At 45.3% G+C, this 264,795-nt stretch overlaps 6 protein-coding genes across 12 annotated transcripts; 2 read left to right on the plus strand and 4 right to left on the minus strand.

Annotated features, from left to right (window-relative positions):
* Positions 1 to 2,310: 2,310 nt before the first annotated feature.
* Positions 2,311 to 25,899, minus strand: szrd1 (SUZ RNA binding domain containing 1). The gene is made up of 4 exons (XM_085966985.1): positions 25,600 to 25,899; positions 20,043 to 20,092; positions 12,036 to 12,284; positions 2,311 to 9,906 (listed from the first exon to the last, which is right to left on the minus strand). Exons 1-4 carry the CDS (start codon positions 25,789 to 25,791, stop codon positions 9,804 to 9,806), a joined length of 594 nt encoding a protein of 197 aa, XP_085823111.1. The 5' UTR covers positions 25,792 to 25,899; the 3' UTR covers positions 2,311 to 9,803.
* Positions 25,900 to 25,915: 16 nt separating this feature from the next.
* zbtb17 (zinc finger and BTB domain containing 17) lies at positions 25,916 to 57,046 on the plus strand. 3 transcript variants are annotated; one of them, XM_085966982.1, is made up of 15 exons: positions 25,916 to 26,029; positions 31,377 to 31,583; positions 33,558 to 33,752; positions 33,905 to 34,084; positions 35,047 to 35,163; positions 36,743 to 37,008; positions 37,471 to 37,613; positions 46,259 to 46,559; positions 48,833 to 48,920; positions 50,702 to 50,818; positions 52,003 to 52,123; positions 52,847 to 52,977; positions 53,914 to 54,138; positions 54,529 to 54,609; positions 55,801 to 57,046. In XM_085966982.1, exons 2-15 carry the CDS (start codon positions 31,379 to 31,381, stop codon positions 56,076 to 56,078), a joined length of 2,448 nt encoding a protein of 815 aa, XP_085823108.1. In that variant the 5' UTR covers positions 25,916 to 26,029; positions 31,377 to 31,378; the 3' UTR covers positions 56,079 to 57,046. The 3 variants fall into 3 exon arrangements, with proteins under 3 accessions (XP_085823108.1, XP_085823110.1, XP_085823109.1); XM_085966983.1 differs by lacking the exon at positions 25,916 to 26,029 and adding an exon at positions 26,249 to 26,352; XM_085966984.1 differs by lacking the exons at positions 37,471 to 37,613; positions 46,259 to 46,559.
* Positions 57,047 to 76,305: 19,259 nt separating this feature from the next.
* spen (spen family transcriptional repressor) lies at positions 76,306 to 182,319 on the minus strand. 4 transcript variants are annotated; one of them, XM_085966987.1, is made up of 15 exons: positions 181,951 to 182,319; positions 146,661 to 146,981; positions 143,124 to 143,597; positions 104,933 to 105,090; positions 102,534 to 102,734; positions 101,376 to 101,527; positions 99,833 to 100,030; positions 98,074 to 98,187; positions 96,578 to 96,691; positions 95,937 to 96,037; positions 84,707 to 93,470; positions 79,750 to 80,169; positions 78,819 to 79,013; positions 78,457 to 78,615; positions 76,306 to 77,637 (listed from the first exon to the last, which is right to left on the minus strand). In XM_085966987.1, the coding sequence occupies exons 1-15, from the start codon at positions 182,031 to 182,033 to the stop codon at positions 77,506 to 77,508; spliced, it is 11,586 nt and encodes a 3,861-aa protein (XP_085823113.1). In that variant the 5' UTR covers positions 182,034 to 182,319; the 3' UTR covers positions 76,306 to 77,505. The 4 variants fall into 4 exon arrangements, with proteins under 4 accessions (XP_085823113.1, XP_085823114.1, XP_085823112.1 ...); XM_085966988.1 differs by having other exon boundaries at positions 99,905 to 100,030; positions 104,933 to 105,093; XM_085966986.1 differs by having other exon boundaries at positions 104,933 to 105,093.
* Positions 182,320 to 191,930: 9,611 nt separating this feature from the next.
* fblim1 (filamin binding LIM protein 1) lies at positions 191,931 to 222,659 on the minus strand. Of its 2 annotated transcripts, none has more exons than XM_085966992.1 (8): positions 222,156 to 222,617; positions 219,668 to 219,915; positions 215,035 to 215,216; positions 214,651 to 214,771; positions 211,540 to 211,709; positions 210,394 to 210,572; positions 206,356 to 206,476; positions 191,931 to 195,121 (listed from the first exon to the last, which is right to left on the minus strand). In XM_085966992.1, the coding sequence occupies exons 2-8, from the start codon at positions 219,897 to 219,899 to the stop codon at positions 195,008 to 195,010; spliced, it is 1,119 nt and encodes a 372-aa protein (XP_085823118.1). In that variant the 5' UTR covers positions 219,900 to 219,915; positions 222,156 to 222,617; the 3' UTR covers positions 191,931 to 195,007. The 2 variants fall into 2 exon arrangements, with proteins under 2 accessions (XP_085823118.1, XP_085823117.1); XM_085966991.1 differs by lacking the exon at positions 191,931 to 195,121 and adding an exon at positions 201,221 to 201,765 and having other exon boundaries at positions 222,156 to 222,659.
* Positions 222,660 to 226,395: 3,736 nt separating this feature from the next.
* Positions 226,396 to 236,070, plus strand: bcl2l16 (BCL2 like 16). Its single transcript, XM_085966995.1, has 2 exons — positions 226,396 to 227,172; positions 235,173 to 236,070. Exons 1-2 carry the CDS (start codon positions 226,732 to 226,734, stop codon positions 235,302 to 235,304), a joined length of 573 nt encoding a protein of 190 aa, XP_085823121.1. The 5' UTR covers positions 226,396 to 226,731; the 3' UTR covers positions 235,305 to 236,070.
* Positions 235,682 to 261,953, minus strand: tmem82 (transmembrane protein 82). The gene is made up of 6 exons (XM_085966993.1): positions 259,943 to 261,953; positions 259,781 to 259,853; positions 247,240 to 247,417; positions 245,215 to 245,623; positions 239,952 to 240,139; positions 235,682 to 238,154 (listed from the first exon to the last, which is right to left on the minus strand). Exons 1-6 carry the CDS (start codon positions 260,022 to 260,024, stop codon positions 238,041 to 238,043), a joined length of 1,044 nt encoding a protein of 347 aa, XP_085823119.1. The 5' UTR covers positions 260,025 to 261,953; the 3' UTR covers positions 235,682 to 238,040.
* Positions 261,954 to 264,795: the final 2,842 nt, after the last annotated feature.

Consider the following 264,795-nt stretch of genomic DNA (forward strand, 5'->3'; position numbering starts at 1 on the left):
CCTTCCGCCAATGGGAACAGTTTCTCTCTATCTACTCTGTCTAGACCCCTCATGATTTTGAACACCTCTATCAAATCTCCTCTCAACCTTCTCTGCTCTGAGATCAACCCCAGCTTCTCTAGTCTATCCATGTAACTGAAGTCCCTCATCCCTGGAACCATTTCCTGCACCCTCTCTAAGGCCTTCACAACCTTCCTAAAGTGCAGTGCCCAGAACTGGACACAATACTCCAGTTGAGGCCAAACCAATGTTTTATAAAGGTTCATCATAAATAGAGGCATAGATTATAAAAGCAAGGAAGTTATGAAGCCCAGGATCCGTATGCTTTTTTAAACTGCTTTCTCAACCTGCCCTGCCACCTTCAACTATTTGTGCACATATACCCCCAGGTCTCTGTTCATGCACCCCTTTTAAGATTGTACCCTTTAGTTTATATTGCCTCTCCTCATTCTTCCTACCAAAATGCATTACTTCACACTTTTCTGCGTTAAATTTCATCCGTCACGTGTCTGTCCATTCCACCAGCCTAAGTCCTCTTGACGTCCATCACTATCCTCCTCACTGTTCACTGTACTTCCAAGTTTTGTATCATCTGCTAATTTTGAAATTGTGCCCTGTACACCCATGTCCAAGGCATTATATTTATTTATATATATATATATATATATATATATATTTAGTTTGGGGAACACCGCTGTATACCTTCCTCCAGTCTGATAAACAACTGTTCACCAATACTCTGTTTCCTTAGCCAATTTCTTATCCATGCTGCCACTGTCCCTTTTATTCCATGGGCTTCAACTTTGCCGACAAGCCTATTATGTGGCACTTTATCAAAAACCTTTTGGAAGTCCACGTATACCACATCAACTGCATTGCCCTCATCAACACTCTGTTACCTCATCAAAAAACTCAATCAAGTTAGTTAAACACAATTTGCCTTTAACAAATCAGTGCTGGCTTTCCTTAATTAACCCACACTTGTCCAAGTGACTTAATTTTGTCCCGGATTATCGTTTCTAAAAGCTTCCCCACTACCGAGGTTAAACTGACTGGCCTGTAGTTGCTGGGTTTATCCTTACACCCTTTTTTGAACAAGGGTGTAACATTTGCAATTCTCCAGTCCTCTGGCACTACCCCCGTATCAAAGGAGGATTGGAAGACTATGGCTGGTACCGCTGCAATTTCCATTTTTACTTCTCAGTATCCTAGGATGCATCCCATCCGGCCCTGATGACTTGGGTACTTTAAGTACAGCCAGCCTTTCTAGGACTTCCTCCATCAATTTTTATCCCATCCAGTATCTCAACTGCCTCCTCTTTCACTATGACTTTGGCAGCATCTTCTTCCTTGGTGAAGACAGAATGCAAAGTACTCATTTAGTACCTCAGCCATGCCCTCTGCCTCCATGCTTGGGTCTTCATTTTGGTCCCTAATCAGCCCTACCCCTCCTTTTACTACCCGTTTACTATTTATATGCCTACAGAACTTTTGGATTCCCTTTTATGTTAGAAAATGCAAGTTGTTGTTGTCTTACTACACTAATATTGATATGTTTGGGATAGATATAGCTCTACGAGACTGGAGAGAGTCGAACTCAGGAGGGAAAGGAAGAAAGGTTGGGAGGAAGATCAGACAAACAGGCTCTCAAAAAGTAGAGGCATGGAAATGACAGAAAATAGAGACATGATCAAGAGTTGCACGTCATCTTTCCAACCTGCCAAATGCAGCTACCCAAACGCTATCCCCAATCACCTTTGGCACATTAACTATTCGAAGTACCCTTCACTGAATTCAGACACAGCAACGCATAGAGAAATGCAAATGCTGGAAATCAAATAAAAACAGGAGAATGCTGGAAATACACAGCAGGTCTGTCAGCATCTGAAACGATAGGCTAACGATCAGGTACAGACCCTTCATCAGAAGCGTGCAGAGTTCTTAAGAGTATACACCCAAAATTCAAACTTTTTTTCCTTTTCAGTTGCTTCAGACCTGCTGAGAATGGATCTACAGCAGACTTGGACAGTAGAGAAATAGAGGCTGCAAACCAAGACGAGAAGGAAATAAGACTGCTCAGAGTTATCCTGAAGGTCTGAAATATAGCAGAAAGAGCCTAGTGAGTTAACTATCCTTTTCCTATACTGTACCTACATTCTTGGGTTCCTTTTTAAATCTCACTCTCTGTTCTACATGTCACAGAAAAAATATACTGGAATCAGAGGATAACGGCCCCGTTTACTTGAAGAAACTTCCCTCAAATCAGACAAAGAGCAAAACACACCAAAAATAAGGCCAAACTGTTGAGACTAAACTTATAAAATTTTACTCAAAATATAGTTAACTTTGCCAGTCAGTTATAAACAGAGGTTGTACAGATCATCTTCAGCACTCACAGACCAGAACTTTCCTTTTGCTGAACGCTGCAAGAAAATGCTGCTTCAAGGGGTCCAGATGATTTTGCAGGATAAAATATAAAATTAAAAAGGAAAGCAGTAGCAAAAGCATCTATTTGTTGATAAAGATGTCATACAGGCAATTAAAAACAGTATTTGCACATCTTTCCCAGCCTTCCTGCAAATAGAAAGGACGATAATAAATTCAACCAAAAAACAGCAGCTGTTAACACTGAATCCCACAAACGTTACATTATGTGTACATTGCCAGTAAATAAAAGACAAAATACAGTGATAGACATCTTACCCGACAATAACCTGCTAGTCAACACAATCAAGAATACGTTACTTTAGATTGTGTGATTGGTATCTAGCAGTTGTTTACATCACTAACCAAATGGCACACAGTGCGCCATTTCCAATGACTGAGTGCAACAGCATGCAAGAACCTGATAGACACTTCACTGAGTAAGCATTTTGCAAGCTTAAAGGGGCAGTTTCTTCATAAAGTGCTCCAAGAAATTTTGTTTTCTTTTGGCGACAGAGAAGTCATTCTGATCAAGTGACCCACTCAAAACATTTACAGATTTTTCTCTTTCAGAAGCTGACTGACCAACTGTGTATTTCCAAGATTTAAGGAGACATACAATTTTTGTTGCAACAAGGTCACAGATGAGTGATGCAATTTGTCATTGCATCATATACCCAAATAAAACATTTGCCAAACATTTTTTCATGGAGATGATGCCCTTTAAGAACCCCCCAAAGTATACTGCACAATTTATAAATGAAAACCAGTAAGTTGAGGCGGTTCAATAAATCTCAGGATGCAAGTGAAGTCCCTCAAGCTCCTGCAATGTGCGCAACAGTCTCATTTTATGTGCAGCCAAAGCTGCACATGACTGCATCTTTTCCAGTCAAGCACTGATTTGACAACTGCAGGCATGTAGCATAACCATCCGTCTATATCCACCAGGACACTCAAATCCTCAAAAAAAGGTCCTAATGAGTGGACAGTAGGTTTTTTTTTTTGCAAACAAAATCTATATATGCCACATGCAACGGGCCAGGTGAAAGCTGCAGCAGACATACTGAATTTCGCCTGCATTTACAACTAAGGTGCAAGCTTAATAACCAAACCACAAACCCATGTAAACTAAGCTTGGGCTCCTAACCCCTTCCTTCTGAGTCAGGGCAACTCTAAAATGAGTCATATTCCCAGAAGTAGCAGCAGGACAGACTTGGAAATCTTCATGGGGGAATTTGGGGTGGGTGTGGGGGGGGGGGGGGGGGGCAGGTGCTGGAAGAGGATGATGTTATTTTGCTAAAGTTATACTTCCAGAATAACCCCTCATTATACAAGCGTAGCAACAAGCATAAATGCCACTTGTGAACCCTGCTGGTTTGACATGCATCATTGGTCCTTTTGCTGGCCTACACACTCAGCTTTAAAGAACCACTACATCATCACATCAGGGAAACCATTGTTTAAAAGGAACATTAAAAAATTTAGTTCATTTACTTACTCACAAATTAAGACCAGACATATTGATTGCACTAAGCCAATACTATAAACCTGAAGGAAGTGTGCACAGAAGCCATTTTGTACATTATAACTAGAGCCTTTCTGCAAAACCCTGGAATCATTCAGTGGTCTAAGCTTATGTATCAGACTAGTTTGTAAACGTTTTCATTTTTTGTTCTTCTCTCCCTCCCCATTTCTCTTTCTATTCCCTCCCATCTGCAAAAGTCAGGAGTACGGTACAGTTCAGTTCTCAGCCATATAAGTGCACTCTAGACAACACCTCAAATGATTCCCCAGGATGTTCGCTTGATTGATGTGGGGCTTCCTGGCAAGTTTGACCTTTCTCAGAGACTACATACAAGTGGCATGTGTCATACTTCGGAAAAAACTGAACATGATCAGACTGGGAACCCAACACATCTGTCAAGAATCCAATATTTCTGCATCTTGGATACTAGGCTGGTTTCTTGGCTTTTTCTTCCACGTAGCAAGATATACTGAAATGGAAATCATGAGCCCCTTTATATTACTATGGCTCACTAACTGAACCCGTCAAACACACTGAGCATGGAGAAGCTATTCTCTATGTGACCTGCTGCCACAGTGACAACCAGAATGTTTGAGGTCAATTCTACAAATTCCATCTCTACGTTTGGCAATCATCCCGTCGAACTGTTTCTCTGATAAGGGCAGAGGTAGTACTCTTTCATTAGCCATTTTGCCTTGCATTCAGATGTAGTAGCTCAGTAACTATTAAGTAACAGTTAAGGCTGCTGGCCAATTCTGTACAAGTCCAAATTCCAGTCTACAACATTCTCTGCAGAAATAAAAAAGGTATAGGCAAGTGACACTGTTGACGAGCAACCCCTCAATGCAGTCCTTCAAGAAGTCAATTGACTAGCGTCCCAAACTCCTGACTAGGGACAAGGTGATTGCTAACATTGAGGGGGAGTTTTGGGGGGGGGGGGGGGTGGTAAGTGAAACATGGACATTAATGTCATTTTACATTTAAATTAAGAACCACCCAAGTCTCTCTCAGCAAACATGGGTAAGCCACTCCGTCAAGTTGCATTCTTCCATACATTAGAAAAAGGAACACAACAGAATGTGATTTTTTTTTTTTTTTTAAAAACAGAAAGATACTTGGGCGCAAGTAAAAAGCTGCAATGAAACTGAGGAGTTCCAATGTTTAAGAAATTTCCTCCCAATCCCAAGTTATACAGCTACCCGTCACATACAGAAATTTTTGCAATATAGTTTTGTTGTTCAAGCTTCTGCAATGCCAATGATAATCGCAGAAGGACACTTAGTGCCCCTTGTGACATTATTGAAGGTCCCACAGTATTTCTCGAATACAAATTCCACTCACATGTATTACATTTCATTATAACTAGTTTCACACAATTCAGATGTAAGTTGTCTTGAGACTCAAACATAAAACAACCTTTAAGTCAACGTTAAGTATGAATTTCAAGGTCCATTTTCACTTTTTTTGCCATTTTGCCAAATATACTTATCTATTTCCTAGCAAAAACCACAGGGAAAGAAGCCCGAGCCAAATACTTCCAGAGTAAAAGCAAGTTACTTGGAATGCTGGTACATCACTAATCTCTGGCTGTTTGAGAGCCCGGATCAACTTGGTGATTAAAGTAAATCTTTATGGGAATTAAGATGAAATTGTTTTCATGAAAAAATGCACAAAATGTGATCTCCAAAAGACTAGTAAAAATCCAGTAATCTGATATAACCAAAGTGGATTAAGCTAATTTTTTTAAAAAGGCCCCACATCTCTTAAAGGCCTGGAACAGAGTTCGGAACATGAAGCTGCCCTCATCTGTTCACCAACCAGGAAGCTGATCCCTCACATTGGACGGGCCTTTCACAAGGCTTGAAATCTACCTGCACCACTTTTGCATCTCTGCAATTATTTAATGTTTGATTTGTGATATCTGTGGCAGCGAACAGGCAGTGAAAGGACAGCAGTCTACATCAGAAGCCACAGTTTATCTGCAAATTGACCCCCCTCATTTATTGTGCAGCTCCCTGTATAACCAAGTCTTAACTCATTATCACTTGATAATTATCCTTTATCCACTGGCTCCTAAATACTTTACTGGCCAATTGAGAGCACAGAGCAGGTCCAGTGACAGCACTAGGGTCCGATTATTGTCAACATTGCCTTATATTGTTCATGTCACTGATTTTTACAACATACCCTTTCCTATGGGTCAAACCATACCTATTGAAAAGGAAGATTCCTGAAATTCTGGATGGCACTGCAAGTCGGCAATGTCAACTTTACCATACGCAGGATTGATTTAACAATTCAAAACCTAAGAGCCCAATCTCAGCAAAGCTGTCTGGGAAGATGAAGGGAAGGGGCCAGGCTATTAGCCCTATTGAACAGGAGGCAGGACTGTCATTCTGCAGTCTCTGGATCAGCAGAGATCAGAACGTCAACAATTTCACATGCCAGGACAATCTTTGTGTAGACTTACTTCATTAAAGGGTTTCCATTTACGACTTTCTCCACGCTTTGACAAACCCTGTAACATGCGGGCAAAGGAAACAAGATTCACATCTCAGCACATTCAGAAGTCTCACTGAGCTTTACTGGGCAGGTTGTTTCCCCAACCCATCCCCAGCCTTTTTCATCTGCATCCCATCCACAACTCCCACTGACCTATTACTAAGCTGAAACTGGTCTTTAACCATTGCCCTGTCTGCAATTGTGCCGAGTTGCATCCTGATTTTGTTCAGTACACCAAATTCAGTATGTGGTTGTTGCTTATGTTTTGCTGGTAAATGAATATTCAAGCCCATTTTGATTCCTCCAGTCCAAGCAAACTGAACATTGCACCTCTTCCACAGTCCTGTTCACAAGACTAGTTTTGACTTTGTCACTTTATTTCATTCTGTCTGTACAATACCAGTGTTTGCAAACACATTTCTCCTCCTCTGCAATGACCCTCAAGTCCAACAGATCCCACAAACACCAGAATGTTGCACAATGCATTTCATACCAGTGCTAACCTTCTGCTGTAATCTACTATACCTTTGCTCTATTTGTAAACTAGTTTTTTGGCTTACCATTAGACACAAGGGCTTTGAAATCAGTAACTGCAAGAAACAAAACCAGAGCTTGATTAAAAAAAACACTAGTCGTCTGATTGTAATTCTGGCTGGGAAATATAAAACTATTACTTGCTCGATTAATCCAACTGTGCTTTTAGGTACATAAATAATTGTACCTTTCTCTTTTTGTAGAGGTACAAATCCCCCAGTCCAGTAGTTATCTTAAATTTTCCACCTTCACCTTTCCTCTCCTGAAGGCATTTACTCAGGCTTGGGTACAGTTCCACAGGCAGTACCTTGTCTAAGTGATGTGCGAGCAGGACAATGTGCACCAGCAGGTTATTTGACTGGGGGAGGGTGAAATGAGGGGAAACAAAAAGAAAAAGCAGTAGGATTACAACTGAGCCCATGCCCATTTCTAATGGTCACTGAATAACCATCAAGAACAAAATCCCCGGCCAGATTTTCCCCTCCCTATCCCAGGGGCACAAAGACCACTTATAGAGCCACCACTGCCTTGGCTGAGAGATTGGATTAAAACTATAACCTTTCTGGTTTGTATACCACATCACACAGCGTATTAACCCGCAGAACCAGTGGGGAGACAGCCATTTTATCTTTTACAGAACAAATATATTCTGAAGAGCCTCGGGCAATCATTTCAGTTGCACCAGGTTCATGAACACCAGAGATCAGGTTTAGTGTCTGTCCATTGATCAACTGACATGCCAGGTTGCGTGAAAACATCTCACCAACGTACTGACTAACAATTCAAACCTGGGAAGAAGTTACACAGGCAAATAAAGAGAGATTACGTTAACTTAGAATTTAATGCAACTGCTGGGAAAGCACTCTGAATATTGCTCGTTATAAAAGTTTAAAATACTTCTAGGGCCTGATAGTTTGCAGTATTCATCATGACTATTAACAGCATTTGAAGTTTATTCAATCCCAGTCAAACAACCTGACGGCTGGTGTATTGCGAGGCTGTGCTAGCAGCTGTGTAGGAGTGAGGCGGCTAATATTTTTTTCAAGCACCGGTTGAAATGTACCAAGCTTCATCAATTAATTCTCCCCCCCCCACCCCACACAAAAGCAGTATTTTGTTCGCAGGCAGACAGATATACAGAATGCACACGTACACAAACACATACACATGCGCATACGCGCAAACAAGACAGATGGCTGCATCAGCTCGCGTGCGAGCCATACAAAAGGAAAATACATACGTGCCCTTTTAACAATAGATGGACCTAGAAACAGCTTTTTTTGTTGAAATTCTAGAAAATAAAGGCGTTGCCTTGAAAAATACTAAGAGTATGTACTAGTGATGGGCAATAACTGCAACACCTCGCTTTAGTGTCATACAGCAGGGCGCAGAACACACACAACCACCAAAAGGGAGACACATACACAGTACCAAAACCTCGGGCGCGACTACTTAGCCTCAAACCTTTCAGCTTCTCTAAGGAACATATAATTTGATTGGAACCATTTTATTTCCCTTTTTTAAAAATTTACATTTATTTCTGTCCTTCTCTCTTCCTCCTATTCCTCCCCTTCATAAAACTGGGGAGGGTTCCAGGTAGAACAAGTTGAAAACCTTCCCAGTTTCTGACAGTAATAACTGCTCCGCACTGACCCACAATGGGAGCAGCATTAACTACAGGCATGGCCTTTGCCAAAACATCCTCTTTTACAAAGAGATTTTCTACTACTGCAAGTTATACCTATCCTGCAGGTTATACCAAAAACCAACATGCACAAAGCATGGCTGGTGAATTTGAGCATAAGGCAGTGCTGGAATAAGATCACGTGACCACAGCATTATGCAGCTAGCACCTTAAGTGCTACCCTAATGGGCTATACTTGTAATCTCACCACCGTATTAGTTTTTGATGTAAAAATAAATCCTGGTGATCAACTGGGATCTGGCCACTGCAGCTAACCACATTCAGGTAGATGAGATACAATAACATTCACGGCCACTATTCGAGCTTTTCTCTTTTCCCACCCCCCTCCTCGGCTAGTTTTCCGTTAACTAACGGACTTGCGCTCTCACTGTGGATGGGAGGACAGGAATCTGACAGGACTTGGCTGTGCAACAGACCACTTGCACTACCGAACACAGCTGCTGTGCATCTCTTGGTCTGCTGTGCCAAACAACCCAAGCCTGTTCTCCACATTCCTTTTGTGGACCATTTTATGTTCTTATCCTGTTTCTCCAGATAGATGTTTTGAAAACATTTATTTTAAATACAGCCTACAATAAATAGCTAAAGATGAGCCAACTTTAAAATGGGTGCATTTCTGATGTTTTTTTTGACGTTCTTCGCATAGCAAGATAATTACCCTTGAACGACTATCCTGTGGCAATGAGTCAGATGGGAAGAAACCAAAACAATCCTGTGAAGTGTGGGATGAGAAAAGACAGACAGCACCCATCACTAATACATAGTCAAACTCTTTTCTGAAATTAAGATAAACTATCAAACATTCTTAAACAGTATTATTGCTGGAGCAAATTTCTGGTTAGAAATGGCACACAATGTATTCTTGGCCAGTCTGATTGCAAGAAACCTCCCCTTCACGGTTTCCTTGGAGAGCTCACAGCAGTGTGCCAACCACAGTGGGCGGAGCAGGGGTCACAGTGCGCAAGGAGAAAGGTCACAGTGGGCGGAGCAAAGGGGATCACAGTGCAAGAGAAGCAGACCAGGTCCTCTGCTTGAGTCCGTTTTCTCTGTCCAACACTGCACGCTCGGTCATGAAGAGTTCTGTTTTACAAAGCACGCTCGCTGGCCCACGTTTTATCTGCGCTGTTTGAAGCCTTGTGTACCATCAGGGCCCAGGGGCTGTCGAATTACACTGCTCTGCTGCCTGGTCTCCTCCAACTGGGTGATCCTGGTTGGCCTGAAAAATAAAGACAATTAGCTTTGGCAGGAGATAGTGTCAGGTTAGTGCTGTGAATGTCAAGTTCTTACTCATGCATACTGTTACAACTAGGATTCTGAAAGAAGTAGGCTAGATTGCCATTTTCAATATTTAAGAATCAGATTGAGGGGTGATATTTATCCCAAAAGGATTGAGGGTCAGAAGTTATGTCTCTGAATGCTTTAAGCATGCTGTTAACACGTGGCTATGATCTAGCACACCAAGTGTGACAACAATACAGATTAACAAATGCAAATAATTATTTGAAGTGTCCAACCTGGACTCTAACCAATAGTTTCGACTGTGTCCAAATGGAACGTCAACCGGCTTTATAATTCCACTGTAGCTATGTAGATGAGTTGAAAGACATTTTCCCTCTCCCAAAAATCTAGATAAAGTTTCTCTGTGGAGCTTCCTTATCAAATCGTGGAACTGGAAGATGTTTTTGAAATGCTTACTATAAATACAACCGAGTGAGGCACTTTTGATGAAACATCAGCACAGACAACCTCCTGAAGCATGCGTGAAAATTTACATTAGCGTAATCTGTTTTCAGGGCAATCACGGGCGTCATCTCCTTTTCCAATTGTTTGTGCTAAAACAGAACAAACCCCTAGAGAACAGGCCACAAACCCTTTGCTCACTGCTGTAGATCAAATTTATCCGACAAGATGGTTTAAAAAAAAAATCATACCAAGCGCAATTCTATACCAGGCAAAAGATGAAAAACAGGAAGATACCCATCGTGAAGGGTCTTCCTCATTCTTCAGACAAACTATCTCCCACATACCAAAGGAGTCTGATCTAGCAGTACGCAAGTGTGGTCTCGGTCTGGAAGAAACCAGATAAGAACAGCCTGTCCAACTGCTGTCTATTTAAAGATATATCCCTAGGCCTAGCAGAACAGCTTTCAATATAGAGTTTCTATGCTCAAGCCGATAATGGAAAATGCATTTACTTCATCATTTGCAAGTAGTACACACTGGTGTAAGTGTCTTATAAAGGAACAAAATCACCCAACTTTACAAACTGACCTAGCTCTGTCAACACAAGCCTCTTCTACCTTCTACACGCACAATTGGTATCCCATTTCCGATTCATAAGGTGTTGGGATAAAAAAATGGGAGTAGCGATTGTCTGTCACAGGTGTAATTCTCAAATCATGTAGGGAGGAACTAGCCAAACCTAGCATGGCTTATTGACCATGTGAGTGTCTGAAGTAAACCAATTCACCTCACTGAGCTCACAGTTATCAGTTCCAGCACAGCTACTTGTAAAAGTACCAGGGGGTCCCCCAGTGTTCATGGGCATACCCCAGCAAGAGTCCATGGCTTCAGGAGACAAGGGATTTTCTACCTGATTGCTACACCAGATACTGCCTTTATCCATTGGGGGAGTCCATAACAAATATTTCTGAACGCTGACCTTTTTCCTCAGATGAAGGAAGATCTTGGAAAAGTGTGAGCAGCAGAGTCACAATCAGGCTGCATTTCATACCAGAATCTGTATGTATCCCAGAACCGTCTCCATACTGACAGGCTCGTCACCAGCCAGTACAATGGAAATGGCACCAAAGTCTGATCATAAAGTCAAAGAAAGGGGTCTCAACACCATGGATGCCTTGTCACTAAAGAATTCAATTAGTGTCTTTTCCAGACACGAGAATGGTTGACACAAGCAAGGAAAAACTGTTGACCAATGACCTCATATGTTTCTGGTCTTCATACCCTAGGTTAGCTACAGCCGTGTATAATCGAATGCAGCACCAGTCACTGTTCGATGGCTTGACATGTTATACTAGCCAGTGGTAAATTTTGTCCAGTCTAGGAGCAGTGACACGTGGAGGAAACCTCTCGGTCCTATGTCTCATCTTCAAGAATTCTCTCTGGGTATGTGGAAGCACAAACTCGCATTGTGCAACACAACAACCAAGCATGACAGGTACAGTTTGGTGCTACATTAGTAGACCTGTATCCCAGTGAATGACTAACTGGCTGGTTGACTGTAAATGGATCAAAAGCACACCGCAGAGAACTTTGGAGTTTTAGCCACTGGGTATGGAGTTTTAGCCACTGGGTAAAGGCTGCTCCCCATGCCCCGTCACTTACCTCTCTGGATTGGTTTTATCCTCTTCTTCAGGACTTGCGCTCCCCAGGATCCGTTTCCGTGCCTCTGCGTATTCAGCTTCTCTCTGGGCCAGTGACTTGACTTGTGGAGGAGGTCTCGTAGCAGAATGCGGCGTGCTGACCACCCCGTTACTTGTCGGTCTCTTTAGAATGCGGATCTGTGGAGTGCAGGTCGTTGGGTGGAGGTCATCCTGTATGACGATGGGAACTTTAGGCGTCAGCTTTGATTTCCTGTTTAAACATAAAACAGCATTAAGACAGACTTTCTGGAAATCCCCCTCCCGAATGCTTTGTCAAACACAAAAAGGAGTGGCAGTGTAGACAGATCAAGAACTGATTGTGGTGGAACTTGAATGCAAGTTGTGCGGAGGTACAAAGGCTGTGGTAATGCTTAGCAGGGAAGAGGTGACACAGTGTACTGGATGTGCACCCACCCTTCTCGTCGGGCTAGGTGGACAAAGGGGCTGAATAAAAAAAAAAACTGCCATAACAAAAATGCCAGGCCTCTCCAAATGGTTATGGGGTAAATTTGCAGAATATTGGTGTTGAGGCAGATTCAGAAAGTCCCTGGTCTGTGCTGAGCCTGCCAATCAGCACTATAATCTCTGTTCCAACTTTCCAAAATCCAAGGGAAATGCCAGGTTCGAGACCATGTTTAATACACCTCCAACCTCACATTACTGCCATTTCTTCATTTTCATGATTACAATGACAGACAGGAAAAGACACTCTGATCCATCCCGCCTGTCCCACACAACTGCAAAAGCTAGTGAATCACATGACATATACTCCCCACCCCACACAAAACCATGTGATCGCCAGGTTACAAAATGATTATCCCATTTATTGGTAGCAGCAATTAAACTGCTAGGCAGCAGAGATGGGCGGGGGGCGGAAGGAAAGAGTGGAATCATAAGCAATCAAACCACTTGCTATAACTGGTTGCAGACTTTTTAGTGAAACTTTGAGATTAAAGGTAGTTCTCTGCTGGTACAGACATTCTGGCTCTTCTGTCAATTAAGATATTTTCAATTGCTGGGCAACTGTACATTCCAAATAACTGCCTTCACCTGTAATAGATAATATGCTATGTAGGACACACTCCTTATTTGGACATCACCATTCAGCGACTCACATCTGCAGCAATACACTTCTATCCCAAAAGGACAAGAGGTCACCCACCTCAGGCCAGCGTGCTGCATTTACCGAAATACACAAAGTAATCTAGCTCCTTGGATGCATGATCTCCACATCTTTTCCTTCTTTCAATTTCTCACCCCAACCTCATCCTCTAAAGCCACTGGAATAATACTGTGGCACGTTCTATGAGCATTGGAGACCCTCCATCACCTTGGTACGATGGTCATTCATGATGTGAGAGTCTAGCAGCAAATCTAAGCAGGCTGGTCCCTCTTCCTTCCTTCATCCCCCCCCCCGCCCCACCCTCCACCCCAGCCCATCCCAAGTCCAGTTCTCTCTCCTGGTTAATTTACAGCACACATTTTCAACCTGGGAACCCAGGAGATCAACAAGGTCTGCAGATTTATGTCCACCTGTCACATTTCTGCATTTGTTGATTTACTAATACATTATTTCTGTTGCTGTATACCAATAATAATTTTCTGTAATTGTACAGCACTATTTTCTTTTGGATAGTGGGTTATCTTTTGGAAGTGGGGCTAGGAGTCCGTCGTTATCCGCAGGCTTTCAAGTTTGAAAAGTACTGACTCAGCAGGCGTGGAGATGATCACTGGATAATGATCAGGATCAGAAATCACCGGCACATTTTTTGATTCCGGAAATGTAGTTTTTTATTAATCTAAAAATTTCCTTGTTTTCATGACTTTTCTCAGGTTGGAACTTCTAGTTTTCAACTATTGTCAATACTAAGGCTGCCATGTTTTGCCATCCCGTTTCACATCATGCCAGAGAAAGAGAGCCTGGCCCAGCACACAATGGGTAAGGATGCCTGTATTATTACCTCCCCAGGTCACTGACTGCCATGTTAGTTCAAAAATTTGACTCTTCCGAGCTAATTTATACTTGTGCTGATAAATACCAGTTCCACAATGGGCCTTGCACCACCCCCTACACCACAAGATCCATAGTCTGTGTGGTGTATGTGCCTTTAAGAGCCCGTGTACTGTAATGCCGGTAGTGGCCACTCGGGCTGTATAAGCCTGTATAGTGTCTTGTATCTTTTAGTTCACCTCCAGACTTTGTTCAGTAAACACCTGTTAAACCAACTCCTGCATTCCGTGTCTCCATTAACACACGGATACAACAGTCTGCTGCTGCAAGATCCCCTCCAAGTCACACACCATCCTGACTTGGAAATACATCGCTGTTTCTTCATCGTCGCCGGGTCAAAATCCTGGAACTCCCTCCTTAACAGCACTGTGGCAGTACCTTTACCTCACTGGCTGCATTGGTTCAAGGCAGCAGCTCACCACCACCTTCTCAAGGGTGATTAGGAATGGGCAATAAATGCTGGCCTTGCCAGTGACACCCACATCTCATGAATGATTTTTTTTTTTTTTTTTTTTTTTTAAAAACACACTCCTCCAAAAAGGAGTTGCATTTATATGGTGTCTTATCACTTAGGACTTTCCAATCATTTTACACAGACTCAATTACGTTTGAAGTGTCGGGAGACATTGGGTGATAGTTCCAGCCAATTTGCACACAGCTAATCCCACAAGTTCCACAATCAGCAAATGCAATAAATGCTCTGTTAATATGTTTTTGGTTGCAGGGGAAGTTGGCGAAGATAATGAAAGAACTCTCTGCTCTTTGAATAGTGCCATGAGATTCTTCATGTCCATCTGAAAAGTTTCACGTCCAAAAGACAACACAGCCACCAATGCAGCACTCCCCAAGTACTTTACTCAATAGTGAGCCCAGGCTACGTGCTCAAATCCTGAAAGGTGTAGCACAACCTTCCGACTCAGACGCACAATTGCTATAAACTGAGCTAAGCTGACATTTGCCTTCCAGTGAAGATGGGTACGGCAGAAGACAATTTGTGTGAGGAGTTTCACTATCCCCTCCATATCCTCAGACCTTTACCAGTGAAGGAGAACGCACCATCATAAGACAGATAATTCACCGGAACAAAATATTCACATCCCAACTTAAAACAGCCCCAGCGCTCTAGAAAAAAACTTCCAATAGAACAGTGTCCAACTTGCCAATTTGAAAAAAAAAATGTCTATTTGCCTCAATTTTCCCTATGGTGAAATAGTTAGATTGAGCAAAAACAAATTACATCTGATTTTTCACCCTCTCCCTTCCTTGAAGGTGATGAGAAGTGCTGGTGCGTAGCAACCAAACGCTGGCAGCCATCCTGCGTGTATCAAAGGCAATAACAACTTCAAGAACCGTTGCACCCGAGCCTAATCCCATCATCACTGTTGTTCCACAGATTCCAGCAGAAGTCCGAAGAGAAATGATCTAAAGCACTAATCCAGACTGATTTCTCTCATCCCACTCCCAAGTGCAACGTCACTGAGGCCAATTGTGGAGACCCCAACTACTGTTCCATTTCAGATCAGTGACCCACAAGCTCATTTCAGGAAAATGCTACCGTTCTTGGTATCACGTGCTTCAAAGAGGGTGGAAATGACGACCAAACACATTTGTGCTTTGTGTGCCTGTAGCCATGTATTGCAAGTCCACATCCCCAGTCTTGTACATTTTATACAAAGACAAAACCAGCTGTGGATTCTCTCCTGATAAACCCGGGTAAAGATAGCAAATCATCAATCGTCATATAAACAGTATCCCCCTCACCAAGGTACGATAGCAAAATACTGCAGATGCTGGAAATCTGAAATAACAACAGAAAATGCTGGAAAAACTCAGCAGGTCAGGCAACATCCGTGGAGAGAAATTTGAGTTGACGTTTCGGGTCGAAACCCTTTTTCAAAACTGGAAAGAAAAGAAAATAGATCGAAGGCAGGGCTGCGATCGAACAAAAGAAGTAAAAGAGACAATAAAAGGTATTCGAAACCAGACGAGATGGTAATAGGCCGGTGGAGACAAAAGGCAGCGGAGATTAGGTGTGAAGTGTACTGGCAGGTAAGAGACAGCTGCCAGGTGGGAGAGAGAAACAAAAGGAAAGGGGGGGGGGGGGGGGGAGGAGGAAGACCCAAAACAAAGGGGTGGAAAAAAATTATAAGTAAAAAAGTAATAGGGGCCGAGGTTATGATCTGAAATTGTTGAACTCGATATCGAGTCCGGAAGGCTGCTAAGTGCCTAATCGGAAGATGAGGTGCTGTTCCTCAAGTTTACGTTGAGCTTCCGTGGAACAATACAAGAGGCCAAGGACGGCGAGGTCCGAGTGGGAATGGAGTGGTGAATTAAAATGACAGGCGACCGGAAGCTCGGGGTCACCCTTATGGACTGAACGGTGGTGTTCCGCAAAGCGGTCACCCAATCTGCGTTTGGTCTCCCCAATGTAGAGGAGACCGCATCGTGAGCAGCGAATACAGTATACTAGATTGCAAGAAGTACAAGTAAATCGCTGTTTCACCTGGAAGGGGTGTTTGGGGCCCTGGACAGTGGGAAAGGGGGGGGGGGGGGGGGGGGGGGGGAGAAGTATAGGGGGGCAGGTGTTACATCTCCTGCGCTTGCACGGGAAGGTGCCAGGCGAAGGGGAAGGGCTGTTTGGGGTGATAGAGGAGTGGACTAGGGTGTCTCGGAGGGAGCGGTCCCTGCGGAATGCTGAAAGGGGAGGGGAGGGGAAGATACGTTTGGTGGTGGGATCACTTTGGAGGTAGTGGAAATGGCGGAGGCTGATCCGTTGAATGTGGAGGCTGGTGGGGTGAAAGGTGAGGACAAGGGGAACCCTATCGTGGTTCCGGGAGGGAGGGGCAGAAGTGCGGGAGATAGAACGTACACGGTCGAGGGCCGTGTCAACCACAGTAGAGGGGAATCCTCGGTTGTGGAAAAAGGAAGACATGTCGGAAGCACTGGTATGGAAGGTGGCATCGTCGGAGCAGATACGGCGGAGACGGAGAAACTGGGAGAATGGAATAGAGTCCTTACAGGAGGCGGGGTGGGAGGAAGTGTAGTCCAGGTAGCTGTGGGAGTCAGTGGGCTTGTAGTGAATATTGGTCGATAACCTATCCCCAGAGATGGAGACGGAGAAGTCGAGGAAGGGAAGGGAAGAGTCAGAGATGGACCATGTGAAGGTGAGGGAAGGGTGGAAATTGGAGGCAAAGTGAATGAAATTGTCTAGTTCGGGGCGAGAGCAGGAAACGGCACCGATAGTCATCAATGTACTGGAAAAAGAGGTGAGGGAGGGGACCCGAGTAGGACTGGAACAAAGGTAATGGGGTTAGTCAACACTGCATCGAATTTTACAGTGCAGAAAAAGGCCATTCGGCCCAACAGGTCTATGCTGGTATTTGTGCTCCACACGCACCTCCTCTCGCCATACTTCATCTCACCTCATGAACATATCCATCTATTCCTTTCTCACTCATGTACTTTCCAGCTTCCTCTTAAATGCATCTATGCTAGTTACCTCAACCACTCCATGTGGTAGCGAGTTCCACATTCTCACCAGTAAAGAAGTGAGTAAAGAAATTTCTCCTGAATTCCTTACTGGATTTATTAGTGACTATCTTATATTTATGGCTCCGTTTTGGAGTCCCCCAGAAGTAGAAACATCTTCTCTACTTTTATCCTATTGAACCCCTTCATAACTTTAAAGACCGCCATCAGGTCACACCTCAATCTCAGGAGCAATTCCCAGCCTGTTCAGTCTTTCCTGATAGTCATACCCTCCCAGTTTTGATATCATCTTTGTAAATCTTTTTTGCATTTTCTTCAGTGTTTCTATATCCTTTTTGTAATATGGAGACCAGAACCGTGCACAGTACTCCAAGTGTGGTCTAACCAAGGTTCTATACAAGATTAAAATAACTTCTCTGTATTTGAATATTATTGCTCTAGAAATGAACCCCAGTGCTTTATTTGCATGCTTATGGCTTTGTTAGCCTATGTCGTTACTTTTACTGATTTGTGAATCTGTATCCCAAGATCCCTTTGTGTCTCTACCCCATTTAGACTTATCTTCCAAGGAGTAGGTGACCTCTTTATTCCTCCAAACAAAAGGCACCACCTCACACTTATCTGTATTGAAATTAATTTGCCACTTACACACTCCAAGTTTGTTAATGCCGCCTTGTATTTTGGCGCAGTCTTCCTTAGTATTAACTATAACACCTAATTTGGTGTCATTCGCAAATTTTGATATTGTACTTCCGATTCCCAAGTCCAAATCATTTATGTAAACAGTGAACAACAGTGGTCCCAACACTGATCCTTGAGGAACACCATTACCCACATTCTGTCAGTCCGAGTACCTGTTTTCAACTCCTACTCTGTTTTGTAGCTAGTTTGCTATCCATTCTGCTACTTGTCCCGACTCCACGTGCTCTGACCTTAGTCACAAGTCTGCTATGCGGTACCTTATCGAAGGCCTTTTGAAAGTCTATGTATATTACATTACCCTTGTTTACTCTCTGTTACTTGAATTCAATAAGGTTGGTTAAGCATGACCTTCTCTTCTGAAATCCATGCTGACTATTGAATATTATATTTTTGTTTTCTAGATGTTTTTCTGTTGCATCTTTGAGTAAAAATTCAAACATCTTTCCTACCACTGACGGTAAGCTAATTGGTCTATAGTTCCTTAGATTTGTTCTACCTCCTCTTTTGAAAATAGGAATAACATTAGCTGTCCGGTAGTCCACTGAACTAGTGCCTCTGCTAGCTCTTCCTTCATGCGAGCATGTGCAGATGCAATCCATTCGGACCCCGGTTTTATCCTCTCTAAATTTGTATAGTTTATCAACTATCTCCCTTCTATCTATTTTAAATGTCTTGATAGCCTTTTTGATCTTTTCTTCTAATGTCATGTCCACCTTGTTAGTCTCCCTGGTAAAATCTGTGGCACGCGAACAGAAATTACGAGTATTTTAAGCTGTAATCGTAGGGCTGATGTTAGTCAGACTGGTCCAGCTTCAACTGTAGTCAGTAGCACTATTTGAACCTTTCGCTTACATTCTTACATTACACTCAGCCCTGGAGTTGCTACCTCTGGATGTTGTGACACCTGTATCGTATGTTATGTAGTCAGTGGCACCTGCAATTTGCTCTCCCCTCCCAATCAGCAGCAACTCTAAGGCGGCTGTTCAATTCCCAGTATTGTTTGCAGATACCCGGGTCAGAAAGCTCCACCTGAAAACCAGTGTTGGAAAAATTAAAATAGTCTTGCTAAAGTATTTCCCTTCCCCTAATGTTCTCTCCGGTAGACACTGACTCATTTTGGGGTACAGTTCCACTGGCAGCACCAGCCTTCCGATGCGAGTGTAGACAGTGAACATGAGCAGGATATCTAGCTGTGAAGACCACCACAGTCAAGGCAGATCCTGTCCCCTCCACACTGTACATATGCAGTATTTCCAGCAGCAGGCACTGATAGCAATCAGGCACCTGAACCCGGACTGATTTTTCACCTCTCTAGTTCATGTGCAGAAAGAAGGCAGTTAAGAGGGAAAGTACATGGTACAGATGAAGCAAACCCAGTACTTGGCAAAAGCTAGGGAAAGCACGACCAAAGGACATGAAATTAAATTAGCAAAAAGCAAAATCAAAACATATTAGGAAGAACACCTTTACTCAAAGATGGATAAATGTCCGGAATAATCCTCTAGTTGAGGCAGTTTGAATTAGAGTTGGCTACTGTAATGAGAGAATTAGGCTACTAGAGGGATGGGCTTTAATAAGCAGAGTGGCTATTTCTCACCCCCGAATTTACTCATGTAATGCTGCCCCAGCTGAGATCAGCTATCGCAGCACTGACTAAGGACAGAAACTGGGACTTCTCAGTTTTACAGAGTAGGGTACTTACCAGTCCAGCCATCAGGGGGAGCCAATAACTAGCAATTTTAGTGATTTTTCAGAAATAGTTCTTACTTTTCTTTCTGTTGGATCTTTAGTTTCGCTTCCAGCCGTCGATCAATTTCCTGTAAGGAAACACACACACACACGTATATATGAGTACGCGCACAGGTGTGCTCTGTAAAACAATATTCGCTGAACACCCAGCCACAGACAGAGATGAACACAAAGCCCAGTAATGAGCTGCCAAAGTAGATTAGCTGGATTTGAAATACATTAAGCAGCCTGGTAAACATGATGGTGGTGTGAGAACTATCAAAAGAAAAATCTATTTCACCAAATAAAGTCAGAGAAACCAGCAGAATAGGCAAGTGCCAGTTTAATGTGCCACAAATTATGTGTTAATTGAAATCGGCACACCCTACCACTGAAGTGGGTTTAGAAGCATGGCAGATCTGACAAAAGGCAAAATGCTTTTTGATTTATGGCCATTTTAAAGTAGAAAATGAAAGAGGTGCTTGGAGGCTGCAAGGATGATGCTGCAGTAGCTGTGCCACGAGGATTGTTAAAACACTGCAGGCCTCCTAAAGGGGACGGGCAATCATTTCTCGACCAGAAGTTTGTATGCAGGTGCATTCACACTCCACAACACCACTTTGCACTAATTCTAAACTTGGATTGTAAACTAATAATAAAGGTGTGATCAGACGCCAAAGTGAAGTTGAATGGGACTCTCTTCTACAGGAATTTGCACTTTGCTTAGTTTCAGTGTCTGGTCAGGTCCCTGAATTCAGCAGCTGGACTCAGGCTGCACGTACACCAACTACAGGCTCACAGCAATGCTGCAGACAGTGTAAATGTTCCCTCAAATTACCTGTTACCAGATGTGGCAGAGTCAAACATGTCACTGGGAAAGTCATAGCAGTTTCAGCAAGACAGTAAAAAAGGTAACACTCAAGTTTAGAATATCAGATGACTCATTTACAAGAGAATTCACTAATGTAACAACAGCCCATCTGTATCGCACTAAAGCAGCTACTTTGCACATGTCAGTTATTCAACCACTGGGGGGTAAGCCCAACTCCTTCCTTGCTCAATAGCCACACGTGCATTGCCCTCTCTGTCCCCCAGAGACACAAAGGCTAAATAAAGAGCCCCTATGTATCATTGAACAGTTTCCATTTCAAATGTATATTGTACACCATCTACCATTAACATTTAATATTGAAACCGATGAGCATTTATATTTTAAAAAACTAAAACGTTATCGAATTCAGAGTTTTTGGATCAAAAACAGACAAACCAGTCCTAATCAAAACCAGTTTTTCCTCACCAGCCTGCTGTTAATGAGGGAACCCCCTCCTTGGTAATACCCAGACACCAACACTAATGACTTTTACAATACAATATATATTTTTGCAATTTTTATTAAGTTTCCTTCCCTTGCTTGGGTGCAGTTCCACAACACCGATAGCCTTCTTGTAGCGCCCCAAACCACTGTTTTTTAATGTATTGATGGCTAACTGGTTTCACTATATGTGCTGTGGTTGATGGTTCATCCTCTCCTTTCCAGTAACCCAGTTTCCCCAGGGCTCTGTACTCTCTCTCGCTCCCACTCACCATCCAACCCTATCCACTCTTGTGCTGATTCTACTCTACATTCCATTTCTTGCTGATCACATGCCCTCAGTACTCACAACCTCCATTCATCCTACAGTGCATGAAGCACTACATCTTGATTTCCTCAGTGTCCTTTGATGGGCAAGGAAAACCTTGTTTATTGCAATTCTTCAGAGACAGTTTCTGCATGTCTCTTGCACATTTAACAGCAGCGATCATCTTGCCTTTGAAGGCTCTGCCTCAAGTCTATTTTCATTTGTTCATACTCTAGGCTTCATTATCTCACGAGGCCCCAAATAGTACCACCACATATAGAAAAACACCAGGGCAGACTTGATGGACTAAATGACCAGTTTCTGTACGATTACATTCTACGATCTCCTCCACTGCTAAAGCCTCTTCCAAAAAGCTTGGACAACCTTCACGCCAAACTTTTTTTTCTTTCAACGGCTCTTTTGGCTCAACTGGTAGCACTCGCCTCAGATTCAGAAGGTTGTAGGTTCAAGTCCCACTCCAGAACTTGAGCACAATCGAATATCGACACTCCAGTGCAGCAGTGAAGTAGAAGCTGCATTGTTGGAGATGCTGTCCTTCAGATGAAACATGAAACCCAGGCCCCATCTCACTGTTTTGATGGCTGTTAAAGATCCCATGGCACTAGTTGAAGAGCAGGGTGTTCTCCTGATGTCCTGGTCAAGATCATTCCTTTAACCAACACCAACCACCAAAAACAGATGAATTGGTTATTCATCCAATTGCTATTTGTGGGATCTTGCTGCATGCAAATTAGCTGTCACATATGTCTACATAAGTCACTGCACTTGAGAAAATAGTTAATCGTATGTAAAGCACTTTGGGATGTCTGAAAGGTGAGATAAAGTGAGGTGTTGCAAGTCTTTCAATTCTATAATGCCCATTTTATCCAATAGAATATTGCTCCCTTAACAATTCTCACACATGCCTGGACAGGATACAAGAAAAAGTTTGCGGTTGGATAGGTGACCTATCTTTTATCTCTAGCTATAAACTTTTTTCTCTCTTTCCAGTGCAACATCTCTGTCCTATTTTAATGGTCAGCGATCCCCTGAACTTTCAACGCTTGTAGGAAAATCAGGAACATTTTATAATGATGAAAAAGTAAAAATACGATAGTTACTGGAATGCAAACAAAAACAGTAAAATACTGGAATCACTGAGCAGCTCAATCAGCATCTCTCGAAAGAATGATAATTTAATGTTTCAGATGTTATCTGAAACATTAAATTGTTACTTTTCTCCACAGTTGCTTATTGGCCCAGAGTATTTCCAGTATTCATTGTTTTTGTTTCATTTTATAACCAGCCATCATCATCTCCAGACATTGCACTTTCCAGGTTCCACCGACGCATCTGAAAAATCAAACTGTTTAATCAACCTCCCAGTGTTCAGGTCAGACTGAGTTCTGAATATTCTAGATACAAGTAATAGGAATATAACTGGATATTTTGTATAGAAGGAGGAGAAATATATCATTGCTACTTTGAGCTTGCTGGATCGCCCAGTGAGAAACCATGGTACCATGCTCTGTTTGTATTGAGCCTGTTATGTCTGCAGCGGAACTTCAATTATCTGCTATAATGAACAGGTCATCCCTGGTGGACAATCAAGAATCTCCAAATTACTGTACATTGCTTTTGCACTGCCTCGCCTATCCACACGCCTTAGTCTACTCCAACAGAACTCAGCTCCATTACATCTGCCTAGCAAGATTCTCTGCAGCAACATCTAGTCACCCAGCTCCACCCCCTAATTCACTTGGCAACAACGCCAAGTGCCAGGCACCCAATCCAAACCATTCCCGAAGCCAGCAATGGTTCTCCTCACCAGCTACAGGGATAATGCTAGAGGCAGTACGCACTCATGTTGGCAGCCTCTACAGCACCAATCTCAGGGGAGCTGCCAACTTTAAAACCCATATGGAGCAATCTCAGGAGTGCATTTAATCAAGCCTGCTCTGTATTGATTTTAAAGCTGGCAGCCTCTGCCGAGATCAAAATTGTGGAGGTTGATAACAAGATCATTGAAGGTGAGCACATACTGCAGTTAGCACTGAGCTTTGTAACTAGGGCACCATGATTGCTGTTGGGAGAGCAGAGGGATCAATTGTCACACCCTAGTTGATCATTTTGGCAAATCGCACTGATTTCTATCTGTAAAAATTCTCATGGAATAACCAGGGACGTGAATAATTAATGTGACGTTGCACATTATAACACACTCTGGCACACATTCTCTTCCAGAGATTCTGAACCTTGGAACTCCTCATCTCCGTCTTTCCCTTCTGACCGTTTCCAGCCTTGACGGTGCCCTGCACTATGGGCCTTTATCCTTCACCTGGGCTTCTCAATTTAGAAAGAGCATTGGCCGCCGGTAGCATTAAATAGGCCTTCCATAATATCCTTTGGACCTGAATACTGACACAGGCTGAAGAGGGAGGGTCTCAAGGAGGGCACTGTACTAGAAAACAATTCCATCTCTCCTAGATACTGCAGCATCAGTTAAGGCTCCTGGAACAAGTTCAAAACTCTCAAGTAATTGAGACCATCACACTGAATACTCCAAATTCTATCATGACCTTAAATTGTCTGTGTAGCCACCTCAAATACAAGTCATAAAAATCTATAACTTTCCTGTTGGACAGCAAGTCAGAGTGGTCACAAATCAAATCTATCTCTCGGAAGAGGCTGCTGAATTTCTCAGCTTAGTTATCTTTCCACCAGCAAGAAAACTCTTCTTTTGGAAGATGAAGGATAATTTCATTTTTTCATACAATGACTTGTTTTTAAATGTATGAGTTTTGATCAATATTTAAATGATTGCCACTTGCCCCCCCCTTCTACTCAGGGCTGTTGAAAACTCAACTGCATTGGAAAACCTTAAGGGTCACAAACTTCATGCAACATTGCTTTATTTACAATGGTGCAAATTATGCCAAAATACATAATTGTGTGTGCCTCAATGTGACAGAGTTCCATTTCTAAACTACCATTACAAATAGATTACAGCTTTATTGCACAACTTATCTAGAATGTCTAGCCTTTTCCTACCCCTTCTGTATGCTGCTGGGCAGAACTCTGAAGGTACTCTGTCTCAACAATAATCAAGTTTTGGGGGGAATTAAAAAAATTGACTTGAAAACAATGTAAACAAAGTGTTTGCAGAAGATGCATTTTTGTACACTCTTCCTATTTCAGAAACAAAACCCTTGCTCTATTTGAAAAACAAAGTTCTATAAACTTACATCATTAAAAATAACATTGAGAGAGAGAAGAGGTAGAAAAACTCCTTTGGTTATTTGGTTTGGAATTCAGACAACCGAGAATGTGGACTTCACTTGTCAAGTGAATCCACAGGTTTTTTCACTGTAACCTGATTTAAAAATACCCCAAACTCCACTGACATCCAACAGCTCAACTCTGCACTAATTTGTTCTAAGATGCGCAGCTTTCTGTTTTAACTATCGTCATTGGAAAAGTCATCACTATTATCCCCCTCACCTTTCCCCAAGATCGAGTGAGGTGGGAGATCAGCCTGCCCACTTCTGGGAGTTGGCAGCAAAGTCCGCGCCTCCCGCTGCAGTGGATACATTACCTCCATCGCTCTGGAATCCGCATCACTCGCTTCCAATACCTTTTCTGGTCATGCTACGGTATTTAGTCTCCCTCCTGCTGCCAGCACGGACTCCCTGTTGGAGTGCGGCGGTTCCAAGTTATTGCGGGCCTGGGCCCAGGCCTTGCCCTTGCCCCGCTCCCTTACCCCCCTCACTCGCTCGCTCCCTCCCTCTCATGCCGCTCCCCCCGCTACCTGCCCCCACACTTGTGGCCGACACTTACTGGGACCCTTTAACTGTTGCATACTCTGCTCCTGCTCAACTCGCGGGCTTTAAAAAAACTACTTAACCGCGTCAACAAACCGCGAGGCCTGTTTGTAAAGAAGCCCCAGCTTCCCCGTGGCTTCATCTCCAGCTCCTTACCCCACTATCGGCCGCTTCCTCCCAATTATCCGCGATTTCCTCATCTTCCATTTTAGCTTCTCGGCTCACTCGCCCCCGGCCGCACAGCGCACGCGCGAAATCCTCTGTGCGCAGGCGCAGGACACGGTCGGCCAGAGACGCGCAGGCGCCCGACACGGCACCAGCGTGCCCGGGACCAGCAGGAGCGCGCATGCGCAGTTCCGCCCCGTTCAAGAGGAGTCGTTCGAGCGTCCCGGCTCAAGCGCATGCGCGCTGGCGGCTGCGGGAAGCCCCGGCTATAGCAATCGATCCGAGAGTGAAAAGATGGCGGCGGCAGGGCCCAGCTAGCCCGAAGCAGCGGCACGGCGAGCGCGACAAACCTCGATAGCAGGCCCGAGAGAGGGCGGGGAAAGCGAGCCGGGACCCGGCAACAATCCGTGGGGAAAGAGAGGTGAGGGTTAGGCTGGAATGGGGGGCCGGCAGCGCGCTTCAGAAACCGACCGAAGGAAAGGGCACTATGAGGCAGAGGGGTAGAAGGAGGCCGCGGACTCGCCTCCCGCCGCCATCATGGAGATGAGGCAGGGTCCGCCAGGCGCGCTCAAACAATGCACGGATCAATAGATACAGAGAGGGTTAATGGAGCCCAGAGACACCAATACACTGATCAATTGATAGAGAGCCAATAAACAGAGGGTTACTGGGACAGAGGGCCAATAAATGGAGGAACACCAGGTCAGCACTGCAGTATCCAGAGAGATACCAGGGGAAAGAGAGGTAATGAATAAGGAGACTTCACGGCAGTGTCAATAAACAGAGCGATTTGGATGGAGTTCAATAAACAGGGAGGGGCGAACCAATAATGGAGATACTCCAGGGTGAGCAGGGGGCAATAAGGAGAAACACCAGAGCAGAGAGAGGGACAATATACCAGGACATGGGGACAATTAACAGATACTAGGGAAGAGAGAGTAATCGAAAGATAATTAATAGACATGTAGTTAGAGAGAGGGAGGTAATAACAAATACACCAGGGCAGCAAGAAAGAGAGGAGAGACACTAATCTGATGATCTTCTCAATACAGCACCATCAGTATGATGATAACAAGTAGGTTATGAAAACTTAGACCCTTAGTAGGAGTGGTTAAGAAGGAACTGCCATCTCCAGTGTAACATGAAACATGCTGAGGAAAAGCTGTGCCCACCAAAGCCCCCAGAGTACAACCAGCAGAGAATAGACGAGGAAAGACACTCCTGGATACAGCAAGTGCTGTGGACTTTTCACAGCCTGAAGATCACCATCTTCCATTGAAATAAAATGCCCTGCTGACAACAGAAAAGGATGCTGCTTTTTGCAAGGGTCTAAACCAACCCTTATGTACACTTTATTGGCTCTCTATCAATTGAGTTATGATGTTTGTTGCTGATGAAAATTCATTGAAAACCTCAACCGCTCTACATTGTGAGACAGAAAAGTAAATGGGAAAATGTATTTTTAGTGTAAGTTTTATATTTTAGAAACTTGGTACAGGCAACTTTAAAACAGCACCATCTCATTTAAACCCAGAAAGATGGCCCTAGTTGGTACTGTGAAAAGTTTTAGTACTGGGAAGCTGCTATCCCAGCCATTTGTGGTTATTCCTGAGTGCTATAAGAGCTGTGTCTAGGTTGAAGTTGACATCAGGTCCTGATATGAATCAATAGCGGAAACAGACACCCTTATATCTATCAATTAATATCTTTGAAATTCCAGCTTCAGCTGTGCATAGCTGTAGTACAACACTTTGAGGCACCCCCACCACATCCCACTGATTATAGGATTGTTTAAGATGATGGATAAAGCTTCACGTGAATCCATTTACAACATATCTATGAAAAGGAACACTGCAATACCATCAGAAATGTTTGCAACAGACACTCCACTACATCTTTATAATGCCATCCCACAAACTGATGAAGACATCAATTAGGATGAGTGACAGTGGACAACTTTGCCTCCTCGTTCAAGAGAGCTATCTTCAGTTCCCATCTACCCTTACATTGGATCTTGTGGCTGGTGTATACATCCCAGATAAAATTCATGATTTGGCCATCCCTTAGTTTCCAGCTTCTTCACGAGGGTGACTAGATTGAAAGCCTTTTCAAAATCACGGAAAGCGATGGAAGTGGGCTGCTCCTAAATCTGACAACCTTCTGTGATCACGGTTAAAGCTGTCACTTGTACTTTACGTTCCTTATGAGAGTTATTATTCCGCAGTCCTTCAAATTATTCGGTGTATACGCTGTGATAATCTTGAGGACCACCTGAGAGCCATTGATCTCAGTGAGATTCGTCAATAGTTTTCAGGCACATTAGATCCCCCTTCTTGTGGATGGAAACCACAGCTATGCTCTGGAACACTGTGGGCATGCGCGCCTCAATCATAGTCACCAGCTTCGGAAGGGCAGCTCCAAAGTGAGTTGGTGGTTCCCAGTGCTATTCTCCATCATTGGTGTTCTTCCCCCTCTCATCTTGAGCAGCATTTAAGCTGAATCCCATTAGTGTGCAGTGCCCTACCATTTGGTAGGTGTTGCAATGTGGAATCTCACCACAACCCCTCAGCCCCATCCCCCATGGTTGATTAAGGCCTTCTAAGACATTACATTTTTTGCAATTCTCTGTGCAGATGGGTGTTTGCTAGCCAGACATCGGATGCACTCGTGGGTTTGATGGCGAGCACTGGACTTGTCAGTCATTTGTACCTGTCTGGGGGAACAATTTGAACCTTGATTGGCAACAGACGATTGTCAACTGAAATACAATTTAGATTAGTTTTTGTGCAATTGAGTGCCTTCGTGGATGAATGCGGTCCACTGTCGTGGCTTCCTCTCTCAGTTACTTTGATGGGATGCTGCTTTGTGGATGAGCAGCTGGCAGACTCTGGATTGTAGCTCAGTTTGTTTATGATTTGAGCAACAGAGGCAAGGACATTTTTGGACACGTTATCTGCTATCAAATTTGCCCTATCAGCAGTCACTCAGACCGAGTCCCAGGCTTTGTAGTCAGCAGTGCCCTTGTGGCTGAGCATCTTGCTCAGGTCACTTGAAGCACAGAGGCCGTCAGCAACACACATGCTGTCTGTAAATGCTGATTAAATCTGATAGGGCACAGAAGAAGTAGTTAACAGGATTATGTACACTTTCAATATCGTATCGGTTTGAGACAATGGTCATTGACACATTTCAGAAAGGTTCACACCTACAATATTAGTTTTATGAGCAAAGCAGAAGGCCCAGCTTGGTAGACAATGATTCCCACCTCAGGTTGGGAGGGCAAGGTTTCTGAGCCAAGGTGTAGTTTGAAAGGCATCTCTCTCTCTCTAATTAAGCGCCAGTCAGTTCAGTGATACTAGCTAGTAAAGTGAATGGAGGCTCATATCACAGATAAAGCTTGCAAAAAATATTTTTGTTGCTGTTCCGAAGTGATAGGAAATAGGTAAATCTGACTGTGTTACTGATATTCTTTTCAGTTATGTATTTTATATATAAAATGAGCCAACTTGTTGATTTACAATTAGTCTCATCTCACCCGAGTGCTCATCAGCCGCCTGCCGGAAGACAAAGGAAATAGATATGGGGCATGTGCGAGATCACAGAATCCAGTATACATATCTTAACGTCTTACTGTTACAGCTGCTGCATCATGCTATTGTATAACTAGATATTGGACTGTAAAGGTGCTTTCCAGATCATTGAGGACGTACGGTCTGTTTATGGGTGACAGGTGCTGCTGAAACCAAGAGAATATCTAGTGCAGATCTGAAATTTACAATAATGTCTCAGAACTACCTTCTTGATCAAGGAGGACAATGCCCAAAGTTTTCCAGTGATATCAAACACTGCAAATGGAAAGCAAAGAGCAGGCCAAGCTACTCACAATGACTTGATCGATTGCTGGGTCTCTCTGGATCCCATGTCATGTAATTGGTGAATTGCGAAATTGAAGCGGAGAGCACTGCTGCTTCAGAGATTTGCACCCCTTCAAAGTTCTAGAACTGGCATATTTCTGTCACTTGTAAGGTGCAATTGGCAGTCAGGAAACCATTCTGTCAGGCCATCCAGACAATATAGCTACAGTCTCGAGGGGCCACACAAACTTTCACTGTAAGTAAGTCCAGGTCAATAGGTGCTTCAACTACCTAGTAACTGTGGAACTTTAGGGAACAGTTATTGACCATTTCACACCTTTCCTATAAGGCAAAGGCCAGAAATCCATTCCTGGGAAAGGAAAACTCCAATCTCAGGCTTCTTTTATGGCAAAAGCCAACGTGTCTGCTGTGGCTCAGTGGGTAGCACTCTCGCCTCTGAGTCAGAAGGTTATGGGTTCAAGTCCCACTCCAAAGTTTTGAGCACGAAAATCTAGGCTGATACTCCAGTGCAGTCAGAGGTGCCGTCTTTCGGATGAGATGTTAAACCAAGGTCCCGTCTGCCCTCTCAGTTGGATGTAAAAGATTCCATGACACTTTGAAGAAGTCCAAGGGCGTTCTCCCCGGTGTCCCGGCCAATATTTATCCCTCAACCAACATTACTAAATTACTAAAATAGATTATCTGGTCATTATCTCATTGCTGTTTGTGGGAGCTTGCTGTGCGCATATTGGCTGCTGCGTTTTCCTACATTACAACAGTGACTACACTTCAAAAGTACTTAAAAGTACAAAAGCTGTAAAACTCTTTGGGATGTCCTGAGGTCATGAAAGGCCCTATATAAATGCAAGACTTTATTCTTTCTGCCCTGTAGAAACCACAGTTTCAGGATCGTGCTTTCTGTTGTTTACAAGCCTTCACTCGCAGGCTGACCCTAGCCTTGTCAGCTTTCATACTTCCCCAGGGTGGAGGTGTACCTCTGACCAATGTACTGCCGAATTGTGCTGGCCATTGGGAAGCTAGCTATTTTAGTGAGCAGCAGCTTTATCTGTCTTGTCTTCATTCCCTCTCTCCTCCCCTCTTTCCCCCCCCCCCCCCCCCCAACCCAGTAACATTGACTCGCTGTGTGTTGGCTTATGAGGAGCACAGCTCTGTTACAAACTACAATCACAGTCCCTGTGTAAGATTTTTAGTGAACAGGTAAAATGCCCTGCAGTTACATATGGACAAACAGAGCGACAGGTTTGTAATTGTTAGGCTTTCTTTTGTTGTTGCTGTGATTTTTCTGTTCATCAAGGCGAGGGATGATGCTGAGGAATGGAATATTCGGGCACTTAATGTCGGGTATAGGATAATTTAGATACAAAGTAAAGCTCTCGCTACACTGTCCCACCAAGCACGGGCAGGTTAGGTTCAGCAATGGGATAAATGCAGGGTAAAGCTTTCTTTCGCCCCAACCTCAGGAGACAATCCATTTCTCACATCATTCATTCTATGGCCTCGCTGAGTGAGAAAGCCAATTTAATGCTGAATTAGGGATGTTTTATTCTGTAGGACCATGTCTGCTTCGAAATGGGTTGAGACTTGCCAAACACATATATAATCATCAGTCCTTCCAGCTCTTGGTGAAAAGCAGCACAATATTTGCTGTTAGAAATTAATTCATTCCCCACAAGTCAACTAGGTAGCCAACTGCGAGAGTCATGGAGTGACCTGAGTAGCCATTGACCAGAATCGATGTAGAAATTTGTTGTATTGGCTAAACTGTGACTTTTCCTACAGTCTGTTGGAATCAGTACACTAAATAATCACGGTGACTACACAGTCCCGAATGTCATGCAATTAAATGGGACTTGTATTGTGACCCCAGCTGATCTCTTTTTCCCCCTTTCCCAGGGATGGATTTTCCACAGCACAGTCATCAGGTTCTGGAGCAATTGAATCAACAGCGGCACCTCGGGCTACTCTGTGACTGCACCTTCGTCGTGGATGGCATCGACTTCAAGGCGCACAAGGCGGTGCTGGCCGCGTGCAGCGAGTATTTCCGGACATTGTTCCTGGACCAGAAGGATGTGGTGCACCTGGACATTAGCAATGCAGCAGGTGAGAATCTGGCAGGTGCTGCGGCTCTGGCCCACAGAGCAGAGGAGATATAAAGTCATATGGGCAGGAATGGGTTAAAGCCAATATCACTAGCAGTCTGATGCTACAATTCATGTCTAGCATTCTGAACCAGGGGTCTATTTAAACTCCCCGGTTCAATTTTCAGAAGGATGTTATGGCTCACTGGGTATATGCACATAGTGTGAGACTGAGCGCCACAGGCTAGAAATGAAAGAACTTGCATTTATATACAAGAAACTCTTTTTTATCCAGCACTGACGGGACCGGCGTGGTGCCGGTTTATCAAAAAGTCCGGATTACAGAGAGGTATACTTACTAAGGTACGAGAGCCCCGTACACAGCAACAAATCCAGGCTTCCCTGTTGCTTAGCAACAGGTGCAGGAACCCCGGCCACAAGATCCAGGCGTCCCTGTTGCTTAGCAACAGGTGCAGGAACCCCGGTTACACAGCCACAGATCCAGGAACGGCCACTAATATGAAGTAAAACTTACCTGAACCTACTCCTGAATTTTGCCAGTTAACAGAGATTTCCGATTATTTAGGTGCCGGTAAATCGAGAGTTTCCTGTAGCACCTTTTACAAGCACAGAACTTCGCACAAGAAATGCAGCAGCCAATTTTGTGTTAGTTTAGGGATAAATATTGGCCAGGACTTTGGAAGAACTCCCTGGCTCTTCTTTGAGTAGTGCCATGGGATCTTTTCACATCCACCTGCGAGGGTAAACAGGATTTTAATGTCTCATCCGAAATACTGCACTCCCTCAGTACTGCACTGAACTGTCGGCGTACATTATGGCATCAGGTTTGACCGCTGGTCTGTGTTGCCAAACTCAGCCCAGGTGGCAGTGAGGGGCGCTGCAGTTTGCTTCAACATGCTCAGGTTAGGCTGGGAAAAGCATCAGCCTGTTTCCGACTCCTGATCACTATCCAGTCAGCCCTAGTAAAAGCCCCTGCATATGGACATCAGGTAAGGACAGGAATTAGTTCTGCTGTGGGTGTCCTCACAGTTGAATGTCATGCTGACACACTGTGTCTAAGCTCGTATGTGAAGAGTGATCACTTGGATGAGGGAAGCTGGCACACTTGGAACTGTACCCAATCTATGAGGGGAAGGGAGGGAAAATATCTAAGTGAGATTGTATTTATCAAGCGTGCTAGTGGCAACATGGTGTAACATATAAGATTCTGAGAGGGATTGACAGGGTAGATGCTGAGAGGTTGTTTCCCCTGTCTGGAAAGTCTAGAACTAGGGGGCATAGTCTCAGAATAAGGGGTCATAAGAACATAAGGAGTAGGAGTAGCCATGCGGCCCCTCGAGCCTGCTCCGCCATTCAATAAGATCATGGCTGATCTTCAACCTCAACTCCACTTTCCTGCCCGATCCCCATAGCCCAAAAATCAATCTGTCATTTAAGACTGAGATGAGGAGGAATTTCTTCACTCAGAGGGTTGTGAATCTTTGGAATTCTCTACCCCAGAGGGCTGTGAATGCTGAGTCGTTGAGTATATTCAACACTGAGATCGATAGATTTTTGGACTCTAGGGGAATCAAGGGATATGGGGATCGGGCGGGAAAGTGGAGTTGAGGTCGAAGATCAGCCATGATTTTATTGAATGGCGGAGCAGGCTCGAGGGGACGTATGGCCTACTCCTGCTCCTAATTTGTATGTTCTTAAAACTTTATGTTGATGAGTTGGGCAACTTTGCAGTAGCATCCAGTTGGATTGTTTGACAGTATAGAACAATGCGAAGCACAGCCTCCCAGCAGCTCTGCGCGGTTAAGCGAGGTGAAATTTCTAGCTTGTGTCTGAGAGCCATTGAGAAATAGATTGAAACTAACTTGGCTCAGGACTGACGATAGTCGTCTTAGACGGGAGGTCTTGATGCGCTACCAGGGATGGATTGAACCCTCAGTTGTAATAGAGTGCAGTGATCTGAGATACTTTCTCATAGGTCTCGGCCAGGTGTTAGAATTCATGTACACGGCCAAGCTCAACCTGACCTCGGCGAACGTTTTTGACGTGCAGGCAGTGGCCGGTTTCCTTCAGATGCACGACATTGTAAGCACATGTGCGACTTTCATCGAAGGTAAATCCTGCACCCCGTCACTGGCTGTCACCAAAGAGGAGCCTTCTCCTTCGGCTAGTGGTATGTATGAAAGAGACAAAAGTTCGGAGGCATTTTAAACCCTTATCCTGTTCTTTCTTTGTCCCCAAATCCTTCAAACTATTCAAAAAAACTATTTGAAATAATTGGGACGCTGTCTGTATCTAACTGCACTGATCCTGTCTCACAAACAGGCACAGAGACGCAGAGCAGTGATGAAAAGCAGGAAAAAGAACTGGTTGCAGTCGCAGATTCTCCTGAGAAAGAGAAGAAGGACCCGGCTGACGAAGTGAGGGAGGAAGCAGCGGTGGAGTCAGAAGATGATGATACAGCGGTGGAGTTTGAAGATGATGAAGACGAAGATTACAAGCCTGGTCAGTTGGTGTCCTCACCGCGATGCGTCATGGGTTGGCTCGTACATTTACTGCGTTTTCCTCTTTGCTGCCATGAATTTTTGACCCCAGGTAGTTGGAAGCTGGGTGGAAATCAGTGGCGACAGCTCAGCAGCAGCTGGGAGGCTGAGCCAGAGTGAATCAGTAATGTTCTGCTGGATGTGCCGGAGTTTTCAAGAGCTGCATGCTGTGTGAGGCAGAGTTTGAGGCTCATGGTGGGTTAACTGGCTTTCCCCATTTAGTTGTATTGTCTCAAGTCTGACTCAACTGAGACAATACAGCTAAATGGGGAAAGGAGCAGACCTTCTGAATCTGTTTAGTATTAGAAACCAGTTTATAAAATTTGCAGCTACACTAAATTATGATCTGTTGTCAATAAGTGTCGAAACAACCACACACAGCTTGCCTCTCCCCATTCCAGTATGCACTCTCTGTGCTGTGCACCATCTGTGGGTAGACAGGCCTCTGCCAGCCAAAAGGAGATGGAGGAGAGCGCTGCAAGGTGCAGTCCCTCCAATTTGCTCCCTCTTCTCTCTCTCGCCCCCTCCCCGTGAGAGAAATGCTTGGGCTCTGTTTAGGAGCTCAGCCTGTAGGTGTGTATCACCTTCCACTATCAATAGATTTTTGGGTTTTAAGGGAATCAAGGGATATGGTGATAGTGCAGGAAAGTGGAGTTGAGGTCAAAGATCAGCCATGATCTTGTTGAATGGCGGAGCAGGCTCGAGGGGCTGTATGGCCTACTCCTGCTCCTATTTCTTATGTTCTTATGTTCCCATGGTGTGGTGCATCAATGCTCCATTGCGCTGTGCTGCCCGCCAGTCACGCCCATGTTCTCTTTGGCTTCTGCCACCTGCACTCGCGACTGATTTCTCATCTTGTTGAGGGTGCGCCTGCACGTGGGTGACTGCTGACTCTGTGACTTATCTCTGGTTGTGTTTCCCTAGGGGACTTGGTGAAAGATGCCGTCTCAAAGATATATGGTAAACGCCGGCACCTTCCTGCCAGGAAAAGCATTTCAAGTGACACCAAAGACTGCGACACCTCAGAGAATCCCGATGAAGGTATCGTCTTCACTTTGTAATATCATCAGTTGAGTCGTATAGCCTGCTCAGGTGGGCAAGCTCTTTTGTCAGTTAGTCCATCTACTTTGTGATAGCTCACTGGTCTGTGGTAAATAGGTGAACACTAAGGAGGAAAAATTGAGTCGCGCCCCCTTTGGGGCGCTAACTTCGCCGGGGCGCTACTTTTAGCGCCCCAAACAAATTAGCACCCCCATGGCCGAAATTCATCAGTAGCGCCCCAAGAGGGAAACGGGGCGCTACTGGAAGCGCCCTGCCTCCCTCTTGGGGTGCTGCGAGGGAATATTGTGGCGTTACGTAGCGCAGCGGCACATTGCGCTTCTTGAAGGGGAGGGGCCTTGCGCAGCGCGACCCGGGGCCCAGCTGGCCCACCAGGGATTGGAGTGCTGGCAAAAGAGCCCGGCACTCAAGAGAAGTGCCGGGCTCACGGAGCGCAGCCGGCACCCCGTGGGGGGGGGGCTGCACAGGAGGCCGGGGCAGGTGCTGGCAGGCAGCCAGCAACAAAAATGGCCGCCCGGCACCTCACCTTTAATTAGCGTCGCCCCGGCTGCAGGTAGACCCCCCTGACCCTGTCGGACATAGTGTCCGACGGTAAGTCAGGGGGGTCTACCTGCTACCAAAGATCGTGGCCGGGGCGCAGTGCACGCGATGATGTCATTGCACGCGATGATGTCATCGCCGGCGGCGTTAACGGTTACCACCGCCGCTAACTTCCCGCTGAATTTCGCGGGGGGGGGGGGGGCGATGGCGGCGCCGCGCCCGGGCGCTAGTTGCTTTGCGCCCCGTGCGCGCCCTAACAGGAGGCGCAAAGCAACCAAATTTTTGCCCCTAAATCTGAGCTCTGACTGGTCGGAGATACCTTCTTATTGGTTGCTGCTAAGCTCCGGATTAGATATGAAATGTGACATTCATTGGCCACCATCTCTTCCCCCCCCCCCCCCCCCACCACTCCACAACCTGGCACCAATACGTTTCAATTTTTAAGAATGAGAGAGTGGGAGCCGAACAGTGAGCCAGTGCAAGGAAGAGAGATGTCAATTTTAATTTTCTTTTTATCCCCCAAGCAATACCTGTCTTTCTCTCCTGAAGGTGCTGACTCCTCCTGGCATATCATTCCACGGGTGCTGGCTGCCCTCCGGTACCTCATCTAACTGGCCATTCTTCATGTGAAAGCCTAAACAGAGCGTGTTGGCAGGACATCTGACTGTGAGGGGTGTTAAAGCTGATCCTGATTCTCTCCTCGCCCAACATACACTTTCCAACAAGAGTCACTGGCTGGAGATCAGGAGTGAGAACCGTGGCTGGTTTTTCCCCTTCCCTGGCCCAGGGCAACTTAGGCCAATTGTAGTGCCCTTACTGCTGCCCCAGCCGAGACCAGCTAACTCAACACAGACCAGGGACAGAACCTGCGACTGTATGGTTCAGTACGATACTTGGTGAGGGCAGTAAACATCAGGGCAGCTCAGAACCAATCATTTTAAAAGAATATTGGTCGCCACAATGGTCTGATAAGGTACCACGTTCGGGCTAACATGCCTCCTGGTTTTGTTCCTCTCCACAGAGATAGCAGAAGATGAGCTCAAGGAGGCAGATAAAATGGAGCATGATGATGACACTGAGATAGAGGAGAACGGCGACATGATGGCACACAGTCATGGAGGCAGTCAGGCACACTCTGAGTACAGCGAGAGGCTAGATGGGGCCTCGGAGTCGGATGCCACATTGGAGGATCAGGACAGTGCTCACGATACCAGGCGTCGCCGCTTTGGGCCGTACATCGACCGCACCGAATCCCGTCCTTATGGATCGATAACGCACAAGTGCAAGGTAACGGTTCACTGCAGTGGATTTACTGGCACTGTTTGGGTTCTTTCCCCCCTTTAGAATAAGTTTTGCCATTCTGGCCCCTGAATGTGGGAGTCTCCCTGCCATTTCATGTACAGCATATGCTGATGAGCTAACCGTTTCTTTTTGTTTTTGCCCACCCCTCGCCCTCCTCAACCACCGCAAGTCTCCTGAAGGTGCTCTGAATCTTGCTGCTCACAATCCTGCCGTTGATGATTACTTTCCTGCATCTCAAAATGAGTGATCATTCTTTGTATGATTGCCCCCAGGACAGTGGCAGTCGGCACTCTATTTGGACAGGACGGACCTTTGCAGCCGAGGCTGTTCTTGTGCTCACCTGATGTGCACACATCTGCACTTTCCAGCAGGGAGGTGACTGGGGCCCTCCCCACGGCTCTCATTATTACAAGCGTTTTAGCCCATTCTATGCCTTCTTTACCGTAGGACTGCGGGAAGGAGTTTACGCACACGGGAAACTACAAGCGGCACGTCCGCATCCACACAGGCGAGAAGCCGTTCTCCTGCAGGGAGTGCAATAAAGCATTCTCCGACCCTGCTGCCTGCAAAGCGCACGAGAAAACACACAGGTATGGGAAAGCCCCCGCGACTCTTATAATCAATGGGAATGATTCCTGAAATGTAGAGACCCAGTTGCTTGACAGTTCGGGGGATGCGGCGATCCGTCTGCTTTCCCTTTAGGTGTATAAAGCTAACCGGCATTAATAAGTGAGGTACCACTGACTTTGAGTGAGGTTATTTCTGAGAGGCAGTAGAGCGTTCCAGCGTGTGGGAGTGGCATCGACGGAGGCCGTGGGAGGGGGAAACGGCAGAGAATGGTCAGTACCTCCCAAACGGATGGAAATTGCATCATGTCCATCATAGCGACTCTGAGACTGGGAAAATAGCAGTGTAAAGGGCAAAGAGGGGGAGGAATTCCTGAAATGTGTACCAGTCCACTTGTGGAGGCCGAGGCACTAAATGAGTACTTTGCATCTGCCTTCACTAAAGAAGCGATGCTGCCAGTATCACAGTAAAGGAGGCAGTAGTAGAGAAACTTGACAGGATAAAAATAGATAAATAGCAGGTACTTAAAATGTTGGCAGCGCTCAAAGTAGAAAAGTCACTCGATCTGGATGGGATGGATGCTGAGGGAAGTAAGGGTGGAAAATACGGAGGCTCTGGCCACAATCTTCCAATCCTCCTTGGATTTGGGAGTGGTGCCAGAGGACTGGAGGATTGAAAGCAGAGAGTAGTGGTGAATGGTTGTTTTGCAGACTGGAGGGAAACGTGCAGTGGTGTCTCCCAGGGGTCAGTGTTGGGACCGCTGCTCTTTTTGGTAAGTATTAATGACCAGTACTTGGGTATACAGGGCATAATTTCAAAGTTTGCAGATGACATGAAACTCAGAAATGTAGTAAACAGTGAGAAGGATAGTAACAGACATAGACAGACTGGTGAAATGGGCAGACACATGGCAGATGAAATTTAATGCCGAGAAGTGTGAAGTGATTTATTTTGGTAGGAAGAATGAGGAGAGGCAATATAAACTAAATAGTACAATTTTAAAGGAGGTGCAGGAACAGAGAGAGCTCGGGGTTCACATGCACAAGTCTTTGAAGGTGGCAGGACAAGCTGCGAAGGCTGTTAAAAAGGCATACGGGATCCTTGGCTTTATAAATAGAGGCATAGGGGTAGATTTTCCCGAACCTGGCTGTGAAGGTAAGTACAGGTAAGTAAAAGTTCTTTACACACTTTAGACACACCAAACACACTTACCTTTTGTGGTAAACCACTGTTATACCTGTCTGTATGTGTATGTGTATTCCACTAAGTACAGGTCTGGACATGCCTCGGCTGACTCCTCCCACTATTCCAGGTATATAAGTGACTACCTCCCAGTCCCTTAGTATTCTGGACGGGTCGACCACTCGAGACTAAACCTTCATTCTTTAGTTAATAAAAGCCTGGTTGTTACTCGCTTAACCTCAGTCTTTTGAGTAATTGATGGCGCATCAATTTTATTAACTACATTTTTTATAATGGAGAAGATCCTCACACCAGCATGCCTGGACCTGGACAGTCGGGAAGCGGACGCTTCCACCAAGTTTGCTCACTGGCTCATGTGCTTCGAGGCATTCCTGACTGCCTCCACTGCGGTCGTAACGGATGCGAACAAACTGTCTGTCCTGATCTCCAAGGTGAACCACCGAGTGTACTCAGTCATCCAGGACGCGACCTCGTACACAGCCGCCCTCCAGCTCCTCAAGACCCAGTACACGTGCCCTGTGAACGAAGTTTACGCCAGGCACCTCCTGGGGAGTCGCAAGCAACAACCTGGGGAATCGACTGAGGAATACCTCCAAGCACTGTCCGTGCTTGGCCGGGCCTGTGGGTGTAAGGCGGTAACGCCCACTAAGTACACGGAGGAACTGATCCGGGATGCCTTCGTAGCGGGCCACAGGTCCAACTACACCCGACAGCGACTGCTGGAGCAGGGTGACCTCACCCTCGACAAAGCCTCCGAAATCGCACTAACGCTGGACGCAGCCTACTGGGGCATGGATGCCTACTCCTCTGCACCGTGGACGCCGCGGGGAACGACAACCTGGGACACGGTAGGACAGCCCCATAGCACCGTGCCACCCCAGCCACAGCCCAACAACGGCCCAACCACCGCAGCAGTGTCCCAAAGCCAGACAGCAGTATCCCAAGGCCAGAAATGCTACTTCTGTGGCCAGGCCAAACACCCCAGAGCGCGCTGCCCGGTGAAGAATGCGACCTGCTCGGGCTGCGGGAAAAAGGGACACTACGCTAGCATCTGCAAGGCCAAAGCCACCCCGAACGCCAGCAGCGCCGCGTGTGGGCCGTGCGAGCCGCCATCTTGGGCCCCCAACAGCGCCGCATGTGGGCCGTGCGGGCCGCCATCTTGGGCCTCCCCAGCCATGTGCGAACCACTGCAGCAGCAGCCATCTTGGACGACTCCAGCCACATGGGAATCGTGGACGCCGCCATCTTGGACACCAGCCTGGACGCAGCAGGCCGCCAACCCCCCCCCATCTGATACCCGCAGCGACACACCGACCCCTACGCTGGCCTCTGTTACGCTGGACCAAACGAGACCGCACCAACTAGCTCGGTCCAAAATGGACGTTAAGGTAAACGGCCATGCAATAAACTGCCTTTTTGACTCCGGGAGCACAGAGAGCTTCATCCACCCCGACACAGTGCGGCGTTGCTCTCTCCCAGTCCTGCCTGCGCACCAGCAGATTTCTATGGCCGCCGAGTCCCAGTCAGCGGACATTGGCGGCTACTGCGTGGTGACACTAGTAGTAGACGGGACTGTGTTCAATAATTTTAAACTCCTGGTCCTGCCCCAACTTTGCGCTGCCGTTCTACTGGGGTTGGATTTCCAGTGCCACCTCAAAAGCGTTACGATGGCGTACGGTGGCCCCCTCCCCCCACTCACAGTCCGCAGCCAGCAGCCTCCAAATTGCCCACCGCGCACCAGATGCAACCTCTCCACACTCAGAGTCCCACCCCCCCCACTGTTTGCTAACCTCACCCCCGACTGTAAGCCCATCGCCACAAAGAGCAGGCGATACAGTGCCGGGGACAGGGTTTTCATCAAAACCGAAGTGGAGCGGCTCCTGGAGGAGGGGATTATTGAGGGCAGCTCCAGCCCCTGGCGAGCCCAGGTTGTGGTCGTTAAGACCGACGAGAAACAACGCCTGGTCATCGACTACAGCCAAACAATAAACCGCTACACCCTGCTGGACGCCTACCCACTCCCCCGCATAGCTGACATGGTCAACCAGATCGCGCAGTACCGCGTCTTTTCGACCATTGACCTGAAATCAGCGTACCACCAGCTCCCCATCCGCCCCGAAGACCGCCAGTATACTGCTTTTGAGGCAAACGGCCGCCTCTATCACTTCCTTAGGGTTCCCTTTGGCGTTACCAACGGGGTCTCCGTCTTCCAAAGGGAGATGGACCGGATGGTCGATCAAAACGCGCTGCAGGCCACTTTCCCTTACCTAGACAATGTGACCATCTGCGGCCATGACTTGCAGGACCATGACGCAAACCTCGAGAAATTCCTCCGCACCGCCCAACTCCTGAACCTGACATATAACAAGGAGAAGTGCATATTCCGCACAGACCGCCTCGCCATCCTTGGCTGTGTTGTGGAACACGGGGTCATCGGTCCCGACCCGGACTGGATGCGTCCCCTTATGGAACTCCCACTGCCCCACTGCCTAAAAGCTCTGAAGAGGTGCCTAGGGTTTTTTTCCTACTACGCCCAGTGGGTCCCCTACTATGCAGACAAAGCCCGTCCGCTGATCAAATCCACCTCTTTTCCCCTGATGGCAGAGGCCCGCTCGGCCTTCCACCGTATCAAGGAGGACATTGCCAAAGCCACCATGCACGCAGTGGACGAATCCATCCCCTTCCAGGTGGAAAGCGATGCATCCGACTTCGCTCTGGCCGCCACCCTTAATCAGGCGGGGAGACCTGTGGCATTCTTCTCACGAACCCTCCAGGGCCCGGAGACCAGACACTCCGCGGTCGAGAAGGAGGCCCAGGCTATTGTGGAGGCTGTGCGTCATTGGAGGCACTACCTGGCCGGAAAACGATTTACCCTGCTCACTGACCAGCGTTCAGTTGCTTTTATGTTCAACAACAAGCAGAGGGGCAAAATCAAAAATGACAAGATCTTGAGGTGGAGAATTGAACTTTCCACCTACAATTACGAGATCTTGTACCGGCCTGGGAAGCTCAATGAACCCCCAGATGCCCTATCGCGTGGCACCTGCGCCAGCGCGCAGATCGATAGGCTGAGGGCCCTCCACAATGACCTCTGCCATCCGGGGGTCACCAGGTTCTTCCACTTCATCAAGGCCCGCAACCTGCCTTACTCCATTGAGGAGGTCAGGACCATGACCAAGAACTGCCAAGTCTGCGCTGAGTGCAAACCGCACTTTTATAGACCAGACAGAGCCCACCTGATAAAAGCCACTCGCCCTTTCGAACGCCTGAGCGTCGATTTTAAAGGGCCTCTCCCCTCCTCCGACTGCAATGTGTACTTCCTCAACATCATTGACGAGTACTCCCGTTTCCCGTTCGCTATCCCCTGCCCGGACATGACCAGTGCCACGGTCATTAAATGTCTGAACAGCCTCTTCACCCTGTTCGGTTTCCCCAGCTATATCCATAGCGACCGGGGCTCATCGTTTATGAGCGACGAACTCCGCCAGTACCTGCTCGCTAGGGGTATAGCCACAAGCAGGACCACCAGTTACAACCCCCGGGGGAACGGACAGGTAGAAAGAGAGAATGCAACAGTTTGGAAGGCCGCCCTACTAGCCTTAAAGTCTCACCCCTTGTTTAAAAATGAGTCCGGTGGGGTGAAGTGTATTTAAAAGTTCGTGTATTGGAGCCTCTCCGGAGGTCTTGTCTGCCGCTGTGATCGACGTGGCGACGGCAGGGGTGGTGGAGCTTCCGGCGTCGCGTCCCGTGTAGGCTGGGGCACTGGAGTGTAGTCCTCGTGGGTGACGGTCCAAGGCGAGCCGGCTGCTGGGGTTGGATATCGGGTCGTGGGGGGGGGGTGGTAATGGGTAGTGGGTTACAGCGGTCCCCGAGGGTGTCGTTGGGGGGGGGGGGGGTGGTAATGGGTAGTGGGTTACAGCGGTCCCCGAGGGTGCGAGGTCTCGTATGGAGACTGTGTCTTCCCGCCCGTCCGGGTACGCAATGTAAGCGTACTGGGGGTTGGCGTGGAGGAGGTCGACCCTCTCGACCAGGGGGTCCGTTTTATTGGTCCTCACGTGTCTTCTCAGTAGTACCGGCCCTGGGGACGTCAGCCATGGCGGTAACGCTGTCCCTGATGTGAACTTCCTTGGGAAGACAAACATTTTCTCGTGAGGGGTGGCATTGGTGGCAGTGCAGAGCAGTGACCGAATCGAGTGGAGCGCATCGGGGAGCAGCTCCTGCCAGCGGGAAGTCGGAAGGCCCCTAGACTTTAAGGCTAGTAGGGCGGCCTTCCAAACTGTTGCATTCTCTCTTTCCACCTGTCCGTTCCCCCGGGGGTTATAACTGGTGGTCCTGCTTGTGGCTATACCCCTAGCGAGCAGGTACTGGCGGAGTTCGTCGCTCATAAACGATGAGCCCCGGTCGCTATGGATATAGCTGGGGAAACCGAACAGGGTGAAGAGGCTGTTCAGACATTTAATGACCGTGGCACTGGTCATGTCCGGGCAGGGGATAGCGAACGGGAAACGGGAGTACTCGTCAATGATGTTGAGGAAGTACACATTGCGGTCGGAGGAGGGGAGAGGCCCTTTAAAATCGACGCTCAGGCGTTCGAAAGGGCGAGTGGCTTTTATTAGGTGGGCTCTGTCTGGTCTATAAAAGTGCGGTTTGCACTCAGCGCAGACTTGGCAGTTCTTGGTCATGGTCTTGACCTCAATGGAGTAAGGCAGGTTGCGGGCCTTAATGAAGTGGAAGAACCTGGTGACCCCCGGGTGGCAGAGGTCATTGTGGAGGGCCCTCAGCCTATCGATCTGCGCGCTGGCACAGGTGCCACGCGATAGGGCATCTGGGGGTTCATTGAGCTTCCCAGGCCGGTACAAGATCTCGTAATTGTAGGTGGAAAGTTCGATTCTCCACCTCAAGATCTTGTCATTTTTGATTTTGCCCCTCTGCTTGTTGTTGAACATAAAAGCAACTGAACGCTGGTCAGTGAGCAGGGTAAATCGTTTTCCGGCCAGGTAGTGCCTCCAATGACGCACAGCCTCCACAATGGCCTGGGCCTCCTTCTCGACCGCGGAGTGTCTGGTCTCCGGGCCCTGGAGGGTTCGTGAGAAGAATGCCACAGGTCTCCCCGCCTGATTAAGGGTGGCGGCCAGAGCGAAGTCGGATGCATTGCTTTCCACCTGGAAGGGGATGGATTCGTCCACTGCGTGCATGGTGGCTTTGGCAATGTCCTCCTTGATACGGTGGAAGGCCGAGCGGGCCTCTGCCATCAGGGGAAAAGAGGTGGATTTGATCAGCGGACGGGCTTTGTCTGCATAGTAGGGGACCCACTGGGCGTAGTAGGAAAAAAACCCTAGGCACCTCTTCAGAGCTTTTAGGCAGTGGGAGTTCCATAAGGGGACGCATCCGGTCCGGGTCGGGACCGATGACCCCGTGTTCCACAACACAGCCAAGGATGGCGAGGCGGTCTATGCGGAATATGCACTTCTCCTTGCTATATGTCAGGTTCAGGAGTTGGGCGGTGCGGAGGAATTTCTCGAGGTTTGCGTCATGGTCCTGCAAGTCATGGCCGCAGATGGTCACATTGTCTAGGTAAGGGAAAGTGGCCTGCAGCACGTTTTGATCGACCATCCGGTCCATCTCCCTTTGGAAGACGGCGACCCCGTTGGTAACGCCAAAGGGAACCCTAAGGAAGTGATAGAGGCGGCCGTTTGCCTCAAAAGCAGTATACTGGCGGTCTTCGGGGCGGATGGGGAGCTGGTGGTACGCTGATTTCAGGTCAATGGTCGAAAAGACGCGGTACTGCGCGATCTGGTTGACCATGTCAGCTATGCGGGGGAGTGGGTAGGCGTCCAGCAGGGTGTAGCGGTTTATTGTTTGGCTGTAGTCGATGACCAGGCATTGTTTCTCGCCGGTCTTAACGACCATCAATTACTCAAAAGACTGAGGTTAAGCGAGTAACAACCAGGCTTTTATTAACTAAAGAATGAAGGTCTAGTCTCGAGTGGTCGACCCGTCCAGAATACTAAGGGACTGGGAGGTAGTCACTTATATACCTGGAATAGTGGGAGGAGTCAGCCGAGGCATGTCCAGACCTGTACCTAGTGGAATACACATACACATACAGACAGGTATAACAGTGGTTTACCACACCTTTACACTCACGCACCCATCACTCACCTGAGCGCCAACATCGAGACCCTTCCAACTCCTTCAACCCGACGGCCCGCCTGCGCTAACCTGGCGTGGTTTGGAGCTGTCGGGAATCCCACACAAAACCCCTCAAAATAGGGATTAGGCTTAAAACTGCCTGTTAACTACCTGTTAACAGGCAGTTAATTGGCACTAATCCCTTCCCGCCTGGTTTCGGCGGGTCCCAGTGCGGGGCGGGTACCCGCCGCCCCTGAAACTTACGTGGGCCGGGGTTTTGGGCGGGATGGTGTCGGGACCCCCAAATTAGGGATTTCCCCCCCCCCCCCCACACGCCTGAAACCCCGCCTGACGGCTCCAGGAAAATCTAGCCCATAGAGTACAAAAGTAAGGAAGTTATGCTAAACCTTTATAAAACACTGGTTAGGTCCCAGCTGGAGTATTGTGTTCAGTTCTGGGCACCACACTTTAGGAAGCATGTCAAGGTCTTAGAAAGGGTGCAGAGGAGATTTACTAGAATGGGACCAGGGATGAAAGACTTCAGTTACGTGGAGAGACTAGAGAAACTGGGGTTGAGCTCCTTGGCGCAGAGAAAGTTAAGAGGAGATTTGACAGAGGTGTTCAAAATCATGAATAGTTTTGATCGAGTAAATAAGGAGAAACTGTTTCCAGTGGCAGAAGGGTTGGTAACCAGAGGACACAAATTTAAGGTAATCGGCAAACGAACCAGAGGCGACATGAGGAAAAACAATGTTACGCAGCGAGTTGTTGTGATCTGGGATGCACAGCCTGAAAAGGGTGGTGGAAGCAGATTCAATAATAACTTTCAAAAGGGAATAGGATAAATACTTGAAGGGGAAAAATTGCAGGGCTCTGGGGAAAGAGCAGGGGAGTGGGATTAATTGGACAGCTCTTTCAAAGAGCCGGCACAGGCACGATGGGCCGAATTACCTCCTCCTGTGCTGTATCATTCTATGAGAGGACACAGCAGAAGGGGTGGGAGTTGGGAGCGGGACAACAATCTGTTCAGCTTCCAAAGGTTTGCTTCTTTTAGATGGATTTTCATTGTTTAAATCAGAGTTATTTTTTTTAAATGAACTGTTGGTTCAAAGAACAGTATTTGCACTGACTGGAGCACGAAAGGCATGTCCACCCACCCAGTTAAATGGATGGAAAATTGGGTCGGCTGTGTTATGGACCAGCGATTCTCCATGCCCAGTTTTTCTATATGCAGTGCTCCCAGGCGATGCTTTAAGTCCAAGCATGAAAATAGAAATGTGCGGTGCAGCCTGCAACCAGAGTGATGTGCTGACTGTAACTGCTCTCCCCGCAGTCCTGTTAAACCTCACTCCTGCGAGGAGTGCGGGAAGAGTTACCGGCTGATCAGTTTGCTGAACTTGCATAAGAAGCGACACACGGGTGAGGCCAAGTACACGTGCGACGACTGCAGGAAGACGTTCACCACCTCTGGCAACCTGAAACGCCACCAGCTGGTTCACAGCGGCGAGAAACCCTACCAGTGCGACTATTGCGAGCGGTCATTCTCCGACCCCACTGCCAAAATGCGCCACCTGGAAATGCATGACGCGGACAAGGTCCACAAGTGTCCGCACTGCGAGAAACGCTTTAATCAGGTAGGACAGAGTGTTATAAATCTCATCATCATGAAGAAACGACTCATGAAATAACACTGGACGGCCAGCTGGTGGCGCCGTCCAAGGAGTATAAATACTTGGGCGTGGGCCCAGCTTGCCAGGGACATTTTGTAAGACAGGAACTAGTGAAGTACAACTAGACCTCCATGTTTTGAAACAAGTTGATTAGAGCCTTGCTTTATACTCGAACCAAGTGTGTAGTGAGTTTTATTACAGAGTCCCCCTCCTCTGAGTAGGTGTCCTTGTTGGGGTACGGTTCTTGTAGCATAGATCAACCTATGGTACTTCCCCGATGTGGAAATCTCGTCATTGAGTGTCAGCAGGCCTGTGAGAGACATCACAGGAGATTCTGTTCTTGTCTTCACCTGACACGTGTGCACGAAGACACCTTTCAGCAAGAGTCACTGGACAACGATCGGTAGTGGCTCATTTTTTTTTAATGCTTTCCCCCCCCCCCTCCACCATCCAGGGGCCAGTTGTAGTGTTCCTACTATTGCCCTGGCTTAGATCAGCTACTCGGCCTAGAACAGGGATGGTACCAGAATTTGCAGACTCAGTGCTATACCAAGCCAGTAGGACCTTTCTCCTGAGTCCAGCCTATTAGGCTGTAAGGTGGAGCTAAAATGGCATCCAAAGCAATACCGTAAATCACATCACAGGACAGCAAGCAAGAGTTTCTTTTCTAAAAAAAGATTTGGATTCTCACATCTGCATGGTGGGTGAGAATCCCACAGATTGAGTTGTCATTACCACGATGATATGCCAGACTCCTGACCCAGAGAGCTGAATTGAAAATCATCTGATGGCCTTTTCACACTCGCATTCCCCTGGGATGAGCTTAAGTAGGCTCTGTAAAGGAGGGAAACTGGCTGATACGACGACAAAAGCAAATACTGTGGACGCTGGAAATCTGAAATAAAAACAAGAATTGCTGGAAATACTCAGCAGGTCAGGCAGCATTTGTGGAGAGAGAAACCGAGTTAGCGTTTCAAGTCGATGACCTTTCGTCAGGCTGACCCTGTTCAAAATGCGCCCCCCGGTGGCCAGCAAAGGTGCAGCATTTGGCACTTCTGTGCTGTTGTCCACTTCCCAACTAAGTTGTCGTGTGGATAAAGGTGCCTAACTTGGGACTGGTGATGATGGAGGGAGACAAACAACTTTGGCATTATCAGAACTTAGACCCCTTCCCTCCCACCCCCCAGTCTCATTTATTTTATACTAGCTGAAGGAGAGAGAGAGAGAGAGGAAGGAGAGAGAGAAAAAGAGAGAGAGAGGGGGAAGGAGAGAGAGGGAAGGCGAGAGTGAGGGAAGAAGAGAGGAAGATACCCCGGGGAAGGGGTTGGACTCAGAGCCCGGCTGCGGTGACCCGGAGCCCCCGTGCGCGGCCTAGCGCCTCAGGCCCGACTCACCTCAGCTCAGCTCCTGCTCCGGCCCGCCGCTCCCCCGCTCGCTGTCTCTTGGGCTCTCGGGCTGCGCGGTTGTCTCTGTCTCTGTATCTCTTTTCCTGGTCCCACACTCACGGCAGGCCGCAGGCTTAGGCCCCGCCCACACACGCCATGAAACGCCCCCCGTGACGCATCATACCGCGGTTCCCCCGTAGGATTGGTCAACCATCACGTCACTCAATGCTAATGCGGCCCGTCGATTGGTCCATCCACTCGTCAGTCACACCGAAGAAGCTTTGTTAAAATGAGCGGATTTTGTCCGTTTTTTGTAAACTGTCCGAACAATTTTTGTCTGACCAAAAAATAAACATGCCTATGACACTCCCCTAATCATAAGCTTTCTTTTGATATAACGTATGTGTAGGTACGCTCTATAACTTTTGAGTTTACCGTGCGCATACACACAGACAGACAAACTCATTTATATATATAGATTCTGCCTACTCTTTCGGTCTCTCTCAGCAATGTATCAAGGCTCTCCTGCTGAGCTGACTGCTATTAGATTTGGTAATTCTGGAAGCTCCGCTGGGCTTTACCTGAGGGCAACAGCCAAGGTCAGACGTCACCTGGTGAGCGGGATCCAGGCCACCTTCTATTTCAGCATCAACGCACTGTGCCAACAAGGGGCCATGTTATTCAGTTTCTGTGTGACAAGAAGGTTTTAGAACGGGAACGCTCTCATCAATCATGCTTGTTGAGTTTTTAGGTGGTTTGCTCTGGATCCTGGTCGCCAATTCATGCTGCGAAACTCTAAATACGGTATAGGCGGGCAATGAGAATTATTGTCACTTTATCTATGTTTTACAGCTGGGGAACTTGAAAGCCCACCTAAAGATTCACATCGTGGATGGACCCCTGAAGTGCAGGGAATGTGGGAAGCAGTTCACCACTTCAGGTGAGAGCTGGGCTCGCTGTGACCTGTACACCAACATGGTGAAATGTGTAATAACTCACTGGGAGTTCCCCGATGACTGGGCCAGTTATGGCAGTAAGTAGTCAAGTGATCAGGAAAGATGCTGGGCTCCATTTGCTGAGTTAGCTGATCTCAGCCAGAATGAGAAGGGTGGGGCTGCAAGTTGACTTTAGTGCTCCTGGGCTGGAGAGTGGCAAATTGGCTAAAGTTCCCATTCAGTGGTAGCACCCTCGCCTCGGAGTCGGAAGGTTGTAGGCTCAAGCCTCACTCGAGAGACCTGTGCACATAATCCAGGCTGACCCTCCAGTGCAGTACTGAGGGAGTGCTGCACTGTCGGGCTGGGAGCTGTATTGTGACTCTCTCCAGGGCTGGGAGCTGTACTGTGACTCTCTCCGGGGCTGGGAGATGTATTGTGTCTCTCTCCGGGGCTGGAAGCTGTACTGTGACTCTCTCCGGGGCTGGGAGCTGTATTGTGCCTCTCTCCGGGGCTGGGAGCTGTATTGTGCCTCTCTCCGGGGCTGGGAGCTGTACTGTGACTCTCTCCGGGGCTGGGAGCTGTATTGTGCCTCTCTCCGGGGCTGGGAGCTGTATTGTGCCTCTCTCCGGGGCTGGGAGCTGTACTGTGACTCTCTCCGGGGCTGGGAGCTGTATTGTGCCTCTCTCCGGGGCTGGGAGCTGTACTGTGACTCTCTCCGGGGCTGGGAGCTGTATTGTGACTCTCTCCGGGGCTGGGAGCTGTATTGTGTCTCTCTCCGGGGCTGGGAGCTGTACTGTGACTCTCTCCGGGGCTGGGAGCTGTATTGTGCCTCTCTCCGGGGCTGGGAGCTGTATTGTGTCTCTCTCCGGGGCTGGGAGCTGTATTGTGACTCTCTCCGGGGCTGGGAGCTGTATTGTGTCTCTCTCTGGGGCTAGGAGCTGTATTGTGACTCTCTCTGGGGCTGGGAGCTGTATTGTGTCTCTCTCCGGGGCTGGGAGATGTATTGTGCCTCTCTCCGGGGCTGGGAGCTGTATTGTGTCTCTCTCCGGGGCTGGGAGCTGTATTGTGTCTCTCTCCGGGGCTGGGAGCTGTATTGTGTCTCTCTCCGGGGCTGGGAGCTGTATTGTGCCTCTCTCCGGGGCTGGGAGCTGTATTGTGTCTCTCTCCGGGGCTGGGAGCTGTATTGTGCCTCTCTCCGGGGCTGGGAGCTGTATTGTGACTCCGGGGCTGGGAGCTGTATTGTGTCTCTCTCCGGGGCTGGGAGCTGTATTGTGACTCTCTGGGGCTGGGAGCTGTATTGTGTCTCTCTCCGGGGCTGGGAGCTGTATTGTGTCTCTCTCCGGGGCTGGGAGCTGTATTGTGTCTCTCTCCGGGGCTGGGAGCTGTATTGTCTCTCTCTCCGGGGCTGGGAGCTGTATTGTGTCTCTCTCCGGGGCTGGGAGCTGTATTGTGCCTCTCTCCGGGGCTGGGAGCTGTATTGTGACTCCGGGGCTGGGAGCTGTATTGTGTCTCTCTCCGGGGCTGGGAGCTGTATTGTGACTCTCTCCGGGGCTGGGAGCTATATTGTGTCTCTCTCCGGGGCTGGGAGCTGTATTGTGTCTCTCTCCGGGGCTGGGAGCTGTATTGTGTCTCTCTCCGGGGCTGGGAGCTGTACTGTGTCTCTCTCCGTGGCTGGGAGCTGTATTGTGACTCTCTCTGGGGCTGGACCCCGTTTGCCCCTTTCCTGCAGGTCACTCCAGATTATTCATCTGCTCCTGGCTCTAACCCCAATTGATTTACTTTACAGGAAACCTTAAACGCCACCTGCGGATCCACAGTGGGGAGAAGCCATACGTCTGCCCGCACTGCCAGCGCGCGTTTTCTGATCCTGGAGCATTGCAGCGCCACGTGCGCATTCACACAGGTAACGGTCTGAAGTATCTGTGCGTGAAGATTATTACTATTCAGAAAGAATCACCTATGCTCATAAAGTCAGCGGGATTCTCCCCCCGCCTCTCCTGGGGGAAAAATTAGGTTGGTAGTGCCTCTTGCCTGTTGACAAGAGGTCTCAGAAGCTGCCTGTTAATCGCTATCGTAACAACATCATGTGGGATGTGGGCGGAGCTGCAATGGCTGAAGCCGAACTGCTCTTCCCTGGGGGCACAGGGAACGTTTCTTTGTGGTTATGTCATGTCTCTCTGTGCCTGTTTCCCCTCTTGTGACCTGTGCAGCTAGCTCTGGATCTACATTTACCGAGTGCCAGCTGGGGAGTGTTTGCTCTGTGTTTTCTTTTTAAAACTGTTTCCCACCCCACCCAAAACCACAGTAACAGTTCAACAATTCTGGTATGTTTGCACAGTAATTAGAGACACAGCACAGCACTGCTGCACCCAGAACCATACAGACCAGGACGGTCACAGGTTCAATCCCTGGAGTGGTGACAGAGGCGTCGGTGCCCTGGGGCTTGGGAGGGGAGAAACCAGCCACTTTGCTGGCTTCTGATCGCTTGTCAAGTGATCCCTACTAGAAAGTGCACATGTGGACATGAGGTGAGGACAGGGTCGAGTTTGGCTCGGGTACCCTCCATGTTTGCATAACCTGTGGACACTCCCCGTCTCAACTCACGTGTGAAGAACTTGGGTGAGGGTCTGTGGTACTCATGGCATGTACCCCAGGAAGAATTGGCAGTTCCTGGAGAGGAGGGTGGAAAATTGGTGGTTTGTTGTAGGAGGGGAGGTGGAAAGGAGAAGAAAACTAACTGTAGAAATGTTTCATGTCAGCAACCCTAAACCTGGGGGAATGGGTGAGTAGCTGAATTGTTCCAACATCAGACCAAGGACAAAGATCGAAGAGGAACCTTTTTTCGCTTGCTCCTTTACTCTCTCGCTCACTTTTGCTCCCTCTCTGTTACGTTCTCACTTGCTCCTTTACTTTTGTTCTCTCTGCCTTGTGTTCGCGCTCTTTGCTCGCATGCTCCCTTACCCTGTCACTCTTGTCCTTTCTCTTAGACTCACTCTCTTACCCCCATTCCCGTGTGTTCTCTCTGATTTATCTTTCCATCGCCTCCCTTTGTGTTTTCTTGGCTACATTAAATGAGGTGTTTTGCAGGTGAGAAGCCTTGTGTCTGCATCATATGTGGGAAAAGCTTCACTCAGGCGAGCTCTTTGATCGCTCATATCCGGCAGCACACGGGGGAGAAACCATACGTTTGTGACCGCTGTGGGAAAAGGTCAGTAACAGAGATCAGCCAGGGTAAAGAATGATCTGTTTTGATTACAATTGTGAAGTTTTAAAACTCAGAAAAATATGAGATGAACCAAGGACTGGGTGGTAACCAGTTCCCGGGGAGGGGTTATATAGAGGTGTCCAGTTCCCGGGGGTCGGGGGTTATGTTGAGGTGACCAGTTCTCGGGGGAGTGGTTATAATGAGGTAACCAGTTCTGAGGATTATAACGAGGTAACCAGTTCTGAGGGTTATAATGAGGTAACCAGTTCTGAGGATTATAATGAGGTAACCAGTTCTGAGGGTTATAATGAGGTAACCAGTTCTGAGGATTATAATGAGGTAACCAGTTCTGAGGGTTATAATGAGGTAACCAGTTCTGAGGGTTCAGTTGAGGTAACCAGTTCTAAGGATTATAATGAGGTAACCAGTTCTGAGGGTTAGGTTGAGGTTACTAGTTCTGAGGGTTATGTTGAGGTAACCAGTTCTGAGGGTTCGGTTGAGGTTACTAGTTCTGAGGGTTATGTTGAGGTAACCAGTTCTGAGGGTTATAATGAGGTAACTAGTTCTGAGGGTTGTAATGAGGTAACTAGTTCTGAGGGTTCGGTTGAGGTAACTAGTTCTGAGGGTTGTAATGAGGTAACTAGTTCTGAGGGTTGTAATGAGGTAACCAGTATGAAGGGTTTTTATTGAGCTCACTCTGTTCATTGAGTCTTTCTCTCCCCTCAGGTTTACTCAGTCCAGTCAGTTGGCTAATCACATTCGGCACCATGACAACATCCGGCCACACCAGTGCCACATCTGTAACAAGGCGTTCGTCAATGCCGGCGACCTCGCCAAACACGTCATCATCCACACTGGTGAGCAGTGGCTGGTCCCACTGACCTCCGTCTGTCTGTGTTCGGGACGGGTAGATTTTAACCATTGAGATCTTTCAGGAAATTTACCAGCTACGTAGACGATTCCTCTTTAAATCCTTGGTGCTGTCAGGATTCCTATCTCCAATGTTAATACTAAGCTAATGCATTGTGTGTAGAGTATAGATTTACGGCAATCAATTAGACTGGGTACAGTAGTTTAGTGGTGATGGCCACCCAGAGGTTGATAGTTCCAATATCAGAAAAAAATGACCATGAAAGCTGCCAAATTGTTGTAAAAATCCAACTGGTCCTTCAGCGAAAGGGACCATAGCCCTACCTAATCTAGTCTTCATGTGACTCCAGGCCTATATTTTGTGGTTGATTTAATGCACTCAGGGCACCAAGAAATTGGCAATAAAAAAATCAGAAACTAGAGCAGCTGAGTAAATCTGTAACTCCACTCCGGTTCCATGACACCAGCCATGTACCTGACTAACTCACTGTAGTTTGGACCGAGGCTGATTGTCTTATTTCTGGAACTGTGCCTAGCCCAGGTATAATCTGGAGCCTTTGTTGTGTATAATTCGGAGCCTGTTGGTGGTGTGTTGCGTATAATCTGGGGCCTAGTTAAAGTGTGTCAGGTATAATCTGGTGTCTGGTTAATGCATATTGCATATAATATGGAGGCTGGTTAAAGTGTGTTGAATATAATCTGGGGCCTCGTTAATGCTTGCTGGTATAATCTGATGCCTAGTTAAATTATATTGGGTATAATCTAGGATCCGATTAAAGAATGTTGGGTGTAATCTGGGGTCTGGTTAAATTGTGTCAGCTTTAATCTAAAGGCTGGTTAAGGTATGTTGAGTATAATCTGGAGCCTGCTGTATCTATTAAGTGTTCAATGCTGACTCTAATAACCTTTCACTTCCTATGCAGGTGAAAAGCCCTATCTCTGTGACACATGTGGGCGGGGCTTCAATCGTGTCGACAATCTGCGCTCGCACGTTAAAACCGTGCATCAGGGAAAGACCGGCCTTAAAAAACTCAAAAGTAAAGATGAGGATGAAGAGGAAGAAAGGAATATTGTCACTGTTACAACGGATACCCTGGTTACCTTAGCAACGGAGGCATTGGCTGCTACTGCAGTGACCCAGCTGACAGGTGAGCATTGCCATTACTATGGCCACCTGTCAGGTGCAGAGCACATACCTGCGTAATGTTCCTTTAGATATGTCGGTCTCTGAAACACTGCAGGCAGCAAAGGGTGACTTGAACTGCCCAGCAAACCGTGGTTTTTACGGTGAGGCGATGCACCATTTTGCTGTGTCTAACATGGCCAGTAAATCCAGTGCCAACACTGAGTGAACACTGATCTAGGCCAGGGGTCAACGTGGTTGAGTCATGTAGGCGAGAATGTCACCAGCCAGAAATATGTTGTGGGTGTTGATATTGTGTCCCAATCAGTGATGGCCTTTCTCAGATCCAGTTGTACTGTTGTCTCTGTATTCACAGTGTCACCTTTGCTTTGACTGCTGATTTATCTCCTTGTAGTGGTTCCTGTGGCGACTGCAGATGAGACTGAGGTCCTGAAGGCGGAAATTTCAAAGGCGGTGGAGCAGGTTCAGGAAGCAGGTGAGGATCAGAGCGAACATTGGGGGAGGAGATACGGGGTTTATTATAAGGGCCTCAGTGCTGAAACTTCATCAACACCGAGATCACCTTTTACCAAGTAAACCTCACAACCACCCATCTTCCTCAGTTTGCTCCCCACTGTGTCTCCTTTATATCCCTCTGTTCCTCATTGTGTCTCCTTTATATCCCAATGTGTCCCCATTATATCCCACTGTTCCCCAGTGTCCTCTGTTCCCCACTATGTCTAGTCTGTGTCTGTTTTCCCCCACTGTGTCTCCTTTGTATCCCAGTGTCTCGATATCCGTTTCCCAGATTGTCTGCTTCATATTCTACTGTTTTCCCGTGTCCTCTGTATATCCTCCTGTGACTCCTCTATGTCCCACTGTTCCCCCGTGTGTTCTGCTCATTTAAGGAGTTCCCAATATAAGTTGTCCATTTTGAGGAAGCTCTGAGCCTGGAATGCCCCCGTCCACCACTTGGGTCCCTGTGTTGTCCTTCAGCTGATCCAGAGCCTCTCGCTGTGTGAAGGTTGGCATGGTCAGTTGGAAATTAATATATTACTGTATAAAAAGAAAAATACTTGCATTTATATGTGTTGTCCTTCAGCTGATCCAGAGCCTCTCGCTGTGTGAAGGTTGGCATGGTCAGTTGGAAATTAATATATTACTGTATAAAAAGAAAAATACTTGCATTTATATAGCACCTTTCATGACCTTGGGACGCCCCAAAGCGCTCTACAGCCAATGAAGTACTTTTGAAGTGTAGTCACTGTTGTAATGTAGGAAACGCAGTCGCCAGTTTGCGCTCAGCAAGCTCCCACAAACAGCAATGTGATAATGACCAGATAATCTGTTTTAGTGATGTTGATTGAGGGATAAATATTGGCCAGGACACCGGGGAACGCCCCTGCTCGTCTTCGAAATAGTCCCATGAGATCTTTTCCACCCGAGAGAGCAGATGAAGCTTCGGTTTAACATCTCATTCGAAAGATGGCACCTCCGACAGTGCAGTACTCCCTCAGTGCTGAGCTGGAGTGTCAGCCTAGCTTTTTGTACTGTACAGCTTTGAAATTAAATAAAAAATCGTGGTGTAGTGTAACAGGGTGAGGGGCTCACTGTCAACCATCGGACCTGCTTAATTTAGTGTTATCATTAGTTAATGCCATCTCCAACGGCTGCTTTCTCTCCACAGATCCCAATGCCCACATCCTGTATGCCTGCGATTCTTGCGGGGAGAAGTTCCTGGATGCCAACAGCCTGGCGCAGCATGTGCGCATCCACACAGCCCAGGCCCTGGTCATGTTCCAGGCCGACACAGACTTTTACCAGCAGTACAGCAATGGCAGCTGGCAAACTGAGCATGTCATCCAACCGGGAGAACTCCTGTTCCGAACACGGGATGGGACAGATCTCCTGCCCACCGTTACTGGACAGACTCAAGTCCTGAGCTGCCAGAATCCCTCACAGTGAGGGCATGATATAAGCAGCCAGATACACTCTGCAAGAAATGTAGCATTAATAACACGGAAATGCACTGCTGTTACATCAACCATGCTGAATGCAGCAATTCAACTGCGACTTGCTCATTAAAGAGGAAGCTGCAATACTGACTCTGTAACTGCTACCTGCTACTACATGTAAAGAGACTGTTTATGCATCTCTCAAATCGAATCACATTGCAAAACCAGAATTAACACGGACAACAAAACTGAGCATTCACAGCTGAAGGACTATGATAAAACCAGGCGGTCAGGATGAATTAAGATTGAAACTAACGGCACTCGCTGTTCAGCTGGAAGGGGTTGCCCTGTTACTGATGCCCTCTGATTTTCTTCTTCATATTAAATGCACTAGGTCCAGCACAATGGGGGGTGGGGGCTGGGGAACAGGGAACTTGTGGTTTCAGCATCCCTTGGGGTTGAACCCATCATTGTCTGCGAAGCAGGAGCCAACATTATGCACATGGGATCATTCTGATATATTCTGATTAGGTTTAGGACTAGGTGAGGATGCATTGTATTGGCCACGCCTATGAGCGCCAGCTGCCACCAGACCTCCAGTCTCCACGTTGCTGCACAGATTGTGCACTGTTCTCCTATGCTGGATGGCTCAGCCACATGAGCTGTGCAGGACAAGAAGTTGTTCTGTATTGAGGGACAGCCCAGCTGATGACCCATTTTAAGAACAAAGAACAGGTGTAGAGCACACTTTGGGGCATCAGCTTCGATTGCCAGTCACTAAAGGGCATGGCCCCAGAAGCACAGCTGTTTAAAATCCTGCTAAAGCACTTCAGTGATTGTATCCGAATTCTAGAAAAAAGATGGATCCGAATTTTAGAAAACAGATGTTCCATCAGCGGAACTTATTTATGTAAAGACAGACGCTGCCCACAAACAATAAACGCTGGCTGGTTCTTCCAGTGATGCATTGGTAATGTTTGAATCTCGCAAATTTTAAGTAAGTTCTGTGATGTGATGGCGTTCGATCTTCAAAACAAGATCTTTGCTGCTTTGAATCTGGGGCCAGTTCTGGGACTTGAAGCTGACACCACGTGGTATTGGCTTCCAGTGGGTTAACTGAGGAAGGAAAACTGGTTAACGACTAAAGAGAACCTCCCCTGCCCCACCCACCCATTCCGGCCATCAAACTCCAAACCTGCTCCGAGTCACTGAAACTGGAGCGACTACTTTTATGATGCATTTCAAACTGTGCCCCAGCATCAACATTTTTAATCTGTATTAGGGTTTATATTTTTGGAATAAAATATAAAATGCCTATCCCTTTTAAGAGACTTTTCTCTCCTAAGCCACATGACCTTCCTTTTTTGCCCACACCGATGGACTGCCATCTTCAGTTCCTTTTCTCCAGCTGTTGGTATCAATCACTGTGGCTTTCACACTGGCTGAAACTTTCTCGTGTTTCCAGCACTTGGGCGCTCAAACCATCACTTCCTTTACAGTGTTTCTGGGATCATCATCAGGTCTCCGTGTCCGAATTTGCCTCAATTTCAGAGGGTCATTTTCTGCCATTTGCCCAGTGTCTCTTGGCCTGAACGTTGACTGTGAAGTGATGGATGCCTCAATGAATTACCACAGTTGAGTGCTGACCAAAGGCAGGAGTACAAATGGTGGTGCAGGGATTTGAGAGATCTCAAGTCTTTAATTTCTCTCCACATCCATTTGCGCTCATCGGTCAAGCAGAAGAAAGGTTGGGTGGGTTCGGCCAAATCATCCCTATTCTCCGGGTCCAAGGCCTCTGAAAAGCAATGCTGTCTGCGGTTAATAACCACTCGAGGAAACACTCTCCATCGCAAGGCAGGTTAAATGAGGCAACTCTGCTGTCTACCAAGGTAAGGAAGACTGCAAGCTGCTGAAGCTTTATTTAAACCTGTCTGACCCCAAACCTAAGGACCATTCAATGCTTTTCTGTGGAAGCCAATAATTGTTGGCTTTGCTCATCAGCTGGTCCCAGTCAAACAACAATCTCAGTATGCGTTCCACGGAGCCTGTCTCTTTTCTGTGTCTCCTCACTAATCTAAGGAAGATGTAGGAATTTTCACAGGTTTCTTGTAGGTTGCATGCTTGTGCTTCTGGCATGTTAAATGTTGACTCTGGTTCCCTGTAGCTGGTATAAATGCTGCAAGAAGGAAAGACATATGATTCCTATTAAAGCCTCTTAAAGGGCGAGGGATTTGGGTAATTTTTCTGATTCTCCCCCACCCCCCATTGCAGTGACTCATGTACATGGTATGTCGAGTCTATTTGAAGAATGACAATTATTAACTTAAGATGAATACTCAATTCTTCACTCACTACCTGGCTTGAGTTTTTCCTCCTATTGGAATGGGCACTTCTGCTCCTGTAAATCATTTTTAAAAGTTTGGATCAATTCCAAAAATATATAATAGATAAAGTGATGCAGTTCTGTGTTTTGTGGGCGAGGGTGTTGGCATACATTTTCTTTCCTCAGTTCCAATAAGAGGCAACTCTCTCGGGCAGCCTTAGTTCATACAATGGTGATTGGCTTCCTGGAGGGGCTGCAGTTCTGGCTTAAGTGCATCTTGCAACAATAATCTTCCCTCTGACTTTTCCCAGCTGGCTAATGTACTGGACCCTTGTGCACAGTATCTGCAGGTGGCTACCCCCTTTTGTCAACAGGATTCCAAATGAACCGAATTGGTTGCTTCTGGACATGTTCTGTCCCCCATGCTGTGTGCACCTTCATTGAGTATCTTACCCAAAAGGTAGGAGGTTGGAATTTCTTCCAACTCACTGCAGAGTTAATAGATTCAATTGCTGAATATGGAGTGGATTTAAAATAGATAATTGGGGATTCCATGAAGGCTTAGTGGTAAATAGCGTGGAGGTTGAGTTATAAGGACCAGAAAAATCCAGGTTTAATCCCTGGTCAGTGTTGGGTTAACTGATCTTAGCCAGGGCAGTAGTTGGGGTGCTACATTTGGCCCCAGCACCCATCAGCTAGGGAGGGGTAAAATAAATCAACCAAGGTTCCTGTTGTTAATCACTAGCCAGAGACAGCTGCTGGAAAGCATGAATGTGTGGATGTTTGGGTGAGGGTTGTGATTGTGGGCTGTAGTTAAACCAGTCAAATTCCTGTTGATCGTAGCTCTCTAGGCGCACACCTGAAATATAGAAGGGTTACCTGAATCCAGGGAACTGTTCCCCAGTATAATGGCAGGAAAAAAGCTGGGGGTTGAGTGACAGACGAGTTCCTGGGTTGGATTCATGCATCTTTTGTTCCACGCCTTTTTTTAAAATTACATTTTTTTTAAATCTCAATTTTTTTAAAATTTTTTTTTACACACAGCAAGCTGTTGTGATCTGCAGCCTTTGGCACAGTTGACCACTCCATCCATCTCCAATGCCTCTCCACCGTCGTCCAGCTGGGTGGGACTGCATTTGCCTGGTTCCATTCCTATCTATCTAATCGTTGCCACAGAATCACCTGCAACGGTTTCTCTTCCCGCTCCCGCATCGTTACCTCTGGAGTCCCCCAAGGTCCTATCCTTGGCCCCCTCCTATTTCTCATCTACATACTGCCCCTTGGCGACATCATCCGAAAACACAGCGTCAGTTTCCACATGTACGCTGACGACACCCAGCTCTACCTCACCACCACTTCTCTCGACCCCTCCATAGTCTCATTATCAGACTGCTTGTCCAGCATCCAGTTCTGGATGAGCAGAAATTTTCTCCAATTAAATATTGGGATGACCACAGCCATTGTTTTTGGTCCCCGCCACAAACTCCGTTCCCTAGCCAGTGACTCCATCCCTCTGTCAGGCTGAACCACACTGTTCGCAACCTTGGTGTCATATTTGACCCTGAAATGAGCTTCCGACCACATATCCGTTTCATAACTAAGACTGCCTATTTCCACCTCTGTCACAGTGCTCGTCTCCGCCCTTGCCTCAGCTCATCCGCTGCTGAAACCCTCATCCATGCCTTTGTTACCTCTAGACTTGATTATTCCAATGCACTCCTGGCTGGCCTCCCACATTCTACCCTACGTAAACTTGAGGTCATCCAAAACTCAGCTGCCCGTGTCCTAATTCGCACCAAGTCCCGTTCACCCATCACCCCTGTGCTCGCTGACCTACATTGGCTCCCGATTAAGCAACACCTCGATTTCAAAATTCTCATCCTTGTTTTCAAATCCCTCCATGGCCTCGCCCCTCCCTATCTATAATTTCCTTCAGCCCCACAACCACCCCACGATATCTGCACTCCTCTAATTCTGCCCTCTTGAGCCTCGCTGATTATAATCGCTCAACCATTGGTGGCCGTACCTTCTGTTGCCTAGACCCTAAGCGCTGGAATTCCCTGCCTAAACCTCTCAGCCTCTCTTTCCTCCTTTAAGACGCTCCTTAAAACCTATCTCTTTGACCAAGCTTTTGGTCACCTGCCCTAATTTCTCCTTATGTGGCTCGGTGTCAATTTATTTGTCTTAGAGTACTCCTGTGAAGCGCTTTGGGTCGTTTTACCACGTTAATGGCACTATATAAATACAAGTTGTTGTTGTAAGGCCCTGCCTGAAAGGGTATAAATAGTAACTTTATAAATACGTGAAAAGGAAACATTTGCAGGGCTATGGGGAAAGAGCAGGGGAGTGGGACTATTTGGATAGCTCTTTCAAAGAGCTGGCACAGGCACAGTGGACCGAATGGCCTTCTGCACTGCAATGATGATTTCCATATATATAAATCAACTTCTTCCAGTCAAAATAGCTGGGTGGCCACATGGCGGCGCTGTTATATAGTATGGAAGGGGACGCACCATAAAATTTGGCTGGAACATTTCAGAAACCAGCTCTGTGAGTTAGTTACCAGATTTACCTTGTATGGGAAGTATGGAGGGTAACTTAATTCATAAGTCTTCTATCCATGAAGGTAAACAATACCGCACCACAGAAATAATTAGGTAAATGCATTGAAAATGTCTAAAATATGCTTTTAATTCTGGGCGTTTCTGATTACGCTCAGGCTGTGGTTGATGTGGAACATAGGGTACTTCCCAGCCGTGAAACACATCCCATTAATAGACGAGATATCCCACAGCTCCACACAATGACTAATTTGTTTTGTTTCCGTGCAGTTAATGCAGTCTGCATGTGCTGCCTCTTTGCTGCCACCAGTAGATGCTGTTGGACAGGAATCGAATGCATTCTCAGCTGGTAAACATCACATGCCGCTGGGCTGGGTCACAATTACAAGAACGAAATGTAGAGTTTTACCCTGTCTTGACAGCAAAGCTTTTAACTTTAAATGCTGTTTATACAAAAAGCCCAGGATTATTAGAAACAGCGCCATACTAACTTTCTTTTAATCTTGGTAGACTGAGACCTTTTCAGTCTCGGACACTGATGCCGGAGTTATATACGGACATAGTTTATTCCTGTGTACTGGGGAGGGGTTCAACACAGACCATTACAATATCTCTCGTACTGGAGAACTTGCATCTACTTTAAAAGTAATACTATACCTGTGTACCTATGTCTTAGTCTCCTTACCTCTAACTAAGGCAGGATATACTTGCCCTTAGAGGTAGTGCAACAGGTTCACCAGACTGATTCCTGGGATGGGGGGTGGGATTGTCATAAGAGGAGACTCAGCCTATATTCTCTAGAATTGAGAAGAATGAGAGGTGATCTCATTAAAACATATAAAATTCTTACAGGGCTTGACAGGGTAGATGCTGCGAGTTGTGATGTTTCCCCTGGCTGGGTGGTCTAGAACTAGGGGTCACAGTCTCTGAATAAGGGGTCGGCATTTAGGACTGAGATGAGATGAGAAATTTCTTCACTCAAAGGTTTGTGAATCTTTGGAAATCTCTACTCCAGAGGGCTGTGGATGCTCACTCATTGAATATATATATTCAAAGACAGAGATCGATGGAGTAGGCCATTCGGCCCCTCGAGCCTACTCCACCATTCAATAAGATCATGGCTGATCATTGACCCCAACTCCACTTTCCTGCCCAATCTCCATATCCCTTGATTCCCCTAGAGTCCAAAAATCTATCGATCTCAGCCTTGAATATATTCAACGACTCAGCATGCACAGCCCTCTGGGGCAGAGAACTCCAAAGATTCACAACCCTCCGAGTGAAGAAATTCCTCCTCATCTCAGTCTTAAATGGCCTACCCCTTATCCTGAGACTATGCCACCTAGTTCTAGACTCTCCAGCCAGGGGAAACAACCTCTCAGCATCTACCCTGTCAATCCCCTTCAGAATCTTGTATGTTTCAATGAGATCACCTCTCATTCTTCTAAACTCCAGAGTATAGGCCCATTCTACACAATCTCTCAGCATAGGACAGCCCTCTCATCCCAGGAATCAATCTAGTGAACCTTCATTGCACCGCCTCCAAGGCAAGTATATCCTTCCTTAGATAAGGAGACCAAAACTGTGCACAGTACTCCAGGTGTGGTCTCACCAAGGCCCTGTACAATTGTAGCAAGACTTCCTTACTCTTATACTCCAACCCCCTTGCAATAAAGGCCAACATGCCATTTGCCTTCCTTATTGCTTGCTGTACCTGCATGCTAGCTTTCTGTGTTTCTTGCACGAGGACACCCAAATATCTCTGAACACCAATATTTGAAAGTTTCTCACCATTTAAAAAATATTCTGTTTTCCTATTCTTCCTACCAAAGTGAATAACCTCACATTTCCCGACATTATACTCCATCTGCCACCTTACTGCCCACTCACTGAGTCTATCTATATCCCTTTGCAGACTCTGTGTTCTCCTCACAGCTTACTGTCCCACCTAGCTTTGTATCATCAGCAAACTTGGATACATTACACTCGGTCCCTTCATCTAGGTCATTAATATAGATTGTAAATAACTGAGGCTCCAACACTGATCCTTGCGGCAACTAATTACAGCCTGCCAACCTGAAAAAGATTCGTTTATCCCTACTCTCTGTTTTCTGTCCGTTAACCAATCCTCTATCCATGCTACTATATTACCTCCAACCCCATGAGCCCTAATCTTGTGCAATAACCTTTTATGTGGCACCTTATCGAATACCTTTTGGAAATCCAAATATACTACATCCACGGGTTCCCCTTTATCTACCCTGCTAGTTACATCCTCAAAAAACTCTAATAAATTTGTCAAACACGATTTCCCTTTCATAAAACCATGTTGACTCTGCCTAATCATGTTATGATTTTCTAAGTGCCCTGATACCACTTCCTTAACAATGGATTCCAGCATTTTCCCAATGACTGATGTCAGGCTAACTTGGCTTGTAATTCCCTGTTTTTTCTCTCCCTCCTTTCTTGAATAGCGGTGTTGCATTTGTGACCTTCCAATCCGGTGGGACCATTCTAGAATCTAGGGAATTTTGGAAGATCAAAACTAATGCATCCACTATCTCTTCAGCCACCTCTTTTAGAATCCTAGGATGTAGGCCGTCAGGTCCAGGGGATTTGTCAGCTTTTAGTCCCATTAGTTTCTCTAGTACTTTTTCTCTACTTATATTAATTACATTAAGTTCCTCACCCTCATTAGACCCTTGGTTCCCACCATTTTTGGTATGCTTTTTGTGTCTTCTACCGTGAAGACAGATACAAAATATTTGTTTAACATTTCAGCCATTTCCTTATTCCTCATAATTTCTCCTGTCTCAGCCTCTATAGGACCAACATTTACTTTTGCTACTCTCTTCCTTTTTACATACTTGTAGAAGCTCTTACAATCTGCTTTTATATTTCTTGCTGGTTTTCTCTCATTCTATTTTTTCCCAATTTTTTGGTCAACCTTTGCTGGTTTCTGAAACTCTCCCAATCTTCAGGCTTACTATTATTCTTTGCAACATTATAAGCTTCTTCTTTCAATCTAATGCTATCCTTAACTTCTTTAGTTAGCCACGGTTGGATCACGTTTCCCGTGGAGTTTTTGTTTCTCAATGGAATGTATTTTTGTTGAGAATTATGAAATATTTCTTTAAATGCTAACCACTGCTTATCTACCGCCATAACTTTTAATCTATTTTTCCAATCTACCTTAGCCAACTCACCCCTCCTACCTCTGTAATGAAGATTAAAGTCCCCCAGGATTATTGCATTACCTTTGTTGCAAGCTGCTACTATTTCTTGATTAATATTCTGTCCAACAGTACAGCTACTGTTAGGGGGCCTATATAGTACACCTACCAGTGTTTTCTGCCCCTTGTTATTCCTTATCTCCACCCATATTGATTCTACTTCCTGATCTTCCGAGCAGAGATCCTTTCTCGCTACTGTCCTTATGTCATCCTTTATCAGGGCTACTCCCCCTCCTTTTCCATTCTGCCTGTCTTTTTGAAACGTCAAGTACCCTGGAACATTTAGTTCCAACCTTGGCCACCTTGCAACCATGTCTCTGTAATGGCTATTGGATCAAACCCATTTATCTCTATTTGTGCCACTAGTTCATCTATCATGTTACGAATGCTTCGTGCATTCAGATAAAGTGTCTTTAATTTAAAAATTTTACCATTATTCCCTGCTTTGACCTTATTCTCTGCTGCACTGCTACTGTTAAACTCTCTGTCCCTTCCCGTCACACTCTGCTTATTTTTACCCAAATTGCTACACTGCTCTATTGCCCTGAACTTTCTCTTTAGATTTCTAAATTTCCCCTCACCTGACCACCCCCCCCCCCCCGCCACACTTTAAAAAAAAAAATTTTAAAGCCCCATCTACAGCCCTAGTTATTCGATTCGCCAGGACACTGGTCCCAGCCTGGTTTAAGTGGAGCCTGTCCTGACAGAACAGCTCCCTCTTTCCCAGGTACTGGTGCCAGTGCCCCATGAATTGAAACCCCTTTTTCCCACACCACTCTGAGTCACGCATTTAACTCTCTGATCTGCTTGACCCTACGCCAATTTGCGTGTGGCTCATGTAGTAATCCATAGATTACCCCCCTTGTTCTGCTTATTAATGTAGACCCTAGCTCCTCAAACTCCCTCAGCAGAACCTCATTGTTAGTTCTACCTATGTCGTTGGTTCCTGCATGGACCACGACAACTGGATCCTCCCCCTCCCACTCCAAGTTCTTCTCCAGCCACGAGCAGATATCCTTAACCCTGGCACCGGGCAGGCAACACAGCCTTGGGACTCTCTTTCACAGCTGCAGAGAATAGTATCTATCCCCCTGACTATACTGTCCTCTACTACTACCACATTCCTTCCTTCTCCCCCCACTTGGATGGCCCCCTGTACCACAGTGCCATGGTCGGTTTGCCCATCCTCCCTGCAGTCCTTTTACTCATCAATACAGGTAGAAAGTACCTCATACCTGTTGGACAAGGTCCAGGGCTGAGGCTCCTCCATCACTACATCCTGGGTCCCCATACCTTCCTGACCACTGACGGACTCTAAAGTACTATTTAACCTAAGGGGTGTGACTGCCTCCTGGAACAAAGTGTCCAGGTAACTCTCCCCCTCCCTGATGCATCGCAATGTCTGTAGCTCATACTCCAGCTCAACAATTCTGAGCCAAAGTTCCTCGAGTTGCAGACACTTGCTCGGGATCGCGATGCTCTCCAGACTCCCACATGCTGCAGTGATGACACATCACCTGCCCTGTCATCTCTAACCATGTTTTATTTATTTATTAATTAATTAAGTTAAAGATTTTATTCAATCGATATTTTAGGTTTATTCTTTGATTAGTTTATTTATTTGTTATTAATTTAATAAGTATTAGCAAGTTACAGGTTCTTAGCTCTTAATTTAACCCCTTCCCTAATTTAGAGAGCAAAAAAGAGCTGTAATACTCACCATAGGGCGGGAAGGTGGAGTTGAGGTAGACCTGAGATTGTGGCATATGCAGCGGGGGTAGAGATGAAAAGCAAAACTACAAATGTTGGATATTTGACACAGCAGGTCAATTAGCATCTTAACGATTCAAGTGGGGTCCATTCATCAGAACCGCCAGAGGAATGCAGGTCATCAATCCCATCATCTGGAAGACAAATAGATTTCATCTCATTACTGCACTGCACTGATCAGCCGCCTCTGGTGGGAAGTACTGGAGATTTTACCAGGCGGGGAAAGGTGGTATTTCTGGCCAGATTCTGATGACTTATCTTAAATGGACAGAAGTCCTCCTGAATCTCCCCATTGCATTATGGAACCTGACCCATGGTAGGTAAAATCGTAAATCCAAGTAATGGCTCTTATGAAATTGAAATCTGAATTGATAAATTAGTGTTCACAGATGACAGCAGCAGACATTAAATCTGCCTCTACCTAGTGTGTTTTTCCAGAATCAGACAAACTATTCTGATGCCCCATAGAGCACCCAATGTCGGTATTTAAAAAAAAAGAGTCCCTTGCTGTCTCTTACTCCTAGGATGCACTAACATGCATGAACTGTGTAAGATCTCTGACTGTTTGCCCATGTTTCAATCTAGTATGCACCCAGGTCACCACTGAACCCAACCACTCACTGTCCACCAGTCTGTTCAACAATGCAGTGTGTGGAATCACAAGCCAAACCACAGCCCCACTGCTCAGGAGAGCATTGTGTTAAGAAGCCAAACCAGTGCAGCTCCCACAATTATCTACACTTGGTAGGGATCAGGATAATGGGCACAGTGGTTACTGCCTATTTACTTTACTATTATATAATGCAGAGCTTTTAAAGATTGGAGCAAACCTGGTTTATTTAGTTATGGTTAAGATAGAGCAGGTCCTGGATCCAAGCAAATTAATCTGAACCCAAATTAATCTGATGGTTGGTGCTGTAGGTTTCTGTGCCAATAGGAAAACAACCATCTCACCAAGCTGTTCACTGTAGTCATAGTTTTGTTAGGCTCTTTATGAACCTAATATTGTACATCATCCTAGTCACTTGTAATAAAAAAAAGTTATTTCCTCTAACTCTTCCCACCCCATGACTCAGTTGGTAAAAGTGTGGTGTGATATGCAGTCTTACAGATCAGGAAGGTCACTAGTTCAATGTAAAGTCAAAATGCTGTTAGCTGATAGCCAGGGTAACATGAGAAGTGGTAAAATTGGTCTCTGTACCTCCAGACCAGAATTCCTGTTCCTATATATGTGTGATGTGTTGTGAAGGCAGCATATAGATTGATTGAAATGGCCTCTGTTGGATTGCAGTACTAGTACTCAATACACAGGGATACATATGAAGACTGGCCAGTTAGATAAGGTTGCAAAGGACTACTGCCACACATGGAGCAATGTGCCAGCTTGTTTCTGCCTTCAGGAAACAAACAGGTTAGGGGAGGAAATTAAGAAAATTGGAGGAGCTGAAAATGTCCTTTTCTCCTATTTTAAATCCTGGTCTTGGTGCCCGTGGGCTCTGGATTGTTACCCTAGACAGTCACTCGACCAAATACATTTGGTACTTATTGATAAAGACCTTCCTACCCTGCCCAAGCTGGAGTGATTTGTCACTGTGAATGGTAGAACATGTCCAAGGTCAGCTGAAGCCATCATTTAATTATAAAGCATGGAGCTGACCCAGCCTGCTCCTTTCACAGGCTATGCATGGAGCTGACCCAGCCTGCTCCTTTCACAGGCTATGCATGGAGCTGACCCAGCCTGCTCCTTTCACAGGCTATGCATGGAGCTGACCCAGCCTGCTCCTTTCACAGGCTATGCATGGAGCTGACCCAGCCTGCTCCTTTCACAGGCTATGCATGGAGCTGACCCAGCCTGCTCCTTTCACAGGCTATGCATGGAGCTGACCCAGCCTGCTCCTTTCACAGGCTATGCATGGAGCTGACCCAGCCTGCTCCTTTCACAGGCTATGTACAATCTGCCCCAACAGGGACTCTTATCACACAATTAATTTCCTGAAGGAAAGTTCTGCAAAATTTCCGACAACAAGTGATCACAAAAAATATATCCTGATTGGGGGGAGGGTTGCAATCTAGCTCATCCTTCCATAAACGTCTGAGACCATTCCATATATTGGTTACTCTTTGTATGAAGTGCTTTCTAACATCATGCCTGAACTTGCCCTTTAGCAGTGTGTACCTATATCCTCCGCTCTAGTTTTACTTGAACTAATGCCCAGGATTAACTTGTTCTATTCCACTTAATATCATACACCTCTGCAAGGACCCCTCTCATTCAAGGGTGAAGAGGCCAAGCCTCACACCTCAGTTCTTTGACACAAGGGGGTCAGCCTTGTGGCCCTTCTCTGCACTGCTGCCAGGGCTCAGATGTTTACCTAAACCAAACTCCATCTCCTCTACGTAACCATGGTCCTTTGTTTCCCAGAGGGTGCCTTAGCACAGAAGACCCTCATGTACTCTGAGGTATTTGATTATTATGCCTATATTTATCCCTATAACTTTAATCCCATCCCTCACCAGATATTTAGCCAGTTCTAGTCTGAAGTTCATTGACATGGTATTAACTGCTTTTGCCCACAGTCTGTTCCACAGGCACTATTCATTTGAGGCTCATTAATTTTATACTCATGTCCACTCGTTTCACACAGCTGAGCTAAGCAACCTACTTATTTTCACATTATCCATTCCTTTCAGCATTTAAACACCTAGATTATGTCCCCCTCATTTCTGTTGTCCAATGAAAATAAAACCAGCTTTGCCCGTGTCTCCTCTCTGAGAGGCTTACCCCACTTACTGAACTCTGAACCCTTTGCAATGCATTCAAGCTTTTGAAGGTCATATGGCCAAAACTGCCCACTGGAATTGGAATGATGGGGCCCAATAAAAAATGACCTCAATTCATGTTTCTAATTGCAGAATTATAGCTGCAACTTCCTCATGCAGTGAAATGTTGATCCTGGCTGCAGCATCAAGAGGAGCTGCCAAGCAAAGAGGTCGTCCTTCCCAACAAGGAAAGCCAGTATCTCAGCACTGTTTCAGTGTACTTCTTCACAACTAATTACAGAGCAGTGTGTCAGATTGGGGGAGCAGGTTTTCTTCCTGTATACCCAGATGGGTGATGCGCTGGATGATTGGAGAGGGGTGGGGGGATGTTAGGGAAGAGAAGGGATTTTTTTTTAAAGTTATAAAATCATTGCTCTATTTTTCTGAAGCAATGGGACAAACCGTTTCAATGGGCTCCTCATGGTATCATGGGGGCCACTATAGTGTTTTACTTTCTAGTCTGGCCGGACACATAGATAAAATCGCAATTTAAAAAAAAAATGTCCGTCGTTAAGGTCAGGAAAAGAATCTTGATGAGTATTGTTTTTGTTGCCACTTTTCTCCTCACGGTGCGGACTCTTGCCATGGAGCACCTCACCCAAGTGACCATTCTTCATTCCCAAGCCTAGATAATGAGTGGCGGCAGATTGTGTAAGTGTAGGGGCATCACAGCCGAGCCTGATCCTGACATCCATAATCATGAACTTTCTAGCAGGCGTCACTGGACAGTGATCAGGAGGAGGAACACTGCCTGTTTCTTTCCTTCCCTGCTTCCCAAGCCCAAGGGCACTGGAGTCAACTGGAGAAACTCAGTTGAAAGCAGGTACCAGCACAGGCATGGATCAAAACTTGGTCCTTCCTGGTCCGTACAGCTCAGTAACACACTAGTCCATGTCTTTACCTAATGACCTAGTAATGGAGCTCTTAAAACAAGATCATATCTGCATATCATGAAGGTGATATGCAGATATCATCCGTCACCCCTGTGCTCGCTGACCTACATTGGCTCCAAGTCCACCAAAGCCTTGATTTTAAAATTGCCATCCTTGTGTTCAAATCCCTTCATGGCCTCACCCCTCCCTAACTCGGTAACCTCCACCAATCCTACAACCCTCCAAGAACTCTGCGATCCTCCAACTCTGGCCTCTTGTGCATCCCCATTTCATTTGCCCTACCATTGGTGGTCGTGCCTTCATCTGTCAAGGTTCTAAGCTCTGAAATTACCTCCCTAAACCCCTCTACCCTCCTTTAAGATACTCTTTAAAACCTAACTCTTTGACCAAGTTTTTGGTCACCGGTCCTAATATCTCCTTCTTTGACTTAGTGTCAATTTTTGTCTAATTACACGCCTATGAAGCACCTTGGGATGTTTTAATACGTTAAAGGCACTATATAAATGCAAGTTGCTGTAGTTGATGTGAGGGGGCCTGGATTTCCACAAGCAGCAAAGGAATGTTACAGCTTGTATTCTAACACTTTATACATCCTAAAAAAACTAAACAATTCTTTAAGCTGGGAAAAATTTAGGAAATATTTTGCTCTGTTGGCCTTGTTGACAGACACACATAGTGAATGCCTGAGCCTCTGAAATGCAGAACCCTCTGTAGTTCAGAGTTCCAGCTCCTCGGCTGTTTGTGCAATGTCTGAGTGACTGAAAGCACAGTGTGTGCATTGTCTTCAGTCCACTCACCGGCATTCTGCCAAGAACCCCAGCTACACAGCATTCTTTGTACCAAAATGATTCCAGAACGAATCCAGCTGTGGCATACAGTTCAACTGCCTTAAAGAATCATTGTCATCCCGTGAGGGAGGGTGAGGGAACAGGAAAACATGGTAACAGCTCAGAAAGCAAATCAGCACAAGCCAAACAAGATGGTGGACATAGCAGCAGTTCTGCTGGGACCTTTTCAATGAAACACCTTGAAGTCCTGCTACAAATTAAAGGACTGCACTGTTCAGAAAATTCCACATATTGTGCAATTGAAAGACCCAGGTGGACACTATACCAGTTGCCATATTGAACAGCAGGAAGGTTGTTTAAGTTCAGGAATTTCTAGTAAGTAAAACAATCCCCTATACCAATAATGCTCCCATTATTCAGATATTCCTGCATAAAACTCCATACTGCTCCAGACAGGCAGTAAGAATATGTCCTGAAACCATTGGCCCACCTAGAACAGCAGGGTTGCATTGAGGAATAAAACGGTTTAAAATGAGCCCATTGAGTTCCTTGGAACCAGATCTATTGTACAGCAACAGTCAGATGCTAACTAACCCCAGTCATACCATCTGTTTCATAACCTTTTGAAAACCTTAATGTAAATTTTCCTTACAAAGGGTCCCAGCACTCAAATAAATATACATTGAGATTGATTATGCATTCTATTTATGGTGATTCTAATCCAATCGCCACGTTGGCCAATATTAAAGTCTATAAACCAACAATTCTATTTTTCATCCTGAGGATGCTGACACCTCTGGGGTACAATTCCACAGGCACTCGAGTCCTCTAGTACCTCACTTAAGTGGCTAATCTTTACACAAAGGTATGCAATGGGTGTTGCTGGGCAGGTATCAGTACTAAGCCTGAACCTGTCCTCACATGACATCTACACACACACTTTCTAAACATTTCTATTTTTCAATATTATTGCACACATTCTAACTTCTGCTGTCTGCTCAATCTGCAATAGTTACCGCTCATTTCCACGTTAAATGAAACAAATTACGAACATTAACAGACAAAAAAAGACCCTTTGGTCCAGCCAACCATACAATTGCGATAGCTTGTGCATCACAATATATACGCTCTCCATCCCACCCAAAATCATGTGATCTCCTGGGAGAGGTGAAAAACCAGATAAAAACCCAGGCCAATTTGAGGGGGGAAAAATCTAGGAAATTCCTCTCTAAGCCCCTTAGGCGATCAAAAAACGAGTCCAGATGATCACTCTGGCCCTTATAATTCTATGCAGTACCTACCTTTTGTTAAGATTGATCTCCTCCCCAGCCAGAAATAGGACCAGCTCTCGCTTGAAGAAATTCAGCAAATCAGCGTCCACCGCACAAGCCGGCCTGTCCCAGAGGTTCACTATTTTCTGGGAAAAGAACCACCTCCTGACATCGATCCTAGATCTGGCCTTATACAACTTAAAATTGTGACCCCCTGGTCCTCCCTAACCTATTGTAACAAACTGTCAACTGGAACACAATCTATTCCCTTTATCATCTTATAAAACTCGATCAGATCATCCCCCAAGTCTAAGTCCCAGCAATTTTTAGCCTATCTTAATAGCTAAAATGCTTCAAACTGGGAATTAATCTGGTGGCCTTGTTCTGCACCTTTCCAAAGCCTCAATATCACCCGTCATGTGAGGAGACCAAAACTGGACACAGTAATCTAACTGAAGCCTGACCAAGGTCTTGTACAAGGACAAAATAGTATGATTTGCCTTACAGTCAATTGTCCTATAAGTGCACCCCAACACCCTATTTGCTCTAGCTATCGCTTCATGGGATTGCTCATGAACCTTTAGAGATCTATGCACTAGAATGGCAGATCTTTCTTTCTCTACCTGCTTTAATGCTTTTCCCTGATGGATGGATGTATATTCAGTGAGTGGTGATGACCCGGAATTCGCTGCCGACGGAAGTGGTGGAAGCGGAGACACTCAATGTTTTCAAGGGGAGACTGGATAGACACTTGATGGAAATAAACTTGCAGGGCTACGGGGATAGAGCGGGGGAATGGGACTGACTGGATTGCTCTACAGAGAGCCAGCACGGACTCGATGGGCCGAATGCCCTCCTTCTGGGCCGTTATGACTCTATGTGCTGTCCAATCTCCCAGATATACTGACTCAATCGTGCATAGCAGTCTTAGGCAATAAAGTTTCTTGTTTCTCAGGAACAAGTCCAGATACCCGAGGTCCAGGATGTGACAGAAGACACCTGTCCATTTGGGGAACAAAATCCTGAGATTTCCTAACCAAAGGAGCAAGTGTGTCGTGCTTCAGGAGTGCAGAAAAGTGACCAACTGTAGTCCAACCAATCATCAGGAAAAAAACTACTTGAAGGAACCATCTCCTGTTCAAAAAAGGGGAGAGGGATACACTTGGTAATTTACAGACCTATCAGTCTAACATCAGTGATGGGAAAACTACTGGAGACCAACGTTCCCTCTAAGCTGTGCGGCCGCACGGTTCTCAGCCGGTACCGGCTTTTCTAATGTTAAATTTTGCGCATGTACAAAACTGAATGGGCCGCGCACCTAAAAGATATATATTTTTTATTTGTTCACGGGACATGGACGCGCTGGCAAGGCCAGCATTTATTGCCCATCCCTAATTGCCCTCGAGAAAGTGGTGGTGAGCCGCTTTCTTGAACCGCTGCAGTACTTCTGAGTGGCTTGCTAGGCCAATTCAGAGGGCAGTTAAGAGTCAACCACGTCTGGCGTCACATATAGGCCAGGCCAGGTAAGGATAGCAGATTTCCTTCCCTAAAGGACATTAGTGAACCAGATGGGTTTTTGTGACAATCCGGTAGTTTCATGGTCACCATTATTGACACTAGCTTTATATTCCAGATTTATTTAATTATCTGAATTTAAATTCCCCAGCTGCCATGGTGGGATTTGAACTTATGTCTCTAGATTATTAGTCCAAGCCTCTGGATTACAAGTCCAGTAACATATATAGGTGGAATATTGCTAGAAACCAGTGTCATGGACAAAATTCTCACTTGAGGAAGCATGAGTTAATAAGGGATCTGTTAAAGGCAAATCATGTCTGATTAACAGTAAATCAAATTTAAAAAATCAGGTCTAAATGTAAATATATCAGATACAGGAAGCAGTTGAAAATCATGGGAGATTTGGATAGAGAAATACAGAGACAACATCCTGATAAAATACACAGCAGTACAGACTAAACCAGTAACCAATAATTAGTACCTCTTAAAATTGATCTATTTTTATTTCCCCCTCACTCAGTATTTATCCTCCAAATTTTCTCCCTTCCTCTCATGGAAGTGCTAACATGGGGTAAAGTTCCACAGATACTGGCACCCCTGCAGTACCTTGCTCCAGTGACCATTCTTCACGTGAGCCGAGTGAGTGTTGCGAGGATATTCAACTGTGGTGGGCATCAGCTGAGCTGCGATCAGCTAACTCAGCACACACCAGGGATCTCCCTGAACTGTATTTCTCAGTACCACACTGAGTAGTGCCTTTATCTACCAGAGTCTGAATGCTTATTACTTTCCTCAGATAGACCCGTGTTCTGTGACTTATGACTGTCACCACACATACCTTATACTCTTAACACTGCTCAGCAGTCACCCATTATGTTTCTTCAATTTTCTAACCTCTAGTCCTCTCCTGAAAGTATGCACCCTCCGCTACCTTGTCCAAGATGTGTGACTCTTGATAATGAGTGTCAGTAGGCTATTTGGGGGCTGTCACAGCTGAGCTCACACCCAACATCTGCACACATACACACTTCCAGCAGGAGTGGTTGAATAGCAATCAGCAGCAGGGACCCTGGGAGATTTTCCTCCTCCCTAACAAAAATACTGGTCAACTGTATAATCTTTACCACCTCCCCACTTGATGTCAATTTAGCACAGATCAGAGATTGAACGTGGGGCCGTTCCTGCACTGTGTGGCTCAGCTACTCACAGAAATAAATCCACTGAGCTATCAGGGAAGCCTGTCTCCAACTTATGTTTTATTTTTAAAGTCTCTTGTCTGGTCCAAGGTAGGTTTCATTTGCTAGCTGAGGCCCTGTTTTATGACATCTGTCAAGGATTTAAAACAGACTTTAACAGACACTGCTGAGGATCACAGCCCGAGATTATGGTTTTAGTCTCGTTGTAGGGACTGCATGATCTAATCTCGATATCCATTTATAAATTTGAATCGCTCTTGTTTATGGCTGCTCCTAGTAACTGCCTGGTAAACAAAGATATATACAGTACAAAAGGTCTTGGTGTTACAAGAGTGTAATGTGCACAGGATCTGCTGTACCAGATTTGCAAAGATAAGATCTATCTCCAAACACCAATTGTGTAAATTGTACAAGCACAACATGTCTATAAACATCACATTTTTTTGTCTGAACAAAGATAACCAAGTGTTTCTAAAGCAGCTGTGATGACTCAGCCCAGTAATAAGATTACCAGAAATACCCGATTCTCTCAGTTAGAAAGATAAAGAGGCTTGACCTTCTCAGAACTGAAACTCTTTCAAGCTTTAACAATGATTTTTTGACAATTGTAAAGATTATAACAAAGTAGAATTAGAGAAACGCATAGAACTTAATTCAGAGAATTATTTAAATTAAATGATAAAATTCTGATCATGTTCCATTTTAGATTTTGGTGCTTCTACAGACTTCAAAAATTCAAATCAACCATTTTAGTTTTTTTTAAATCTAGGCAACCCAAATTCCTGGTTTAGGATTATTACAGTAAACATATAGACCAACAAACACTTAAATTACACACCAGATCAAACACCAAGAATGTCTGGAATTAGTAAAATAGTTTAAAAGGGGTAGTGCTCTCTCAGGATATGCACAACACAAATTACTCCTCAAACTTTTCAAAACTTGACCAAAGCTCCACAGCATTTTGTACTTCTATTACAACAGCATGTATTTATATAGCACCTTTAATGTAGTAAAACATCCCACGGTGCTTCACAGGAGCGTCATAAAACAAAATTTGACACCGAACCACAGAAGGATTTATTAGGGCAGGTGACCAAAACCTTGGGCAAAGAGGTAGATTTTAAGGAGCGTCTTAAAGGAGGAAAGAGAGGTAGAGAGGCTTAGGGAGGGAATTCCAGAACTTAGGGCCTTGGCAGTTGAAGGCACGGCCGCCAATGGTGGAGCGATTAAAAAGATTAATTTACCCTGTTAAATTGCAGTTTAAATTGTGCAATTATGTTGGACATGTACTAGGGCAGTTGCTGATAACTTGACATAATAAAGATAGCAGTCTACCAGGGAAGCCCCAATATGAGATGGCTCCGCTCCATCACCATATGTAAAAGGGAAGATATTCTTACCATCTGTCTCCTGGTCTATATACGCAGTCAGATACACAGGGAAAGAGTTAAAACTAGAAACGAAACTCACATTTCTTAGATTGAGCAAATTAGTTCTGCTTTGTCTAGTTGCTCTCAGTGCATTAACAGTATATAATTATATAACCACATCATACCTTACAGCCACGGTGTCAGAATTAACACATTCATTACTAGAGCTACTCCTTGAAATCACTTTAGTGGAGTCTATGGTCACAGAATAATTCCAGAAGGGGCAGTTGCCACAGTTGTGTAGAGTGGTGCAGGCTGAAACAAGCGATGTTGATGAGACATTCAGTGAGACACCTTAACGATTATCTACTCATCAAAAAGATACAGCTATATCTTTACAGCTCGCCTGAAAACATTGGTTGTCACGGGATTAAATGATGCCAGCTGGCAGGCTATTTACATGCTCAGTACAGAGAGAATGCTGCCATATCTTCTATAATGTGCTAAGATTTTTATTCTGTGTATCAAAATTATAAGTGCCTTCAACATTACCATGAAAGAATCGTTTTGAGTTTTACAAATATTTACAGCACTGTGTAACACGGTTCAAGTCTGGGGGTTTGGGGTTTCCTTTCTTTTTTACACAAGTTAATCAGATCAGACCAAAGCACAGAATTCCAAAAGTACTATGTACAAACGCCATTAAAAAGTACAAGGAGACTGCTTGCTGTCGGTAGGTAGTTACAGCGTTCGTGGCTGGCTCAGACAGCGCAGCCCCTGTTTTCTCGGGAGTACCAGTCCCCTTGCGTCCCCCTCCTATATCGATTAGGAGTAGGGGGCTTGTTTACTCAGTACCAGTTTTTGCTGCGTATTGGAGACCACTTTTCACCACATTGGCTTAAATCAGACTCGGATCGCTCCAAACAACAAAAGGATAAAAAAAACCAAAGAAAGGACTGTGGAAAGAATTTATAAATTAATGAGACCGAACAGATGTCCTGACAAGCATAAAATACTCTCACATCTTGAAGGGCAGCGTTAAGGAGCAGTGAAGCGCACTTAAGAATGAATGAAAGTACAAAGTCCGCATATGAAAATAAGATTTCTCTGAAAATGCATTTTGGCACAGGTAAAATTGTATGTTTTTTTTTCATCTCAGTAAAGTTTGAATTCATGGTTCCAAGGATTCAGCATTTCCCACCAGCTTTATTTCCCTTTTCGGTTTAAACTGTTCATCCCTCTTCTCTCAGCAATCAGCCCATTTGATTCCTTCTCGAAGGAGATTTACAAAAGGAAAAAGTTGATCATTACAACTGATGGTGGGGTTGAAAAGCATCCCAATTCTGGCCCTGCTGAAACAGGTAGGGATTCGGAGGTCCTGCCTTCAAGTCCATCAGAGGGGGTTCCAGGATGCTACCATGATAAGATCCATAGCAATCTACTGCCATACAGTCACCAAGTCACTAATATAGTGCAATGGTAATCCCAATTCACATAAACAGGAATCGCCGAGAGTGCAGGATTACATAGAGGGGTTCCCACTTTGCCACTGGAGCCCACCAGTTCGCCCAGGGCTGGAAACATTGTAAACACGTAGCTGCCCATTGTCCGAGTCGGGCCCTGCTTGGAAGAAGATTGGCAGTTGGCAGTGTAACGGAGTCCAAGATTAAAAAGGAGAGCAAACCAAATGCTCACACTGAAGCAATGACGATCATCAGATGAGGGGAGATGTTGGAGATGCTGGCAAGCAAATCTGGGGCTAGGCGGGACAGATGACTTTCAGAGAATTCACAGGGTGGGAATATCTGAAGAACATAAGCAGGCTGCAAAGAGAAAAAACACAAGAGGTCAGTGGGTGCAGCTTCCAAAACATCAGGAAGTTTTCTGTAGAATAATTATCACATAAAATTTCACTTTCAACATGGCAAAATAATTCCCCATGAATCTCAAACTGTGTTTCAAAAAACAGGCTCACTAACAAGATTTCATTTTTATTAGTTGTGGTGCTGCAAACATCAGCCTCATTCAAGCACTCATGTTGGGAAGCTCAAAAATAAACCCCTTTCCTTTGAATCTATCAGTATCCACTGTTTCTAAACTGACCAGATTCCTATTCTGAAATTCAGTCATCTAGGAATGTAGGACGATGGGGGAGGGAGACCTGAACATCCAACTGGGCAAGAGAAGACGATAGGCATTAACAGAAAAAGCATAGAAATGGTCAATTTTGATGGAGTGGGGTGGGGGGGGAAGACTAGAATCAGGAAGGAAGGAGTCACCTGCCTTTCTGCTATGGAATGTCTCTGCCTGAAGCACATGTTACTGTTCACAGCATCCTATTGCAAAATGGAAATAGCCAGTTCCTGCAGCCCACTGGAAAAGGTTTAAATTCCTATGATGCTGCTTGGCTGCATTCCAGGGTTCTCTTGGGTTGCTGGGGGCAGCAGGGTATTTCCAGTTGTTGCTGTGAAGCTAATTCAAAATGACAGCATTGATACAGCACACAGACAGTCAGAGAGCAACAATCGGTCACTCCTGGGAGGATGATACAATCTGCATCCCACCCTGCATTCATCTTCTGTTCTGCCCCCCCCCCCGGTGGATAAAAGAACATGCAACTGGATTTCTGTTTGATCATATACCTGATTCGAGCCAGGATTTGGAACATTGATGATTCCAGCAGCTTGTTTGAGCTGTAAATAGCTGATAAAACCAGCCTTCAGTGACTCGGTCTGACTCACTACATCCTCCTGATCACGGCCGCATGGTAATGCCAACAATAAGCAGTAATCAGTTTCCACCTAGAAAACAAAAAAAATTCTCAGGTGATCTTCACTCCAACAGATATTTCCTACTCCGCACCTGCCCAAATTACACTTATGATGTTTAAAGACAGTTTTAAAAAGTTAAAACATTCGCTGCTTCCATAGCATTTGAGCCTTTATCCACAAATGTTATAACAAACATTGTAAATGCCCCTCCTAAGCCTTTTAAAGTCACTTACTGTCATTCTGCGTGCCACACCTTCTAGCTGTGTTGCCTCCAGCCGCATGCGCTGAGCAATTCTGAGAGGAGGCCCACCCTCAGGTGCTGGAAGGGACCGATGGGCCAGCACGTTGTTGCCAGACACAAAATGTAGTTGCACTGCGGCTGTGTCATTCTTCAGAGCTAGCAAACCCTGCCACACTATTGGGTATTTCTAAAGGGACAAACATTTTAAAATATAAATCACACTTAATGATCCTTTAAACCTGCAACATTTCAGTGCTACACATGCAGACCCCTCTAAAGATGCAATATCTTCCCTGAATTGATGTGAAAGCTCATAAATATGAAGGAGGGTTGGTACAATGTTGTATACAGCCAGCACAAGTGAGAGGAGCTACTGAAATGCGAGCAGGGTACTGAGTTTGGATGATCAGCCATGATCTCATTAAATGGCGGAGCAGGCTTGAGGGACCGACTGGCCTACTCCTGCTCCTATCTTCTATGTAAATGGTTAACGGGATTTCTTTCAGCTAAAAATGGTAGATTACTCACACCTAGTTAGAATCTTGCTCAACGTTTCAAGGAAGGTTTCAATTAATAGCAGTTTATTCCTCTAATTTGGCCTTGAGTTAGAGGAATAAAAGGGTTTTTAAAAACATAACAAATAAAAAAATAATGACTAGATGAAAGTATGAAACAAAGTAGAGCAGATGAGAAGCAAAGGGGTCATAAAAATAAAGCCTAGTGATAGAAGCGGATAAGGGAACAGTTATGACCATGAGGAAACAGACTGACAGCAACACAAACTTAACCAACCTCTGTATTCAAACTCAACATTTTACAAATGATTTAAAAACCTTGGGGTTATATAATTTAAAACTCACTTTTATGTTGGTTGATAAATCCAAGCTAGCCTTTTTAACTGATGCAATATAATTGATGCTTACTGTGAGAAGCTGCACCATGTCCATAGGTCTCTGTGAGCCTGAGGGTGGCTGTGGTTCCTGCTTTCCAGTGGTCTGAAGGTCTGGCCTGGACATCACAGGTGGTGGGGCTGCTCCTGGTGTTGAGGATTGCGTGGGGATAAAAGATGGTTGTTTTGGGGTTAGGGGCTGGTGTGGTGAGGACAGTTCATGTTTGATTGGCATAGACACTCCAGTTGGAGAAGGATAGGAAGTCGGATTAGCTTCTGGCCTCTCTCTCTGTAGATGTTGCAGGTGAGGTGAGTGCAGTTCCACCTGCCCTGGTAGTCTGGTGATAGATACATGATGAGGATGCTCAGGAGCCGTAGATCCCTTGGATTCCTGGGATATTTGTGGAGTTTTACTTCTCTGGCCAGGGTGTACGTGTTCCCCTTCCGAAATACCCTATTCAAGAAGACAGTTTAACAAACATTGGATTGAAAATATTCCTGTATTCATTCCCCCACATCACTAGTTTTATTTATGCATTAAGACTGTCGGACTCGGTGACTAGGATCTCCAAATCAATCTGAAAGATGGAGTCAACAAAACTGCACAGAAATTCCCCTAATTTCAGTGTCACAATGATGTTGCCCAGATTGTCATCTAGAATTTGTCTTAGTACACTCAAAACAAGTAAGTGTAAAAAGTTGAGAATTAGCTACCATCCCACAGATTTTTTGGAAGATTTGAGTTGAAGTCTTGGATAGGAACAAAGTACTGATTTAACACTTTATGTGGAGAAACAAGAATCTGATCATTAATTGATAATTCCTCAAACAGATAATTCCTTCAGACGGGATGATATAACCATGCAGTAACCCAGTTTGAGCTGATGCCATTCAGTTATGGAGGAAAACATTTCTACTGCCTCCCAACACATCATTTCAAGTGGTGACATAGTTGGAGGGTGGGGGAAAAGATTTGAAGAGAGAAATGTAGTTGATGGAGACATCTAAGCTTTGAAAGGCTCTTTATGTTGTTCATGGAGCTTGCTGCACAACAGTTCTTGCGTATCTATCTATAGCTGGAATGTAAAAGCTAAAAGCCAAGAAAAAGTGTTGTACTTTAGCATTTGCAGGGGTCACAAGAGGTTAGTTTTCTTCACTTTAAGTTTTAATTGTTGAAGATTCTGCCTGTGCCGAGGGTAAAGCCTCAGTGAAAGCACATCAGCAATGCTTCAGTCAATCTTTAAAAAAATCAGCACAGATAAAATAACTAATACCTAGACACTCACACAAAAGTCCTGTGGGCACAGCTTGGAATGTATGGGGGAGATAGGGCTTTGAACTATATATTGGCGACAAAAATTAAGGATGAGTATCCTTCAAGGGGAGAGGAAGAGCACGAGTAAAAACACGCAGCATAAAAAGTAGAAAGAAAGAACATGTGGGAGATGAGAATTCTAATTTTTCTCCATTGTTTACAGGGAGGTATGCAATAGCATTTGTCACAGAAAGGCCTAAGAGCTGATGTTTGCGAAAGTCCTCTGGCTTGGTGCGTCTGTGCTTCATTCAGATTTGGACTGCGGACCCAATTCCAAAAGGTCAATTCCAAGTCTGTGGGAGGCACCTTCGAGGAAAAAAAGTTCTGCGACACAACAGGCAAAAACGTGGCTAGGAATACAGGCACGGACTTCTAATATGAGCAAAAACAGTACAGCGCTCCAGTAAGTAAATGCACCGATGAACATACTCAAAATGATGACAACACGGAACCATCAAAAAATTTGAAAATCAGTTATTTTTGGAACAATTAAAAAAAGAAATAACTGGTCCTATAGGGAAGAGCAGAATTTATAATACTGTCAACAGTGGAAGGGGGAAAAGATCCTCGGACTGCTGCGTCTGGAAGTGAGGAGAAGATCACCTGACTCAAGATGATATAAAACTCTGATGGAAATATTGTCTCAGCTCTCGTCCCTCCCTATCCTAGGTGAAATGACAGCCCTATCTCTTAGGGCAACTGGAGATTCAATGAATGAGGAAGATGCTCTATTTTGACATTTAACTGGAGAACAATACTATGGGCTACCCACAATCTCCCCACTTAGGGACAATGACAGAGTATGACAATTTCTAACCTTGTGTATTTGTGTTCAGGGACAGAATTCAAAAACAGGATCTTCACAGTATCAGCCAAAAAATGCCTGGCAGTGGCAGACATTTTAAAGAATGCAAAATAGGGTAAAAATGTAAATTGAAACTATTTAGTCAACAAAACCATTTTCAAATCAATAACTTAAATCATTAAAACTCCTCTGATGGTGAGTTATGTGGAACCATGAAAAGCTTGATTTCCTTACAATGTGACATTACTTAACTGAAATTTACAGTGTTGCCAGCACTTGGCGCCAGCTTTGGCTTAGTGGAAGCACTCGACTCTGAGTCAGAAGGTCGTGGGTTCAAGTCCCACTCCAGAGACTTGAGCACATAATCCAGGCTGACACTCCAGTGCAGTACTGAGTGAGTGTGGCACTGTCGAAGGTGCTGTCCATTGGATGAGGTGTTAAACCAAGGTGTCTGCTCTCAGGTGGACATAAAAGATCCCATGGCACTATTTTGAAAAAGAGCAGGGGCGAGTTCCCCGGTGTCCTGGGCAATATTCGCCCTTCAATCAACATCACTAAAACAGATTATCTGGTCATTATGTTATTGCTGTTTATGGGAATTTGCTGTGCACAGATTGGCTGCTGCGTTTCCTACATAACAGTAACTGCACTTCAATAGTATTAATTGGCTGTAAAGTGTTTTGTGACGTCCTGAGGTCGTGAAAGGTGCTATAGTTCGTTCTTTCTTTCATGCTTGGAAAAATGTGTGTACACTCAGTATTATGCACTAGCAAATTCTGAATTACAAGTGTGCAGTCAAATGGAGGCCAAATATTTCTCTAAAGGAAGGGAAACCTGGGGGTGTACGTAAACAAGTCTTTGAAAGTGATAAGACAAGTTGAGAAGGCTGTTAAAAAAGCATACGGGATCCTTGGCTTTATAAACAACAACTTGCATTTATATAGCACCTTTAACATAGTAAAATGTCCCAAAGCGCTTCACAGGAGTGATTATCAACAAAATTTGACACCGAGCCACAGAGATATTAGGACAGATAACCAAAAGCTTGGTTAAAGAAGTAGGTTTTAAGGAGTGTCTTAAAGGAGGAGAGAGAGGTAAAGAGATAGAGAGGTTTAGGGAGGGAATTCCAAAGCTTAGGGCCTAGGCTGCTGAAGGCATGGCCGCCAATGGTGGAGCGATTCAAATCGGGGATGTGCAAGAGGCTAGAACTGGAAGAGCGCAGCAATCTCAGAGGGCTGTAGGAGGTTACAGCGATAAGGAGAGGCAAGGCCATGGAGGGATTTGAAAAGAAGGATGAGAATTTTTAAATCAAGGTGTTGCTGGACCGCGAGCCAAGTAGGTCAATGAGCATAGGGGTGATGGGTGAACGGGACTTGGTGAGAGTTAGGATATGGGCAGCAGAGTTTTGGATGAGCACAAGTTTATGTAGGGTGGCAGATGAGAGGCTAGCCAGGGGAGCATTAGAATAGTCGAGTCCAGAGGTAACAAAGGCATAGATGAGGGTTTCAACAGCAAATGAGCTGAGGCAAATGCGGAGATGGATGATGTTACGGAGGTGGAAGTAGGCGGTCTTGGTGACGGAGAGAATATGGGCTAGGAAGCTCAACTCAAGGTGAAATAGAACGCCATGGCTGCCAACAGTTTGATTCAGTGACTAGGAAAATGGATAGAGTCAGCGGCAGGGACCAAAGACAATGACTTCAAGCTTCCCAATACTTAGTTGGAGGAAATTTCTGCTCATCCAATACTGGATGTCGGACAAATAGCGTGACCAATCAGAGGCTGTAGAGGGGTCGAGAGAGGTGGTGTTGGGTGTCGTCCGTGTACATGGGGAACCTGACGTCGTGTGTTTGGATGACGTCGCCGAGGGGCAGCATATAGATGAGAAATAGGAGAGGGCCAAGGATAGATCCTTCGGGACTCCAGAGGTAACGGTGCGGGAGTGGGAAGAGAGGCATAGAGTACAAAAACAAGCAAGTTATGCTAAACTGTTATAAATCACTGGTTAGGTCCCAGCTGGAATATAGTGTCCAATTCTGACCATCACACTTTAGGAAGGATGTCAAGGCCTTTGAGAGGTGCGGAGGAGACTTACTAGACTGGTACCAGGGATGAGGGACTTCAGTTATGGGGAGAGACTTGCGAAGTGGGATTTTACTCCTTAAAGAGAAAGTTGTGAGAAGATTTAACAAAGGCATTGAAAATCAAATGGCATTGAATATCATGAAGGGCTTTGATAGAGTAAATAAGGAGAAACTGTTCCACTGCTAGAAGAGTTGGTAACCAGAGGACACAGATTTAAGGTAATTGGCAAAAGAGCCAGGGGTGAGAGGAGGAGAATTTTTTTAATGTAGTAAGTTATTATGATCTGGAATGCACTGCCTGAAAGGGTGGTGGAAGCAGATTCAATAGGGAATTGGATAAATACTTGAAGGGGAGAAAATTGCAGGGCTATGGGGAAAGAGAGGGGAATGGGAATAACTGGATCGCTCTTTCAAAGAGCCGGCACAAGCACGATGGGCTGAATGGCCTCCTTTTGTGTTTTACGATTCTATAATTCTGAGGTAAGCTAGGCACGGGAACTCTTGCAACTTCTAAAAACTGACAAAAAATGGCAGTGGCAGAATCCCAAAAGTTGGCTGACTTCATGTCTTGTCAACAGGGAATAGTGAGCACCAGGAGAACTGATGAATGTAGACATTTTAAGCACAGCTGTTGTTCTTTCGGGACTTATTTCAGAAGTTGCATTGCCTTCTGTCACTCATTTCCCTCACCAGCAAAGTGCTGTAACACAGATAGGAGTAACTCCAAAATAGAAAAGGTTTCATGGAAGAAAGGTGAGAAAATTAGGGAAAAAATTGCTGGATTTACCTGAGGAGTCATGCTGCGTGATGGCAAGTTTATTCCAGCAAATTGTGGATGACTGAGGTGGGAAGGGTGGAAATTCCGCAGTTCTTGATACACACGTGGATAGTCATGGAAGGAACTAGGGACTTGATGCATGAGCTGAACGCTGTGGGAGACCATTACAGACTGAGACATGGGCAAACCAGGGGGGACATTGATCAATCGGGCTTCACTGTGAGGTGACTTTGCCATTTTCACTTCAGATGTTTTAGGGGCCTCTTTTGCTGGCTGGGGGGTTTTGCTAGCAGGAGGAGTTTTAACAGATCCTTCAGGGGTCCTGGCTTGTCTGGCCTCACTGTGGACATCGCCTACAGCCGTCATAGGTGGGTACATCATCCGAACATCACGCAGCAGCATCTCCTGGGGCACATTATATTGGTCCAATCGCAAACCTCCAGGATGGATTCTGTAGTCTGGCTGCATCACAAGGACGTCAGGCTGTAAGGGACCTGACCCCCTTCTAAGTCCATGATAATGTAGCAATTCTTCATCAGGTTGATGCTGATTGGATATCTGAGGCATACACAAGTCCCTGATAACTGTTGACTGCGGTGTGTTTGATCGCTGCGAACGGAGTTCCATTTGAGGTTGCAGGACGGCCCTAGGGGAGGGATGGTGAGTCTCGGGCCTTATGCCATATGGAATACCTGGTACTGAAGGAGCATTCATTCTTACTTCACCCTGAGAAAGATGTCCTAAGGAGACCACCTGAGTCTGCGTCACACTGTGAGGAGGCATAATGACCGACTGCTCTGGCAAATGGACACCAGGAACAAACTGTGTCATAGCGAGACTGGCATTCAGAACCATGTTAGCATTCATTGACTGGGAAGTAGATGAGGTGCTACTAGGCTGGCATACTTTGGGAAATGGAGAGGGGGAATGAACTGATGTGCGTGGGGAATGGGGTTCCTGTTTAATGGAAACAGGCAGGGGCAGAGCTCGTTCTGTTGGGGTGCCACGCCCAGAACTGATGTGGTTAGTGTCTGACTGCATCTTACTTGGCATAGCAGCATGGTGAGGGCTAATTCCTGGGCTCAGGTTTGATTGCTGTGTTACCTTCACGGCTTCAATTTTGGGAACGACTGGCTCTCCACCTTTTTTGTTAGTAGGTACGATGTTCGGCAGAAGATTGTAGACAATCTTAACTGTTCCTGGTTGAGAGGCAGTTAGTGTACCAGAATGGATAGCAGATTCAGATTTTTCTGGGATCTGATGCTCCTGTTTAACACTTGATATCACAGGTGATGTGTTATAAGGCTGAGAGCCACCATGTCCTGTAAGTATACTTGAGGAATGAGTGCCAATCACATTGCTGTAGCCTGTTGGAGTTTGTGAACCCTTTGTCAAAGGCTGCGATTGTGAAACTGGCTCCTGTTTGGCTTGTGACTTGGATACAGATTGCTGAAATTCTATATCTACTGCACTAGCAGGTGGAATCTGGCTGATTGGAGCACTTATTCGTTGAGGACCTTCTGTCTTCTGGCCTGAGTAACTCAGTACCACAACCCCTTCAGATGTATTTACTCTCAGACCTGGACTTGATCCCTGGTTTAATGGGATATTATCCACCGGCCTAGACTCATCCCCAATGAATGCCACTGTCCCAAGCTTGTACCTGCTATTTTCAGTCACGTTCGATCTATATTTCTGTTTGGTCAGTGTCACAGTTGGGAGACTAGGCGACTGAGATGGAAGGTTGACAGGGCCTCGGCTGTTTACCATCACTTTTGCCATTTCCTCTTGGTCTAAACTTGGCGGCATTCTGCTTATCACAGAAGTAACTTTCGGCGAGATCAAAGAACTTGCATGTTTTTCTTTTTCATTAAATGTTGGCGCCTCTGCCAATTGTTGCCCTCCAACAATTGGTGGAACTGCAGGCTTCTCATCCAAGACCAGTTTGTTAACTTCAACTGAAGTGAAAGCTTCTTCTGTCCGAACTGAAGTCAGTGGCTCATTTATAGCTGTAGTAACAAATGTGGTAGGGACTTCTTTAGCCGACACATATTTCGGCTCCATGAGAATTTTCCTCAACGTACTGGAGTTGGTGTCAAGGTCAGAAGCTTTGGTGTCTGGGGGAGGAGCAGCAGGAGGGGGCGTGGAACAAGCACGGGGTGCCTCATGCCTTAACATCCACTCTGGCACAGCCCCAGAACTAACATGTGTAGTTCCCAAGACAGGTGCTGGAGTTACTGAAATCGTTGCAGTGGTAGTGGTAGGGAGAGCATTAATAGCTACTCTTGATATGCTTTGTTTTGGTTGAGCTTCAGGCGTATAGTCAGTGAGTTGCTTTAGTTTAAAATATGGAGGACTTTTGTTATCTTCATTACATGCTGAAGAGTGCAGTGGATCCTGAGGTGAAATAGCTTCAGTTGCTGATTCCTTATCTGATTCAGAGGCTTTCATACCATCAAGTTTACCCTCTTCTAATCTAGTCAGGTTGTCTATATCACTCTTGGGAACACAAAGTGGTTCCACCACTGTTTTTGTTGTAGGTTTTTCTAAAATGGTTTCTGCTGTAACACTGTTTTGCTTTATGTCTGCAGAAACAGGCACTGGTTCAGGTTCAGAGCTGTTGCCATCCGCTAGTTCCCCCTTCCTGCTAGTGCTTCCTCGCCTAATACGTCTTGACATTCTTGGTTTTGAACGCCCTCTACGACTTGGAGTCCGTGGGACTTCAGCAGGTTCTGGCAATGGAATGTTCTCAGTTTTCTGGGACATATTTCCAGACTGCTGGAGACACATGTCAGCATCCTTTGCTTCAGCCACTGTAGTCAATGAAGCAGATCTGGAAACTGAACCAATTGAAACTGCAGATTGACTGTCCACAGCTTGACTTTTAGAAGCCAAACTGTCTGAGGACAGAGCTGGGGAAACAACGCCGTCTGTTGAGATGGGAGTTTCAGAAACCACACACTCAGCTGAGATGGGAGCTTTAGAAATCACACTCTCCACTGAGACAGGAGCTTTAGATATCACACTTTCCACCGAGACAGGAGTTTTAGATATCACACTCTCCACTGAGACAGGAGTTTTAGATATCACACTCTCCACTGAGACAGGAGCTTTAGATATCACACTCTCCACTGAGACAGGAGCTTTAGATATCACACTCTCCACTGAGACAGGAGCTTTAGATATCACACTCTCCACTGAGACAGGAGCTTTAGAAATCTTGCTCTCCAATGAGACAGGAACTTTAGAAATCATGCTTTCCAATGAGACTGGAGCTTTAGAAATCACACTGTCCGTTGAGGCGGTGTCTACTGGTGCAGAAGCTTCAGAAACTACACTGTTTGCTGAGGTAGGAGCTTTAGAAATCGTGCTGTCTGTTGAGGTGGGAACTTCAGAAACCAGGCTTTCTACTGAAGAGGGAACTTCTGGAGCCATACTCTCTGCTGAAGCAGGAGATTTAGAAACTGAGCGGCTTGAGGCTGGGACTTTAGAAACCATACGGCCCGAAGCTGGGGTCTTTGATACCAAGCGGTTTGAGGGTGGAGCCTTTGCCAACAAACGGCCTGAGGCACCAACATCTGTATTGGACTCCAACATATTCACAATTGCCTGATCAGTTTCAGGCTGCAATGTGTCTGGGGGTGTAGGGAGTACTATCTGATCTTCAGAGATACCTGCCACAGTTTGTTCAGCAGGGTATCTTGGAGCAGATGGGAAGCTATCTGGTTCTGCTGATTCGTCTGCAATAATGGAGTCAATGGCTGCTGCAAGCTCAGTTTCACTAGCCTGATGAGCAGGCTTTTCCACTTCTTCCTCTGGTCTAACATCTGGCTCATCGGTAGTCTCTTTGTAAGGATGTACGGTTGGGATTTCTGTTAATTTTGCAATGTTCTCCACTGCTCTTTCAAGTTCTATCTGCTTAGCACGTTGTACAGCTTCTGGCGAACACTCAATTTTTGGGATTTCTTTTTCTGGCGATTTGGGTGGTTCTGAAAATGGATTACCCGCTTCTTCTTTAATGGGCTTGGGCGACTGACTGTCATTTTTCAGTTGGTCTTTCTTTGTTGTCCCAGTCACCTCTCCATCACTTGGTTGAACAACACCTTTTACTTCTTCAGTGCTAAGTCGTATTTCCAAATTTCGTAGACACATTTTATCTTCGCTGACTTTTGCATTCTTCCCTCTCCCGGACTTTGACTTTGATCCTTTCTCTAAAGATCTTTTTTCTACAATCTCACTTGGACTGTTATCTGAAGGACACTTCTCTAATGCACCATCATTTTTGTCAGGTTTTTGATCACTTACTATCTCATTTCCCTCAAGCGATGTTTTGATAGTATTCTCACTTGTTGAACTTTGCTCAACTAAGGACTCTGCAACATCGTCCGTACGTTCAACACAAACCTCAGCTGTTCTTGGTTCTGTTTTTACTCCTTTCTTTCCTATGTGGCTGCTAGGAGCAGCTGAAGATGGCGAAGAATGACTCTGTTGAGCTTTCTGTGATCGAGGTGACTTCCATCCTTCTACAGGTTTTGCGCTTTCAGTACTGTCTTTATTTTCTGTTTCTTCAACCTCTTGTTTCACCTGGTCAGCTTTAAAAGATGGCATCTCTTCACCTGGTCTACGCCGGTGTTTTGGAGGTCTTCCCCGTCGTGGTGGAGTTTGTACATTTGATGATTCCTGAACTTCTTTTTCGCCCCTTTTCCTGGTTGAACGTGATGTATCTGTTGAGTCTTTTATTAGAGATGGGCCATCATCAACCGTGGCATAAACTGACCGCACATTTCTGCGTCTTGTTCTACCTAAAGGCAGACTTGGCTCAGAAGTTTCTGACTCGGGGGCAGAACTTGGAGACTTTGCTGTGTTTTTGGAGACCTTTTCTGTGTCCAATTTGTGTTCCTGAAGTTTCTGAGCATCACCACGAGGCGAGGACGACCGCTTAAGCTTTTCACGGTCTATCCTCTCACTTTTCCTTGTGACAGGCTTTTCTGTAATGGTTGTAGTGATTGCTTGAAGTGGAGTCTTTGTTCTTTTACTTTTGGAAGTCTTTTTCTCTTTTAAAGCTATGGAAGGTTCCGTATCTACTTCATTGTCAGAAATCTGTGGATGGCCCTCCGAATGCTCTTCTTTCTGGTTGATATCCAGCTCAACGGTGATAGGAGGACTCTTGTCATCTTTGTGCTCATCTGGTACCACCTCTCTTTGGATAGGTTTGGAGGAGTCTGCATTGAACTCTAGTACTTCAGGTTCTGTATTTGTGCAGATTTCTTGTAGATCAGCTCCCCCTGGAGTTGGTGGTTTGGTATCCAAATAAGAGGGTTGTTTCTGTTCCGTAGCCACTCGATTTGAAGTAACATTTGCATCTAATTGCTTATTTACAACAGGTTCCATTTCTTCACAGGGGCTTACACTAACAATGACAGGTTTCGGTGCATCAGTTGCAGGGGTAGGTTCTGTACGATTCTCCCCCAAGCTGGAAACTACGTTTTCTGCCACCAATGCTTCATTCGTTGCTTTATTCTGAACTGTTTCCTGCTGTTCAGGAGGTACTGCCTGGGAATTTGTGATAGGTGGTGGTGGTGGTACTATAGTCCTCAAAAGAGGCATTGTATTCTTTAAATCTGATTCTTTCAATTCAGACACAGGCTCTGGTGTTTTAGGCTGAACTTCTTTCTCAATTTCTCGTCGCTCAAGTTCCTTTGGTTTCTGATCCTTTTCCTTTTCTTTCTGTTGCATACGTGTCAATTCAATGAATCGACTGTGAAACAAGACTACAGGTTCCTGTATCAGTTCTAGGGTGTTATTGGAGCCATCTACAGATCCCTGCCTTCCAAACAATCTACCAGAAATTACATCCAGATCATCTTCCTTCCTTTCAAGGTGCTGTAGGCGTTTTGAATCCTGCTCAAAAATTGAGCTATGCAGGAAACGGGAAGCAAATAGCTCCTGTCTCTCCTGTTCATCTTCCTTATGGTCTTCTTTCTTTTCATCTATTTTGCCTTCAGAATCTGTTCTAATTTTTTTCTTTTTCATGTACCAAGAGGGAATTGGCCTCGGTGCTGATTCAACCTTTTCCTTATCTTTATCTTTCCTAAAGCTGGCAAACCTAGAATCCCGATCCAGGAACGACCAATTTTCTTCTCGGGATGAAGAGAGAGACTTTGCCCTTTCAAGCAAAGCCTTGGTGTCAGGGGTAATTGTCTTGTCAAGTGCAAATGAGTAGAATTTATTCCTTTCTAGAGAGCTAGACAGCTTTAAGTCCGATAGCCTATCCTCCCTATTCCGCAGAAATAAAGGTAATCTAGAACTTTCAAAAGATGTTGAAGCTTTAGGTGAATGGGATTTATGTTCATTATCCTCATCAGAATCAGATGGTACCTCGCCTGGTTCCAGCTCACGCACGGAACGCTTGCGAATGCCGTCTCGCTTTATAATGCTACTGGGAAAGCTAACGTCAGGTCTGCTTGCATCTGCTTTTAGACGCATTTCCCAACGAGGTGTCTCTTCTTCTGAGCTCTGAGACATTATTTTATTTCTAGCTAAGTCCAGCATTTGTTCTCGCTTACTTGACTCATAAGCATTGCATTTTAAAGGCTCTTCTCTAACAGGAATTTGAATGGTGGAGTCCAGTTTTGGAGAGTCTTTAGGTTCTTTTGGTAGCAATGTCTGATGTGGGGAGTCAGAGTTATCATCCTCATCCTGATAAGACAGAATATGTCGAAATCCAGGGGAAAGGACCGTTTTCTCGGAATCTTCACTCAGTTGACGAGAACTCCTGTAATTTCTTTCTCGCTTCATGCTAATTTCAAAGTCAAACTGATCAGTTTTTCTCCGTTTAACTGGAGGAGAGTCATCTGTGACATCCTGAGGTGGCTTCCCCACTTCATGGACCAAACTTCTTCTCTCAAATTCATCTGCATTTTCTTTCCTGGGGCTGTTGTATTTTTCTGATTTTGCCATCTCCATTTCCTGTTGCTGTTTAAGCCTGCGGTTCTGCTCCATCTGTTTCCTATAACTTTGAGTGTAATCAATATCAATCCCAAGTTTCTCTTCTACATCGGCGGTCGGTAATTTCTCATGGGTGGACTTGTGATCATTTGTGTCCTCAGAGGTACCACTGTACTTTCTCTTCTGTTCCTCTCTTTTAATCTCCCCTTCTCCTGGCATCTCATCAAGGTGTGGAGGCAATGGCTGAAAAACTCCCTTATTCGGAAACTTTGCTGTGTTTAGTTTCTTCAATCCAATTTCTTGAATTTCCACTGGTTCTTCAGATGCCTCGCTTAATCTGGATTGTGCTTCTATGCTGGGCCGCAAGCCAATCCCTACAGAAACACTGGCAGACTCCTGTCCTTCTCTGGGGCTGAATGCTGGAATCAGTTTTTCTTGCTTGACTTTTCTGTGCTCCCTTTTGAGTAATTCTTTCCGCACAGGCCTTCGGTCCAAATCTCCTTCTTTACCCACTGTAGGCACTTCTCTCCAGGCTGCCAGCTCAGGTTGCTTTTTTAGGCCTAGGCGCAGTTCCTCTTCCTCTTGACTGCCTCGCTTAACCTCTAACTTCTGCCTGTCTGTTCTTAAAGTTGGATCTGCAAAACGCCTCTTCCTAGCCTCCAGTTTGTCGATATCCATTGCATTAGGTGCTTCAGGACACGGTTCTGGTTTGAGGTTCTTTTTATGCTTGGTTTTCACTTCCTTATCCACAACCTCTATTTGGCTGGCAAGCGGTTTCTCTTTTGGCACTTTTGGCCTGGTAGGTTCCAATTTTGACAGCTCTGTTTTTGTCTGATCGAGTCGCATTAACTGTACTTTATTCTGTTCTGCAGGCGGAGATTTGACAGCGTCATTCTCTGGCTTGCCTCTTGATTTCTCTATAACAGAGGGCTCAATCACTTTTGCCTCTCTCTCCTTTACACGAGTTAACACCACGCAAGGAATTAAATCCAAACGATTTTTTGAAGCTCCTTCTTTCTCTGCTTTCTCTTTCCCTTGTTTTATTTTACCCCTCTGTCCATCAGGATTTAGATCCCTATCTATTTCTTGGTCTGTTTCAGAAGATGGGGAACTTGGAGACGGAGGTTTCACCTTACGTATTTTGAGCTTCTCAGCTTTCTCTTTCTTATCCAGTTTTTCCACTTCAGATTTTTCAATTTTTTTTGTTCTTTCCAGTTTCTCAGTCTTTTCTTTTCTTTGGGTCCGTTTGTCAGCTCTTTCAGGTTCAAACAGCCGATCTTTCTCTTTTTCATTTTTGTCATAACGGTCTGGTCGGATTTTGTCTGGTTTATCAGCTTTATCGTATCGAGGAGGTGACAGTGAGCTGCAGCTACCACTACGGTCTGAGGATCGACTGTATATTCTACGTTCAGAGTCCATGCTGTCACTCTGATGTCTCTCAGACTGTGCTGGTGATCCACTGCAACTCTGGGCTCTTCTTGAGTGCGTTGGGCTTTGGCTTCGTTCACAAGTTCGCCTTTCATGATCTCGTTCTCTATCAGATTCGTAACGTTCTCTCTCTCTTTCCCTTTCTCGCTGTCTGTAACTGTACTCCCTTATGTCCTGTTCGTATGGATCTCTATAGTCTCTATATTCCCGGGGATCTTCATAATAGCGAGGATCATAATAATCACCCTGGTAAGGATCCCATTCAGCATAAAAATCTCTACTTCTTGCACGATAATCCCTACGAGGGTCTTCAGGAAATACAGCAGCTGGTCCCCTAACCGCATCGAAGTAAGCACGATCTGCAGGATACTCGTGATATGATCCCCTCCGATCCTCCCTGTTAATTAAAGAAATATACATTAATTCAAGAAATATACATTAATTCAAATGTCATTTTCTTTTAACAAATCAATGGCTGTATAAAATTAATTTGTGTCTGTAAGAGAAAGAGAGTGAGAAATTAACGTGAGAAGGGGATTCTTTCAACTTCTATGCTGGCTCAGTGGGGAACTGCACTGCCTGGGGTGGTACCGAAACCAAAGGTCCCAGATTTGATCCATGGTCTGTTGGCTAATCTCAACTGAAGCATTGCCAGATGCTGCACAATTGAATCCCTTCAGTAGGTTGTGGGGGGAATCTGTCAATTTTCCTACTCCTGGATCCCAAATGTAAAGTGTGTGTGTGTGGATGATGTTGAGGAGATACTCGGGCTACTGCTTGTAGCTAAACCTGTAAACCCGATAACGGCGTCAGTTTGATTTGGTTTTTCCTATGGTTTGAAAGGGCAGCATGGCTTCGGTAATATTTGCTCTCGAGAGGATTGGTAAATTCCCGATTCCAGGAAAAAAAAATCTGAAACGGATGAAAACACAGACTGGCTGGCTCTGGGAACAGAATACACTTGCAAACTGTGGAAAAACTTGAAGGACTACCCCTAATTTAACCTATATAGCTCAAGGAGCAAAGAACACAACCTCTTTGGCTGAGGACAAGTGAAGTGGCTCAATGCTGAAGTTCTGGTGCTTTATATGACATAGGAGAAGGAGACTACATGGAGCACTACCTATCTACATCATAACATTTCACGTGCATGATAAGCACAAGGTTTCCCCAGAACCAATAAAGATAGCCATAACTCCTCAAATGACAAACTCTCATAATTTTATGTTCGTGTAATCAAAACACGGTTTACAGCCTAAGCCAAAGATATTGGGGGTTAATTTTCTAATTGTTTGTGCGTAACAGGCCCACCCATTACCATTCTAGTCTGAATCAGTCCAACTCATGAAAGAACCAATCCCGAGACAGTCCACGCCCTGCTGACCATCCCGTGAGCAGCCAACACCCAGCAAGGCAATCACCTAATGTTCCACAGAAATTGCGCTGATGTAAGGAGCCTCAATCAGTCCTTGCTGACTGAGGAAAGGCTCGAAGAACGATTCATCTCCAAATCGAATGGGCCACTTTGAAGTTGTGTAATAATTTATTAACTTTTAATACATGCAATCTCTAAATAATTGTTTAGACTAAATTTATTTTACATTGCTGTGGTTTAAGATTCGAGTCCCATCACTGGGCAACTTTCCTAAAGTTTCTGTCCCGACAATAGAAGACTCTCAGATTGATGGATACTGGAGTGATTGTTTTGTTTTAAAAACTCATTTGGTCGTAGCTGCATTATGCCAAGTATGCTTATCAATGGAGTTTAAAATGTTACTGGTATATGAGTGGGGCCAGTTAGACACCCAGCTGAAAAAGGCTTTATGGAGTTTTTAGTTTTAAATAATGCTATGAAATAAAAGCAACAAGTATATTATGCAGAAAACCATTTCCTTTCCTCAGACTGTATGGAGGAGAAATTCGGTATCGCCCTGTTTGGGGGCGGTAACTTTTGAAAGCTGGGAAACTTAGCGCCAGGCGCTAATGATTCCCAGCTTTTTCTAAATTCGGTGTTTGTGCTCCAGGAAGGAAGTGGAGTGCTAAATCAAGCGCTCCACTTCCTTCCTGGAGCACTAAAGGACGCAGGCGGGGCAGTAGTGGTGCAGCGCTACACAACGTCCCGTGCAGCACTGCCGCGATCCAAGACTCCTTCCCTCCCTTAAAAGGAAGGGCCATCGCTGCAGCCTCTGCATTGGGACCAGTTAGCTGGACCCTGACGGCAGCCGCGATCCGGCCTGATCAGCGCCATGCACTCCAGCAGAGTGCCGGGCTGATCGATCGCGTTGCAAGAGAATTGAAAAAAATTGAAAAAAAGCATTTTAGAAATGTTCCTACTTACCTCGGCAACCTCCCCTTTAACTTCCGCCCCCGAAGCGCCCGGCCTCCCGAACAACGCCTCCTGCAGCTGTCGGTGTTTTCGCCTGGCGATGCTGCAGGGGGCGGAACCGAAGTTTGGGTCCGGGGTGCTACTGGGGCGATGCGCACGGCAATGACGTTACGATCTCTGGGCGCAGGAGATCGAGGTGCAAAGTGTTACTGCTGCCACAAACCTCCCAGCCAAGTTAGCGGGAGTCCTTCATCTCGCCGTGCCTGGGCGTAAGTCGTTAGTGCCCTGTTATCGCTCCCCGGGGGCGCTAGCCTACTAAATTTCTCCACTATGTGTTCATTTAATTTACAAGTCACGATTGCTCATATGTTTGCCTGACAAAGTTAACTGAAATTCCTGGATTAAACAGTTGAAACAAATGAACCAAAAACATCAAACATAGTCCATGCATTTAGTAATTCTACAATGAAAGACTAACACTTTGACACTATAGTTCTTATCATTCAAGAAGCCTTTTAAAATAACATTTTCACTTGCCTTCTCTCAGCAAAGATTTCATATAAATCTCTGATGTCCTGCCCAGAGACTTCCATAGAACGATAAAATGCCAGCTGACTCTCACGGTTTGCAAAATCCACCTACAAGGAAGAAGTCTCATTGTTAGACATTAAAAGCTGAGGCAACACTTACTAAACAAGGAAAAACATACAATAACAACTGGATATTTGACTGCAAAGTTGAACTGGCAGCAAATGGTGTTGTTTTACATGCTTCTGGGTTTGCAAGGCATTAAACTGTTTTTCCAGTTTGCTTGCCAACCACAATACCACTTTGAACTGCAGGATGCCAATAGAGTGTGCTTTTTAACATTGCAAAATGCCAATTTAAACTTGCTGGGTATTTTCTTCAGATTTTAACCTTACAATCCCCTTCAATACGTGCTACTATTTCATGCTCTGGTTTTGCACAGAATGCATCTTGTACTTTGTCTCATGCAATGCCATGGAATTGGGGGAGGGGTGGGAAGGGATGTGTGTGCATGTGTGTGTGAGAAAATAGGGAACACTGCTGTATACATGTACCTGTGCAGAGAGAGAGAGAGAGAAAGAGAGGATATAGAAGAGTGAAGAGAACAAGAAGTGCACTGTTAGTATCCCCATGAAGTCTCTCATACTAACCTTTATTCTATTTCCTCCAATCTTCCTGCCCTTGGTCTCCTGCACCGCTGTTTGTGCACATTCAATTTCATCGTACAACACCAGAGCCATTCCTTTCTGACGATCCAACACAATCTGTCCCAGGAGGTAAAGAAAGAAGTCAGCTAGTTCCCTGAACAGGAATGGCAAGTAACTGATCGATATACAGCAGAACCCCTCTAGAACACTGTCTTGGAGATCCACACAAATGTGTATCATGAGAAGGGGCAAGTTATAGAGGTGGTGTTTGATATAATTTGCCTGTAAGTAAGAGAGCCTTAAATAGAGTGGGCTATCAGAGGTCTTATCAATAGAGATTATAGTGAAGGATGTACTATAAAAAGCAGGTTTTATACAGCTTGTCCATCAGTGAGGAACCTGAAGCAAAATCTATTATTAGAGAGGAAGTGTATCAGAGAGTGATATAGCGAATGGCAGGTTGATAGAAGGGTTGTAGATATAGAATATGCTATATTGAGGAGTTAGTGTACAATGTTAGTGCTTTCATTTATCTTTTCAAACCTTTAAAAGAGCAGCTGAAGTGAAGAATAGATTTTTGAATAAGACTCAAACATACTAGTTGTTTGATTCAATGTCCTTTTTATAAAACTATTTAGAACCATTCGATGATTATTACTGTTCCAACTGCCAGTTTTAAAACTTACAATGCTGATAGCCAAGACCATGGCCCTCTGACATCACCCAACACAGATTATAGCACAAACAGTGGCTCTTTATTGCCAATATTAACGTTCAGCTCCACGTACCCACTTCAAACTATGAAATGGATCGATGACTAGCAGCTTTCATGCTGCATAGGAGGATCTGGATTACTTTTTGGCACAAAACAACAACATTGTTGGAAATAGACAGCAGGTCAATCAACATCTGAAAGAGAAAAGACAGCTCAATGCTTCAGGTGGGAGCCTTCATTAGAAGTGAACTTGGAGGAAGGACCTGCACCCAAAACATTGAACTGCTGTATTTCCAACGTCTTCTGTTTTCATTTCAGATTCCCAGTATTTGTGCTGTTCTTTTTTGAAATGTGAAAAATGAGGAGAAATAATATGAAAGAGACTGTTTTGAGGGTGACATCACAGAGGCAGACAGGCCAATCTGCTTTCAACATTCTACTGTTTAAACTGGCCAAAGAAGTAAATATAATCTGATAATGGAACTAAACGGTTTAAAAACAGGAATTGCAATCTCAAACAAAAAGATCATATTTAAGTCTTATAATTAAAATGTTATTTTTCACTGTTGGTTCTTTAAAGGTAGTATATAAAGTTGAAAGCTAACTAGATCAGTATGCCCTCAGCTAGGCACTGAATGCCATTTGCTCTCATCAGAACATGAAATGTATAGACGGAATATTTTGAAGGGGAAAATTGAAAATCAAAAATTTGCTCAATATCCTCTTGCTGCCAGCTGTTAATAAGTTGCTAAATGTAAATGAATGGCTGCAACAAGGCACTTACTTTGAGCACAGGTCCATAACGACAGAAATGTCTGGACAAGTATTGTTCAGTAATGTTTGAAGACAGGCCATCCAGCCATACACAGTTAGTTGGCATGCTCTTTCCAAATCCCAGCTGGAGAAAGAGAGAGAAAGAGAGAACAGGTGTATTTTAACTGTAACAAAACTTACTGACCTGAATGCAATAAAACTAAGCTATATTACAGATTTTCACATATGTTAACAAAATCTACTTAACTGGCTCACCTCCAAAATTTACAACTAATACTACTAGTCATCATTGCAACACAGAATACACTATCTGAAAATCTTCACTGGAGATAATTGGTATAGAAACATGATGCAAATCTATACATAATTTATATTGTTTTATGAACATCTTATTCATCTCACTTTCTTTCAGGTATCTTTGGATCATTCATTATTTAACAGCTGAAACAGAGCCTCAGCATTTCAATGTTCTTCTGGAACTGGCCTTTAGGAAGTGTATAAGTACGTAGATTGGGGTGACAATCCAAATTTCCTCATTCCATTTGGGGATGTGTTATTCCTTTCCACCAGAGCTGAAATAATTGCTCACAAAGCATTGACACAAAACTACATTCTATAATGCCAGGACATGATGTCCTGAAGCATTAACATGGTGCTTACAATATGTTCTGAAGAACATGCAACAGTCTAATCTGAAAATATTTTTACATTTGTACAGAAGACCAATGCAGGTCTAATAGGATAAATGGCAGTCATTTATGTAAATGCAATGACGCTAAGGGGGTCACGCAAATTGTTTTTGTAGTTGCAGTCAATTCTACTTCAGGAAATACTTGATTCCCATTTCTGTTAAGTGAATAGTAATTGAAAAATCAATTAAATATTTTTGGTCTATGCTTCTTGTATTCATTTGGACTAACTGGATTTTAACTGAACATTCTTATTAAGTAATTGCTCTATCCAGATTCCATATTAGCATAATTATAGCCCAACTTGTAGTTACTTTCTGTGTAATACATTGCATTGACGAGATAGTCTTACCCAGGTTCACCAGTTAAAGTAACACAAAATGCGCATCACATTGATGAGCCTTTGCTTTCAATTGCAATTACAAAATGCAAGAAAGGGCACTGCGCCATGTTGTAGGACATGGATTCTTCCTCCATGATTCCCCACATAGTGAGCTCCCAATCTCAGCCGAACCACCAGTCAGGAAAAAAAGCAATTTTCCAAATGGAAGTGGGAGAAATTGAAGCATGAATTGACTGGGATCGCTCTAGTACATTATGAATTAGGTGCTTCAACCGCAGAGGCCTGGGAGAAATTCATCTGCCAGTTCACTTAGTCAAGGATGACATATGGGAGAAAAATAATTTGCAGGGGAGGGGAAAATAGAACAGACCAATTCTACAACCTAGATCAACGGATTCTCAATCAGGAGAGGCCAGTCTCAGGTGACATTTGCACTTGGGCTTCCCCAGAGCTCAGCTCAACTTTGTTTGTCTCAACCCCATCTGAGAGAGGAACAGTGATGTTTGCCTTCACACACTGCTCAATCACAGCCCAGGTAGGTCGACCAAAGACAGCACCAATTACATCCACAGAAACATCTGCAGGTTGGACACTCTACCTAACATGCCAAGGAGAACAATGTAAAACTTGGAGGGAGGAAAGAGAAAAGTAACTCAAGAAAACAGAGGGGAATATTACAAAAGTAAAGTTACAACAAAAAACAGTATACAAGAAATTGTTCAACAGAAAATTCTTACTAATATTTCACTGTGAATTCCTGATAAGTGAATATTCCTGATAAGCAAATGACTGTATTTCTCCTTCCTGACCTTGAGCCGATTATTTCCTAAGTACTCTCCGTCCATTTTCTTGATGGCTTTGCAGACACTTGCAATGTCACAGTACTGTAGGAAGGCGTATTGAGGAACCCCATTTACCTTCTTGATGTCAATATCCTGTCATTTTAAATAAAAAAGACAATAGCATGGACTTTGAACTCTGTGTGACGGTGTCATCACAAACATATTCTTTCCCAATTTGAAAGATTTCTATTTTAATTATTTTCTTCTTTTTGCTTTTCCCATTAAAATCAAATGGGGCAGTGAAAGTAATTTTTCACTTTAGTTTAAACATTTCATATTTGTTTTTATGTGGAAAAATAGTGTGCCACATTAACCCATTGTAATTTACATTAGGGTCTGAGGGAGCAGCAAGGAGAAATTAGAAGATTATTTGAGGAAATACAGGGCTATACTTTATGGTAAGGGGGAAATCATGTCCAAAAATATCGAGACGCCTGCTTGGACAACATATTCACTATGTCTTTTCCCAGTCGGTTTCTGTTCTGTTCATTTGAGCAAGGGTCAGCCTCATTCCTCCTCATGGATGGTGGTGCTTGAACTTATGTCAAAGACTCGGTACCAGTTAGGACTTAAACTCAAACTACTCCAATTCTTTGATCCACGAGCCAGTTATGCTATCATTTGGAAACAGAGCACTTCACATTTCTGGTGCAATTCAGTTTGTAAATGATGCCCCAAGTTTTAATGAAGCAAACTGTACCAGGTCAGTGGCCATTAGTATTTTGTAGAATCCATTTTGTGTGAAACAAGGATGAACTGGGAATCATCATAGGCTCTTCAAAATCTCTGCTGCCCATATCCTATCCCATACCAAGTCCCACTCACCCATTAAGCCCATCCCTCCCTCACCTACGTTAGCTCCCGGACCCCAAATGCCTCCAATTTAAAATTCTCAACCTTATGTTTAAATCCCTTCATGGCCTTACCCGTCCTTTTCTACCCTTCTAGGTCCTATCAATTAATCAGGCTGGTTGATCAATCCTCAACAGTGCCCTGGAATACTGCAGACCTGCCCAGCTCAGGTATCTGGAATCTGCCAGAGAGTTGACTCCGTTTCGATCTTCCATCATCGGGCACATCGTCTTGGAATCAACTCGACCTTGCTTACCACTTTTGCCCACCCCCAGGGAGGAGTCACTAGGTGGTCATTAGATAATCGGAATGAAGACAATACAAAACAAACAACAAATGTAGGTTATTCACCAAGAAAAAAAGAGATGAAATACAAATCACAAAAGTTGTGCAATGAGGTAATGTTCTGCACAAGGCCTTGCCCTGCAAAAATTCTGAAAGATAATCAAGATGATGGATAACCAGAATGTGGATAATGGATGCCTTAAAAAAAAGTTTAAATCATTTACACTTCCAAGTCGAGAGGTTCCTAGAAAGCATGAAATCCTGTCATCTCAATAATGACTAACCCAAGCAGCGTACATACCACAATCTCCCCAAAGCGTTCAAAGATGTTTCGAAGATCTCCATAGGTTGTGGTTTTCTCCAAGTTTCCAATAAATAATGTTCTTGTGGCCTTGGGATGAAACTCATCTATTCGGTCATCCAGTGGTCGAAATTCATTCTCACTTTCCGTTTCTGCAAGGGGACCCAAACAAAAAAAATTCGAAAACATATTATGTCACCAGCACCAGAACACTGTTCATGCTTATTCTTCAAACTATCTTCAATTTGACAATGCAATATACATTACTTTGGTGTGGTCATGCAGTCACTACTAACTGTTTCTCCAATCCTCACAATTCACTTCAGCAACAAATGTGTAATTGGCTAGACAACTACTCTGTGCAATGCATTTATCAAATAGATTAACCTGGCCCTAGCTTTACAGTAGCTTTCAGGAAGTTGAGATAAAGCTAACATTCACAGATGTCATCTAAGTCACTGGTACTTGTAATATATCTCATGGACCATTTGTAGCCCTCTCCTCTTCGTCTGTGGCCCATGGCAGACGTTTTGTTGCTGTGCGTGTACCTGGGGCTCCATCAGCATCCTCCCCTGCCACGAAATTGCCGGAGCAAAGACTCAGCGCTGTTCCCTATACTTTTTCTGTCCAGTATGAAAAAGCAAGGAAATGCTATCAAAAGCATACTTATCGCAGCATCCATAAGGCAAGTGAAAATGCTTTCAGAATTAGATTCTACAGTTTAATAGAACTATTGGTCCTACATTTCTTCCACCCACCTAGTCCAATCAGTAATCAGTAATTTTCTTATAAAGCCAGAATTGAAACCATGAGTGCAATATATGCAGAAATCATACACACAGATCCACATCCCATCACCCTGCGGTGCATCATGTTGCAGCATTTCTGAGAATGGTCCTTCAGCAAGATACTGCCTGGGACTGTAGCAGTCAACGGAAGTTATTGAGTAACACTAATCTAAGCCCATGCACCTCTCGTCTCTTCAGCAAGATAACGGACAATGTATGACAGTTGCTACGTAAATCAAAAAGAATTTTGAAGATATTATTAATTTAAAACACAGATATTCTTGATTTTCACAAAGCCTTTGCCATGACGTGCATTGTACCGCCACACCCTTAGTCTCTCAAACCTTGCCGCTGCTCAGTAAACACCTACCTGGGCCTGTCCACGCAGTAACTTCAATCTGCATGCCAAAAAATAATTTCCCCTTTGACGCATTCATAGCCTTCTCCTGGTCTTCCTGTTGTCGAAAGAACACAAGGCCATAGCGTTCTTCAGACGCACCATGGATCTGCACAGACGTTACCTTCCCATACTTCTTAAATTCATGGAAAAGACCATCTTTAAGGCTTGTGTCTAAATGCAAAAATGAAAGCTTTCAGTGCAGTGTAGTTTATGTGATGCAAGGTATTTTTTGCTCCAATTTAGTTAGCAATCAACAAGTGATCTCCAATTTCGTAGCTGCTTATATCTAGTATACTCTTCCAATTTGGGATGGGAGACACTCTGGGCTTTCAGGGATTCTCAGCTGAGAGCTACCACCAAGATCTGAGAGCAGGGTGAGCACTGGACGTTGCTGCAGGCAGCAGACAGACATTACAAACTCTGTAAAACCAATTGAAGGGGAAGCTGGATTGAGCTCTCCAAGAGAGGATTTGATCTGCTACTTGTGACCAATAATTATAACTGTTGGGCTTTCCTCAATTTCAAGGCAGATCTCGACTATTCTCTTCAATAAATGTTACTTGCTGAAGTTGGAAACACATTCTGAGAAATACAAAGAGTTAAACTGCAGTGAGGATCCAGATCTCCAAAAAGAGGAAATCCTAAATCTATATTTACAATTTAAATACAAGTATCATTTAATTATGGCAAACTGCGAGATTGTAAAAGATGCCATCCCTGGACTAAACATAGTAGACAACTCCCATTAAATGCTCCTGTTGAAAAGAAGCAGAGATCAGCTTTATTGTGTGCTCTGATTCTAACTTCTGTACATGGCCATGACCCGAATATTCACAATTTACAATTTCAATTTATTCAGGAAATATTTATATCAACAATGAATGCATGACTTAAGCATCTTACAGCCTACAGCTTCTCCTAAAAAAAATGTACTTGTAAGAAACCAATGAATTTTGGGCTGTAAAATTAAAACACTGTATTCAGCTAAATAGTAACCACTTTAAGGTTAGAATTCTGGGCTTTTAGCATTCACAGAAAAATCAAGTCTGATTGTTATATAATATCAAATCCAAAAAGTTTTGATTTTAAATTTGCTTGTTCCACACCTGCTTTCAGTTTTGTAAAATCAGCTACAGTTAGTCCCACTGAAACGAATAGAGAGGAAACAGAAAGTAAACAAAGTGCAATTTTTCTAAAGTGTGCTACGCCTAAAGTATATGTACTATTTTTTCTTTATACTTTTCCTGCTAATTTTCTCTCCACACCTGAAGGCATTCATTCCTCGCTGGGGTACAATTCTATGGGTAGCCTCCAGTACTTGTGCAAAGAGTAATTTTTCATGTGTACCTCAGACAGGCTATTCAGTGATCGTGGGGTCATCACCTGATCCTGCCCTCACCCAATGTTCACACATGTATTTGCAGCAGGGGTATTGGACAACGATCAGGAAAAGGAAATATGGCCCATTTTCCCTTCCCTAATCTCGTGATTTTGGGACCAACTGTAGATCCGCTACTGCCACCCTGGCTGAGCTCAGCTAACTAAGCATAGAAGGGGATTAAACTTGGGACCTTTGTGGCCTATGTCATTCATCTACTCATTGCCTTAACTGGCTCTGCCATCATTGTGCCTCCTGCCTGAAGTATTCATAATTACACCTTCTAATATTCTGTTCTGGTATCACTTTCCATTGCATGTCTGTAACTATCAGAGAAAAACTTGATGTATGAATTGGGGAATGTTTTTAAAATCAATCAATCAATCAATCAATCAATCATCTTTAACTTATTTTTAATTTTATTTTTGTATTTGACACCAGAGCACATTAGGCAGATTGGATATGCTTTTATTCAGCTTGATCTCCACAAACAAATAGTAAAATCCCTTCTCCCTCACATCCCCATTTAAATCACATTTAGATAGCCTTACCTTTTCCCTCAAGAAATTATATTCAAAGCAGTAGATTTTCCAATTTTCACACAAAGGATTGAAGAGATCATACTGAATATAAATAGCAGAGAAGCTGCCATCTGTTAATTTAAACTGAATTGAAATGCCAGAGAATTAAAAACTGAAAACAATTTCTGTGCCATGAGGTTACAATGTCATTAATGTCATCTGATGAACTTTATATACACTAAACATTGTATAAAATTGGATCATAATTGTTTCCAAATGTAACTTGCTCGCATTCCCTAAAAGCCAATATTCTAACCTTAAAAAGAAAAGTACTTGAAGTTGGGTGCCAGGCAATCTTCAAATTAATTTGACATATTCCAGAAACTGACTGCCATATCTATCTGAATATCAACTGAAAAAACTCTGATGCCCAACAGTTCAAATCCCTTTTAAGTGGCACATTTACTCACCAGTAGAGCGGACTGGCAAATTTTGAACCTTGATTCCATAGCTCTTGCGTGGTTCATCCTTTTCCACAGGTGTTGGGAGTTGGACTGGCGGTGCAGGGACTGCAGCAGACTGAACTGATCTCGCTGGAGATTCGTCACTGGAGCTGCTGCTAGAATCACTACTGCAAAAAAAAAAGCCACTGGTTAGAAGTTTGATTTGACTGACTGCGCCCCACGTTGTATTTGTCCTAGAGTCATAAACAGACAGTTCCCTGTTTGATACAATGGAGGATAACTAAGTCATCGAGAACATTTCTACCATGGCTGCGGAGTAAAGAATATTAAACTGATAACCTTCTTACAATCTCAATCCTGCTGCTGTGGGGAGGCCTGACACTTCCCTGAAGGCTCATAGCTGTAAATAAAAACTAGCTTAGAGCCTCTTACACATCTCTTACAGTCAAGTTTAGAGTGGCGCCAACAATGATCTACAGGTAGGTCACCAACCCTCTCAGATACATGTGTGCAGGGAGACAACTGTAGAACAGGAAAAATACACCATAAAACATTACATACATATATGCACATCAATGTCTTGAAACAGGAGTCCCACTCTCAAAAATACACTTTTAAAATAGGGGTTGTAATAATTTTTCAAAATACAATACTTTATCACGATAGATCAATAAACAGTTCCATTGCAACAAAGCTTGTTGAGTTCCACATCAATGTTATTCAACCATTAGAATGGCTTTCCACATTTAATACTCTCATAGTACAGTATGTAGCATTCTACAGCATAGTATGATGTCTCGTCACAAGTATGCAGCCCATGTGTTTAAGGAACACAAACAATATATTGTGGCACCCTTTATGAATTTCCTTCATGCAAACCATATGTGCACTTCAGAACCACACACACTGCACGTGACTTATACAATGGTACCAATGTAAGGGTTCCAGCATCAGGACTTTATAATGTATTCAAATTAATAATACTTAATACCTCTGTGACCAACTAGCATCCTTTTCTTTTAGCTGTACTTGGAGTGGACGCTAAGAAACGTTAACCCATACAGTCAAAAAAGGAAAGAATTTAGAACCAGTTAGTTTAACATTTATAGTGGGGGAAATCTTTAAAATGCTGAGAAGCACAGGCAATGTAAACGTGCATGGGCTGTTTGACTTACACTGCGCGTGCAGAACTCGAGGGCACAGGATAACAATGAATAAACCTCAAACAATACTAGAGACCAGAAGAAACTCCCTGTCCCAAGTATTAGACATATGAAACTGACTCCCAACAAAAGCTGTTGACGTTGTGTTAATTAGTTCCTTCAAAAAGGAGATGGATAAATATCTGGTTGTTAACAGGACTAAAGAGATATGTATAGACCGAGATAATATTCCATGGTACGGAACTGTTAATGTGACACACAGGCTGTGGGGGGGGGGGGGGGTGAATCTTGCATGTGGGGGACACAGGTCAGGGTTGAATAGTGAAGATGTAGGATTGGATGAATATTCAGGAGATTTACTTAATTACCTTTCAGGTTCAGGGAATATATATCTTTCACTCAGGACGCAAACTGGTAGGTTAGAGACCACAGAAGAGTAGAATTTACTTCGATTATGAAAGGAGTAAGTCCTTAGGGGCCAAAGAGCTTTTTCTTAATTTTTATGTTTTTTTATACCCTATCTTTTGTGTTGATTGTTTTAAAATGGCTAGCATGAATCAGGGGTGGAGAGAAGATAATTGGCTTAGAGGAACTATGAAGTCCAACAGTGTAAGGGAGCTAAATATACACAGCTAGAATAAAGTCACTGAAGGACTGCATCAATGACAATGTATTGATGTTATTTCTCCTTCCAGGTAGCTCCCCAATGTCAGATATTTTAGTTCAAACAAAAGTATTCAGACACACACACACACTAAATCAAAACTACAGTAATTATTGCATCTGAGTCTCACACACTAACAAACAATTTTTTTTAGCCCTTGCTGGGAAAAAAAAACTTAATTGCGCATATATTAATCCCATTCCAACAGAATATTTGAGCGGTGACTTTGGGATTCATTCAAAGTATAAAGAAAAATTCATACAGTGCCATTCTCAAGCATAAGTAATTACTAACACCGTATAGAGTAGTACAGCACATTATCCAGCATTGATGTAAAGACAGAAATGATATCTAACGTGTAATGTTTCAAATGTTAACTACTGACTGGAATGTGCACATATGATGTTTGAAGGGTTATCTACTTAAGGCTTGTGAGGTTACTGGAGCCAAGGACGTGCTACTTAAAAATAGCTCTGGAGCGAATAGAAGATTCTCAATGTATCAGCAGGCAAGAAATGAAAACTAAAAGTCAACCACATTGCTGCCTGTGGAGCACATGCTAGGTAATCACAAAGTATGTTCCCTGTAAATATATATCTGGCAATATTTACTATAGAATGATGGACAGTCTCAACATTTAAACATTTCAAACTGAAAGCCTGTTCTTATTCAGTGGAAGCAAAATTAATTCACATCAGCCAAAAATGGATTTTCTGCTTTACTTCCATTTCAATTCCATTCACAAGGTTCCATTCTAGGTCTGGTAACAGGTGGCATGTTTACTGCAAATACTGTAGGTTATGACACAACATTACACATGCAACACAATCATCAAATAAAGGCAAAGCAATTAGAAAAAAAACCCTGCATTTAAATTCAGTTAATTAAATAAATCTGGAATAAAAAGCTAGTGTCAGCAATGGTGACCGTGAAACTATCGGATTGTCGTAAAAACCCATCTGGTTCACTAATGTCCTTTAGGGAAGGAAATCTGCCATCCTCACCTGGTCTGGCCTATATGTGACTCCAGCAATGCGGTTGACTCTTAACTGCCCTCTGAAATGGCCTAGCAAGCCACTCAGTTGTAAAAAACTGCTAAGAAAAACAATAAGAATAAAACCGGACGGACCACCCGGCACTGACTATGGACACGACAAGGGCACACCCAGCCCAGTCAACCCTGCAAAGTCCTCCTCACCAACATCTGGGGACTTGTGCCAAACTTGGAAGAGCTGTCCCACAGACTAGTCAAGAAACAGCCTAACATAGTCATACTCACAGAATCATACCTTTCAGCCAATGTCCCAAACTCCTCCATCACCATCCCTGGGTATGTCCTGTCCCACCAGGGGTGGCGACACAGTGGTATACAGTCGGGAACGAGTGGCCCTAGGAGTCCTCAACATTGACTCCGGACCCCATGAAGTCCCATGGCTTCAGGTCAAGCATGGGCAAGGAAACCTCCTGCTGATTACACCTACCGCCCTCACTCAGCTGATGAATCAGTACTCCCACATTTTGAACACCACTAGGAAGAAGCACTGAGAGTAGCAAGGGCACAGAATGTACTCTGGGTGGGGGACTTCAATGTCCATCACCAAGAGTGGCTCGGTAGCACCACTCCTGAACGAGCTGGCAGAGTCCTGAAGGACATAGCTGTCAGTCTGGGCCTGCGACAGGTGATGAGAAAAACCAACACGAGGGAAAAATCTACTTGACCTCGTCCTCACCAATCTAACTGTCACAGATGCATCTGTCCATGACAGCATTGGTAGCAGTGACCACCACACAGTCATTGTGGAGACAAAGTCCCGTCTTCGCATTGAGGACACCCTCCATCGTGCTGTGTGGCACTACCACTGTGCTAAATGTGATAGATTCAGAACAGATCTAGCAGCTCAAAACTGGGCATCCATCAGGCGCTGTGGGCCATCAGCAGCAGCAGAATTGTATTCCACTACAATCTGTAACCTCATGGTCTGGCATATCACTCACTCTACCATTACCATCAAGCCAGGGGACCAACCCTGGTTCAATAAGAAATGTAGAAGAGCACGCCAGGAGCAGCACCAGACATACCTAAAAATGTGATGCCAAACCTGGGGAAGCTGCAACACAGGACTACATGCATGCTAAAAAGCAGAAGCAGCATGCTGTAGACAGAGCTAAGCGAGCCCACAATCAACGGATCAGATCAAAGCTCTGCAGTTCTGCTGCATCCAGTCGTGAATGGTGGTGGACCATTAAACAACTAATGGGAAGAGAAGGCTCCATGAATATCCCCATCCTCAATGATGGTGGAGCCCAGCACGTAAGTGCAAAAGGCAAAGCTGAAGCATTTGCAACCATCTTCAGCCAGAAGTGCCGAGTGGATGATCCACATCAGCCTCCTCCTGAGGTCCCCCACCACCACAGAAGCCAGTCTTCAGCCAATTCGATTCACTGCACGTGATATCAAGAAACGGCTTAGCGCACTAGATACAGCAAAGGCTATGGGGCCCAACAACATCCCGGCTGTCGTGCTGCAGACTTGTGCTCCAGAACTAGCCATGCCTCTAGCCATTCTGTTCCAGTACAGCTATAACACTGGCATCTATCCAACAATGTGGAAAACTGCCCAGGTATGTCCTGTCCACAAAAAGCAGGGCAAATCCAATCCGGCCAATTACCGCCCCATCAGTCTACTCTCAATCATCAGCAAAGTGATGGAAAGTGTCGTCGACAGTGCTATCAAGCAGCACTTACTCACCAATAGCCTGCTCACTGATGCCCAGTTTGGGTTCCACCAGGACCACTCGGCTCCAGGCCTCATTACAGCCTTGGTCCAAACATGGACAAAGGAGCTGAACTCCAGAGGTGAGGGGAGAGTGACTGCCCTTGACATCAAGGCTGCATTTGACAGAGTGTGTGACATCAAGGAGCCCTAGTAAAACTGAAGTCAATGGGAATCGGGGTGGAAAACTCTCCACTGGCTGGAGTCATACCTAGCACAAAGGAAGATGGTTGTGGTGGTTGAAGGTCAATCATCACAGCCCCAGGACATTGCTGCAGGAGTTCCTCAGGGCAGTGTCCTAGGCCCAACCATCTTCAGCTGCTTCATCAACGACCTTCCCTCCATCATGTCAGAAGTGGGGATGTTCGCTGATGACTGCACAGTGTTCAATGTCATTTGCAACTCTGCAGATAATAAAGCAGTCCATGCTCACATGCAGCAAGACCTGGACAACATTCAGGCTTGGGCTGATAAGTGGCAGGTAACATTCACGCCGCACAATGACCACCTCCAATAAGCGAGTGCCTAACCATCGCCCCTTGACATTCAACGACATTAACATCGCCGAATCCCCCACCATAAATATCTTGGGGGGGGGGGGGGGTCACCAATGACCAGACACTTAACTGGACCAGCCACATAAATACTGTGACAACAAGAGCAGATCAGAGGCTAGGTATTCTGCAGCGAGTGTCTCACCTCCTGACTCCCCAAAGCCTTTCCACCATCTACAAGACACAAGTCAGGAGTGTGATGGAATACTCTCCACTTGCCCGGAAGCTCGACACCATCCAAGACAAAGCAGCCCGCTTGACTGGCACCCCATCCACCACCTTAAAACATTCACTCCCTTCACCACCGGTGTACCGTGGTTGCAGTGTGTACCAGCTACAAGATGCACTGCAGCAACGCGCCAAGGCTTCTTCGGCAGCACCTCCCAAATCTGCGATCTCTACCACCTAGAAGGACAAGGGCAGCAGGCGCATGGGAACACTACCACCTCCAAGTCACACACCATCCTGACTTGGAAGTATATCGCCGATCCTTCATTGTCACTGGGTCAAAATCCTGGAACTCCCTCCCTAACAGCACTGTGGGCGTACCTTCACCACACGGACTGCAGCGGTTCAAGAAGTCAGCTCGCTACCACCTTCTCGAGGGCAACTAGGGATGGGCAATAAATGCTGGTCTTGCCAGTGACGCCCACATCCCATGAACGAATAAAAAAATAATTCTGTAAATCTGAAACAGAAACAGAAAATGTTGGAAACACACAGCCGGTGAGCCAGCATCTGTAAAGAGAGAATACACTCATCATTTTGGGTTTTACCCTTTATCAGATCTAAAAATGGACTAACCTGTCTTCTTTTTACTGATGCTGACTGACCTGTTGTGTATTTCCAGCATTTTGTGTTTTCGTTTCAGATATAGACAATCCTATGTAGTATATTATCTATAGTGTGGCACCAACAGTTGGAAATTTTGATTCAAATTAATTCTATTGTTTTAACCTACATTTACTGTCAATTCAGAAAACTGTCTCTTGGGTGAATTTTTGATTTAGTATCATTCAAAATGTTCTACAATGATGCTGTTCTCAACGGTGTTGCTTGACCAACATCAGTTACGTCAGATGTATTCCAAATGAACAAGTCTCCCATATGCCTAAAATAAAATGCCAAGCTACCTACTATGCATTCATAATGATCAGCCTACAACCCATACATGCACTAAAAACAATTCAAAACCAATATGCTGCAGTAGTATGATTACTCCGTTCAGTTCAACTGTCTTCCCTTGTTTCACTGAGTGACATCCGAGACTCTCACTGACTCCCAGCAGTGCCGTCATATTATACCCACTGCAGCAGCACGGTCAGATCATGGCAGGCTGCTGACACCCTAAACCAGCTGGAAGATTAGTTCACAACAGAGCTATAAAAGTCAAAAGGCAACTGATTTTTTTGTGCTAAGTACACATTGTGGTGTGCAGCCAGACATTTTGGGAAATTTCTACTGTGCGGTCATTCTATAATGAGCCTGAGGGCTACTGGGTAGAAATCATTCCTTGCTTCAAGAATGGTTATTGCAATATTCATTTGTTTAGAAATTTTCAGAATCCATTTTTACTCATTTCATCTAGGTGTCACATTTTTGTCTTATAATACTCCTGTGACGCGCCTTGGAACGTTTTACTACGTTAAGGCGCTATATAAATACAAGTTGTTGTTGTGTTGACCAGGCCAATATTATGTTAAACTGCTAACTTTTTTTTAATGACCTACATGAAATTTCAGCACATTGGCTTATTAGAATATTGTGATATATAACAACCTCCAAACGTACACATTATAGATTCCTGTTGGGGAAAAAAAAACATATACTACAGCTTATCCATTTGCAACACTTTTGCATCCACATCTGCTGCTGGTGTAAGCCCATGTTTGTGGTTCACAACAGAGAAACCATGTAAAAACTCAACCTCCCAAGCAGAAACTCCCACTATAATAGTTATGAAATATATATAGTACAACTCCCTTAATAATAAAGAATCCAAATAACAACCTCCCTCACTAGCATAAATATAGCTCCAAGATAACCACGGAGAGCTTCTGCACTCTAAGCAGCTAAACTTAAATTGTCGCACAAAACCTACATACGGTTTATTTTTCTGTTTTTACATTAAGATTGTTTCAAAACTAGATTGATTTCTTTCATAAGACTAGGGGGAGGGAACAACAGGTTTTCTTCATACTTCATTACATATAAAGCTGTAAAACCTGTATACCTGTAAACCTGGGTTCAAATCCGGCCTCGGGTGACTGTCTGCGTGGAGTTTGCACATTCTCCCCGTGTTTGCGTGGGTTTCCTCCGGGTGCTCCGGTTTCCTCCCAGTCCAAAGATGTGCGGGTTAGGTTGATTGGCCATGATAAAAATTGGCCCTTAGTGTTAGGGGGGATTAAATACGTGGGTTTACGGGGTTACGGGGATAGGGCTTGGGTGGGATGGCTGTCGGTGTAGGGACCGGGTGCTCGGGTTTGGATGATCAGCCATGATCTCGTTGAATGGCGGAGCAGGCTCGAAGGGCCGAATGGCCTACTCCTGCTCCTAGTTTCTATGTTTCTACGATGAAGCAAAGAGACAAAAACTCCATTCAAAACACATGTCTACAGTGGATCTCCAACAGTAAGTTCTGGCTAGAGAAAGGGTCCCTCTCCCTCTCAACAATACAAGCTTCACCAAGCATAATCTACTTTTTGACCCAAATAAATGTAAAAATCAAATTAGGAGTACTGAGCAGGAAGTGAGGCATTCTATATGTCCTAAAACGACAATCAAAGTGTTCAAAGCAAACGGCCAGAGCAAGAGATGCCTGTCAATGGCCGCATGTTGAACTCTGCTGATTCAGGAATCTGGCATATCAGATCTGCAGTCTGGGATCAAGCTGCCCTTTTGAAAACCTCACACTTTAGAGTATCTCAGCAGCTGAATCAGGGAATTGATTTAGCTCCTGAATCAGCACTAAATGGAATGACAAATGGCTGCTGCAGCGCAATAGACTCCTGCTACACTCAATTCAGATAAACACATACCTCATCCAAAATAGTGAACTTCCCATTCATTTCCAATAAACAAAAAGCAGAATCCTGATGCAAGCAGAAATATTCTTGGCACATTAGTTATATATTTATCAGTGCTGCAGCATCACACTGAATGCGCAACCTTTTTTTGTGACTCACAGCAGCTAACCACTTAGTACAGTACTTGCAATGAGAATATTCTCTTGAAATTATATAATGAGAATAAATTATGCTAAACTGCATTCAGCCACAGACAAATGCCAACATTTCATAAACAATTCTTCCCAAAGAAACATTTATAAAAATAATTGAAACCACAGGTTTCCTACAAAACATCTCTGTAAATGAGGCACGAAAACAGCCAGGTCTACATATCAACAGGAGGTTAAAACTAGACATCAACTTAATTTTAAAACCAGTGATGGTTAAAACTAGGTGCCTATGGGCACAGCCAAATTAATTAATTCAATTCTAATCGAAACAAACCACTGACAACTTTCCAATAGTGTGGAAGTCTCAGTTTTGCTCCTTACAGTACCAGTATTGCACAGCTTTATTAAATCCAACTTCTTCATCTTACCCATCTGATATAATGGATTTTATAGGCCACACTAAGAAACATGAAGATAGGTAACCCTTCACTAGAAGCAGGTTCAGAGGGATCAATTTCTCTGCCATTACATTTACAACCTGCCTCCCACAAGAACCCATGATTTGCTGCAAACACACAAAATGCCGCCGGGGCGAGAGCGGGGGCCGGGGCGAGGCGGCGAGAGCGCGGGCCGGGGCGAGGCGGCGAGAGCGGGGGCCGGGGCGAGGCGGCGAGAGCGGGGGCCGGGGAGAGGCGGCGAGAGCGGGGGCCGGGGCGAGGCGGCGAGAGTGGGTGCCGGGGATAGTTTTATCCAGAACACAGTCACGGCCCAGAGGAAAGCACAGGTTCAGAAAGGGGAGGGCGTGACTGTTCGGGTGCTGGGTAGGAGAGGTTGAGAAGGAGGTCCCACAGACACGGGTCCTATCCAACAGGTACGATGTACTCGCTACCTGTGAGGACAAGGAGAAAGTCTGCGGGGAGGACTGCCACAATGCAGACCAAGGCACCGTGGCTCAGAAGGTTGTACAGGAAGGGGGGCGGGGGGAAGCAGAATAGAAATGTGGTAGTGATAGGGGATTCTATAATATTTGGGATAGCATCCTCTGCAGCCATGAACGAGAGTCTGAGAGGGTGTGTTGCATACCCGGTGCCAGGATAAGGGATATCTCGAGGTGGCTGGAGAGGTATTTGGAAAGGGATGGGTTAAATCTAGTTGTCGTGGTCCATGTTGGTTCAAACAATATAGGTAGTAACAAGGAGGAGATCCTGCTGCGGGAATATCAGTAGTTAGGAATTAAACTAAAAAGCACGGCCTCGAGGGTAATAATATCCGGATTATTGCCCGAGCCACGTGCAAATTGGCATAGAGACAAACAGATCAGGCGAGTTAACACTTGGCTAAAGGGCTGGTGTAGGAAAGAGGGGTTCCTTTTCATGGGGCACTGGCACCAGTACTGGGACAGGAAGGAGCTGTGGATGGAGATGGAGTGGGCTTCACCTGAACTGGAATGTGATCAGTGTCCTAGCAGAACGGGTAAATAGTGTGGTCGCAAAGGCTTTAAAACTAGTATGGCGGGGGGAGTGATCTACAAGAAATGGAACAAGCTTAAATATAAACGAAACAGGAAAGGAGAGCATGGAACAGACTAAACTAAGGGATGACATAAATTACCAGGGAATAATTGAAGCTATAGAACAGGAGTGTAAAAAGATGGTTAAAAATAAAGAGAGGAATTGCTATTAAAAATGAGTTAAACTATACTACAATGCACACAGTGTCTGTAATAAAACAGGGGACCTGGAGGCAATAATACATTGCAAGGAACCAGATATAGTCGGGATTACTGAGACATTCCTACAGAAAAATCAGGACTGGGAATTAAATATTGCAGGGTGTAACATATTTAAAAAAGATAAGAGTGGGAAAAAGGGGAGCTGTACTTATTAGAGATAAATATGGCAGTAGAAAAAAGTAACGCAGCTATCAATAAGACAGAAATAGAATCCACGTGGATAGATATGAAAGATAAAAAAAAGGACCAATCACACTAATAGGGGTAATCTAAAGATCTCCTAATAGTGGGAGGTGGAGGAAGAAATGTGCAAACAAATTAGGGAAATTAATAACAAATATAGACTAATAATCATGGGGGATTTCAACTACCTCAAAATTAATTGGCCAGAAGAGATAGGTAAAGGGGATAAGGGAATGGAGTTCCTATATTCTGTACAGGACTCCTTTCAACCTCAGTATGTAAGAAGCCCAACAAGGGCGGATTCGTTACTGACTCTGGTAACAGGGAATGAACCAGAGCAGATAATAGGAGTAAAAGTAGGGGAACATCTAGGCAATAGTGACCACAATATAATATGGTTTAGGATAATAATTGAGAAAGAAAGACTTGCATTTATATAGCGCCTTTCACGACCTCGGGATGTCCCAAAGCGCTTTACAGCCAATTAAGTACTTCTGATGTGTAGTCACTGTTGTAATGTAGAAGGACATAGGCATGAAGATCAGGGTAATAGATTGGAGAAAAGCTGATTTTGACGGACTGAGAATAGAACTTGGGAAGATAAAATGGACAACAATATTGGCAAACAATGATATAGAACAGCAATGGGAAACATTTAAAATGGTGTTCTACAGAGCCCTGGAAAAATGCATTCCGCTAAAAAAACAAGAACTAAACATTAATAAGGCACCATGGATGAATAAAGACATAAGGGAAAAATTGAGGGTAAGGAAAGAGACTTACACTAAGTACATGGACAGCAGAGGAAAGCAAGACAAGGGAGAATACAAAGAGACTAGGAGAGAAGTCAAAAAAATTAGGAAGGCAAAGAGGAACTATGAAATTAAATTATCAAGGAGCATAAAACAAAACAGTAAAATATTCTACAGGCACATAAATTTTAAAAAAGTCGGGATGAGAATAGGGCCATTAAGGGACGGTCAGGATAAAATCACAGGCAGTGATAGCAAAATGGCAGAAATAATCATTTTGCTTCAGTATTTACCAGGGCGATGAATCAAGTGGATATGACATCAGAAGATGAGATTAGAAATGATATAACCGCATTTAAAATAGAAAGAGGAGAAATATTAAATAAACTAATCAAACTCAAAGAGGATAAAACCCCTGGTCCGGACAGATTGCATCCACGCATTGTAAAAGAATCTAGGGAAGAGATAGCAGAGGCACTATTACACATATTTAATAATTCATTAGAAAATGGTGTAGTGCCAGAGGACTGGCAGATAGCTAACGTTATACCTGCATTTATGAAGGGAGCTAGAACATGTTCATGGAGCTATAGACCAGTCAGCTTAACATCGGTAGTAGGAAAAATAATGGAATCCCTACTAAAGGAGAAAATAGAAAAACATCCAGAAACCAAAAATATAATGAATAGTCAACATGGATTTCAAAAGGGAAAGTCTTGCTCGACCAACCTCATTAAATTCTTTGAAGAGGTAACAGAGAGAGTAGACAAGGATAATGCAGTAGATGTAATATATCTAAATTTCCAAAAGGCCTTCGATAAGGTACCACATAATAAGATCAGAGTATGTGTAGTCAGGGGACAAGTGGCAGAATAGATAGCTGACTGGCTGAAAGACAGAAAGCAGAGAGGAGGGGCAAAGGGTAGCTATTCACAGTGGCAGAAGGTAGGAAGTGGTGTTCCACAAAGATCAGTGCTGGGACCACTGTTGTTCACAATTTATATTAACGATTTAGACTTTGGAATCAAAAACACCATTTCTAAATTTGTGGATCACATCAAATTGAGAGGGACAGTCAACATTGAGGAAGACTGCAACAAATTACAAGACGACATTAATAAACTTGAAGAATGGGCATATAATCGGCAAATTAATTTCAACATAAATAAATGTGAGGTACAGGTTGAGCGTCTAAAATCCGGAATGTTCCGGAATCCAGGGCGATTGGTGGCAGGGTCGTCCGGAATCCGTAAAATGTTCCGGAATCCGGACACCCTGTCAAACTACAACCTGGGCCCAGGCATTTCTGGACTCGGAACGTATTTCTGATGTCCGAAGTCTGGAAACGCCCGAGCCCAGGTTGCGATATTTCCGGACTTCAGACATCAGAAACACGTTCCGAAGTCCGGAAAAACATGAAATCCGGCTCGGCCTCAGTCCCGAGGTTGCCGCATTTGGGACACTCAACCTGTATTACATTTTGTTAAGAAAATAAGGAGGTCGCATATTACTTCAAAAATAAGAATCTAAATGGGGTAGAGGAGCAAAGGGATCTGGGAGTACAAATACACAAATCACTACGTTGTGATGCAAGTCAATAAGGCCATAAAAAAGCAAATGGTTTATTTCAAGAAGGATAGCCCTGAAATGTAGAGAAGTTATGCTAAACTTGTATCGAACCTCATTAGACAACACTTGGAGTACGGTGTACAGTTATTGTCGCCATATTATAAAAACGCACTGGAGAGGGTGCAAAAAAGATTTACAAGGATGATACCAGAACTGCAAGGTAATACCAATCAGGAAAGGATGAACAGACTGGGTCTCTTGAAAAAAGAAGGCTGAGGGGTGACCTAATAGAGGTATTTAAAATTATGAAAAGTTTTGATAGGTTAGACACAGAGAATGTGGGGAAGAGCAAAACAAGAGGCCATCAATATAAGATAGTCAGCAAGAAATCAAATAGGGAATTCAGAAGAAACTTCTTTACACAGAGTGTGGTGAGAATGTGGAACTCGCTACCACAGGGAGTAGTATAGATGCATTTAAGGGGAAGCTAGATAAGCATATGAAGGAGAAGGGAATAGAGGGCTATGCTGATAGAGTTACATGAGGAAGGATGAAAGGGGGCGCGAAAGGAGCATAAATGCTGGCATAGACTGGTTGGGCTAAATGGTCTGTTTCTATGTAATAATGCATTCTCACAATCTTCCTACAGCATTTTAAATGGTATTTTCTGATAAGCCTATATTTTTTTTTAATGGAGGATTTCAGCTTTAAGTGGAGTTATCTTTGAATAAATATGAGATACGGAAGAATAATCCCTCTGCTGTTACTGTATGTAATGCAGGAAGAATCTGTGGCTCTCACTGGGAAAGCCAATTACACCCCTTACTGCAGTGAGCTCAAACTCTCTTAGGAAATCAGAGATAAACATTTGACCTAACCCAGTGGTTACTGTGGTCCTAAAGTATGCATTCTAAAGTATGTGGAAAGAATACAAAATGTTTCACTGCAACTTGTTTACAGGGTGATGCTGGGTCAGATAATTCCACAACAGAAACAAAACCAGGCTTGTTTAACATAGCACCTCCCATCTCTTTATTTTAAAAAATTGGAACAGCATGATGTTCATATACATCACACCTTCAGGAATTCCAACTACAAGGTGGCACCCGAGGTAGTGATACAGTTCTAGTGCAGATCAATGCCAGCTATTTATGGGCAAAATTTATCATTCCACAGTATGTGTGGATAATAGTTTAGCTTCAGTAGTTTGACAATAAGTTTTAGTTAGTTCAAGAACAGTTCAGATGTGTGGTTGAAGGAAAGAAGAATAAAGGGATATGGGAACAGAGCAGGCACATGGGATTGGGACGACTGCTTATGTGGAGGATAAACACCAAAATGGACTAAGAATATAAGAAATAGGAGCAGGAGTAGGCCATACGGCCCCTCGAGCCTGCTCTGCCATTCACTAAGATCATGGCTGAACTTTTACATCAACACTTTCCCACCCTATCCTCATATCCCTTGATTCCCTTAGTGCCCAAAAATCTACCGATCCGAGTCTTGGATATACATAACGACAGAGCAGCCACAGCCCTCTGGGGTAGAGAATTTCTAAGATTCACAACCCTGAGTGAAGAGATTCCTCTTCCTCTCAGTGCTAAATGGCCGACCCCTTAGCCTGAGACTACTACATAGGCTAATTGGCCTATGTGGTAGAAGAGTCCAGTAACAACTTTTAGCCATTCCACTTTGAAACTGCAGGTTTAACAATTGCACAACCAAAGTAGGTATCAATCACTCAGTGAAATAAGTACAGATTCGAATTCAGTAGAAATGTTACAGCTGGTTTTATTCTGTAGGTCTTCAATTGATTTGTTTCCTGGGACCACAAACATTTAACAACATTTCTCAAATGTGGGGCCTGTTACTGCTTGCCAGCTAGAAACTTGCTTTTCATGGTGAACAATTTTATTTTTGTATATTCAGTGTTTATCTGCATTGTTTCATGATATGCTCTGTCTGTATGCATTCATCTATTTGCTTTTGAGTTGACAATAATGGCTCAAACTCAAGTCATAATCAGACCTACCATATGAAACATTAGACCTCACAATCACACACTTCCCTCTGCCAGCCCCGGTCATTTAAATACTATTGGACCCACTGGCAAAACAGCTTCCCTGTTTTGTTAATCAAAATATTTTGTTTACCTTGTCTACCAACCATTTAATTAGCCACATCAATAACAAACATCTACAGTTCCATGTTCTACATGATCCTAATGTCCACACATAATGCCATTCTGTGCTCTCAATTGTCCCTCCAACCGTCAGCCATGCACGGTTTGTGTCAGGTAAGAGGTAAAACAGTGGTATCTGTTGCAGGATTACACACCAAGATCTTCATTTGTATTCCATAGCCTTCTTCCAACTAACATTCAACATGGAGGGACAAAAGTACTATCTCCACAGGAGGAAGAGGTACATAGTGCACACAAGTAGCACTGAGTCATGAAATAACATACACAGGGTCAGTGTTACAAGATTATGCTCAGGAACCCCACTGGGAAATTGAACTCCGTAAAGAGGGCAAACAGCTAATACAACACTGGGCAGGAATCTAAACATGACTAAAAAGGGCTGATTTTTTTCTGCTCAAAAATAAACAGCAGTTATCAGATTTCTTTCTTTATTAATTGGTAGATTTAATAGTGAGAGTTTGATTAGAACTCTAAAATTGACTTTTCTATCGACCTAATACCGACAACATGGCCACCCTTATAGATATTATTCAAAATGCCACAAAGGATTAACCTTAAAACGTTTTAATTGGAAAAGACATAAGCTGATTAGCACCTGACATGAGTAGTCCCTATTCAGTCAGACATGTAAATCAACCACATTCCACACTGACCCAGGACAGCTTGGCCCAGGACAGTTACAAGAGTACTTCAAATCAGATTTACTTCTTTCATCCAGAGCAGCACTGGAGGGAACTCCCAAGTCCTAGCTATTATTAGTATGCAGTTTAACACAACTGTCCCTGCAGCTGATTCTACTTGGAAACACACTGACCTGCATTATGAACTGCACTCATTTTCTGCAGAGCAGTATTTAAACTGAAATTAGTCGGTAACATTTCTGTAATGCTCAACAAAAAAGTGTTGTTTAATCTAATATATAGTTAGAAAGAAGAATGTAGTCATTTCATAAAATTAACTTCCAGTTGAAGGAAATTCTCAGTTCATTCACATATGCATTATGCACACAATTGTAACAAACTTTTACAAACATACCATTACAGACTGCCTACACCCAGCGGTCTGAAGCTCCTGTAGTCAGTACAGAGATCAAGTCTCAGTAAAATAAATAACTTGCATATACATGGCATCTTAAATTAGAAAAACATCCCGTACTTCACAGAGGCATAAAGGAAAAACAGATGCCAAGCAAAAAAGGGAAGATTAGGAGGGATAACCAAAAGCATGGTCAAAGACCTCAAATAAGAATTTATTTGCTGGTCTCCACAAATTTGTAATACCAGGGATACAGCTATTTTTTATAGTTTCATGCACATACTATCAATAGGATGTGGGAGTTTTAAAGACAGTTCCTGCTGTTTATTTTCCATGAGACCCATTATCTGGATGAACAAGTGAAGATGATCAAGAAGCTTGGAGATCACATCACCAACTTGCAGAGACTGGGACCCCTGCCTTGTAGGTATGCGGGCTTGTGACTTTGTACAAAGAGCTGAGACTTGAGCTCTGTAAATGTCATTTACTGTAAAATGTTCAAAATTTAAATTTAAAAAATAACAGTCCATAACATGGGATGAACTCAAAATCCCTCTAGTCCAAGAAAATAATCAAGTGTGGGTGGGGGGTTGACCCTGCAGATACCTTTCAAAAGATCGAACAAACCAGTAGACAGTAAGAAGTGATTGCAGTTTTGCAGTACCTGATTTTGTGCACTAAGAAAAAAGAACGAACTTCCATTTATATCGCACCTTTCAGGACCTCGAGGCGTCCCAAAGCACTTAACAGCCAATGAAGTACTTTTGAGGTGTACTCACCGTTGCAACAAGAGAAGCAGGTGCCACATTCACAGAACAAGCATTTGCCACAAATAAGTACCAGGCTGGAACAACAGGGATAGCATATCAAAAGAAAAGTGCCCAAAGTGCTTCTGTCATGTATAAATTATGTGAATGACTGGTCATTTACCCAAAGAAAATACACAATTTCTTACTGCTACATAATTGGCCAAATCTTCCTGGAAAAATAATGGCAATTCATGACGCATATATTTATTATTAATGCATAAATCGACCAGCAAGTTGGGGCAAAGAAGAAATTCGCCGTGAGTTGTGAATGTCCATAACTTTCTGGTTGATTTACGCCGATCCTCCATTTGCCTCGCACAAACGGCAGCTCGCCCTCAACCTCGCCGAAATTTTTAGGAACTTGATGGATTTGCACATTAATTGCCCATTAAACTCTCCGCAGAAAGTTAGGGCTTGTATTTAACAGCACAAGTGATAATTGTTAAAGCAATGCCAACCTCTCTGGCCCACACAGAGAATAATGTAAACCGTGGAGTCTCATTCCTACAAGTAGTGAATTCTTCTTAGAGATTAAAAAAAATTAAAATTAAAAATGTTTACTTTTTTTTATTACTTTTAATTTGTCTCGCTCTTCTCTTAATCCAATCTTTCTTTACAACAACAACTTGTACTTATATAGCGCCTTTAACGTAGTAAAACATCCCAAGGCGCTGCACAGGAGTATTTTAAGACAACAATTTTGACACCGATCCACATAAGGAGAAATTAGGGCAGGTGACCAAAAAGGTAGGTTTTAAGAAGCGTCTTAAAGGAGGAAAGGGAGGTAGAGAGGCGGAGCGGTTTAGGGAGGGCATTCCAGAGCTTAGGGCCTAGGCAACAGAAGGCACAACCACCAAAGGTTGAGCGATTATAATCAGGGATCCTCAAGAGGGCAGAAATAGAGGAGCGCAGATATCTCAGGTGGTTGTGGGGCTGGAGGAGATTACAGAGATAGGAATGGGCAAGGCCATGGAGGGATTTGAAAACAAGGGGGTAAGAATTTTGAAATCGAGGCGCTGCTTAACCAGGAGTTAATGTAGGTCAGCGAGCACAGGGGTGATAGGCGAACGGGACTTGGTGTGGGTTAGGACTCGGGCAGCCGAGTTTTGGATAACCTCAAGTTTACGTAGGGTAGAATGTGGGAGGCCAGCCAGGGGTGCATTGGAATAGTCAAGTCTAGAGGTAACAAAGGCATGGATGAGGGTTTCAGCAGCGGATGAGCTGAGGCAAGGGCGGAGATGGGCGATGTTACGGAGGTGGAAGTAGGCAGTCTATTTTATGCTGCGGGTGTGTGGTCGGAAGCTCAGTTCAGGGTCAAATATGACACCGAGGTTACGAACAGTGTGGTTCAGCCTCAGACAGATGTTAGGGAGAGGGATGGAGTCAGTGGCTAGGGAACGGAGTTTGTGGCAGGGACCAAAAACAATGGCTTCGGTCTTCCCACTATTTAATTGGAGAACATTTTTGCTCATCCAGAACTGTTGGACAAGCAGTATGATTACCGGATTTGACTCTAATTTACTCTCCTTCTCAGTCGTTCCTCTGTTTCTTTCTCAATCCTTAAACCTCATTATTGGTCCCATCGTTGACTAAGGTCCCAGATGCCCCGTTGCCTTCGCCGTGCCGTTATGAGCTCACACTTCCAGCAACTTACGGCCCAAATTATATTTGAGCTGAAGGGTGCGGGAAAAAGTCTAAATAACGGCACACGCCGCGAGATGCGCTGCTCCAGCAAGATTTGGCCTATTGTATTCAATGCATTTTGCCTGAATGATGGAAGTCCACTGCTCAATTTGTTAAACAACATTTGCCTGGATAGTCCAAACTGAATTAATGGAGGGGTTTCTTTACATTCTCAAACTGAAGCACAAATTGTACTATGGCACATGTCCTCTGACAGTACAGTGCTCAAATCCACCCACATCAAACAGCAGCAAGTACCTAAAAATGATCGACCCTGAGCACAGTGGAAACGTAAGCCTATGAACAGGTGCATTTAAGGTGAAGCTAGATATAAACACATGAGGGAGAAGGGAATAGAAGGCATGGACCAATTGGGCCGAATGGCCTGTTTCTGCCGTGTACATTCTATGTAATACCCTGGTATCCTCAGTGCATTGAAATGATTTCTGACACTACTTATTTGAGGAAAATTCTTGGCAGTTGTTTTATCTACATTTGAATAAAAATACGGTGACTCGTTAGAAGCAAGGTAAACATTCCTTAGCTATGTCAAGAACAGATTTACTACACCAACGCACATGACTGCAGGTGTCTCTGAAGAAGAGTTTGAATATGGCTTTGCATAACCAGCACCAAAAGTGGACTGCAGAGCTAGATGGCGCACCTAGATAAGAGACCAGTGCAACTTACACTTCTTTTACCGGAGAAGCTGTATTTGATCCAGTATAAAAAATTATTTGACAATACTAACTTTACACCTCAACAACAACAAAAACTCGCATTTATATAGCGCCTTTAGCATAGTAAAACGTCCCAAGGCTCTTCACAGGAGCATTGTCAATCAAAATTTGCTACCGAGCCACAGAAGGAGATATTAGGACAGATGAGGTCAAAGAGGTAGGTTTTAAGGAGCATCTTAAAAGGAGCGAGGTAGAGAGGAGGAGAGGTTTAGGGAGGGAATTCCAGAGCTTAGGGCCAAGGCTAAAATCGGGGATGCACAAGATGCCAAAATTGGAGGAGTGCAGAGATCTTGAAGGCTTGTAGGACTGGAGGAGGATACAGAGATAGGCAGGGGTAAGGCCATGGAGAGTTTTGAAAACATGAAAAGGGAATTTTAAAATTGAGGCATTGCCGGACTGGGAGCCAACTTCAGTTAGCAAACACAAGGGCGATAGGTGAACATGACTTGGTGTGAGTTAAGATACAGGTAGCAGATTTTTTTTTATATTCGTTCCTGGGATGTGGGCGTCGCTGGCAAGGCCAGAATTTATTGACCATTCCTAATTGCCCTCGACAAGGTGGTGGTGAGCCACCTTTTTGAACCGTTGCAGTCCGTGTGGTGACGGTACTCCCACAGTGCTGTTAGGGAGGGAGTTCCAGGATTTTGAGCCAGTGACGATGAAGGAACGGCGATTTATTTCCAAATCAGGATGGTATGTAACTTGGGAGGGGAACTTGGGAGGTGACGGTGTTCCCAAGCGCCTGCTGCCCTCGTCTTTCCAGGTGGTAGAGGTCGCGCGTTTGAGAGGTGCTGTTGAAGAAGCCTTGGTGAGTTGCTGCAGTGCATCTTGTAAATGGTACATACTGCAGCCACGGTGCGCCGGTGGTGGATGGGGTGCCGAAAAAGCGGGCTGCTTTGTCCTGGATGGTGTCGAGTTCGTGAGTGTTGTTGGAGCTGCACTCATCCAGGCAAGTGGAGAGTATTCCATCACACGCCTGACTTGTGTCTTGTAGATGATGGAAAGGCTTTGGGGAGTCATAAGGTGAGACACTCGCTGCAGAATACTCAGCCTCTGACCTGCTCTTGTAGCCACAGTATTTATTTGGCTGGTCTTGGATAAGCACAAGCTAATCTAGGGTAGAAGGTGGGAGACCAGCCAGGAGCGCATTGGAATAGTCAAGCTTAGAGGTATCAAAGGCATGGATGAGGGATTCAGCAGCAGATGAGCTACGGCAGGGTTGGAGCCCGGCAGGGTCAGAGCCGGGCGATGTTACGGAGGTGGTCATGGTGATGGAGAGGATATGGGGTCGGGAGCTCAGCTCATGATCAGGGTAGCCCTGCCTTCGATCTAGTTCCTTTTCTCTCCAGTTTTGAAGAAGGGTCAAACCCGAAACGTCAACTCAAATTTCTCTCCACGGATGTTGCCTGACTTGCTGAGTTTTTCCAGCATTTTCTGTTGTTATTTCGGATTTCCAACATCTGCAGTATTTTGCTATCGTACTAGTGAACGGCAATGTTCCCTATAATTTTTTTTCCTTACGCGGTCCCTTTAACTGGCTGCCTGGCTCATTCAAATTCTCGCGCATGCGTGGTTATTTCCACTGAAAAGCTGGCGAGCAGCCTGCGGTTGACTTCCAGACTGCTGCGCGGCCACGCAGCTCAGCAGGAATGTTGGCAAACGGTCTGGTTCAGCCTCAGACAGTGGCCAGGTAAGTCTTTATACATGACAGGCACAAGCATGGCACAGGAAATGAGCATATCTTATGGTAAGTGGGTGTGCTTTTATACCATACATTATACCATGTAAAATATAATGTATTATTCTTCTGCTAAAGTGCGTCCCTTTAAGGCTACAAAGTCTAATTCATAAGTAAGCACTGGATGGGTTCATTCAAAGGTGAATTGCTATTCAGACCGGAGATCAGAAGCTTGGCTTGGTGGGAAGGTCAATTAAAAAAGACAGACAGAAGAACCTGCATTTATATAGCATCCTTCACAACCTCAGGTTAACCCAACTTCACAGCCAATGAATTATTTTTTGAAGTGTAGTTACTGTTGTAATGTAGGGAAACCTAGCAGCTAATTTGCGCACAGAAGTTCCCACAATCAGCAATGAAATAAATGACCAGATAATCTGTTTCAGTGATAGTGGTGGAGGGATAAATATTGGTGGGTCATCACACAGAGAATCCTCCACTGCTCTTCTTTGAATAGTGATTTGGGGTCTTTTACCTCCACCTGAGTGGGTAAACAGGGTTTAACATCCCATTCGAAAGATGGCAAGATTGTGGCTCTGGTATTTTCTATTCCACAAGTTGTTCTGTACATCACAAATGACTACTTTGTTTATTTTCTATTTAAAGTGTGAAACAGAAGTTTGAATTAGACAATGTGCGTTAGAGAAGAAGTGTGCATATGTAAAGTTTCTTTAATATAACTAGTTAGAAAGTATAGTCTTCAGGTGAAGCAAGGTTAAAAGATGGGGTATAATTGAAACAGGACATACAGGCATAATTCAGGCCCCATTTAAAGTCATACATTCTGTCCTTATTTTTAAATAATACTATTTAAAAAACAAAAATGCTGGAAATACTCAGCAGGTCAGGCAGCATCTGTAGAGAGAGAAACAGAGTTAACGTTTCGGGTCGATGACCTTTCATCGTTTATTATTTGTTGTATGGCGTTGGCTGAAGCATGGGAGTTTCCCTGCAGTACAGATGAATGTGCTGGAAAATGCAAAACTGGGGCGCTGTGCGAGATTGTGTAATTACAGCTTTATGTAGGCAAGTTTCCATTCTAAATGTATATAATGGAATTTATAATTGAAAAGTTGAAACAAGAAATGTGCACAGATGCAAGATTTTCAATATATTACCAGTTGAACTCCATGATGTTGCACATGGTAAGTCAGAGAATATGGTATTTCCCTTATCTGTCCCTAGTGCCTTCATGTTGCTGTTCCTGTCCATCTGTCAGCCTCTCTCGTTCTCCCCTTAACTTCTTTTTGCTTGTCTCCCTTTCTTTCAAGTCAGAGGTGGTGATATGTGGGGGAAAGAGCCACCAAAGGTTGCAGGCTGCATTTGAGGTAGAGGTTTTGGGGTAAATGTGGCTCTCAGTGGCTCCTGTCCAATCCCCATCCCCAATGACTTGTGCTTCTCCTTAACACCATGCTTCCCTTGTGCCCCCTACCCTTACCAATACCCATCACTCCCCTCACTATCCTTAACCTCTTCCCCTCTGAACAACCTACTCAACCCTTTTATCCTGCTCTGCTCTTTGTCCCAATGTCACTCACCTCACCCTTAACCTCCCATCCATTCCCCTCAAAGTTGAGTGGCAAAGGCCAGAGGCCTCCCTCGCCCTCTACCTCCCTTCCCATCTATTTTCTATCATTATATTTCCTCTGCCTTCAAAATTCATTTATTTTTTAAAAAGCTATCAAATTAGAATGAGAAAATAGTTGACCTATCTGCCTTTCTGTCTCTCCTATACTGTTTCAAAACTGTTAGAATTTAGAATCTTTGTCCCAGGTGTAAACCATTAGTATTAACCTTTTCTAACTGGCAACAAAAACCCACAGGTGAAGTAATTAGCTAGCTTAAAAATTCATTTTTTTTTTTTTAAAAGACTGAAGTAAAGTAACATTACATAACGAGAAACACACACTTTCTCCCCCCTCACCTCTCATCCGTTCTCACCCCTCTTCCTGTCTCAGCCATTTCTTTCTCTCTCCCTTTTCACACACCCTCTCTTTTTAAAAGGAATGCTATCATCTTCCGATTAGGCACTTTGCAGCCTTCCGGACTCAATATCGAGTTCAACAATTTCAGATCATAACCTCGGCCCCTATTACATTTTTACTTATATATATTTTTTCCACCCCTTTGTTTTGGGTCTTCCCTTCCCCCCCCCTTTCCTTTTTTTTCTTTCTCTCTCCCACATGGCAGCTGTCTCTCATCCTGCCAGTACACTTCACACCTAATCTGAGCCGGCTTTTGTCTCCACTGTCCTATTACCAGCTCGTCTGGTTTTGAATACTTCTTTACTTCTTTTGTTCTATCGCAGCCCTGCCTTCGATCTATTTCATTTCCTTTCCAGTTTTGAAAAAGGGTTTTGACCCGAAACGTTGACTCTAATTTCTCTCCATGGATGTTGCCTGGCCTGCTGAGTTTTTCCAGCATTTTCTGTTGTTATTTCGGATTTCCAGCATCTGCAGTATTTTGCTATCTTACTATGAACTTTACTACTGCTTTGTAATGTGTCCATTCGCTATTCTTCAAATAATTCTGAAAAACTTCTGAGCGGAACTGTTAGAAACTCTAAAAAATCGATCAGTACAGGTGACTGACAGTACTGATGTATCCTCGGAATCTAGATACACGGCACACGGCTCAAGACTGTACAATTCCAATTCAGCTCACAGCGCCACAGCACTGGACCAATATATCAACTGCAAGTCTAGGCTTTGGGAGAGGCCGAGTCCTTCTAGCAAAATATTTATTGAAGGCATTAGAAGACACAAAAGACAATTCAAGTCATCATATTATTGTGAAATAGGTAAATTTTTTTGTTGATTACACTTTTATTGGACATCATAAATTTCAATTACGGAGGGGGAAAAATGGCAGTTGAAAAAAATATTTTAGAAAGCATTATGGGAACCTAATGGCCAGACTGCGCAGCCCAGTAGAAAAATTGAGCAAACAGAGTGACAAGTTTACATAGGCACTTCCCATTATGCATGTGGACATGGGAATTTATAATGGAAAAGTTAACTCAAAAATTAACAGAAAGTCAAGTGACACATACAAGTAGTGTATGTAGACATAAGATTGTTTTAAATAATATTGATAAACAAAAGAGGAAATGGCAGGATTTACACACCCCAGTTTGCTATAATATAAAGTCACTTCAAGTAGCCACAAAGTATTTTTCTTCGGCTAAATAAAGAAAGCAAATAAGGCAATTTCCACAAACTTATAGGACTTTTCAGTAACAATTTCCCTGGGGAGACATTTTCAGTTCTAACACTTGCGCAACTGAACAGAGCTTCTAAAGATACTGCCAACTTTTGATTCTATCGCAATGTGGACTGTTCTTTCCTATTGTTGTAGAAGAAAGGAGATTCTAAGTACACTGAAAGATCATTGTCAGGGAGCAAACAAGTAAGGGGGGGCGTGGAATTTGCTATGATGCAAGAAAAAAGTTCAAAAAATAATTAAAAAACCAAGACAGACAAAAGGAAAGGATGGGGGGGGGGTGGGGGGGGGGGGAGTAAGAGAAATTTAGCAACTTACAGACTTTTATGAAAGCAAAAATTATGAAAATTAATGAAGCAGGTGCTTATTTATATTACTATTGGCTCACCAACTTTGAATCTGACCAATGCACTTTAAAATTGCTAATACAATTAGCACTTCCAGCCCTGTGGAATATAGGTTAATGTGGTCCTGGGAGGCATTGAGTAGAAAGTTAGCAGAGCCCCTCTGCAAATTGTGCAATTACTGTAAATGGTTTCTGCAAAGCATTTTTCAGGGGATCAAATTAACTCCACACTAAAGCACTGCATCTACACAATGCACATGAAGTGCATGGTGTAGTGGAAGAGAGCAAGAATAGACAGGATCCCTTTGACGGCATTGTAAAGATTTCTGTAGATACAAGCAGTTTAACTACCAAGGCTGAGTGGGCCTTTTTTTGCAAAAACGTGGTAGTGGGTCAAAAACGCAGCAACATACATGAAGATAAAAACAATTCATTGCAATTGCATAACAGTGACTCACTGGTGCTCTTTTCAAGTAATTATCTATGAGGAGGGTAACAAAGGAAGCTGTCTAATAAAAATACAAACTAATTAATGGAATTAAACATAATTAGTTCTACAGAAATGTACCAGTATCTTTTACATCGTTTGATAAAAGTCACCAAAAGCCACAACGACGACCTTAAACTGTATAAATTATATTCATTAAGTGCATAACATTTTATACTCGAAAATCTTTTGAGCCAAATGTAATGAAAATCCAAGAGAAATTCTCAAATTCAAAAATAACATGCAAGGTTTTTCTAAATTACAACATGCACAGCTGTTAGAAATCCCTCATAAAGGCATTTAATCTCTGAAGTCATTTCCAGAGAGCTCAGCCACTCTCCCCCACGTCTGCTCCACTTTATTTGGGCAGCAGTAACATCTGCAAGTTAATTGACAGGCACTTCACAGTCCACTGGCTGAGAATGTAACCCCTCCTCCCCCTGGGTTAACCGCAGACTCCTGCCAGTCACATGCCGCCTCCCCTCTATCCTCCACCTCCCTCCCACCCCCCCCCCCGGACTCAATCAGAGAAGGAAGTGAAGCTCGTATTACTACTGTGACATGGCCAGCTGCCAAGTCAAACTGGATATTTCCAGTTCAAACTAGCTCCGAGAAGCCAAACAAGCAGTTCTTGCTTTTGCTATATTCAGATGCAAGCTTTTCAACTCGTACAGCATGGAACAGTTTGCCAAAATAAGCCTGCTTAAGATGGTATCCAGTTACACAACGTTACTATTCTGTTCCTCAATTGGTGGTATTCCCTTTTCACTCACAAACTTCAGAATAAAAATCAAAAATATTACAGCATTCTGTGTTCCAGTCCACTTCACCGGAGTGCAGCTCTTCACACCGACACAGACTAATTGTTTTGCAGAAATCAATCGCTTCCCTTTGTAGGTCACAAAGTCAACTCTACTTCGACACTTTTTTTTTAGAATATTCATTCATAAACATTAAAAAAACAATTTTGGTTCAATCAAAACTACAATCTCAGCATGTCGATGAATATGGAGGAAAAATAAAACTACGCTGAAGCTATTTTGTGCCAGCTGCAACAACCTTATTTTGCACACAATTCATGTGACACAACAGCCTCAGACAATGATCCACATGGGCTTTTATGTGCAATGTTTACCATGTTTAACTAAATCTCCAGGCATTTAAGCATATTTATTCTGAAAGCCAGATGGGTTCTCTTTATTATGCAGTACACATTTAGTGACATAATAAAACTAGTATGGATTCAGATATATTCTGCTAAAAGGGGCAAAGCACTTTATGCTCTGATCATGTTACCCACATTTGTGCGGTTGAATTCATAGCTGGCTTTATTGGACATTTCAATCTGCCAACCACACGAGCTGGGTGAGTGCGCAGCCAGGGAATCAAGTGAGGCTGAGCTGACCAATCTGCACCATGCAATCTCAATCTCGGGTTCTCCCAAAACATTTTCAGTCAAAACATCAGTCAAAAAGCTTTCTAATGATAAAATCTTCTTGAAATAAATGTCATAAGATATAATCAGCTTTGATTTCTAAGGGTTAAATGATTACTAAACCATCTCCATGTGCTTCGCAATCTTGGCAGTTGCTGTAATCTTGTTTATTTTTGTCAGAATCCTATAGTTTTAAATACAGAAATTAAGTTAGAAGCACACAAAAACTGTGCCTTACATATTCCCTGGGAGAACTCCAAAACTGATAGGTGCAATAAATTATCAAATTTAATTTCTGTAGACGGTTTTGGAATATTGAATATTTTTGTACTCTTAAATCTGATACAAATTTGCACGCATATAATGTTTTAATCCAGAAAATAGTTTATTTGCAATTCTCTGCGGTGTCCTTTTATACAGGTAAAGAACTCATTAATATCATTAAGGACATCAACCATAATGGAACTTCATTCCACAGCTATTTGGGCAATTGACCAGTTTGGATGGATGCCTTTAAGATATACAGCTCATCATCATGTACAATAGAAGCATAATTATCTCATTCCTTTTTCCTGCTCCGTGCTTTATATCCACATTATGTAACATGTCTTCCAAATGTTTATGGCGGGAAAATTTTAAACAGTTTAGAATTCAAAACAAACAGGAAACCCATATTGCCAATGCAAGCCTTTAAAAACAGAGGAATTTCACAGGAGTTGGGGGGGGGGGGGGCACACACAGTGAATAGAACCAGACTCTCCATCATCATGAGAACAAGTTTGCTCAGAGATAAAAGGTCAGATTACTCACATATTTCATAGAATACTGATTTATGCTGTAGGTTTCTACACGTCTGCATTTCAATTTCATTAGTTACAGTACAATTTCACTACCCAACTCTTGAGGGCACACGGAGTATGATCACCTGAGCACTAAAGTTACTCATTTTTTGATATTTAATTGAGAAAGTGCCAGATGAAAAAGATACAGAAGGAAAGGGAGAAGGACTAAATAAGGAGAGATAATTACCGCAATGTATTATTAGCTGTTAAGGTTTTAAGTCCACTTTGCTGAAAAACTGGTACAATTTCCAGGTACAAAATCTGTGGTATCAAAGAAATGTTGCTACAGAAGACTAATCAACTCATTGTTAGCTCCAATGGTACAGCCATCTATAATCCTTCCATCTCCCTTCTTTACCCTCATATCCTTTGATAGCTTTCTTCTACAAGTGCAAATTTAAGTCGTTGTTAGAAGTACTGGAGGAGTACTGCATTGATCGAGATGCCATCGGACAGATGAAGCATTAAATCGAGGCCCTAGCTACCTGTTGAGGTAGATGTAAAAGATCGCATGGCATTATTCGAAGAGCAGGGGAGTTCTCCAGGTGTTCTGGCCAACATTTATCCCTCAACCAACACCACCAAAACTAATGAATTGGTCTTTGATCGCATTGATGTTTGGGGGACCCTGTTGTGTGCAAACTGGCTGCCACGTTAGCCTACAGGAATGAGAGAAGGACAGCACGGTGGCATAGTGGTTAGCACTGTTGCCTCACAGCGCCAGGGACCCGGGTTCGAATCCGGCCTCGGGTGACTGTCTGTGTGGAGTTTGCACATTCTCCCCGTGTTTGCGTGGGTTTCCTCCGGGTGCTCCGGTTTCCTCCCACAGTCCAAAGATGTGCGGGTTAGGTTGATTTGGCTATGATAAAATTGACCCTTAGTGTTAGGGGGATTAAATATGTGGGGTTACGGGGATCGGGTGGGATATGTGTCGGTGCAGGCTCGATGGGCCGAAATGGCCTCTATCTGCACTGTGGGGTTTCTGTGATTCTGTGTTCTGGCCAACATTTATCCCTCAACCAACACCACCAAAACTAATGAATTGGTCTTTGATCGCATTGATGTTTGGGGGACCCTGTTGTGTGCAAACTGGCTGCCACGTTAGCCTACAGGAATGAGAGAAGGACAGCCAACCTATTGAATAAGGAAAGCATTTAGGGGCCTGGTGGTCTTTTATCGTCCTTATTTTTCCATGACTCCAATATCCCTAAAACCACATAAATATACATTAAATAAGCCATATTCCCAGTCTACAAATGAAAGATAATTGAAAATGGATACTGTAGACACACTGCACTAGGAAGTTTCTCAAAGGATTGTAACTATTAGCTATGCATGGAGCACAAGTCAGTAAACACATACGCATTTAAGCTGCATTTATATTGTTGCTATAATTCAGATTCTGGGAGGGTGGTAGCCAGGAGCTGGCTCCCAGTATATATGCTGTGAAATAATTGTCCATCGCCCAGTGGAGGCCCAAAATTTGAATTACAATAAAAGCAATATACAGGCTGCTTTAGCTAACAAATAAATATTACATAAGATGAAGTCTTGCCAAACCACCTTGCTCTCCCAACCTTTAAAAAAGCCAAAATATGCTTTCCCTATGAGCTATTAAGAAACCTGCTCTGTGACCTTTACTGCCAAGTAAATTCAGACTTTCAATTCCCCTTTCTAGTCATTAGCTGTTGATCCTATTCATATGCACCTGCTATATTCAGTCAATGACTCCGCAGCTCTGACTCAGACATGCTTTAAAAAAGGGGGATACATTCATATTTACAGCAACAGTTTCTACCAAAGCTTTAGTTAATAATTAACCACCAAAAATCACTTTCTGCACACTAACAATCAGTTTATATTATTGAACACCGGTCAATAATCAAAGGACAATTGTTAAAAAAAAATACTGCAATAAAACTAAAACTTAGGAATTTACAGTTTTAATAACAATCTTCCTTCAATATGCAAATTGTGCCAGGGGACCACAGTATAGCCAAGAAAGTATGTTCAAGAAAGGAGAGATAGATAAACCGAGTAACTATAGATTAGTTACTCTCAGCTGCAGGCAAATTCTTAGAATCCATAACTCAAGATAAAATTAGTGAGTGTTTAGAAATACAAAGGTTAATCAAGGACAGTTAGCACAGATATGTTAAAGGCATGTTATGTTTGACAAATTTAATTTTTTTTGAAGAGGTGACTGACTAGATAAACAGAACGCAATACATATAATGTACATAGATTTTCAGAAGGCATTTGATAAGGTGTCATACGGGAGGTTTGTTACAAAATTTCAGGTGTATGGTATAACAAGAAAAATAGTGCACAGAAAATTTGTTGATGGACAGGAAACAAAGGGTATGGAGTAAAAGGTGCGTTGCTCAGATTGGAGATGGGTTGGAACATGATATTGAAATTTACAGATGACACAAAAGTAGGGAGTTTGGCAAACAGCAAGAAAGACTGTAAAACACTTCAGGAAGACAAATAGGTTAGTGGAATAGGCAGACAGGTGCAATTTAACGTAGGGAAGTGGGAGGTAATATATTTTGGGAGGAAAAACAAGTAATGGGAGTATACACTCACTGGATGAACAGGTGCACTTCCAGGTTCAAACAAATCATTCCATGAAAGTACGAGTATGCAGGTAGATAAAGCCGTATAAAAGGCCAATATCATTTTGGGTTTTATGAACATGGGCAGAGCACAAGAGTTTCACGGTGATGATAAATTTGCACAAGGCAATGGTTAGGTCATAGTTAGAAGCACTGCGCATCTTTGGGCACCCCATTACAGAAGAAAGGATATTAAAGCCATTGAGAGTGTGCAGCATATATTCACCACTCCCTCCACCACCGGCGCACCATGGCTGCAGTGTGTACCATCTACAAGATGCACTGCAGCAACTCGCCAAGGCTTCAGCAGCACCTTCCAAACCCACGACAAGGACAAGGGCAGCAGGTGCATGGGAACACCACCACCTCCAAGTCACACACCACCCTGACTTGGAAGTATATCGCCGTTCCTTCATCGTCGCTGGGTCAAAATCTTGGAACTCCCTACCGAACAGCACTGTGGGAGTACCTTCACCACACTGACTGCAGCGGTTCAAGAAGGTGGCGGACCACCCCCTTCTCAAGGGCAACAGGGAGGAGGTCCGGCATCTCGTGAAGCGGTGCGCCGATAACAACCTGGCCCTTAACATCAAGAAAACCAAAGAAATCATTGTGGACTTCAGGAAGTCAAAAGGCGGAAGTCACACCCCCATCCACATCAATGGGGCTGTGGTGGAAAGGGTGGACAGCTTTAAGTTCCTCGGAGTCCACATCACGGAAGACCTCTCCTGGTCCCTCAACACCTCCTCTCTGGTGAAGAAGGCCCAGCAGCGCCTATATTTCCTAAGGAGGCTGAAGGGATGTAACCTGTCACCCCTGATCCTCTCTAACTTTTACCGCTGCACTATAGAGAGCATCCTGACAAACTGTATCACAGTATGGTATGGCAGCTGTAGCTCCTATGACCGGAAAGCCCTGCAGCGGGTAGTCAAAACTGCCCAACGCATTACCGGCACCCGGCTACCGACCATAGAGCACATATACCAGAAACGCTGTCTACGGAGGTCACGGTCCATCATCAAAGACCCTACCCACCCCAGCCACAGTCTGTTCGCCCTCCTGCCATCTGGGAGACGCTACAGATGCATTCGCACCCGTACGACCAGATTTAGGAACAGCTTCTTTCCCAGGGCTGTCATCCTACTGAACTCCACAAATAAACTCTAAAGCCTGCACATCTGCCAATGCACTTTATTATGGTTATGTTTATGTTAATATACTATAAGCCAAATGTATGCTAAATGTTTAAATGTCTTAATCCAAATGTACACTCTCGGGAGCCGCAAGCCTACATTTCGTTGTACTGCACTTGTGCACTAACAATGACAATAAAAGTGATTTGATTTTGATTTGATTTGATTTGGGATGGGTAATAAATGTTGGCCTTGCCAGCGATGCCCTCATCCCATGAACAAATAAAAAAAAGAATGATGCGAGGTAATGGAAACTATAGTTATTAGGAGAGACTCAAGAAACTGGAACTATTTCTGATGGAGCAGAGAATGCAAAGAGGAAATTTAATAAAGGGTTTTAAAATTATGAACGGTTTTGATAGGATCAAAGAATTTGCAGCTTTGAAACTCAAAACATAGAACACAAAACCTTGTTTGTTATATCTCCAATTCTATTTAAAAAGCTTGGCCACATGCAAGCAACTTTTAATCCATATCTGTACCTCAACTACAATCTCTGGACCATTCCTGAATTGCAATAAATTTTACATTTGGATTGTTGGGCTAAAGTAATGAGTTGTAGAGTGTCATGATATCTTATAATTGGAATAAATAATGTAATCTGTTCACTTTGTAACTGAATTATGCCCAACAATCTATTTCACAATACACACATTCACGATTGATCAACGTTTTCCCTTATTTTACACAGACTGGAATAATTAAAGTGCTTGAAGCACTTAGACTGCTTACTTTTTTGATGGTCACTATTCTTGAATGGTTTTCCACAGTAGCATATGTACAAACACAATTCAGAAGACCTCACGTTAATGAAACAGAACATGAATGTTGATTGATACTGCACCTACAAAAACACTAATCCATACAAAATATACTTTTACATCCTCAAAGGACATTTTTTGCAACTATATTAGATAATAAATTTACAATACATTTTTCTAAATTTGTTAAACTTCTCACAATTTTTGCAACAATTTCTAATTGATTCCTCTTTGGGTACAACTCCACATACAATGGTTGGTATCCAGTACCTCACCCAAGTGGGCAAGTCTCAACAACAAATGTCAGACTATTTTATCATGGAGAGCATCACAGCCAAGCTCAAACTTGTGCTCAGCCACTATCCACATGTCCTCTCTTCTTCTTCTCTTGTACACTTACAGCAAAGGTCATGGGGAGTACATAAACCATCCTGGCAAAGATCAGCTAATTCATCACAGACCAGAAATTAAACCTGGGGTCTTCCAGATCTGGATGGCTTATTGACTCACCATCTTAACCAGCTGCATCATCGAAGGAGCCACAGAATCTATTGTTCCGAATTTAAATAAATCTAACAATGGGATCCAACACCAGTAAAACATAAAAATACAAAACTACTTTACCCGCTCAGTCACTGGGTTTGAAGATTAAATCCAAGTCATTAAATAGTTTAGGTCTATTTACATTTTTAAATGATTTATTGCTGTATTGGGTGAACATCTATGACTTAATTAACTGACATCATATAACTGCTCTTACATTGGCCAATCTAACAGCAGGTACAATGACTCCCACAACACCTGCCTAAACAATAGCCAAGAGGAAATAAAGCCCACAGGCAGCACCGACATTACTTGCCAATTCCTCATTCTGTGTGCTCAGTAATCAACCATGCCAATCTTCCAAAATCTGGTTCCACTGATTAACTTCCCAACACCAAATCCTGCTTTATACTAATATACTTGAACAGAGGCTGCACATATCAACAGTACTGATTCAAATTGAATGCACATATTACAAATGTACCCTTATAGCATGAATAATATTGAATGGGACTTGCTCTTGAGCACTAATATACTGTAGTACTCAAAAAAATATTGAGGATTAGAATTCACCTAATTTATATAGGCCATGCTCAAATATCCTTTAGCTCAGAGTTGGTTTAAACCTCTATCTAGGGAAAGTCGGGATACAGAATATTCCCATTGTTCATTGGCTTCTGAAATTGGAAACTGTGGATGCCGTACAAAGGTCAACTATACACCAATACAAAAGCAAAATACTGCGGATGCTGGAAATCTGAAATAAAAACAAAATGCTGGAAATACTCAGCAGGTCAGGCAGCATCTGTGGAGAAAGAAACAGAGTTAACATTTCAGGTCGATGAACTTTCGTCAGAACAGTTCTGACGAAAGGTCATCGATCTGAAACGTTAACTCTGTTTCTCTCTCCACAGATGCTGCCTGACCTGACAGCTACACACTGCAGTGTAATGAGGGCTATACATGGCTACCTCATTAGCGCGGCTCTATTTGTTTAAAAGGGAACGTTTGTTCTACTTTCTATGGAGTTCGGCTATGCATATGCAAGGCCTTCTGGCCTCTGTACTTTACAGCACAAGAATGTTCTCCTTGAATGTACCAATTTCTTTGTGAGCCAATAAAAAGCCACTCAAAATTGTGTCAGATTCTTGTAACAGTTAAGAATATTTAGTTTCACGAAACAATGAAATATCTAGAGTTGCTGACAAAAGCAAGAGGAAAACGGAGTATAGCAACTTATGAATATTTTGCATGGGGACGGGGGAGGGACTGGGCTTGAATGCTGTTGCTAGAACATGACAAAACATCAGAAATTATTTTGACAGAGTAAGTGAGGCAAGGTGTCCAATTTTTACTGAATGCACGGGTAACGGGATATTTCAACATCTAAATTTTTCAGGCTTTATTTAATTAATTAACCAACCAATAGTTTCTGTTCACTTAATTGATCAATGTGGTCGAACTTAGATGGCCTGGTGGCCAGTGGTTTGGGTAGAACAACTCACGGTACCACAAAACTGCAGGATAGAGGATCTCCTAATTATTCTCCACAAGTTAGTTCCTGAATGGAAGCTAAGCATATCTCAAAGGAAAGAGGGGGAAATTGGTGGGTGTTATTTCCAGGTTGTTCATACAATTTTTCAAAGCTGGGTATGCAGTGGAATAAGCAAAGCCTTGTGAGCGAGCCACCTGCCTATCCCCTGAAAAAGGCACATGACATAAGTGGTCAGGAGACAAATGTAAATGATATAAAAACAGTGCTAAAGCAGTCTTAACCTTTATTGGTAATAGCATAAACACAAAGATCAAGCATGGTAAAGAACCAAAGCCCTCTAGTATTATCAGGGAGGTTTGCATTAATCCCAGAACTTTACGAATAATTAGTGAGTGAACTGTACAATTCAATTAAGTATACCTGATCTAAATTGAACATTTCTTGACACATCAGTCTCCCTTCACGCCACCACTGGTCTTCAGCCACCTAGAAATTCCCCACCTAAATCCCTCTGCCCATGAATCTTTAAGACCTTTCTTAAAACCCATCTCTTTGACCAAGCTTTTGGTCAGCCCTAAGATCTTCTTCTTTGGCTCAACATTTATATATTCCTTATGCACCTGTGAAGTGCCGTGGGATATTTTTCTACATGCAGTATTATTTAAATACAACTTGTTGTTGTTTATCAAGATTCAACTCTGAAGAAAAACTGCATTTGTCTTGTCAATCCAGAGTTGTGGGTTGTTAAAATGAATGGACAGTACACCAATGGACAGATATTACAAATGATCATGGGTGCATGACAATTTAACCCTTTTTACTCTGCAAGACCAAAATCAGGACAGCCCCAATTGAGCGCAATCTCATAGCATCTATGCTTACCTGTGCCCCCTATTCAGTTTATTTACTAGGCAGCATTAAAATTACCAGCCCAAAAAATGTACTGTGACTTTATTCACTGCAAAAATTAATATATATGCTGGAGATTCACACCTGTTTTTTCTGCTGTGAATCTCCTGCTTTGCAATTTGAAGATCAACATGGGTGGGGCTGGGAGCAATTAACTGCACCACTTCTACTGCTCATCTACTTCTGAATCAATCAAGAGTAGTAAGGTAAACAAGGTTAGCCAAGGATGGATTACAGCCAGAGTACTTTTTAGTAAACTCACACGTCATTAACTCAGCAATACAACGAAGTAGGGCTACATATTTAAATGATATTGTAGCTGTTTTAAGAACATCATGCAATGCATTAACAGTGATTGACTCTAGGAACATTATCCCAGGTTCCAACAGGTTCCGGGATTAATGCAAACCTCCCTGATAATACTAGAGGGCTTTGATTCTTTACCATGCTTGATCTTTGTGTTTATGCTATTACCAATAAAGGTTAAGGCTGCTTTAGCACTGTTTTTATATCATTTACATTTGTCTCCTGACCACTTATGTCATGTGCCTTTTTCAGGGGATAGGCAGGTGGCTCGCTCACAAGGCTTTGCTTATTCCACTGCATACCCAGCTTTGAAAAATTGTATGAACAACCTGGAAATAACATACCCACCAATTTCCCCCTCTTTCCTTTGAGATATGCTTAGCTTCCATTCAGGAACTAACTTGTGGAGAATAATTAGGAGATCCTCTATCCTGCAGTTTTGTGGTACAGCGAGTTGTTTTACCCAAACCACTGGCCACCAGGCCATCTAAGTTCGATCACATTGATCAATTAAGTGACAAAGGGTAACTGCATTTGTCAGATCTTCTCAGACAAAAAGTTTAATAATTGAGACAAACAAACACCCCATTTATGCTGTATTGTTTTAAGGGAGGAGTGGTGTTTTCAATCCTGAACCTCTGGTGAACTTGTTTAGGTATGGAGTCGATTAAACAGTTAGCTGATAACTGTGACACTACACATCCAAATCTAACCCCAGGGCTGGTGACAGCTGTCATGCACTCAATGTCATCGCCAACAAAATCCATAAATTCTGCTTCGCAGCTTATTCTTGGAGATCTGAAGTTCAGTCAGAAACATGCACTAAAAAGTATGATATTTACATAATAAAGTAACATTTTTCAGTTTCATATCTCAAGGGAACCAGTGCCATTTACTTTCATCTATTTTATTATATCTATAAAAGGAATACAGACTGATTTCAATACTACCACAAAATTCCCATGCAAAGAAAGTGTATTTGCATAAAACACATCAACACAGCTCCTGACCTATATAAAGCACCAAAACACAGGTTACTTATTCAGAATATATATTACCACCCATCACCCCTGTGCTCGATGATCTACATTGGCTACTGGTTAAGCAACATCTCTATTTCAAAATTCTCATCCTTGTTTTCAAATCCCTCCAGGGCCTCGCCCTTCGCTATCTCTGTAATGTCCTCCAGCCCCACAACCCCCACCCCCGTGATATCTGCGCTCCTCTAACTGTGGCCTCTTGTGCATCCTCAATTTTAATCGCTCAACTATCGGTGGCCGTGCCTTCAGTTGCCATGGCCCTAAGCTCTGGAATTCCCTCCCTAAACCTCTCCACCTCTCTTTCCTCCTTAAAGACGCTCCTTAAAACCTACATCTGCCCTAATTTCTCCTTATGTGGCTCGGTGTCAGATTTTTTTTGTATGTCTTAGAATACTCCTGTGAAGCGCCTTGGGACGTTTTACTACGTTAAAGGCGCTATATAAATACAAGTTGTTGTTGGATTGATGCAGTTCCTAAAAACACTTTGAAAGGCACAGTGTCAGATAGTAAAAAGTATGGGCCTTAAACACACACCAGGTCTCTGACAAAATATATGCTCCACTTCAAAATCAAAGGCTATTTGGGCATTTCCTCAGAGGAACCCATTTTACGGGTTGCCCTGTGCTTTCTCACAAAGATTACCCACTTCTGAAGAGGCTAAGTCCCACACATGTTCCATGCATACTAAAAGAAACTCAGGAAGTGATAGCAGAGGCACTATTATATTTATAAAAATTAATTAGAAAAGGGAATAGTGCCAGAGGACTGGGGGACAGATAATGTTATGCCTATATTTAAAAAGGAAGATAGAACCAGGGAACTACAGACCAGTTAGCTTAACGGCAGTATTAGGAAAGATAATGGAACCTTTACTCAAAGATGTAATAGAAAAACTGAAAATATAATAGTCAGCACAGATTTCAAAAGGGAAGGTCATGCTTGACCATTCTTTGAAGAAGTAACAGAAAGAGTAGATAAGGGTACTGCAGCAGATATAATATACTTGAATTTTCAAAAAGCCTTCAATAAGGTACCACATAGTGGACTCATGACTAAGGTCAGAGCATGTGGACTCAGGGGACAAGTAGCAGAATGGATAGCAAGCTGGCTACAAAACAGAAAAGAGAGAGATGGGGTTAAAGGTATTTACTCAGACTGACGGAAGGTGGGAAGTGGTGTTACACAGGGATCGGTAATGTTGTTTGCAATTTACATAAACGATTTGGACTTGGGAATTAGAACTACAATTTCAAAATTTGGGAAGACACTATATTGGGGGGTATAGTTAATACTGAAGACAACTGCTACAAAATTTAAGATGATATTATTAAACTTGCAGAATGGGAGTATAAATGGCAAATGAATTTCAAAATAGAAAAGTGTGAGATGGCACATTTGGTAAGAAGTCTTATAATATTACATTATAAGCACAAGATGTGCAATGCCACACAATACCTTCCCTCTATAAGCAAATTGGTGCATTTAAAAACATATGTAACTGAAATAATGCAAATTTATTTTTCTCAGCACAAAACAACTGAATGGACAGTCAGATACAACAACCATCGCAGTGCTCATCCTGGACTGAACATCAGTCATCTGTGGGAAGGACCTACATTTAAATGTGAAAAATACTGCTGCCAAACTTATTGGTACCAAAATGTCATATGGGGCAAAAAATTACACTTAAGCATATGCAATTATCCTATCACCTCAAATTGCTCCCACCAGTACGTTACCCTAGTGTTGTATACAAAATTATCTTTCCAGATGCAACCCACTTTTGGAAGAGCAACTGTACTGCTGGGTGTTTTCCACAGTTCAATGGACACGGCATGAAAATGTCACATCCTTACTACAAAACATTATTGAAATCCTAGTGACAACAATGTTATCACTTTTGCATCACACAGGTACATCACAGGTTTTGTCAAAAGAGGATTTTGTGCTAATTTTTTCCTTTATTTTAAATACTTAATTTTAAGAAACTCTCAGGAAGAAAGATTAAAACAAGAATTTGGTAGCATAAGGATTAAAACAAAAACTTGGCAGCATAAAGAACAGACAATAACAAGCAGAATCTTTTAAATGTTGAATTACCAACTTGTACACTTCACCTTTTCTGATGACTGGTAAAAACAATAGGCAAATGATCCCCTTTGCTCTGATATCAAATGGGATGTAGTCGGTGGGAACTATTGGTGGTATGCTCCTCTCCACCTACCTGTCACTGCTGGTACTACTGCTGCTGCTGACTGAATCACTGCTTGATGACCTACTCCTGGACCCACTGCCACTGGGAGATCGCCGTGATCTTGATGCTTGGCTAGATCGCTGTGGGGACTGGTTTCCTGACCGTGAGGAATGTGGGGATCGACTCCTGCTGTGCTGATAATTTTTTTCCTGCCGTCTCCCTCTTACTTCCCGAGTAATATCTTCCCTGTAGAGGTCTCGGTGCACTACACTCGATATTGCAAACTGTTCCCTCCCTCTTTGTTCATAACGTGGATCATGAGCTTCAAATCGAGTTGGACTTCGACTTCTTGACCCATAATAAACTCCGTGTTGTATAGTTCGATCCCGAGGATCTCTATAATAATCCTGTTCATAATGTCTGGGACGATCAAACCCTGCCGCTGTACGATCGTGGTGTCCATAGGCACTGTGATCATAAGTACGCTCCCTGTTATCAGAAGCCCTGTGTTTTGTTGGGGGAGGGGGAAGAGGAGGAAAAAATAAGAATCTGTCAAGCATCAGCAACATAGCAAAAAGTTCCCCAAATTGCCCATTCTAAGCTCTGGGAAAATAAGCATTTGAATTTTAACTAGAGAGTACAGTATATGGAAACAATAGAGAAATTAGCAATAGCAATGTGTTCAGTAGCTGCTATCTATAATAGTTGGCATCAGGTTTCTCTTTAATTTGACTTTTCGAATTAGACATCTGTAGAGCTTCAACGTTTTCCAATTCCCAGGTGCTAACACACAAGTAATATTTGCAATACACTAAGAGTTTTTGATCTTTTCACAGTAAGAATTCTCCCACTATCTCTTCCCTCTGCTCTAACTATTCATCACTTTAAATTACACAACTGATTTTTTTTTTTAAACCACTCAGGAAGTTCTTACATTTTTAGATATTGTGTCATACACCAAATCAATTCCTAAGGGCTCTAACCATCACATCGCAAACTATGAGGAAAACCATTTTGTATCGAGTGTTTAACCAGAAAACTCATGATTGGAAGAAAGCAGGAATTAAGGAGCAGCAACAGCAGTTGTGCTGATTATCTATACAAGATGATGGTGATTCATCTGTGAATATCACAATTGGCTAACCCTCTGTAACCACTTTGAAAAGGACACAATCAAATACATTTGCTGAAAGATGAACCTGTGCCTACACTTCCAAGTGAGATCCCCATGGCACGTACTTGGCAGAACATTAAAAGTTGTACCAAAAATTAAGTAACGTTGTTGGTTGCTTGCCGTGGGATTATGGGGTCCAAAAGATGACAAAAAGGCTAGCCTGATTCACTGAGGAAAAAGTAATGGCCAGCATTCAGCTCCAGACACACAGACAAAAACACTGAATCCCACAAAACTACTAATATTTTTTTTTACTATATTCAAGAAAACACATTGCTTTATAAAAAAAATCACCTGCTTGCTTTCTTCCAATATCCATCCTTTATAGTTAACCAGTTAATTCCCCATTTCCTAATGCATTTTATACTTTACTAATTTTATTAAGCTTGTTACAATTTCTAATTATCAGGCATTAAAGCTATAGAAACGATGATTGTAGAACCGGATTCACCATAGGCTGATTAATTTGCTAAATATTTTACCTCAGTAAAAATACGCTAACTATATCCAGGAATGTGGTTATTTTCATTTCTGGATTTTACATTATTACGAAGTTACCTTATTTTCATTCTGGTAATTTTTGTCCCTTTCCATTCTAATTTCTCCCACACAAGCTGTTAAAATGTTATTAGGTTTTTGTTGACATTCTACAGATTCAGGAAACACGGAGTAGCAAAGCCACTAAACTATGCACAGTGTCAACTTGACTTAATTTGTTAGCTACAGTTACGGAACTGAGCTTACAATGTACTGTGGAATCATTTTACACTGACCTTTCAGCAATCAGAAGAAGCAAGCTGATTCCAAAGCGTTACTGCCATCAGCTGACATACAACAAATACAAACTCCTAATCCATGAAAGACACAGAGACAGGCAGAGGAGCTAACAGAGCTGCAAGGCAGTGAGATTCTATTGGCTAAAGTGCTGTTTGAATTTCTAGCAGTGCTAATGACTACTGGAGTTAGTGGAAAGGAAGGGTTGACTGGGTTAGGAGAGGGGCTAAGATACACATGGCAGGACATACCAACCTTTTTAGACTGCAGTAAACACGACCTAAATCCCAATTAAATCTAGGGAGAGAAAAGTGTACAAACATTCCCAATTTGGTCCCCTCTTAAAGGGGTAATCCAACTTCGGATAGTGCTAGTGCCGCATTGATTTGGGGATTGTATCAAGAAAACTGAACGCCCAAGAAAGATAAACTTCCATTGCCAGTGTTAAGTACATTCGCCTGAAAACAGATAGCTCCCAACGTTAAAAAGTAACTCCTAAACCCCAAGACCTTTCTGAGATGGCGGAGTGCGTTCAATTGGACGTATGTCGGTAGATAGATGTAGCCCAATTCTTGAGTCGATATTAAGCAACTATACCCGTTACTCCCAGAGCACAGGGCTTTCTTCTAGTAGAAGGCATTTATTATCCATTTTCTAGCAGTCAGTAGCCATTCAATTGTTATAAAATCTTTTCACATTTGATCTGAAAGTTAAAAAGTAACGAATCCACTAATAGTTTTCCCTTGTTTGATAGTCCACTGGTACAATAAAGTAGAATCAAGAAGTGTGTCAAACACAAACCAGGTAATCCACTCTGCCATACAACTACTTTAGGATGCATATAATCCCATGTTGAAGAGATAATGACCTCTATTCCATTATACGGGGAAAATGACATTCCAAATGTTTAAAAGTTTCTAATATTTTATCTTTAGCCCATAAATATCCATAAGATCCAATCAGGGAGAAACAAAATAAACAGTACAGATTTGTAGACCCATGATAACTGTATCTGTTACGTCCTCATTCTTCAGTTTTCCTTGCATGTATTCCTGTTGAAAATCATTGGCTGTAATATCCTTCCAGGAAAATAGTAGATCACAAGAGTACTCTATCTTCATAGAAATATTTCATATCCAAAGAATGTGCATCAATACTTTATGTTTAAACCAAAGCCAAATATAATACTGCAGAAAGTCTTCAATGCACTTCAGTATTGCCTCAAATAGTAGGTCTGGTAATCCCATAGTATTCCTCGGGTTAGTTGTACCAGACAGTATTATCATAGCCACTCGATCGAAGGGATACATCCAGAGGGAACTGCTTGCAATCCAGGGAGAAAAGGGAAGCTTATTACGAGGGTTAACTCCATATTAACTGACAGAAACCTTCCATCAAACTAACCAAACTTATCCCAGGAGTAGTCATCCAGCCAGCTGCAGGATAGATCCACTGCGAATAGGCCAGAGCTGCTACTGGTTTCAATTCTCTTCCATATCCAACAACGGCACGAATGTACAGATTTCCTCAATAAATCCATCTGGGGAACCTATACATGAGTTGCTGCTTCTCACCACACTATTTATCAAAACCCTGCCTAGAGAAACCTTGGAACTTACCCATCAAGTCTCCGTTCATAACGTCCTTCCCGTCCATGTAGTGATGGTGGTGGTCCATATGTTGGCCCCCCACCACCTCCCCTGAACCCTGAAACCTCTCTAGTACGAGTTCCTATAGGAACGGTATCATCTAATCCCCGAGCAGCACTGGGAATAGTGCCAGGCTCATTGTAATCCGTTCGCAGATCCCTGTCTCCCATTTTGTTGACAGAATTGTGCGCTTTCTGCGCACTTTTGATGTCCACAAAATCCACAAAGGCTGCCACTCCACCTTCTGAGCCCCTTTTGGGAAGAATTTTGACACTTTCCACACGGCCATATCTGGAAAAAAAAAAGAGAAAAATAATTAGCATAACTATTTAAAATAAGTTGTATTTAACTGTTCAAGGATACAACTATATATAAATACGAACAGTACAAATCTGACGACATGTTACATTTGAGGGTCTGTATATAATCAGCAATATTCGTATTGTATCATTTTTATCATTTTGTTTTTTGTACTAGAAAGAAATTTAAATGCAGTTTTGCAGTGCACTCTATATTGTCAAGGTTTCTAATGGAAATACATTGTTCAGGTGCGATATGCACGGTCTTCAATTAAACATACCCAACATCATAGAGTAAGCATCATATATATAGCTTGACGGGAGGGGAGGGGGCGGTGACTAAGCTGCTCTTAATCTCCAGGTCTTGAATACACAACATATAAAGTACTGTGTCTGATCACCAGAATCTAGTCCATGGTACTGATAGATGAGCAACATTGTTGAATAAAGGAACATACGCCATTGCCCATCAAAACATTAGCACCAAACAAGTGCCAGGCAATGACCATCTCCAACATGAGAAAGTCTAACCACTTCCCCATGACATTCAATGGCATTACCATCGTCAAATTCCCCATCATCAACATCCTGGGGGGTCACCATTGAACATAAACTTAACTGGACCAGCCACATAAATATTGTGGCTAAAAGAGCAGGTCAGAGGCTGGGTATTCTGCAGCGAGTGACTTGCCTCCTGACTCCACAAAGACTTTCCACCATCTACAAGGCATAAGTCAAGAGTGTGATGGAACTCTCCACTTGCCTGGATGAGTGCAGCTCCAACAACACTCAAGATGCTCAACACCATCCAGAACAAAGCAGCTGCTTGATTGGCACCCCATCCACCACCTTAAATATTCACTCCCTCCACTACCAGCGCACCGTGTTGCAATCTGTACCATCTACAAGATGCACTGCAGCAACTCGCCAAGGCTTCTTTGACAGCACCTGCCAAACCGGCGACCTTTACCACCTAGAAGGACAAGAGCAGCAGGCGCATGGAAACACCACCATCTCAAAGTTCCTCTCAAAGTCACACATCATCCTGACTTAGAAATATATTGCTGTTCCTACATCGTCACTGGGTCAAAATCCTGGAACTCCCTACCCAACAGCACTGTGGGGTACCTTCACCACACGGACTGCAGCGGTTCAAGGCAGCGGCTCACCATCACCTTCTGAAGAGCAATTAGTGATGGGTAATAAATGCTGGCCTTGCCAGCAACACCAACATCCCGTGAATGAATTTTTTAAAAAGCCACTATAAAATGCTGTTTTACATCATGCTGAGTAACCCTGGTATGTATTGGTTCTTCTACAGGCAACAAAAGTTAGGCCTGAAGCAGAAAACTGATCAATGGTCAGATACCATATCCAATATTCACTGAAGTGCATCACAGAATCTATTTGTCAGTTTACTTTCTTTTCCTGTTCCCACCCCAGAAAGCTCAGTCCCCGTTCTCTCCCCCCCACCCCCCCGCCCCCCCAACGGATCAGGCAACTATAATTCTCAGTCTTGTGACATAAGTAACCTAGAAGTCTCAAATGATTTCCATGTTCACATTCCTCACTAATTTATCATCCATTGATACAGTATAATATGCATTAAGCATCATGGTCATTAGCTGTGTCAATTAAATTGTGAAGGACACAGCGGAACCAACACAGAATCAGTGTCCATTTATCCTAATTGCAGAATCACCAAACTCAGATCAATGTGCTTCAAACTGCCTACAGAAAAAGAAATTCATGCGTTGAAACGATTTAATTCCCTAAATAAGATTCCCAGTTTTCAGATTAAATTGATACCATCACCCACCAAAAAATGTAAGAATTGTTTATTCATTAAAGCCAATGAAACAACTAAAATGTGGCATGCAATGCTCGATTGCTGATACATTCTTACAATAAACTTTTAATTCTGGTCTGATAGATCAGTGGAATAAAAACTGATTCTGCAGAATAAAAGCAGAGTTCAATCTCCCACCCTAGTACGCCAATCCACAAGTCTCCTTGTTTTAACGCTTGCTCCCTCAGGCTGTACAGTGTGCGGTCGGTACTTGGTATTAATTTTGTTTTGTTTTAATACTGATTTTGGTCAAAATTTTACTTTTTTTTTAAAAAAGATACAAAAATGCAAGCATTGATAAAGTAACAATTTTGCCATTAATAAACAACTGCTAAAAATAAAAACAAACTCAAAACAGTGATTAAAAAACAGAAAACCTCATAACCTACATTTTTTAGTCATAAATTGTAATTTTATATCAATTTTCCACATAGTCTTTTTAATTATGGACAATTTTCCCCTCTCTTCTGAAGGCCTTGAATTCTTGTATTTCTTGCAGGTGTAGACGCAGCTCAGCGGTAGCACTCTGGCCTGAGTCAGAAGGTTTTGGGTTCAAGTCCCAGACTTGAGCACAAAATCGAGGCTGACACTCCAGTGCAGTACTGAGGGAGCGCTGCACTGTCGAAGGTGCCGTCTTTCAGATAAGACGTTAAACTGAGGCCCATCTGCCCTCTCAGGTGGATATAAAAGATCCCATGGCACTATCTGAAGAGGAGCAGGGGAGTTCTCCCCGGTGTCCTTTTCAATATTTATCCCTCAATCAGCATCACTAAAACAGATTACCTGGCCATTATCACATTGCTGCTTGTGGGACCTTGCTGTACGCAAATTGGCTGCCACGTTTCCTACATTGCAACACTTCAAAAGTACTTCATTGGCTGTAAAGCGCTTTGGGATGTCCTGAGGATATGAAAGGTGCTATATAAATGCAAGTCTTTCTTTCTTTGGGTGCTGATTGCACTCTGATGCCTCATCCAAGTAGCCATTACTTATGAATCTTGATAATGAGGGACAGCACAGCTGAGTGTGATCCTATTCTCACCTGATGCTCACATATAAGCTATTTTTAGATTGGTATGCTAGTGCCATTGGTTCTTCAAGTATGGGTCTCGTGCAGCCAGTGGCAACTCAAGGTAAACTTGCTAGATTTGCTAAAGCTGGCTACGGGGACTTTTGCAAGTTTATTTTAGGATTGTGGCTGGCTGCACTAGATCCACACATTGGGAGTCTTTGACAATGCCACATCACTAAACTAAAATAGAAGCAGCTACATGTACTTCCAGCAGAGGTCATTACATAGTGATCAGAAACAAAATATAAGCTAATTTTGTTATCCAAACCCAGATGGCTATTGCCAATCGTAATACACCAACTGCTCCCCGTCCACCTTGGCTGAGATCAGCTAACTCAGCACAGACTTGGGATGTACCTGATCTGTATGGTTCAGCTGTTCACTGAATAAACTCACTGTGCTATTGGGGTAGCCATTTTAAGGATGTTCTGTTTTTAATGGAAATTATCCAATTGCCACGCCTCCGTGTCCAGTTAAAGTATTACAACACCATTGCCCTGTGTCAAGGTGATGCTTTAACGGTTCCAAGTTTAGTACAGGAATCACCAATGTATAAATGCTAGCCTTGTTTTGTACATTTGCATTCAGCTTCTGGTTGATAGCAGAATAAGACATTGAATTAGTGATATGGGAAAAACGTATGACATGGAACTAGAGCTTAGTGTGTCAGCCAGTGGCTCAGTTGGTAGCACCCTCGCCTCGGAGTCAGAAGGTTGTGGGTTGAAATCCCACTCCAGAGACTTGAGTACAAAAATCTAGGCTGACACTCCAGTGTAGTACTGAGGGAGTGCTGCACTGTCGGAGGTGCCATCCTTCATCTGAGACGTTAAACCGAGGCCCAGTCTACTCTCTCAGGTGGACGTAAAAGATCCCATGGCACTATTTCAAAGAAGAGCAGGGGAGTTATCCCAGGTGTCCTGGACAATATTTATCCCTCAAACAACATAACAAAAACAGATTATCTGGTCATTATCACATTGCTGTTTGTGGGAGCTTGCCGAGCACAAATTGGCTGCCTCGTTTCCTACATTACAACAGTGACTACACTTCAAAAAGTACTTAATTGGCTGTAAAGCGCTTTGGGATGTCCGGTGGTCATGAAAGGCGCTATATAAATGCAAGTCTTTCTTTCTATATCTACAATGTTTTGCAACACCACCATGAAACAATCCAGTCTTACTTCATTGTGGCTTGTGCTTTAAATTTTCAAAATATGCATTAAGCAATGTCTTGATTTGTAAATGGCAACAGAAATTTTACCAGACACCAAATTCCAGAAATGTGTTTGAGGTTTGACTCCTACTCCCCAAAGAAAAAGAGCAACATATATAAAAGTCTTGCATATAGCACACACTTCCTGTAACACCCAGCAACACTATTGATCTTCCCAGAGTGAGCAATGCCTTGGAAGAACCAAAATACATAGCATGCTTTTGTAATTAAGTTGTGAAATATTATTTTTAAAGTTTCATTTATAACGCATGGTTGCAGCACAAGGCTGTATAGTCAAGCATGGACAACATGGAAAATTTACAGGTTTTAATTAACCTGATCAATGGTTTTCATATCACTGATTGTGAAAACCGCAAGCAGTAAAATGTCCCCCCTTTCACAAACATTTCAGTGAATGCTGCTATCTGATTTTTTTTCTTACTTCAACCCACATTCAAACACAAACGTTGCTATCTGTTTACAGGTTTGTGTGTACTTTGAAAAGTCAAGGCCGTTTAAACAAACGGCTGGACTTTGGGCAAAAGCCGAGAGCAGCAACGTATGTGCTTTCCCTCAGTGACGAGCTGAACTGGCCGCATGGACACACCTTGTGGCTGCCTTCCAAGCTCTCTAGTTGCTGCAATCTCGCAGCCGGCTGGCGGTGCAATGCTGTAAAATGGCGGGACACATCACAGGGATCGAACGGACCCATATAATGGTGGGAGACAGAGAAAAATAGCTTGAAACAGTGTTAGTCTAGTAAATCAATGATGTTAACGGAAAACGACCTGAGATTTATAATTAATTCCACAATTCGGTGCTAAAATGCAACGTTATTTCCCCAAAACAATCTTCGGTAGTTAAAGCTACACGATTTCCATTATTTCAAGGACATCGCTCCTAGTAGTGTTTTCATTGGGCGCAGTCATCAATTTATCTACCTTTCAGAAATTGGGTGGATCTAGCAGGGATATCACTTGATCTGCTCGTATTGCAGCACGATTTCAATGTGGTACGTCCTAATTTGTAGATTTCTCCCTACATAAATAAATAATATAAATCCAAATGGTTCTTCCCCATTTCTGAAAATGGACAGGTATTTTCGGTTTCCTACCGCTATCCGATATGAGTGACTTGTACAACGATCTCTAAATGCGATTGTATCTGTTTTTAAATAATTTGTGGTGAGATTAGCATAGCGTTTGCCTGTGGAATGAGCTGCCTTGTTTCTTCTAGGCAAGTCTCTTGAGAGAAGTGAATGCCACACCGACATTTTTACACAATGCGGAGCCAAAAACAGTTCTTTTGTAGATGCCTGCGCCCTAGGGTTCCTCTTACTACAAACGCTGCCCCAAAACCTTTTCTAACGCAGTAAAGTAGCCCTAACAATAGACGGTTCCAATTTTGCAACAACAAAAAATTGAAAGGAAACCCTGCCCGAAGTATGGTAGAAATTATTTTCATGCTGTATTCAGGTTTCATATCAACTGTCCACACAGCCGATCCAAATTCTTAATACATCTCCGTGGTGGGGGAGGAGGAGGAAAGGATAAAAACAAAAGGACAACTGCAACAGCCCCTGTATGGTAGCAACTTAATCTGTACTGCACGGGGGAGGTTATACGAGGACTCTCCACTACTTCAAAACTATAAACGATTTTAAAAAAATACAAATGCAGAATAGACTGTTGCGATTACCCAGAAATATGATTTCGTGGCTTTGAGCCATTTAACCTACAAGCACAACCACTGGGAGCCAATAGGTACAGCTCCAGTGTGATTACATTTGTCAACTCAATCATCACTGTCATCAGTGCAGCGTTTAATTTCCAAGCCTCCAATATTTTCTCCATTAAAACAGAAAGGCCCTGTAATATTTTACTTCAAAATAGAAACCAGTAATACCTAGTTTCAAAAAACACAATTATAATCTGTGAATTTACATACATGGTTGTGAACACATTCTTTAGTCCAAATAAAAATTATTCTGACGTGCAAGATTGGGTAAAAAACAAGTGTGGTATGCTGTTTAACTCTGGAAAGGTTGTAAATGGAAAACATGAACTTTAAAGTATGTTCATTAAACCACCTGCAGAATCGTTTAGTATGCAAACAGCAATATTCACAGAAATTGAAATATTCACTTCTACTAATGTATAAAAATGGGCACCAGATTCACGCTTTGCATGAATTGTTGCTTAAAGAATGATAGCAGTGGACTAGTGTCAGCCTTGACTCAGTGGTAGCACCCTTGCCTCTGACTCAATGTTGTGGATTCAAGTCCCACTCCGAGACTTGAGCACATAATCCAGGCTGACATTCCAGTGCAATACTGAGGGAGTGCTACACTGTTAGAAGTGCCGTCTTTCAGATGAGACGTCTGCCCTCCGAATGTAAAAGATCCCGTAGCACTATTCCAAGATCGGAGAAGTTCTCTCGAATGTCCTGCCAATATTTGACCCCCAATCAACACCTAAAATAGATTATCTGGTCATTAACACATTGCTATTTGTGGGACCTTGCTGTGTGCAAATTAGCTGCCAGGTTTCCTACATTACAACAGTGACTACACCACAAAAATACTCATTTGGTTGTAAAGCACTTTGGGACGTCCTGAGGTCGTGAAAGGTGCTATATAAATGCAAGTTCTTTTCTTCTTTTAGTTAAATACCGCGAACTGAATATTATCTGCTAAATATATGTCTCCCCTTAAAGTTGGCCCCTGAAAACATACACCCAAATCAAAACTACATCACAGCAAACATTTGAAGTCTATGAAATGTGCCTAAAACTCATCCTATATTCAAAAAGGGAGTTAGAACAATTCCAGGGAACTATAGAAGAGTTAGCTTATCGGTGGTAGGAAAGATAATGGAATCTTTACCCAAAGATGCAATAAAACAGAAAATATAATAAAGAATAATCAGCATGGATTCCAAAAGGGACGGTCATGCTTGACTAACTTTCTGTTACTTCTTCAAATATTCAATAAAGAGTAGACAAGGGTAATGCAGTGGATTTGATATACATGGGACATTCAAAATGCCTTCAATAAGACTCGTGACTACAGTCAGAGTGTGTGGAGTCAGGGTACAAGTAGCAGAATGGATAATAAACTGGCTACAAAATAGAAAAAAAGAGTAAAAGTTGAAAATGTTTTATTACATTAAAGGCGCTATATCAATATATAAGTTGTTGTTAAAGGTAGTTACTCAAACTGGCAGAACATCGGAAGTGGTGTTCCCAAAAAAAGAACAATCCTCACGGACATCAATAATCTAGTACATTGCATCTGCAATGCTACATTAAGTAGCATCTTTCAGAAGTGGGGTGGCTGAGTCACATGGGCTGCAGTCATCTTTCTTACACCTCATACCACACAACATTGTTCTAGGCTAAATCAGCAGAGACAGATCACTGAAACTTGCAACAAAATCCCAACTTCAATGTCACTATTCTGTTGCTTAGCAACCTGCAGATATTTCAGTATTGCCATGTTCATTTTGCTCTTTATAAAAACAGTTTTTGGGGATGATTTGTTATCTATAGATCTCTAATATATTAAAAATCTTACATCTGCCCAAACCTCCCGTCAACTTTTTCCCGACATTACAACAGTGACTACACTTCATAAGTACTTCATTGGGTGTGAAGGTCTTTGGGGCATTCCGAGATGGTGAAGGGAACTATATAAATGTAAGTTCTACTTTTCTTTATATATTCCTATATCCACATTTATAATGTAAACTGCACATGTAAAGTTATCACTCTGTAATTAGACCCTCCCACCAGTGGAGACACTATATGTATATTTAATGTAATATTAAAAATGATTAGTGATCTCAAGATTCTAAAGATAGTGCACCAGTAGGTGGGGCTGTCAACGTACCATTATTGAACACATCAATATCAATGGGAACTGGCCTACCATTACGCGATAGTCCAAACTTGAATAAATCCCATCTATTCCCCCCTCAATAATCAGCGATAGTGGCAGAGGGACCATCAAAAGAGGCATATCCTACTGTCAAACAGTATTAATGGTCATAGTTCTATTAAACATCCTTAAAAAATTCAAAAGCAGAAAGTTTTCAAAAGGAACCAAGCAGAAATTACAAAGACTGTCGGCCACAGAGAAAATAATGTCAAATGGGAGTCACAAACAAGTTGGCTGTTGAGGCAAAGATCAGAATGGAACCTGAAAATGGAAAGATTTCCCAGAAAAAAAACACTGAACACGGTGGCATAGTGGTTAGCACTGTTGCCTCACAGCGCCAGAGACCCGGGTTCGAATCCGGCCTCGGGTGACTGTCTGTGTGGAGTTTGCACATTCTCCCCATGTTTGCGTGGGTTTCCTCCGGGTGCTCCGGTTTCCTCCCACAGTCCAAAGATGTGCGGGTTAGGTTGATTGGCTATGATAAATTGACCCTTAGTGTTAGGGGGATTAAATACGTAGGGATAGGGTGAGATATGTGTTGGTGTAGGGGTTACGGGGATCGGGTGGGATATGTGTCGGTGCAGGCTCGATGGGCCGAAATGGCCTCTATCTGCACTGTGGGGTTTCTGTGATTCTGTGAAAGGCATAGCAACAGTAGAGAGCCCTAAACAGAAATGGCCACGGTCATGTGGTGTGTGGTGAGCACGAGAGCCTGCCCCTCCCCTGCTATGCAAGACAATGGGCCCCTTCAACTCCTCCCCCATCCCTGCTGAGCAAGTTATCAGACTGACCATGAACTCACCCTTCATCCATTTGGGATGTTTTCATTTGGCCTTAATGATAAAACTTCGCCTGAATTGTTTGTCCCCAATGCTGCTGTTAATCTGTAGACTGATGCCTAATAAATTCCAGTAAATTATATTTTATCCTTCCTCCTTGTTGAACATTGCCGCTTGGCTAGTCTTTATCCTCATATCAATACTAAGATGAACACAAATCTGTTCAAATCGCCCATATCTCTAAAAGGGCACCAGAATGAAGAAAAGATGCAGCACTATTGAACAACCTTGCCATTCCAGATATTAAAACACACCTCTCACCAAAAACTTCCTTTCCCTTTTCTGCAATAAAATATTTGCAGCTGCCCGTACTCACCTACAAAGCAGAGACAACTGGAGCATTCTTGCAGCAGTAGCAATTTAAGCACCATCAAATGAACACTCTCCTGGCCCATTCTCACCCAAGTGCTTCTGCCAGCCAAACCTCTCCCCAAAAGAGATGGCAAACCATGAGAGTGAAGCTCAAGCAGAATCCTTAATTAAATGTACAAAAATTGTTTACAGTCGCTAATTTCCTTTTTCTCCTCCATTATTGAAAATGCTGACATAATTTTGGGGTATAATTCTATGTGCTCCTGTCACCCTTTATTACCTCTCTCACAGTGGATATTTTTGTGTGAAAACTCAGACAGTGAGTGTTACAGTACTCAATCACAAAGGCGCATCACAAAGGGGATGTGAGGAAAAATAATTTTACACAGTGACTGGTGAGGACCTGGAATTTGCTGCTGATGGAAGTGGTGGAAGCGGAGACACTCAATGTTTTCAAGGGGAGACTGGATAGGTACTTGAGGGAAATAAACTTGCAGGACTACGGGGATAGAGCAGGGGAATGGGACTGACTGGATTGCTCCAGAGCTGGCACGGACTCGATGGGCCGAATGGCCTCCTTCTGTGCCATATGACTCTATGTACAATCCTGTCCTCACTGCACATTCACACGCAAATATTTTCTAGATGATAGTTACTGGATAGCAATCAAGCAGGAATCGAGGCACCGAGACCAATTGTAGCACCCCATCTGCTGCTCAGGTTGAGATTAACTAATTCAGCACAGACCAGGAATAAAATCTCCTGAGTTCTGTTCCACCCTGACTTCACCAACTGTATCATCACAGGAACTAGTTACCATTTTTAAATAGCCTTAAGGTTGTGAAAACGTACGCAACTGTGATATAGCAAACACAAGTAGGACAACAGTATACAAGGAGTTAATTGCATGATTATCAAAAAAAAAGTTCTAAAACTTTACACACAGCAGCTCCTTAAAATAACCTCTATTACTTTAAGGAGCTGCACATCATGGATTACGGTTGTTTATAATAAAAAGGACTCCTGTAATATTTACACAAAGCATTTTCCAGCCTAGGATCATTTTTAATAAGATTATAAATCAAGATTATCAAGAAATACACATTACTTTGGAGTCCTTTGGTGTTGTGGCAAATGTATCACGGGATACACTAACTGTTGAGTTCAGATTCCAAAACAACAACCATTACAATGCCAAGTAGTGGTCAGTTGAATAAATTGCAGAATCATAGAATCTTCCATATATACATCTACTTCACTAGTTTCATCAACCCCCCTCCGTTACTTCATCAAAGAACTCAATCAGGTTAGTCAGACACGATTTGCCATTAACAAATCCGTGTTGGCGGTCCCTTATTAACCCATGCTTCTCCAAGTGAGAATTAATTTTGTGAGAGCTATTGAGAGTTGTAAAATTAACCAGATAGATATTCAGATCCAGAATGAACAAATAACTAAAGTTTCAGTGATTCTAATTGTGATATAGCTCCAATTTCATCACATTTATTCATAGCAAATGCTTCAAACTGGGTTTATCTTAACTATACTGAAACATGCTCTGAATATTGTCACGTAGTTGTGTTTGCATATGTTATTTACAGCACATTCAGGTGGTTACATTCACTAGAGGCATCTTTATCGAATTTTACACCACTAATGATTTTTAATGTAGTATAGATATGCTGATGTGGAAAACAGATCCAGTGAAAGAATACAAATCTACTAAAACAGATCCAGTGAAAGAATACAAATCTACTAAAGGATATCTAGTTACGGTATCTGCAGGATAAAGTTACCCAAGTGCTGACCAAGGATACCAAAAAATATTATTCAGCCTACGAAACACTTAAAAATTGCAGGTTACTGTAAAAAAAAATTATACAACCATTTTGCTTTCACAGTGATGATCCAGATGCTGTACATTTTACATAATCCACCCATAAAGTTGTGAGACCCAAAGAGGCTAATTACCCTTTTTGTGCAGTAAATTGCTTGCTGGATTATATGCGATCTAATATTATAATGCCACATGCACCTTAGAATAGCAGATATTTTTTTTAATTGTCTGTTTGTGTTTATTAGTTTCAATAAAAAAATTAAACATATGAGGCAGAAGTCAATTTACTAACAGCACAATATAAACATGAGTACAATGAGAAAAGTTGGTAATGGATTAATTGCCCTTCATATATGAACTGCCCCACAGGTATCAGTTGATCAATGAGAGTCAGCATGGATTTATGACAGGTAGGTTATGTCTGACTAATCTGGTTGAACTTTGAGACAGTAACTATCATGGTGGATAGGAGAATGTTGTCTATATGGACTTCCAGAAGGCATTTGAAAAGGTTTCACATGAGATGATTAGCAAAAATGAGAGTACATGGAATTGGAGGTAACCTTGTGATATGGGTTGGTAATTGGTTGGGAGGTAGAGGCCAGAAAGTAAGGATAAAAGGTTTGTTCTCTGATTGGCAGGATGTGACAAGTGGTATTCCCCATGGATCTGTACTGGAGTCTCATCTTTTCATTTTATATATTAATGACTTAGATATACAACTCTCTATTCTTTTATCCAAGTTTGAAAATTAGACTAAGTTGGGAGCCACAGTAAGATGTGTAGATGGGAGCGGGAAGTCACAACGGCACAAAGACAGATTGAGTGCGTGGGCAAAGCTATGGCAGATGGAGTTTAATGTGGAGAAGTGTGATGTCATCCACTTTGGATCCAAGAAAGACAAATCAGAATATTTTCTTAATGGTGAAAGACTAAGAGCTCTGGCGAAGCAATGGGATTCAGATATCCATGTACACAAATCACTAAAAGCTAGTGCAGGTACAAAAAGTAATCAAAAAGTCTAATGGAATGTTGCCCTTTATCTCAAAGGGGTTGGAATTCAAAAGTAAGGAAGTTGTACAGAGCGTCAGTCATGCCCCATCTGGAGTACTGCATTCAGTTTTGGACACTGCACCTCAGGAAAGATATATGAGCCTTGGAAAAGATATGACAACAACAACTTGGATTTATATAGCGCCTTTAACGTAGTAAAACATCCCATGGCGCTTCACAGGAGCGTTATAAAACAAAATTTGACACCGAGCCACATAAGGAGATATTAGGGCAGATGACCAAAAGCTTGCTCAAAGACGCAGGTTTTAAAAGAACGTCTTAAAGGAGGAAAGAGAGGTAGAGCGATGGAGCGGTTTAGAAAGGGAATTCCAGAGCTTAGGGCCTCGGCAGCTAAAGGCACGGCCACCAATGGTGGCGCAATTAAAATTGGGGATGCACAAGAGGCCACAGTTGGAGGAGCACAGAGATCTGAGAGTTGTAGGCGCAGATTCACCAGAATGATACAAGTGATCAAAGGGGTAAATTACAATGACAGGTTGCATAAACCTGGCTTGTGTTCCTTTGAGTTTAGAAGCATGCAAGGTGATCTAATCAAGATGTTTAACATGATAAAGTGATTCAAAAGGGTAGATACAGAGAAATCACCTGAGCAACAGTACTGCTTTTGTGCTAAATGCTTTTGAAATCAAGTTCCCAGACAATTTAGTAACTTCAAAAGCCATAATAATTCAAACATATACATACACAAACGAAGCACAGCCAGATTACCACAATCCAGTCAGCAGAAAACTACATTTGTCTCTGCAGGGAATTGCTCAATACGTAAAATACCAGACATTCGCTAGAGATATACCATTATCTTTTTCAGAATACAGGGAATTCTGTTATTTATACTGTGCACCCATTAGCAATTTAGATCTAACGTTCAAAAGACACTTGTGTTATTTAAAACAATACCGTCATTTGAACTCCGATTATCATAGAAAAAGTAAATCCACAAATTCACAACTGTACTTCTTTTCCATATATACACCTTTATTTCTCTACTTTCAACATTTTAAAATGTTGTTTCACATTTGTACACATGTAGTAGTCAGAAAACTAAGCAAGCACACACTGGATGCATTTATTCAATAGGCAGACCCAACATCAAAACACACTCATGACTGCATTGTTCAATCAGGTAAGTATTGTATACAACATTTTAATTATTTACATGCTCTATAAAAGGGCCCAAGAAAACCAGTGTCTTAATAAAACAATGGTGTTTCAGTTACAAAGAGCAAGGTCTGATACGCTCAAGTAGAATTCAATAGCAATTTTTGTTCTTGCCCTGTTCAAAGGACACATTAAAAAAAACTCAAATAGAAGCATAGAAGAAAGGAGCAGGAGTAGGCCATTCGGCCCCTCTAGCCTGCTCCGCCATTCAATGCGATCATGGCTGATCATCCAAGTTCAGTACCTGCTTTCTCCCCATACCCCTTGATCCCTTTAGCCTTAAGAAATATATCCAACTCCTTCTTGAATATATTTAACTAGCTGGCGTGCCCGGCGGTGCCAAGGGTTTTTTGAGGGCATGTTGTTATGAAAAAAGTAGAAATAATTTATATCTATCTATCTATCTATCTATATATATATAAAAGGATACTTCTGTCTGTCATTCCATCTGTCTGTCTGTCTTGAATTAACTCGAAAGTTATAGAGCGTACCTACACGTGCGTTACGTTGAAAGAAAGCTGACGATTCAAGAACCGTCCTAAGCGTATTTACGTTTCGGCCGGACAAAAATTGCGCCCGCGGTATCCAAAAAACCTTCAAAATTAAACTCATTATCTGCTAAGTAGCATTGATTGACTGACGTCAAGGTCGACCAATCCTGTGCCGGCACGATTGACCAATCCTACAGTTCAGTTGCCTGATGGTTGGCCAATCGCTGCGTCTGTGGGCGGGACTAATGCTTTTCAACTCAGGCATCAGGCAGCCATTGCTTCACTACTTCCAGCTCAAACTACTCTGCTAATCCAGCTTCGAAAAAGTTAGTATCTCTTTTAAAAATTACATAACATTTACCAAAAACGTTTTAGAAGTACTTTCACTTTCGTCTTTGAAGCTATTAAAAAGTAGAAATGTTGCCCGGCAGCAGATTCACACACGGACAGACAGACAGGCCCCAAAGCCTGGGACTCGATTTAAACCGCCCGGCCCAAAACAGCCCTAGCAAAGCCGGGCTCCCCCAGCTAGTATATATATATAAATGAGTTTGTCTGTCTGTCTGTCTGTGTGGGAAGGAGAGAGAGAGACTGGGGGGGGGAGAGGCGCCCGGGGATCGAGAGAGAGACGGGGGGGGGGGGAGAAGAGAGAGACGGGGGGGGGGGAGAAGAGAGAGACGGGGGGGGAGGAAGAGAGAGACGGGGGGGGAGGAAGAGAGAGACGGGGGGGAGGAAGAGAGAGACGGGGGGGGAGAAGAGAGAGACGGGGGGAGAGAAGAGAGAGACGGGGGGGGAGAAGAGAGAGACGGGGGGGAGAGAGAGAGAGACGGGGGGGAGAAGAGAGAGACGGGGGGGGCGAGGGGGAGAAGAGACGGGGGGGAGAAGAGACGGGGGGGCGGGGGGGGGGGAGAAGAGACGGGGGGGGCGGGGGGGGGGAGAAGAGACGGGGGGGGCGGGGGGGGGAGAAGAGACGGGGGGGCGGGGGGGGGAGAAGAGACGGGGGGGGCGGGGGGGGGAGAAGAGACGGGGGGGGGCGGGGGGGGGAGAAGAGACGGGGGGGGGGGCGGGGGGGGAGAAGAGACGGGGGGGGGGGCGGGGGGGGAGAAGAGACGGGGGGGGGCGGGGGGGGAGAAGAGACGGGGGGGGGCGGGGGGGAGAAGAGACGGGGGGGGGCGGGGGGGAGAAGAGACGGGGGGGGGCGGGGGGAGAAGAGACGGGGGGGGGGGGGGGAGAAGAGACGGGGGGGGCGGGGGGGAGAAGAGACGGGGGGGGCGGGGGGGAGAAGAGACGGGGGGGGCGGGGGGGAGAAGAGACGGGGGGGGGAGAAGAGACGGGGGGCGGGGGGGAAGAAGAGACGGGGGGGCGGGGGGGAGAAGAGAGAGACGGGGGGAGAAGAGAGAGACGGGGGGGGCGGGGGGGAGAAGAGAGAGACGGGGGGGGCGGGGGGGGAGAGAGACGGGGGGACGGGGGGGGGCGGGGGGGAGAGAGACGGGGGGGGGCGGGGGGGAGAGAGACGGGGGGGCGGGGGGGAGAGAGACGGGGGGGCGGGGGGGAGAGAGACGGGGGGGCGAGAGACGGGGGGGCGGGGGGGCGAGAGACGGGGGGGGCGGGGGGGGAGAGAGACGGGGGGGGCGGGGGGGAGAGAGACGGGGGGGGCGGGGGGGAGAGAGACGGGGGGGGCGGGGGGGAGAAGAGACGGGGGGAGAAGAGAGAGACGGGGGGGGAGAAGAGAGAGACGGGGGGGGAGAAGAGAGAGACGGGGGGGAGAAGAGAGAGACGGGGGGGAGAAGAGAGAGACGGGGGGGAGAAGAGAGAGACGGGGGGGGGGAGAAGAGAGAGACGGGGGGGAGAAGAGAGAGACGGGGGGGAGAAGAGAGAGACGGGGGGAGAAGAGAGAGACGGGGGGAGAAGAGAGAGACGGGGGGGAGAAGAGAGAGACGGGGGGGGGGGGAGGAGAGAGAGACGGGGGGGGAGAAGAGAGAGACGGGGGGGGAGAAGAGAGAGACGGGGGGGGAGAAGAGAGAGACGGGGGGGGAGAAGAGAGAGACGGGGGGGAGAAGAGAGAGACGGGGGGGAGAAGAGAGAGACGGGGGGGAGAAGAGAGAGACGGGGGGGGAGAAGAGAGAGACGGGGGGGGGAGAAGAGAGGGGGGGGAGAAGAGAGAGACGGGGGGGAGAAGAGAGAGACGGGGGGGAGAAGAGAGAGACGGGGGGGAGAAGAGAGAGACGGGGGGGGAGAAGAGAGAGACGGGGGGGGAGAAGAGAGAGACGGGGGGGGAGAAGAGAGAGACGGGGGGGGGAGAAGAGAGAGACGGGGGGGGAGAAGAGAGAGACGGGGGGGGAGAAGAGAGAGACGGGGGGGGAGAAGAGAGAGACGGGGGGGGGAGAAGAGAGAGACGGGGGGGGAGAAGAGAGAGACGGGGGGGAGAAGAGAGAGACGGGGGGGAGAAGAGAGAGACGGGGGGGGAGAAGAGAGAGACGGGGGGGGGGAGAAGAGAGAGACGGGGGGGGGAGAAGAGAGAGACGGGGGGGGAGAAGAGAGAGACGGGGGGGGAGAAGAGAGAGACGGGGGGGAGAAGAGAGAGACGGGGGGGGAGAAGAGAGAGACGGGGGGGGAGAAGAGAGAGACGGGGGGGGAGAAGAGAGAGACGGGGGGGGAGAAGAGAGAGACGGGGGGGGAGAAGAGAGAGACGGGGGGGGGAGAAGAGAGAGACGGGGGGGGGAGAAGAGAGAGACGGGGGGGGGAGAAGAGAGAGACGGGGGGGGGAGAAGAGAGAGACGGGGGGGGAGAAGAGAGAGACGGGGGGGGGGGAGAAGAGAGAGACGGGGGGGGGGAGAAGAGAGAGACGGGGGGGGGGAAGAGAGAGACGGGGGGGGGGGAAGAGAGAGACGGGGGGGGGAGAAGAGAGAGACGGGGGGGAGAAGAGAGAGACGGGGGGGAGAAGAGAGAGACGGGGGGGGGGAGAAGAGAGAGACGGGGGGGGGAGAAGAGAGAGACGGGGGGGGGAGAAGAGAGAGACGGGGGGGGGAGAAGAGAGAGACGGGGGGTGGGAGAAGAGAGAGACGGGGGTGGGAGAAGAGAGAGACGGGGGGGGAGAAGAGAGAGACGGGGGGGGGAGAAGAGAGAGACGGGGGGGGGAGAAGAGAGAGACGGGGGGGGGGAGAAGAGAGAGACGGGGGGGGGAGAAGAGAGAGACGGGGGGGGAGAAGAGAGAGACGGGGGGGGGAGAAGAGGAGAGACGGGGGGGGGAGAAGAGAGAGACGGGGGGGGGGAGAAGAGAGAGACGGGGGGGGAGAAGAGAGAGACGGGGGGGGAGAAGAGAGAGACGGGGGGGGGGGAGAAGAGAGAGACGGGGGGGGGAGAAGAGAGAGACGGGGGGGGGGGGGGAAGAGAGAGACGGGGGGGGGAGAAGAGAGAGACGGGGGGGGGGAGAAGAGAGAGACGGGGGGGAGAAGAGAGAGACGGGGGGTGGGAGAAGAGAGAGACGGGGGGGGAGAAGAGAGAGACGGGGGGGGGAGAAGAGAGAGACGGGGGGGGAGAAGAGAGAGACGGGGGGGGGAGAAGAGAGAGACGGGGGGGGGGAGAAGAGAGAGACGGGGGGGGGGGAGAAGAGAGAGACGGGGGGGGGGGAGAAGAGAGAGACGGGGGGGGGGAGAAGAGAGAGACGGGGGGGGGGAGAAGAGAGAGACGGGGGGGGGGAGAAGAGAGAGACGGGGGGGGGGAGAAGAGAGACGGGGGGGGAGAAGAGAGAGACGGGGGGGAGAAGAGAGAGACGGGGGGGGGAGAAGAGAGAGACGGGGGGGGGGAAGAAGAGAGAGACGGGGGGGGGGGAGAAGAGAGAGACGGGGGGGGGGAGAAGAGAGAGACGGGGGGGAGAAGAGAGAGACGGGGGGTGGGAGAAGAGAGACGGGGGGGAGAAGAGAGAGACGGGGGGGGGAGAAGAGAGAGACGGGGGGGGGGAAGAAGAGAGAGACGGGGGGGTGGGAGAAGAGAGACGGGGGGGGGAGAAGAGAGAGACGGGGGGGGAGACGAGAGAGACGGGGGGGTGGGGAGAGAGAGCAACGGGGGGGGGGGAGAGAGAGCAACGGGGGGGGGGGAAGAGAGCGCGACGGGGGGGGGGGGAAGAGAGCGCGACGGGGGGGTGGAGAAAGAGCAACTGGGGGGGGAGAAAGAGGGAGCGACTGGCGGGGGGAGAGCGACGGGGTGGTGGTGGGGAGAGCGACTGGGGGGGTGGGGGGGGGGGAGCCCGAGTCCCCGGCCGCAAACGGAGCCGAGCCCCGGGACCGGGCCGAGGGGGGGAAGCCCGAGTCCCTGGCTGTAAACGGAGCCGAGGACCGGGCCGGGGGGGGGTGGTGGGGGGGGGACCGTGTCCCCGGCTGGGGCCTCCAGCTCCACAAGGTGGGCGGCCTTCCCTGGAAGACAACTGAGTTCCTTCATACTTGAAATGGATCACTTCATTTCTAACTGTTCCTAAATACTATTTTAAAACTGAATTAATTTGTTCTTTTACTTAGTTCCCTGTATTAAAGTTCAGGCTTTTAAGCACCCCATAGCTAAGAAGACAACTGCACTACATGATCTGGCATTAAGCCATATAGAACAGGAAGGTGGCAGCTGTTAAAATGTGAATAAAAGTAAAAGCTGAGGTAAAGATAGCCGAATTAACGGCAGTTTGAAAGATTAGGCCCCGCCCACACATGCCATGAAACGCCCCCTGTAGGATTGGTCAACCTTCAAGTCACTCAATGCTAATGAGCAGATTTCCCCCGTATGATTGGCCAACCGCTAATGAGCGGAATTTTGAGCGTTTTTTGTCCACTGTCCGAACAATTTTTGTCTGACCAAAAAAGTAAATACGCCTAGGAGACCCTCCTAATCATAACCTTTCTTTTGATATAACATATGTGTAGGCACGCTCTATAACTTTTGAGTGATGCCCGGACAGACAGACAGACACCACTATCCTTTAAGATAGATAGATAGAAGATGAATTGGCCTCTACTGCCTTCTGTGGTAGAGAATTCCACAGGTTCACCACTCTCTGGGTGAAGAGGTTCCTCCTCATTTCTGTCCTAAAAGGCCTACCCCTTATCCTTAGACTGTGACCCCTGGTTCTGGATTCCCCGACCATCCTCCCTGCATCTAGTCTGTCCAGTCCTGCCAGAATTTTATAAGTTTCAATGAGATCCCCTCTCATTCTTCTAAACTCCAGCGAGTACAAGCTCAATCGACCCAATCTCTCCTCATACGTCTGTAACCCCTTCACGGTTATCTAGATATATGTGAGATGTGGTCTCTGTTGTAGACAGTATTCTATAGTCCAGTAAGGAGATCACTACTACAATGGCTTAATTCTAATTATCTTACTTTATATTTTTAACGTCAGACAGTATAAGAAGATTACGGGTCAATGACCTAAATTAGACATTTGCATACATTAGAATGAATCTAGACATAATAAACATACATTCTCCATTTATATGTATTCAAAGGAGAATCTGTCCCTGTGTCCAAATTCGAGTGCACTCTTTCGTTGGCGCGCTTAAGTTGGAGCTCATGGTATGTATAATGTCTGCAACTTACGACTCCGAACCTCTTCGTGTTGAATTCTCTTCACGATCACTGAATCCCACTTTGAGTTCTGGATGCAGAGCTACTAATACGAAGGGGCGGCGGCCGAGTTTGGAAGCCCGGGACGGGATGCGGCAGCCATTTGCCTCCTGAGCCCTCTTTTCAGAGCTCCTGCCTCTTCTCTTCCAGTCGCTCCTGTTTCCCGCTCGAAAAACCCGACTCCACCCCCTTCCTCCTGGGGTTTCTGCCTGGAGGACTACGCAGCCTCACTGTCTGCAACAGTTGATACTGGTGCAGAATTATGGAAAGTCTGCTCTTCGTCACATTGTGTCCTTAAAAGTTCTTGCCGTACCTTCACATGGGCAACTTTAACCCAGGGATTTATAACAATGATAATAGTGTCTAAGTTAAAGATCGATAACCATACTTAGCGTACATAACATTTCCAGTGGGTATTACACTCCCCCCTACCAAATATAGGCATGTCCCCATGACTAATGAACTTTACACATAAGTGGTTGCATGCTTCCCAACCATGTATAAAGGGAGGTAACATATCGAACCGTAGGGGCTATCATTACACTTTCAGGAACCTTCTTAACTCGCTGTGAGCTCCTTATTTCGGATACCCGGTCTTCAGTTCCTTCAACTACGTTGGAGGCGTTGGTTCCTTTGTTATCATGCCTTTCCGTCTCTTTTATCTCCTTCTCGGAAGCATCTGGTTCTTCCCAGACCATGTCCAAGTCTGAGCTAAATGGTTCAGACAATTCATCCAGATTCTGTCTTATGCGTCTTTCTGGGAGGTCGTACCATAGATCCCATTCTTCATCTTCCGACTCATCAGGTTCCTCATGATCCACACACTGTGTCATGGGTTTTCTGTCTTCTGGAACAAAGTTTTCCTGGTTTCTCGTTTTTTTCCTTCTTCTTCTCTGTAGCGTTCTCCTACTAGGTGTCGGCTCATTATCCGCTGGCGGATCCAGACGCACTTGCTGTCCCAATGGCAGGATATGATTCCGGTGCAGTATTTTTATGGGTCCATTCCCACCTGCAGGTTTTCGCTGAAACACAGGTAGTTGTGACATTTGACTTTCAACAATGTAAGGTGTAGAAGCCCAGCGGTCTGCTAACTTATGTTTCCCTTGAAGTCCTAGGTTCCGTATGAGAACTCGGTCACCAGGCATGAGTTGGGAAAAACCGGATCTTCTGGTCATACCTCTGCTTATTTCCTTTATTCTGTTTGGCAGAAACAGACTCAGCAAGTTCATAAGCAGCTTGCAATTCCTTTCTCATGTCAGATACATACTTGAGGTAAGTTCTCTGTGATGTGCCATCGCTGGATACTCCGAAACACAAATCCACCGGCATCCTCGCTTCACGTCCAAACATGAGGTAGTACGGTGAAAAACCAGTAGTGTCATTTCGGGTACAATTATAAGAATGAACAAGATGTCCAATGTGCCGACTCCACTTGTTCTTTCGCTTTGAATCCAGCGTTCCAAGCATGTCCAACAAAGTACGGTTAAACCGCTCAGGTTGAGGATCTCCCTGAGGATGGTATGGAGTTGTTCTTGACTTCTCAATCCCGAGCATGGACAACAACTCATGTATAAGTCTACTTTCAAAGTCTCTACCTTGATCACTGGGTATTCGCTTTGGCAGTCCATAGTGGATGAAGTATTTCTCCCACAACACTTTGGCAACGGTGGATGCTTTCTGATCCTTTGTGGGAAAAGCTTGGGCATAGCGAGTATAATGATCTGTAATGACCAAGACATTTGCGGTATTGCTGGAATCGGGTTCGATGGACAGAAAATCCATACAGACAAGGTCTAGAGGTCCATCACTTTGCATGTGAAACAGAGGAGCAACTCTTTTAGGTAAAGTCTTTCTCTGGACACAGCGTGCACAGGACTTGCAGAACTCCTCAACCGCAGACTTCATACGCGGCCAATAGAATCTGTCCTTGACCAACCCATAGGTCTTATCTACTCCCAGATGACCTGCGTCATCATGCAAAGACTTCATCACTATTTCCCTGTACTTTTCAGGCAGGACCAACTGTGAATGACATGGTTTAGTGGGTGGGTGAGTGATTCTACACAACACTCCCTCTTTAATTTCCAAGTGGTCCCATTCTCTTAGGAGCAGACGACAGTCAGGATGTTTTGATTTGTCGATCTGTGTAATATCACCCAGACGGAGAGCTGAAAACACCTCATGAATACAGGGATCCTCCTGTTGTGCTTTGGATATTTCAGATGAACACAACATGGGTAAGTTTTGTACATCCAAACTGGAAAGGTTGCAAAATGCCTGGGGAACAGCATGCATTGACGCTCCCAAGTGGGCAATCTCTCGGGCATGAAATGAATTCTTTGGTCCAGATACCACGGACATCTGACACATTACTTTCACATCTGCTGAAGCAACATCTTTCCACTCTGGTTTCTGGTAGTGTGGGTGACGAGACAGAGCATCTGTGTCAATGTTCTGGTTCCCAGGTCTGTACCAGAGACTAAAGTCGTAAGCAGATAGTGCAGCAAGCCAACGGTGGCATCAAGTTTTGCCGAAGTCAACACATAGGTTAATGGATTATTGTCTGTCCTCACTTCAAACTTCGCTCCATACAGATAATCCTGCAGCTTATCCACCACCCCCCACTTCAACGCCAAGAATTCTAGCTTATGAGCTGGGTAGTTACGCTCTGATGGCGTAAGACTGCGACTGATGAACGCTACGGGTCTCAGCCCTGCTCCTTGGTCCTGATACAACACACCACCCAACCCTTCTTGACTGGCGTCAACGTGTAGCACATATGGCAGCTGTGGGTTTGCAAAAGCCAACACGGGGACTTGAGTAAGACTTTGCTTTAAGGTGTGGAAGGCCTCTTCACATTTCTCATCCCATCTAACACCAAAAGGCTCAGAGGGTTTGAAGTAGTCCTTGTTCTCTTTACCTTTAGCCTTCTTCTTCCTCTCAGCTGGTGGGAGGTAACCAGCCAGCAGCTGATTCAGAGGATGGGCCACTTTGGAGTAATCCTGCACAAAGCGCCTGTAATATCCGCAGAACCCAAGAAATGACCGCAAGGCAGTCACTGTGTTCGGTTTGGGTCATGTGGTAACAGCTTCGATCTTGGATGGATCTGTGGCTACTCCATCCTGTGATACAATATGCCCCACATAGGACACGGATGTTTGGCAAAACTGACACTTGTCCAATGATAGCTTGAGACCTTCATCCTCCAGGCGACCAAGCACTTTCAGCAACCGAGCTTCGTGTTCTTCAAGGGTTGCCCCAAACACAATGATATCATCCAAGTACACCAATACTTCGAGCAAGTTCATGTCCCCAACTGTTTGTTCCATTATTCTTTGAAAAGTTGCTGGAGCGCCTGAAACTCCCTGTGGCATCCTTTCAAATTGGTAGAACCCAACTGGACATATAAAGGCTGTCTTTTCTTTGTCCGATTCACTCATCGGTATTTGGTAGTACAGGTAGACTACCTTTTATCCGAACTTCCGAAAACCGAAACCCTCTAAAAACCGAAGGTTTTTTCGTTCAGCGTAAGTCGTAGCGCACGACCCCGACCCCCGCCGACGGCCCCCCGCGAACCCCGACCCCCGCCGACCCCCACTCCCGCCGACCCCCACCCCCGCCGACCCCCACCGCCGACCCACCCCCGACAAATTTCCCAGTCTTATAAAATACCTTCCGAAATCCGAAATTTTCCGAAAAGCGAAACATGGCTGGTCCCGAGGTTTTCGGATAAAGGATAGTCTACTTGTATCCACTTCTGAGATCCAACACACTGAACCACTTGCTTCCATTAAGACAAGCCAGTGCATCCTCAATTCTTGGAACGGTGTATTGGTCGGGAATAGTACGTCTGTTAAGCGTCCTAAAGTCCACACACATCCGAATCTTTCCATTCTTTTTCCTCACCACCACTATAGGAGATGCATAAGGACTCCTGGACTCGGTAATGATCTCAGCTTCTTTTAACTGCGACAGGTGCTGTCTCACTGCTTCGATGTCAGCTGGTGCCAGCCGTCGAGACCTCTCCCGAAAGGGTTTATCCTCGGTAATTCTGATAGAATGGCAAGTACTCTTACTACAACCAACATCAAACTCATGAGTAGAGAAAACTCCTCTCCGCTCCATCATCTTCCTGACTAATCGGTCCTTCCATTCTTTAGGAACGAATGAATCTCCAAAGTTGAAGGAGGAGGGTGTCAGATCTCCGGTTGAGTTAACTTTGGACTCTTCCTTCACATGTGACGACAGTACATTTACAGGAAACAGATGCGCAATCGGCATTCCTTTCCTCAATGTGATTCCTTTGCCTGACATATTCCTCACGGTCACTGTAACTCTCCTTGACATCACAGCTGTCGGGGTCTGCAACTCTGGTCTCACCAGAAGCTCATTTGGAAACCGTGACTCTTCTGCAGGATCATCAGGTGACTCTATCAGAATGGCTTCAGTACCTGGCGTTCCAGGGAATTTTGGTATCCCAGGGATTCTAGCCACTCCTCCAGGACGCAGGGTGATAGGTTTGGCTCGAACGTACCACACGGTTCCTCTTTTGCTATCATCTACATCGGAAGAAAGTTCAGGCAGTTTCTCAAAAGCCTTTTTGAAAACAGGGTGAATGTGTCTGGTGCTCAAGAAGTTTTCACCTCACTGCTCTTTGCAGCTTGTCAGGAGTCGTCTCACTATGGGTGTATTACTGCCAACCAGTATGGAAGCCTCACCTTTCACCATGGGGTCAGGGCAAACCAACACAAGTGCATCAATGGTCTCAGTGGTCCCTACATCAGCTTCCAAGAACTCCAACCTCAGCGACAAATAGCCATCATATGGGTAATCAGCAGGACTAAGGCCCCAGATCTGCAGAAGACTGATTGGGGTTAACGGCAAATGCGTCAGGTATCGGTCATAGAAGGATCTGTACAGTATGGTAACCTGAGAACCCGTGTCGAGGATAGCTTTAGTATAAATGCCTTCAATCTGTATTGATACAGCAGAACTCGGCCCTACTAAACCTTCAGGTATGATGTCTTTCATATCCCCTCGTCTATTATTGCACTTAGCGGAACGTGTCTTAACTACAGGGACAGCAGGCCATTCCGTTACTGTGCCCCTTTGTAGTTTCCTGACTTCTTGGTAAGTTTTATGAGACGGTCATTTACTTTTTTTAGATTTTCCTCACCTCTACATTCTCGCTTGAAATGTCCATCCTTTTCCACAGTTATAACAAAAGACTCCAGGTCTATCTCCTTCATGGGGATATCCTTTAGAGGAATCATTCATTTTGCCGTTAGACTTCGCAGGGTGTTCAACCTTTTGCACCCGTGCGTCATCCCTTTGTGTGTTGGGCTTAGACCGAAAATATGCCATCTCGGCTCTCATGACATTTATTTCCTTCTTCAGCTGTTCCATCTCAGGGTTGACATCACCCTTAGGAGTAGGAACTGTAACAGGAGTCACAAGCTTGGACATCACAGCACTCTTTGCTACATTCCGGGCCTGAAGCATATCCTCCTCCTCTCTGACTTCCCTTAGCAGCTCAGTGAAGGTAGGTGGATCTCGCAACTTATGGGTCATGCGTATGCGAAGAGCAGTCACGTCTTCGAGCAATGCACCTCGCACAACTTGTTCAATGCGGAACCGATTCATTTCAGGCAACTCAATCCCTCTTTTCCGTAACATACAATGCAGCAGTTTGTCTATTCTCAGCAGATAACTGGATAGCTTCTCTCCCTCACACTGGAATGTGCTTCTGAATCTGACCATCAAATCTGAAATGGTTTCAGTAGTTCCAAAGGCAGTTTCTAGAGCCTGCATGTAGTTAAAGGAAGTAGCAGAGGTGTTCTGCGCCTTTAAGAATCTTACAATGTCAGCAGCAGGACCCTTAAGGCTTTCTACTATTCTCTGCCTCTTCACATTGTCACTGCACTGCCATTCCTCTAGCAGAGGCAGGGTCTGCTCAGCCCAGGCGTCGTACTCCTCTTCCCCACTGGGAGTTGGTCTCACTCCTGAGAACATACGGAGCTTACGGTATCCCTGAGCCTCGAAGGGCAGATTGGTGCATTTATCCACCAGAGAACTAATGGCACTGACCAACTGAGTGTTCATATCCAGGGCCGAAGGACCTATCAGACCTTTGACATCAGCAACAGTCTTTCCTTCTTGTCTCAAGAATGACAACAACTTGGTCTGAAACCCTTCTTCTTCCTTAGTAGTGATAGGGACAAACTGAACTGGCCAGGGACCAGCCTCTTCAGAAAGCCCAACTGCCTCAGGTAAACCATGACCTCTCAGGTTCTCTGATGTCTGGATCAACACAAACTGCTTCTTGGTAGCTGTATCCAAGCAGCGCTCAACTATCCTAACCTTTCCAAAGGCTTTGACACAATTCAGAGCCCTTAGCAAGACATCATCAGGGTCATCGTTAGCAACACCATTCAGCACAATGGCATGGGTAGTAGCTATCTGCTTCCGTTTGCACCAAGCTTCAACCTCAATAACATCCATCTTTTATGCTCAAACAGCCCAGTAGAAACCACAAACCACTCTCTTAGCACTGAGCATTCAATACTGTTAGTTTATTGACATAAATATACCACAATCCCGGACGAGCCCCCAAAATGTAACCCCTTCACGGTTCTCTAGATATATGTGAGATGTGGTCTCTGTTGTAGTCCAGTAAGGAGATCACTACTACAATGGCTTAATTCTAATTATCTTACTTTATAGTTTTAACGTCAGACAGTATAAGAAGATTACGGGTCAATGACCTAAATTAGACATTTGCATACATTAGAATGAATCTAGACATAATAAACATACATTCTCCATTTATATGGATTCAAAGGAGAATCTGTCCCTGTGTCCAAATTAGAGTGCACTCTTTCGTTGGCGCGCTTAAGTTGGAGCTCATGGTATGTATAATGTCTGCAAGACTTACGACTCCGAACCCCTTCGTTGAATTCTCTTCACGATCACTGAATCCCACTTTGAGTTCTGGATGCAGAGCTACTAATACGAAGGGCGGCGGCCGAGTTTGGAAGCCCGGGACGGGATGCGGCAGCCATTTGCCTCCTGAGCCCTCTTTTCAGAGCTCCTGCCTTCTTCTCTTCCAGTCGCTCCTGTTTCCCGCTCGAAAAACCCAACTCCACCCCTTCCTCCTGGGGTTTCTGCCTGGAGACTACGCAGCCTCACTGTCTGCAACAATTGATACTGGTGCAGAATTATGAAAAGTCTGCTCTTAGTCACATTGTGTCCTTAAAAGTTCTTGCCATACCTTCACATGGGCAACTTTAACCCAGGGATTTATAACAATGATAATACAGTGTCTAAGTTAAAGATTGATAACCATACTTAGCGTACATAACATTTCCAGTGGGTATTACATGTCATTCCTGCCATCCCAGGTATCAGCCTGGTGAATCTTCGCTGAACTCCTTCCATGGCAAGAATATCCTTCCTCAGATAAGGCGACCAAAACTGCACACAATACTCAAGATGTGGTCTCACCAAGGCCCTGTACAACTGCAGCAAGACATCCTTGTTCTTGTACTCAAACCCTCTTACTATGATGGCCAACATACCATTTGCCTTCTTAACCGCCTGCTGCACCTGCATGCTTACCTTCAGCGACTGGTGCAGAAGGACACCCAGGTCTCGTTGCACTTCCCCTTCTCCCAATCTATTGCCATTCAGATAATAATCTGCCTTCCTGTTTTTGACACCAAAGTGGATAACCTCACATTTATCCACGTTATATTGCATCTGCCATGCTTCTGCCCAATCACCCAACCTGTCCAAATCATCCTGTAGTTTCTCGGCATCCTCCTCACAGCACACACGCCCACCCAGCTTTGTGTCGTCTGCAAATTTGGAGATATTACATCTAGTTCCCTTGTCTAGATCATTAATATATATTGTGAATAGCTGGGGTCCAAGGACCGATCCCTGCGGTACCCCACTAGTCACTGCCTGCCACTCGGAAAAAGACCCGTTTATTCCAACTCTTTGCTTTCTATCTGCCAACCAGTTCTCTATCCAAGTCAATACCTTGCCCCCAATCCCATGTGCCTTAACTTTACACACTAATCTCTTATGTGGGACCTTATCGAAAGCCTTCTGAAGGTTCAAATAAATTTGCAATGCATGAAACTAGTCAACTGTATTTACATTACCTATTGTAAGTGTAGGATTAAACCTACCAAATTCTTACATCATTGTTGTTAGTTATTCCACGTAAACGGTAGGACAAGTACTTATATTAAAAATAGACTGAGAGGTTGCATGAACTTTCTATGAAGAGAAATATGAATTGTATCAAATTGTATTCTGGCCTCTTACACATCCACTATTTCAATCACTCCACCATTGGCAGCTGTACCTTTTGCTGCCTAGGCCCCAACATCTGGAGGCCTCTAGCTCTCACTCCTCCTTTAAGACGCTCCTTAAAACCTACCTCTTTGACCAAGTTTTTTGTCACCTGTTTTAATATCTCATGTGGCTCGATGTCAAACTTTGTTTGCTAACGCTTCCGTGAAGCTCCTTGGGCTGTTTTACTACGTTAAAGGTGCTATATAAATGCAAGTTGTTGTATTCCACCGAGCACCTCATTGCACTGGGATATTGGATGTGTCAATGATTACTAGGCCCTTTGTCATAATTGTAAGTGAAGTTATTTTCTTCTTCTGAGATTCCCAATATATTGACAGATGTGTCCAAATTTGTCCTGAAAGGTTAGATAGCAAGATAATCATTTTTACTTCTCCAATGTCTGTTATCAAATACACTGCTCAATGTGAAACTTAGCCAAAAGGTCCCAAGTTCATTCCCTGGTTGGTGTTGATCTGAGCCTGGTGGTGCAATTGGTCTTAATACTCCTGGGCGAGGTGGATGGGGGTGTGGAGGAAGGTGAAACTGCCAGGATTCCCTATCCTAAAGAGCGTGTGTGTGGACATCAGGCAAGGGCAGAATTTGACTAAGTTATGATGTCATCCAAGATAAAATAGCCTGCCAAAACTTAATGTCTAAGCTCAAAAATGAAGAATGTCATGATGAGGTAGCTAAATCCATCTGTGAGAGCAGAGGAGTAAGCAAATTAAGGGGTAAAATCCCTGAACAAACTTTTGAACATACATTTCTTTATCCTAAATTTGACAGTATTCACAGTTCTAATCCTCTCTCGATTAGGGAGGGCTGTTTTAGTACACAACAAAAAAAATTATAATGTACATAACATTATCATAAACCTGCTCCTTGGAGATTAAGATGCGATAAATACTTGGTGTATTCTTTACTATTTAAGAAAAATACTCCAGAAACTGAACTTTTTTCAAATTAATTTCAGCTACACAACAGCTGTAAACATTTTTCACCTAATAATAGTAGTTTGCCAAGATCATTAACAGAATGTTATCAAATAAAGAACTTGCAATTAGACAGTGACTTTGATGTCCCCTGGATGCCCTAAAGTGCTTCACAGCCAATGAATTACTACTGAAATGTAGTCACTGCTGTAATGTAGGCAGACCCACCAGTGAATCTGTGCACAGCAATGTCCCACAAGCAGCAATACCATAAATGACCAGTTAATCTGTTTGGTGATATTAGCCAGGACACAGAGAACACCCTTTTTTTTTATGGGATATTTTACATCAATCTGAACAGGCTGGCAGGCCTTCAGTTTAACATAACATTCAAAATATAACAGCACTTCTTCCTCAGTAATGCATTGAAGTGCCAGCCCATGTTATTGTCTCAGGTCCTACACTGGGGCTTGAATCCAAAGACCTTCTGACTCAGAGGTCAAAGTGCTTCCACCAAGACAGGGGCTTAGATACTAATGGCTGCATACAAGGTAAATAATAATATAAATTTTAAAATGTCTTAATTATTTTTAATTATGACTGAGAATAGAGTAGTTCAATGTGAGCACCAGTGATACTCTTGCATTCTGCTGGGAGATATTTCCCTTGTATGTGAAACCAACAGTTCTGTCACTCGGACATGGTAGCCAGGAGCAGCTGGCACCTCTGTTGGCTGTTATGCCAATAAATCTCAACTGGTGGTTTGGAGCCAGCACGTTTAGACAAAAGGGTAGGGGTTCATTATTCATCTTTTGACTGTTAGCCATGCAATGTCAAAGCCAAATTTGTCATTTCACTATCCTGTGGCTAGTTTCCTTGATTGTAGCACACAAATATGCATAGGGATTAGAAATACATATAAAATGACAGTGGATGCCAAATTATTTTTTATTGGCTCACATCTGGTGACCAAATGTTGCTAACGATCGCTCTAAAGAAGTTAATGGCCACTATCACAGAGATGGAAAACGTCCAATTTGAATCTGGCTAAAACTTCAGTCAGGGTGTTGCTATGTAGATGAAATGATTAAGACGACAAAAATGTCATTACATTATAATGAAACTACTTCCACAATCGGTGTATGAATCTATAACTGTGTGGAATTGCTCCATTTATACTACTGGATCTCAGAAAGGCTGCCCAATCATAATATTTTTTACAGAACGTGCAACTTTCTTGGGGGAGGAGAGGGTAAGGGAAGGAGAAGGTTTTGCAGCAGAGGGTATAGGAAAGACATGACAGCTGCATTCCTGGCACCATTTGTATCAATCTACCTCCGAACTGATCCCAGCAAGAAGCCCAGCTCCACTTGAAGCCGAGACCAACTTGGAAAGCAGAATTCAGTTTACAGATGTCAAATTTGGCAGATTTCTGGTCCGATCTAATTTTCCCATGTCAACATAAACAACTAGCATTAATAATCAGAATGGACAGGCAGTCTAGGTACCAAGAGCAAGTTGTTGGCCTTTTCCTTTGATAGGAGAAAACCAATTGTATCAAAACCTACATCACCGCCTTAGCAAAACAATAGTTTTATATGTAAAATAGGTGGGCTATCCAGTATCACCTATTTATTACAGCATGTGTTTTGCCACGGATGCAAAGTTACCAAAATTCAACCCCGAACATGAAAGTGATTTCTACTACAGTCGAATAGCAACATCTTTCAGTACAATCCCTCCAGTCAGGTTTCCGCCCTTGCTACAGTACCGAAACGGCTCTCATCAAAAGTCACAAATGACATCCTTTGTGTCTGTGACAAAGGTAAACTGTCCCGCCTCATCCTTCTTGACTTGTCTGCAACCTTTGACATAGTTGACCACTCCATCCTTCTCCAACGCCTCTCCACTGTCGTCCAGCTAGATGGGACTGCACTCGCCTGGTTCCATTCTTATCTATCTAATCGTAGCCAGTGAATCACCTGCAACGGCTTCTTTTCCCGCTCCCGCATCATTACCTCTGGTGTCCCCCAAGGATCTGTCCTTGGCCCCCTCCTATTTCTCATCTACATGTTGTCGCTTGGCAACATCATCCGAAAACACAGCGTCAGTTTCCACATGTACGCTGATGACACCCAGCTCTACCTCACTACCACTTCTCTCGACCCCTCCACGGTCTCTAACTTGTCAAAATGCTTGTCCGACAAGCCATTATTTTTTTATGTTCCCGCCACAAACTCCGTTCCCTAGCCGCTGACTCCATCCCTCTCCCTAACATCTGTCTGAGGCTGAACCAAACTGTTGGCAACCTTGGTGTCATATTTGACCCTGAAATGAGCTTCCGACCACATATCCGCAGCATAACCAAGACCACCGATTTGTACATCTAACATTGCCCGTCTCCGCTCTTGCCTCAGCTCATCCGTTGCTGAAACCCTCATCCATGCCTTTGTTACTTCTAGACTTGAATATTCCAACGCACTTCTGGCTGGCCTCCCACATTCCATCCTACGTAAACTTGAGGTCATCCAAAACTCGGCTGTCCGTGTCCTAACTCGCACCAAGTCCCGTTCACCCATCACCCTGTGCTCGCTGGCCTACATTGGCTCCCAGTTACGCAACGCCTTAATTTCAAAATGATCATACTCGTTTTCAAATCCCTCCATGGCCTCGTCTCTCCCTATCTCTGTAATCTCCTTCAGCCCCACAACCCCCACCGCCCCCAGATATCTGCACTCCTCTAATTCTGCCCTCTTGAGCATCCCTGATTAAAATCACTCAACCATTGGTGGCTGTGTCTTCTGTTGCTTAGGCCCTAAGTTCTGGAATTCCCTGCCTAAACCTCTCCGCCTCTCTTTCTTCACGACGCTCCTTAAAATCTACCTCTTTGACCAAGCTTTTGGTCACCTGCTCTAATTTCTCCTTATGTGGCTCAGTGTCAATTTTTTTGTCTTATAATACTCCAGTGAAGCGCCTTGGGACGTTTTACTACGTTAAAGGAGCTATAAAAATACAATAAGTTGTTGTTGTACAGTTTGAAAGTCTCCTGAACAATTGCTCCTATAGTACAATTGAGTTATATTTAATATTTTCATTTAAGCAGGCTTATCTGGGCAAAAAAAAAAACAGACCACAATGAAGGCACGCCCTACCCATAGCCTCCGACTACTGTTTTCATGCACAAAAAAATGACAGTACTGCGTGGGCAAATAAATGTAAGCGATTTGAAACGCCAACGCTATATCTCTCCTTCCTTCTGCCAGAGAAGGAACCCAACTCTTGCTGCTTACGTCGCCCGTTTTAATAACGCCTAGTTACACTGTCCTAACTCTAGACAGTAAAAAGCACACACAACGAAAGAAAAACGCATCTATCGATCTAATGCCATTTAACGTAAAGAGATTCGAGGTATGCCATTGATTTCCTAACAACCCTTCCTCAATGTTACAAAATAGCCCAACCGAAAAACAATGAAACGCGCTAAATACACTATGAATATTGTAGCACCAGATGAAATAGCCACGACGTTTGTTTCACAATCTATTAGTTTATTTGGACTTTTCCCCCGAAGTATAACACTGTTCCAGATCATTTCTATCTGAAACCTTTTGCACCCTCCCCCTTGCGTGTTTCTCTCGTTCTCTGGTGGGGGAGGGGTGGGAACTGGTTTATTTGCATTTCAAACTGGTATCGCAGAAATACAGCCCTCTTCTATAGCAATAGACACTAGATTCTACCAACCGCAATCACTCTCAATATTTTTTGTAACCACCATGGCAATGATAAAAATATTAAAATGTTTTTAATAACGCAGATTTTTCACAGTCCAGTGTAAGAAATTGCTAATAGTGCAAAATATTTTCCTCTGTCCCTTAAAGAAACAAACGAATTATTCTAATATTATCTGGTTGTTTTTTTTTTAACTATCTTAAAGCATTTCCAGCTGTGCTCCTGTTTTTCTCCCTTATAAATCGGATAAATTTGCCATCGAGACAATGTTAAGATTATCATACATTATAATTATTGGGTAAACCTTACACTACGAGTAAAAACAATTTATAAAATCTTGACATAGAGGTCTTAATCATAAGAAAATGATGCTTGCATGTGGAATACAAATACGGAAGTTTTTCTTAATTGTGAACAAGCGCAGTCACTAAATGCACGATTTGTGGCTTTATACAGGACTTTCACCAACTGCAAACGCGATCTTACTTAAGACGCTGATAATTTAACAGCTTTTTTACAAATCACCAAGCAACCGTAACTAAGCAACTCCAGCACCAACCTAAAAGGTAGGAGTCCCTTACTAAAAACCTTTATCTAAACATGGAAGGCTGCCAAAATATACTCTATCTCCACGTTACCATTTGTTTTTCATCGAACAAAATAATATGACTTTCAAATACCGGATCCACTATCAACGTTATCTACTCCTGTAATGCAATTTTAAAATAAGATGCAAACGATCCGAGGCAGAGGTGCTACAACAGTGTCCTTTTTACGAACGCATTTTACAACATAAAAGATCAAGAGACGTAATGATGTTTTAATACAGTGACATAATTTTAAACAGACAGAAACTTTACTGTAATCCTAAGTTTAGGTCTTCTGGCCTCTTCCTTGGATTTTTAAATATCCGTTAACCAACATATGCCGTTCAAAACCAGGTATATTTAATATAGTAAAAGAAATCCGGGTCAAATTCCTAACACGTCTGGGAATCCATAAAGATCGTTCTGTGTTTGTGTCCCAGGAAACAACTCATGAGTTTTCTTCCCATTATTTAAAAGTATCCCTAATAGATCGAGCTTCTGTACTTCAAGAGTGACGTTAAGTCGTCCATCAGTTCTGGCTTGCCTTTGTATTTAAAAAATGCAATGTTGATTAAAAACGTAAAATAAAACATTTTAAAAGTATATTGTTTTTCAAAACAAGTTACTGGGCAGCATTTTGCAATCACAAGAATCTGTGGAACACTTAATGCTGTTTTAAGCTATTAGAAATACGCGAGATGGTAAATCAGGTTTTTGTACACATCCTCTGACGGGTAGGTACAAGTACATGTTTCAAATGCCAAACGTGATGCTGAGAATGGGATCCGCCATTTTACTCACGCTAAGCACCACACGCTACGCTCAGTATCCCTATTTTATCATTTCCTTTTTACATCAATACAACCTCATTTTTAAAAACTCTGCTCGTCTTCCATTAAAGTAATGAAAGTTAGAAACAAACATTTTGCAAACTCAGTAACTGGCTTTCACCGTTTAATTATGTTTTATACAATAAATTAATACATTTTCCAAATTTCAACCGTTCACTACACGAGAAGCAAATTCGATGCTTTGACTGCACCGCGGATGGCTGTTTCCTGTCTAGGAGATATAAATAAACTGTGCAAAATTCAACAGCTATACCTGAAAATCAGAATCTCTCAGGGTATTTGCAACTTATTTTAAAAGCATGGTACCTATAACTTCATATCAAATTGTTTTCTTAAATTAATTGATTTCAACGACATAATATATAAATTTCCCTGCTAATAGAAGTCTCTCTTGTGCTTGTAGGTTTTTCAGCTGTACAGGGCTAAGTAGTTTCTGATCGCAGATGAGCGCCAGTTTGGACCTTTGCTATCAGTGAATGTGTTGTGTTGTACTCCCCTCCCCCAGCCCTGTTTCCCACAGACAGCCCTGTCCTCCATTACAGCTCCCATGTGTCTAAAACACAGTCAGACCTTCACATCCTTCCCTCTCCTGGGGCTGGAGCTTGCAAAACCACCAATATTTACAACATGAACAATGAAATTAGTTGCAAACTTTACGTTTTAAAAGACAGAAGATACAATAGTTTTTAAAACATATACACGATTCTCACAATCAATTCAGCCAAGTCACGGGCAAAGAACAAAAATCAGAAAACGTGTTTGTGTTTCATTTCACTTTTTAAATAAACGATCTTCCTTCTCCCCATAGCGATCAAAAGCGGTTGGGTGGCAGAAGAAAAGATGTTTGAGCAGATCGGCCCGAGATTGTAGCAATGCCACATAACAATAGGAATACTGTTAGGCAGCCAGTGACCTCTTTTACCGGAGTGAGGGATGTGAACTTAACCAGCAGCCTGTGTGTGTGTGTGTGTTCGATCTCACTCACACAGCTGCAGCAAGAAGCCGGCACTTTCTCCGGTTTCAGTTTACCCTGGCGGGCCTCGAGGCCGGGCCCACACAATAATGCACTCCAGAATGTTTACCACACACGGCGCGGTCCAAACTTACCGTTTAAAATGCTCGATAATCTTATCTTCGCGCACATTTTCCGGCAAATTCCCCACCCAGAGGTGCCTGGTTTCTCGTACCATCCTTAGCGAGTCATAGGGCTCCTTTTCTGTGCGAGTGAAAGTCCGGGTTTGCCTTGGCTCCTTGTCGGCCCGGGCCGGGTTAATCCTTGAGGTAAAATCCCACCATTTAGGCTAACGCACACACACACTCTCGCTCGCGCCGCCCGACCTGACGCGGTTTTTTTTTCCTCGAGACGCTAACAGTTCGTCCCCAGACCCGAAAAATTGAACTGCACTGCGCGTGCGCGAAATCCGCCACCGCGGGCGCGCAAGCTCCACGAAAACCCCGGGTCGCTTCGGCTCCACGCTGCAACACGCACGCGTGGAGAAATCCTCGCCTTTTCCCCTCCCCCATCCCCCAGCCCAGAGGAACCAACGTTAACCGCGCCTGCGTGGTACCACCTTAACGGTTTTTTTCCACACCCCAAGGTAAATTGCGGAATCTACGCATGCGCGGAAAATGCGGCACCATGTACTGCGCAAGGGCCCAGACCGCAGCAGGAGCTGGGAGTAGAAATACGCCTGCGTGGAGAGTGGCTGGGAGTGTTTTCTGCGCAAACGTACAGAGTTGGTGTTTAGCTTACTACAGTGACTGGGAGGAAAGTTCTGGAAAAGCTGCTGTCGGTGCAGGAGCACGATGAATAGAGAGGAATCTGAGAAAGCGCAAATCCAGGGATTTCCACTATTTTATTTAAAGAATAGATCTGTTTAACCTGTGTATAAGTGCCTCCTTCGACTAATGCTAAATTTTGGAGATTATGAACGATATGGGAAGATTTTTTAGATGGCTTGAACGCCGAAATGACCGATATGAGGAAATACAACTTTCAAAAAAACTTGTTACCAATAACTTTTTGTCAGACAACTGCTGTGTGTTCGTTCAGAATGGGGTTTTCTTACAGGAATATCGTCATTTCACCATTCTCGGCCCTCTTTGTCCCTGTCTCTGCTCCCCTCCCCCTCTCCTTTTCCACTCGGGCGCCATTTTAAGGTGATGGAAAGATCTGGAGAGTCCGCCATTTTGTGGCATTCAGTACTCTGCCCTAACAGGGAGTGCTGCGCACATACACTGCTGGAATACCAGAGATGTAGACTACCTTGTGGCTTAAAAATAGTGGAATAACCAGCAGTTATACCCCATGCGATCAAAAAATCTGGTCTTGGAAGATGCTATTTCGTTTAATCATAGCGCTAAATAAAACTGGCTTTGCGTGCAACCTATACAGATCAACTGATACAAGCTCGCTAAAAATATTAGGATATGTTAAATTTATATCAGATTGGAGAGAAGGAAAGGATTCTCTGGGGAAAGAACAACAGTTTGGGTAGTGATACCACTGTACAGTAAGTGTTTCAGAAAGGAGAGAAATCTAATATTTTTATTAAATCTTGTGTTAAAGTATCTACGTCACCATTCAAACATACATTTGCAGACAAGTACCCACATAGCCTGGTGGGTCACATGTTTCTCACGTTCTTGTTGTAAATTTGAGTCTTTAATACACAAAGGATTCCAGAAATTTATGTAAAAATCTAATGTTGGTATGGCTCTTTGTTTCTGGTGAGCAGCTGTGTACTTGGACTGGGGCCATATATTTCTTAAGTGCCGACTGGAACTGCAAACTACGATTTGAATCCAGTTGATGTCAGTTTATGGTGGTGAATGTGATGCAATAACCAAATTCTGGTAATTGTGAAAAATCTGGTATTTCAGCAGACCCAATTTTATAGAATTTTGTGTTCTAAGTATATAATGTATTTTGGTACGCTGGAAATTATCAGCATATCACAAAAAAGTTAACCCTTGATCAAATGGATTATGTTTATCAAAAATTTATGGTTTTATCTGTTCGGGTTTGCTAAGAAAGGAGGGGGATTATACTCTTAGATTGTGAAACCTAAGGCCAACACCCATGGCGCAGGATACCAAAGTTGAGAAGCCATACTGAGAGCGGATGACTCCTAAGCTTGACTTTTAAAAGCCTGTAATTATGTACTGTAATGAGTTAAGCAGTACACTTGTGATGTGGATATATTCTCAAGATTGCTCTTTGTCTCTTGGTATCCACCCAGTATATTTATTCAGTGATTATATGAAAGCTGCACTGATAACTAGGGTAATTCTGCATCCTGATTAGTGTAGAAGTCTGCATTAAAGTCATCTATTCTTAGAAATTTGACTTGAATGTGTTCTATTTATTAATGGCTAATGAATGATTCTTGAACTGTTACAAATGGAGGATCTTGATCTAACTGATACTTAATATTGTACTCGGTGACCATGACATTGCACTGAGTTTTAAAAAAAAAAATTAAGTCATGGGTATTTTCAGGAGAAAAATATCCCATTGACTGGCTCCTGCATAGAACACTGGCTTGATAGGATCCCTTTTGCAATGCGTTTGCTTCTCAGCATTATCTATAGTAGAGTTGTTTTGGAGATGGGAAGAAGAAACAGTTCTTGTCTGCTGAGGGAATAATGGTTTTCATTAAACCTATTTTCTTAAACCATTACAATCTTGTAATGTGAGCTCTTCCACTGAAATAAATGGCAATGCGAAATTGAGAGCGAGCATTGAGGAATTTCCTGTTTGGCATGCTTGTTGCTTTTTAAGGTATTTTTGTCTACAATCATAACCCGTAGAACCCCTGCACATCCTTGTACTTTTGCACCTCTTGGTTAGACAGCATTTCTGTTGCACCTTTTGGTGTTGTCTATCATTCATTATTAATGTCTTTTACTCTGCACACAATTCTGATAGGGTATCATGGTGCTTGTCTTTCAGAAACCAAAAGAAGAAAAGTAGCTTGTGCACATTGCATCATTTGAAGAGCATGTATGGGCTCTTCGATTGTAGGCTTGTGATTATGCCATTCATGCATGTAACTGCAGTTTAGCTTCATATTCCATTCGGGTGTACACTTAATGCTTTGTAATAGATCCAGTAAGTGTTTCCCAGCAACTATTTTTGTGTTGTGGAAACCATGTGTATTTGGTCATAACTGGCTTTCAATTTGCTGTTCACATGCTGCACACAACCATTCAGTTGCTATACAAAGCTCGGTTGCATTGTATTTTGCATATGTTATGTATAAAATTTTTGAGGGTATCCTGTTAAATTATTCATGCCTCATTCTGAGATTCCCTTGATTTTTGTGTGACCCAAAAGTAGTGTCACATTACCTCGAGTCACTGAGCAGCTGATGCATCGGAGATCATGCTGCTCTCTTCCAGGTTGCATAAGATTATTAAAATCATCGCCACAAGAACCTATTACAAAGTGAAACACTGCCCCTCGTTCTTTAGAAATTGGATTCCTTTCTAAGTATCATTGTGCTGCTTAATTAACTGATATACTTCAGGGATTTTAACTAAACATCAGATTCTCCCTTGAAAATGCCAATTCAGGGTGGGAAGAAGAAGAAAGGAGTGTACTCTTCTGATGCAACCAATAAACTGTAACTTAATAAAAACACACACAAGGAAACTTGGCCACGGAAGAGAGGCAGGCATTCAGGCTGAACGACCCCTCCTCGACCGTCCACTGCCTGGACCAGTTGATGGCCACTTTGGCCAGCCCAGGAGCAGTCTGACGCGGAGGTCCTCCAACCTGCCCGCTCTCCTCTGCACCAGGTGACCAAAGAAAAGGAGTGTACTCTTAGTGTACACAAACAAACAAATAAACTGTAACTTAAAACATTAAAGGAAACTTAATAAATTAAAATTTTGTTGCTGAGGATGATTATGCACTCCAGTCCCTCTGGTGCCCATTGGTCGCTGAAGGCCTCGAGCGTGCCGGCAGACATCGCGTGCTCCATCTCCAGGGCCACCCAGGCACTAACGTGGCCGCAGCAGAGAGTTAGGTAGTCGGGCCAAACGACCCCCTCGACCGACCACTGCCTGGACCAGGTGATGGCCATTTTGGCCAGGCCCAGGAGCAGTCCTAGGAGGAGGTCCTCCGACCTACTTGCTCCTCTCCACACCTGATGGCCAAAGAAAAGGAGTGTACGACTATCTCTCGGAACCACAAACTGGGCGAAATGGGTTTAATTCTTGCTTCTGATCCAAGTGGGGTCCAATTGAAGAGCATGCTTAATTGTGCAGTACTTGGAACTGGGCACAAGGGGCATTGAAGCGAGACTGGAAGCAGTCAACTGGCCCAGTCTCTTGGCAGCAGGGTTATCCGGCTTGGGGGTTAAAGATCGAGAATGATTAAAAGAAACACTCTGTTTAACAATGCTGAAATGCTCCGGAAATGTTTTATCTGCTGCAGTCTTACAAGCACTTGTCCTAGCATAAACATAAAGAAAGCAATATGTAGCGTCTCTAAATGGGTTGCTTCCTATACATAATTTGCATATCTGCATTTCCTTATATTCTAACTGCCTTTTAATTTTCAGTCTGCTACTTCTGCAGTTTTTTTGCCAGTTTATTCAAAATGAAATGTAAAATGTAGTCTATGAATACAATAGTAGAATAGGAGCAGTCAGATAAACCAGATAAGTCTAGATTAAGTGAATTTCTCTTCATCCCTCATCTGCCTGTTTTATTCATATGCAAGGATGAGAATTATTTCACAGACTTTGATTTTTTTTCCCTACTTGCTCTGGTGGCATATGGAGTTTCTGAAATTACTGTTTTATCCATTTGTGAAAACAATCATCCCAGGAATTTTAAATGCTTCTCCAGGTTTTTGTACCCTTTTCTCTCCTGAAAGCACTGACTTTTGCTACGGTGCTGTTTATAAGTGATGATCATCTTCTAATACTCCTGAAAGTGGCCATTCTTTTGAGTGTCAGTATGCTAGTCAGTCCTGAAGTGCTTCATGGGTGAGCTTGATCTTTTTTTAAAATTCGTATATGGGATGTGGGCGTCGTTGGCAAGGCCATTGCCCATCCCTAGTTGCCCTTGAGAAGGTGGTGGTGAGCTGCCTTCTTGAACCGCTGCAGTCCGTGTGGTGAAGGTACTCCCACAGTGTTGTTAGGGAGGGAGTTCCAGGATTTTGACCCAGCGACGATGAAGGATCGGCGATATACTTCTAAGTCAGGATGGTGTGTGACTTGGAGGTGGTGGTGTTCCCATGCACCTGCTGCCCTTGTCCTTCTAGGTGGAAGAGGTCACAGGTTTGGGAGGTGCTGCCGACGAAGCCTTGGCGAGTTGCTGCAGTGCATCTTGTAGATGGTACACACTGTAGCCATGGTGCGCCGGTGGTGGAGGGAGTGAATGTTTAAGGTGGTGAATGGGGTGCCAATCAAGCAGGCTGCTTTGTCTTGGATGGTGTTGAGCTTCTTGAGTGTTGTTGGAGCTGCACTCATCCAGGCAAGTGGAGAGTATTCCATCACACTCCTGACTTATGCCTTGTAGATGGTGGAAAGGTTTTGGGGAGTCAGGAGGTGAGACACTCGCTGCAGAATACCTAGCCTCTGCCCTGCTCTTGTTGCCACAGTATTTATGTGGCTGGTCCAGTTAAGTTTCTGGTCAATGGTGACCCCCAGGATGTTGATGGTGGGGACTTTGGCGATGGTAATACCGTTGAATGTCATGGGGAGGTGGTTAGACTCTCGCTTGTTGGAGATATTGCCTGGCACTTGTGGCGCGAATGTTACCTGTCACTTATCAGCCCAAGCCTGAACGTCGTCCAGGACTTGTTGCATGCGGGCATGGACTGCTTTATTATCTGAGGCGTTGTGAATGGCGCTGAACACTGCAGTCATCAGCGAACATCCCCATTTCTGACCTTATGTTGGAGGGAAGGTCATTGATGAAGCAGCTGAAGATGGTTGGGCCTAGGACACTGCCCTGAGGAACTCCTGCAGCGATGTCCCGGGGCTGTGATGATTGACCTTCAACCACCACAACCATCTTCTTGACATCCATATGCATGCAGTTTCCAGCAGGAGTCATTGGATGGCAAACAGGACCTCATGCTGACTTTTTTTTCCCGAACTCAAAGATGCTGAGGCTAATTATAGTACCTCAACTGCTGCCCTGCTTTCAGTTTTCTAAACCAACTTTGCTTTGTCTTGCATTTTCCCCTTGAACCAAGTGCCAAAGTACTTTCACAAATGGATGTGCTAATTTGTTCATACATCAAAGTGGTATTGCTTTTAACTTAAATCTGCACATACTTTGATGGGAGGTTCTTCTGGTCCAGGATGAAAATGAGCAAGAGAGAAATGAGTCTAACCACAATCTATATTAACATTAGTCTCCTCAATGTAAAGCAGCAGAGTTCAAATGAAATTTCCATCAGACTCTTTCGAAAGGTGAAAGATAATACTGAGAGCTTTGTTTTATGTAAGATCCTATTTCCTTTCACTTAAAATGCCCATTTTGTAAACTGGAAAATGCTAAAAGGCACATTTTACGTGATGAATGTAGCCATGGGTTGTCAAGGATCTAAGATTATTTCTGAGGATGTGCCTTTTCAATGTGTATTTGTCTTTATTTTTAATGTCATTTTGACAGTACTATTTGCAATTCTTTTTAAAAATGCAAATGTGTGTTACGCCGACTGAATATCATCACTGCACTTAATTGTAAAATGTACAATAGAGTAGAACTATGCTAAATAGTTTAACTTGTGTCCTTGTTTATTTATGCAAAAGTAGTTCTCTGTAATGTATAATGGCTAGCTGTGGGTTGTAATTCAATTAAGGATAGGCAATAGTGCATTCTAAAATCTCAACTGGAAAATACACTACATGGTGTGAAACTGAGTGGTACAAATGTTGAAAGACCCTGGGTTGGATCCACAGTCTATGCTGAGTTGACTGATAGCAGTTTGAAGTGATAATAAATGTTACTGCTCCTAGGCTAGGGAGGGGCAATGTTCTGACACTCTAGGTTCACGTGAAGAATAGTCAGTTGGGGAAGCCCATTGCTTCTGGAGATGTCCCTGGGTGGAGGAAGTGCATGAATTGCGCGTGGAGATTTGGGGTATTTTAAAGTTGTCCAAAATCACACTTTAGTAACCCTTGGAGGTTTTTGAGATTTTTTGCATCTGTCAAAAGATCAGTTCTTCCTGTTGGGATCACTGTGCTACAAATTACATCGGATATACGGCGCAGAAACAGGCCATTCGGCCCAACCAGTCCATGCTGGCGTTTATGCTCCACTCGAGCTGCCTCTCGTCTTTCCTCATCTAACTCTCAGCATAACCGTCTATTCAGGTCTCCCTCATATGCTTATCCAGCCTCCTCTTAAATGCATCAATACTATTCGCATCAACGACTCCCTGTGATACCGAGTTCCACATTCTCGCCACTCTCTGGGTAAGGAAATGTCTTCTGAATTCCATGTTTGATTTCTTGGTGACTATCTTATATTGATGGCCTCTAGTTATGCTCTTCCCCCACAAGAGGAAATGCTCTCTGTATCTACTCTTATCAAAACCTTTCATAATTTTAAAGACCGCTATTAGGTCACCCCTCAGGCTTTTTTCAGAAAAAAGAGATCCAGCCTGTTCATCCTTTCCTGATAGGTATAACCTTGTATTTCTGGTATCATCCTTGTAAATCTTGTCTGCACCCTCTCCAGTGCCTCTATATCCTTTTTATAATATGACAACCAGAATTGTACGCAGTACTCTGTGGTCTAACCAAGGTTCGATACAAGTTTAGCATAACTCAAAGATGGTGAATGTGCTGTCTGAGGTTGTATTGGTTTGCTTTGCTGATGTGTTGCAGTGAAATTTGGGTAAAGAGAATTTTCAGAAGAGTGTGTGAGCCATTCATGATTTGCTTGAAAGTAACATTTACATTATTGTGCCTTTATTGCTATTTAAGATACATCAATACTGAAGGGGCCTTGATGTTGGCCTTGTGTTACGCAGTTGCTTATATTGTATGCTTGTGCTCTGGTTTGGTTGGGTTTCACGCAATATATCCTGTGCAGATTTTTTTATTTACAAAAAAAGTTCTAAAAATGTTTAGGAGATTTTTTTTTTTTTTTACCAGTTTCTTTAATATTCAAACTTCCTTGCCCCCGCCCCCAATCATTATCACCCCTCTGCTGACTTGCTGGTTTGCAGTTCTGAGTGGCGGCAGGCCATTCAACTGTGGAAATTATCCTTACCGAGCACAATTCTGTTCTTGCTAACATCCACGCAAGTTTGGTTTCCAGCAAACCGTGCTGATTTCCCCCCCCCCTTCTCCACCCGAAGGAGCACTGAAGTCGATTGTAGCAACATCCCAAGTACCCAGACTAAGAACAACTAACTCACCTCAACTTTGAGGATTGGACTCAACCTTCTATTATACAGTATTCTACATGAAGAATAAACTTTTACATGACTAGTATGTGTAATCACTTAATTTGCTGTATACACTACATTATTATATAGTATATACAATGTAAAGCCGTTACTTACAGTACTTTATCACACACACGAGGGATCAAATAACTTTGGCATGGTTCCTCAAGCATGGGCTAAATTGTAATTTACCGTGTAGTATTCAGGTTGTCCTACAAGTTTACTTTTCTATTTTGGGGAGGATTTTTTTTTTATATATATATAGTTCCAATATGAGTGGCGGTCAGAAGGATATTTTAAGTTTTTTGGTGGGTAATGGGATAAGCAAGAAAGAAAACTTGCATTTTTATAGTGCCTTTCAGATCTCTGGATGTCCCAAAGCACTTTACAGCCAATGAATTACTTCTGAAGGGTAGTCACTGTTTTAATGTGGGGAAACACAGCAGCTTATTGCTCAGTTTAGTGAAAACTGGCAGCACAAATCTGTGTTCACTTTCTTTCTCCCCCGCCTCCCCTTTTCTCCTTTTGCTCTCCTCAATGCTGGAGCATAGTTTCACAGATAGCAGCAGCCTTCCAATACCTTGTCCAAGTGTGAAATCTTCATGTATGCAAAGTTTTAGCAGGATATCCAACCACTTGGGCCACATAGCCAAACCTAATACTGTCCTCAGCGATTGTAAACATAGGGATATGGTAGCTTAGTGGTTATGTTACTGAACTAGTAATCCAGAGGGCTGGACTAATGGTGGGGGAATTTAAATTTAGTTTTTAAAAAAAATTGGAATTAAAAAGCTAGTATCAAACTACCGGATTGTCGTAAAAACCCAACTGGTTCACTAATGTCCTGTAGGGGAAGGAAACCTGCCATCTTTACCCAGTCTAGCCTATATGTGACTCCAGGCCCACAGCAATGTGGTTGACTAACAAGCCACTCAGTTGTACCAAACCGCCATGACGATGTCAGCATTGTGGGAGTACCTTCACCGCAAGGACTGCAGTGGTTCAAAAAGGCGGTTCACCACCACCTTCTCGAGGGCAATTAGGAATGGGCAATAAATGCTTGCCATGGATGCCCACATCCCATGAACGAATAAAAAAAGAGCCTCTTGCAGCTAGGATTACTGGGTAGCATTCAGGAATGCTGATAAAAAAAATTTCCCCTTGTCCCAGGAACAAATATTCTATTGCCACCCCAGCTCCGATTAACCGGAAATTGAATTTTAGATCTTCCTGGTTTGTATGATTCAATACCACGTCCCTCCATCTGTTTCACTGGGTCACACAGTAGTAACACAGTATATTGTTGTAGTACTGTGCCTTGATGTATAGTAGTTATAAAATAAAACTTGAAAACTCAAAAAAAAACAGTATATTTCATCTTGAATTGAGGTGAAACTGCTAGTGCTTTCAAGGACAAACTTGTTGTGGTATCAAGTGACACATGATCTTTGTAATCTAACACAGATGTTCTGTTAGGTCATTGTTTCTAATCCAAATTTCTGCCAGCTCTGAAATGTAATCCAACCTAAAACATAGTTATGGTGAGAAGTAGTTTTGTTTAATTCCTTAAAATATATTTTGAGGAGGGTCTGTATGATTGGGTATAGCCAGAGATTGTGTACAACTCCTGATTCAATGTAATAATTTTTGGGAAATGGAAAAGTCAATTGCAAAGATTTGTAAATTTTAATTGATATGTAACGCATCAAAAAATCATATACAGTACTACTGCATACTGTAGTAGAAGATCATATGGTTAGTGATTAGAATTTGCAACCAAGGGAATGGATGTAAGATGCAAAGACTGCTGAATGCACTTGCATTTCATAGAATTATACAGCGTAGCAGGAAGCTATTCGGCCTATCGTCCCTGCTCTTTCCCCACAGCCCTGCAAATTGTTCTCTTTCAGGTATTTATCCAATTCCCTTTTGAAATTTATTATTGAACCTGCTTCCACCCTTTCAGGCTATGCGTTTCAGATCATAACTCAGTGTAAATTTCTTCCCTTGTGTCACCTCTAGTTCTTTTGCCAATTACCTTAAGTCTGTGTCCTCTGGTTACCAACTCTTCTGCCACTGGAAACACTTTCTCCTTATTTACTGTATCAAAACCGTTCATGATTTTGAACACCTATTAAATCTCTCATTCTTCTCTGCTCTGAGGAGAGCAACCCAATTTCTCTAGTATCTCCACGTAACAAGTCTTTCATGCCTGGTACCATTCTAGTAAAGCTTCTCTGCATCCTCTCTAAGGCCTTGACATCCTTCCTAAAGTGTGGTGCCCAGAATTGGCCACAATACTCCAGCTGGGGCCTAACTAGTGTTTATAAAGCTTTAATATGTATATAGCATTTGAAGTGTCACAAAGCATTTCAGACAGTTACTTTCAAAGTGCAGTAAGTGTTGAAGGCAACAGCTGTTGCCAATCGGATGACTGACCAGTTAAATATTTTTTGGTGTAGGTCGAGGGAGGAATGTTGAACTGCGATCTAAACAGCAGGGCAGTACAATGCAGCAATGGGTGCAAGTTTGTACAACACTTCTAAGCCATACAGCTCTAACTCTCACTGGCTAGCATCAACTGAACCAGAAGCATAACTGGGAAGAAGGGAAGCTGCACAGCTAAAGTTATACAGTTGAAACACACGGGGCAATTTTAAAGCCCCCACCAGGCGGGGAGGCAGTTGAAATGGAGTGGGGGACTTTCCCACACTGTTCCTGCCCCAATCTGGTTGACTGCAATTTTAAATTGGAGGTAGCAAGGACGCCCACATGAACCCTAAACATAAACTTGGCTTATATTCCATTGAGTACAGGAGATTGAGAGGTCATCTGATCAAGGTGTTTAAAAGGATTTGATAGGATAGATACAGAAAAACTATTCTGGTGGGGGAATCGAGAACAATGGGACATAATCTTAAAATTAGAGCTAGGCTGTTCAGGAGCTAAATCAGGAAGCACTCACGCCCCGACCAAAAAGGCTGTGGATGCTATGTCAATTAGAGCTTTCAATGCTGAGATAGATTTTTGTTATGTAAGGGTATTCAAGGCTATGTGGAGTTGAGATGCAGATCAGCCATGACTAATTGAATGATGGAGCAGGCTCAAGGGGCTGAATGGCCTACTCCTATTCCTAAGCTGGCGGGGTCCACTTTAAACACAGATTGGACTCTGATGACATCATCGAGGGCCAATCTGCTATTTAACCCGCAGCCTGAGCAGGGAAGCAGTGATGGTTTCCACACCAGGCCAAACCAAACAGGATCCAGGGCCAGTAAGTTTTTTTTTAATTGCGTTTCCTTGTGGGCCATGAGGTGCAGAGAAACCCTGGGCTTCCCCTGTCCTTGTTTTCCTGAAGGTTGAAGCTATCACTCTGGTACCAGTGTTGTTTAAAAAATCTCTTTATTACAGTTCGTACAGCAGCAAGTTCTAAAGTATTTGTGCCATGCTCCCATAGAAGGAAATTTGATTCATGGAAAGCAACTGGAATCAGGCAGCACTGGAGAGATAATGCCAAGCGTAATAATGGAGTTTGAAGCTTATATTAGAATCACTAGATCAGTCCATAAGCTGCTTTTATATTACCGCTGGAAACTTGAGCGAATGAGCTAACTGTTCTACTCATCCATATTTATATTTGTAATGTGTAGGCAGTAAACCAGTTGCATTGTGCTGGCCTTCAATTTCTGTGCATGCACAAATGAGATATTTTGGTTAACACACATGCATGAAATAGTGATGTCACAATGGAGAGAATGTGGTTTTGTGTGTTGTGACATTACCACAACCCTACAGTGCTGCCACTGAACAGCCCATCTAACTGGTGCCAAGAACACCCAATAAAATTGTGTTTTCTTGGCCACTACTTTCTTGTTTCTTCCAAGGCGACCACTGACTGCACAAAACTGATACTATGGGAGCCAACACTCAAAGACTAACATTTTAAGGAGCTTTAAATAGATCATCCTTTGCATTAAGGTGGGGATGATGTCCTTGAAACAATCTGGTCTGCTGTCAAAGATTCTCCAGTTTGTTTCTCTTGCCATAGAAGAATTTTTAAAGAACTTTAAAACAGGCAACCAGTTTTTACAGAACTATTTATTTACCACTAAATGCATGAGAAATATGGAATCATTCTTCAATTTGTGAAGATCAACATAACTGTAGAAGTAGCATAATATACACTAGGCTAAATACTGAACGGAGTCCTTTTGTTTGGTTTTTGGCAGATTTAACCAGTTTTTCCGTTTGAGAGCACTTAATCTTCTCTTGCTTTCAGTACCTTGCCAAGTGACCATTCTTCATTGGAAGCCAAGATGGTGCATGAAAGCAGGCTAATCAATGAAGGGTATTACCATCAAACCCACGAATAAATAGCCTCACCTAATGTCACTGCATTTTCAGTAGAAATCATTGGGTAGAGTTCAGGAGTGGGAACCCTAGTTAATTTTTACACTTCGCTTTCCCTAGGCCAGGAGTCCTGGAGCCCCTACTGATGTTCCAGGTGAAATCATTGCATAGTACTAATCACACCTGGAACCTTCAGGTTTGTATGGCTCCGTACCAATTGACCATAGGGGGAGTTTCTACAGTAAACTGTGAGGAATGATCTTTCAGTGGTGCAGAGGTTTGATGTCAATTGGAAATAGTCATAAATGGAGCAGCAGATATTTGCAACAATAGTGAGAAATTATGCAGCAGATCACAGACTGATTTCAGCTCTGCTCAGATCTGGAATCTTCAAATAGTGGAGCTGGTACTCAGGCACATATGGCAAGTCTTGCAAAGGACATGTTTGTTCAGTGGGAAGCACCCTTCCTCGGTTGGGTCAGGAGATAGGAGAATTCCACATTTCTGTAACAAGACAACATGAACCACTTAATTCAGAGAATGAGTATACAAAACATTCCGAAATGTTTGCTTAGTCATAATATGCTAACCTGAGCAACCAGCATCGTAATCCTATCCCAACGCTATTCTGATTGTCAGAAACACTTCGCCATGGGGAGAATTGGGTGAACAAGACACTGACCTTTCACCACCTGGGATCACATCCAGTCCAACGGCTGTGATGAAAGTCAGTCTGTCATTTGGTTATAAAGGCCCTATGTGAAATGAATTTGGGCAGTCTCAATCCCGTTCCTTGTGGGCACAGGCCTACAACACAAAACTGTCCCTAATTCAGCACTAATTGGCAGTATCAATCAGAGAGGCCACAGATTAGCTGAGTGGGAAATGGAAAAAAATGTCACACTGGTGCAGTGTGGGTGGGGGGGGTGCTCCTCCTGAGGCTGCAGATAGGGCATGTTGTTGATGTAGATTAGAAGGAGCTTTACTCTGCATATGGCTATGCTATACCTGACCTGGAAGTGGTTGATGTTGGCACTAGGTGTCTGAAATGGAAACCGTTTTGTTTCTGGGCACCAATATCCCTCACTTGAGCACAAAGAAAATGCACCGATAATACCATTCCTCCCTCCCTGAAATACTCCCAATATAGCACTGCCCCTTCCTAAACACTCCAATCTATTCCTGCTCCCTCATGAAAACATTTCCATATTCTGATAGTATTGTGGTGCATCATCTTGCTGTGCCGCTCTATGCTAATGTTAGGACATTAATCTCCCAATTTCACAATGACACGATACATGTCAGTTATCCTGTAATAGTTCACACTTGAAATAGTGCAGCCAACATTCCATCTATTGCAGCTTGTGCACACTTCACACCTTCTCCTCCCGATAGCAGTTTGCTGTCAGTCACACAATATCCAGACTTCATCTCCATCTGCTATTGTAATAGATTTACATTTGGAATGATGGGTTTAAATGTGCTGCCATTGCCTTTGTACATGAATGACAAAGCCTAGCACTAATAAGAAATATTGTGTGTATCCAGTTTACTTGTTATTTTGTGCAATATACAATCATAGCAACCTATCCAGATGAGGTCATGCGGAGGCAAGCAGCAAAGAATCTGTAATTTGCCAAAGCCACTTGCATGAGAACCTGGATAAAGCAATTGGTGGTGACTGGTATGCATCATTGTACTGTACTTGACATCTATAGCATCAAAGTAGTTAGCACATCTGAAGCTATCCTGCATAGATCTTTCAGCATGTTCAAGGTAGATGTCCATCATAGCTGACCAGGAAGCTATGTGGCTTGAGATGGCAGCTTCTGGTAGTCAGGAGGTCAGGTGTATATAAGCATATGTCCGTATATCAAGGATTCAGTATCTACTATGATTGGATTTCAGAGAAGCAAGTCATTGCTGCTGCCGCTCTGCACTTCCAATTGGTGGAACCATCATTCGGTGAGTATGGTGAGTATCCATGCTACAGTTAGGAGTATGGTGACAATGCATTCACATTTTATGCTGCTCAGGAGGAATTCTTGGTGCTTGCTGTCCATCTAGCAAGGGCTCAAACTTATCAGTTGTCTAGTGACCAACGAATTACTTCTTTGGGGCAAAGGTAAATGGAGTGGGCTTTGAGGTCAAAATAACTGGTAGAGCCATAGAAGTTTACAACACAAATAGAGGCCATTCGCCCTGTCATATCTCTGCCAGCTCTTGGCTAGAATAATTTAAAACTAATCCCACTGCCCAACCCTCTCCCAAAGCACTGTATATTCCTCTGCTTCAGATACTTATCCAACTTTTCCTTAAGTTAGAATGGTCTCTATCTTCAACCATTTCTTGTGCCAAAGCATTCCATGCTTCATAACCTTCCGTGTAAAGAAACTTCTAACCTCTGTCCTCACTCCCTTGGTGACGATTTTAAATTGATGACCCCTCGCTAGTGACTCCCCAACCAGAGGAAATAGTCTTTTGCTGTTCTCTATCAAAACCCTTCTTTATTTTTAAAAAACATGTTAAATCTCCTTTGCCTTCTCTGCTCCAGTGTAAATAATCCCAGTATCTCATAACTGTAGTTTCCTATCCCTGACACCATCCTGTTGAATCTATACTGTACACTCACTATGGGTTTAATGTACTTTCTATAATGGGGCACCCAAAACTGCACAAAGTATTCTAACTGGCCTAACCAATGTTTTATACAAATTTATCATTATTTCTTTACTCTTGTATGCTATTTCTAAAACCCAAATGCTGCTGGCCTTTTTAATGGTTTTATCTACTTGCATTTGTACTTTCAGGGAATTATGTATTTAATGTAGGTTTCTCTCTTCATCCACATGTCAGTATATACTCCCATTCCTTGTTTTTCCTTCAAAAATTTATTACCTCACACTTGTCCACCTTAAATTGCATCTTCTGCCAAATGTCCATTCTCTAACCTGCCAATGTCTTCCTGAAGTCCTCCTCACTGTCTTCCAATCCATCTACATTTGTATCATAAGCAAATTTTGAGATTGCATTCCCTATGCCCAAGTCCAAAATATCTAGATGTAGATACCAAAAACAAAAGTGGATCTATGACCCCTGAGGTACACCACTTCTAGTCCAAGCAACTTTGTTTCCTATCTGTCAACCAATTTTTTATCCATCCTGCTACAATTTCCCTTGTCCCATACACTTCAATTTTTCTAACAAACCTCTGTGACACCTTATCAAATATCTTCTAAAAAATCTATGACAGTACATCGACTGTGCTCCCTTTATCAGTCCAGTGACCTGATCAAACATTTGAAAATCACAACTTCTGATGGAAGATTTGAACCAAGTCATTTCTCTGGCAGATTCAGTAATCCGATACCCGAGCCAGACAGATATGTGGTATACACAGTACTGTTGATGATTGAGCAGCCGGCCTGGCTCGTTGATGGAACATGGGAGTGTCACTGCGGGGTTGGTATTCTTACTATTCAGATCTATATAATCCTGTAAAACGATGGCTTAATGTGTAGGATGGTCCCAACTAGATAAGCAACATGCTGTTAAACTGTCTAGTTTTAGCTGGTTAAACTCCAGTAGTATTCCTCTACACACTTTTCCTAAATCTTGGCTTTTAACAATGTGCATTTAGGTTCTGTGAACTAAGGGTAACTGGTGTTTCCCTACAGGAAGAGTGTGTGTATTCAACATCAGGTAAAAAGAAACTACATGTATGGATTTCTCAGTAGTTTGATTTTCAGACTTTTAAAACACATCACGGTCACAAGAGGTATCAGACACTGGAGTTGGGACAGTTACTGAAATATAATTGAAAGTGATGTGTGCAGTTTACAGAAAAATTGGGACAGTTACTGAAATATAATTGAAAGTGATGTGTGCAGTTTACAGAAAAAAATTTAAGATAATGAGCCTGAATTTCCAGTCAAAATAACAAGGAGGTTAATGGCACTTTGTTATTTATGCGTAAATGGTACAACAACTTCGGGCGAAGAGCAGATGCGCAGTTAAATGCCAATATCCAAAGGTTGCTGTCTGAGTTATGATGCTCCACTGTTAGCTTTGTGAAAATTGCATTTTGCTGTCTGCCTCACCAATGATCTGCATGGAATGTCATGAAGTTGCTGTATTTGCGCGGTAGATAGGAACTAAACTCGCCACAGAAAGTTAAGTCTTGTCATTACAAGCGTAAGTACCTTTTTTAACAACATAATTGCTAATTATGGCCAATCAACCCCTCTGGCACTGAAAATTAACTCTTACAAGTGTGGTGTCTCATTCCTTCAGGTATTAATTGTTGGAGATTTTTAAAATGTCATTTAATTTTTTAACTTTTCTGTCTCATTCTTTTCCCTCTATTTCTTTTTCTGTATGATTTGATATTGAATTCACTCACTCTAATTTACACTTCCTTCTCTGTCCTTCCTCTTTTTTTTCTTAATCCTTCAATCTGGTTAAGGAGATACACAGTTGTTTGTCCTGTTTCCCTCGCTGTGCGGTTAATAGCTCACACTTCCAGCCACTCATGATGCAAAAGATTTAAAAACCTAAACATGCACAAACAAGTCTAACTAACGGCAGACGCCGTTAGATGCCCTGCTACAGCAAAATCTGGGCCAAAGTTAACACTATCAACTAACAATCAAAAAGGTGGATGGAATGGCCAAATGGAACTTAATCCGACATTAGGGGAAATTGGTGAGCAGAACCATAGTGCCGCACTGCACACGTGCCACACTCGTGCCTTTACAGCAACTGTGCATGCATGGGTACAGTATTATGGTTTTGCTGCCACCTAGCACATCTGGGTCAAAATTAGAACAAAGGAACCGATTCCAGTGAAAGCAACTCTATTATATAAATGGATGAGAGATGTGGTTGGCAGTTTGTTTCCTTGCAAGAGCTGCCTTCCTGCTTAAACTTGAAACACTAGTTCTTGAACAATGGATGATTCATCAGCAGAGCCATCCAAAAGCGTATACAGTGTTCGAACTATCTAAAGCTTTACCTTCACCAACTGTGACAAGGGTGTAATTCTCAAGTTTAAAAGGTAGCATTGTGTTATTTAAATTCTGTCTGAAAATGTCGGTAAGCAGATTGTTTAAATTGTTAGAATTTAAAGGCTTTATTTTCTCTCAGAAATTATGTCAACATGTTAACGGGGTGAAACTTGACAGCAAGGTAAGACAGTCCAGTGGATGGACTGACTGCCGTATAGCAAAGCCTACTTAAGTGAATATCAGTTAAATATATTAATTTTCAGTATTTCAGTCCTTTTGCCATTAACTCAATGTTTAAATATGATTGAATTTTTAAAAGTGTGAACTCTCGGGATATAGGTGTCGTTAGCAAGGCTAGCATTTATTGCCTATCCCTAGTTGTCCTTGATGAGCAATGTTCCTTTTAATTTTTTTTTGGGTGCACGGTCCCTTTAAGAACACCGCGCCTATGGTTTTTCCTATTAAAAGCTGGCTACGCGGGAGACCGCTGCGCATTGGTGGTGAGCCGCCGCCTTGAACCACTGCAATCCATGTGGCGAAGGTACTCCTACAGTGCTGTTAGGTAGGGTGTTCCAGCGACAATGAAGGAACGGTGCTGTATGTCCAAGTCGGAATGGTTTGTGACTTGGAGGTGATGGTGTTCCCATGAACCTGCTCTTGTCCTGCTTGGTGATGGAGGTTGCGGGTTTGGGAGGTGCTGTTTGAAGAGTTTAAAGCACATCCAGTTTAAGTGCAAAGGTTTTCACAGTTTCTGATAGGCCAGTCACTGTCCTAAGTGCACAGATTATTGCATCATTAGCTTATTGCTCAAAGAATAGCTTCTACTACCACTAACACCTAGCTGTGTCTCACCCACCAATGTTTCATCAAACTTGCTTCAGTTTGGCACTAAAGCAATAATAAAGCAATTCCTGTTTCTACGGTAAGTGCTTGCATAGCCTGAAGAGATAACAAAAGGAGCTTTGACATTTCAGCGCTGGTTTTTGGTACAGTAGTACCATACCAGTCTCTGGTAAATCTGACAGCTTCTAAGACCCATGAAGAAGTGAATCTTCTGCCATCACTGGAAAAAGGTGGGTTGAGCAGATTATATTTGCAGCTGAAGCTGATTAAGAACCACACATTTGCAATTTAAAAGTAGCAAAAGATTAATTCATGGGTGTTGTTTGAGTGAATGCATTTTGAACTCATTCAAAGATGTAATTGGAATTGTATGTGTATTCATCGCTCGTAATTCACAAGCTACCCTACACTACACATGTTTTCTTCTAATATATATGTTGGGACACCTTTTCTGCAAAGCCTACTGTCCTTCTGATCAAGAGTAGGGTGAATGTTGTTGAATGTAAAGTAACCAGCTCATGTTATATCAAACTCATTCCATTCACTAGTACGATAGCAAAATACTGCAGATGCTGGAAATCTGAAATAACAACAGAAAATGCTGGAAAAACTCAGCAGGTCAGGCAACATCCGTGGAGAGAAATTAGAGTCAACGTTTCGGGTCGAAACCCCTGAAAAGGGGTTTCGACCCGAAACGTTGACTCTAATTTCTCTCCACGGATGTTGTCTGACCACCTGAGTTTTTCCAGCATTTTCTGTTGTTATTTCATTCCATTCACTGTCACTTTGAACATTTGGAGCTGAATTTTCCTCCACTCTACCCCATTGCTGCATTTAAATGATGGTGAGATGGTGGGGCAAGGGTAACCAGCCTATTTACTAGCCTACCATCTCAAAAGCCACCTGACTCCAGGATGCCACTATCCTCAGTGACCGGCAGGAATCCTGCTATGACCTTTTGTTGGAGGGAGATGCCCCAGTCATGACTTCCTCTCCCTTTTCAGTCTCCTTTTACTGTCACTTGATGACCCGCACTTCTGTAAAATCCTTTCTATTTTTAATTTGTAAAAATCTTGCTTCTGCTCCATTTAAAGCTTCCTGCTCCTATGAGAGAGATTGCAGCAGGTGTCCCATTGCAGCACCACTGAATTTTCCTCGGCAGCTGCAGTGGGTTCCCTCTGTGTGACGAGGATTCCACCAGGAGTTTGCTCTGCATATCCAATAAGCTCTCCCAGGAAAATGGCTCGGGCTCATGCTCATGGGTAGAAGTTCTGTCCCAACCCCAATGGCGAAACTGTCCTGGAGAAAAATGTAACCCTTAGAATTTAATTTCGAACTCTCCAGGTTATGGGAGCACATGTAATTCTAATCACATTTTTAGTAGAGTTCAAAATGAAGGGCTGCCCTGACGGTTCCAGTTTATCCTGTGAATAGCTGAGTCATACAGACAAGAGAAGTCTCCAGTTGTATCCTTGGTCTGTGCTGAGTTAGCTGATTTTAACAAACTTAGTGGTAGAAATTCTACAATTGTCCTTGGCACCTTATGGTTAGCGAAAGGAAAATAGGCCAGGGTTCTTCCTCCTGGAGAATGACATTGCTGCTCTTGCTGCTGCTGCTTAGTGGTAGAAGATGCAGGGGAGGTAAATCTGGCTCTGTGTGCTGTTGTAGTTAGCCTTCGAGAGACCAGGTCTACGTTGACCCTTCAAAGCCTCTACCACCTATCTACAAGGCTTGGCAGGAATGTGATGGAATACTCACCGCTCGCCTGGATGGGTACAGCCGCAACAACACTCAAGAAGCTCTACACCATCCAGGACCGAGCAGTTCGCTTGATCGGTGCCCAACTCACTGGACTCAATATCAGCTCACTACGGCTGCAGAATGTATGGTTTACAGAATGCACTGAAGCAACTCACCAAGGTTACTTTGACAGCACCGCCCTCACCTGCATCTTCTACCACTAAGAAGCACAAGAGCAGCAATGTCATGGGAATACCATCATCTCCAAGTCATACTCCATCCTGATTTGGACATTATATTGCTGTTTCTTCATAGCTGGGCCAATATCCTGGAATTTGTTAATTAACAACATTGTGGGAACATCATCACCACAAGGACTGCAGCGGATCAAGGAGAAGACCGACCACCACCCTCAGGACAACTAGGATGGCAAATGCGGCCTTGCCCACATCACCCATATCCATAGAACCAATTTAAAAAAACAGTGGATTTACGCACGAAGCAATTTTGGGAGCTCTTCAATCAGTATTAAAAGGTGACTAAGTTTTGCTGGACTACTAAAGGTGGCTTGATTTGTAAAATACAAAACACAAAGGCACTGTGCATGGACAGGAATCGGTAAGTGTTTAATAATTGAATTACATAATAAACTTAGATAATTATAATTGTTGAAGTTGCTATGATAGTCAAAAACTAATAGAGAAACAGTAGATTCCAAAGAGGAGATTGGCATTATTCTGAGCAGCACATTGAGCAGAAAGAAAGAAAGACTTGCATTTTTATAGTGTCTTTCATGACCTTGGGATGTCCCAAAGTGCTACAGCCAAAGAAGTACTTTGGAAGTGTGGTCACTGTTGTAATGTAGGAAACGTGACTAACCAATTTGTGCACAGCAAGTTCCCACAAACAGCAATGTGATAATAACCAGATAATCTGTTTCAGTGAAGTTGGCTGAGGCACTGGGGGAGAACTCCCCTGCTCTGCTTTGAAATAGTGGCATGGGAACGGGAGTAGGCCATTTAGCCCTTCGAGCCTGTTCTGCCATTCAATCAGATCATGGCTGATCTTCATATACTCGCCTTTGCCCCATATCCCTTAACACCTTATGTTGACAAAAAATCTATCGGTCTCCGATTTAAAATTAACAATTGACCTAGCGTCAACTGTCGTTTGTGGAAGAGTTCCAAACTTCTATCACCCTTTGTGTGTAGAAGTGTTTTCTAACTTCACTCCTGAAAGATTTGGCTCTAATTTTTTGGCTATGTCCCCTACTTCTAGCCACCCAACCATGGGATCTTTTACATCCACCTGAGAGGACAGGCTTGGTTTAACGTCTCATCTGAAATCCGGCACTTCCTCAGTACTGCACTAAAATGGGAGCCTAGATTTTGTGCTCAAATCTTTCAAGTGGGACTTGAACCCACAACCTTCTAACTCAGGGGAGAGTGAAACCAACTGAGCTAAGGTTGAAGAATGAGGTATTACAGTGGGTTATACGCGGTGTGGGTGTTATGGCAGTTATTCCACCCACACAGCGGTAGCATTTTCCCAAGCCACAATCTATACCTTTTAATGTGCTCTAATTTTTCTCCAAGTTTTTCCCCATTCCTCTCTTGAGGGTAAAGTTTTATCCTGGGATAGACTTCCACAGGCACCAGTAATCCTCTGATGTCTCGTGATTTTTCACATGCAAGTCTCACTATCGTATGTTGACAAGCTAGTTCCAACGGTGCTAGGGGACACAGTTTAAACCCAATCCTGACATCGACATTCCAGCAGGTGGCGCTAGAAAGTGACCGGGAGCAGGAACCCCTGATTGGTTTTTTTCCTGAACCCAGGGGCTCTGAGGCCAATTGTAGAGCCCTAACAGCACATCACCTAACCCAGCACAGACTGGGGATGGAACCTGGGACTTTCCTGTTCTGTATGACTCAGTACCACGTGTGCTGTATGTATTCACTGAATTCTTGCAATTTTTTGCACTTTGAGCCCTATATGTTTAGCTGAAACTGCACCTCATCATGTGACACTAACTTCAATCCGAGGGTTTCGCTGCACTCGTTTCAATTGATTAATCAGCGGAGGCTGAGCAAAGACTACAAATGCGTAACAAATTACACAAGCAAAGTTTTAGTAATGCATAAATGCTGCTAGTGCGTTACAACCACCTCCAAGCTTTTCTTTATTTAAAAAATCCTTCTATTTGTATAGAGCTTTCTCACGTTGAAATGTCTCTGTGCTTCACAGATAATGAATTACTTTGATTATTGTTTTGGAGGCGAATGCAACAGCCATTCTGCACCAGTAACGCTCAACAAACGTTGTGAGTTGAGTGACCTGTTGATCTGTTTCTGGTGGTGTTGTCGAGGGTGGACTTTTGGACACGACACCAAGAGAACACTCTGTCCCTCTTCAAATCGTGTCATGGGATCGATAAAGTCCATCTGAACGGGCAGTTTAGTTTCTCATCCGAAGGACACCACTTCCAACGAGGCGGCAATCTGCACCTAGATGTCAGCCTAGATTACAGGGGTGATTTTCCAAAAGGGTTCTTCAGATTGTCCGCTGTCAATTTGACAGAAGAACCATGGAAATCCTAAAAAAGGCATAAATACAGTCTGCGTCATTTTTATGGGGTTTCTGTAGCTTCTCTGCCGAAGTTACGGTGGATGAGCAGGAGAACTCCCACAAAAAATCACCCCTAAGTGCCTACACTCCAATATGGTTCAAACCCACAACTTTCTGACTTGGAGGCAAGAGTGATACTAACTGAGTCAGGAGTGTGTTTAGGCCAACCTGTCACACACGACCCTCCCCAGTGGAAAGATAAATATGCGGACCTAATCCTAAACCACTGCTTATTCTACTTTGGCCAAGGGAGGATAGGACAAGAAACTATACTTAGATATTCCCACCTCAATGAAGCAACACCTCGACTCTGCTCAATCCCAACTCCTCCGCCCCATAGCCTGATTGTGATTGGAAACTGTCGGCGTGGGGATCATCAGATAAAAACGACAGTCTCCACGCCTCAGAAGACAGAATGGAGTAACATATTGACTTCTGCCATTTATTGTATTATGTCTAGCATTCCAGAATTCTACAGCTGGCAAATTTTGGCGTGCAACTTTTGCTCATCAATAATAAAACTGATGACATTCCACAAGGGTCAATGCCTGGGCAAGGTGTTGCCAGATAGCTGCCACCTGGCAGGAACTTTCCCCTCCTCCCCAGATCTTTCCACCTCCTCTGTGGTGATGACACGTTTAATGATGAGGTGTCAATCTCCAAGGTATTGCAGGCTGCCGCGGAAACTGTCACTTGAGATTAGGGGAATAAATGCTTGGACTTCCAAATCATCTTTTACTTTTACGGCCTCTTCTATCAGGAGGCCTTCCTGTTTGCTGCAATAACCCCTCTCCCCGAAATCCAGTACACAAACTGCACGTTTCTTTCTGGATTGCGGTTGAGGCAGTTTTACTCTGTGTGGTGTTGACACCAAGATTGCACAGCCCCATTATGGGTGTGGAGATTACATTGTGCTGAAGCAGCCTCCTCTCCAATATGTAGCATAGATAAGTACAAATGCTCGATGGACCAGAACCACGTGGACTACAAAGAAAACACCCAGAGTGTCTGTCACAATACAAACAAGCAGAGAATTTGACCCACTCAGAACTAAGGCTGGCTGGCCTTGGCTGGTAAATTTGAAGAGACAGAAGGCAGTGGTTGCACCACTGTGTGTGAGCCTATAGTGTCAGCAGGCTATTCGACTTTGTGGGGTCATCACAGCTAAGCTTGATCCTGTCTTCATCCAATCCACATACATGCGCTTTGTGGTAAGAGTCACTGATTAGTGATCAGAGTGGGAACTCTGACTGATTTTTCCCTTTCTAACTCAAGGGTCCTGAGACCAATTTTAGTGTTCCCTATCACCGCTCCGGTTGAGATTAGCTAACTTACCACAGAGAGGAAATCAAACCTGGGGTCTTCATGATCTGTACAGCTCAGTTACTCATTGACTTAACCAACTTAACCAGTTCCAGAAAATCGGAATATTTAACATGACAGAAAACCATCGTTTTCACTGCAGTGAAGAAATGACAATGAGCGCTCTGACCCAGAATCTCTTTGTACACAGGACCTCACCTCACATCTGTAGCAGTTGACATGAAAGTGGAGCCCAAACAGTTCAATGTTGAGGCACTCTTCCTTCGCAGTTTCCGGTATAATTGGCGTTTTACAGACACAGCACTGCGGGGCATATCTCCTGTGGACACAAGCAACAAACATCAGAAACCGGACAGGCATTTAAAAAAAAAAACATTGTTTACAGAAAAAAAGTAGCAAGATTTAAAGGAGTCAATTTATTTCATCCCACTAATTTTCTCCCATCTTCTGAAGGTGCTGACTTGGGAAACACTTCCATGGGCACTGGGATCTTACACAAATATTCATTCTTCAGAACCTGGATAGTGCGCATCAGCAGATTCTCTTACTCTTGAGAGCCAAACCCGATGTTGTCTTCACTCAATTTCTACATACGCAAACTTTCCAGTTTGATCAGGAGCTTTTGCCCTGGTTAGTATTTCCCCACTCCTGCGAGAGGGCTGAGTCCATTTGTAGCATCTCACTTCCACCCCTGAGAACTTGTAGTCTGCATGGCTCAGCTCCGCATATGACAGTTGATTTATCAACTGAGCCATCTGTAAGAGAAATCACTTTTAATAACTTTTCCATTTTAGTTGCCGGGCATGAGGGACCGAGGAAAGAATGAATTATCCACATGTGAGAACTGGGTTCAACATTTATGTGGAAATATGACCACTAGCTGCAGTCTCCCGGCCAAACTTGTGATACAGTCTCCAATATACTATGTGACTCCTGGTGGAAATCTCTTTACAGTGTCATCTGTTTGCTTTTGAACAATACCTGGATATTGAAAAGCACACGGACCTACCTGGCACTAATGTGTTCCTGTTTTCCTGTTATATTTGTGGATTCTAGGCAATTATTGAATGACATGCAGTAAGAATCATTCAATACTTGTGCAAGTTTTGGTCATAAAATGCTACATGTTTTTATTAATAATATGCAGCCAATAAGCCTGACTTAGACTTTGGGGAACCCAATTTGTGATTGGTCCGCACAGCCGTTCCAAAATACAACAGTGCCACATGCTGATGGAAAATGGTACAAGATTCCTCATGAAAACTGGCAACATTTTGAGTCACTTTGGAATGGCAAAGGCGACACTACAATTATGAAACATGGAGATTTTTCAATATTTACTACTCTGACCTTTCCTGAACGCCATCAACAAGACTGAAAGTTTGATTGTCGGAAATTCTTTGGAATTCTCTACCCCAAAGGGCTGTGGATGCTGAATCGTTGAGTATATATTCAAGGCTGAGATCGATAGATTTTTGGACTCCAGGACAATCAAGGGATATGGAGATCCGGCGGGAAAGTGGAGCTAAGGTTGAGGATCACCCATGATGTTATTGAATGGTGGAGCAGGCTCGAGTGGCCGTATGATTTACCCCAGCTCCTAATTCTTATGTTCTTAAATGGCAAGTACAGGAGATTTCTTCTCCAGTTTTCCCTCTGACTTTTAAGACTGATATCAGTAAGTTCTTCTTCACACAGAGAGCAATCATGAAGAAAAACTTTTTTACACAGTGAGTGGTTAGGGTCTGGAATGCACTGCCTGAATGGGTGGTGGAGGCAGACTCAACAGTGGACTTGGATAAGTACCTGGAGAAAAAAAATGCAGGGCTACGGAGAAAGGGTGGGGGAGTGGGACTAGCTGAAGTGCTCTTGCAGAGAGCCAGCATGGGCTTGATGGGCTGAATGGCCTCCTTCTGTGCTGTAACCATTCTATGATTCTATGATCAATGCCTGGAATGGACTTCTGGGCAGTGGCGGAGGTGGAAACCCTGGATGCATTTAATAAGTAGACGCAGTAATGGGCTGACTGTAGGGTGCTCCTGGATGAATAAACTAACATGAGGCGAATGGAACATAAGAACATAAGAAATAGGAGCAGGAGTAGGCCAATCGGCCCCTCAAGCCTGCGCCACCATTCAATAAGATCATGGCTGATCTGATCCTAACCGCCAATCCACTATCACAGAACCATCTCCTGAATCTAACAGAATTAGACACCCGAAATAGGAGCAGGATCAGGCTACACGGCCCCTGGGCCCGCTCCGCTACCCACAGGGCCATGACCGATCCGAACCTAGACTCATGTCCAAATTCCTGCCCGCTCCCCGTAACCCTTAATTCCCTTTACTTCTAGGAAACTGTCTATTTCTGTTTTAAATTTATGTAATGATGTAGCTTCTACAGCTTTTTGGGGCTGCATATTCCATGGACCTACCACCCTCTGAGTGAAGTAGTTCCTCCTCATCTCAGTTTTGAAAGAGCAGCCCCTTATTCTAAGACTATGCCCCCTAGTTCTAGTTTCACCCATCATCGGGAACATCCTCCCCGCATCCACCCAATCCAACCCCTTCACAATCTTATATGTTTCAATAAGATCGCCTCTCATTCTTCTGAACTCCAATGAGTAGAGTCCCAATCTACTCAACCTCTCCTCATATGTCCATCCCCTCATCCCCGGGATTAACCGAGTGAACCTTCTTTGTACTGACTCGAGAGCACGTATGTCCTTTCTTAAGTATGGACACCAAAACTGTATGCAGTATTCCAGGTGCGGTCTCACCAATACCTTGTACAACTGAAGCAATACCTCCCTATTTTTATATTCTATCCCCCTAGCAATGAAAGCCAACATTCCATTGGCCTTCTTAATCACTTGCTGCACCTGCATACTAACCTTTTGAGTTTCGTGCACCAGGACCCCCAGATCCCTTTGTACTTCAGTACTTTCCAGTTTCTTGCCATTAAGATAATAACTTGCTCTACGATTTTTCCTGCCAAAGTGCATAACCTCACACTTTCCAGTATTGTATTCCATCTGCCAAATCTCTGCCCACTTACTTAGCCTGTCGATGTCCCCTTGCAGGTTTTTTATGTCCTCCTCACTCACTACTTTCCCTCCCATCTTAGTATCATCTGCAAACTTTGATATGTTACACTCGGTCCCCTCCTCCAAATCGTTAATATAGGTTGTAAAGAGTTGGGGACCCAGCACTGACCCCTGCGGAACACCACTAGTTACTGATTGCCAGTCTGAGAATGAACCATTTATCCCAACTCTCTGCCTTCTGTTAGATAGCCAATCCTCTATCCATGCCAGAATATTACCCCCAATCCCATGATTTTTTATCTTAAGCAATAATCTTTTGTGTGGCACCTTGTCAAATGCCTTTTGGAAGTCTAAATACACTACATCTACTGGTTCCCCTTTATCCACCCTATATGTTACTTCCTCAAAGAACTCCAGCAAATTTGTCAAACATGACTTCCCCTTCATAAAACCATGCTGACTTTGTCATATTAAATTATGATTATCCAAATGTCCTGTTACTGTCTCCTTAATAATGGACTCCAAAATTTTACCTACCACAGATGTTAGGCTAACCGGTTTCCAGCCTTCTGTCTACTGCCCTTTTTAAATAAGGGTGTTACATTAGCAGTTTTCCAGTCTGCCGGGACCTTTGCCGAGTCCAGGGAGTTTTGGAAAATTATTACCAATGCATCCACAATCCCTACCGCCACTTCCCTCAAGACCCTAGGATGTAAGCCATCAGGTCCAGGTGATTTATCCGCCTTGAGTCCCATTATTTTACCGAGTACCACTTCCTTAGTGATTTTGATCGTGTTTAGCTCCTCTCCCCCTTTAGCCCCCTGTTTGTCCAGTGTTGGGATATTCTTAGTGTCTTCTAGCCGAGCCTGATCCAGCCCTCATTGGACATCCATGCCCGTACACGTTTCAGGGTGCTGAGGCCAACTAAAGCACCCGAGCTGCTATCCTGGCTGAGATCAGCTAACTCAGCTTAGAGCAGGAATTGAGATCAGCACCATACCCATACCACATAGTGCATTTATTCACCGAGCCAGGGAGTGTACAAGAGGTTTTAAATGATTTTGCAGTACCTCAGGTTAGGCATGGGTAAGTCCATGTCTCATTCAGAGCTGAGAATCAGCACACAAGCCAGCCTGTGCTGAAACTTGATCATTTCAGCACCGCACTGCACAGGAATGCTGGAGTCATACCTCTGGAAGTCTTCGAGGCAGTGAATCTCATTGGCCTGGTTCACTCCAAAACGCTCACTTCCAATGAGCCGGTGACAGATGACACATGTGAAGCACTCAGGATGGAAAGCCTTGTCCATGGCTCTTATAATCTGATCCATTATTGTTTTCCTGCACTTCCCACATTTCACTATGGTGTCCTGCAATTTAAAGAAGCACAAAAAACACAGTAACCACCCTCACTGCGACTGATACACTGCGAGGTAGAGGAAGGAGATTGATCCACCGTATTGTGCGCATTGCAACAAATCAAGCAACTTTGCTGAGTCTTTTTATTAAATGATTTTTTTTCCTTTCTTGAAGGATTACACTGGGTGAGATGGGTGCAGAAGGAAGGACTTTATCATGGGAAGGACACTCACCACATCTGCATAATGTATATCCCAGCTTGACCTCTTCATCTGCCATGTGCCCCACACTGCAACTAGCCTGAGCCCTTCACCTGGCTGAGGCTATTTACAGAGGATATTTGTAAGAAAAAATAAAGTTTCTGTTCCCCCATAGATGGGAGGAGGGAAAGATTTGATTGCCAGGGGAACCTTTGGGATGATGATGAGGAAAGGGTGAAAAAATAGGATATACCACCTCCAGTCCATCTTCTAGAGGGTAACTAATATGGAAGAATGGCCCAGACAATTACAGTGTTGCACTGAGAGACTGGTTACCCTTCTCATAGCCCACTGTCATTTCTCTTATTCACATCCCAGTGTGGGCTAACGTGTCCAAAATGTTCCTTTAGCAATGGTTTATCTGGGGAGTGGAGAAGAGGCAAAGCAAAAACCTTACCATCGACAAATTAAAGATTCTCAGGACTTCCTGATTTGGGCTTCCTCCAGGTTAAGGGAGGGGAAAAATCAGACAGGGTTCCTGCTCCTGATCTCTGTCCAGTGACCGCTGATGGAAAGTCATCGAATGTACAGACACTGGGTGAGGAGAGGATTGGGCTCGGCAGTGATGCCGCCACAGTCAAATAACATTCCAACACTGCCTTAAGGGAGATAACTGTATCACAACAAGAATCAGTGCCTCCCGGAAAGGAAGGGAGGAAAGCAGGAACTTTATAAAAAGAAAAGAAGCTATTCTATGTGAAAGAAATAGTTGCTGTACCTGGTAGCAGGAGTCACAGTGAGGGTTGCCACCTAGATTGTAATAAGTTTTTCCAACCAGTCTGCACTGACATTTTCTACACTTCAAGCAATCTTCGTGGAATATTTTGTTCATGGTATTAACAGCAGGGATGGTTGGCGGAATCAGCTGGTTGCAAAACGCACAGATATCTAGGAGAGGAAAAAAGCCATGAACTTAACTCACAGAGACTAGCACATCCCAGCCAGATCAGGACTCAGAGACTAGCATATCAGAGCCAGGCCAGGACTCACAAAAACTAACACATTCCACCTAGGCCAGGACACAAAGAGACTACTAACACATTCCACCCGGTCTAGGACTCATAAAGACTAATGCAACCCAGACTGACTAGGACTCAGAGACTAGCATATCAGAGTCAGGCCAGGACTCCCAAAGATGAGCAGATCCCAACCAGACCAGGACTCACAGAGAGTAGCACATTCCAGACAGGCCAGGACTCACAGAAACTAGCAGATCCCAGCCTGGCCAAGACTCACAGAAACTGAGCAGATCCAAGACTCACAGAAACTAGCAGATCCCGGCCTGGCCAGGACTCACACAGAAACTAGCAGATCCCAGCCTGGCCAGGACTCACAGAAACTAGCAGATCCCAGCCTGGCCAGGACTCACAGAAACTAGCAGATCCCAGCCTGGCCAGGACTCACCGAAACTAGCAGATCCCAGCCTGGCCAAGATTCACAGAAACTAGCAGATCCCAGCCTGGCCAGTACTCACAGAAACTAGCAGATCCCAGCTTGGCCAGGACTCACCGAAACTAGCAGATCCCAGTCTGGCCAGGACTCACACAAAAACTAGCAGATCCCAGCCTGGCCAGGACTCACCGAAACTAGCAGATCCCAGTCTGGCCAAGACTCACAGAAAATAGCAGATCCCAGTCTGGCCAAGACTCACAGAAACTAGCAGATCCCAGCCTGGCCAGGACTCATCGAAACTAGCAGATCCCAGCCTGGCCAGGACTCACAGAAACTAGCAGATCCCAGCCTGGCCAGGACTCACAGAAACTAGCCGATCCCAGCCTGGCCAGGACTCACAGAAACTAGCAGATCCCAGTCTGGCCAAGACTCACAGAAAATAGCAGATCCCAGTCTGGCCAAGACTCACAGAAACTAACAGATCCCAGCCTGGCCAGGACTCATCGAAACTAGCAGATCCCAGCCTGGCCAGGACTCACAGAAACTAGCAGATCCCAGCCTGGCCAGGACTCACAGAAACTAGCCGATCCCAGCCTGGCCAGGACTCACAGAAACTAGCAGATCCCAGTCTGGCCAAGACCCACAGAAAATAGCAGATCCCAGTCTGGCCAAGACGCACAGAAACTAGCAGATCCCAGCCTGGCCAGGACTCACAGAAACTAGCAGATCCCAGCCTGGCCAGGACTCACAGAAATACAGTGGGATACACCCAAATAACCCAGTTGAGATAAAGCACTCAGTGTATGGAAAACCACAGCTACAAATCCAAGTTGCATGCATTCTGTGGTTTTACCATTGCCTTTAGTTACCCAGTTCACATACTCTGGAATTCCTCCCTTTACTTTTCTACCTCCCTCTACTCTTTTAAAGCCCTTCTTAAAACCTACCTCTTTAACCAAACTTTTGGTTATCCTACCTAATATCTTGGCTTGGCATCCATTTTTTTCCTTACACCTCCATGAAGTGGTCTAGCATGTTTCTCAACATTAAAGGGGGCATATTAATGCTAGTTGTTGTATTTGCTACCAACATACTGTGCCACCAGTCAAAGAGGAGTGATTTTCACCATAAACTTTGGGTACCCTTTTGAAGCCTGCAATTCCAAATGAGATTTATTTGCTGTGCAGTGCTTTTAGTTGAGAAGAAAAAATGTGCGCAATGTTGCTGTATTGTTCTGCAATAGTTTTCATAAATCAACCAATCACTGCAAAAATCAATGGTAGGCCTCTCCAGAAACCGAACCCTCCAGAGCAAGTGTTTTAATTAACTTTTTTTTGTGATCGTTAAGGAGCGATGTTAGTGTTGGGGAATTAAATACTTTCCATTTCAGGCACCCAGTGTCCATATCGAGCACTTCCAGATCTGGTAAAGCATGAGTTAAATGCAACGTAAAGCTCCCTCTACACTGTTCCAACAATGTATTTCTACTTCTGCATCAAAAGAGCAACCCTCCCCTGTATCACTGTGACATTCTTCCATTTACCAGCTAATGAGTGCTACGTTAGGGGCAGTTTAATGTTGTGGGTGTACATTCTCTAGAACTTGGATCAAGAGTGCTCCAGCTAATTTCATGTAGTATCCTTACAGGCAAGACTTTTATCCTATCAGTCTAAGGTGACCCAACATCTAACCCAAAGTTGTCCAATAGAAATCGCGGACTAGTCACAGGTGTGGCAATGGCGACACCGACTACACTCATTTTAGTAGGAAACACCTTATATACACACACAATACAGGTACTTCACACGTGTATATTTACTTAATAAACACCTACCTCTATTCAGTAACCAAGGAAGTAAAATACTCACAACGATCAAAAAACACTCGCACACTCTGCTTTTTGTCTTACCATTTTACCAACAAACCCACAAAAAGATTAAAGTTCACATGCATACAACCGTGCGAATATGAGTATTGAGATCACACGCCCAACGACGGTGTCTATTACTCATGTTTTATTTAAAGTCAGTAATGAAATTTGCCACATCTGGATTCCCAATTAGCCACATGTGGCTAGCGGCTAATGTATTGGACAGCACTGGCCTAACCCACTGCATCGCCCAGTACCCGCATTCAAAGTGATATTTACAAATTCACTGCAGTGGTGTTTCGAGATGCCTTTTGCTCCACACTTCCCAGGACATTCATTACAATTTTTACTTAATCCAGGCACCCAATTAGTAATTGATTTTGAGGTGTTGACTGGAAAACTTGCTGATTATTCAAACAAAATGCGTGACACTAGGTGACAAATAATACAACAGAGGTAACAAGTAAATCAGTGGGGTGTCCGCACATTGGACTCACTGTGTAGCACTCCCTAGAACCAGGGAGTGGGTGAATGCATTCATTACTATATTCAATAACAGCCACCTACCTGGCCCCAAAACTGGTAACCCATTCAGCTTGTTGTTCACTGTTTGGGTCAGGGAATCTTCCAGTTTGAATCCCAGAGATGGAATACAATGTCTCTCAGATTCAGAGCGTGCAGAGAATTCCTGGTACAAAGAAGGAATGCATCAAAAACAGCTCAAGTCAAATAATTTATTTGAATCTTTTTTTTTTAGTTTTTCTCTCATCTCCTGAAGATTGGAAATCAAGATTGTTCGTGGCCCTACAGTTAAATAGCATTCCGCACTCACTGTCTGAGTTCACACATCAAAGGCTTGTAGGCCTCCAAGGATCCATATCCCATTGAGAGTCAACACTTTCAAGATAGGAGGGATGATGAAGAAAAATGAAGCTTCCTTGCACTGCCTACCTGCTGTTTTGGGGCCCCTCCAACATATGGTCTCTGCAGCCTGGTTTGTTTGGAATCAATTGAGGATGGGGCTGGTCCCTCAAAGGGATGCAGAGGTGGAGGAGGAGGAAGTGGCATCTTGCTGAGGTGAAAAGCATCTCTTGCATTCTCTGGAGCGGGAGGAGGAGGAGGTGGGAGAAAATCTGGGAAAAAAAGAGCACATAGGAAGAACGGTAGGGTAGTGGTTATGTCACTGGGCTAGTAATTCAGAGGCCTGGACTAATGATCCAGAGACATGAGTTCAAATCCCACCACGGCAGCTGGGGAATTTAAATTCAGTTAATTAAATAAATCTGGAATAAAAAGCGAGTATAGGGATCCCTCCCCACCCGCGGGGGATACGTCCCTGAAAACCCCCGTGATTAGTAAAACCGCGGTTGGCAAATTCAGTATAAACACAATAAAAAAAATATAAACAGCATAAAAATTATGTTGTTTACCTTATTCCTAAATTAAAAACCGCGGATACGTGAATTTCAGTGCCGCGATTGACAAAAATTGTCGCAGAGTGGAAATCGTGTATACGTCAAAACCGCGGTTGGGGCGGGATTCCTGTACCATGAAACTATCGGATTGTCGTAAAAACTCATCTGGAAATCTGCCGTCCTTACCCGGTCTGGCCTATATGTGACTCCAGACCCACAGTAATGTGGTTGACTCTTAAATGCTCTCTGAAATGGCCTAGCAAGCCACTCAGTTGTAACTTATGGCTATGAACACAGCAACGACAAACCCAGCCCAGTCGACCCTGCAAAGTCCTCCTCACCAACATCTGGGGACTTGTGCCAAGATTGAGAAAGCTGTCCCACAGACTAGTCAAGCAACAGCCTGACATAGTCATACTCACAGAATCATACGTTTCAGCCAATGTCCCAAACTCCTCCATTACCACTGTGCCACTATACAGTCGGGAAGGAGTGGCCCTGGGAGTCCTCAATATTGACTCCAGACCCCATGAAGTCTCATGGGCAAGGCTGATTACCACCTACCGCCCTCCCTCAGCTGATGAATCAGTACTCCTCCATGTTGAACACCACTTGGAAGAAGCACTGAGAGTAGCAAGGGCACAGAATGTACTCTGGGTGGGGGGCTTCAATGTCCATCACCAAGAGTTGCTCAGTATCACCACTACTGACCGAGCTGGCCGAGTCCTGAAGGACATAACTGCCAGTCTGGGCCTGTGAAAGGTGGTGTGAGAACCAACACGAGGGAAAAACCCACTTGACCTCGTCCTCACCAATCTACCTGTAGCAGATGCATCTATCCATGACAGTATTGGTAGCAGTGACCACCGCACAGTCATTGTGGAGACAAAGTTCCGTCTTCACACTGAGGACACCCTCCATCATGTTGTGTGGCACTACCACCGTGCTAAATGGGATAGATTCAGAACAGATCTAGCAGCTCAAACCTGAGCATCTATGAGGCGCTGTGGACCATCAGCAGCAGCAGAATTGTATTCCACCACAATCTGTAACCTCATGGCCTGGCATATCCCTCACTCTACCATTACCATCAAGCCAGGGGACCAACCCTGGTTCAATAAGGAGTGTAGAAGAGCATGCCAGGAGCAGCACCAGGCGTACCTAAAAATGAGGTGCCAACCTGGGGAAGCTGCAACACAGGACTACATGCATGCTAAAAAGCGGAAGCAGCATGCTATAGACAGGGCTAAGCGAATCCACAATCAACAGATCAGATCAAAGCTCTGCAGTCCTGCCACATCCAGTCATGAATGGTGGTGGACCATTGAACAGCTAACGGGAGGAGGAGCCTCCATGAATAGTCCCATCCACAATGATGGTGGAGCCCAGCACGTGAGTGCAAAAGACAAGGCTGAAGCGTTTGCAACCATCTTCAGCCAGAAGTGCTGAGTGGAGGATCCATATCGGCCTTCCCCAGAGATCCCCACCATCACAGAAGCCAGTCTGCAGCCAATTCAATTCACTCCACATGATATCAAGAAACGGCTGAGCGCACTGGATACAGCAAAGGCTATGGGCCCCAACAACACCCTGGCTATCGTGCTGAAGACTTGTGCTCCAGAACTAGCCGCGCCTCTAGCCAAGCTGTTCCAGTACAGCTACAACACTGGCATCTATCCAACAATGTGAAAAACTCCCCAGGTATGTCCTGTCCACAAAAAGCAGGACAAATCCAACCCGGCCAATTACTGCCCCATCAGTCTACTCTCAATCATCAGCAAAGTGATGGAAGGTGTCATCGACAGTGCTATCAAGCGGCACTTACTCACCAAAAACCTGCTCATTGATGCCCAGTTTGGGTTCCGCCAAGACCACTCGGCTCCCAATCTCATTACAGCCTTGGTCCAAACATGGACAAAGGAGCTGAATTCCAGAGGTGAGGTGAGAGTGACTGCCCTTGACATCAAGGCAGCATTTGACCGAGTGTGGCATCAAGGAACCCTATTAAAACTGAAGTCAATGGGAATCGGGGGGAAAACACTCCACTGGCTGGAGTTATACCTAGCACAAAGAAAGATGGTTGTGGTGGTTGAAGGTCAATCATCACAGCCCCAGGACATCGCTGCAGGAGTTCCTCAGGGCAGTGTACTAGGCCCAATCATCTTCAGCTGCTTCATCAATGACCTTCCCTCTAACATAAGGTCAGAAATGGGGATGTTCGCTGATGACTGCACAGTGTTCAGCACCATTCACGACTCCTCAAATAATGAAGCAGTCCATGCCCGCATGCAACAAGACCTGGACGACGTTCAGGCTTGGGCTGATAAGTGGCAGGTAACATTCGCGCCACAGAAGTGCCAGACAATGACTATAGAAAAAAAAATAGGAGCAGGTGTAGGCCATTCGAGCCTGCTCCACCATTCAATATGATCATGGTTGATCCTCTATCGCAATACCATATTCCCGCTCTATCCCCATACCAACTATCTACAACAAACGAGAGTCTAACCACCTCCTCATGACATTCAATGGCATTACCATCACCGAATCCCCCACCATCAACATCCTGGGGGTCACCATTGAACAGAAACTTAACTGGACCAGCCACATAAATACTGTGGCAATAAGAGCAGGTCAGAGACTATGTATTCTGCGGCGAATGTCTCACCTCCTGGCACCCCAAAGCCTTTCCACCATCTACAAGGCACAAGTAAGGAGTGTAATGGAATACTCTCCACTTGCCTGGATGAGTGCAGCTCCAACAACACTCAAGAAGCTCGACACCATCCAGGACAAAGCAGCCCGATTGATTGACACCCTATCCACCACCTTAAACATTCACTCCCTCCACCATCGGTATACAATGGCTGCAGTGTGTACCATCTACAAGATGCACTGCAGCAACTCGACAAGGCTTCTTCGGCAGCACCTCCCAAACCCGTGACCTCTTCCATCTAGAAGGACAAGGGCAGCAGGCGCATGGGAACACCACTACCTCCAAGTTCCCCTCCAAGTCATACCCCATCCTGACTTAGAAGTATATCGCTGCTCCTTCATCGTCGCTGGGTCAAAATCCTGGAACTCCCTACCTAACAGCACTGTGGGAGTACCTTCACCACATGGACTGCAGCAGTTCAAGAAGGCAGCTCACCACCACCTTCTCAAGGGCAACTAGGGATGGGCAATAAATGCTGGCCTTGCCAGCGACGCCCACATCCCACAAATGAATAAAAAACATAATATGGGCTGTGAAGGGCCATGTTGCACGATTCCAGGACACCTCCATCCCAAGCTGCTGTCATTTCTCCTTCTCTGTTGCTGTATAAGCGGTGCCCCCACACATGGCCTGGTAATAAAATTGTTTCACAGCCAGAGACCTGATTTGACAGAGCATATGTGTTTAGTTGCAAAAAAAGAAACAAATTAAAAATGTCAAAATTTGCTTTTAAGTTATTTCCGAGATTTTAAGTTTGATATTTGGCCTCACTCAGTAAACACAGCATTGCATTGTTTGGAAAAAACAGACCAGTTCTTTTTCCATGTTCTCCCCTCCTCTGCTGCAGGCTTGTTAGGGTACCCGCATAGGTGCTGGTTCACCCTCTGATTCTTCACCAAAGCGCCCATTCTTCATGTGAACTGACAGTGAGCGATGGCGGGATATATGATCATGGAGCTATCATAGCCACGTCCACTCCTGACTTCACCTCATGTCCCACATACATGCATTTTACAGCAGGAATCACTGGATAATGATCAGGGAGGAGCATAAACTCTGGTTGATTTGTCCTCGGACTAGCGCAGGGGTACTGAGGGTGATGTAGCACCCTCACCACATGGCTGAGGTCAGCTAATTCAGCATTGACAAGGGATTGAACTGGGACTTTCCTCGTCTGCATGGTTCAGTAACACAGCAGGCAATGCATTTCTCCTCTAGATCTTTGGGTCAGCCTTACAATCAAATCTCTTTAATATACTGCCTCTTCTGTGCTTATTTTCCCTTGCACCTCCACCATACTACATCCCAAACAATCCCAATAAGGACAGTTGTCATGGCAATACTGCTCCCAGCCGTGCACCCAGAGAGCCCCGCAGTAATTTATAGCATTTGAGTCTGTCACTGTTGAGAAGTTGGCAGGAACTGAAAGAGACAGACACAGTGCTCTCCTTACCTTCATCAGCAGAACTGAAGGCAGATGGGATAGTCCCTACCATTCCTTTCATCCCCCTGTTTCCATGTCTGTTTGGGTAGTTCCCGGACTTGGGTGCTGATGGCACTAGTTTTTGATGTACATGACTGTCCGCCCTAGAAGCTTCAAGAGAGCTGTACGTCTTTGGGGTGTTGATCATCCCGGGAGTAGCAAGCCGAATGTAAACTGAGGAGACCTTCTTTATCTGAGACATCCTTCATATATAATATCTAAAAACACAAACAGCACAGTGTAATACTACATTAGTATCAGCTTGGCCCACGGTGCATCCATCTCCCTGCAGTGTCCTAGGTATTGTACAGGTGTTAAAAATAAGTGGTCAGCTGTGACTGGGTGAGGGTGGCTGGTGCCACTGGAATATAAGAGTCAAGAGAGGAGCTTAGGAGAATGGGCAAACAAGCTCAGATGTTTTCTTTAAGAACAAACTCCTGTGATAGTGCATTGAATGATCACTGTGCCTTGCCCCAGAATACAGGAGTGCAGGACTGTTTCCCCAATTCACCCAATTCCCAGTCTCAGCCAGGCAGCTGGCAGGAGGCCCTGAGAGGAGCGAGGCCCTACCCACGGTGGAGGGCCAATAAGAGGCAGGTTCTCCCCGGGTCACACTTGAACACCTCCTGGTGGCTAATTTCAGAGTGTTGTCAACAGAAACCTGAGAGTGAGTTACCAATCTTTGATAAGCTGTACTGATATAACAAGTGAAATAACTTGTCTCCTTGGCAACTGCAGAAAGAGAAAGAATGACACACCCTGGAGCGAATTGCAAACAATAATTCCACTCAGGAGTTCAAAGAGGGGACCTTTAAACACAGTGACTGTCTGTAATTAACCTCACGGTGGTGCATTTGCGTTTACGATTTTGCTGCGAATACCAGCCAGAGGAAATCCTTGTGAACGCATTTACTATGCCCATACACATAGCGATCAGATCCAGCCTTCCCCTCACTGTGTCATTTATGTTTTTATAGAATTAAAAATCCAAATCAGTAGAACTATTTTAGTGGAATTTGCTGAATGTACGAGTTGAAGACAACGAGGCCGCTGGGGAGGGAGTTTCCTTTAATACTCAACTGTTACTTATTGATGAACTATGTCAAGGAAACTTTCACTTTTAGCAAGACTCAACTAGCAAAATCAAAGTGAATGGGATTGTAAACCAGATTCTCACAGCACCATAAGCTGCACCAGGCCTTTGCGGCACTTGTTCAGATACATTTTCGGTTAAGGGTTTAACAGTGTCACATGGTAGGTGAAAGAAAGACTTGCATTTATATAGCCCCTTTCATGACCACGGGACGTCCCAAAGCCAATGAAGTACATTTTGAAGTATAGTCACTGTTGTAATGTTGGAAACGCGGCAGCCAATTTGCGCACAGCAAGCTCCCACAATCAGCAGTGTGACAATGACCAGATCATCTGTTTTTTAGTGACGTTGATTGAGGGCTAAGTATTGGCCAAGACACCGGGGAGAACTCCCCTGCTCTTCTTCGAAATAGTGCCAAGGAATCTTTCACGTCCACCTGAGAGAGCACGCGAGGGCCTCGGTTTAACGTCTCATCCGAAAGACGGCACCTCCGACAGTGCAGCACTCCCTCAGTACTGCACGGGAGTGCTATAATAAAACACCATAGTTGTGACAGCGAGGACCCAGATTGCCAGGTTCTCTCTACAAGATGTGATCAGTTTGAACATCATAGTGGTAACCGTAGCCCTCAATACAGGATACAAACCCATAGACAAATATCCAACATTTCAGACCTTACTGTCCTTAATTCTTGTCAACAAATGGGATTCAGGGTCAGTAGAAATGGACCAAAGGATTACTGTGGATATGTGGGCTATATGGACCTGCCTGAAACTGTTACGATGTAAGGTAACCACAGACATCAAACATCTACTAAATCGCACAGTATAGTGCCCCACCATAGTACTGAGTTATAAAGATCAGGTAGGTCCCAGGCTTGAATCCGGGTATGCGCTGTTAGCTGATCTCAGCTGGAGTAGTAATGGGAGGCTGCAATTGGGCTGGTGCCCCAGAGGTAGGTAGGGGAAATAAATCAGCCAGGATTCCCGCTCTTGATCACTGTCCAGTGACTTCTGCTATAACATGCATATGTGTGGATATCAGCTGAGGAGAGGTGTGGTCAAAGAGCCTAGCGACACTCACTATTTGGGCTCATACATGAAGAATAACCATATGAGTGAGGTACCAGAGGGTGGCCAGGGCCTGTGAAGCTATACCCCAGCAAATGTCAGCATATTCAGGAAAGGAGGGGAGAACATTGCAGGAACAAAAGTGAAATAGACACGTTTTGTATAGAACTGCCTACAATCCTATACAGATGCCTGAGTCTGCCTGAAAGTGACCCAATATATAACTAAGGTACTCTACTGGCTACAGGTTGACACCTAGAAACCCATTCCATTCGCAGTTCCCTGGAGCACTTACCAAAGCAGTAGTTTTACTGTGTGAGGGTAAATCTGTCCACAGCCCTGCAGGTTTTGTTCCACTAGCACACCTCCTTCAGAGCCTGGAGACTCAACCGCAGTGAGAGCCTGAGCTGCTTCTAATCATCTCACTCCCTCACTCAGGGATAGTCTGTCCGCCTCCCTCTGCTTCACTTTACCATAAAAGGAAAATGAATTCCTGGGGCATTAGTACAGCAAACAGGAAGCTGCTGCCGAACCTGCCCACTCCGCACAGGCTCCGTTATCTATCCAGTCATACACTGCTGTCATAAATGCATTCATTATTTGGTGATAGTAAGATAAGCTTGATTTCGTTGGAAGTTGCTTGGCAGATGATGTGTCACTGACAAGAAATAGCCTGTTTTGCTGTTCAGTCTTGCATTAAACTCCTCCGACTGAAGCATTTATTTGGTTATTTGAATTATTTCTGTCTCAGCTCGAAACTGTATGGTTAATTTTACTTAAAGGAAAGGAAAAATCTGAGATGAACAATTTGAATAGAAAATAACCTTCCACCGCCAACCCCACCCCCCGCCAGAATCCCATTTCCTTTTAATTAACTGCCTGCTGGGGATGAGAAGGGGCAATTCACTTAACCCTTTGAGTGCTGGAAGCCCTGGTCAGCAGTTTGTTTTAAGGGAGGCTTTCCTGTTGAGGCCAGGACTTCAAAGAGTTTCCTCAGAGTCCAGATTCCTAAGTGGCAAAGCAATAAACTGGAATCCAAAGTACCGTACCAGACAGGAAAAGATTTTTCATCCATTTTGCTTAGTGAACTTTTCTCCCATTAAATTGGGGGATGTTAGTCCAGGGAAACACTTTCCATTTCAGACACCCAGTGCCCCATTAGGCACTCCGAGTCGGGTGCAGCATGTGTTATATGCAGAGTAAAGCTCCCTCTACATTGCCCCATTAAACACTACAATGTCAGCTAAAGCACAGATTACATACAGAGCTGAAGCTCCTTCTACACTGCCCTATCAAGTATTCCCAGGTCAGGTACACAGGGTTAGATACAGAGTGAAGATCGTTCTACACCACCTCAATAACATATCTCACCCCCAAGCTCAGAAGAGAGCATCAGTGTGACACTGTCCCATTTCCCACACCAGCCTTTCTTTGGACTCTCTACCCAAGGTATGTCTGTCCTTTTGTTCTTGTCTGTTCCAGTCTTAGAATCATAGAATGGTTACAGCACAGAAGGAGGCCATTCAGCCTGTCGAGCCCTTGGCTCAGTGGTAGCACTCTCACCTCTGAGTCAGAAGGTCATAGGTTCAAGCCCCACTCCAGAGACTTCAGCACATACCTTGCTGACACCAGTGCAGTACTGAGGGAGTGCTTTTGGATGAGACGTTACACCGAGGCCCAGTCTGCCCTCTAAGATGGATGTAAAAGATCCCAGGGCACTATTTAAAGAAGAGTTGTGGAGTTCTCCTGGTGTCCTGGCCAACATTTATCCATCAGCCAACACCCAAAACAGATGATTTGATCATTTATTTCATTGCTGTTCATGTGTGCAAATTGGCTGCTGCATTTTCCTACAGTGACTACACTTCAAAAATACTTAATTGCCTGTAAAGCACTTTGGAATGTCCTGAGGTTGTGAAAGGTGCTATATAAATGCAAGTTCTTCCTTTCTCTCTGAGTGAGATTTCCAACTTAGTGTTGAATTTAGCCTAGGAACCTGAATCCGAGTGCCCCAATCACATACCAACAGAAGAGTGACAGTTTGTGGCCTGGGTCATCTGAAAAAGTTAAATATATAATCAGCTGCCTAATGTAATTATTACATTTGTAAGAAATAATCACTTCAGTATGTCAGGCAGCATTTGTGGAGAGAGAAACAGAGTTAACATTTCAGGTTGATGACCTTTCATCAGACCCCTGTCAGCTCTGTAGACCAACCCCTCGTCTTTGCCTCATTTCAATATCAAACCCAGACATGTTGTGTAACCTTTCCCTCACCAAATCTCTCCCGGAAAGCAGTTAATTTGTTACAGTACTGGCCTAGCTGTACATTTATAAAACCAGTGTTTTATAAAGGTTCATCATAACTTCCTTGCTTGTGTACTCTATGCCTCTATTTATGAAGCCCAGTATCCCGTATGCTTTCTTAACTGCTTTTTCAGCCTGCCCTGCCACCTTCAACGATTTGTGCACATATACCCCCAGGTCTCTTTGTTCATGCACCCCCCCTTTAGAATTGTACCCTTTAGTTTATGCTGCCTCTCCTTGATCTTCATACCAAAATGCATCACTTCGCACTTTTCGGCGTTAAATTTCATTTGCCACGTTTCCGCCCATTTCACCAGCCTGTCTATGTCTTGAAATCTATCGCTATCCTCCTCACTGTTCACTATACTTCCAAGTTTAGTGTCATCTGCAAATTTTGAAATTGTGCCCTGTACTCCCAAGTCCAAGTCATTAATATATATCAAGAAAAGCAGTGATCCTAGTACCGAACCCTGGGGAACACCACTGTATACCTTCCTCCAGTCTGAAAAACAACCGTTCACCACTACTCTCTGTTTCCTGTCACTTAGCCAGTTCCGTATCCATACTGCCACTGTTCCTTTTAGTACATGAGCTTCAACTTTGCTGGTAAGCCTATTACAGTATGTGGCACTTTATCAAATGCCTTTTGGAAGTCCATGTACACCATGTCAACCACATTGCCCTCATCAACCCCCTCTGTTACCTCATCATGTGCCTCTCAGTGGTGTCATTCTCAGTAGCGATAGCCCCTGGCCCTGTCTGCTTGATTGTGCTCACTTTCATGGTATCTGTTCTTGTCTGTTTTTGACCTATCTGTTAGGTGCTGTCTGCTCTCAGTGGTGCCCACCCTCAGAAGTGTCTGCCCTGAGTCTGTCTGTTTGATTGTGTCCATTCTCGGTGGTACAGCATTTTTCCGGGTCACTGTTTGCCCTCAATGCTCTCTCTAACTCTGGGATGTGTTTGTTCGCTGATTTGCAGTGATGTGTGAGGCGTCCTTATATCAACAGCTTGTCCAAAATTTGTCACATCAGCAATTGGCCGTATCCCCCAGCGCCAGGGTGAGCTGATCTCTACAATTCCAGTTGGTGTTCATTGGGCCAATGACATGTTATTTCTGTCTTTCTGTTACAGTGACAATGTGTTCAACAGGGAAAAAAACAAAATCTAGCACCTGCCCCAGGAGACAGGCAACTCCTCTAGAGTCTTGTTTATACTTGCAGTGTCTTTGTTGCACAACCACAGCAGCTGGGCCCTGCTTGTGGTAAAAAAGCAATTTAAAAAATATAATTTAATTTGAACTATGTCAGACATGCACAGACAGAGCAACAGCAGAGAGATTTCACAAGATAATTAGAGATGAAGAATGCCATTTGGCCCATCTTAATTTATCCCGAGAATCTCCTATTCAGCATCTAATTGTTTCTTAAATTATTCCAGGGTATTCGTCTCCACTACTCTATCTGGAAGTATATTTCAGGTTTCAGATTGGCTCAATGGTAGAACTATCACTTCTGAGTCAGAAATTCATGGGTTTGAGTCCCACACCTGGGGCTTGAGCATATAATCTAGGTTGACACTTCACTACAGCACTGAGGGAACGTTGCATTGTTGCAGGTGCTGTCTTTCAGATGAGACATTAAACTAAAGCTCTATCTACCTGTTTAGGTGGATCTAAAAGATCACATGGCACTATTTGAAGAAGAATAGGGGAGTTGTCCTGGTTGATATTTATCTCAGCCAAAACCACTAGAACAGATTAAATAATCAATTATCTCATTGCTCTTTGTGGGACCATGCTGATACCTGATATTGATCAGACAATCTAATCCTGTCTATCTGCATTCCACAAGTGACATTCCCACATTTCCAACAGAACTGAAACCATTCACTTCATAAGGCATTTCATCAAATGGTGTCGACACTTCTTTTCTCCATTTCTAATCTGAAGATGCTGACTCAGGCTAAGGTCGGCTCCGCAGAGGCTGAGCACCTCCCAGTACCTCAACCAAGTGGCCTTTCTTCACGGGTGAGCCAAGATAGGGCGTGTCAGCAGAATATTTAACTGTAGAAGGTATTACAGCCAAGTCCGATCCTTTCACTTGATATGCACACTCATGCACATGCGAGCAGGGGTTATGGAGGTGAGTGGTGGGGGTGGGGGTGGGGGGGGGGGGGTTAGTAAGGCTTAGCTCTTTGAGGTAAAAGAAGATCCAAGACTGCCCCCTTGTTGGTGTTCAAGATTTTTAATTTTGCTCAGTTCATCACTATGCAGGTTTCTTCAACCTTACCCAGCAGACTCATGGTAACAGTAAGACATAATGAGTGCAATCAGTGCAGTAGCTTGATTCTTTTGAATTTCCTATCACTAATAATACTTTGCTCGCAGTATTTCTGAATATAAGCGCTGATATTTTGCCAGGATATTTTCCTAGCCTGGTCACCCTGATGCTGTCCCAGTTATTTTTAGACGCTATAAGCTGTCTCCTGATATTTGAGAGTCCAATCCACCACAGCACAGAGCCACTCAATAATCAAACACAGCTCGCAGACCACGGCCGCTTCAAATGATGACGGAACAGAGCGATGATCATGTGGTGAAGGAGGCCTATGTAATGTCGCAGGATTACATCAGGTACGTGACCGGTAGGATATCAAAACCAGCTCCCAGCACGGCTGCAGCAGCCCTGAGACATGCAGGCGATGACCTCCTGGAGAAATACCCCATCTTCTTCAAGCGATGGCCCCGGGTTTTCAGGGAAGTTTGCCCTGACAATGCCTGTGACTATTTATTCAAGATCCTGGATGAGCATTTCCAACCAGAGAACCCCTGGCAGAAGAAGGAGCTGACCTGGAGTGGGATCCTTTCCATTTATGTCCTGACAGGGCAGCTGGCTATATACTGCCAGAAGAATGGCATGGAGTCAGTGCTGGAGGAGCTGGAATTCAGAGTGGGACAGTACGTGGAGAGAAAAGTGTGTCCGAACATTAGAGATAAGGGAGGATGGGTGAGTATCACTGAAATAAGCAGGCCTCACACTGTGACTCTAAGGCAATGCAATCAAAATAGTTTCAATAGACTAACCGGCCTGTAGCTTACTGCCCAGCAACAGTGATGCTCTGAGGAGCTGCACCAATCAGTGTGTTAGTGGCTTGGCTAGCCTCCAGGCTGGAGTTTTCACTTTGATTCTGTCTGACTCCCAACAATGTGACATCCCACACTCTGCATGACCTAGAATTATCTGCATCAAAGCAGACACAAATTTCCATTTTCACATTGTGTGGTCACGAATTCTGCTTTTTTTTTCGGTATCAGAGCCAACTAGATAATCTTGCTTGTGTCTGTCATGACCATCAAGCCATTGGCCAATTTTCTTCCTTCTCATTGGTCAAGTATTTCAGTCTTGTGTTTTTCTCCTTTCTAATTGGTTATTTTATACTTTGGTTGTTCACCAATCGTATTACGCCAAAACTTTCTGCCCAATTATATTCCACCAAAAGTAGATTCTCCCAGACACGTAACCATGATAGTTCCTCATTCATGCCCCCTAAACATGCCTAAAAATAAAACTTGTCACAAAAGATAAAAGATTCACAAAATAATCACAATCTGATTCATCAACTTCGCTCCAACAACTTAGTCCTCTTCCAAAAACAGTAAGACCCACCCGCCAACCGGTCACCACCACCCCGCTGCAACTCTCAACACTCTGGACCCTTGAGTACACACTTCCCTCATATTCACGCCAAAAAAAAAACTAACAGTGGGAAAAGATTACCATTCCCAGGAACCATTCACAAAGGAAAAGGGAAAGTGAAGAAATAACAGAAAAGTGTGTACAACCCTCACTGTAACACTCCCAGATATAACCCACACCCCTCACTGTAACACTCCCTGATATACCCCACAGGCCTCACTGTAACATTCTCTGATATACCCCACACCCTCACTGTAACACTCCCTGATATACACTACACGCCTCACTGTAACACTCCCGGATATACCCCACAGGCCTCACTGTAACATTCTCTGATATACCCCACACGCCTCACTGTAACACTCCCTGATATACCCCACACCCCTCACTGTAACACTCCCGGATATACCCCACACCCTCACTGTAACACTCTCTGATATACCCCACACCCCTCACTGTAACACTCCCAGATATACCCCACACCTCTCACTGTAACACTCCCTGATATACCCCACACCCCTCACTGTAACACTCCCGGATATACCCCACACCCCTCACTGTAACACTCCCGGATATACCCTACACCCCTCACTGTAACACTCTCTGATATATCACACACCCCTCACTGTAACACTCCCAGATATACCCCACACGCCTCACTGTAACACTCTCTGATATATCCCACATGCCTCACTGTAACACTCCCTGATATACCCCACATGCCTCACTGTAACACTCCCTGATATACCCCACACGCCTCACTGTAACACTCTCTGATATATCCCACATGCCTCACTGTAACACTCTCTGATATATCACACACCCCTCACTGTAACACTCCCAGATATACCCCACACCCCTCACTGTAACACTCTCTGATATATCCCACATGCCTCACTGTAACACTCCCTGATATACCCCACATGCCTCACTGTAACACTCCCTGATATACCCCACACCCCTCACTGTAACACTCTCTGATATACCCCACACCCTCACTGTAACACTCCCTGATATACACTACACGCCTCACTGTAACACTCCGATATACCCCACACCCCTCACTATAACACTCTCTGATATACCCCACACCCCTCACTGTAATACTCCCTGATATACACTACACGCCTCACTGTAACACTCTCTGATATACCCCACACATCTCACTGTAACACTCCGATATATACTACACGCCTCACTGTAACACTCCGATATACACGACACGCCTCACTGTAACACTCTCTGATATACCCCACACGCCTCACTGTAACACTCTCTGATATACACGACACGCCTCACTGTAACACTCTCTGATATACCCTATGCGCCTCACTGTAACACTCCCTGATATACCCCACACCCCTCATTGTAATACTCCGATATACCTTATACCCCACACGCCTCACTGTAACACTCTCTGATATACACGACACACCTCACTGTAACACTTTCTGATATACATGACACGCCTCACTGCAACACTTCCTGATATACCCGACACGCCTCACTGTAACACTTCCTGATATACCCCACATGCCTCACTGTAACACTCTCTGATATACCCTACATGCCACACTGTAACACTCTCTGATATACCCTACACCCCTCACAGTAACACTTTCTGAAAAACCCTACACCGCTCACTGTAGCACTCCCTGATATATTCCACACCACTCACAGTAACACACTCTGATATATGCCACAACCTCAGTGTAACAATCTCTGATATACAACACACCTCACTGTAACACTTTGATATACCCCACAACCCTCACTGTAACACACTGATATACCCCACACCCTCACTATCACACTCTCTCATATATCCCACAACTGTCAATGTAACACTCTCTGATATAGCCTACACGCCTCACTGTAACACTCTCTGATATACACTACACGCCTCACTGTAACAGTCTCTGATATACCTTACATGCCTCACTGTAACACTCCCTGATATAACCCACACCCCTCACTGTAACAGACTCTCTGATATACCCCACACACCTCACTGCAACACTCCCTGATATACCCCACACTCCTCACTGTAACACTGCTTGATATACCCTACACCCTTCACGGTAACAATCCCTGACATACGCCACACGTCTCACTGTAACACTCCCTGATACACCCTACATGTCTCACTGCAACACTCCCTGATATACCCTACACGCCTCACTGTAACATTCTCTGATATACCCTACAAGCCTCACTGTAACACTCTCTGATATACACTACACGCCTCACTGTAACATTCCCTGATGTACCCTAAATGCCTCACTGTAACACAAAGATGTGCGAGTTAGGTTGATTGGCTATGATAAATTGACCCTTAGTGTTAGGGGGATTAAATACGTGGGGTTACGGGGATAGGGTGGGATATGTGTCGGTGCAGGCTCGATGGGCCGAAATGGCCTCTATCTGCACTGTGGGGTTTCTGTGTGATTCTGTGATACCTGATATACCCTACACGCCTCACTGCAACACTCTCTGATATTTCTAAAGGCTTTCGATAAGGTCCCGCATAAGAGATTAGCATGTAAAGTTAAGGCACATGGGATTGGGGGCAAGGTATTGACTTGGATAGAGAACTGGTTGGCAGACAGAAAGCAAAGAGTTGGAATAAACGGCTCTTTTTCCGAGTGGCAGGCAGTGACTAGTGGGGTACTGCAGGGATTGGTCCTTAGACCCCAGCTATTCACAATATATATTAATGATCTGGACGAGGGAACTAGATGTAATATCTCTAAGTTTGCAGACGACACAAAGATGGGTGGGCGTGTGTGCTGTGAGGAGGATGCCGAGAAACTCCAGTATGATTTGGACAGGTTGGGTGATTGGGCAGAAGCATGGCAGATGCAATATAACGTGGATAAATGCGAGGTTATCCACTTTGGTGTCAGAAACAGGAAGGCAGATTATTATCTGAATGGCAATAGATTGGGAGAAGGGGAAGTGCAACGAGACCTGGGCGTCCTTGTGCACCAGTCGCTGAAGGTAAGCACGCAGGTGCAGCAGGCGGTTAAGAAAGCAAATGGTATGTTGGCCTTCGTAGCGAGAGGGTTTGAGTACAGGAACAAGGATGTCTTGCTGCAGTTGTACAGGGCCTTGGTGAGACCACATCTTGAGTATTGTGTGCAGTTTTGGTCGCCTTATCTGAAGAAGGATGTTCTTGCCATGGAAGGAGTGCAGCGAAGATTCACCAGGCTGATACCTGGGATGGCAGGAATGACGTATGAGAGATTGGGTCGATTGGGATTATACTTGCTGGAGTTTAGAAGAATGAGAGGGGATCTCATTGAAACTTATAAAATTCTAACAGGACTAGACAGACTAGATGCAGGAAGGATGTTCCCGATGGTCGGGGAGTCCAGAACCAGGGGTCACAGTCTAAGGGTAAGGGGTAGGCCATTTAGGACAGAGATGAGGAGGAATTTCTTCACCCAAAGAGTGGTGAACCTGTGGAATTCTCTACCAAAGAAGGCAGTAGAGGCCAATTCATTAAATATATTCAAGAAGGAGTTAGATATATTTCTTAAGGCTAAAGAGATCAAGGGATATGGAGAGAAAGCAGGGACAGGGTACTGAATTTGGATGATCAGCCATGATCTTATTGAATGGCGGAGCAGGCTCGAGGGGCCGAATGGCCTACTCCTGCTCCTATCTTCTATGTTTCTGTACCCCACACTCGTCACTGTAACACTCTGATATAGCCCACACTCCTCACTGTAACACTCTCTGATATAGCCCACACTCCTCACTGTAACACTCTGATATACGCTACACGCCTCAGTGTAACACTCTCTCATATACGCTACACTCCTCACTGTAACACTCCCTGATATAGCCCACACCTCTCGCTGTAATATTCTCTGATATACCCTACACGCCTCATTGAAACCCTGATATACCTCACACCCTCACTATAACACACTCTGATATACCCCACACGTCTCACTGTAACACTCTGATATACCCTACAAGCCTCACTGTCACACTCTCTGAATACCCTACACGCCTCACTGTAACACTTCCTGATATACCCCACATGCCTCACTGTAACACTCTCTGATATACCCTACAAGCCTCACTGTCACACTCTCTGATATAACCCACAACCCTCACTGTAATACTCCCTGATATACCCCACATCCCTCATTGTAACACTCCCTCATATACACTACACACCTCACTGTAACACTTCCTGATATACCCCACATGCCTCACTGTAACACTCCCTGATATACACTACACACCTCACTGTAACACTCTCCGATATACCCTACACGCCTCACTGTAACACTCCCCGATATACCCTACACTCCTCACTGTAACACTCCCTCATATACCCAACATGCCTCACTGTAACGCTCTCTGATATACCCTACATACCTCACTGTAACACTCCCTAATATATCCCAGGCCCCTCACTGTAACACTCTCTGATGTACTCCACACCCCTCACTATAACACTCTCTGATATACCCCACACCCTCACTGTAACACTCTGATATACCCCACACCTCTCACTATAACACTCCCTGATATACCCTACACCCCTCAATGTAACACTCTCATATACCCCACACACCTCACTGTAACACTGTCTGATATAGCCTACACCCTCACTGTAACACACTGATATACCCCAGAACCCTCACTGTAACACTCTTATACCCCACACCTCTTACTGTAACACTCTGATATAACCCACACTGCTCAATGTAACACTCCGATATACCCCGCACCCCTCAGTGTAACACTCTCTGATATACTCCACACCCCTCACTGACACTCCCTGATATACCCTACACCCCTCAGTGTAACACTCTGATATACCCCACACCCCTTATTGAAACACTCTCTGATATAATCCACACCCCTCACTGTGACACTCCCTAATATACCCTGCACCCTCACTGTAACACTCCCTGATATACCTCACACCCCTCACTGTAACACTCCCTGATATACCCCACACTCCTTACTGTAACACTCTCTGATATACCCCACACCCTCACTGTAACACTCTCTGATATACCCTACACCCTCACTGTAACACCCCACTTCCCTCACTGCAACACTCCCTGATACAAACCACCACCCTCACTGTAACACTTTGATATGCCCCACACCCCTCACTGTAATATTCCCTGTTATACTCCATGCTCCTCACTGTTACAATTCCTGATATACCCGTGCAAACGTCACTGTAACAGTACGATATACCTCTCATTGTAACATTTCCTGATATAACCAGATCTCTCACTGTACCAATCCCTGATATATCCAAACACCTCACTGTGCCATTCCCCAGTACACCCCACACCCCTCACTGGAACATTCCCTGATATATCCACACCTCTTATTATAACACTCTCGGATATACCCCACACACCTCACTGTTTTTTTTCTCTCTCTAGTTTTCTCTCCTCCGCTCTTGAAGCCACTGGCTACGTCACTGGGACTCAGTTCCACAGATGCCATTTATCCTATGATCATATGAAAAGTGGCAGCCAGGAAAAGACCTACTGATCCATCCAGCTGGCCCTACACGGTTGTGATGTCTTGTGAATCACAATACGCACACTCCCCACCCACCTGGAGCCATGTAATCTCCTGGAAGAAAGCGAATAAACAGATAAAAACCCAAGCCAACTGGGAGGGAAAACATAGAAAAATGCCTTTCCGAACCCCTTAGGCAATCAAAATTAGTCCAGCAGACCACCCTGGCCCTAATTAACACTACAATGTACCTACCTCTTGCATGAGGTGATCTCTGCCCCAGCCAGAAATAGATCCAGCTCTCACTTGAAGGAATTCACCGAGCTGGCCATCTGTTTCATAGGCCCATTATTCTCTGGGAAAAGAACAACCTCCTAACATCTAACCTAGTTCTCCCCTACATAACTTGTTTGAGTAACCCCTCCTCATTCATATTCAGTTGAAACAATTGGTCTGCACAAACACAATCTAGTCCCTTCTGGCCGACTCCTGCTCCTATTTTTCTATGAAATCATCTTATAAACCTTGATCAAATGAACTCTAACTCTATGCTTCTCTAAAATATAGAGACCCAGCTATGAGCCTATCTGGGTAACTAAGATGTTTTAAACTGGGAATTAGTCTAGTGGCCCTCCTTTGCACCCTTTCCAAAGCCTCAATATCACCCACCATGTGAGAAGACCAAACCTAAACACAGTATTCTGACTGAGGCCAAACCAAGGGATTATACAAAGACAAAATTATATGCTTTGTTTTGTAGTGAATTGTTCTGTAAATGTACCCTAGCACTCTCCCGTACTTCACAGAAGTGGACATTATTCAGATGTCAGTCCTCACACTGAAAGTCACGGTATATTTACCTTTCATACACACTTCTAGCAGGGATTGCTACATGGTGACCAGGAGCAGGAACCCTTTCTGAATCTTCCCCTCCCTAGCCCAGCAGTGCTTCTGCCAAATGCTCCCACCCAGTTGAGATCATCTAACTCAACACAGACCAGCATCGACCCTTGGAACTATTAGGTCTGTTTGGCTCTAAGACAGAAACTTCAGAGCAATTGTGATGACTTTGTGGAGGGGTTAGGGAAAGGCTGTTAAAACCAGGTCGTCATGCATGTGTTCCAGTTGTGCCAAACATCCAGCTTTTGTGAGTGATGGTCTGAGATGTCACAAAGAACATAGTGGGCCTCACAGTCTCTGCGGATCTAGCTATTTGCATGTGTGACCTGTTCACTGAAAAACAAATTCCCTCTTCTCCATACCACAGACTAGCTCAACTCAGTTAACTGCAAACAGTTACATTCTCCCCACTGGTGAAGTGCCACCTTCCCTACAAGATACAGATGGGTAAAGTTCATAATGTATGTAAGGGGCATATGCCACATTGAAAGGGTGATATGTAAACTCTGCCTGGAGCTCAGAGAGAACTGAGAAGCAAGTCCCCCACAACCATCCAAACCCAACCCCCACCAAGTTGGGAGAAGTGGACCCAATATGGGAAGGGATATTTTACTTTAAACAAAGAACCACAGGCAGCATGAGCTGTTAGTGTTGAAGGACCCAGGTCCCAAAAAAACCAGTTGGATGTTAAAGATCCCATGCTGCTATTTGGAAAAGACCAGAGAGTTCTCCTGGTTAACATTCTTCCTTGAACCAACAGCATCAAAACCTGATAAACTGGTCATTCATCTCATTGCTGTTTTTGAGAGCTTACTGTGCACTTTAAGATGTTTTTGATAAGACAATATATAATGCAAGTATTTCTTCGCATTTCAAACTGTGCTGTCTTCTTTCTTTCTCAGTCTGGTTTCATAGAACGCTACGCTGAGAAGGAAAAACCTGAACACACTATGATCCGAGCTTGCTGTAGAGTGTTACTCCTGCTCGGCACGGTGTCCCTGACTTACTATATTTACAGGAGAAGGTTATGCTGATAGAATTGGCCACAGACCTTTTGGGACATTCATCGTGGATCAGTGTAGCTCCAGGCCCTGCACCGCTCCCCCCCAGAGCAGATCAACCTCAGTTGCCAGCTACCACCAATGTAACTATTCCTGTCTGGGGCGAGCTCGCCTAGCACGATACACAAGTACTCCAGCACAACAGGGACAATTGCTGGCTCACACCAAACACATGTGATTTGTTAATTGGTTAAATTCTGTGCTTGGTCCTGAGAGGACATTTGTATCGATGGATAATTTAACCTCCACTTTCAGGATACCCATCAGCATATCCATATCCATGTAATTAGATTGTGGGGTAGTAACTTGATTTAACGACGGAGAACTCACTCCAGGTCTGATACGGTTAGTTATCTCAACCATTTATTTGTGTAAGATTTTACTTGGGGTGAGTTCCCACCTGTTCATATCCAGAGTGCAATGCTGTTGGGTCTGTAACAGATTAAAAAGAAAAACAATGAGAATCTGATGCAAAAACAGAAAGTGCTGGAAATACACAGCAGGTTTGTCAGCATCTGAAAGCAGGCTACTGTTTCACCGATGGAGGGTCCCAGCAGAAGTAGTAAACTGTCTGTTTTTCTCTCAGATGAGGACCTGTTATGTTTCTTCAGCATATTGTGTTTTTATCTCATTGGGTTTGGAGCAGTGACTCAGGCCACTTGTTCCTTGCTGCCCTGTGCCGTACATCACAGGCAAGACATGTAGTACGTTGTCTGTGAATAAATAATGTCTTTTTCCATTTGGTGTCAACTCCTTTCTTTTCCCGGTATTTCTGTACTTTAGCACCTTCAGGAGGAGAGGGGGTGCAAAGAAAATGGGAAAAATGACAAATAAAACTAACAAAATAAATCAAACATGAACCAACTCAGCCCCGCCATCCAGTGGGCACAAGGCATCATTACTTGTGATTCCCGCACCTCTGCACATCATTAAAAACCCGCAATGGTTTAACACATTTGCTCTGACGTTGGTCCTTCCTGGACTTTCTGAAGAATCTAGTCAGGAGTTGCCTACCATCAATCTCCTGAACAACACAGACTGAGTTCTCACTGAATAAAACAAAAATCACCATTTATACCGCTGCAAAATTCTTGATTTGAATTTCACAATTTTCTTTCTCCCCTGAAGGCACTGACTGGACTGTACTGGGTTCCAGGTTCCAGGGGCACTGCACCAGGCAACCTCTGGGACCTCACTTAATTTGTGAACTTTGAGCATCTACAGAGTATCTGACCTGGCAACTGTGATTCAATTCTGTCCTCATCTGACCTCCACACACATACTTCCAGCAGGAGTCACTGGATAGTGATCAGGAGTGGGAACCCCAACAGATTTTTCCTCTCTAGATCCAGGCACTGAGGCCAACTGTAGCATCCCTACTGCCACCTCACCTGGGAGCAGAGCTAAGACCTGATACCCACTGGTGGCAAAGGACCATCATATTCCACCCAACCCCCACCAGCTCCTCCATTCACACCAGCATGCTCCGTTTGTTGAGATAATTACGCTGAAGATGCAGATTTTTTTTTCCTGACAATATTTATTGACTGAAACACTTTCAATGAATTTTACTCAGAATGTGACAGAAACAAACCGGGGATAGGTCACCAACAAATGACAGACAGACAGATAGACAAACCCACTTTAAATCACTTACAGGACCTGCGTAACTGGGTTCACAATAGACTGTGACACAGTAACTAACACCGACTCTCTCAACACTTTTTAATGATTCTGGAATATTTTCCCCATCATTTCCTCGCTGTTACAAAGTCAGATTGTGCACACTGAAAGTCTCCCTGAGCAGCACAAATTGTAAACTCAAACTTGACAACATTTTCCATCCAATTTTCTCCCTTCCTCTCCCGAATGTGCCAACTTTTGCCAAGTTAAGAGTTCCATAGATACCAGGCACCTTCCAGTATCTCCCCCTGGTGCCATTCTTCACGCGAAGGCCTAAACATCGAGTGTCAGCAGAATATTTGACACTTGGGAGGCATCAAAACATCAAATCCCATCCCTCACCCAATGTCCACACACACTTCGAGCAGTGATCACTGATCAGCAGCAGGATCCCAGGCTAATTTCTTTCCTTCCCTAATTCAGGGATGCTTATGCTAATTTGTAGCGCCCCCCAGCTCCACCCCAAATGAGATCAGCAAATGCAGCACAGACCAGGGAATCAAAGCTGGGATCTGCCTGCCTCAGTATCACAGTTGGTGGTGCCATCGCTCACTGAGCACGGAGGTGGGGGGGGGGGGGCTTCAACTTTAAAACTTACCTTGAGGAAGAAATGAGAAGCTGCGGAGTCAGTGTGGAGGCGTCCCCTCCCCAGAGAAACATGTGCACAGTTTACTAACTGGTAGGAGGGTCCCAGATGCTGCTTCAAGAAGACGTGCCCCCCCAGCGCAATTACCCACATTATTAGTAACCTCACTACTGTGATAATGAGGCAATGGTAAACCCAAAACGCACATATTCCACAATGTTTTAAGTGTCTAGTTACAACTACCAACAAACTCCAGTTTTGATGGAAGTGTGGTCTCACAGTCTGCTTGCCTGCAACCTTTACCCCACCCTTCAAGTCTCTACAGTGTACAAATAGCAAATCATAAACAAGTTGAAAGGAGTTGGAGCTCAGGACTGTCCAAGTTGCGCCAGACTGCTGAATCAGTAGGTCCGAGTACAGGGTCCGGATCCACTTTCCATTCAGCTACTGTCTTCTTGATGATCCAGGGATTTTGCGTCAGATACTCGCGATCTCCTCTGTGCACTTATCTGGGGTTGTCTTACTGTCCTCCTGGGATTGCCTCCTGAGGAATCCTGTAAAACAGAAAGAGAATTCTGTTCTAAAAACATAATTTATTGTTTAAATTTAATGAAGAAATTAAATTTCCCCCCACCTCTCCTGAAGGTGCTGACTCTTGCTGGGGTTCAGCATGGTCACGATAGATGCTGCCACCTTCTCCATAGATGGAAGATTAAAGCATCCCCATCATGCGACTGCGGAGCTCCTAATCAGACCCTGGAGCACATCATTGAGCGCTGCCCTGAGGAAATTCGCAGGTAGCCTACAAGATATCCACGCTGTTACACCGGAAGCTTTGGCCTGGATATCTGACTTAGATACTGACATTTGATTTGCTTTGCTACTACCGTACGAAAGAAGAGGAGAATCTCAGGCACCAGCTGCACACTAGTGGTGATTCTTAATGGGCGAGCCTGGACATTACTTCCCAGGCATTCTTCCTGTTTAAGGCTGGGTCTCTTTTCTCTTGAAAAAAGGCTGAGGGGTGACCTAATAGAGGTCTTTAAAATTATGAAAAATTTTGATAGAGTGGATACAGAGAGAATGTTTCCACTTGTGGGGAAGAGCATAACTAGAGGCCATCAATATAAGATAGTCACCAAGAAATCCAATAGGCAATTCAGAAGAAACTTCTTTACCCAAAGAATGGCGAGAATGTGGAACTCGCTACGTGGGTATTGAAGTGAATAGTATAGATGCATTTAAGGGGAGGCTAGACAAGCATATGAGGGAGATGGGAATAGAGGGTTATGCTGATAGATTTAGATGAGGAAAGACGGGAGGAGGCTCATGTGGAGCATAAATGCCGGCATGGACTGGTTGGGCCGAATGGCCTGTTTCTATGCCGTACATCCTATGTAATCTTATGTAATTCTGTTAACAGGTTGGGAAACTTTAAAATACTTTAAAAAGTTTTTCATAGCTAAACCCGGAAAAGACATCTGACACCAGAAAAGAACATCAGTCCAAATAAATGCACTTGAGTGTGTAAACATGGAAGGAAGTCTGCATGTGTACAGATGAATGTGAACATGGAGTGTGTGGGTGTGTGTAGAGGCAAGTGTGAAGGGGGGGGTGTCTCTGTATTGAGCTGAGTGTGCAAGCAGTGAATACTCAGCTGGTAAGTGCACTATTAATGTTACTATTTTCTTAATTACATTTAGATTTTAGGAAAACAAACATACATGAATGGCATACATGTTGAGAGGCAAACAGAAATACAGGAAACTCTTGATTTACCGGCACCTAAATAACCGGAAATCTCGGTTAACCATCAAAATTCAGGAGTAGGTTCAGATAAGTTTCACTTCATATTACTGGCCTTCCTCCATCTGTGACTGTGCAATCGGGTGTGGCTGCAGCTGTTGCTAAGCAACAGGGACGCTTGGATATTGTGGCCATTGTTCTGCACCTGTTGCTAAGCAACAGGGTTTGTTGCTGTATACGGAGCTCTCAGCTCTCCGTATCTTTTACTATAGCTCTCGGTTATCCGGAATTTTTGATGAACCGGCACCACGTCGGTCCCGTCAGTGCCGGATAAAAAAGAGTTTCCTGTATAAACACAGCATCAACTTTAAAACCATTAAACCAAGCAATGGCAGAACTCACTAAAAACAGACATGGAATTATGTACAGTGAGGGAGCTGAGTGTTCACATGGGTGTCTGAAACTTGTGTACAGAATCAGCCTTTTGGCCGCAGTGCTTCCTGTCAATCAGCATCTGTACATCACTGTCTGGAAGGGGTTTTACCTCAGTCTAGGGAATGGCCTGATCCAGTCACCCCTTGTATAAAGAGGCTTTGCTTACTTACCTGTTGTCTGCAGGCCTCCAGCATTGCGCCTGCTCGAATCAGACACCACATCTCTCCGAACAGTGATAAGAACACGTGGAACACGTCCATCCACTTCCCAACAGTCAGGGTCAAAATCAGCAGCCCACCCATCCTCACAGCCACCGTCTGGTAGGTACTCTGCTCACTTGGATTCCGCTTCTGCTCCTCTGAAACACAATAAAGAGATCATTTACACGGGCACATAAATGGAAGAGATTTGCACCATCTAACCATGTATAAGGGTAACGCAGGATCTTCTTTTTACCCTCGTACTGTTACAGCTTGCATTTATGTAGTGTCTTTAACATAAAAACATCCCAAGGTGCTTTACAAATCCAGGAATCTAGGGGTGCAGATTCACAAATCATTAAAGGTAGCAACGCAGGTTAACAAAGCCATAAAATGTGCAAACTAAGTGTCATAAATCGCAACTTCTACAAGAAGGTAAAGTAATAAAAAGGGCAAAAGCAGGAACTAAGTGTCACAAAACATCTTTGAAAGTTCTCTATCTGAATGCACGTAGCATTCGTAACAAAATAGATGAGTTAATGGCACAAATAACTACATATGGGTATGATCTTGTGGCCATTACAGAAACATGGCTGCAGGGTGACAATGCCTGGGAATTAAACATACCAGGTTATTTAACGATCAGGAAGGACAGGCAGGAAGGAAGGGGAGGTGGGGTGGCTATGTTAATAAAGGAAGGAATCACTGTAATACAGAGAAATGATATTGGGTCAAAAGATCAGGATAATGAAACAGTTTGGGTGGAGGTAAGGAATAATAAAGGGAAAAAAACACTAGTGGGCATAGTCTATAGGCCTCCGAACAGTGGCAACTCTGTTGGACGGAGTATCAATCAGGAAATAGTTGAGGCTTGTAATAAGGGAACATCTATAATTATGGGGGATTTCAACTATCATATTAATTGGACAAATCAAATTGGGCAGAGCAGCCTTGAGGATGAGTTCATTGAGTGTATTAGGGATGGGTTTCTTGAGCAGTATGTAACTGAACTGACCAGGGGGCAAGCAACCTTAGATCTGGTCCTGTGCAACGAGACGGGATTAATTAAAAATGTCCTAGTAAAGGATCCCCTTGGAATGAGTGACCATAACCTGGTTGAATTCCATATTCAATTAGAGGGTGAGAAGGTTGGATCTCAAACAAGCGTGCTAAGCTTGAATAATGGAGACTATGAAGGTATGAGAGTGGAATTGAGTAGAGTGGATTGGGAAAATAGATTAAAGGGTAAGACGATACATGATCAGTGGTGTACATTCAAGGAGTTATTTTACAACTTCCAAAAAAAATATATTCCACTGAGAAGAAAAGGGTGTAAAAGAAAAGACAGCCATCCGTGGCTAAGTAAAGAAATTAAGGATAGTATTCGACTAAAAACAAGGGCATATAAGGTAGCCAAATCTAGTGGGAGGATAGAGGATTGGGAAAACTTTAAAAGACAGCAAAAAATAACAAAAAGATTGATTAAGAAAGGGAAGATAGATTATGAAAGTAAATTAGCAAAAAATATAAAGACAGATAGTAAGAGTTTTTATAGTTATATAAAAAGAAAAAGGGTGGCTAAAGTAAATGTTGGTCCCTTAGAGGATGAGACTGGGAAATTAATGGTGGGAAATATGGAGATGGCAAAAACACTGAATGAATATTTTACATCAGTCTTTACAGTAGAAGACACTAAGAATATCCCAACACTGGACAAACAGGGGGCTAAAGGGGGGGAGGAGCTAAACACGATCAAAATCACTAAGGAAGTGGTACTCGGTAAAATAATGGGACTCAAGGCGGATAAATCACCTGGACCTGATGGCTTACATCCTAGGGTCTTGAGGGAAGTGGCGGTAGGGATTGTGGATGCATTGGTAATAATTTTCCAAAACTCCCTGGACTCGGCAAAGGTCCCGGCAGACTGGAAAACTGCTAATGTAACACCCTTATTTAAAAAGGGCAGTAGACAGAAGGCTGGAAACTATAGACCGGTTAGCCTAACATCTGTGGTAGGTAAAATTCTGGAGTCCATTATTAAGGAGACAGTAACAGGACATTTGGATAATCATAATTTAATAGGACAAAGTCAGCATGGTTTTATGAAGGGGAAGTCATGTTTGACAAATTTGCTGGAGTTCTTTGAGGAAGTAACATATAGGGTGGATAAAGGGGAACCAGTGGACGTAGTGTATTTAGACTTCCAAAAGGCATTTGACAAGGTGCCACACAAAAGATTATTGCTTAAGATAAAAAATCACGGGATTGGGGGTAATATTCTGGCATGGATAGAGGATTGGCTATCTAACAGAAGGCAGAGAGTTGGGATAAATGGTTCATTCTCAGACTGGCAATCAGTAACTAGTGGTGTTCCGCAGGGGTCAGTGCTGGGTCCCCAACTCTTTACAATCTATATTAACGATTTGGAGGAGGGGACCGAGTGTAACATATCAAAGTTTGCAGATGATACTAAGATGGGAGGGAAAGTAGTGAGTGAGGAGGACATCAAAAACCTGCAAGGGGACATCGACAGGCTAAGTAAGTGGGCAGAGATTTGGCAGATGGAATACAATACTGGAAAGTGTGAGGTTATGCACTTTGGCAGGAAAAATCGTAGAGCAAGTTATTATCTTAATGGCAAGAAACTGGAAAGTACTGAAGTACAAAGGGATCTGGGGGTCCTGGTGCACGAAACTCAAAAGGTTAGTATGCAGGTGCAGCAAGTGATTAAGAAGGCCAATGGAATGTTGGCTTTCATTGCTAGGGGGATAGAATATAAAAATAGGGAGGTATTGCTTCAGTTGTACAAGGTATTGGTGAGGCCGCACCTGGAATACTGCGTACAGTTTTGGTGTCCATACTTAAGAAAGGACATACTTGCTCTCGAGTCAGTACAAAGAAGGTTCACTCGGTTAATCCCGGGGATGAGGGGATGGACATATGAGGAGAGGTTGAGTAGATTGGGACTCTACTCATTGGAGTTCAGAAGAATGAGAGGCGATCTTATTGAAACATATAAGATTGTGAAGGGGTCGGATCGGGTGGATGCGGGGAAGATGTTCCCGATGATGGGTGAAACTAGAACTAGGGGGCATAGTCTTAGAATAAGGGGCTGCTCTTTCAAAACTGAGATGAGGAGGAACTACTTCACTCAGAGGGTGGTAGGTCCATGGAATATGCTGCCCCAAAAAGCTGTAGAAGCTACATCATTACATAAATTTAAAACAGAAATAGACAGTTTCCTAGAAGTAAAGGGAATTAAGGGTTACGGGGAGCGGGCAGGAATTTGGACATGAGTCTAGGTTCGGATCGGTCATGGCCCTGTGGGTAGCGGAGCGGGCCCAGGGGCCGTGTAGCCTGATCCTGCTCCTATTTCGGGTGTCTAATTCTGTTAGATTCAGGAGATGGTTCTGTGATAGTGGATTGACGGTTAGGATCAGATCAGCCATGATCTTATTGAATGGCGGAGCAGGCTCGAGGGGCTGATTGGCCTACTCCTGCTCCTATTTCTTATGTTCTTATGTTCTTATGTAAGTAACTCAGGAAGTACTACTGAACGGCCAGCTGAGGGCGCCGTCCGAGGAGTATATATACTCGGGCGTGAGCCCAACTTGGCCAGAGACAATCTGGAAACAAGAAGCTAGTGACTACTAACTAGACCTCCATGTTTTGTTACAAGTCGATTAAAGCCTTGCTTTATGTACAGCCAAGTGCGTAGTGAGTCTTTATTACATCACAAAGCATTAGGGATTCATTTCTAGAGGAATAGAAATCAAAAGCAGAGAAGTTATGTTAAACTTATATAGAACCTTGGTTAAACCACACTTGCCTAGTTCTGGTCTCCATATTAGAAAAAGGACGTAGAAGCACTGGAGAAAGTGTAAAGATGATTTACAAGGGTAATACCAGAACTGAGGGGTTATTTTTTTAATCAGGAAAGACTGAACCAGCTGGGGCTCTTTTCTCTAGAAAAGTGAAGACGGAGAGATGAGCAAGGTCTTTAAAATTATGAAGGGGTTCGTTAGGGTAGACAGAGTAGATGTTTCCAATTGTCAGGCAGTCCAAAACTAGGGGCCATAAATATAAGATAGTCACTAATAAATCCAATAAGGAATTCAGGAGAAACTTGTTTACCCAGAGAATGGTGAGAATATGGAACTTGCTACCACAGGGAGTAGTTGAGGCAAATAGCATTGATGCATTTAAGAGGATGCTAGATAAGTACAGGAGGGAGAAAGGAATAGAAGGAAATATTGATAGGGTCAGATGAAGCAGGGTGGGAGGAAGCTCGTGAAGCATAAACACCAGCACAGATCTGTTGGGCTGAATGGCCTGTTTCTGCGTTATAAAATTCTATGTAATAGGGATAGAGAAAACAAACACCCAATCAGGAAGGCTCTGCCATCAATGGTGGGATGAAAGAAGGGAGGGCACACAGAGGAGCTGGGCATTCAGCAGGAGATGTATCCCTGTGCCTGCTTAGGGACTCAGTCTCATCTTATAACAAGTTCCTGGCTCTTACCATTTTTTTCCATGGATTATAATTTGTACCGCCCTTGTCTCTCCCAGTTTACAATTACTTTTAAACTGCTGCATTTCCATGTTTCCACAGATTACAGAAACAGCAGGGGCCATACGGGGTAAACTGGGGAACCTTATGCAAAATAACCAGTTAACAAGATTAAAGTCGACAGAATTACCCAGTCACAGGAGAGAGGAGAAACTGTGAAGCTTTCAGTTTTCACATTTTGTCCCAAATTTCTCCCTTCCTCTCCTGAGGGCACTGACTCCTTCCTGGGGTACAGGATCCACAGCTGTTTGCTACCATCCAGTATCCCGTCCCTACTTTACATGTGACCCTAGACAATGAGTGTCGGTAGGACATTTTTTCCACGGGGAGTTTCACAGTTGACTTGATCCTACCCTCACCGCTCATCCACATCTGCACAATTTGCAACAAGGATAACTGGGTAGTGATCAGGATCGGAACCTTAGCTGATTTTTTTCCTCCTCATAAATGCCGGGATTCCGAAGTCCCAACTGCTGCCCTGGTTTAGGTCAGTTAACTCAGCACAGAGCATGTATAGAACCTGGAGCCTTGCTGGTCTGTACGGCACCGTACTACACTGGGCACTGGGGAGGGGAGGGGTGGCCTCTGCTTTCCCCTTTCACTTCAGAGCTATCAGATGTAGTAGATTACTCTGTCATGTGTCACTACGCAGTCATTTCTCACCTTGCATGTAAATCATCAGCAGGGTGTAGCAGATGGTCAGGGGCGTCCAGAATCTTATTGCCTCCGAGGTGGTGATGAAGTCTCTGTTGATGAGGAAGACGGCGGCCACATCTGCCACGATGAACACGATCTTTAAGGCATTGCACAGCAGCTTAGGAATCCGATGCCAGGTGGTCAGGAGGAGGATGCACATCCCACAATACCGCTCCTTACTATGTAATTCATACATTGTGCTGACATGCTTTGCCAGTTTCCACACGTACCACATGATGAGGCCAGCGAGGCCTGTGCTCAGCACCAAGCTTAATGTCGAGTGAGGAGCTCCCTCGTTAAGGTAGCTCAGGCTGGCCGTCATACCGCATCCCAGAGAGTACTGGCACAGTAGGAAGATAGGTTTATAGGAGGCTCCCTGAAAATCAGTTAGAAAGTTTAGTCTTATCCTCCTCACATCTACCAATCAGATGGGCAAACAGTAAATTAACTTTACACAATTATAAAACAGTTGCCTGTCACTCTGTGCCCCAATAACTGCTTGTCGCTCTGTACCCCAGTAAGTGCTTGTCGCTCTGTACCCCAGTAACTGCTTGTCGCTCTGTACCCCAGTAAGTGCTTGTCGCTCTGTATCCCAGTAGCTGCTTGTCGCTCTGTACCCCAGTAAGTGCTTGTCGCTCTGTACCCCAGTAAGTGCTTGTCGCTCTGTACCCCAGTAAGTGCTTGTCGCTCTGTACCCCAGTAAGTGCTTGTCGCTCTGTACCCCAGTAAGTGCTTGTCGCTCTGTACCCCAGTAACTACTTGTCGCTCTGTACCCCAGTAAGTGCTTGTCGCTCTGTACCCCAGTAACTACTTGTCGCTCTGTACCCCAGTAAGTGCTTGTCGCTCTGTACCCAGTAACTACTTGTCGCTCTGTACCCCAGTAAGTGCTTGTCGTGCTGTTCCCCAATAACTGCTTGTCACTCTGTACCCCCTTAGCTGCTCACAGCTCTGTACCCATTTCCCTGCTCGTGCCTCTGTACCCTCTTAGCTGCTCGCAATTAGCTGCCTGTGGTGTTCCAGATTTACGGTTCATCTCCGTGAAGGCTCCCCTCAGTTGCCGCTTTTCAGGGACTTCAAAGCCCATCTTTCTCGGCTCTTTCCTCACAACTCAGGCCTCAGATTCTACTCTGGCAATATTTATCCCCACCATCTCCCAGGTCTTGACTGTCTGGGTGACCAACACTGCACAAATGGCTCAGCTGGTAAGTGCACTAAGCTGTACGGACCAGCAAGATCCCAGGTTTGACGACTGCTCCGCACTGCACAACTGGGGCAACAGCAGGGACTACAATTGATCCAAGCACTTCTGGGATTGATTGGCATCCAGTGACTCCTGCAGGAAAAGGGCACGTGTCGACCTCAGGCGGGGACAGGAGTGGCTCAGCTGCGATGCCCCCACTTCCATGAGGGAAGGGCTCACCGACACTCACTGTCTGGGCTCACACATGATGAATAGGCACTTGACCGAGGTATGCGATGGCGATTGATGCCGGGGAACCGTACCTCAGAAAGAGTCAGGAGAGGAGGAGAGAAAAATTGCAGGTGGGAAAAGAAAATCTGAAAGAATCTGAGCAAGTGTGGGTTTCGCACACGTGAATATTCCGTCTATTGAAATGAAACTACGCCAGCCAGAGAGGGAATGAGAGTCTGGTGGGCTGGTCAATGCCAGCAGCTCCACTTAAGATGAAACACCTCAGACCTCCTGCGAGATCCTCCGATAAGCGGGCCTACCCAAGACTAGCAAGAGTCACCCAACTGTGGCAGGTGAGTCACAGTAACAACCAACATCCTCCTAGCCCGGAATTCACCACATGCCTCTTATCTCCCATTCCAGAGTAGGAATCTCCCGCATTTGCACCAATATCATTGTGCCTGCTTACCTAATGTGACCTTCAAACCCTGTCCATCTGGATGGGCAGGGTTCTGTCTGGATCTTATTCACTGACACTGTGCGTCATTCTGTCGAAAGTAATAAGGACCGTTGAAACTTACGTGATGGCTGGAAAGCAACGTGGAAATTGTTCGAAGCGAGAATTCCAGCACCAGCAGAGATGACACTCTTGGTCCCACAACGGAGAATAGGATGGCCAGGATGCATAAGTGCAGAGAATCAATAATTTGTCGCTGGGAGCGCAACTTGGCAGCTTTGACCCCGACTTGGGCAGGATCACTGAAACAATAAAATTGTGGGCTTTCCTCATCATTGACTCAGATTCTTTGTTTTTTACCCACTTTTCTAGTGTCCTCTAGTGAGGTGGAGAGGTTTGGGGAGGGAATTCCAGTGCTTCGGGCCTAGACAGCTGAAGGCACAGCCACCAGTGGGGCGAAGGAAGTTGGGAATGCACAAGAGGCCAGAATTGGAGGAACGCAGTGTTCTCGGAGGGTTGTAGGGCAGGAGGCGGTTACAGAGATAGGGAGGGGCGAGGCCGTGGAGGGATTTGAACACAAGGATGAGAATTGTAAACTTGATGCGTTGGTGGACTGGAAGCCAATGTAGGTCAGCGAGCACAGGGGTGAGGGGTTTACAGGACGGTGCGAGTTAGGACACGGGCAGAAGAGTTTGGGATGAGCTCAAGTTTATGGAGGGTGGGAGATGAGAGGCCGGCCCGGAGAGCGTTGTATTCAACTCATACCCATCACACATGCTGGGTAAAATCATTTACATTTCTTCCATTTTCACTGCAGTTCGACAGTAAAGGATAGCCCACAGCACCTTATGCTTTAAAATTCCAGATATCCGAACAGTGGAGTTTAGCCGCTGACCATTTGAAATGGGGTTGGAGTTTGAATTCCCCAGTCTATGGAAGTAGTTACTGGATAGATTTGGAAAGGTGAAACAATCTCTCTTCATTTGAGGACACTAGGAATAGTTAGTTCATGTTCTCACCAAACAGAAAGGGGAATTACTGCATCTCCTTACCACATGATGGGGGGAATTTTAACATGTAGGGAGTGGGATTGGTGCGGCTGAGGGGTTATATCAGGAAAAATTCCGAGTGCGTCGGGAAGCTGGCTCCAACCCGCCGACTTCCGGGTTTTACTGAGGCAAGACAAGGGGCGGGCAGCTAACCCACTCCCAGGTTAATGAGGCTGGCAGCCTCTGATTTAACCTGCTTTGAGGGTGTGGGGTATACAAGAGTCTGTTACAGCGTGGGGTGTGGGGTCTATCAGTGTTACAGTGAGGGGTGTGGGGTATATCAGTGTTACAGTGAGGGGTGTGGGGTCTATCAGAGTGTTACAGTGAGGGGTATATCAGTGTTACAGTGAGGGGTCTATCAGAGTGTTACAGTGAGGGGTGTGGGGTATATCAGAGAGTTACAGTGAGGGGTGTGGGGTATATCAGAGTGTTACAGTGAGGGGTGTGGGGTCTATCAGAGTGTTACAGTGAGGGGTGTGGGGTCTATCAGGGTGTTACAGTGAGGGGTGTGGGGTATATCAGAGAATGTTACAGTGAGGGGTGTGGGGTCTATCAGGGTGTTACAGTGAGGGGTGTGGGGTATATCAGAGAATGTTACAGTGAGGGGTGTGGGGTCTATCAGAGAATGTTACAGTGAGGGGTGTGGGGTCTATCAGAGAGTGTTACAGTGAGGGGTGTGGGGTCTATCAGGGTGTTACAGTGAGGGGTGTGGGGTATATCAGAATGTTACAGTGAGGGGTGTGGGGTATATCAGGGTGTTACAGTGAGGGGTGTGGGGTATATCAGGGTGTTACAGTGAGGGGTGTGGGGTATATCAGAATGTTACAGTGAGGGGTGTGGGGTATATCAGAGAATGTTACAGTGAGGGGTGTGGGGTCTATCAGGGTGTTACAGTGAGGGGTGTGGGGTCTATCAGGGTGTTACAGTGAGGGGTGTGGGGTATATCAGAGAATGTTACAGTGAGGGGTGTGGGGTCTATCAGAATGTTACAGTGAGGGGTGTGGGGTATATCAGAGTGTTACAGTGAGGGGTGTGGGGTCTATATCAGTGTTACAGTGAGGGGGTTATCAGGGAGTGTCACACTGAGGGGTGAGGTATATTGTGAAGAGTTATAGTAAGGGTGTGTGTATTTAGGAACGTTACAGCCAGGGTTGTAGTGTTTTAACAGCTATATTAACACAGGAAAATAAAAGATTATTTGAATTGCAATGAGACATTTACTTAAATATTTACCCAGAATTTGCTGCCAAAATAACGGTGAGTATAAATGTGCTCACCGTTATTAATGTGTAAAGTGTCTAGCAACTTGTGGCGAGGAAGAGATATCCCGTGAATTGTGGTACGCCACAAGCTGCTGGACGATTTACGTCACGCCACTGTTAGTCTCGCGAAAACAACAGCTTGCCCTCAACTTCCCCAGATTTTTAACAACGGCTGGATTTGCACATTAAACTTGAATTAAAGTCGCTGATGAAAGTTAAAGCTGGTATTTAGCAGTTAAAGAACCCTTTTAACAGCGTGATCATTGTTAATGCAATGCCAATCAACCTCTCCGGCTCAGAAAAGGAACTATTTAAACTGGTGAGTCACATTCTACAAGTGTAACATTCTTAGAGATTTAAAACATTTTACATTTTTTTCCAACTTTTCCTTTGTCTCTTTCTTTCTCTCCCTTAATCCAATCATTCTTTCCCTCTCTTTATTTCTCTTTGTGTACCTGATTTGACTCTAATTCACCCTTCTTCTCCATTGTGTCTGTTTCTTTCTTAATCTTTAAATCTCCTTGGTTGTTTGCTAAGGTCTCAGAAGCCGGCTGCCCTCGCGCGCTATCAGCTGGCACTTCCAGCAACTTACAGGGCAAAACATTCTTGAGCTGAAGGGTGCAGGAAAAAGTGGAACTATCAGGACACGAAATGTGGGCCACAGATACCTCACAGCACACCAGCCTGTGCCCCTCCCCGTGGACACCAGCCTGTGCCCCTCCCTGTGAACACCAGCCTGTGCCCCTCCCCGTGAACACCGGCCTGTGCCCCTTCCCCAGAACACCGGCCTGTGCCCCTCCCCCAGAACACCGGCCTGTGCCCCTCCCCGTGAACACCAGCCTGTGCCCCTTCCCCAGAACACCGGCCTGTGCCCCTCCCCCAGAACACCAGCCTGTGCCCCTTCTCCAGAACACCGGCCTGTGCCCCTCCCCCAGAACACCAGCCTGTGCCCCTCCCCCAGAACTCTGGCCTGTGCCCCTCCCCGTGAACACCAGCCTGTGCCCCTCCCCCAGAACACCGGCCTGTGCCCCTCCCCCAGAACACCAGCCTGTGCCCCTCCCCCAGAACACCGGCCTGTGCCCCTCCCCCAGAACACCAGCCTGTGCCCCTCCCCCAGAACACCGGCCTGTGCCCCTCCCTGTGGACACCAGCCTGTGCCCCTCCCCCAGAACACCAGCCTGTGCCCCTCCCCCAGAACACCAGCCTGTGCCCCTCCCCGTGGACACCAGCCTGTGCCCCTCCCCGTGGACACCAGCCTGTGCCCCTCCCCGTGAACACCGGCCTGTGCCCCTCCCCCAGAACACCAGCCTGTGCCCCTCCCCGTGAACACCAGCCTGTGCCCCTCCCCCAGAACATCAGCCTGTGCCCCTCCCCCAGAACACCGGCCTGTGCCCCTCCCCCAGAACACCAGCCTGTGCCCCTCCCCCAGAACACCGGCCTGTGCCCCTCCCCCAGAACACCAGCCTGTGCCCCTCCCCGTGAACACCAGCCTGTGCCCCTCCCCCAGAACACCAGCCTGTGCCCCTCCCCCAGAACACCAGCCTGTGCCCCTCCCCCAGAACACCAGCCTGTGCCCCTCCCCGTGAACACCAGCCTGTGCCCCTCCCCCAGAACACCGGCCTGTGCCCCTCCCCCAGAACACCGGCCTGTGCCCCTTCCCCGTGGACACCAGCCTGTGCCCCTCCCCCAGAACACCAGCCTGTGCCCCTCCCCGTGGACACCAGCCTGTGCCCCTCCCCCAGAACACCAGCCTGTGCCCCTCCCCGTGAACACCGGCCTGTGCCCCTCCCCCAGAACACCGGCCTGTGCCCCTCCCCCAGAACACCGGCCTGTGCCCCTCCCCGTGGACACCGGCCTGTGCCCCTCCCCGTGGACACCAGCCTGTGCCCCTCCCCCAGAACACCGGCCTGTGCCCCTCCCCCAGAACACCGGCCTGTGCCCCTCCCCGTGGACACCGGCCTGTGCCCCTCCCCGTGGACACCAGCCTGTGCCCCTCCCCGTGAACACCAGCCTGTGCCCCTCCCCGTGAACACCAGCCTGTGCCCCTCCCCCAGAACACCGGCCTGTGCCCCTTCCCCAGAACACCGGCCTGTGCCCCTCCCCGTGGACACCGGCCTGTGCCCCTCCCCGTGAACACCAGCCTGTGCCCCTCCCCGTGAACACCAGCCTGTGCCCCTCCCCCAGAACACCGGCCTGTGCCCCTCCCCCAGAACACCGGCCTGTGCCCCTCCCCCAGAACACCGGCCTGTGCCCCTCCCCCAGAACACCGGCCTGTGCCCCTCCCCCAGAACACCAGCCTGTGCCCCTCCCCCAGAACACCGGCCTGTGCCCCTCCCCCAGAACACCGGCCTGTGCCCCTCCCCCAGAACACCGGCCTGTGCCCCTCCCTGTGAACACCGGCCTGTGCCCCTCCCCCAGAACACCGGCCTGTGCCCCTTCTCTAGAACACCGGCCTGTGCCCCTCCCCCAGAACACCGGCCTGTGCCCCTCCCCCAGAACACCGGCCTGTGCCCCTCCCTGTGAACACCGGCCTGTGCCCCTCCCCCAGAACACCGGCCTGTGCCCCTTCTCTAGAACACCAGCCTGTGCCCCTCCCCGTGAACACCGGCCTGTGCCCCTCCCCCAGAACACCGGCCTGTGCCCCTCCCTGTGAACACCGGCCTGTGCCCCTCCCCCAGAACACCGGCCTGTGCCCCTCCCCGTGAACACCGGCCTGTGCCCCTCCCCCAGAACACCGGCCTGTGCCCCTCCCTGTGAACACCGGCCTGTGCCCCTCCCCCAGAACACCGGCCTGTGCCCCTCCCCGTGAACACCGGCCTGTGCCCCTCCCCCAGAACACCGGCCTGTGCCCCTTCTCTAGAACACCGGCCTGTGCCCCTCCCCCAGAACACCGGCCTGTGCCCCTCCCCCAGAACACCGGCCTGTGCCCCTTCTCTAGAACACCGGCCTGTGCCCCTTCCCCAGGACACCGGCCTGTGCCCCTCCCCCAGAACACCGGCCTGTGCCCCTCCCCCAGAACACCGGCCTGTGCCCCTCCCCCAGAACACCGGCCTGTGCCCCTCCCCCAGAACACCGGCCTGTGCCCCTCCCCCAGAACACCGGCCTGTGCCCCTCCCCCAGAACACCAGCCTGTGCCCCTCCCCCAGAACACCAGCCTGAGCCCCTCCCCCAGAACACCAGCCTGTGCCCCTCCCCGTGAACACCAGCCTGTGCCCCTCCCCGTGAACACCGGCCTGTGCCCCTCCCCCAGAACACCAGCCTGTGCCCCTCCCCCAGAACACCAGCCTGTGCCCCTCCCCGTGAACACCAGCCTGTGCCCCTTCCCCAGAACACCAGCCTGTGCCCCTCCCCCAGAACACCGGCCTGTGCCCCTTCTCTAGAACACCAGCCTGTGCCCCTTCCCCAGAACACCAGCCTGTGCCCCTCCCCGTGAACACCGGCCTGTGCCCCTTCCCCAGAACACCAGCCTGTGCCCCTCCCCCAGAACACCGGCCTGTGCCCCTTCCCCAGGACACCGGCCTGTGCCCCTTCCCCAGGACACCAGCCTGTGCCACTCCCCGTGAACACCGGCCTGTGCCCCTTCCCCAGAACACCAGCCTGTGCCCCTTCCCCAGGACACCAGCCTGTGCCACTCCCCGTGAACACCAGCCTGTGCCCCTCCCCCAGAACACCGGCCTGTGCCCCTTCCCCAGGACACCGGCCTGTGCCCCTCCCCCAGAACACCGGCCTGTGCCCCTCCCCCAGAACACCGGCCTGTGCCCCTCCCCCAGAACACCGGCCTGTGCCCCTCCCCGTGGACACCAGCCTGTGCCCCTCCCCCAGAACACCAGCCTGTGCCCCTCCCCCAGAACACCAGCCTGTGCCCCTCCCCGTGGACACCAGCCTGTGCCCCTCCCCCAGAACACCGGCCTGTGCCCCTCCCCGTGGACACCAGCCTGAGCCCCTCCCCGTGGACACCAGCCTGTGCCCCTCCCCCAGAACACCGGCCTGTGCCCCTCCCCCAGAACACCAGCCTGTGCCCCTCCCCGTGGACACCAGCCTGTGCCCCTCCCCCAGAACACCGGCCTGTGCCCCTCCCCCAGAACACCGGCCTGTGCCCCTCCCCCAGAACACCGGCCTGTGCCCCTCCCCCAGAACACCAGCCTGTGCCCCTCCCCGTGGACACCAGCCTGTGCCCCTCCCCCAGAACACCGGCCTGTGCCCCTCCCCCAGAACACCGGCCTGTGCCCCTCCCCCAGAACACCAGCCTGTGCCCCTCCCCCAGAACACCAGCCTGTGCCCCTCCCCCAGAACACCGGCCTGTGCCCCTCCCCCAGAACACCGGCCTGTGCCCCTCCCCGTGAACACCAACCTGTGCCCCCCCCCGTGAACACCAGCCTGTGCCCCTCCCCCAGAACACCAGCCTGTGCCCCTCCCCCAGAACATCAGCCTGTGCCCCTCCCCCAGAACACCGGCCTGTGCCCCTCCCCGTGAACACCAACCTGTGCCCCCCCCCGTGAACACCAGCCTGTGCCCCTCCCCCAGAACACCAGCCTGTGCCCCTCCCCCAGAACACCAGCCTGTGCCCCTCCCCCAGAACACCAGCCTGTGCCCCTCCCCCAGAACATCAGCCTGTGCCCCTCCCCCAGAACACCGGCCTGTGCCCCTCCCCGTGAACACCGGCCTGTGCCCCTCCCCCAGAACACCAGCCTGAGCCCCTCCCCCAGAACACCAGCCTGTGCCCCTCCCCCAGAACACCAGCCTGTGCCCCTCCCCCAGAACACCAGCCTGTGCCCCTCCCCCAGAACATCAGCCTGTGCCCCTCCCCGTGAACACCGGCCTGTGCCCCTCCCTGTGAACACCAGCCTGTGCCCCTCCCCCAGAACATCAGCCTGTGCCCCTCCCCGTGAACACCGGCCTGTGCCCCTCCCCGTGAACACCGGCCTGTGCCCCTCCCCGTGGACACCAGCCTGTGCCCCTCCCCCAGAACACCGGCCTGTGCCCCTCCCCCAGAACACCGGCCTGTGCCCCTCCCCCAGAACACCAGCCTGTGCCCCTCCCCGTGGACACCAGCCTGTGCCCCTCCCTGTGAACACCAGCCTGTGCCCCTCCCCCAGAACATCAGCCTGTGCCCCTCCCCGTGAACACCAGCCTGTGCCCCTCCCCGTGGACACCAGCCTGTGCCCCTCCCCGTGAACACCAGCCTGAGCCCCTCCCCCAGAACACCGGCCTGTGCCCCTCCCCGTGGACACCAGCCTGTGCCCCTCCCCGTGAACACCGGCCTGTGCCCCTCCCCCAGAACACCGGCCTGTGCCCCTCCCCGTGAACACCAGCCTGTGCCCCTCCCCCAGAACACCAGCCTGTGCCCCTCCCCGTGAACACCAGCCTGAGCCCCTCCCCCAGAACACCGGCCTGTGCCCCTCCCCGTGGACACCAGCCTGTGCCCCTCCCCCAGAACACCAGCCTGTGCCCCTCCCCGTGGACACCAGCCTGTGCCCCTCCCCCAGAACACCAGCCTGTGCCCCTCCCCCAGAACACCAGCCTGTGCCCCTCCCCGTGAACACCGGCCTGTGCCCCTCCCCGTGAACACCAACCTGTGCCCCCCCCCGTGGACACCGGCCTGTGCCCCTCCCCCAGAACACCGGCCTGTGCCCCTCCCCGTGGACACCAGCCTGTGCCCCTCCCCGTGGACACCAGCCTGTGCCCCTCCCCGTGGACACCGGCCTGTGCCCCTCCCCCAGAACACCGGCCTGTGCCCCTCCCCGTGGACACCAGCCTGTGCCCCTCCCCCAGAACACCAGCCTGTGCCCCTCCCCGTGGACACCAGCCTGTGCCCCTCCCCGTGGACACCAGCCTGTGCCCCTCCCCGTGGACACCAGCCTGTGCCCCTCCCCCAGAACACCGGCCTGTGCCCCTCCCCCAGAACACCGGCCTGTGCCCCTCCCCCAGAACACCGGCCTGTGCCCCTCCCCCAGAACACCGGCCTGTGCCCCTCCCCGTGGACACCAGCCTGTGCCCCTCCCCCAGAACACCAGCCTGTGCCCCTCCCCATGGACACCAGCCTGTGCCCCTCCCCCAGAACACCGGCCTGTGCCCCTCCCCCAGAACACCAGCCTGTGCCCCTCCCCCAGAACACCGGCCTGTGCCCCTCGCCGTGGACACCAGCCTGAGCCCCTCCCCAGAACACCGGCCTGTGCCCCTCCCCCAGAACACCGGCCTGTGCCCCTCCCCGTGAACACCAGCCTGTGCCCCTCCCCGTGAACACCAGCCTGTGCCCCTCCCCGTGAACACCAGCCTGTGCCCCTCCCCGTGGACACCGGCCTGTGCCCCTCCCCGTGAACACCAGCCTGTGCCCCTCCCCGTGGACACCGGCCTGTGCCCCTCCCCGTGGACACCGGCCTGTGCCCCTCCCCCAGAACACCGGCCTGTGCCCCTCCCCCAGAACACCGGCCTGTGCCCCTCCCCGTGGACACCGGCCTGTGCCCCTCCCCCAGAACACCAGCCTGTGCCCCTCCCCCAGAACACCGGCCTGTGCCCCTCCCCATGGACACCGGCCTGTGCCCCTCCCCCAGAACACCGGCCTGTGCCCCTCCCCCAGAACACCGGCCTGTGCCCCTTCCCCAGAACACCAGCCTGTGCCCCTCCCCGTGAACACCGGCCTGTGCCCCTCCCCCAGAACACCGGCCTGTGCCCCTCCCCCAGAACACCGGCCTGTGCCCCTCCCCCAGAACACCAGCCTGTGCCCCTCCCCCAGAACACCGGCCTGTGCCCCTCCCCCAGAACACCGGCCTGTGCCCCTCCCCCAGAACACCGGCCTGTGCCCCTTCTCTAGAACACCAGCCTGTGCCCCTTCCCCAGAACACCGGCCTGTGCCCCTCCCCGTGAACACCGGCCTGTGCCCCCCCCCCCGTGAACACCAACCTGTGCCCCCCCCGTGAACACCAGCCTGTGCCCCTCCCCCAGAACACCAGCCTGTGCCCCTCCCCCAGAACACCGGCCTGTGCCCCTTCCCCAGAACACCAGCCTGTGCCCCTCCCCGTGAACACCAGCCTGTGCCCCTCCCCCAGAACACCAGCCTGTGCCCCTTCCCCAGAACACCGGCCTGTGCCCCTCCCCGTGAACACCAGCCTGTGCCCCTCCCCCAGAACACCAGCCTGTGCCCCTCCCCGTGAACACCAGCCTGTGCCCCTCCCCCAGAACACCAGCCTGTGCCCCTCCCCCAGAACACCGGCCTGTGCCCCTTCCCCAGAACACCAACCTGTGCCCCCCCCCGTGAACACCAGCCTGTGCCCCTCCCCCAGAACACCAGCCTGTGCCCCTTCCCCAGAACACCAGCCTGTGCCCCTCCCCGTGAACACCAGCCTGTGCCCCTCCCCCAGAACACCGGCCTGTGCCCCTTCCCCAGAACACCAGCCTGTGCCCCTCCCCGTGAACACCAGCCTGTGCCCCTTCCCCAGAACACCAGCCTGTGCCCCTCCCCCAGAACACCAGCCTGTGCCCCTCCCCCAGAACATCAGCCTGTGCCCCTCCCCCAGAACTCTGGCCTGTGCCCCTCCCTGTGGACACCAGCCTGTGCCCCTCCCCCAGAACATCAGCCTGAGCCCCTCCCCCAGAACACCGGCCTGTGCCCCTCCCTGTGGACACCAGCCTGTGCCCCTCCCCCAGAACACCAGCCTGTGCCCCTCCCTGTGGACACCAGCCTGTGCCCCTCCCCCAGAACACCAGCCTGTGCCCCTCCCCGTGAACACCGGCCTGTGCCCCTCCCCGTGGACACCAGCCTGTGCCCCTCCCCGTGGACACCAGCCTGTGCCCCTCCCCGTGGACACCAGCCTGTGCCCCTCCCCCAGAACACCGGCCTGTGCCCCTCCCCGTGGACACCAGCCTGTGCCCCTCCCCGTGGACACCGGCCTGTGCCCCTCCCCCAGAACACCGGCCTGTGCCCCTCCCCGTGGACACCAGCCTGAGCCCCTCCCCGTGGACACCAGCCTGTGCCCCTCCCCCAGAACACCGGCCTGTGCCCCTCCCCCAGAACACCAGCCTGTGCCCCTCCCCGTGGACACCAGCCTGTGCCCCTCCCCCAGAACACCGGCCTGTGCCCCTCCCCCAGAACACCGGCCTGTGCCCCTCCCCCAGAACACCGGCCTGTGCCCCTCCCCCAGAACACCGGCCTGTGCCCCTCCCCCAGAACACCAGCCTGTGCCCCTCCCCGTGGACACCAGCCTGTGCCCCTCCCCCAGAACACCAGCCTGTGCCCCTCCCCCAGAACACCGGCCTGTGCCCCTCCCCCAGAACACCGGCCTGTGCCCCTCCCCCAGAACACCAGCCTGTGCCCCTCCCCCAGAACACCAGCCTGTGCCCCTCCCCCAGAACACCGGCCTGTGCCCCTCCCCCAGAACACCGGCCTGTGCCCCTCCCCGTGAACACCAACCTGTGCCCCCCCCCGTGAACACCAGCCTGTGCCCCTCCCCCAGAACACCAGCCTGTGCCCCTCCCCCAGAACACCAGCCTGTGCCCCTCCCCCAGAACATCAGCCTGTGCCCCTCCCCCAGAACTCTGGCCTGTGCCCCTCGCCGTGAACACCAGCCTGAGCCCCTCCCCCAGAACACCGGCCTGTGCCCCTCCCCGTGAACACCGGCCTGTGCCCCTCCCCGTGAACACCAGCCTGAGCCCCTCCCCCAGAACACCGGCCTGTGCCCCTCCCCGTGGACACCAGCCTGTGCCCCTCCCCCAGAACACCAGCCTGTGCCCCTCCCCGTGAACACCGGCCTGTGCCCCTCCCCGTGGACACCAGCCTGTGCCCCTCCCCCAGAACACCAGCCTGTGCCCCTCCCCCAGAACACCGGCCTGTGCCCCTCCCCCAGAACACCGGCCTGTGCCCCTCCCCGTGAACACCAACCTGTGCCCCCCCCCGTGAACACCAGCCTGTGCCCCTCCCCCAGAACACCAGCCTGTGCCCCTCCCCCAGAACACCAGCCTGTGCACCTCCCCCAGAACACCAGCCTGTGCCCCTCCCCCAGAACATCAGCCTGTGCCCCTCCCCCAGAACTCTGGCCTGTGCCCCTCGCCGTGAACACCAGCCTGAGCCCCTCCCCCAGAACACCGGCCTGTGCCCCTCCCTGTGGACACCAGCCTGTGCCCCTCCCCCAGAACACCAGCCTGTGCCCCTCCCCGTGGACACCAGCCTGTGCCCCTCCCCCAGAACACCAGCCTGTGCCCCTCCCCGTGAACACCGGCCTGTGCCCCTCCCCGTGGACACCAGCCTGTGCCCCTCCCCGTGGACACCAGCCTGTGCCCCTCCCCGTGGACACCGGCCTGTGCCCCTCCCCCAGAACACCGGCCTGTGCCCCTCCCTGTGGACACCAGCCTGTGCCCCTCCCCCAGAACACCAGCCTGTGCCCCTCCCCGTGGACACCAGCCTGTGCCCCTCCCCGTGGACACCAGCCTGTGCCCCTCCCCGTGGACACCAGCCTGTGCCCCTCCCCCAGAACACCGGCCTGTGCCCCTCCCCCAGAACACCGGCCTGTGCCCCTCCCCCAGAACACCGGCCTGTGCCCCTCCCCCAGAACACCGGCCTGTGCCCCTCCCCCAGAACACCGGCCTGTGCCCCTCCCCGTGGACACCAGCCTGTGCCCCTCCCCCAGAACACCAGCCTGTGCCCCTCCCCATGGACACCAGCCTGTGCCCCTCCCCCAGAACACCGGCCTGTGCCCCTCTCCCAGAACACCAGCCTGTGCCCCTCCCCCAGAACACCAGCCTGTGCCCCTCCCCCAGAACACCAGCCTGTGCCCCTCCCCCAGAACACCGGCCTGTGCCCCTCGCCGTGAACACCAGCCTGTGCCCCTCCCCCAGAACACCGGCCTGTGCCCCTCGCCGTGGACACCAGCCTGAGCCCCTCCCCCAGAACACCGGCCTGTGCCCCTCCCCGTGGACACCAGCCTGTGCCCCTCCCCCAGAACACCAGCCTGTGCCCCTCCCCCAGAACACCGGCCTGTGCCCCTCCCCCAGAACACCAGCCTGTGCCCCTCCCCCAGAACACCAGCCTGAGCCCCTCCCCCAGAACACCGGCCTGTGCCCCTCCCCCAGAACACCGGCCTGTGCCCCTCCCCGTGGACACCGGCCTGTGCCCCTCCCCGTGGACACCGGCCTGTGCCCCTCCCCGTGGACACCGGCCTGTGCCCCTCCCCGTGAACACCGGCCTGTGCCCCTCCCCGTGGACTCCACCACAAGAACATTAGGGATTGGACACAACCCCACCAGGCGACAACCAGGGATTAGACGCAAACCAAGCACGTTTGGATAAAAACCTATCGAGAGTCCCCAGGGAAAACCTACTGAAATATAGAGCTGAGTTCAGGAGGTTAAAAAAAAAACTTACTTCAAACCCTGGATGTGGAAGTGGATCCGCAGCAAATAATCGAGAATGGAGACAGCACACGCCGCGGTCACACCTGAGGAGAGAACAAGGGGCAATGTTTAAAGCTCGCCCAACTTGTGGAGCCGGCTCCCCCCACCGCCTCTCCCAGCCCGGGCTCCTCACCCTGCAGCAGGCAGTCTATGGGATTCGAACTCAGGGAAATCCACCCAAAGCTTGGGATCCACTTTCGGAAAAAGCCCCACATTTCCCGGCTCTATCGAAATGGGCTCCAGGATCAAAGTCCGACCCAAGTCAGACTCGCCCTGTGTGGATGACTCCGCCCGGCGGTGACTGCAGAGAGATGTCGGAGCCAGAAGTTGAACCCCCAAAAGCCGCAAATACCCCCAAAAGCCGCAAATAACTGCAAAACCCACAAACACTATAAACGCCTCACAAGCCTGTAACTAGCACTGAAACACCACAAATAACCCAGCAACTAGCCCCAAACTTGAAAGTATACCCAGACATTGCAAATACACACTAAGAATGCAAATAACTCCTTAATTCTGTAAAAAGCCACTAACTCACAAATACTCCCAAACACTGCTGATATCCCCTACCCTTGTTAATATCCCCAACCCCTACCAGTATCTTCCAAATGCATTAATACTTCCAAGCCCTGCCAATATTGCCCAACAACCCCAGCCATCATTACCTCAACCTAAACCCATTTAATTGTCCACAAATTCCCACTAGTACCATTAAGCCACCCCAACTCCGAACGTCACCCACAATCACCCTCCAACTCCCTGATATAATCACCCCAAAAACTCATTATCCCTGCCCAAAACTCCTCATCCAATATGGATGCATGGTCTGGGTACAGGCAAATGGTTGGACAGCCTGCCAACAATCATCATCTAAGCTCCCACATAATCACTTGGGCAATGTACAGTGGGGCATCCAGCACCCACGGGACCATACTCTAGCACTGCATTCAGGACAGGAGGGAAGAGAACTCTCCTGTTGTAGATTCGTATGGGTCGCGCCCAAACAGAGAGGCTCGAGACTGTCCTGAAATTGGGCCTTGGGCCTCATCCATATCTTTGGGATCCGCTGTTGACCCCAGCAGTGCCTCATGAGAAAAATGAGAAGAAAAAAGCAAAGGGTGGTTGTAAATGGAGCTTTAGCAATGTGCCAAGGGGTCACCAACAGGGTGCCAAAGGGATCAGGTGCTGGGGCCATTCTGAAAGAAGAAAGACTCGCATTTTTATAAAGCCCCTTTCACAACCTCAGGACATCCCAATGCGCTTTACAGCCAATGAAGTGTGGTCACTGTTATAATGTAGGAAACGCGGCAGCCAATTTGCTCGCAGCAAGGTCCCACAAACAGCAATGAGATAATGACCAGATAATCTGTTTCAGTGATGTTGGCTGAGGGAGAAATATTGGCCAGGGCACCAGGAAGGACACCCCTGCTCTTCTTCGACATAGTGCCATGCAATGTTCCATTTAATTTTTTTTGGGCCATTCAAATTTCCATGCATGTATGGTTTTTCCCATTTAAAAACCGCTGAGCGGCCTGCGTGGGACCTCCAGACCGCTGCGCAGCCGTGCAGTTTAACAGGAACATTGGTGCCATGGATTCTTTTATGCTCACCTGAGAGGTTAACCTCTCATTCGAAAGAGTTTATATACACTGTTTAAAGTGTATATAAATGATGTGGTACTGTGGACAGAAACAAGCCTGTCTAAGTTTGCAGTTGATACCAAATTGGGGTGGGATGGTTTCAAACAAAGGGAACAGAAAAAACAGATAGACGAGGATTTGGATAGGTTAAGAAGGTGGGCTATTCTCGCTCAGGCCAACATCCCTAGCATCGAAGCTTTGACCACGCTCGATCAGCTCCGATGGATGGGCCACATTGTCTGCATGCCCGATACGAGACTCCCAAAGCAAACGCTCTACTCGGAGCTCCGACACGACAAGAGAGCCCCAGGTGGGCAGAGGAAATGCTTCAAGGACACCCTCAAAGCCTCCTTGAAAAAGTGCAACATCCCCACTGACACCTGGGAATCCCTGGCCCAAGACCGCACAAAGTGGAAGAGAAGCATCCGGGAAGGTGCCGAACACCTCGAGTCTCTTTGCCGGGAGCAAGCGGAAGCCAAGCGCAAACAGCGGAAGGAGCGCACGTCAACCCAAGCACCCCACCCACCCGCCCCTTCAACCACTGTCTGCCCCATCTGTGACAGAGACTGTAGGTCCCGCATTGGACTCATCAGTCACCTCAGAACTCATTTTTAGTGTGGAAGCAAGTGATCCTCGGTTCCGAGGGACTGTCTAAGAAGAAGTGAATGTCAAATTACATTTAATATGGAAAAATGCAATGTATTAGGACTAGTGAAAGGAAATAAACAGTGGGCATGTAAATTAAATGGCTCTAGGCTACAGAACACAACAGGAGAGGGAACTGAGGGTATTGGTCGATGGCTCACTGAAACCAGCAGAACAACAGGGATAAGTATAGCTAACTGGACCTTTGGACATATAGCCAAAGGGATAGAGCACAAATCCCAGGTGATCATGTACAAGGGTACAAGGTACTGGTGGAGCCACCCCTGGAGTACTGTGTACAATTCTAGGTGCCGTACTACAGTAAAGATCTCCAGGCATAGGTGGCAGTGCAAAAAAGGGCAACAAACCTGATACCTGGCTTAAGTCATCTGGGTTATGGGGAGAATATGAAGAACCTGGGAATGTTTGCTCGGGAGAAGAGAAGGTTGAAGAGAGATATTATTCAAGATCCTTAAGGAAATGGACAAATTGTTCAGGATTGTCACAAATTCTAGAACCAGGGGACACAGACTCAAACTTAGAATAGGCTAAGCACACAGATAGCTTAAATTTAACTACTTTATGCAAAGGGTGGTGAACATGTGGAATGGACTGCCCAGGAAGGCAGATAATGTGGGAGAAGTGGGTAGATATTTGAGGGAGTGTTGCTTATATCATTTCCGTCTACCAGAAGTGTAAGATGCATCTGTTTCAGTGCACTTTTAAAAGTCTATCATTCAGACTTGTGACTACACTAGTACATAACGTCTGTCTTTCTGATCTATTATAAAATCTCCGACTGTGTACGTGTGTGTGAATGTAGCTTTTGGGAACAGCCAACTGGATTTTTCCTGGTCCTGCACTTTGCTATATTTCTATATATTGTATCATTTAATTGAAAAAAAGGATGACTTGCATTTATATAGCACCTTTCACGACCACTGGACGTCTCAAAGTGCTTTACAGCCAATGAGGTACTTTTGGAGTGTAGTCACTGTTGTAATGTGGGAAACGCAGCAGCCAATTTGCGCACAGCAAGCTCCCACAAACAGCAATGTGATAATGACCAGATAATCTCTTTTTGTTATGTTAATTAAGGGATAAATATTGGCCAGGACGCTGGGGCTAACTCCCCTGCTCTTCTTCAAAATAGTGCCATGGGATCTTTTACGTCCGCCTGTAAGAACAGATAGGGCCTTGATTTAACATCTCATCCAAAAGACGGCACCTCCGACAGTGCAGCACTCCCTCAGTACTGCACTGGAGTGTTAGACCTAGATTTATGTGCTCAAGTCCCTGGAGTGGGACTTGAACCCACAACTTTCTGACTCAGAGGTGAGTGTGCCACCCACTGAACCACAGCTGACGTTGTAAATTGTAAATAAACCTAATTGGATATTTAGCCTGTTTAGTCGCTGGGTTGCTTATATCATTTCCGTCTACCAGAAGTGTAAGGTGCATCTGTTTCAGTGCACTTTTAAAAGTCTATCATTCAGACTTGTGACTACACTAGTACATAACATAACATAAGAACATAAGAAATAGGAGCAGGAGTAGGCCAATCGGCCCCTCAAGCCTGCTCCGCCATTCAATAAGATCATGGCTGATCTGATCCTAACCTCAAATCTACTTTCACTCTCCATCCCACCCGAACCCATGTGATCTCCCAGGAGAGGCGAAAAACCAGATAAAAAACCCAATGGCCAATTTGGGAGAAAAAATCTGGGAAATTCCTCTCCGACCCATCTAGGCGATCGAAACTCGTCCAGGAGATCACTCTGTCCCTGTATTTCCTGCAGTACTTACCTTCTGTAAGAGGTGATCTCCACCCCAGCCAGGAACAGGCCCAATTTACTCTTGAAGGACTCCTAGCTGGCAGCCTGTTCCCGAGGTCTCCACTAATCCCTGTGAATAGAACCATCTCCTGAAATCTAACACAGAATTAGAACACAAGAAGTAGGAGCAGGACCAGGCTACACGGCCCCTGGGCCCGCTCCGCCACCCACAGGGCCATGACCGATCCGAACCTAGCCTCATGTCCGATTTCCTACCCGCTCCCCATAACCCCTAATTCCCCTTACTTCTAGGAAACTGTCTATTTCCATTTTAAATTTATTTAATGATGTCGCTTCCACAGCTCTCTGGGGCAGCAAATTCCACAGACCTACCACCCTCTGAGTGAAGAAGTTTCTCCTCATCTCAGTTTTGAAAGAGCAGCCCCTTATTCTAAGATTATGCCCCCTAGTTCTAGTTTCACCCATCATTGGAAACATCCTCACCGCATTCACCCGATCAAGCCCCTTCACAATCTTATATGTTTCAATAAGATCGCCTCTCATTCTTCTGAACTCCAATGAGTAGAGTCCCAATCTACTCAACCTCTCCTCATATATCAACCCCCTCATCCCCGGGATTAACCGAGTGAACCTTCTTTGTACTGCCTCGAGAGCAAGTATGTCTTTTCTTAAGTATGGACACCAAAACTGTATGCAGTATTCCAGGTGTGGTCTCACCAATACCTTGTACAACTGCAGCAATACCTCCCTGTTTTTATATTCCATCCCCCTAGCAATAAAAGCCAACATTCCATTGGCCTTCTTGATCACCTGCTGCACCTGCATACTAACTTTTTGAGTTTCGTGCACCAGGACCCCCAGATCCCTTTGTACTGCAGTACTTTCCAGTTTCTTGCCATTAAGAT

The sequence above is a fragment of the Somniosus microcephalus genome, chromosome 25 (assembly GCF_052327205.1).
Source record: "Somniosus microcephalus isolate GS21.2 chromosome 25, FLI_Smic_1.0, whole genome shotgun sequence".
In the NCBI taxonomy this organism is placed as follows: domain Eukaryota; kingdom Metazoa; phylum Chordata; class Chondrichthyes; order Squaliformes; family Somniosidae; genus Somniosus; species Somniosus microcephalus.

What these genes read in the sequence shown, in the direction of transcription:
- szrd1 (XM_085966985.1), bottom strand. Translation starts at nt 25,791, where the DNA reads ATGCGCGCTCCTGCTGGTCCCGGGCACGCTGGTGCCGTGTCGGGCGCC. An exon ending in AGGAAGCGGCCGATAGTGGG is followed by an intron (nt 20,093 to 25,599) that starts GTAAGGAGCTGG and finishes GTTTCCTTACAG; the next exon opens with GAAATTGATCGACGGCTGGA. An exon ending in GATAAAACCAATCCAGAGAG is followed by an intron (nt 9,907 to 12,035) that starts GTAAGTGACGGG and finishes TTTATTTTTCAG; the next exon opens with GCCAACCAGGATCACCCAGT.
- zbtb17 (XM_085966982.1), top strand. Translation starts at nt 31,379, where the DNA reads ATGGATTTTCCACAGCACAGTCATCAGGTTCTGGAGCAATTGAATCAA. An exon ending in CGATAACGCACAAGTGCAAG is followed by an intron (nt 37,009 to 37,470) that starts GTAACGGTTCAC and finishes TCTTTACCGTAG; the next exon opens with GACTGCGGGAAGGAGTTTAC. An exon ending in CCACGTGCGCATTCACACAG is followed by an intron (nt 50,819 to 52,002) that starts GTAACGGTCTGA and finishes GGTGTTTTGCAG; the next exon opens with GTGAGAAGCCTTGTGTCTGC.
- spen (XM_085966986.1), bottom strand. Translation starts at nt 182,033, where the DNA reads ATGGTACGAGAAACCAGGCACCTCTGGGTGGGGAATTTGCCGGAAAAT. An exon ending in TATGAACGGAGACTTGATGG is followed by an intron (nt 143,598 to 146,660) that starts GTAAGTTCCAAG and finishes AACAAAACACAG; the next exon opens with GGCTTCTGATAACAGGGAGC. An exon ending in ACATGGTGCAGCTTCTCACA is followed by an intron (nt 79,014 to 79,749) that starts GTAAGCATCAAT and finishes TTGTCCCTTTAG; the next exon opens with AAATACCCAATAGTGTGGCA.
- fblim1 (XM_085966991.1), bottom strand. Translation starts at nt 219,899, where the DNA reads ATGTCTCAGATAAAGAAGGTCTCCTCAGTTTACATTCGGCTTGCTACT. An exon ending in GTTACCAGTTTTGGGGCCAG is followed by an intron (nt 211,710 to 214,650) that starts GTAGGTGGCTGT and finishes TTCCTCTCCTAG; the next exon opens with ATATCTGTGCGTTTTGCAAC. An exon ending in TGCCTCGAAGACTTCCAGAG is followed by an intron (nt 206,477 to 210,393) that starts GTATGACTCCAG and finishes TTGTGTCCACAG; the next exon opens with GAGATATGCCCCGCAGTGCT.
- bcl2l16 (XM_085966995.1), top strand. Translation starts at nt 226,732, where the DNA reads ATGATGACGGAACAGAGCGATGATCATGTGGTGAAGGAGGCCTATGTA. An exon ending in TTAGAGATAAGGGAGGATGG is followed by an intron (nt 227,173 to 235,172) that starts GTGAGTATCACT and finishes TTTCTTTCTCAG; the next exon opens with TCTGGTTTCATAGAACGCTA.
- tmem82 (XM_085966993.1), bottom strand. Translation starts at nt 260,024, where the DNA reads ATGTGGGGCTTTTTCCGAAAGTGGATCCCAAGCTTTGGGTGGATTTCC. An exon ending in GCTGATGATTTACATGCAAG is followed by an intron (nt 240,140 to 245,214) that starts GTGAGAAATGAC and finishes ATTGTGTTTCAG; the next exon opens with AGGAGCAGAAGCGGAATCCA. An exon ending in TGGAGGCCTGCAGACAACAG is followed by an intron (nt 238,155 to 239,951) that starts GTAAGTAAGCAA and finishes TCTGTTTTACAG; the next exon opens with GATTCCTCAGGAGGCAATCC.